General features: G+C 41.2%; 1 pseudogene; it reads left to right on the top strand.

The window, feature by feature from the left end:
• The first annotated feature begins 139,521 nt into the window (after positions 1 to 139,521).
• LOC126472066 (5S ribosomal RNA) lies at positions 139,522 to 139,639 on the top strand (annotated as a pseudogene).
• Positions 139,640 to 288,358: the final 148,719 nt, after the last annotated feature.

Raw genomic sequence — 288,358 nt, 5'->3', positions numbered from 1 at the left:
TTGGTACATAATCTTGTAAACATAAATGTAAATACTAGCATTTGCATTGAGTGATTTGGAGATACTACAGAGGACCTAAACCTGGATGGGCGGATGATGTCTTCAACTTCCATACCTCCTGATGTTCGTCAAGTGTTCTACTTGTGCTCCACCACGCTCATTGTGTTACGTTACTAATGGTGGTCCGGAGGAACCATCAGTGGGGAATTCAGTATTCCGAAACACAGTGACAGGAGCGTGCCGAGAGTAATTAATTTCAAGTAGTACCACTCATTAAAGACAACGCAGTAGCTGACGGCCTTTGCTTAAGGACCGAGAGCAGCGGCGTTTGCGTAGAGTTGTCACTGCTGACAGACAACCAACACTGTGTCCAGCAATCGCAGAAATCAGTATGGGTCGTATGTTGAAAGTATCTGTTAGGACTGTGATCCGAAAATCGTCCTAAATGAGTTACGGTCGCAGACGACAGGCGAGAGTGCTTTTGCTAATAGGATGACATCGTCCTCAGAGCCTATCCGGACTAGTGACCATATTGGTAAGAGCCGAGACGTCTGGAAAAAGGTCGTCTAATCAAATGAGACCCGATTTAATTGGTAAGAGTTTATGGTAGGGTTCGAGTGTGTTGCAGGTGCCACGAGGCCTTGGACCCGAGTTGTCAACAACACACTGTGTAACTTTGTGGTGGCTTCATAACTATGTGGGTTGTTGTAACACTTCAGGCTTTCTCGGTGATCTAATGACATCTTGGGTTGTCGGGTGTTCTGCCGGATATCAGCGTCGCTGATATCCGGCAGAACACCCGACAACCCAAGATGATATGTGGGTTGTGTTTACAAGGAGTGCACTTTACGCTCTGTTCGAATTTAAGCGACCATTGATTGGTGCTGGTTTTTGTTTGGCTACTTTGAAATCATTTACAGCCATTCATGGACCTCTTGTTCCCAAACAACCATGGATTCTTTATGGATGACAATGCGCCATGGCACCTGAGCACAATTGTTCGAGATTGGTTTGAAGAACATTCTGAGCAGTTGGAGCGAATGATTTGGTAACTCAGGTCACCCGACCTGAATCCCAAGGGACATTTATAGAACATAAACGAGAGGTCAGTTACGTACAAAATTATTCAACGCTAACACTTTCCTATTTATGGAGGCTATTGAGGCAGCCAGGCTCAATCTTTCTACAAGGGACTTCCAACAACTAAACCTAAACTTTGATGGCCTCATGCTGATTTAAAAAGCTGTTCTTCCCGTTGCGAGTCCAGGATTCTACGTCTGCACCACCACGATTGTGTTAAACACAAATAGTGGTGATTTGCAGGTGTCATAAGTGATAGTACACATTACATTATAAAAATTGTAATACTATCCCTTATGACGCCTTGCAGGTCACAAACAACGACGTTCCAGTATGTCTTCTGGGGACCATTACACCACATGATCGTCCACTAACTGTAAGACAACAGTTGTGGGTAAGTATGTAATTTACTAAATGTCAATTTTACTTTATTATCATATTGGTATCAGGTGCATGTAACAGAGCAGGCCGCTGATTAGTGCAGGCGTATGCAGTATTGCTGGAGCCTTGTGTATGGTTCGGCATTGGTCGTGAGGCAGTTCACAGCTTTGACTTTATCGTTACACTGGCGAAACAGTTTCACAACTCTTACCATATTTTCTGTTCTTATTACCAAATGCGCTTATGTATTCTAGCTATAGGCTGTATCCCATGCCATTACAAACGTACAGAACGTTCATATATTTCTTCAGTCCAATTAGTTTAGTGCTTCAACCTTATCACGCAGAAATTCGTGTAACGTAATTTTTTTTTTCATAATGACTGACAGAAACTATGTTCGAAACGTACTGCATCATACTCTGAGGTGACAGAAGACATGTTATAGCGATATGCACATATACAAATGTCGGCAATATAGCGTACACAAGATACAAAATGGCAGTGCTTTGACAGAACACTCGTTTGTACTTAAGTGATTCATGTGAAAACGTATACGACGTGATTATGGCCATACGACGAGTCTTAACAGACTTTGAAGGTGAAATCGTAGTCAGAGCGAGACGTATGCGACATTCCATTTCGGAAATCGTTAGGGAATTCAATATCCCGAAATATAGTGTCAAAAGCGTGCCGAGAATAACTAATTTCAAGTATTACCTCCCATTAAGGACGACCTTCACGTAAGGAGCAAGAGCAGCGGCGTTTGCATAGAGTTGTCACTGCTGACAGACAACCAACACCTTGTTCAATATTCGCGGTAATCAATACGGGTCGTTTGTTGAAAGTATCTGTTAGGACAGTGCTCCGAAATTTTTCGTTAATGGACTACGGTTGCAGACGACCGGTGCGAGTGCTTATGCTAATAGGACGACATCGTCCGCAGCGCCTAACCGGACTATTGTTCATAATGGTAAGAGCCGAGACGACTGGAAAACAGTCGTCTAATCAAATGAGACCCGATTTCATTGGTAAGAGTTTATGGTAAGTTTCGATGGTGGCACAGACGCCACGAGGTCTTGGACCCAAGTCGTTAACAACGCACTGTGCAACCTGGTAGCGGCCCCTTAATTGTGTGGGCTGTGTTTACAACTAATTGACTGGATGCTCTGTTCCAACTAAAGCGACCATTGATTGGAGCGGGTTATGTTTGGCTACTTGGAGACCATACAGACAGTCATGGACCCCTTGTTCCCAAACAACCATGGATTTTTTAGGGATGACAGTTGCCATGTCACCAGAGCACAATTGTTCAAGATAGTTTTGACGAACTTTGTGAGCACATCGAGATAATGATTTGGACACTCAGATCACGAGACACGAGTCCCATTGAACATTTATAGAACATATTGTGAGGTCTGTTATGTACAAAATCATTCACTGGCAAGACTTTCCCAGTTATGGAGGCTATAGAGGCAGCATGGCTCAACATTTCTACGAGGGACTTCCAAAAACTTGGCGATTCCATGCCACGTCAAGTTATTGCACTACACCCAACAATGGCAGGTCCTACCCTATGTCAGAGGGGACATGCGACTTTGTTAATTAGTATGTATTCGCAACAACTGGCAGCTCATTTGTGGTGGTAAAACAGACGTTTAGCAACTGGTAGATTTCTTTGACTATTAATGACACTCTGCAAGAATCATAAGTGCCTGCACTCAGTATGTTAAGAAAGTGTGTATTGATATTTATAGCGTTGTGCAGTCTATGTATATCACTCTGTAGTCACTCTTCTGTGGACCCTCGCGCTGTACAATAATTCCCTACGCGTTTTACAATGTTTAGGGATAAGTATGGAACTTACGAAATTACCAATTATCATTTTGATTTTAAGTTTATATAATACACTCGTTTATGATGCGTAGGCAGAGCCCAGATACCACTAGTGTTTGGATACCTAAGTTCTAGCCACAGAGATTGATATGAGGTGGATAACAAGTCTGACGACTTCTTGACATTGCTGATTAATTTTTGATGATGATAATTTCTTCAAGCGACCAGAATCCATCGTGATCCTGCACTTAATGGAGTCTTTCCCATGTAGCTGTATAAGCAATTGTTGGTCATCACCACGAAGTTGTTCGTTAGCAAATAATGTAAAACGATTCGCAGAAATTTCTATCAGAAGAAGTGTCTGACAGGAAATGGATTTGTCCACTGTGTATGATGGTCTGCAGGGGTCAGAAGTACGAATATACATTGCGATAAAAAATTGTGTATTTGTACGTCTGACTCCTTGCAGTCCATAACCAACAACTTTGCAGGCTCTCTGCACGAGAGTGTTACACCACATCACCGTTCACTACCTGGAGCAAAATATTTGTGATTAAGTATGGAAATTAATTAATTAGTGTCACCGTACAATTTCCCCCCACCCTCACACTTCCAACAATTACGACGGACGATAATTTGATGATTCAATAAAGGTCCTGCCAACTGATCCCTTGTTTTGGTGTAGCTGTAACATACATTTCTCTTCACCAGAATCTGACGCAAGATATTTTCGTTGGGTATGCAATTGTCCCATCTAATTTTCGGCATACATCGGTAGAACCTGTTATTGTCGTCTTAATTGAGTTGGAGGTGATCCAAATTTAACGCAACTACTTCTCACGAAAACATCACATTTTATTCGATGGCAAGGAATTTCTCTTTCTCAGATACACTTTCCTTGTTATTAGAAACCTTTTTTTATCCTCTTAGACTGTCATCACTCAATTTATGCAGCTAGTAACAAACACCTTTACTCCTTTTAGAAGTATGTCACATCCTCTTCTTATGCACTCGTATTACTTGACTTAATAGGATTAAATTTCAATGCCCAAGTATAATTTTATGACTGTCATCTTATAATCTCATTTCGAGACACTTGACATTCCACCCAACTCTTCCCCAAGTTAAAATTTCTTCACTTTGTATTTAGTTGTCTTCCAAAATTCTCTTGGTTTGCTTTGCAGCTTGCCTACTGTACCGATAGAATAATACTATTTGTCCCCTGGCAAGTACTGCTTCGGTTTCATGAATCCTCTTATAACTTTTATAACTGCAATCCGTTAGCTGTAGAAAGTTTAAGCATTCACGTCTCGTACGTTATGTATGCTACCTTAAGAATTTCAAGGAATTCCTCGAATTCAGTGCTAGTACATAATCTTCTAAACATAATTGTAAATACTAGCATTTGCACTGAGTGACTTAGAGATGGCATGGAAGACTTAAAGCCGGATGGAAAATTGTTGTTTAGAACTTACGTACCTCCTGCTGGTCGTCAAGTGTTCTGCTTGTGCTCCACCACGCTTATTGTGTTACGTTACTAATGGTGCTCAGGAGGAACCATCAGTGCAGATATACGTTGCCTTAAGAAAATGTTTATTCTCACCTAAGACTTCTGGCTGGCCACATACAACGCCGTTAAAGTCTCTCATCTGTGGCCCATGAACGTACGCTAGTTGCAAGGCAATGATTGTTACTCTGTATTATTGTTACTATTTATTATACATCATGAATGCTTTGTTATTCCAGTTGTATGGGATGAATGTAATAGAGCAGGGCACTGCTTAGTGTAGCCCTATGCAGTGTTTTTGGATTCGTGTGGCCAACCTCTAACAATAAAGTTCGTTGAGCGAAGTCAGAACGGTCGATCGGGCAACACTGAACACTGGCGACTCACAACGCTGCACATGCATAGCGGTCGGTGTTGATTACCTGCCCCCACCGTAGTTCATTTGAGCATCGTGTATGTTCCGTGATAGACCCTTTGATCAAAGTGCTTGATCAGTGCATTAGTTCTAAAATGAAAACATGACATTGACGAGCAAAGGATCAACTTAAAGAGTTGTTTTATGCTTTGCAATACACCGAAAGAACGCATACAATGCTGGTACACGTTCCATGAAATGTATGTACGAGTGGTTCGCGTAATAGTTAATAAATCTGTTCCGTTACTGAACGAAAGATGAAGTCAGAAAAGTTTCAACATGTTGTGAGTAGCATGGTTCTGGAGAGGAGGGCAACCTCATATGGAGGAGTTTTGTAGACACATTATGCTACGTACTGCTAACATTTGCATTGAAGAATTTCGGGAAACCGCAGAGTACCTAAACTTTGATGGCCTGATGCTGATTTAAAAATCTGTTCTTCCCGTTGCGACTCCAGGGTTTTACGTCTGCACCACCAAGATCGTTGTTTGCACGAATAGTGGTGATTTTCGGGTGTCATAAGTGACAGTACACATTGTATTATGAAAATTGTATGCTATCCCTTATGACGCCTTGCAGGTCACAAACAACGACGTTTCAGTATGTCATCTATGGACCATTACACCACATGAGCGTCCACTAGATGTAAGACAACGGTTGTGAGTAAGTATGTAATTTACTAAATTTCAGTTTTACTTTATTATCCTATTGGTATCTGGTGCATGTAACAGAGCAACCGCTGCTTACTGCAGTCGTATGCAGTATTGCTGGAGCCTTGTGTATTGTTCTGCATTGATCGTGAGGCAGTTGACAGCTTTGACTTGATCGTTACACTGGCGAAACAGTTTCACAACTCTTACCGTATTTTCTATTCATATTACGTAATGTATTTATATATTCTAGGTATACTGTGTATCGCATGGAAGTAGAAACGTACAGAACGTTCATACATTTTTTCAGTCCAACTAGCTTAATGCTTCCTCCTTTCCCAGCAGAAATTATAGTAACATAATTTTTTTTCATAATGACTGGCATAAACTATGTTCTAAACGTAGTGCATCATACTCTGAGGTGACAGGAGTCATGATATAGCGATATGCACACATACGAATGTCGGCAGTATAGCGTACTCAAGGTATAAAATGGCTGTGCATTGACAGAACACACGATTGTACTTACGTGATTAAAGTGAAAAGGTATACGACATGATCATGGCCTTACGACGAGGCTTAACAGACTTTGAACGTGAAATCGTAGTCAGAGCGAGACGTATGCGACATTCCATTTTGGAAATCGTTAGGGAATTCAGTATTCCGAAACACAGTGACAGGAGCGTGCCGAGAGTAATTAATTTCAAGTAGTACCTCTCTTTAAAGACAATGCAGTAACTGACGGCCTTTGCTTAAGGACCGAGAGCAGCGGCGTTTGCGTAAAGTTGTCACTGCTGACAGACAACCAACACTGCGTCCAGCAATAGCAGAAATCAGTATGGCCGTTTGTTGAAAGTATCTGTTAAGACAGTGATCCGGTATCGTCCTTAATGAGTTACGGTCGCAGACGACAGGCGAGAGTGCTTTTGCTAATAGGATGACATCGTCCTCAGAGCCTATCCGGACTAGTGACCATATTGGTAAGAGCCGAGACGTCTGGAAAAAGGTCGTCTAATCAAATGAGACCCGATTTAATTGGTAAGAGTTTATGGTAGGGTTCGAGTGTGTTGCAGGTGCCACGAGGCCTTGGACCCGAGTTGTGAACAACACACTGTGCAACTTTGTGGTGGCTTCATAACTATGTGGGTTGTTGTAACACTTCAGGCTTTCTCGATGATCTAATGACATCTTGGGTTGTCGGGTGTTCTGCCGGATATCAGCGACGCTGATATCCGGCAGAACACCCGACAACCCAAGATGATATGTGGGTTGTGTTTACAAGGAGTGCACTTTATGCTCTGTTCGAATTTAAGCGACCATTGATTGGTGCTGGTTTTTGTTTGGCTACTTTGAAATCATTTACAGCCATTCATGGACCTCTTGTTCCCAAACAACCATGGATTCTTTATGGATGACAATGCGTCATGGCACCTGAGCACAATTGTTCGAGTTTGGTTTGAAGAACATTCTGAGCAGTGGGAGCGAATGATTTGGTAACTCAGGTCACCCGACCTGAATCCCAAGGGACATTTATAGAACATAAACGAGAGGTCAGTTACGTACAAAATTATTCAACGCTAACACTTTCCCATTTATGAAGGCTATAGAGACAGCCAGGCTCAATCTTTCTACAAGGGACTTCCAACAACTAAACCTAAACTTTGATGGCCTCATGCTGATTTAAAAAGCTGTTCTTCCCGTTGCGAGTCCAGGATTCTACGTCTGCACCACCACGATTGTGTTAAACACAAATAGTGGTGATTTGCAGGTGTCATAAGTGATAGTACACATTACATTATAAAAATTGTAATACTATCCCTTATGACGCCTTGCAGGTCACAAACAACGACGTTCCAGTATGTCTTCTGGGGACCATTACACCACATGATCGTCCACTAACTGTAAGACAACAGTTGAGGGTAAGTATGTAATTTACTAAATGTCAATTTTACTTTATTATCATATTGGTATCAGGTGCATGTAACAGAGCAGGCCGCTGATTAGTGCAGGCGTATGCAGTATTGCTGGAGCCTTGTGTATGGTTCGGCATTGATCGTGAGGCAGTTCACAGCTTTGACTTTATCGTTACACTGGCGAAACAGTATCACAACTCTTACCATATTTTCTGTTCTTATTACCAAATGCGGTTAAGTATTCTAGCTATTGGCTGTATCCCATGCCATTACAAACGTACAGAACGTTCATATATTTCTTCAGTCCAATTAGTTTAGTGCTTCAACCTTATCACGCAGAAATTCGTGTAACGTAATTTTTTTTTTCATAATGACTGACAGAAACCATGTTCGAAACGTACTGCATCATACTCTGAGGTGACAGAAGACATGTTATAGCGATATGAACATATACAAATGTCGGCAATATAGCGTACACAAGATACAAAATGGCAGTGCATTGACGGAACACTCGTTTGTACTTAAGTGATTTATGTGAAAACGTATACGACGTGATTATGGCCATACGACGAGTCTTAACAGACTTTGAACGTGAAATCGTAGTCAGAGCGAGACGTATGCGACATTCCATTTCGGAAATCGTTAGGGAATTCAATATCCCGAAATATAGTGTCAAAAGCGTGCCGAGAATAACTAATTTCAAGTATTACCTCCCATTAAGGACGACCTTCACGTAAGGAGCAAGAGCAGCGGCGTTTGCATAGAGTTGTCACTGCTGACAGACATCTAAAACCTTGTTCAATATTTGCGGTAATCAATATGCGTCGTTTGTTGAAAGTATCTGTTAGGACAGTGCTCCGAAATTTTTCGTTAATGGACTACGGTTGCAGACGACCGACGCGAGTGCTTATGCTAATAGGACGACATCGTCCGCAGCGCCTAACCGGACTATTGTTCATAATAGTAAGAGCCGAGACGACTGGAAAACAGTCGTCTAATCAAATGAGACCCGTTTTCATTGATAAGAGTTTATGGTAAGTTTCGATGGTGGCACAGACGCCACGAGGTCTTGGACCCAAGTCGTCAACAACGCACTGTGCAACCTGGTGGTGGCCCCTTAATTGTGTGGGCTGTGTTTACAACTAATTGACTGGATGCTCTGTTCCAACTAAAGCGACCATTGATTGGAGCGGGTTACGTTTGGCTACTTGGAGACCATACAGACAGTCATGGACCCCTGTCCTAAACAACCATGGATTTTTTAGGGATGACAGTTGCCATTTTACCAGAGTACAATTGTTCAGGATTGTTTTGAAGAACTTTGTGAGCACCTCGTGATAATGATTTGGACACTCAGATCACGAGACACGAATCCCATGGAACATTCATAGAACATTATTGTGAGGTCTGTTATGTACAAAATCATTCACTGGCAAGACTTTCCCAGTTATGGAGGCTATAGAGGCAGTATGGCTCATCATTTCTACGAGGGACTTCCAAAAACTTGGTGATTCCATGCCACGTCAAGTTATTGCACTACACCCAACAATGGCAGGTCCTACCCTATGTCGGAGGGGAGATGCGACTTTGTTAATTAGTATGAATTCGCAACAACTGGCATCTCATTTGTGGTGGTAAAACAGACGATTAGCAACTGGTAGATTTGTTTGACTATTAATGACACTCTGCAAGAATCATAAGTTTCTGCACTCAGTATATTAAGAAAGTGTGTATTGATATTTATAGCGTTGTGCAGTCTATGTATATCACTCTGTAGTCACTCTTCTGTGGACCCTCGCGCTGTACAATAATTCCCTACGCGTTTTACAATGTTTAGGGATAAGTATGGAACTTACGAAATATCCAAATATCATTTTGATTTTAAGTTTATATAATACACTCGTTTATGATGCGTAGGCAGAGCCCAGATACCACTAGTGTTTGGATACCTAAGTTCTAACCACAGAGATTGATATGAGGTGGATAACAAGTCTGACGACTTCTTGACATTGCTGATTAATTTTTGATGATGATAATTTCTTCAAGCGACCAGAATCCATCGTGATCCTGCACTTAATGGAGTCTTTCTCATGTAGCTGTATAAGCAATTGTTGGTCATCACCACGTAGTTGTTCGTTAGCAAATAATAAAAAACGATTCACAGAAATTTCTATCAGAAGAAGTGTCTGACAGGAAATGGATTTGTCCACTGTGCATGATGGTCTGCAGGGATCAGAAGTACGGATATACATTGCGTTAAAAAATTGTGTATTTGTACGTCTGACTCCTTGCAGTCCATAACCAACAACTTTGCAGGCTCTCTGCACGAGAGTGTTACACCACATCACCGTTCACTACCTGGAGCAAAATATTTGTGATTAAGTATGGAAATTAATTAATTAGTGTCACCGTACAATTTCCCCCCACCCTCACACTTCCAACAATTACGATGGACGATAATTTGATGATTCAATCAAGGTCCTGCCAACTGATCCCTTGTTTTGGTGTAGCTGTAACATACATTTCTCTTCACCAGAATCTGACGCAAGATATTTTCGTTGGGTATGCAATTGTCCCATCTAATTTTCGGCATACATCGGTAGAACCTGTTATTGTCGTCTTAATTGAGTTGGAGGTGATCCAAATTACACGCAACTACTTCTCACGAAAACATCACATTTTATTCGATGGCAAGGAATTTCTCTTTCTCAGAAACACTTTCCTTGTTATTAGAAACCTTTTTTTATCCTCTTAGACCGTCATCACTCAATTTATGCAGCTAGTCACAAACGCCTTTACTCCTTTTAGAAGTATGTCACATCCTCTTCTTATGCACTCAGATTACTTGACTTAATGGGATTAAATTTCAATGCCCAAGTATAATTTTATGACTGTCATCTTATAATCTCATTTCGAGACACTTGACATTCCACCCAACTCTTCCCCAAGTTAAAATTTCTTCACTTTGTATTTAGTTGTCTTCCAAAATTCTCTTGGTTTGCTTTGCAGCTTGCCTACTGTACCGATAGAATAATACTATTTGTCCCCTGGCAAGTACTGCGTCGGTTTCATGAATCCTCTTATAACTTTTATAACTGCAATCCGTTTGCTGTAGAAAGTTTAAGCATTCACGTCTCGTACGTTATGTATGCTACCTTAAGAATTTCAAGGAATTCCTCGAATTCAGTGCTAGTACATAATCTTCTAAACATAATTGTAAATACTAGCATTTGCACTGAGTGACTTAGAGATGGCATGGAAGACTTAAAGCCGGATGGAAAATTGTTGTTTAGAACTTACGTACCTCCTGTTGTGCATCAAGTGTTCTGCTTGTGCTCCACCACGCTCATTGTGTTACGTTACTAATGGTGCTCAGGAGGAACCATCAGTGCGGATATACGTTGCCTTAAGAAAATGTTTATTCTCACCTATGACTTCTGGCTGGCCACATACAACGCCGTTAAAGTCTCTCATCTGTGGCCCATGAACGTACGCTAGTTGCAAGGCAATGATTGTTACTATGTATTATTGTTACTATTAATTTTACATCAAGAATGCTTTGTTATTCCGGTTGTATGAGATGAATGTAATAGAGCAGGGCACTGCTTAGTGTAGCCCTATGTAGTGTTTTCGGATTCGTGTGGCCAACCTCTAACAATAAAGTTCGTTGAGCGAAGTCAGAACGGTCGATCGGGCAACACTGAACACTGGCGACTCACAACGCTGCACATGCATAGCGGTCGGTGTTGACTACCTGCCCCCACCGTAGTTCATTTGAGCATCGTGTATGTTCCGTGATAGACCCTTTGATCAAAGTGCTTGATCAGTGCATTAGTTCTAAAATGAAAACATGACATTGACGAGCAAAGGATCAACTTAAAGAGTTGTTTTATGCTTTGCAATACACCGAAAGAACGCATACAATGCTGGTACACGTTCCATGAAATGTATGTACGAGTGGTTCGCGTAATAGTTAATAAATCTGTTCCGTTACTGAACGAAAGATGAAGTCAGAAAAGTTTCAACATGTTGTGAGTAGCATGGTTCTGGAGAGGAGGGCAACCTCATATGGAGGAGTTTTGTAGACACATTATGCTACGTACTGCTAACATTTGCATTGAAGAATTTCGGGAAACCGCAGAGTACCTAAACTTTGATGGCCTGATGCTGATTTAAAAATCTGTTCTTCCCGTTGCGACTCCAGGGTTTTACGTCTGCACCACCAAGATCGTTGTTTGCACGAATAGTGGTGATTTTCAGGTGTCATAAGTGACAGTACACATTGTATTATGAAAATTGTATGCTATCCCTTATGACACCTTGCAGGTCACAAACAACGACGTTTCAGTATGTCTTCTATGGACCATTACACCACATGAGCGTCCACTAGATGTAAGACAACGGTTGTGAGTAAGTATGTAATTTACTAAATTTCAGTTTTACTTTATTATCCTATTGGTATCTGGTGCATGTAACAGAGCAGCCGCTGCTTACTGCAGTCGTATGCAGTATTGCTGGAGCCTTGTGTATTGTTCTGCATTGATCGTGAGGCAGTTGACAGCTTTGACTTGATCGTTACACTGGCGAAACAGTTTCACAACTCTTACCGTATTTTCTATTCATATTACGTAATGTGATTATATATTCTAGGTATACTGTGAATCGCATGGAAGTAGAAACGTACAGAACGTTCATATATTTTTTCAGTCCAACTAGCTTAATGCTTCCTCCTTTTCCAGTAGAAATTATAGTAACATAATTTTTTTTCATAATGACTGGCATAAACCATGTTCGAAACGTAGTGCATCATACTCTGAGGTGACAGGAGTCATGATATAGCGATATGCACACATACGAATGTCGGCAGTATAGCGTACTCAAGGTATAAAATGGCAGTGCATTGACAGAACACACGATTGTACTTACGTGATTAAAGTGAAAAGGTATACGACATGATCATGGCCTTACGACGAGTCTTAACAGACTTTGAACGTGAAATCGTAGTCAGAGCGAGACGAATGCGACATTCCATTTCGGAAATCGTTAGGGAATTCAGTATTCCGAAACACAGTGACAGGAGCGTGCCGAGAGTAATTAATTTCAAGTAGTACCTCTCTTTAAAGACAACGCAGTACCTGACGGCCTTTGCTTAAGGACCGAGAGCAGCGGCGTTTGCGTAGAGTTGTCACTGCTGACAGACAACCACTACTGCGTCCAGCAATCGCAGAAATCAGTATGGCCGTTTGTTGAAAGTATCTGTTAGGACAGTGATCCGAAATTCGTCGTTAATGAGTTACGGGTGCAGACAACAGGCGAGAGTGCTTTTGCTAATACGATGACATCGTCCTCAGCGCCTATCCGGACTAGTGACCAAATTGGTAACATCCGAGACGACTGGAAAACGGTCGTCTAATCAAATAATACCCGATTTAATTGGTAAGAGTTTATGGTAGGGTTCGAGTGTGATGCAGGTGCCACGAGGCCTTGGACCCGAGTTGTCAACAACACACTGTACAACTTTATGGTGGCTTCATAACTATGTGGTTTGTTGTAACACTTCAGGCTTTCCCGGTGATCTAATGACATCTTGGGTTGTCGGGTGTTCTGCCGGATATCAGCGACGCTGATATCCGGCAGAACACCCGACAACCCAAGATGATATGTGGGTTGTGTTTACAAGGAGTGCACTTTATGCTCTGTTCGAATTTAAGCGACCATTGATTGGTGCTGGTTTTTGTTTGGCTACTTTAAAATCATTTACAGCCATTCATGGACCTCTTGTTCCCAAACAACCATGGATTCTTTATGGATGACAATGCGCCATGGCACCTGAGCACAATTGTTCGAGTTTGGTTTGAAGAACATTCTGAGCAGTGGGAGCGAATGATTTGGTAACTCAGGTCACCCGACCTGAATCCCAAGGGACATTTATAGAACATAAACGAGAGGTCAGTTACGTACAAAATTATTCAACGCTAACACTTTCCCATTTACGAAGGCTATAGAGGCAGCCAGGCTCAATCTTTCTACAAGGGACTTCCAACAACTTCCAACTAAACTTTGATGGCCTCATGCTGATTTAAAAAGCTGTTCTTCCCGTTGCGAGTCCAGGATTCTACGTCTGCACCACCACGATTGTGTTAAACACAAATAGTGGTGATTTGCAGGTGTCATAAGTGATAGTACACATTACATTACAAAAATTGTAATACTATCCCTTATGACACCTTGCAGGTCACAAACAACGACGTTCCAGTATATCTTCTGGGGACCATTACACCACATGATCGTCCACTAACTGTAAGACAACAGTTGAGGGTAAGTATGTAATTTACTAAATGTCAATTTTACTTTATTATCCTATTGGTATCAGGTGCATGTAACAGAGCAGGCCGCTGATTAGTGCAGGCGTATGCAGTATTGCTGGAGCCTTGTGTATGGTTCGGCATTGATCGTGAGGCAGTTACACTGGCGAAACAGTTTCACAACTCTTACCATATTTTCTGTTCTTATTACCAAATGCGCTTATGTATCCTAGCTATAGGCTGTATCCCATGCCATTACAAACATACAGAACGTTCATATATTTTTTCAGTCCAATTAGTTTAGTGCTTCAACCTTATCCCGCAGAAATTCTTGTAACGTATTTTTTTTTTTTTTTCATAATGACTGACTGAAACTATGTTCGAAACGTACTGCATCATACTCTGAGGTGACAGAAGACGTGTTATAGTGATATGCACATATACAAATGTCGGCAATATAGCGTACACAAGGTACAAAATGGCAGTGCACTGACAGAACACTCGTTTGTACTTAAGTGATTCATGTGAAAACGTATACGACGTGATTATGGCCATACGACGAGTCTTAACAGACTTTGAACGTGAAATCGTAGTCAGAGCGAGACGCATGCGACATTCCATTTCGGAAATCGTTGGGGAATTCGATATCCCGAAATATAGTGTCAAAAGCGTGCCGAGAATAACTAATTTCAAGTATTACCTCCCATTAAGGACGACCTTCACGTAAGGAGCAAGAGCAGCGGCGTTTGCATAGAGTTGTCACTGCTGACAGACAACTAAAACCTTGTTCAATATTTGCGGTAATCAATATGCGTCGTTTGTTGAAAGTATCTGTTAGGACAGTGCTCCGAAATTTTTCGTTAATGGACTACGGTTGCAGACGACCGGCGCGAGTGCTTATGCTAATAGGACGACATCGTCCGCAGCGCCTAACCGGACTATTGTTCATAATGGTAAGAGCCGAGACGTCTGGAAAACAGTCGTCTAATCAAATGAGACCCGTTTTCATTGATAAGAGTTTATGGTAAGATTCGATGGTGGTACAGACGCCACAAGGTCATGGACCCAAGTCGTCAACAACGCACTGTGCAACCTGGTGGTGGCCCCTTAATTGTGTGGGCTGTGTTTACAACTAATTGACTGGATGCTCTGTTCCAACTAAAGCGACCATTGATTGGAGCGGGTTACGTTTGGCTACTTGGAGACCATACAGACAGTCATGGACCCCTGTTCCTAAACAACCATGGATTCTTTATGGACGACAATGCGCCATGGCACCAGAGCGCATTTGTTCGACACTGGTTTGAAGAACATTCTGAGCAGTTGGAGCGAATGATTTGGTAACTCAGGTCACCCGACATAAATCCCACTGGATATTTATAGAACATAATGGAGAGGTCAGTGACGTACAAAATCATTCACCGGTAACACTTTCCCAGTTATGGAGGCTATAGAGGCAACATGGGTCAATATTTCTACAAGGGACTTCCAAGAACTTGCTCATTTCCAGTGGTAATACAGACTTTTAACAAATGGTAGATTTCTTTGACTATGAATGATACTCTTCTGTGGACCTTCTCGCTGTACAGTCGTTCTCTACGCATTTTACAGTGTTTAGGGATAAGTATGGAAGTTACTAAATATCCAAATATCATTTTGATTCTAAATTTCTATAATACACTCGTTTATGATGCGTAGGCACAGCCCAGATTCCATTAGTGTTTGGGTACCTATATTCTAGCCAGAAAGTGTGATATGAGGTGGACAACAAGTCCGACCACTTCATGACATTGCTGATTAATTTTTGATGATGATAATTTCTTCCAGCGACCAGAATCCATCATGATCCTGCTGTTATTGGAATCATTCCTATTTAACCGCATAAGCAACTGTTGGTCATCAACACGAAGTTGTTCGTTAGTAAATAATTTGAAACGATTCACAGATATTTCTCACTATTAGAAGAAGTGTCTGACAGGAAATGGATTTGTCCACTGTCCATGGTGGTCTGCAGGGGTCAGAAGTGCGAATATACATTGCGATAAAAATTGTGTATTTGTACTTTTGACTCCTTGCAGTCCATAAACAACTTTGCAGGTTCTCTGCAGGAGACTGTTACACCACGAGACCGTTCACTAACTGTAGCAGAATATTTGTGAATATGTATGGAAATTAATTGATTAGACTCGCTGTACAAATTTCCCCCACCCTCACACTTCCAAAAATTACGAAGGACGATTATTTGATGCCTCAATAATGGTCCTGACAACTGATCCCTTGTTTTGGTCTAGTTGAACCTACATTTCTACTCACAAGCGTCTGAAGCAGTATATTTTCGTTGGGTATGCATCTGAAAGTATTTGTATGGAGTGTAGCCATGTATGGAAGTGAAACGTGGACGATAAATAGTTTAGACAAAAAGAGAATGGAAGCTTTTGAAGTATGGTGCTACAGAAAGAATGCTGAAGATTAGGTGGGTGGATCACATAACTAATGAGGAGGTATTGAATAGAATTAGGGAGAAAAGGAGCTTGTGGCACAACTTGAATAGAAGAAGGGATCGTTTGGTAGGACATGTTCTGAGACATCGAGGGTTCACCAATTTAGTATTGGAGGGCAGCGTGGAGGGTAAACATCGTAGAGGGAGACCAAGAGATGAATACACTAAGCAGATTCAAAAGGATGTAGGCTGCAGTAGGTATTGGGAGATGAAGAAGCTTGCACAGGATAGAGTAGCATGGATAACTGCATGAAACCAGTCTCAGGACTGAAGACCACCACCACAACAACAACAACAACAACATGCAACTGGCGCATCTAATTTTCGTCATTCGTCGGTAGAACGTGTTATTGTCGTCTTATTTGAATTGCTGATGATCCAAGTTTAACGCAGATACTTCTCACCGAAACATAACGTTGCATTCGATGGTAAGGAATTTCTCTTTGTCAGAAACACTTTTCTCGGTACTGAAATTTTTTTTTTATCCTCTTAGACCGTCATCACTCATTTTATTGTACCTAGACACAAACCTAATTACTCATTTTAGAAGTGTGTCACATCCTCATCGTATGCACTCAAATTACTTTCTTTAATAGGATTGCATTTCAGTGCCCAAGTATAATTTTATGACTTTCATCTTATAATCTGATACCACGTAACTAGCCATTCCACTCAACTCTTCCACTAAGTTTAAAGTTCTTCACTGTGTATTTTAATTATCTTTCAAAATTCGCCTTCGTTTCCTTCGAAGCTTGCCTACTGTACCGATAGAAGAACACTATTTCTCCCCTGTCGGGTACTGCTACGTTTTCATGAATCCTCTTATAACTTTTATAACTGCAGTCCGTTTGCTGTAGAAAGTTTAGGAATCCACGTTTCGTAAATTATGTAAGCTACCTTCAGAATTTCAATGAATTCCTTCAATTCAGTGTTAGTACATAATCTTCTAAACATAAATGTAAATACTAGCATTTGCACTCAGTGACTTAGAGCTGCCATGGAGGACTTAAACCTGGATGGAAGGATGGTGTTTTGCACTTACGTACCTCCTGATGTGTGTCAAGTGTTCTACGTGTGCCCCAGCACGCTCATTGAGTTACGTTACTAATGGTGGTCAGGAGGAACCATCAGTGCGGATATACTTTGTCTTAAGAAAATGTTTATTCTCACCTATGACGTCTGGCAGATCACATACAACGACGTTCCAATCTCTCATCTGTGGCCTAAGAACATACGCTAGTTGCAAGGCAATGATTGTGACTATGTGTGTAATTTATTATACAACATATATGCTTTGTTATTTTGGTTGTATGAGATACATGTAATAGAGCAGGGCACCGCTTAGTGTAGTCCCATGCAGTGTTTGTGGAGTCGTAGGTTGAACCTCTGACAATAAAGTTCGTTGAATGAAGTCAGAACGCTCGATCGGGCAACACTGGCGGCTCACAACGCCCACATGCATACCGGTCGGTGTTGACTGCCTGGCCCCACCGTAGTTCAGTTGAACATCGTGTATGTTCCGTGACAGACCTGTTGATCGAAGTGCTTGATCAGTGCATTAGTTGTAAACTGAGAACATGACAATGAACGAGCAAAGGATCAACTTAAAGAGTTGTTTTATGCTTTGCAAAACACCGAAAGAAACGCATACAATGCTGGTACATGTTCCATGAAATGTGTGTACGAGAGGTTCACGTAAGAGTTAATAAATCTGTTCCGTTACTTAATGAAAGAAGACATCAGAAAACTTTCAACGTGTTGTGAGAAACATGGTTCTGGAGAGGAGTGCAACCTCGTATTGGGGAGTTATGTGGACACAATAGGCTTTCTGCTACTAACATTTGCCTTGAAGAATTTAGGGAAACCGCAGAGTACCTAAACTTTGATGGCCTGATGCTGATTTAAAAAGCTGTTCTTCCCGTTGCGAGTCCAGGATACTACGTCTGCACCACCACAATTGTGTTAAACACAAATAATGGTGATTTGCAGGTGTCATAAGTGACAGTATACATTACATTATAAAAATTGTAATACCATCTCTTATGACGCCTTGCAGGTCACAAACAACGACGTTCCAGTATGTCTTCTGTGGACCATTACACCACATGATCGTCAATTAGCTGTAAGACAACGGTTGTGGATGAGTATATATTTTACTAAATGTCAATTTTATTTTATTATTCTATTGGTATCAGGTGTATGTAACAGAGCAGGCCGCTGCTTAGTGCAGTTTTATGCAGTATTGCTGGAGCCTTGTGTATTGTTCCGCATTGATCGTGAGGCAGTTCAGAGCTTTGACTTTATCGTTACACTGGCGATACATTTTCAACTCTTGCCGTATTTTCTGTTCTTATTATGTAATGTATTTATGTATTCTAGGTATACTCTGTATCGCATGGAAGTACAAACGTACAGAACGTTCATACATTTTTTCAGTCCAAATATTTTGGTGCTTCCTCTTTTTTCCGCAGAAATTCTTGTAACATAATTTTTTTTCGTAATGACTGGCAGAAACTATGTTCGAAACGTACTGCATCATACTCTGAGGTGACAGAAGTCATGATATAGCCATCTGCACATATCGGCAGTATAGCGTACACAAGATATAAAACGGCAGTGCATTGACAGAACACTCGTTTGTACTTACGTGTTTCATGTGAAAACGTATACAACCTGAATATGGCCATACGACGAGTCTTAACAGACTTTGAACGTGAAATCGTAGTTAGAGCGAGACGCTTGCGACATTCCATTTCGAAAATCGTTAGGGAATTCAATATTTCGAAACACAGTGTCAAGAGCGTGACGAGAATAAACTAATTTCAAGTATTACCTCTCATTAAGGGCGAAGCAGTAGCTGACGACCTTCACTTAAGGACCGAGAGCAGCGGCGTTTGCGAAGAGTTGTCACTGCTGACAGACAACCTACACTGTGTCCAGTAATCGCAGAAATCAATATAGGGTGTTTTGTTGAAAGTATCTGTTAGGACAATGCTCCGAAATCTGTCGGTAATGAACTACGGGCGCAGACGACTGGCGCGAGTGCTTTTGCTAATAGGACGACATCGTCTGCAGTGCCTATCCTGATTAGTGACCATATTGGTAAGAGCCGAGATGACTGGAAAACGGTCGTCTAATCAAATGAGACCCGATTTAATTGGTAAGAGTTTATGGTAGGGCTCGAGTGTGTTGCAGATGCCAAGAGGCCTTGGACCCGAGTTGTCAACAACGCACTGTGCAACCTGGTGTTGGCTCCATAACCATGTGGGCTGTGTTTACAAGGAATGGACTGATTGGAGCTTGTTTTTTTTTTTTTTTTTTTTTTTTGCTACTTGGAAGTCATTTACAGCCATTTATGGACCTCTTGTTCCCAAAACCATGGATTTTTTATGGATGAATGCGCCATGGCACCAGACCACAATTGTTCGAGATTGGTTTGAAGAACATTCTGAGCAGTTGGAGCGAATGATTTGGTAACGCAGGTCACCCGACATGAATCCCATCGGACATTTATAGAACATAATCGAGAGGTCAGTTACAAACAAAATCATTCACCGGTAACACTTTCCCAGTTATGGAGGCTATAGAGGCCACATGGGTCAATATTTCTACAAGGGACTTCCAACACCTTGGAACTGCAATCGTCTCACACAAAGATATTGAGCACACAAACATAGAGCTCCCTGAACTGGAAAAAACCGAGGCCACGTCCGTCAGAGTCAAGTTCAACGGAGCCTTCAGGCTACACTGATATCGATATACAACAGTTCTGAAGGCATTTCAACACGCGATATCGGCAGACTACTCAACAATTCACCACGAGTAATAGTCTCTGGAGATAAGAACACAAAACACCCAGAATGGAATTCACGCATACGAAATCACAACGGCAAAAAACTATACGAACTTTCACTAGGTAGAAACTACATTACACTAACGCCGTCTGAACCGACGCACATTCCCTATCAGAGGGGACACAGGCCAGACGTGTTAAACATGGCCCTCATCAAGAGCATTACATCGACACTCAACGTTGCCGTTGAAAACGATCTGCCCTCAAACCACCAACCTGTAATACTATACATTTGAGGAAACACTGCAGCATATGGAACAACGCAGGATGTTGGACATTGTTCAAGGAAACGCTCGATAGCCACATCCCACCCATACACGAAATTAACGAAACAGCACAAATTGACGAGGCAGTAGAGACCCTCACTAACGCCGTCCAGGACGCAATGGCGGGCACCATACCTGATCGCGCCTCACAACAACACAGTGCGGCCATGCACCAGGAAATCCTGGGCCTAATCTCAATGAGGAATCGCCTCAGGAGACAATGGCACCGTACCAGGCGTCAGTACTTCAAACGGCACATTAATAAGCTGCAGGGCATCATACGCCACAAAATACAAACACATAGAACACAACATTGGAACCAAAAACTCGAAGGGCTGAACACCGCGCGACCTGGCGTGTGGCAACTAGCCCGACACTTCAGCAGGGAGAAAATGTACACCCCAACGCTTCAAGGGCCTGACGGACCTGCATACTCAGCAGAAGAGAAAACAGATCTAATGGCCAGCACACTCGCAGCATCATTCACACCGAACCTGATACCAACGGATCCAGTGTTCACACTTGCTACTGACCAGGAGGTTACACGCATTTTAGCCCAACCATCGCGCGACGGCATTCGACATGCTAGTACAGCCGAAGTCTCCTGGGCTATAATACATTCGGCTGCTAGGAAAGCCCCTGGTCGTGATGGCATTCAAAACCGTGTCCTCCAGGAGTTCATGGATAAAGCCACTGAATACCTAACACACATAACGAATGCCATACTAAAACACCAACACTTCCCCGCCTTTTGGAAGACGGCCAACGTCCTGATGTTCAGGAAGCCGGGGAAAGACCACAGCCTCCCACAAAATTACCGACCCATCAGTCTTCTGAACTTGCTCAGCAAGATTGCTGAGAAGGTGATTCTCAAACGCATCACTAGACACTGCATAACAAATGACATCCTGAGACCGGAGCAATTCGGCTTCAGGAACCACCACTCCATAACACAACTGTTACGTGTCGTTGAACATGTAACACATGGCTTCAACACAAACAAAGGGCGGTATTACTGGACATCGAAGAGGATTTCGACCGTTTATGGCACAACGGCCTCATTCGCAAACTCAACGACGCGGGATTCCCTGACGGGCTGGTGCGTCTCATACACTCATACCTCACAGACAGGAGTTTCAACACTGACGTGCAGGGAAAACAACCAACACGACACAGTACACACGCGAGAGTACCCCAGGGAAGCATCCTAGGGCCCCTACTGTTTAACCTCTATATAAACGATCTCCCAATCACACACAACAGAACGATGGCAATCTACGCGGACGACACAACCATCCTCGCGCAAGATTGGAAACCATCAAACATTATGTCACACTTACAGACCACATTCAAAGTGTCTGAGCCTTGGTTGGAGAAATGGCGTGTTAGAGTAAACGTCGACAAGTGTGAAGCCGTTCTGTTCACTAGAAGACCGAAGCAACTACGCAAACACCGATACTGCAGACCAATAACTCTACATGCACGCCCAATACGTTTCCGCGAGAAAGTCAAATACCACGGTGTCTGGCTGGACCGAAAATTATTCTGGGAGGACCACATACAACGCGTGACCAACCGAGCAAGCGCGAGGCTCAAACAGCTCTACCCTATGCTCAACAGGCGTAGCACACTGTACAGAAGGCTGTCGAGGTCCATGTACACGCCATTTATTCGACCCCTGATGACGTACGCAGCTCCTGTCTGGGGATACGCTGCGCCCAAACGCCTGCGCCGTCTGTAGATCATACAAAACAAAGTACTCAAAATCATAAGCAATGCTCCACGGTACACACGCATCGCGGACGCTCACCGGGAACACCAACTTGAGACTCTCACGGAGGTAATCAACAAACTCACCACAAGACTATACAGAAACTCCAGACATTCGCAGAACCCGTTTATTCTGAATCTGGGGAACTACGACTACAACCATAGATGGAAACATGAAAGACCAAAAGACACACTTGTAAGGACCTAACATCTATGACCAAGTACACGCAAATACAACGGTACAGGTGAGCCCCTGCTAATCAGACACCATTACTGGTTATCCAGCTGGAACACACTTGCCGAATAATTGGCACCACTTAGGGAAGCCGTACCGAACACTACATGGAGACAAGTTCCACACACACCCCACACAGTGAGATGATCTATGGCCGATCTCCCACTACTATATAACGATCTTGATTGTTCCAGGAATGCAGCGGCTGCAGCAAACTCGGATACATCACCATCGCTTGCCACGGTAATGACGCATGATACCCATACTAACAAACCCAACCTTGTATGAACTATCGCAGCTAGTAAGCCACTACTGCTCTTACTACCCATCACACTGTCGCAGAGGTTTTTTTCCCACGGCACGAGCCTTGGCACTTTTTTTCCCTCTGCTCTTCAAATTGCTACCCTCATTCGCGTTTCGTCCACTATCTATCACCTGATGGACCGTGTTAATGCGTAGCCTTACCCAGACGCACGGATAACATCACATCCCAGCATCCTGTGATCCACCTATTAGATAACTAACATGTTGACGGAGGTGACAGTAGAACTTTTGGTTTGGTCACCACGTTGGTGCGGGCGTGGAGGGGCCCCATCTCTATGTTCAACAACTTGTCGCGTCCATGACACGTCGATTATCTGCACAAAACATGGCTAAGGGAGGTCCTACCCTATATCAGGATGCATCCCGTGTCGCTGTCACTTCATTATATTCTACATCAAAAACAGAGAGGTTTAATTTTATTAGAATTTTTACTACTACTTGAAATTATCAATAACTGGAACTGCGGTAACTAGATGGAATGTCGTTGACCCTCCTATTCCTGACAAGAACTATAATGCCGTGTTCTAGAGAGTCAGAGGCAAATCGGGCAGATGATAAGTCTGAGAATTCCCGCCATAGTTGGTTCATTCCTAATTGTAGACCTTGTTTGTTGTAAGAGATCAAAACATCAATTCAGTTTAACTACGTGAATGGCAGGCTGGGTAAACGCTACTTTATTAATTAGTACATATTCACAACTGGCAGCTCATTTCCGGTTGTAAAACAAACGTTTGACAACTAATAGATTTGTTTGACTATGTATGATGGTCTGGAAAAAATCATAAGTGCCTGTACTCAGTATACTAAGAAAGTGCAGCGGAGTGTGCGCTGATATGAAAATTCTCATTCTGGAAACATCCCCCAGGCTCTGGCTAAGGCAGGTCTCCGCAATATCCTTTCTTCCAGGAGTGCTAGTTCTGCAAGGTTCGCAGGAGAGCTCCTGTGAAGTTTGGAAGATAGCAGACGAGGTACTGCAAGAACTGAAGCTGTCAGGACGGGTTGTGAGTCGTGCTTGGGTAACTCGGATGGTAGAGCATTTGCCTGCGAGACGCAAAGGTCCCGAGTTCGAGTCTCGGTCCGGCACACAGTTTTAATCTGCCCGGAAGTTTCATATCAGTGCACACTCCGCTGCAAAGTGAAAATCTCATTCTGGTTCTGTACTCACTCTACAATGTTTATGGGTAAGTATGTTACTCAATATCCACATATAATTTTGATTTTTAATTTAAATAGTACACTCGTTTATGGCGTCTAGGCACTGCCCAGATCCCACTAGTGCTGCGGCACCTCGGTTCTAGCCAGACAGTGTTAAATGAGGTGGACGACAAATTTGAGCACTTCTTAGCGTTGCTGACTAGTTTTTGATGATGATTATTTCTTCCAGCGACCAGAATCCATCGTGATTCAGCTCTTAATGGCATCGTTCCCATTTAGCTGTATAAGCAGTTGTTGATCACCAACACGAAGTTGTAGGTTGGCAAATAATTTAAAACGATTCACAGGTATTTCTCACTAGCAGTCTGACAGGAAATGGATTTTTCCGCTATGCATATTAGTTGGTCTGCAGGGGTCAGAAGTGGAATACACATTACGATAAAAAATGTGTGTTTGTACTTTTGGCTCCTTGCAGTACATAAACAACAACGTTGCTGGCTCTCTTCAAAAGACTGTCACACAACGTGATCGTTCGTTGACCGTAGCAGAATGTTTTTGGATAAGTACGTAAACTACTAAATATGACTATTAGATCGTTATCGTACTTTGATAAGATGTAATTACACTAACTGAAAATATAAAGTACCAACCCATGAAACACCAGATTTATCAGTGTTTATTGTGATATTCATAGCATAATGCGTATTAAAGGGTTACAATTTCATTCCATTCGGAATTGATGTCTATCATCTACATCACTGGTAGGCACGAAAACAATACTGTATTTGTTGTGGTACGGAAACAAGCAGCTCTCAATGTCATATTGTGGAACATTTTGCCATGCCTGACACACATGTTGTGTTGGTTCATCAGGATTGCTGGGTTTATAATGGTAAGAAAGTATATATATTCTCATTGCATCCCAGATATCGTCATTGAGTGACAAATCGGGGGACCGAAGAGTCCAGTGAAGGATCCATACATTCCACAAATCATTGTTGGACTGAATGAACTGCAGCTATTAAAAATTCACAAGTGCTAGTTTTGAGGATATCTGTGTGGGGTTATGGATCTCTGTGGGGCTAAGATAAATTATTTTATACTTTTTAATCCGTTTTAAAAACGTTTTATATTAAAAATATTTTTATTTATATAGTTATTTTCTGCTTATTAGTCTAGTGTGTGTGTGAAATTTGTCATTCGAATTCGAACATTTTGCTGAGATTTCAGCAGCAGTTTATTTTCACCTGCCTCCTACGATGTATACCTAGCGAAAAGACCCCGAGGGTATGAATTAAAGATATTCGAAATCACTCAAAGGCTTACCAACTATCGTTCTCTCCACAATACATTCGCGACTGGAACGAAGAAAGGTATGATTAGCACTGGTACACAAAGTTCCCACTGACACACACCAGACAAGAAAGCAAATTAATATTGCATTGTTATCCATTTTTTGAGTAATTATGAAAGCTTTGAGTCTCTAGCTTTTCGTGAAGTTAGTTTAAAATCAGTTGCAGAATTTTTACCGAACACACAAACAGACAACATAGCGACGTAATAAAAACGTGTAAAAATGAATATTAGTGGCGAAGAAGTGCAAAAGAATAATCGAAATAAAGACAGTCTGCACGAAAGAAACGTATTTGCACGTCAGTGAAATCAGAATCAGCTGTCGCACAACATGCAGTACTATGTTGCTCCACCCCGTACATTGTAACATTCTTCAATTCTCCTCGAATTGCTGTCTGCAAGATATTGAGACGTTGCTGGAGCCTGTTCCACTCTTAGACTGCGGCCCTCCTAAGGCGATCCATTGTGTGAGAAGGGTTTTTACGACGACGCCTTGCAGGGTGCCACTGTCTCAAGCATGCTCAATCGGGTCCACTTCAGCAGATACCGCAGACCATTCCAGTCATTTGATTACTGGTAATTTGGAAATTTGTGGTAAGATATTATGGGACTAAAGTGCTGAGGTCATCGGTCTCTAAGCTTACAGACAACTTGATCTGACTTAAACTAACTTCCACAACGACAACACACACACCCATACCAGAGGGAGGACTCGAACCTCCAACGCAGGGAGCCGCGCGGACCGTGACAAGGCGCCTTAGACCGCGCGATTTGATTCCTGTCTCCACTACCATGGTGTTTATGAGTTGGGATCAGTGGGCTCGCGCATTGTCGTCTTTAAAGAAAAATTCATTTGTAAATGTTGACCGTAGGACTGGACAATTGGTAGGTGGATCCTGTCCTGTTACCGAACAACCTTAAAATTATCCTCGATAGCGAAGAGACGTGTCCGACATCCGTTAGCAAACCTGGCCCCGAATTTAATTGACTCATGTCCCTGTAAATTGAATTCACTAACACGGTTCGCGTTCCTGTGTCGTGTATTGGGACGTAGCCGCCTCCACACTTTTCTACATCACTACGCGCCAGGCAGATCTTGCATTCGTTGTTGGAGACAACATGATGCCGCTGATCCGGGTCTCCTGACGGGTGTCCGCATATCCATCTTCTTAATACTCCACTTGCTCGGGAATAATCGAAATAACGATCGTCTGTACGAAAGAAACGTATTTGCACGTCAGTGAAATCAGAATCAGCTGTCGCACAACATGCAGTACTATGCTGCTCCACTCCGTAAATTATAACATTCTTCGATTCTTCTCGACTTGCTGTCTACAAGATATTGAGACACTGTTGCTGGAGCCTGTTCCACTCTTAGACTGCGGCCCTTTTGAGGCCATCCATTGTGTGAGGAGGGTTTCTGCGACGACGCCTTGCACGGTGCCACTGTCCCAAGCATGCTCATCCGGGTCCACTTCAGCGGATACCGCAGACCATTCCTGTCATTGGATCAACGTTTGAATGCTATCCTGCGGTATGTACCATTTTGTTGGGCAACTTCCATTCTGATACTATTTATTGGCGTTAAGTGACAATGGGTAACTGCCTAAGGACCCTTCAAGACGAGCTGAAAGACGGAACAGGATACGCTAGTTGTAATGAATCGTTCACAGTTGAAGACACAGCGCTTCTTATTGAATATCACTGACAAGGGGAGGCCACGACGTTGGGATCGCGGATTTACTTCAAACATTATACGCCTTTAGTAGACCATTAAAACAATATAGCGTGCAAGTAATAAGTTGCACTACTCTGGCAATTCCGACAAAATCCCAAGAGAAGTTTTAGGCGTGTATTATGTGGCTGATGTTTCTGTGCTTAGGGGCCAGATGTTAGAGTTCGTAGCGGTCAAATGCTTATCGGTAGAGTTTGTAAGACTGACGTGTATAACACGACAGATAGACTCCCGTTTAAACTTAATTATTAATCTATTTTTTTAATCACAGGTCATATTCTTTAATTCTTATGGCATTTGAGACGCAATATAATTTGAGAAACCACGTATATTTGCATGAAGTTTCAGTGAATTTCGTGTTATTTGACTACTTGCTATCTGTCGCTTGCACCTTGTCCCGCGGTTACTAAGGGCCACGGTTAATCGGATTTGGCATGTTAATGGTAAAGGAGTGGCCGGATGCCCTTCCTGCCGCCATCCTGTACCCTGTAGGACAGAATCAGTGGATCCCAACTGTTTGTGTCTAGTGTAAATCGTGATATAGTGCGAATGTGTTTTCAAATGTCTGCGACGCGTGTAACTGAGGCAGAACGTGGGGACCAGCCCGGTATTCACCTAGTGGGATGTGGAAAACCGCCTAAAACCACATCCAGGCTGGCTGGCACACCGGCCCTCGTCGCTAATCCGCCGGGCGGATTCGATCCGGGGCCGGCGCGCCTATCCGAGTCCAGGAAGCAGCGCGTTAGCGCTCTCGGCCACCCTGGAGGGTTCATTTAACTAATTACTATTTTTAATTAAATTTAATTATTGGAACAAACATATTTATAGCTATAGAAAACTGAACGAAGAAACACATAGGGTATTCCTGAAAATGTATGCCAATTGTGCTTTGCGAAATCCGTTATACATGCAGTCTGGTAAAGTACCCGGAACTACTTTGCACCTCGACGCTTCAAGCTGCAGATACAGACGCAGGCCCCATTTAGTGGTTAACCTGCGTAACGGTGAGACGTTGCTAATGCAGCAATAACGGACAGTGTAGGTGCAAATTTTTTGATTATCACAGAATTTACACTTGTACTGTTCTTCCACTGCTGCATATAATGAATGTCGTGACGATTCAGAACATAATGTACTTACAAAACGTCTGTTAAAAGCTGTGTTCGTGTACTGTGGAACTCTTCTTCAAGAAGCGGACCTTATTGATACAGAGCAATCACCGACGATTTCTGCAGACGCAATGGCGATTGGAGAAGTACTTTATCGTTCTATTGTCGAAATGTTAGGAGAAAAGAGACTTATTATTGACGAGGGGCTCGTTCATTCCGACAAAGTAGATGAAGAAGGTCTACTTAGTGAAGCTGACGATATTTCCGACAGTGAGGATTTTGAACCAGCCGAACAGAAGGGAAAAGCCGAATACATTCAGTTGGAGACGAAAATAAAAGTTGTAACACTGGCAAAGGAACACCCCACGTGGAACTTACAAACTCTCCAGAGAAAAGTATCTCGAAGTTTAAAAAGAAAGGACCATTTGAAGAGATGAGAAGCAAACGTAAAACGTGGAGGATCAGCGACTGATAAATATGCACTAATTGAATCATAAACTATTGACCGCATGGTGGAAGCTCGCAAAAATCGTCAGAAAATAAATTATATTTTTGTCAACTTTCCATCTAATGTTTTTTATCTTCATCAACCGCATTTTAACAACAAATTAATACAATGACATGAAACTTTTATTTTACGTTTCAGGCAACAATAAGGATTTTACAGCAATGGAATTTAACTGCTGCAGGCCAGTTTCAGTCCTAGAACTTCATGTTCAAAGCATCACTTTCGTTGGCTAAAAAATTCGAACAATGGCACAGAATTCGGTAGAGTAAGAAAAAAATGGCTCTGAGCACTATGAGACTTAACATCTGGGGTCATCAGTCCCCTAGAACTTAGAACTACTTAAACCTAACTAACCTAAGGACATCACACACATCCATGCCCGAGGCAGGATTCGAACCTGCGACCGTAGCGGTCGCGCGGTTCCAGACTAAAGCGCCTTTAACCGCGTGGCCACACTGGCCGGCGGTAGAGGAAGATGACGACATACGTAACAGGGAATCTATGAGTTGGGAAGAAACACTGGAAGCCGCAAGAAAGTTTCAACTGGAGATAAAGCATTTATTCCTAATTTCGACAAAAAAAAATGTGATTGATACGGACTATACAGGTTCCCAGTGCCAGTCAACCTACGACAGAACTCTCGCTGAAAGAAATTCAAAAATTATTTTTTCAAATAGTTGTAAGCGCATCTGAGGTCAGTAGTCCCCTAGACTTAGAACTACTTAAGCCTAATTAACCTAAAGACATCACACACATCCATGCCCGAGGCAGGATTCGACCCTGCGACCGTAGCAGCAGCGCGGTTTCGGACTGAAGCGCCTAGAACCGCTCGGTCACATCGGCCGGCAATTGTTTGTTTCAAGGCGCAATATGAGCAAGATAACGTACCCATACACAGCGCAGTACACGATGACAATGTCTGGTGAATTATTACCGCAAGATGCCACATGAAAGTTTGGACCAAAAGTTTAATATAGGTACTGTTGAGAAATTAACGGCAGACTTTCCAAACGTCGTTGTAACTTGTTCGAAGTCTGGGAAGCTTTACCACACAGGTCTGCAGTTCGTTTTTAATCAGCGCTGTGCTTCCTTACGTGTGGCGGAGTCAAAGGGTCAAACTAATCCCGATTTATATGATGACATGTTTATCGATGTCGCAGCCCTTCCAACTTGTACAGTTAGAGTCATTCCCCCAAAATGTATTCTGTTTTGCCAACCATGCGACGTTTATTTCCATCGGCAAGTAAAAAACTTTACCAAGCACCTTCAGAACTGTTCATTTCTGATTGACAACGAACGAGAAATTGCTTCTCTTGAAGATACTACTACAATCCATTCCATCGTACCTCACCAACTGTCAGAAACTATATTTGCCAAAATGTTGCGTTACTTATAGATTGCCTACAAACTATCGGAATAAAGAGAAATTTTTCAGAATGTCTATAAGGTATTCTTTCCCTTAGAAACTCTGAATATACCCTGTAAATGCGGGAAAACTGCATTAATTCGGTGTGGTAGATGCCGTCCCTATTTGTGTTTTCCATGTCTGTATGAAAAACACCATCCAGCAACGTGTGATGTTGAGAGCACATCCGATAAGTAATTGTGCATTACTCTTGTGGTCTGGCACATTGTGACTTACTGTATTACTGATTGTGAATAACGTCTTTCAAATCATTATTTATCGAGATTTGAGTTAGGCTTTCCAAGCCTGTCCGCATCCTTAAAAATTTAAATGAAAATAGTAATTAGTCAAATAGCATATCAAATTCACTAAAGCTTAATGAAAATGTACATGTTTTTTTTTTTTCATTATATTACCTCTCAAAATTCATGTAAATTAAATGATGTGACGAGTGAAGAAAAATATAGGTTCAACAATTAGTGTTAGTGGGATGCGAACCGTCCCATGCCCACGACGCTGAACACTTAACCACCACGAACTCTAATAACCGCTACCTGCGCGCAGATACATAAGTCACTCAAAAGACGCCTAAAACTTCTCTTGCGATTTCCTCGGAATTCCCACAGTGGTGCACCTTACTATTTGCACATTATGTTGTTTTAATGGCCTAATAAAGGCGTACGAAGTTTGAAGTAAATCAGTGATTCCAACGTCGTGGCCTCCCCTTGCACATGTTTTCTTATACTTTTACTACACATGGGATTGAACGAAGTGATGGCGTGTGTCAAAACATTTTTAAGAAACACGAGGTACCTATGTTATGAGGATAGTGCAAAACATTTTTGAACCGTTTGTATAGTATTACAACTGATAAATGACTTATTATCAACTGAAAATTAAATCGGAAAGTTGCGTTTTGAATGGCTCTGAGCACTATGGGACTTAACATCTGAGGTCATGAGTCCCCTAGAACTTAGAAGTACTTAAACCTAATTAACCTAAGGACATCACACACATCCATGCCCGAGGCAGGATTCGAACCTGCGACCGTAGCGGTCGCGCGGTTCCAAAGTGAACGGTCTAGGACCGCTCGACCACACCGGCCGGCTGCGTTTTGAATAAGAATATGACTGAGGAGTAATACAGCGTTGATCCATGAGTTTCAACTTTCTGATTCTATTCTGTGTTCACGTATATTAAAGACTTTCTGAGATAATTCATAACAAACGAAAACACGTCCGTCATATATACAAATGAACGTAATTTCACAAACATTACGTGTTATCTTCCCATCAGTAGCAGTACATGTTCATTCCGGAATTGAAATTATGAGTGGATAATATATTACATTATATTATTTATGTATAGCATCGTACTCTCCTTTGTGTTAAACGAAATGCCTGTGTGCAGTATACTATGGCTTAGAGCAAAGATAAATATTATCAGTCATATCATCTGTGTTAATTTATTTCACGTCTCTGTATAATTTTTAATAAGCAGTCTAAAGTTTATGTATTATCTCCCACAGAGTAGCATGGCAAGCTGATTGACGCTCTCTTCCTTAACCATACTTTTAAATATAAAATACTGATTTTGTGCTTTCTGTTCGCAGGTCGTCTACCAGATCTCCTCGAGCACGGGCACTGGTGAGTGAAATATCAGAGATCATTTACACAGATATAGCTATAGTTCTTTTGAATCAATAGAAATTAACAAAGTTCTTCCTCGTCATACAACATAGTGTAGTATAATATACATTTCCTACATCAAAATGTAATCGTATTAGGTACTATATCCTTAGGAATATCTGTTGTATAGTCACCTCTAGCTTGTTCAGGTTGTCAACAATGGGTATCGCTGCTCAGGAATCCGCACTGAGGCCTGTTAAGGAACTCCCTGGTCTCTAGTATCCACCAAGCGGCGGTTGTTTATATACTGGTGGATCTTTAGCACATTGCACATTACGGGGACACTGCTGAAACTACTGGCATATATGCAGCCCTTCCTTGGTTTTAGAACGGGATAAAAATTTCCTCCTTCCAGATACTGGGAAATTTTGTTCTCTAATGGTAAAGCAACAGCATGAACAAGCCAAAGGTCAAGAAGAGCTGCAGATACAGGGTTTGGACAAAATTATGGAAACATGATGGGAAACGCATGCTTGAATACAAATGCTAGGCAAACCCACAGGTTGCGCTACTGTATTTGACAATGAATATCATTTGTACAATGCCCTCAATACACTGCAAATGTCAACCGTGTCGTAACAGTGTAGTCGTGAGTGCATTATGTCGGAGCAAAGTGAATACGAACGTTGCCAAATTGTTGGTGCTCCTACGGTCGGTGCTTTTAAAGTAGACGAAATGTCAAGTGTTTCAAGAGTAACCGTATCGAAGATTTATACCTCGTACGTGGAAAGCGGAAAAATATAATCCGTTAAGTCACAATGCGGACGGAAGTGTGTGTGTGGAGCGATCGTGACTGACGGTCATTGAAGAGGATTGTGACGAACGACAGCTGCAAAAGACTGCAGAACTGAACGTCACACTCTTGAACGCTGTCAGCACCAAAGCAACAAAACGGGAGCTCCATAAGCTGGAAATTGGAGGGCTAATTGGAATTCTAAACCCACTCATCAGTGAAGGGAATGCTCATACTAAGAAACCGTCCTGGCGAAGCCATAAAATTTCTTCAGTTCCTCGGACGAGTCTTTTTGCATATTGTTTCTAATTCCTGGCAGAGTTTACATCCAAAGTGTGAAACACTGCGGTGAATCGGTGATGATCTGGGCAGCTATATGGTGATATTCCATGGACCCCACAGCTACTCTGAGCGCTCGCATTACTGCCAAGGATTGCGTGATCATTTTGGCTCATCAGGTCCATCCCGTGGTACGAGGCCTATTCAGAAAGTAAGGTCCTATCGGTCACCTAATGGAAACCACAGTGAAAAGCAAAAATGTTTTATTTGAAACAGTTTGCCACGCCTTCCAGCTACTTCTCTAAATAGTCACCGCCCCGACATAGAGATCAGTCGTAGCGTTTTACCAACTTTCCAATACCCTCGTCATAGAAGGCAGCAGCCCCTGCTTTCCGCCATTTCTCTACGCTGGTCTGCAGTTCGTTGTCGATACCAAAATGCCAGCCAGCGGTTCATGTGAACAGAGATTAGCAACAGAGGGAGCCAAGTCCGGAGTGTATGGTAAATGATCAAATAATTCCCACTGAAAACGGTGCAGGGCGTCCTTATCGCCCCTGTGGTGTGCGGCAGGGAATTGTCATGAAAAAGGAAATGCATACCAGGTAGGTTACGTGGGGTTGTATGAAATCACGCAAAACCACACAGCGCGCACCCATACTTGGAAGGAGACACTACTGTTCCAGGCATATTTACTTGCTCACTGTGTGCTCAGAGTTGACAAGAGCGACGTGATGCGATCGGCAGGCATCCCAGAGAAACTGCCCAACACATCTGTGCGAAGCTTCATCGGATTTTCACTGTCGTTTCCGTTCCGTGACCTATCGGAGCTTACTTTCCGAATAGCGCCTCTACCATGTTTGTTCCCCAGTCGTGACACATTGTTCCAAGACGCCAGGGCCCCAGTTCACACAGCTCGTATCGTAGATAACTGTTCTTGTGAGCAGAAGGATGAATTGTCTCTCTGGGCGTCACAGTCGGTAGATCTCTAGTCTCCTTTGGAGATAAAGGCAAGTAATCGCAATCCATCTCCGTCATCGTTACAGGATTTTGACACTATTTTGCAGGAAGAATGGTATAAGGTTGCTTTAAAAATCACCCGGGATCTGTACCTATCCGGTGCTTTGAATGCCAACGGTTTTCCTACATCGCATTAGGCACGGTAATGTGTTGTGTTTTTCGTTCTTCCGTGTACTTGTCCAACGCCTGTCGCTAGACAAATCTATGGCGAGTTTGACCTCCAAGTCAAAAGGAGGTGCAGAGCCGACAAAATGAGTACTCTGAACGGAAAGGAAGAGAGGCGAAAAATGCTGCCCCTCGAAAAGACATAGACATTAAACCGGCTAGGTCGAGAACTTACTTGAGCCTATAATTTTTCAAATGGCTCCATAAAGGATGAAAATGAGGAACTACTGATCACAAATTATGAACAAGCTGCGTACTGGGTTGCATACTTCAAGGAAATCATGAAAAAGCCCAATCCCGTTTAATTCTTATAACTTCTAAAATAAGCCACAAATGCAAGAGATAATTCTAAAAACAGGTTATGTCACAGAAGCACAGATGTGCACAAGAATCACGACACTTGAAAACAATAAAACAGCTGGACTGTAAGAAAAGTTATCCGAAATTCTGAAACATGGTGGCCCGGCCTTAATTAACCACCGTACTAAGCAGTAAAATATCTGCTGGCAAAAAAAGACAAATTCCGGAAGATTGGAGGCGTCAACAGGTTGTCGACTACGAGAAGAACAGGCTGACTTTCAAAGTGGGAGATCCTGCTCCGAACAAATATTTATTCTGCGAAATGTAACAGAACTATCCACAGAATTCAGCTGTCCACTGCATTTAAATTTCGTTGATTTAGAAAAGCTGCATTTTGCTGATGACGTTGTTCTTCTGGCAGTATCACAACAAAGTTTACAACCAATGGTTATCAAGCTGGGTGTAATTGTCACTTACGAAAGACTAAATAAATAGTAATGAAACATAAAAAAGAAAGTGTGTCTAGTCCCATTTTAATGCAAAAGAAGGCACTGCAAGATACTGATGATTTCCATACCTCGACCTCCATATCTATAATAACGGGGACGTAGATGCAGACGTCACCAGCAGAAGTTGGAATCAGACTCTATAAGGGTGCCCAGAAAGCTTCGGATGTGCTACTCTATCATCCTACCAATGGCCATAATATACGTGTGTGAGACACAGACAGAAAAATCAGCACAAAAGCTCAATGTTTTTAATCAACGATGCTTGAGGCTAATTTTGAGTATCAGTTTTCGTGAATACGTTTCAAATGATGAAATACTGAGAAGAAGTAGTCTACGCAGCATGCATAAAATCGTTGCTAAAGACGACTGAAGCTTGCGGAGCATGTTCTATTCATTAAAGTTGGAGGAATCCCCAAATAATCGTGCAAATAAACTGATAAATATAGGCGTAGAGGAAGACTTCGTAACAGTTGAAAACGAAATCTTGTAAAGGATACTTCTATAGCCGTACATGAACTGGGAGGATACTGAAAACCTGGCATTTCATCGAACTCGCTGGAGGAAACTTGTTGCCTAATATGCTACCTATCATTGCAAAAACTAGGTCTAAGTAAGTCATTTACAATCAGAAACTTGTAGAATGACTGTGACTCTCTTCGCAGGTGCCGTCGCATGCTACACTAGATTCGGTTGTAATTGCAATTACAGGAGTCATAATTTTAAAAATCTGATAAACTAACCGCACCCCATTTTCAAGACGTAGCGGTGAAATACTGTAGGCATCATAAACTGGTCTGTCATTGAAACGTCCTGACAGACAAAAATCGTGCGCCAGAGCAGGACTCGAAATAGGTCCAGCGCACAGTTATAATCCGTCTGGAAGTTTCATGCCAGCGCACATTCCTCTGCAGAGTGAAAGTTCATTCTGGTCTGCCATTGTCCAAGTGACATCCCTTGGTTTGGTTTGGGTAAAATGCTGCTTTAGAACAGCATCTATTGCTGGCCAACTGCATTTACTACATGGAACTAGAATCTGCTGCATGCTTTGAACACTTCACCCATTACAAATCACTAACACTCGGTTTGACAACTGATGATAACCAGTTGCCTCTCGCAATCAATTTTATGAACATGAGTTGTTAGGCTCGAATGTAGTGCAGCTGCGACATTTACAGGAGCTCTTCCGGATACCTTCCCATACTTCTATATAGTAAGTGGAACTGGTAATAGCACCCAGTCAGATTTTTATTGCATCGTTTGATTGTTTGTGGAAATTCCGCCCCTGTAGTCCGAAAGTCTGCTAGGTTATCAGAGGCTGGTCAGCACTGAACAGTCTCAGAGACCCATGCGTGGCTCAATTTATCGAACAGCACTCATCGCTTACCATGGTACGAATTCTTCTTACGATGACCTGAGGACTTCGGAATGGATAAATCAGCGTCATCGTGGATCATATTTGTCATGTGGTCCACCAAACCAGTGTCAATACAAGAAAAACACTTCTCTCAAGGGATACACTGCTGGTACCTAAACAGTGGGGAGGAGCATAGCAACTACATACGTTAGCGAGCACTTACCTTGAGCTGTGGTGCCGCCCTGAAGATCAGCTGACTGTCCCTCTGCTTCACCTAGCTGTTCCCTGGTCAGTGCAGAGGTACGCTCTCGGATCACTTCCTGTTCGTATAGCTCAGTCAGAAGAAGGCATGGTGATATAACCCCAAAAATTACCCTATTTGACAGACCTTATTTATTTTAGGTTTTCACTGTTAATGTACTGGCAATTATTCCTGTAAATTCTGCCTGGTATCTAGAGTATACACTTTTGCAGTAGTATAACTTACAATATTTTTGTTGTTGCTGCAACCACGCGGCATTTAGATGAAGCGATAATATGCTGCCTTACTTGAATACCTGATGCATAACAAACAGACAAGCACTCAGTCCCACAACTGATCATAGCCACTAGGCTATAAAGATGGTTTTCAGTTTTCAGTTTATGTGAATTTTTAGGGTTCAATATCTGATGTCTGAGCACAGAACTTTGGCGCGCCCGCTAATTTCTGTACTCTGCATCGTCCTCCAGGTTGTAATTGCGGAAAATGTTTAGACGGGTCTCTATGTGATGGACTATTTACATCATCATTCATTACGTCAGTATCGCCTAAATGCTGAAATGTTCACATTGCAGGTTTCGCCAATTCATTTCCATCTTCGCAGGTGATTAATCCACCAACAGATTCGCCATGATATATACATTCAAGGCATGCACTCTGAACAGCATGTCGTGGAAAAAAATATGTCAGTGAATTATACATCATATCGTCACATAGAAAACGAGAGTCGGTATTTCACTTCTCTCATGTATCTTTCAAATGGCTTCAAATGGCTCTGAGCACTATGCGACTTAACTTCTGAGGTCATCAGTCGCCTAGAACTTAGAACCAATTAAACCTAAGGACATCACACACATCCATGCCCGAGGCAGGATTCGAATCTGCGACCGTAGCTGTCGCTCGGTTCCAGACTGTAGCGCCTAGAACCGCACGGCCACTCCGGCCGGCCTGTATCTTTCACACCAGGCGAAATGTTTTGTCATTGTTGGCTCTCTCAAGGATCTCAGTTACACTGAGGAAATGTCGGCTCCTCCAGGGGCGTTGTTTCGACTTAGGTCATTCAACGATATGTCGAATTCTTCACCCGAAATCATATCTCAAAACTGATTTATATCAACGTCTTGTTCGGTTGGTATAACGTTAACTTCAGGTTCATTTTCCTTGTACAGCCCTTCTGCGAGTGGTATTCAGAAAGTAAGGGCCGAAAGGTCGTGAAAGGGAAAGGACAGTGAAAATCCGATGAAGCTTTTCACAGGTGTGTTGAACAATACCTCTAGTATGCTTGTCGATCGCGTCTCGTCGCTCTTTTCAGTTATGATCACGTAAAGATGACTAGACCAACAGTGTCTCCCGCCAAGTATGGGTGCCCGCTGCTAGGTTTCCCTGCCATACAAGGTACCTGCCATGCATTCCTTCTTCATGATAATTCTCGGCTGAACTCTAAAGGGATAATGAGGAGGCCCCCGCAGCGTTTCCGATGGAAAGTGTTCGACCACCCAGCATACAGCCCGGATTTGGCTCCCTCTGATGTTCATCTCTGCTAACAAGAACCGCTGCACAGGCCACAAAGCACAGACTAACGTAGAGATGTGGCGGAAAGCACAGGCGACAGGCGACTGCCTTCTATGACGAGGGTATTGGAAAGTTGGTAAAGCGCTACGACAAATGTCTAAGTCGAGGCGACGACTATGTACAGAAGTAGCTGGAAGGCGTAGCAAACTGATCCAAATAAAACATTTTTATTTTCACTGTGGTTTCCATTTCACGTCTGATCGGTTCTTAGTTTCCAAATAGCCCTTGTAGAAGTTCCTTTCCCCTTTCAGCTTTCCCGTATTTCCTTGTCGTCTGAACTCTTCTTATTCAAACAGCTGCTTCTCTTTTCTCCAAACGTATCTTTAATGTCTCCATAGGCACCATCTATCTTTCCCCTAGATATGCATGCTTCTACAGAATTGCATTTTTCGTCTAGCCATTCCTGCATTGCCATTTTACACTTCCTCTAAATAGCATTCTTATACAGGGTGAGTCACCTTACGTTACCGCTGGATATATTTCGTAAACCACTTCAAATACTGACGAACCGATTCCACAGACCGAACGTGAGGAGAGGGGCTAGTGTAGTTGTTTAATACAAACCATACAAAAATGAACGGAATTATGTTTTTTGACACAAACCTACGTTTTTTTAAATGGAACCACGTTAGTTTTGTTAGCACATCTGAACAAATAAACAAATACGTAATCAGTGCCGTCTGTTGCATTGTAAAATGTTAATTACATCCGGATATATTGTAACCTAAAGTTGACGCTTGAAACCTCCCACGTTCAGTTGCGTGTTGTAACAAACACGGGCCACGGTCGGCGAGCAGCACCTGCAGGGACATGTTTACGATGACGACCGTGTTTACGAGTGTGGCTGTAGTGCACTGTTGTGGTTTGGTCTAGCTGTCGCAGTGTCCGCATGTAGCTCTTGCTGCTATTATTATTCTGCATTCGTCTCCACACACAGACCAACTGTAGTACACCGTGTTACCAGACGTCTGTGATAGTGTAGTGTTGTAGGAACTGTCACCATGGTGTATTCGAACTCTGAAAAGGCGGAGATGATACTCATCTATGGCGAGTGTCGACGAAATTCAGCTGAAGCCTGCAGGGTGTATGCAGAACGGTACCCGGACAGAGAGCATCCAACGTGCCCCACATTGCAAAACATGTACCGCCAACTGTATGCAACAGGTATGGTCGTAGTACGCAAACTTGTCAGTAACAGACGCGTCACAGGAGAAGCGGGTGCAGTTGGTGTGTTAGCTGCTGTTGCCATGAACCCACACATGAGTACACGGGACATTGCGAGAGCCGGTGGACTGAGTCAAAGTAGTGTCATGCGCATACTGCATCGTCACCGCTTTCACCTGTTTCATGTGTCGCTACATCAGCAATTACATGGTGATGACTTTAATCATCGAGTGCAATTCTGTCAAAGGGCATTAACAGAGAATGCGTTGCAGTTCTACCTGTTTACCGATGAAGTGGGTTTCACAAACCACGGGGCAGTGAATCTAAGGAACATGCATTACTGGTCCGTGGACAATCCTCGCTGGCTCAGACAGGTAGAGCGACAGCGACCGTGGACTGTAAATGTATGGTGCGGAATCATTGGCGACCACCTCATTGGTCCTCACTTCATTGCAGGGGCCCAAACAGCTGCAACATACATCGCGTTTCTACAGAATGATCTGCCAACATTGCTCGAAAATGTCCCACTGGAAACGCGTCGACGTCTGTGGTATCAGCATGATGGTGCACCTGCACATTCCGCAATTAACACTAGGCTGACCCTTGACAGGAAGCCGGCCGCGGTGGCTGTGGGGTTCTAGGCGCTGCAGTCCGGAACCGCGGGACTGCTACGGTCGCAGGTTCGAATCCTGCCTCGGGCATGGATGTGTGTGATGTCCTTAGGTTATTTAGGTTTAAGTAGTTCTAAGTTCTAGGGGACTGATGACCTAAGATGCTAAGTCCCATAGTGCTCAGAGCCATTTGAACCATTTAGCCTTGACAGGATGTTCGACGGGCGTTTCATAGGACGTGGATGACGCATAAATTGGCCAGCCCGTTCTCCTGATCTTACACCTCTGGACTTCTTTCTGTGGGGTACGTTAAAGGAAAATGTGTACCGTGATGTGCCTACAACCCCAGAGGATATGAAACAACGTATTGTGGCAGCCTGTGGCGACATTACACCAGATGTACTGCGGCGTGTACGACATTCATTACGCCAGAGATTGCAATTGTGTGCAGCAAATGATGGCCACCACATTGAACATCTATTGGCCTGACATGTCGGGACACACTCTATTCCACTCCGTAATTGAAAATGGAAACCACGTGTGTACGTGTACCTCACCCCTCATGGTAATGTACATGTGCGTCAGTGAAAAATACCAATAAAAAGGTGTTAGCATGTGGACGTAATGTGCTGTTCCAGTCTCTTCTGTACCTAAGGTCCATCACCGTTCCCTTTGGATCCCTACGTAATTCGGTGCTCTCCGATACACACGATCGAACAGCGGAGGAGTGGTACTCAAGCGTCAACTTTAGGTTACAATATCTCCGGATGTAATTAACATTTTACAATGCAACAAACGGCACTGATTACGTATTTGTTTATATGTTCAGATGTGCTAACAAAACTAACGGGGTTCCATTTAAAAAAACGTAGGTTTGTGTTAAAAAACATACTTCCGTGCATTTTTTATGATTTGTATTAACCAATTACACTAGCCCCTCTCCTCACGTTCAGTCTGTGGAATCGATTCGTCAGTATTTGATGTGGTTTACGAAATATATCCAGCGGTAATGTTAGGTGACTCACCCTGTATGTCTGTAGACCCTTTTGTCTGCTTCATTTCATCCTTATGCGAGTTTCTCTTCAGTATTTTCTATACATAAAACAGCCATTATTACAGACGAAGAATGATGGATTTCGTGATCGCTATGGAATTTTTGTAATGTTACTGGAATCTTTGAGGTGGATATCGCAACGCAACATGCTTACAAGACATACACTTGCAACTAATCATCATATTTTGGATTTTGTGAAAGGTAGAATCATTGGCATGGCGAACAATGGATGCTGTACCGGCACATCGCACAACAGTTGGGTGTAGTGCAATGACAACAGAACAAGTTGCGATGAAGTGGGTTGAGTGGCATGAGGAGTAGGCAAGCATCGTTCCAGAAGAACGATAGAAACACATTTTAGCTTCCACATGAGTGGGTAACATCTGATAACTGCGTACCATGGTTACAAACCATGGATTACAAAGTTCTTCATTGTGACGACTATCTGCATCAACGACAGCCTGGAATCTCACTAGAGATACCATTTCACAACTGTCGGCAGCACTTTTCGAATGGTGGACCATGGAATGTTCAGCTGTCGCGACACAGCTCGCGCACTTCTTGAAGATCGCATATTGCGTCCAGAATTCTCAACCATTGCAACAGCAACTTCTTCAACAATTTGTGGCCCAATTAGCCCCGGCTTCTCCCAGGAGCAATTCCCAAATCTCCAGTTAATTCGAACTTCCGAATCCTGTATTCAACCGCTGCGGAAAGAGGACCCCTCCGTATTTCTTTAATGCATCGATACTCGCAAAGAGCAGCAGCACTATTGCTGTTGTTTTGATGAAACAGCTTTACGAGAAAAGCCCTGCTCACCTTGTCCAGACCCATGTTGATTCTGGGCAACTCTAATTCACACTGATGCTTGTGTTTCAACCATACGTCGTCGTACCAGTACCGGCGTCCAACGGCAAGTCATTACACTAATATTACTAACAACGCAAATCCTTTAGCGCACAGCGCGGACATCATTCCAATAAAGTTGGGTACCCATATGGTAAATAGTTTTCCGTCTACAGTGGCTCAGGTAGCGAAATTTTCTTATAATCGCTCTTTACAATGTTTCAACACAGTGCCGTATCGTTGGTCGGTGAAGCATGCACAGCGCTTGTTGCTACATAGGACTGATATGAGTATCGTTTTGATCCTATGATGTTTAGGCGAGGGCTTTTTCTTTAAGTCCGATCAGTTGCGAATTGGGAGCCACACAGAAAATCAAATATGTTTTATTTGCATCATTTAACTACACTTTCCAGATATTTCTCTACTGAGTCGCCGCACCGACCTAGACATCTGTCGCAGCGTTGTGCTAACTTTACAATTCCCTCGTCATGTAGGACATTCGAATATGCTTTCTGCCAGTTCTCTACAATGATCTGCGACTCTTTGTGTGTGCCAAAAGACTGTTCTCATAGCCAGCGGTTCGTGTTAGGGAAGAAATAATATTTAGAGAAAGCAAAGTCCGGGCAGTAACGTCAATTATCAAACACATCCGATCGAAAACGCTGCAAATGCGTCTTTGTTGCAGCTCCAGGGTGTAGCCGAGCATAGTCATGAAGAATCCTGTTCGATGGTTCTGAACTACCCTTCGTTGACGACTTTCTCGAATCACCTGATCCACTTGCTGAATGAGATCATCGACTGACATTCGCTTCCTTCCCTGATTCCCGTGCATCACGAACGGCTATGTCATGCTTCAAAGTTCATGCACCATTGCCGCACTTCGCTGCCACGTATGTCAGTTACTTTATCAGGGCTGCATGAAATCAGCCGGAATACCTCAGCATGAAGAACTCGAATGACAGTTCGCACTTCATACCTGGAGGGAAATATTATTATTCTAGCCATTTTTACGTGTCACTAAGCGCTCAGAACTGAAAAGTGTGTCGTGACGCGATCGCCCGACGTACTACAGACACTGTGCAGACCTTGAGAAAAAAATAGACCTCATACTATAGATTGCCATCACTTTGATTTCAGTTCAGATATTCCGTAACTGCAGCTTACGGCGATATTACAGGGAAAGTGCAAAAATCTTCATAGCTCATGTTTGGAGGATGCTTGTACATCACAATCGTGGGTGAAGAGTAGACTGTTGACATACAGAAAATTCTTTTCATCTGGACAACATTCTGGCATTCATATCTGAGAAATATGCTTCACGTTGTTTCTTTGGTATTCCTAAGAGAGCAACTACCTCCCCCGCGTGTGCATCTAGGGGCACATGATGAGTGTTACCTGAGCCCTATGTCATGTAAGGGCACTTATAAGATATGCCAGTGTTAGGTTCCCTCACAAAAGCTGGAAAAATTCACAAATGATTTGAAATTATACCGGGTGATCAAAAAGTCAGTATAAATTTGAAAACTGAATAAATCACGGAATAATGTAGATATAGAGGTACAAATTTACACACACGCTTGGAATGACATGGGGTTTTATTAGAACCAAAAAAATACCAAAGTTCAAAAAATGGCGCTTCATCTGATCAGAATAGCAATAATTAGCATAACAAAGTAAGACAAAGCAAAGATGATGTTCTTTTCAGGAAATGCTCAATATGCCCACCATAATTCCTCAGCAATAGCTGTAGTCGAGGAATAATGTTGTGAACAGCACTGTAAAGCATGCCCGGAGTTATGGTGAGGCATTGGCGTCGGATGCTGTCTTTCAGCATCCCTAGAGATGTCGGTCGATCACGATACACTTGCGACTTCAGGTATCCCCAAAGCCAATAATCGCACGGACTGGGGACCAGGGAGGCCAAGCATGACGAAAGTGGCGGCTGAGCACACGATCATCACCAAACGACGCGCGCAAGAGATCTTTCACGCGTCTAGCAATATGGGGTGAAGCGCCACCCTGCATAAACATCGTACGTTCTAGCAGGTGTTTATCAGCCAGGCTGGGGATGATGCGATTCTGTAACATACCGGCGCACCTCTCACCCGTCACGGTAGCAGTTACAAAACCAGAATCATGCATTTCCTCGAAGAAAAAAGGCCCGATAACGGTAGATGTGGTAAATCCAACCCATACCGTGACTTTCTCTCGTGCAATGGAGTTTCCACGACATTTCTAGGATTTTCAGTAGCCCAAATTCTGCAGTTGTGGGCGTTGACAGACCCTCGGAGCGTGAAATGAGCTTCGTCGGTCCACAACACGTTACTCAACCAATCGTCATCTTCCACTATCTTTTGAAACGCCCACACCACAAATGCCCTCCGCTTCACTAAATCGCCAGGTAACAGTTCATGATGCCGATGGATTTTGTACGGATAGCATCGGAGGGTACGCCTAAGTGCCAACCAATCAGTAGTGTATGGAATGCCGGTGCGACGTGCGACTACACGAGCGCTGACTTCCCCGTGCGTAGATGAACCCGCTACATTCTCCATTTCTTCCTGAACTGTCTCAGCAGCATTACGCCTTGTACTCGGTCGGCCACTACGGGGTCTATCGTCTAAACAACCCGCGGCTTCGAACTTCTCGCCACAGCTGCATTTGTCAACGGACCTTTACCCGTTCGAATCCCATTCCTATGGAGATAGGATCGTAACGCTGAACTAGCACATTCCCCATTCTGATAATACAGCTTCACTAAAAGCGCCTTTTCAGGTAACGTCAACATACTGCGACTGCTGACGCATCTGATTCTCTCTCTCATTACAGCCTCTTTTATACACGATTGTCATGCGCAGTCACTGACGTTTTGCTGTCCAGCGCCATCTGTCGGACACTTTGTGAACTATGTTTTTTTTTTGTTCTAATAAAACCCCATGTCATTCCAAGCATGTGTGTCAATTTTTACCTCTATATCTACATTATTCCGTGGTTTATTAAGTTTTCAAATTTATACTGACTTTTGATCACCCGGTACTTTCAAATAAAATATTGAGTGCCCTCTTGGTATATATTGTAACCTAATTATGCTCAATGAAGAAGACACCTTACTTTCCAGAAATATTCTGGTGTTAACCTTTTCGGTTTGTCTCTGGTAGGAATGTTCTCTAGTGTTGTAGTAACATTTCTCAAATTAATTCTTTACGTTCCTATCAGCTACTAAAGGATAATTGTGGAACCTCACTCATTTACTAACAAAATTCCAACAAAAATCCATTGTGAAATTACCAGCGAGACTTGCTTTCCCATCGCTCAAGCTTTTGAATAATAAGAAGTAAAGGTAAAATGAATTACTATAAATACTAATGCCAATGTTTTTGAGATGCAAGACTGAGTCTTATTACCGCGTATCGTACAAAGGTAAGAAAATGTAACTAGTAAATGCAATACATAGTCTTCAGGGCGGATGAATGTTAAACTTTCACAAGTAACACCAGCCTACATAGGTGACTGGGCTATGGTAAAACGGAGGGATTTGTAGCAGGAGGTGTTGGAACATGTTACTTATCTACAAGATTTGACTTCCTATGTGTTCCACCGATTCTCCTATGTATTACAAGCTTGGATAGAAAAAAGTTACGAGCGTAGTAACGAAGCTTGGACAACCATTAATGTCTATTTGCTTGGATTTTAGGAATCGCACGCGAGAGATTTAAATTATTCGATGTCTCTTGGGGAAATTGGAGGGCGGGAGGGGAGGGGGGGAGGCATACCCGAGCATTTTGCTTACCATGTTCTTTCGTTATCTCCAGAAAACGTGGCAGCACTTTATATCACAATACTCACAAGACTTTCCTGAGAAAATTATATGCATGCCAAGCAGATGTATGTCTCGCAGCAACAGGAAACAGACCAATAAATTAGTTATTATTAATGAAACGACCGAGCATAAGAAGACAATTGCTGTATGATAAATGTTTAGATTCCACAATATTGATTACTAAACATCCTCCTTACCTAAAAATACTGACAGCTTCATCCTTACGATGTGAAAAGAGCAGTACCAAAACGTTTCCAGCATTATATCACAGTTAACACGGCGTGGAACTATCTGTTAGAATCAGTTGTCTGATGGAGATCTGTTCCAATGTGTGGACTTATTAAAGTGATTCCTGTGTTACAAAACTTCGAGCTTCAACTCATAAAATAGAAGAGGGTTGACTTCAAGAACTCTCTGTTTCAACCATTCGTTAACACTGCAAATTAAGTGGCCAGACTACTTTCCAATTTACACAGTCGGATCGAAAATGGAAAAAGAAAGTGTTTAGTAAGAAAATTATTTCGTTCGAGAATTATTTATATTTACAGCCGAAAGCATTGCGATAATGGGGGCACTGAAGCTTGTTAGAAGAACAAAAGTCTTGTTATTAACCAACTCTATGTCTGTAGTTAAAGCTATGGAAGCCGGCAGCTGGTCCAGGGCAGAGAACCACTTCACTTCATTATAAAATATTAAGCCCTCTGGGTTAAAAGTCACAGTAGTATATCCGATGACGACAAGACAAAACGAAAAAAAAAGCCAATTACAAATGGCTTATGCCTTAAAATACATTGAATATGGAAATGGATGTTTTCAGTCTCACCTGTATGGAATAAACTTCGATGCCGCTGAAATTTTAGACTGTGGCAATGAGTCGGTAGGCAATCTAAGTTAAACGCCGTTATCCAGGGGAAAGACTGCTCGGAATATGCACCGCACAATGATCACAGATCGGTAGGAGCGGTACTATGGCAGGGCTCCCATGGGACCTGTGGCAGTAATCGAAGGCACCATGACATTTGTGGACTACGTGAACATTACTGCGGACAACCTGCATCCCTTCATGCTTAATGACTTCCGCAACGGCCATGGGATTTCCCAGCAGGATAATTCCTTTTCCACAAGGCCAGAATGGTGCTAAAGTGGTTTGAAGAACTTGATAGCGAACCCTTGTTGATAGCTTCGCCACCAAATTCTACTGGTTTGAACTCGACTGAACGCATCTGGGCACCAAATCCGCACCTATCAACCGCCGGCCCGTAAATTACGGGAATTGCGTATAGATATCCCGTGTTGCATACCTCTGGAAACCTACCAGAACTGGTGGAATTCATGTCAAGCAGAATCGCTGCTGCATTGCATTCCAGAGACGGACGAACAAGCTATTAAGCAGATGGTAAAAGTGTTTGGCTCATCAGAGTACGTCAGGTGATGCTTTGACACAAACATATTTCTTCCATCGCAGTTTATAATGGCCTTGTGCGTTCTACTCATTTATCCGTAATTTCCTTTTCATGGTTTGATTTTGACGTGAACCGGTCTCCACTCATCGCAACTTCCGACGCCTTTGCTTTAGCTGTTTCCCTTCCTTATAAATTGAGTCTGTGTTCGTCTTGTAGACAAGTACTCTACCCTTAGAAGTAGCGAGATGATGATGCTTCGTTAAACGTTAATCTTCCTTTCTTTATTCAGTGTGTGCTATTTCGCAAATCGAATATAACTCTGGATTAAAAAAACTGCGGTGTGAAGTTTGGTTCTTATTCTTCCAAAACTGTTGCAACATTATCTGTGCACTTAACTAAAGTAATACCGACAGGAGTTGGCATATGTGGTATGAATTCCTCTCATGAAGTCATTGTAATACATTCAGTGACATTACTTGAGATGCATGGTCAGGTAGACAGATGAAACGATTGGTCCATATGAATGCATTTTTCAGTTCAGGCGCATTTATTTTGTAATATGTGTGGACGTGAGCAAGAGCATTAAAGGTAGCCGCACTGTTGTAATGAGACCGCTGTGCAACAAACCGATATGAAAAGGAACAACATGAAGACAAAATTAATCGCAGCTAGCAAAGACCGAATTACGTCATCAGCTATTATGGAAGAAAAGGATTTCGGATTGCAAGGCCCCTTCCCACCGGAGGTTCGACTTCTCCCTCGGGCATGGGTGTGTGTGCTGTTGTTAGCATAAGTTAGTTTTATGTTTTGGTAAACATTTTTGAAATTCAGTGATCAATTAATTGTTATATTTAGATTAAAGTTCAGTCTTGATCACGTTATGTCTGTTTTAATGAGTAACCGGTTTCGGTTTTTTCTATAAAACCATCATCAGACCTGTGAATAAATTTTAAGAAATACTAGATACCAATCTTTAAATGAATGAAAAAGTCTAATGATGTCAAAATTTTTAACAAAATAAAATAAAATTAGTTATACCCATTGGCTCCCTTGGGTTGGTAGGTGGAGCTCTCCTCGCTGCTGTGCAGTCAACTGATGGTTATGAGTGTTGAGCACGAGCTTAAATATGCAGAGGCTACGCCTACTTCCTGTCACACTACTTCATAACTGCCAATCAGCGTTCATAATATGACGCCATCGTCAAAGTATAAAAGTAGGAAATACACTAATAACATAAAATTAATTCATTTAAATATCTGATTAACAGATAATAGTTGTATCTACAACTTATTTATATTTTGCATAAAAACAGTGAATTACGATGTGTGATAGCTGTGCCCTCTATGGGCAACCTTAATATTATTACAGTGCCAGTTACTTCAAAGATGTAAAATCCTTGGCGTTGTGGTATATATCGATTATACCAAGTCGCCTACATCACAATTGCATCTTTGTTGGATGCAGCAGAATCGTCTTGTTTTCACTGTAGTTTTTATGGCAATGTTCTTTATAGCATTAAGTTAGCAGCCAATAGTACGTTCAACATTTTTTTTTTATGTATATCTGAATAACTGATGAGACTGCTGATGCAGCATATTTTACATACATTGCTTTTGCCATGGGTATAACTAATCTTATATTTAAAAAACAAAAGAGTAGATGCTTTTATTATAAAATTTCGTCAAAAAGGTCGTAATAATATTTTTCGCGAAAATCTAATTGTTCATTGAGAAGCATTGATTATTTGGTTTTCAAATGAGCATATATCTCGATTTCTTCTAGGATATTCATAAGTAAGCCTTTATTTGCATAATGAAGAACTTGTAAATTCTGTTGTGCTGTCCCCTCAGCATGATTATTGAATGTTATATGATGACCAAAAACAGACTTTGTTCGTGAGGTACCTGACGTATGTTCTTTGTACCTTACTGCAAAATTTCGACCTGTTTGGCCGATATATATTTTCTCACAGTCTCTACATTGGATCTTGTACACTCCTGATCTGGTAGATTTTCCATTATCTTTAGTTACGGTATGTCTTAATTTTTGTTGTAAAGTATTGTCAGTTGTAAATGCTATTGTTATTCCAGAATTTTTGAATAAGTTAGTGAGTCTGTCTGATATGTTTCCCATATATGTCATCTTCATATATTTTGGATTACTTATTAGTGGAGTACTTTGTGATTGTTGTACTTTATTAAAAACGATATCTACCTGTCGTGTGTCGAAAGAGTTGGTTTTTGCAATTTGTTTTAAGATGGTCATTTCCTTTTTGATCTCATTAGCTTCTAACGGTAATTTTAGTATTCGGTGTATCATAGACTTAAAAAATGCTTTTTTATACTTGTCAGGATGACATGATGTAGCATTAATAATAACATCAGTGGTTGTAGGTTTCCTGTATATGGTGAATAAATGTTTCCCATTGTTATTAGTTATAGTGAGATCTATGTAGTTAATAGATTTTCGATTTTCATGCTCAACCGTAAATTGTAACTTCGGATGCATAGAGTTTAATTTTATAGCAAGTTTCTCAATTTCGTCTTTTGAACCATTATAAAGTAATAATGTATCGTCTACATATCGCTTGTAATATATGATTTTATTTGCGAGATTACTGAGACGATTAATATAATTAGGGATAACTTAATACAATACAAAAATATGACTAAAGACGAAATAATCGAACTTATAGAACTACTTGAATGCACTTTAGATTACAATTATTTCTCGTTTAATACTAAAATCTATTGTCAGAAAGATGGCTTAGCAATGGGAAATTCTTTGGCTGGGACAGTAGCAGACATTTTCGTAAACCACATTGAGACGCAATTCCTGAAAAATAACCCTGATATCGCAAATAAAATCATATATTACAAGCGATATGTAGACGATACATTATTACTTTATAATGGTTCAAAAGACGAAATTGAGAAACTTGCTATAAAATTAAACTCTATGCATCCGAAGTTACAATTTACAGTTGAGCATGAAAATCGAATATCTATTAACTACATAGATCTCACTATAACTAATAACAACAGGAAACATTTATTCACCTTATACAGGAAACCTACAACCACTGATGCTATTATTAATGCTACATCATGTCATCCTGACAAGTATAAAAAAGCATTTTTTAAGTCTATGATACACCGAATACTAAAATTACCATTAGAAGCTAATGAGATCAAAAAGGAAATGACCATCTTAAAACAAATTGCAAAAACCAACTCTTTCGACACACGACAGGTAGATATCGTTTTTAATAAAGTACAACAATCACAAAGTACTCCACTAATAAGTAATCCAAAATATATGAAGATGACATATATGGGAAACATATCAGACAGACTCACTAACTTATTCAAAAATTCTGGAATAACAATAGCATTTACAACTGACAATACTTTACAACAAAAATTAAGACATACCGTAAATAAAGATAATGGAAAATCTACCAGATCAGGAGTGTACAAGATCCAATGTAGAGACTGTGAGAAAATATATATCGGCCAAACAGGTCGAAATTTTGCAGTAAGGTACAAAGAACATACGTCAGGTACCTCACGAACAAAGTCTGTTTTTGGTCATCATATAACATTCAATAATCATGCTGAGGGGACAGCACAACAGAATTTACAAGTTCTTCATTATGCAAATAAAGGCTTACTTATGAATATCCTAGAAGAAATCGAGATATATGCTCATTTGAAAACCAAATAATCAATGCTTCTCAATGAACAATTAGATTTTCGCGAAAAATATTATTACGACCTTTTTGACGAAATTTTATAATAAAAGCATCTACTCTTTTGTTTTTTAAATATAAGATTAGTTATACCCATGGCAAAAGCAATGTATGTAAAATATGCTGCATCGGCAGTCTCATCAGTTATTCAGATATACATAAAAAAAAAATGTTGAACGTACTATTGGCTGCTAACTTAATGCTATAAAGAACATTGCCATAAAAACTAAAGCGAAAACAAGACGATTCTGCAGCATCCAACAAAGATGCAATTGTGATGTAGGCGACTTGGTATAATTGATATATACCACAACGCCAAGGATTTTACATCTTTGAAGTAACTGGCACTGTAATAATATTAAGGTTGTCCATAGAGGGCACAGCTATCACACATCGTAATTCACTGTTTTTATGCAAAATATAAATAAGTTGTAGATACAACTATTATCTGTTAATCAGATATTTAAATGAATTAATTTTATGTTATTAGTGTATTTCCTACTTTTATACTTTGACGATGGCGTCATATTATGAACGCTGATTGGCAGTTATGAAGTAGTGTGACAGGAAGTAGGCGTAGCCTCTGCATATTTAGGCTCGTGCTCAGCACTCATAACCATCAGTTGACTGCACAGCAGCGAGGAGAGCTCCACCTACCAACCCAAGGGAGCCAATGGGTATAACTAATTTTATTTTATTTTGTTAAAAATTTTGACATCATTAGACTTTTTCATTCATTTAAAGATCGGTATCTAGTATTTCTTAAAATTTATTCACAGATCTGATGATGGTTTTATAGAAAAAACCGAAACCGGTTACTCATTAAAACAGACATAACGTGATCAAGACTGAACTTTAATCTAAATATTAGTTTTATGTAGTGTGCAGCTCTAGGGGCCGATTACCTCAACAGTTTGGTCCCGTAGGAATTCACACACATTTGAACATTTAAAAGAAAAGGATTTCATGTTTAACGAGTGATGGATGTGTGAGTTAACATGTTATCAAATCAGTGTTATGCTCACGGATCCATCACTTGTTGTGCATGATTAGCACCAGACATGAAGAGATTTGTTTAAGATGAGTACACTCATTAACACAAACTCCGTCGCCATGGAAACCGTAAGTACAATAAACTCTGCGATTTTTTTTGTCTTAACTCGCGTGGAGATCGCAAGAACTGTGTGTTGTTACAAATCATTATTATATAACGTTACTGTTCTAAAAATGCGATGGATAACAACGAACAGTTTCTCTTTGCATTTTCTCAGTGTTTATTAAGTAGAGATGGTAATATTTTCGCTTATACTGCAACTTAAATGCTATCAATTAGTGTGAATATTACAGCGTTGCCATTAACTTCTCATTTCTATGTATGTATATATGGTATTCTGCCTTACGGTAGGTCTTGTCATGGGTTAAGCTTCTTCCACTTTTGTCTGTCTATAGCCAGTCTTTTCATTTCTGAATATTTGCCTCCTTTGATATTGTCCAGCATTTGATATCTTTTTTCTCCTCTTCCCCTTTTTCCCTCCACAATTCCTTCTATTCCTGCGTTCAATAAACAGTCCCTCCTCAAACAATGTCCAATCCAATTCGGTTTCTCTTTCTGATGACTTTCAGCATGTTTCTTTCTTCTCCAACTCTTCTTAATACTTCTTCATTCCTTACTCGGTCTTCCCATTTCACTTTTTCCATTCTTCTCTATATCCACATCTCTAGTGCCTCCAATCTACTTTCATCTTCCTTCCTCAATGTCCATGTCTGCGCACCATATAGTGGAACACACCAGATATAGCATTTGGCAAGTCTTCTCCTCAGATCTTTGTTTAGTGGTCCACAAAGTAATTTCTGTTTCGTCTTGAATCATTCTTTTGCCACTGCAAATCTTTTCCTAATTTCTGTTGAGCAATACATATCATCCATTATTACACTTCCCAAGTAACTGAAGTTGTTCACTTGCTCTACTCCCTCTCCCCTATTTTCATACGACATTTTCTCCCCTTTCCTCCAATTACCATGCTTTTCCTTATCTTGTTGTTAATCTTTATTCCATATTCTTCTAATTTTGTGTTTAGATCAAATGCATCATATAGCGTTGGGCATCATGGGACTTAACTTCTGAGGTCATCAGTCCCCCAGAACTTAGAACTACTTAAACCCATGGAACCGCGCGATCGCTACGGTCGCAGGTTCGAATCCTGCCTCCGGCATGGTTTGTGTGATGTCCTTAGGTTAGTTAGGTTTAAGTAGTTCTAAGTTCTAGGGGACTGATGACCTTAGAAGTTAGGTCCCATAGTGCTCAGAGCCATTTTGAACTTAAACCTAACTAACCTAAGGAGATCACACACATCGATGCCCGAGGCAGGATTCGAACCTGTGACCGTAGCGGTCGCCCGTTTCCAGACTGTAGCGCCTAGAACCGCTCGGCCACCCCAGCCTACTGTTTAGATCATCTCATTTCTATAGCTGCTCTTAATAATCATATCGGCTGATAATTTGAAGTGTAGAAACATCGTCAAGTATTAAGTAGTGCTTCGAGGGTCGCAATCCACATACAATCCGGCAAGCTATGAATTCAGCTGCATGTCATACACAAATTTAAAACATATTAGGTTCTCAAAATTTGTATTTTCTCATGTCGACACACGGTGTACAGAGACTGAAAACACTTCGTGACGCTGGGTAAAGCTGCCTCCAAACAAACTTTCGAGAAACAGCAATCTGAGCACCAGTACAGCGGATATATTTACAGACAGTTTTTGTTTTTGTTTTGTGTTCTAATTTACAGCGTGCAGATCTTAGAAGGCTACTTTTCTCTCATGGAAAAATCATACTACCGCAACTGAAAACGCACCAGATACCTGTAGCGAATAACAGCTGGTTACAGAGGAAGTGCACCCACTTCCATTTCCATATTATTTGAACCTTTTCACTACCGATGAAACGATTAAAGAGGAACTAAGCTACAATGCGCAACAGAATTTAAGGATAGGTTCTTAGAAACCACGTAATTGTCTCCCACTGCAACGCAGGAGTTTGAAATTTGGCTCAAAGGTGCTAACAATCTTCCTCTGTAACGGTGCAGAAGTGTGAGACCATACGACGCCATCATTGAGATCGACGACGCTTCAAACACCAAGTCGCCGGGTTCCAACCCGTACACGAGAGCTGCCATGAGAATACCGCGTGATTTCCACGCTGGGAGTCGCGGTTCTTACCACGATGACAGAGGCGTCAAAAGAAGGGGTGGAATGTAGTTGAGAGGGGTTGTGACGCCGTCCCAACGTGTGACACGGTGGCGTTGGGCAGAATTTCGGTGCACTTTGGGTCAGTCTGACACCATCAACCGACCTTAAACGACACGTGAACTTCTAAGATCTGAATTTTTTTTTTTTCGCATGTGTCGACACCTTGCTCTGTGAAGTGTCTTCGAGCTCGAGGGTGACGTCGCGGGGTGCTTTTGTATTGTTACGGTAGAAGTAAATATCCTCGGAGTAGTGAAGTAACTGAAATCACTTAATAAAAGGAAGTCTTCTGGTCCAGACTGTATACCAATTAGGTTCCTTTCGGAGTATGTTGATGCATTTGCTCCATACTTAACAATCGTATACAACCGTTCGCTAGACGAAAGCTCCGTATCCAAAAACTGGAAAGCTGTACAGGTCGCACCAATATTCAAGAAGGGTAGTAGGAGTAATCTACTAAACTACAGGCCGATATCGTTAACGTCGATATGCAGCAGGATTTGGGAACATATATTGTGTTCAAACATTATGAATTATCTCGGAGAAAACTGTGTATTGACACAGTCAACATGGGCTTAGAAAACATCGTTCCTGTGAAACACAACTAGCTCTTTATTCACATGAAGTGTTGAGTGCTAGTGACAAGGGATTTAAGATCGAGTTCGTATTTCTGGATTTCCGGAAGATTGTTGTCTCTGTACCACACAAGCGGCTTGTAGTGAAATTCCGTGCTTATGGAATAAAGTCTCAGTTATGTACCTGGATTTGTGATTTCCTACTGGAGAGGTAACAGATAGTAGTAACTGACAGAAAGTCATTGATTAAAGCAGAAGTGATTTCTGGTGTTCCCCAATGTAGTGTTATAGGCGCTTTACTGTTCCTTACCTATATACACGATTTGGGAGACAATCTGAGCAGCCATCTTAGGTTGTTTGCGGATGACGCTGTCGTTTATCGACTAATAAAGTCATCAGAAGATCAAAACAAATTGCTAAACGATTTAGAAAAGATATCTGAATGGTGCGAAAATTGGCAGTTGACCCTAAATAACGAAAAGTGTGAGGTCATCCACATGAGTGCTAGAAGGAATTCGTTAAACTTCGGTTACACGATAAATCAGTCAATCTAAAAGCCGTAAATTCAGCTAAATACCTAGGTATTATATTACGAAGAACTTAAATTGGAAGGAACACAGAAAATGTTGTGGGGAAGGCTAACTAAAGACTGCGTTTTATTGACAGTACACATAGAAAATGTAACAGATCTACTAAGAGGACTGCCTACACTACGCTTGTCCGTCCTCTTTTAGAATACTGCTGCGCGGTGTGGGATCCTTGCCAGATAGAACTGACTGGGTACATCGAAAAATTTCAAAGAAGGGCAGCACCTTTTGTATTATTGCGAAATATGGGAGAGAGTGTCACTGAAATGATACAGGATTTAGGCTGGACATCATTGAAAGATAGGCGTTTTTCGTTGTGGCGGAATCTTCTCACGAAGTTCCAATCACCAATTTTCTCCTCCGAATGCAAAAATATATTGTTGACACCGATCTACATAGGGAGAAACGATCGCCACGATAAAATAAGGGGAATCAGAGGTCATACGGAAAGATACAGGTGCTCGTTCTTTCCGCGCGCTGTACGAGGTTGGACGAACAGAGAATTGTGAAGGTGGTTCGATGAACCCTCTGCCAGGCACTTAAATGCGATTTGAAGAATATCCATGTAGATGTAGATGAAGACCGATAGGTTGTAGGTACCTTTAAACCAAATTTCAAACTTCTGTGTCGCAATGGGAGGCACACAAGGCCAGAATGGTGCTAAAGTGGTTTGAAGAACTTGATAGCGAACCCTTGTTGATAGCTTGGCCACCAAATTCTACTGGTTTGAACTCGACTGAACGCATCTGGGCACCAAATCCGCACCTATCAACCGCCGGCACGTAAATTACGGGAATTGCGTATAGATATCCCTTGTTGCATACCTCTGGAAACCTATCAGGACTGGTTGAATACATGTCACGCAGAATCACTGCTGCATTGCAGTCCAGAAATGGACAAACAGGCTATTAAGCAGGTGGTAAAAATGTTTTCGCTCATGAGAGTATATCAGGTGATGCTTTGACACAAATACATTTCTTCCATCGCAGTTTATAATGGCCTTGTGTGTTCTACTCTTTTATCCGTAATTTCCTTTTCACGGTTTGATTTTGACGTGAACCGGTTTCCACTCATCGCAACTTCCGACGCCTTTGCTTTAGCTGTTTTCCTTCATTATAAAGTGAGTATGTGTTCGTCTTGTAGGCAAGTACTCTACCCGCAGCGAGATGATGATGCTTCGTTAAACGTTAATCTTCCTTTATTTATTCAGTGTGTGCTATTTCACAAATCGAATATAACTCTGGATTAAAAAAACTGCGGTGTGAAGTTTGGTACTTATTCTTCCAGAACTGTTGCAACATTATCTGTGCACTTAACTAAAGTAATACAGACCGTAGTTGGCGTATGAGGTATGAGTTCCACTCATGATGTCATTGTAATACATTCAGTGACATTACTCGGGTTGCATGGTCAGGTAGACAGATGAAACAATTTGTCCATATGAATGCATTTTTCAGTTCAGGCGCAGTTACTTTTTAATATGTGTGGACGTGAGCAAGAGCATTAGAGGTAGCCGCACTGTTGTAATGAGACCACTGTGCAACAAACCGATATGAAAAGGAACAACATGAAGACAAAATTAATCGCAGCTAGCAAAGACCGAATTATGTCATCAGCTATTATGGAAGAAAAGCATTTCGGATTGCGAGGCCCCCTCCCACCGGAGGTTCGACTTCTCCCTCGGGCATGGGTGTGTGTGCTGTTGTTAGCATAAGTTAGTTTTATGTAGTGTGTAGCTCTAGGGGCCGATTACCTCAACAGTTTGGTCCCGTAGGAATTCACACACATTTGAACATTTGAAGAAAAGGATTTCATGTTTAACGAGTGATGGATGTGTGAGTTAACATGTTATTAAATCAGTGTTATTCTCACGGATCCATCACTTGTTGTGCATGATTAGCACCAGACATGAAGAGACTTGTTTAAGATGAGTACACTCATTAACACAAACTCCATCGCCATGGAAACCTTAAGTACAATACACTCTGCGATTTTCTTTGTCTTAACTTGCGTGGAGATCGCAAGAACTGTGTGTTGTTACAAATCATTATTATATATCTTTTCTGTTCTCAAAATGCGATGGATAACAACGAACAGTTTCTCTTTGCATTTTTTCAGTGTTTATTAAGTAGAGATGGTAATATTTTCGCTTATACTGCAACTTAAATGCTATCAATTAGTGTGAATATTACAGCGTTGCCATTAACTTCTCATTTCTATGTATGTATGGTATTCTGCCTTACGGTAGGTCTTGTCATGGGTTAAGCTTCTTCCACTTTTGTCTGTCCATAGCCAGTCGTTTCATTTCTGAATATTTGCCTCCTTTGATATTGTCCAGCATTTGATATCTTCTTTCTCCTCTTCCCCTTTTTCCCTCCACAATTTCTTCTATTCCTGCGTTCAATAAACAGTCCCTCCTCAAACAATGTCCAATCCAATTCGGTTTCTCTTTCTGATGACTTTCAGCATGTTTCTTTCTTCTCCAACTCTTCTTAATATTTCTTCATTCCTTACTCGGTCTTCCCATTTCACTTTTTCCATTCTTCTCCATATCCACATCTCTAGTGCCTCCAATCTACTTTCATCTTCCTTCCTCAATGTCCATGTCTGCGCACCATATAGTGCAACGCACCAGATGTAGCATTTGGCAAGTCTTCTCCTCAGATCTTTGTTTAGTGGTCCACAAAGTAATTTCTGTTTCGTCTTGAATCATTCTTTTGCCACTGCAAATCTTTTCCTAATTTCTGTTGAGCAATACATATCATCCATTATTACACTTCCCAAGTAACTGAAGTTGTTCACTTGCTCTATTCCCTCTCCCCTATTTTCATACGACATTTTCTCCCCTTTCCTCCAATTACCATGCTTTTCCTTATCTTGTTGTTAATCTTTATTCCATATTCTTCTAATTTTGTGTTTAGATCAAATGGTTCATATAGCGTTGAGCATCATGGGACTTAACTTCTGAGGTCATCAGTCCCCCAGAACTTAGAACTACTTAAACCCATGGAACCGCGCGATCGCTACGGTCGCAGGTTCGAATCCTACCTCGGGCATGGTTTGTGTGATGTCCTTAGGATAGTTAGGTTTAAGTATTTCTTAGTTCCAGGGGACTGATGACCTTAGAAGGTAGGTCCCATAGTGCTCAGAGCCATTTTGAACTTAAACCTAACTAACCTAAGGAGAGCACACACATCGATGCCCGAGGCAGGATTCGAACCTGTGACCGTAGCGGTCGCCCGTTTCCAGACTGTAGCGCCTAGAACCGCTCGGCCACCCCGGCCTACTGTTTAGATCATCTCATTTCTATAGCTGCTCTTAATAATCATATCGGCTGATAATTTCAATTGTAGAAACATTGTCAAGTATTAGGTAGTGCTTCGAGGGTCGCAATCCACATACAATCCGGCAAGCTATGAATTCAGCTGCATGTCATACACAAATTTAAAACATATTAGGTTCTCAAAATTTGTATTTTCTCATGTCGACACACGGTGTACAGAGACTGGAAACACTTCGTGACGCTGGGTAAAGCTGCCTCCAAACAAACTTTCGAGAAACAGCAATCTGAGCACCAGTACAGCGGATATATTTACAGACAGTTTTTGTTTTTGTTTTGTGTTCTAATTTACAGCGTACAGGTCTTAGAAGGCTACTTTTCTCTCATGGAAAAATCATACTACCGCAACTGAAAACGCACCAGATACCTGTAGCGAATAACAGCTGGTTACAGAGGAAGTGCACCCACTTCCGTTTCCATATTATTTGAACCTTTTCACTACCGATGAAACGATTAAAGAGGAACTAAGCTACAATGCGCAACAGAATTTAAGGATAGGTTCTTAGAAACCACGTAATTGTCTCCCACTGCAACGCAGGAGTTTGAAATTTGGCTCAAAGGTGCTAACAATCTTCCTCTGTAACGGTGCAGAAGTGTGAGACCATACGACGCCATCATTGAGATCGACGACGCTTCAAACACCAAGTCGCCGGGTTCCAACCCGTACACGAGAGCTGCCATGAGAATACCGCGTGATTTCCACGCTGGGAGTCGCGGTTCTTACCACGATGACAGAGGCGTCAAAAGAAGGGGTGGAATGTAGTTGAGAGGGGTTGTGACGCCGTCCCAACGTGTGACACGGTGGCGTTGGGCAGAATTTCGGTGCACTTTGGGTCAGTCTGACACCATCAACCGACCTTAAACGACACGTGAACTTCTAAGATCTGAATTTTTTTTTTTTTCGCATGTGTCGACACCTTGCTCTGTGAAGTGTCTTCGAGCTCGAGGGTGACGTCGCGGGGTGCTTTTGTATTGTTACGGTAGAAGTAAATATCCTCGGAGTAGTGAAGTAACTGAAATCACTTAATAAAAGGAAGTCTTCTGGTCCAGACTGTATACCAATTAGGTTCCTTTCGGAGTATGTTGATGCATTTGCTCCATACTTAACAATCGTATACAACCGTTCGCTAGACGAAAGCTCCGTATCCAAAAACTGGAAAGCTGTACAGGTCGCACCAATATTCAAGAAGGGTAGTAGGAGTAATCTACTAAACTACAGGCCGATATCGTTAACGTCGATATGCAGCAGGATTTGGGAACATATATTGTGTTCAAACATTATGAATTATCTCGGAGAAAACTGTGTATTGACACAGTCAACATGGGCTTAGAAAACATCGTTCCTGTGAAACACAACTAGCTCTTTATTCACATGAAGTGTTGAGTGCTAGTGACAAGGGATTTAAGATCGAGTTCGTATTTCTGGATTTCCGGAAGATTGTTGTCTCTGTACCACACAAGCGGCTTGTAGTGAAATTCCGTGCTTATGGAATAAAGTCTCAGTTATGTACCTGGATTTGTGATTTCCTACTGGAGAGGTAACAGATAGTAGTAACTGACAGAAAGTCATTGATTAAAGCAGAAGTGATTTCTGGTGTTCCCCAATGTAGTGTTATAGGCGCTTTACTGTTCCTTACCTATATACACGATTTGGGAGACAATCTGAGCAGCCATCTTAGGTTGTTTGCGGATGACGCTGTCGTTTATCGACTAATAAAGTCATCAGAAGATCAAAACAAATTGCTAAACGATTTAGAAAAGATATCTGAATGGTGCGAAAATTGGCAGTTGACCCTAAATAACGAAAAGTGTGAGGTCATCCACATGAGTGCTAGAAGGAATTCGTTAAACTTCGGTTACACGATAAATCAGTCAATCTAAAAGCCGTAAATTCAGCTAAATACCTAGGTATTATATTACGAAGAACTTAAATTGGAAGGAACACAGAAAATGTTGTGGGGAAGGCTAACTAAAGACTGCGTTTTATTGACAGTACACATAGAAAATGTAACAGATCTACTAAGAGGACTGCCTACACTACGCTTGTCCGTCCTCTTTTAGAATACTGCTGCGCGGTGTGGGATCCTTGCCAGATAGAACTGACTGGGTACATCGAAAAATTTCAAAGAAGGGCAGCACCTTTTGTATTATTGCGAAATATGGGAGAGAGTGTCACTGAAATGATACAGGATTTAGGCTGGACATCATTGAAAGATAGGCGTTTTTCGTTGTGGCGGAATCTTCTCACGAAGTTCCAATCACCAATTTTCTCCTCCGAATGCAAAAATATATTGTTGACACCGATCTACATAGGGAGAAACGATCGCCACGATAAAATAAGGGGAATCAGAGGTCATACGGAAAGATATAGGTGCTCGTTCTTTCCGCGCGCTGTACGAGGTTGGACGAACAGAGAATTGTGAAGGTGGTTCGATGAACCCTCTGCCAGGCACTTAAATGCGATTTGAAGAATATCCATGTAGATGTAGATGAAGACCGATAGGTTGTAGGTACCTTTAAACCAAATTTCAAACTTCTGTGTCGCAATGGGAGGCACACAAGGCCAGAATGGTGCTAAAGTGGTTTGAAGAACTTGATAGCGAACCCTTGTTGATAGCTTGGCCACCAAATTCTACTGGTTTGAACTCGACTGAACGCATCTGGGCACCAAATCCGCACCTATCAACCGCCGGCACGTAAATTACGGGAATTGCGTATAGATATCCCTTGTTGCATACCTCTGGAAACCTATCAGGACTGGTTGAATACATGTCACGCAGAATCACTGCTGCATTGCAGTCCAGAAATGGACAAACAGGCTATTAAGCAGGTGGTAAAAATGTTTTCGCTCATGAGAGTATATCAGGTGATGCTTTGACACAAATACATTTCTTCCATCGCAGTTTATAATGGCCTTGTGTGTTCTACTCTTTTATCCGTAATTTCCTTATCACGGTTTGATTTTGACGTGAACCGGTTTCCACTCATCGCAACTTCCGACGCCTTTGCTTTAGCTGTTTTCCTTCATTATAAAGTGAGTATGTGTTCGTCTTGTAGGCAAGTAGTCTACCCGCAGCGAGATGATGATGCTTCGTTAAACGTTAATCTTCCTTTATTTATTCAGTGTGTGCTATTTCACAAATCGAATATAACTCTGGATTAAAAAAACTGCGGTGTGAAGTTTGGTACTTATTCTTCCAGAACTGTTGCAACATTATCTGTGCACTTAACTAAAGTAATACAGACCGTAGTTGGCGTATGAGGTATGAGTTCCACTCATGATGTCATTGTAATACATTCAGTGACATTACTCGGGTTGCATGGTCAGGTAGACAGATGAAACAATTTGTCCATATGAATGCATTTTTCAGTTCAGGCGCAGTTACTTTTTAATATGTGTGGACGTGAGCAAGAGCATTAGAGGTAGCCGCACTGTTGTAATGAGACCACTGTGCAACAAACCGATATGAAAAGGAACAACATGAAGACAAAATTAATCGCAGCTAGCAAAGACCGAATTATGTCATCAGCTATTATGGAAGAAAAGCATTTCGGATTGCGAGGCCCCCTCCCACCGGAGGTTCGACTTCTCCCTCGGGCATGGGTGTGTGTGCTGTTGTTAGCATAAGTTAGTTTTATGTAGTGTGTAGCTCTAGGGGCCGATTACCTCAACAGTTTGGTCCCGTAGGAATTCACACACATTTGAACATTTGAAGAAAAGGATTTCATGTTTAACGAGTGATGGATGTGTGAGTTAACATGTTATTAAATCAGTGTTATTCTCACGGATCCATCACTTGTTGTGCATGATTAGCACCAGACATGAAGAGACTTGTTTAAGATGAGTACACTCATTAACACAAACTCCATCGCCATGGAAACCTTAAGTACAATACACTCTGCGATTTTCTTTGTCTTAACTTGCGTGGAGATCGCAAGAACTGTGTGTTGTTACAAATCATTATTATATATCTTTTCTGTTCTCAAAATGCGATGGATAACAACGAACAGTTTCTCTTTGCATTTTTTCAGTGTTTATTAAGTAGAGATGGTAATATTTTCGCTTATACTGCAACTTAAATGCTATCAATTAGTGTGAATATTACAGCGTTGCCATTAACTTCTCATTTCTATGTATGTATGGTATTCTGCCTTACGGTAGGTCTTGTCATGGGTTAAGCTTCTTCCACTTTTGTCTGTCCATAGCCAGTCGTTTCATTTCTGAATATTTGCCTCCTTTGATATTGTCCAGCATTTGATATCTTCTTTCTCCTCTTCCCCTTTTTCCCTCCACAATTTCTTCTATTCCTGCGTTCAATAAACAGTCCCTCCTCAAACAATGTCCAATCCAATTCGGTTTCTCTTTCTGATGACTTTCAGCATGTTTCTTTCTTCTCCAACTCTTCTTAATATTTCTTCATTCCTTACTCGGTCTTCCCATTTCACTTTTTCCATTCTTCTCCATATCCACATCTCTAGTGCCTCCAATCTACTTTCATCTTCCTTCCTCAATGTCCATGTCTGCGCACCATATAGTGCAACGCACCAGATGTAGCATTTGGCAAGTCTTCTCCTCAGATCTTTGTTTAGTGGTCCACAAAGTAATTTCTGTTTCGTCTTGAATCATTCTTTTGCCACTGCAAATCTTTTCCTAATTTCTGTTGAGCAATACATATCATCCATTATTACACTTCCCAAGTAACTGAAGTTGTTCACTTGCTCTATTCCCTCTCCCCTATTTTCATACGACATTTTCTCCCCTTTCCTCCAATTACCATGCTTTTCCTTATCTTGTTGTTAATCTTTATTCCATATTCTTCTAATTTTGTGTTTAGATCAAATGGTTCATATAGCGTTGAGCATCATGGGACTTAACTTCTGAGGTCATCAGTCCCCCAGAACTTAGAACTACTTAAACCCATGGAACCGCGCGATCGCTACGGTCGCAGGTTCGAATCCTACCTCGGGCATGGTTTGTGTGATGTCCTTAGGATAGTTAGGTTTAAGTATTTCTTAGTTCCAGGGGACTGATGACCTTAGAAGGTAGGTCCCATAGTGCTCAGAGCCATTTTGAACTTAAACCTAACTAACCTAAGGAGAGCACACACATCGATGCCCGAGGCAGGATTCGAACCTGTGACCGTAGCGGTCGCCCGTTTCCAGACTGTAGCGCCTAGAACCGCTCGGCCACCCCGGCCTACTGTTTAGATCATCTCATTTCTATAGCTGCTCTTAATAATCATATCGGCTGATAATTTCAATTGTAGAAACATCGTCAAGTATTAGGTAGTGCTTCGAGGGTCGCAATCCACATACAATCCGGCAAGCTATGAATTCAGCTGCATGTCATACACAAATTTAAAACATATTAGGTTCTCAAAATTTGTATTTTCTCATGTCGACACACGGTGTACAGAGACTGGAAACACTTCGTGACGCTGGGTAAAGCTGCCTCCAAACAAACTTTCGAGAAACAGCAATCTGAGCACCAGTACAGCGGATATATTTACAGACAGTTTTTGTTTTTGTTTTGTGTTCTAATTTACAGCGTACAGGTCTTAGAAGGCTACTTTTCTCTCATGGAAAAATCATACTACCGCAACTGAAAACGCACCAGATACCTGTAGCGAATAACAGCTGGTTACAGAGGAAGTGCACCCACTTCCGTTTCCATATTATTTGAACCTTTTCACTACCGATGAAACGATTAAAGAGGAACTAAGCTACAATGCGCAACAGAATTTAAGGATAGGTTCTTAGAAACCACGTAATTGTCTCCCACTGCAACGCAGGAGTTTGAAATTTGGCTCAAAGGTGCTAACAATCTTCCTCTGTAACGGTGCAGAAGTGTGAGACCATACGACGCCATCATTGAGATCGACGACGCTTCAAACACCAAGTCGCCGGGTTCCAACCCGTACACGAGAGCTGCCATGAGAATACCGCGTGATTTCCACGCTGGGAGTCGCGGTTCTTACCACGATGACAGAGGCGTCAAAAGAAGGGGTGGAATGTAGTTGAGAGGGGTTGTGACGCCGTCCCAACGTGTGACACGGTGGCGTTGGGCAGAATTTCGGTGCACTTTGGGTCAGTCTGACACCATCAACCGACCTTAAACGACACGTGAACTTCTAAGATCTGAATTTTTTTTTTTTCGCATGTGTCGACACCTTGCTCTGTGAAGTGTCTTCGAGCTCGAGGGTGACGTCGCGGGGTGCTTTTGTATTGTTACGGTAGAAGTAAATATCCTCGGAGTAGTGAAGTAACTGAAATCACTTAATAAAAGGAAGTCTTCTGGTCCAGACTGTATACCAATTAGGTTCCTTTCGGAGTATGTTGATGCATTTGCTCCATACTTAACAATCGTATACAACCGTTCGCTAGACGAAAGCTCCGTATCCAAAAACTGGAAAGCTGTACAGGTCGCACCAATATTCAAGAAGGGTAGTAGGAGTAATCTACTAAACTACAGGCCGATATCGTTAACGTCGATATGCAGCAGGATTTGGGAACATATATTGTGTTCAAACATTATGAATTATCTCGGAGAAAACTGTGTATTGACACAGTCAACATGGGCTTAGAAAACATCGTTCCTGTGAAACACAACTAGCTCTTTATTCACATGAAGTGTTGAGTGCTAGTGACAAGGGATTTAAGATCGAGTTCGTATTTCTGGATTTCCGGAAGATTGTTGTCTCTGTACCACACAAGCGGCTTGTAGTGAAATTCCGTGCTTATGGAATAAAGTCTCAGTTATGTACCTGGATTTGTGATTTCCTACTGGAGAGGTAACAGATAGTAGTAACTGACAGAAAGTCATTGATTAAAGCAGAAGTGATTTCTGGTGTTCCCCAATGTAGTGTTATAGGCGCTTTACTGTTCCTTACCTATATACACGATTTGGGAGACAATCTGAGCAGCCATCTTAGGTTGTTTGCGGATGACGCTGTCGTTTATCGACTAATAAAGTCATCAGAAGATCAAAACAAATTGCTAAACGATTTAGAAAAGATATCTGAATGGTGCGAAAATTGGCAGTTGACCCTAAATAACGAAAAGTGTGAGGTCATCCACATGAGTGCTAGAAGGAATTCGTTAAACTTCGGTTACACGATAAATCAGTCAATCTAAAAGCCGTAAATTCAGCTAAATACCTAGGTATTATATTACGAAGAACTTAAATTGGAAGGAACACAGAAAATGTTGTGGGGAAGGCTAACTAAAGACTGCGTTTTATTGACAGTACACATAGAAAATGTAACAGATCTACTAAGAGGACTGCCTACACTACGCTTGTCCGTCCTCTTTTAGAATACTGCTGCGCGGTGTGGGATCCTTGCCAGATAGAACTGACTGGGTACATCGAAAAATTTCAAAGAAGGGCAGCACCTTTTGTATTATTGCGAAATATGGGAGAGAGTGTCACTGAAATGATACAGGATTTAGGCTGGACATCATTGAAAGATAGGCGTTTTTCGTTGTGGCGGAATCTTCTCACGAAGTTCCAATCACCAATTTTCTCCTCCGAATGCAAAAATATATTGTTGACACCGATCTACATAGGGAGAAACGATCGCCACGATAAAATAAGGGGAATCAGAGGTCATACGGAAAGATATAGGTGCTCGTTCTTTCCGCGCACTGTACGAGGTTGGACGAACAGAGAATTGTGAAGGTGGTTCGATGAACCCTCTGCCAGGCACTTAAATGCGATTTGAAGAATATCCATGTAGATGTAGATGAAGACCGATAGGTTGTAGGTACCTTTAAACCAAATTTCAAACTTCTGTGTCGCAATGGGAGGCACACAAGGCCAGAATGGTGCTAAAGTGGTTTGAAGAACTTGATAGCGAACCCTTGTTGATAGCTTGGCCACCAAATTCTACTGGTTTGAACTCGACTGAACGCATCTGGGCACCAAATCCGCACCTATCAACCGCCGGCACGTAAATTACGGGAATTGCGTATAGATATCCCTTGTTGCATACCTCTGGAAACCTATCAGGACTGGTTGAATACATGTCACGCAGAATCACTGCTGCATTGCAGTCCAGAAATGGACAAACAGGCTATTAAGCAGGTGGTAAAAATGTTTTCGCTCATGAGAGTATATCAGGTGATGCTTTGACACAAATACATTTCTTCCATCGCAGTTTATAATGGCCTTGTGTGTTCTACTCTTTTATCCGTAATTTCCTTTTCACGGTTTGATTTTGACGTGAACCGGTTTCCACTCATCGCAACTTCCGACGCCTTTGCTTTAGCTGTTTTCCTTCATTATAAAGTGAGTATGTGTTCGTCTTGTAGGCAAGTAGTCTACCCGCAGCGAGATGATGATGCTTCGTTAAACGTTAATCTTCCTTTATTTATTCAGTGTGTGCTATTTCACAAATCGAATATAACTCTGGATTAAAAAAACTGCGGTGTGAAGTTTGGTACTTATTCTTCCAGAACTGTTGCAACATTATCTGTGCACTTAACTAAAGTAATACAGACCGTAGTTGGCGTATGAGGTATGAGTTCCACTCATGATGTCATTGTAATACATTCAGTGACATTACTCGGGTTGCATGGTCAGGTAGACAGATGAAACAATTTGTCCATATGAATGCATTTTTCAGTTCAGGCGCAGTTACTTTTTAATATGTGTGGACGTGAGCAAGAGCATTAGAGGTAGCCGCACTGTTGTAATGAGACCACTGTGCAACAAACCGATATGAAAAGGAACAACATGAAGACAAAATTAATCGCAGCTAGCAAAGACCGAATTATGTCATCAGCTATTATGGAAGAAAAGCATTTCGGATTGCGAGGCCCCCTCCCACCGGAGGTTCGACTTCTCCCTCGGGCATGGGTGTGTGTGCTGTTGTTAGCATAAGTTAGTTTTATGTAGTGTGTAGCTCTAGGGGCCGATTACCTCAACAGTTTGGTCCCGTAGGAATTCACACACATTTGAACATTTGAAGAAAAGGATTTCATGTTTAACGAGTGATGGATGTGTGAGTTAACATGTTATTAAATCAGTGTTATTCTCACGGATCCATCACTTGTTGTGCATGATTAGCACCAGACATGAAGAGACTTGTTTAAGATGAGTACACTCATTAACACAAACTCCATCGCCATGGAAACCTTAAGTACAATACACTCTGCGATTTTCTTTGTCTTAACTTGCGTGGAGATCGCAAGAACTGTGTGTTGTTACAAATCATTATTATATATCTTTTCTGTTCTCAAACTGCGATGGATAACAACGAACAGTTTCTCTTTGCATTTTTTCAGTGTTTATTAAGTAGAGATGGTAATATTTTCGCTTATACTGCAACTTAAATGCTATCAATTAGTGTGAATATTACAGCGTTGCCATTAACTTCTCATTTCTATGTATGTATGGTATTCTGCCTTACGGTAGGTCTTGTCATGGGTTAAGCTTCTTCCACTTTTGTCTGTCCATAGCCAGTCGTTTCATTTCTGAATATTTGCGTCCTTTGATATTGTCCAGCATTTGATATCTTCTTTCTCCTCTTCCCCTTTTTCCCTCCACAATTTCTTCTATTCCTGCGTTCAATAAACAGTCCCTCCTCAAACAATGTCCAATCCAATTCGGTTTCTCTTTCTGATGACTTTCAGCATGTTTCTTTCTTCTCCAACTCTTCTTAATATTTCTTCATTCCTTACTCGGTCTTCCCATTTCACTTTTTCCATTCTTCTCCATATCCACATCTCTAGTGCCTCCAATCTACTTTCATCTTCCTTCCTCAATGTCCATGTCTGCGCACCATATAGTGCAACGCACCAGATGTAGCATTTGGCAAGTCTTCTCCTCAGATCTTTGTTTAGTGGTCCACAAAGTAATTTCTGTTTCGTCTTGAATCATTCTTTTGCCACTGCAAATCTTTTCCTAATTTCTGTTGAGCAATACATATCATCCATTATTACACTTCCCAAGTAACTGAAGTTGTTCACTTGCTCTATTCCCTCTCCCCTATTTTCATACGACATTTTCTCCCCTTTCCTCCAATTACCATGCTTTTCCTTATCTTGTTGTTAATCTTTATTCCATATTCTTCTAATTTTGTGTTTAGATCAAATGGTTCATATAGCGTTGAGCATCATGGGACTTAACTTCTGAGGTCATCAGTCCCCCAGAACTTAGAACTACTTAAACCCATGGAACCGCGCGATCGCTACGGTCGCAGGTTCGAATCCTACCTCGGGCATGGTTAGGTTTAAGTATTTCTTAGTTCCAGGGGACTGATGACCTTAGAAGTTAGGTCCCATAGTGCTCAGAGCCATTTTGAACTTAAACCTAACTAACCTAAGGAGATCACACACATCGATGCCCGAGGCAGGATTCGAACCTGTGACCGTAGCGGTCGCCCGTTTCCAGACTGTAGCGCCTAGAACCGCTCGGCCACCCCGGCCTACTGTTTAGATCATCTCATTTCTATAGCTGCTCTTAATAATCATATCGGCTGATAATTTCAATTGTAGAAACATCGTCAAGTATTAGGTAGTGCTTCGAGGGTCGCAATCCACATACAATCCGGCAAGCTATGAATTCAGCTGCATGTCATACACAAATTTAAAACATATTAGGTTCTCAAAATTTGTATTTTCTCATGTCGACACACGGTGTACAGAGACTGGAAACACTTCGTGACGCTGGGTAAAGCTGCCTCCAAACAAACTTTCGAGAAACAGCAATCTGAGCACCAGTACATCGGATATATTTACAGACAGTTTTTGTTTTTGTTTTGTGTTCTAATTTACAGCGTACAGGTCTTAGAAGGCTACTTTTCTCTCATGGAAAAATCATACTACCGCAACTGAAAACGCACCAGATACCTGTAGCGAATAACAGCTGGTTACAGAGGAAGTGCACCCACTTCCATTTCCATATTATTTGAACCTTTTCACTACCGATGAAACGATTAAAGAGGAACTAAGCTACAATGCGCAACAGAATTTAAGGATAGGTTCTTAGAAACCACGTAATTGTCTCCCACTGCAACGCAGGAGTTTGAAATTTGGCTCAAAGGTGCTAACGATCTTCCTCTGTAACGGTGCAGAAGTGTGAGACCATACGACGCCATCATTGAGATCGACGACGCTTCAAACACCAAGTCGCCGGATTCCAACCCGTACACGAGAGCTGCCATGAGAATACCGCGTGATTTCCACGCTGGGAGTCGCGGTTCTTACCACGATGACAGAGGCGTCAAAAGAAGGGGTGGAATGTAGTTGAGAGGGGTTGTGACGCCGTCCCAACGTGTGACACGGTGGCGTTGAGCAGAATTTCGGTGCACTTTGGGTCAGTCTGACACCATCAACCGACCTTAAACGACACGTGAACTTCTAAGATCTGGATTTTTTTTTTTTTTCGCATGTGTCGACACCTTGCGCTGTGAAGTGTCTTCGAGCTCGAGGGTGACGTCGCGGGGTGCTTTTGTATTGTTACGGTAGAAGTAAATATCCTCGGAGTAGTGAAGTAACTGAAATCACTTAATAAAAGGAAGTCTTCTGGTCCAGACTGTATACCAATTAGGTTCCTTTCGGAGTATGTTGATGCATTTGCTCCATACTTAACAATCGTATACAACCGTTCGCTAGACGAAAGCTCCGTACCCAAAAACTGGAAAGCTGTACAGGTCGCACCAATATTCAAGAAGGGTAGTAGGAGTAATCTACTAAACTACATTCCGATATCGTTAACGTTGATATGCAGCAGGATTTGGGAATATATATTGTGTTCAAACATTATGAATTATCTCGGAGAAAGCTGTGTATTGACACAGTCAACATGGGCTTAGAAAACATCGTTCCTGTGAAACACAACTAGCTCTTTATTCGCATGAAGTGTTGAGTGCTAGTGACAAGGGATTTCAGATCGAGTTCGTATTTCTGGATTTCCGGAAGATTTTTGTCTCTGTACCACACAAGCGGCTTGTAGTGTAATTCCGTGCTTATGGAATATCGTCTCAGTTATGTGACTGGATTTATGATTTCCTGTCAGAGAGGTCACAGTTCATAGTAATTGACAGAAAGTCATCGAGTAAAACACAAGTGATTTCTGACGTTCCCCAAGGTAGTGTTATAGGCGCTTTGCTGTTCCTTACCTATATAAACGATTTGGGAGAAAATCTGAGCAGCCGTCTTAGGTTGTTTGCAGATGACGCTGTCGTTTATCATCTAATAAAGTCATCAGAAGATCAAAACAAATTGGAACACGATTTAGAAAAGATATCTTAATGGTGCGAAAATTGGCAGTTGACCGTAAATAACTAAAAGTGTGAGGTCAACCACATGAGTGCTAAAAGGAATTCGTTAAACTTCGGTGACACGATAAATCAGTCTAATCTAAAAGACGTAAATTCAACTAAATACCTAAGTATTACAATTACGAACAACTTAAATTGGAAGGAACATATAGAAAATGTTGTGGGGAAGGCTAACTAAAGACTACGTTTTATTGGCAGTACACTTAGAAAATGTAACGGATCTATTAAGAGGACTGCCTACGCTACGCTTGTCCGTCCTCTTTTAGAATACTGCTGCGCGGTGTGGGATCCTTACCGGATAGGACTGACAGAGTACATCGAAAAAGTTAACGGATGGCAGCACGTTTTGTATTATTGCGAAACATGGGAGAGAGTGTAACAGAAATGATATATGAATTTGGCTGGACATCATTAAAAGAAAGGCGTTTCTCGTTGCGACGGAATCTTCTCACGAAATTCCGGTCACCAACTTTCTCCTCCGAATGCGAAAATATTTTGTTGACACCGATCTAGATAGGGAGAAAGGGCCACCGTGATAAAATAAGGGAAATCAGAGGTCGTACGGAAAGATATAGGTGCTCGTTGTTTCCCCTCCTGTACAAGACTGGAATAATAGAGAATTGAGAAGGTGGTGCGATGAACCCTCTGTCAGGCACTTAAATGTGATTTGCAGAGTATCCATGTAGATGTAGATGCAGATTAAGACCGATAGGTTGTAGGTACCTTTGAATCAAATTTCAAACTTCTGTGTCGCAATGGGAGACATTTACGGGATTTCGAAAGAGTGATCCTTTCATTGTGTAGTGCATTGTATAATTACGCTGGCTTGAACCGTTTTCAGATTTCCTCATGGAATGATCACACATGTATGTGTGGTGTCGAGCCCATACAATTGAGTCTTTCTAAAACGGTGACATCCATGACAATTCAAGCTACTGAACTTCAATGGGCTGAAGGGAGCGCTAGATTTCCAGTGCGAAGGTATTCGAAAGCTTGTGTCTATATGAGTCACATCATACTCAAGCTTTGTTCATCATCTACCGTGTCATGTTAACGAAAATGAGTCATTTAAACTAAGTGACCACTGGAAATGCTACTTATAACAGTAGCTACTGGGTTATGGAGAACTGGTACATAAGTGACACAACTTTGATAATGTATTAGTGTAGAAATCCTGGTTAGAACTTCACAAATTATGTGAATTCGGATGTATTCACTACTTTGAAATCAGTAGTGAAACAAACGGAATTCATATAAGTTGTATGGCGAACACAGTGGAGCTACATATTACTGAAATTACGGGTGCTTTCCCCTCCTTTTACGTGATGTGCCTCGTCATTTTCGAATCGTCACTGAAGGACGTTACGGGAATACATTCATTAACAACATCAACCGGTACTGTTCTTTTCTCAGAAGATGACAGAATCTTTCTCCTCATGTCGTCACGTTCATCAGCAGTGTCATATCACAGGCCCAAGATATTTCCCAATTGGTTTTGGGAACATTTGTGATGAATTCGGTGAGACATGGCGCCATGTAAATAGGCAAACAATATATTACTATCTGTTTGGAAATAGTGAATGATATACATATGATTCCCACTTGTTTACTGTTGCAGTCTCACCTTTCGCCTGTTATACATGCTTAGCTCCTAAAAACGGTCCAAGAAGATTGAAACTAAAAACAAAAGCTCTCAAATTATTGAAATTGTGTGTTTATAGTAATTCTGATTCGAACGGAGGCAGTAAAATTGAATAATAACTGTGAATTCTGTATGTATTTAATATTACTCGCTTTAACACTTGGCATGCTTACTGCATCACTCAGTTGCGATTAGACATTGACTGTACGTTTTCCATAGTATACAGGTGCCCCTGTGTACTAGTAATTTCAAGCTCTCAATTAAAATAAAATGCCGTCGCTCTACCAACAATATACACTTTCCGAAAATACTCTTCTTTGTCGTAATGTCTTGGTTATTCCCTCATCCATAAAGTGCAGTGACCATGGTCACTCCATAGATATACATTCTCTATTATTAATTCCCGGCAGGCGTAATGATACCGAGCAAAGCTTTAATCCGCACACGTGACAGGCGACGGAAAATGCGGCGGCCAAGGTGTCGTCCTCTGTTCGCCAGTCCGGAACTAGCCTTTCGTAGTACGTCGACTTACCGATTAACGCCTCCTTAACAGGCAACCTAAATAACGGTGCTGTACGGCGTGGAGCCCTTGTGCCCCGCGGAATAGGGCACTCTAGTTATGTTTCTGATGTTTTAACAACAAAATAATTTAAGACTATAATTTTTTAATTTTTGGTTATGATAAATTAAATAGCGTAATATGTTTTCATCAACAGTGATTTCGGAATGGGTCTTCGTGTATTTCTGCTTGAGTCACATTGAGCCATGTACTCTTATAGCGCAAATGGTTTTATCCTAAGACCCAGTAACTAGCCCTTCTATAAATATACAGTCCCCACATGGAATTCTCTTTGGTGTAAATTTTATCCACAGAAATTAGGAGTTTATATACTTAACTTACTTTATGTGTGAATTTCATAGAACTGAACAATACCGGAGCTTTATTGCGACAAGCTGGTTAATGATTAACACCAGAGCAGCCATCGGTCTAAAAGTCTCTTCTTACGAACGAAGTCCTAGCCATTGTACTATATCAACATTATTATATGGGCTTTATTTATTAATACTGTCCGTAACAAGAAAGAAGCTGTGAAATAAAAGAAAACTATGAGCGAAATTGTGCATCTGAGGGGTACTTGCTTCTGAGAAATTATATTGGTTGTAAATATGGCCCAAATAGTGAATTACAGACCTACAACGCTTATAGTAGTAGAGGCTCGTATTAAAATAATCTACTATTCCCAAATATCAACATGTTGCATGAAAACCTTACGCACAGATTATGTGGTGTAGAAAGTACATACCTTGCCATAAGTTAGCAAACAGGTGTGAATGCGTGACCAGGCGTTATCTCACGCCACAGTGCTACGGTCGTTCGCATGCGTCGATATGTGCGTCATATGTCACTGAGAATACGTTTCCTCTTCTCGTTCTAATCTGACGTAAAAGATACTTCGCCATTGTTCTCGGTGTCCACTGATATTTTCAATCTGCTGTTGATATATGACATGGCTTACAGTTATAGCTACTGTTGTTGTTTTTCTGTCCGAAGACTGATTTGCTGAAGCTGTCGACGATACTCTATCCTGTGCAAGCCTCTTCATTTCTGGATAATTACTACAATCTACTTTCATTTGAACCTGCTTTTTGTATTCGTCTCCTGGTCTTCATGTACAATTTTTACTCCCAACACATTCCTCCAACACTAAGTTAATGATTCCTTGATGTCTCAGAATGTATCCTATCAACCGACCCCTTTTTTAGTCAAGTTATACCACAAATTTCTTTTCACTGCAGTTCTATTCAGTATTTCCTCATTAGTTACACCATTTATTCATCTAATCTCTAACGTTCCGCTGTAGCACTGCATTTCAAAAGCTTCTTTTCTGAACTGTTTATCTTCCTCGTTTCGCGTCTGTATAAGGCTGCGCTCCAGACAAATACCTTGAGAAAATGCTTCTTAACATTTGAATTTATATTCGATGTTAGCAAATTTATCCTCTTCAGAAAAGTTTTTCTTGCCATTGCCAGTCTACCTTTTAAATCCGCTCTACTTCGGTCACCATCAGTTATTTTACTGCCCAAACAGCAAAGCTCATCTACTACTTTTAGTGTCTCATTTCCTAATCTGATTCTCTCAGCATCACCTGATTTAATTTGACTTCATTCCATTAATCTTGTTTTACTTTTGTTGATGTTCATTTTATTTTGTCCTTTCAAGAGACTGTCTACTCCGTTCAGCTGCCCTACAAAGTCACTTGCTGTTTCTAACAGAATTACAATTTTATCGGCAAACTCATTCCTTTTCAATGAACTTCAATTCCTTCTCCAAATTTGTCTTCGGTTTCCTTCACCGACTCCTCAGTACACAGATTGAGCTACGTCGGGTACAGACTATAATTACATCTCACTCCTTCTTCAATCACCGCTTCCCTTTCATGCCCTTCGACCTTAACAACTGCCGCCTGGTTTATGTACAAGTTGTATATAAAGTTTCATCCCCTGCATTTTACACCTACTACCTTCAGAATTTCGAAGAGTGTATTCCAGTCATCTTTTCCAAAAACTTTCTGTAAGTATACAAATGCTGTAAAAGTAGATTTGCCTTTCTTCAACAGTCCTCCTGTGATACGACACAGGATCAGTATCGTCTGGGGTGTTCCTACGTTTCTACGAAAACCAGACTGATCTTCCACGAGGTCTGCTTCTGCCCATTCTTCTTTGAATACTTACTGCCAATATTTTGCAGTCATGACTGTAAGTAGGATGTTTATGTTTTTATGTTGGTAACGTCACCTAGCGCTCTGTATGAAAATCACTGGCTGTGCTGTGTGCAGTCTGAGGCTGGTCGGCATTGTTGCAATAGTCGCTATTGTAGTGTTGGGTAGTTGGCTGTTAACAGCGCGTAGCGTTGCGCAGTTGGAGGTGAGCCGCCAGCAGTGGTGGATGTGGGGAGAGAGATGGCGGGGTTTTGAGAGCGGATGATCTGGACGTACAGTAAATTTGTAAGACTGGATGTCATGAACACATATATGCATTGTTTCTTCTTTATCAAAATCTTTCATTTGCTAACTATGCCTATCAGTAGTTAGTGACTTCAGTAGTTAGAATCTTTTATTTAGCTGGCAGTATTGGCGCTCACTGTATTGCAGTAGTTTGAGTAACGAAGATTTTTGTGAGGTAAGGGTAAAAGTCCCTAACAATAAGCTATACCTTTCATGAATCACTTACCTCACAAAAATTTTCGTTACTCAAACTACTGCAATACAGCGAGCGTCAATACTGCCAGCTATTTAAAAGATTCTAACTACTGAAGTCACTAACTACTGATAGGCATAGTTAGGAAATTAAAGATTTTGATAAAGAACAAACAATGTATTTACCTTAATAGTGTTCAAAAGTCATTATATATATATATATATAATGACATCCAATCTTACAAATTTGCTGTACGTCCAGATCATCCGCTCTCAAAACTCCGCCATCTCACTTCCCACATCCACCACTGCTGGCGGCTCACCTCCAACTGCGCAACGCTACGAGCTGTTAACAGCCAACTGCCCAACACTACAATAGCGACTATCGCAACAATGCCGACCAGCCTCAGACTGCACACAGCACAGCCAGTGATTTTCATACAGAGCGCTACGTGACGTTACCAACATAAAAACCTAAACATCCTACTTACATGACTTATTAAACTCCTCTAGAGCTATTAATATCCAATAATGTGTTTTTTAGTGTCTACTGAACTGTATGTTGTAATTTTATTCGAAATGCAAAATATTCAAGGAGTACTTATTGTTCACAGGTGGTCGCCGTGTTGCCGTCATGTGACATCACCGGTGAGTGAAAATATTAATTTATTGATATTTTGATAGTAATATGTTTTAGAATTAAGCAGAAACATGCCCATCGTTGAATGTATGAGATATGACAGTGACAACTAGTAACTTGGTTAAGATTTTTCCAATTAGTACATAGTAATCAGAAGCTACACGCTTTAGAGGATGACAGCATATTCTAAGCAACTGGTTGCCTATTTGCAGGAATGGTTTCCTTTAAAATGATACTACCTATGACAAAAAATAAGCAAAATCTATCAGATTAATGAGTATTAATTTTCAGGGTCAGAAGTAGTCAACGTCAAGGTAACTGATGTTGAATGAGAAACACAAGAATGTGGTTTCTGAGAAACCACAATTTGGAAAACACAATGAAACACGTTATAAATGATGCAAGTTAATTAACTGCCATAGTAGAGTTGTAGAATTGCAGTTCTGACGTTTACCCCGGAGGACATATGTAATTAAAAAGTTAGGCTCGTACTAAATAGACCGGATTTCAGTTGTTCCATGGTGTTCTCACAACTTAACAGTAAGAATACAAATAGGCAGGGCACAACTGATTTACTATAGAAGATTTACTATCTGACTGTAAAGTTGTGTAAAAAGGGGAGATGTACAGTACTGTACGTAGCACGTACTCGTATTTCAAGGTTGCTGACTGCATACGACAGTTGTACGGCTTTGGGTCCTGAGATAATGGGAGTTTTTCTCATATTGGGAATCAGTGCCATTCTCTTGGTCGTTAGTACCCACATTATGTATCTCTATAATCGTTTCGTTTCTTCTTTGAACCGACAATACCAGACCATCTATATATTTTTATAGCATTTCTGATTTCCTACGCATAAGGAAGAGAAAAATTGATACATAGCTATCTCAGTGTTTTTTGTCTGACATCGTTCATTAAGAGCTGACGCACACCAACTTGCAGTTTTCAGTTGTGCACTCGTTTATACGTCATGAGCTAGCTTAGGGGCGTTCCAGACTCATTCACTTTGTCGAAGTAAAAGAACATCTTTCTCGTCGCCCATCACCTACGAGAGTTATGGAAAGGAGTATTATAGCGAGAACTCCCGCAAAATAAAATATATCTTCGGAAAAATCATGGTTATTTAGAGTCACACGATCTGATAAAGCTAAATTCATTTCTAAGCTACCAAGCTTATAGCACCGGTGAAACAAGTACATTACCAGTTATAATATTTTTATACGCCAAAAACGCAAAGTTAAGCTGTATCAATAATTGACATTTACTCTAATTCTCTTAATAAACTAATAGTCTGATAACCTCATGTGCTACGAACTCTAACGAGGTAGCAAAAGAAACATACATATTCATACTATAGCCTGTGAGAGCCATGCTACAGAATAGTAAATAGTTTTAATGGGTCAAGCTCTAAACAATTTTGCCTTTAAGTAAATTGAGCCATAATGTTCCCCGTAGTAACATTTATTGTAAAGCCAGCAAATTGGAGACACGTGGGTTAGCCTTTTCTTGTCTCGATGGTTCTAAAGTATTCAGTGTTTATAACGGAAACACTAAAACTGTTTAACGAAGTCGGTTAATAAAAGCTTTTACCATGTGAATACACTGTGTGAATTGTAAATTCTGAAGACATCAGATTGAAGGTCTTCGAAACAACGATTCGGAGTAGTTAACGTTTAAGTTAAATGACAAACATGTTTTCTTTGTGTATAACTATGTTGTAAAAGGATTTCAATACGTCTTCCACTAATAATAAGAGAATCAATACATTTAGATTGTGTTTGTAGGCAGCAAATGACCGCGAGAACGAGGCGCGTCTTTTTACATATATAGTTTTATTGTTTTATATATGAATTTTGAGTGGTGGACATAAAAGCAATGTTTTGTAAAGAACATGGTGGTGACCCCAGCGACAATATATAATGGAGGTGCACCAGCACCACAATTCGTCAGTCGCAGCTCAGTCAGTACTGGCAGTGCATTCTCAGTTTGCAATGTCATCTCAGCGGTGGGTTTTGTGAGAGTTTCTGGAACCGCAAGACCGCTACGGTCGCAGGTTCGAATCCTGCCTCGGGCATGGATGTTTGTGATGTCCTTAGGTTAGTTAGGTTTAACTAGTTCTAAGTTCTAGGGGACTAATGACCTCAGCAGTTGAGTCCCATAGTGCTCAGAGCCATTTGAACTATTTGTGAGAGTTCGATAGTAGGAAGTGCGGGAATTTCGGAGCGGCGTGTCGCCTGCAATCCGTATATGTACGCAATGTGTTGAACTCTGTTTTATTTCATCATTCACGGCTTATAGCTGTTCGTGGACTTCATCAAATTTAACTTTCGTTTGATTTTAGACTCTGAAGCGTACTGAAATACGACTTTTGTAGATTATCGTAATCTACTGCAGTGAACTAAAGTCTGTTTAAATTATTATTATGCACACTATTAGTGCCAATGAGAGGCTAAATACAGGTTGTTCGGACATTGCCATTTCTATCTCCTAGAACTTGGAGAGGGACTGTGTAGATAATATTCTGAATTGGTACCCATGTCCTAAAACGTGCCGTTTTCTCGCTACAGCCGTTTGGAAACATGTTTGTTAGATACGTACGCAACAAGGTATTCATGGTAGAAGGTGCTTCCGCCGGATCGTCTGATGTCACTTTACGTCTATCCTATCTCTCTGACATGGTTCGAGCCTTATTCACGTGTCTGAGAGTGTTAGGGCAACATGTTTGAGTATACGTTTGCAGGATACACTTACATGATCCTTCTGTTTGGCGAAGTTCACGGTAATAGAAGAGCTCCTTGTCGCCTTTATCAAGACCATTATCCACAAAGTCTGACCCCATCACATACCCTTCCCGCCGCAACTACGCAACAGTTTCGAGAAACATACCTTCACCCTCAGCAGGCGTCACTGTGGTCCTCCAAGGAGACGGCGCATACCCGAAATAATTATAAACAACAGTGTTTGTGGAACATGATTAAGATTGCTTATTGTTTCTTTGGTTATTATTGAATGGAATTGTAAAACAAGTGATGTACTGGATCACACTTAATTAATTTCTTTTAAAAGTGGTTGCGTTACCATCATATTTTCAAATGGTTGTAGCACGGAAACGGTACGTTTCGGGATATGCATTTCTTTTGAAATTGTTATACACTCACTCCCTCTGCAACTTCTAGGTGTTTGTAACGGCTAGTTCCGAATACCCTGTAGCTATTATCAAATATATTTACTATTGCTACTTAATGACTGTAATATCATAAACCAATATTGACTTCCGATTGGTGCTTTTGGACTGACCGCCAACGTGTGCTGCTAACTTGCCATGAGAGTGCGTTGTGTGCAAGTCTGATACACTGCTAGGTTTACTGCACTCATTTATGAACTTTGTTAATTGATCGTTCTCATCAAATATACTTTTATTTTATTTCTGCTTTATATATGTTTTGTGTGTGTGCGTGTGTGTGGTTTGTGTGTGTGTGTGTGTGCTGTGTGTATGTGTGTGTGTGTGTGTGTGTGTGTGGGCCCGCGCTCTCACGCACGCGTTGTATCCAAAAGAACAGACACAATTATGATCCCGCAGCTGCACTTACACGTGATGAAACGAAATAAACTCTGATATCAGTCGCAACTGGGCACTCAAATGAATTCAGTGGTGACAAGTGAAAATTTGTGCCAGAATGGGACTCTAAACCAGATTTTTCGCTTTATGCGAGCGGCCTCCTTAATCGCTTCGTCTATTCGAGCACACGTTCTCAATCATAAATGGTTGTTGCCTTCATTTATGTAAATTAAATGTCGTGTTTTATTAAACTGATTGTAAATGATGCCACGTTTTGCAATATCATAAACGGCTAGGACTCAGCGATTCTTTAGCAAAGGTGGCCAAAGGGTTACAAATGGAGCGATGTGTAACCACTCCTTAGAGTGTATTCGAGACAGATTTGCTTCTATTTTGTACATTTACCTAGCCCTTTCTGTTTCGCCAACAACTGTGAGAACAAATTATGTTCAGTCGATATAAATATGGCAGCTCACAGTCATTCATCCCCCAGCATACACACATTCCCTACACCGAACACACACACACACACACACACATACACACACACACACACACACACACAATCACACAATCATGCAGACCACTGTCCCATTTACATTCACACATACCTGTGCTCCCATATATCCTTTCTGTCATCTAAAACATAATCTCTTGCCATTTCTCATCCATCTGCTAATTTCCCTCTTTCTCTCTCATCTGCTGTCTTTAACTTAGTTCCCTGTCAGGCAAATCTTCGTGTTATTGCCCACCGATGTTCATCATCCACTTTAATGAGAAGATCAAGAAATTGAGGGTGAGATGTTAATGTCACTTCTATTCCGATGCCCACATCTCATAGGTCTTGCTCCATAGCCGATGTTTCCCTCTCAAACCAGTATTTGTTCCCCTCCGCTTTAGCCATTTGGGAGCACATCAGTTGTCGCTCTACCCTGTACACTTCTTTATTTTGATTCATAGTCTATCAATTGCACTTGCGCTCACCAACCCTGAACGAAACTCTTCTAACATCAAGCACTGTCACCGCACACTCAATCTCTAACGACTTCATTAAGTCTCTTCCGCCCAACTGGCTCTCAAACAGGTTCCAACCACTGTTTCTCCTCACATCTCAACGTCTGTTTCCCACCACTACTCTCTCTCTAGAGACCCCAGTCACTGCTTTTCACCTGCAAAACGCAAATTATTGCATTCTGTGTTGTCATTTACTCACTCTCTCATTCCTTTCGTCACGTACAGTCAGCTGAGCGTGACACGTATTTTAACCCCCCACCAGCCATACTCTCTTCCCTCTCCCTCTCCCCTCCATCTCATGCCTACAATCCAGTCATTCATTTTTAAACATTTTCATCTCAATTCTTCATTACCTAGTCATTCGCAGTGATATATACTCACTCTCTGCCACCCCTTTGGCTCTCTCTCCAGGCCCTGCCACTATTCTCCCCCACTTTTTCCCACTTCTTTCTCCTGCACTACCATGTCCCCCACACCAACATTCACTCACACTCCACCCATTACCGGTGGCTCCTACTAACTCTTTCCCACACCCACTCTCTTTCTTCCGTTCCTCGACTCTTTGGCTCTCACTTTCTTCCATCTTCTACCATCTGTCCCAATGGCCCCCAACACAATACGTCATGCCGTAAGTGAAAGCACTGCAATCCTGTACGCTGGATGTCTCGCAATAATTGCTACTCAGTTATTACATACATACATACATACATACATTAATATTTGTTCCATAGATCATGAATACGACATTTCATAATGATGTGGAACGTGTCACTTTAACATAAGTTTACTTTACACAAAATAATACTTTTTTTACAGTTACTACTTCATATCTAAAAATCCATCTATTGAGTAGAAGAAGTTGTCATTCACTCTCAGACTTTTAATGCTATTTGTCAAATAACCAAAGATTTTTGTGGCAGCATAATTCACCCTTTCTGTGCCAAAGTCAGCTTTAACCCAGAGTAGTGGAGAACATCTTTTTTTTCTAGTGTTGCAGCTATGTATTTCGCTGTTATTTTTGAACTGGGATGGGTTAATAACAACATGTTTCATAAATGAATATATGTATTGCGAAGGTACTGTGAATATTCCTAGTTCCTTTAATAAATGTCTACAAGGTGATCTTGGGTGGGCTACAGCTATTATTCTGATTTTGTACAATGAATTTTCCACGCAAAAATGAGAACATGGATTTTCTTGAATTACAGCGTCAACTACCAAGAATAAAAAAACAAATGTTTAAGACAAAATGTACATAGTTTTTTATGTAGAATCCGATTCTGCAATAAAAAATGAGGGTTCCCATTCGAAATTTTAAAGTTGCCTCCCACACCACCACCAGGGGGCTGGGATGGCGGTCTAATCTTGCACCAGCAGATGTCCCCCTCGAAAATAACCAACTTTGATTTCTACACATTTTTTCGTGTGAAGGTGATTTTCCGAGTTATTCTGGTTTGTCAACTTAAAATTTACACCCTGTAAATACCATGTTCTGATGAAAATCCTTTCTGAAAATCAAACTGAAATTCTGTTACTACTTCGTTTTACAAATATGTGATGCTACTTTTGAATACATTACTTTATCAAGAATTTTGGTTAAAGCTATCAGAAGTGAGATTGGGTGGTATTTCTTAGAATCAGAATCATCTTCTTTTTATGCAATGGTTTAACAACAGTTTATTTCAGTCTATCTGGAACAATGCCTTGTTTCAGTGAGTTACTACATATTTGAGTGAGACTCCTACTATTCTGTTGGGAACAAGCTTCTATTACTCTGTTGGAAATGCCATCAATTCCATGTGAGCTGTTACTTTTGAGTGAATTTATTATTTTCCTAAATTTCAGTAGGAGTGTTGGGTTGAATTTCAGTTTCAGCAAATAGCATAGGTATTGCCTCTTCAATATACTGCCTTGTATTTTCTAATGAATAGCTGGATCCTGTTTCCTCTACAACACTAAAAAAATGATTGTTGTTGTTGTTGTTGTGGTCTTCAGTCCTGAGACTGGTTTGATGCAGCTCTCCATGCTACTCTGTCCTGTGCAAGCTTCTTCATCTCCCAGTACCTACTGCGCCTACGTCCTTCTGAATCTGCTTAATGTATTCTTCTCTTGGTCTCCCTCTACGATTTTTACCCTCCACGCTGCCCTCCAATACCAAATTCGTGATCCCTTGATGCCTCAGAACATGTCCTACCAACCGATCCCTTCTCCTAGTCAAGTTGTGCCACAAACTCTTCTTCTCCCCAATTCTATTCAAAGGGTGCGGGGCAAAGTCAGGACATGCGGGGACCAAGCCGCAATCGGTATTGTAATTGTAAACTGTTGAAGCTGCATTGGTAAAGCACCGGAACTTCAAGCGCTGATAGAAAGCACCGGGCCTGAAATCGTTATAGGTACAGAAAGCTGGCTGAAGCCAGAGATATATTCTGCCGAAATTTTTACAAAGGCACAGACCGTGTTTAGAGAGGATAGATTGCATGCAACCGGTGGTGGCGTGTTTGTCGCTATTAGTAGTAGTTTATCCTGTAGTGAAGTAGAAGTGGATAGTTCCTGTGAATTATTATGGGTTGGGGTAACACTCAACAACCGAGCTAGGTTAATAGTTGGCTCCTTTTACCGACCTCCCGACTCAGCAGCATTAGTGGCAGAACAACAGAGAGAAAATTTGGAATACATTTCACATAAATTTTCTCAGTATGTTATAGTCTTAGGTGGAGATTTCAATTTACCAGATATAGACTGGGACACTCAGATGTTTAGGACGGGTGGTAGGGACAGAGCATCGAGTGACATTATACTGAGTGCACTATCCGAAAATTACCTCGAGCAATTAAAGAGAGAACCGACTCGAGGAGATAACATCTTGGACCTACTGATAACAAACAGACCCGAACTTTTCGACTCTGTAAGTGCAGAACAGGGAATCAGTGATCATAAGGCCGTTGCAGCATCCCTGAATATGGAAGTTACTAGAAATATAAAAAAAAAAGGGAGGAAGGTTTATCTGTTTAGCAAAAGTAATAGAAGGCAGATTTCAGACTACCTAACATATCAAAACGAAAATTTCTGTTCCGACACTGACAATGTTGAGTGTTTATGGAAAAAGTTCAAGGCAATCGTAAAATGCGTTTTAGACAGGTACGTGCCGAGTAAAACTGTGAGGAACGGGAAAAACCCACCGTGGTTCAATAACAAAGTTGGGAAACTACTGCGAAAGCATAGAGAGCTTCACACCAAGTTCAAACGCAGCCAAAACCTCTCAGACAAACGGGAGCTAAACGATGTCAAAGTTAGCGCAAGTAGGGCTATGCGTGAAGCGTTCAGTGAATTCGAAAGCAAAATTCTATGTACCGACTTGACAGAAAATCCTAGGAAGTTCTGGTCATACGTTAAATCAGTAAGTGGCTCGAAACAGCATATCCAGGCACTCCGGGATGATGATGGCATTGAAATAGAGGATGACACGCGTAAAGCTGTAATACTAAACACCTTTTTCCAAAGCTGTTTCACAGAGGAAGACCGCACTGCAGTTCCTTCTCTAAATCCTCGCACAAACGAAAAAATGGCTGACATCGAAATAAGTGTCCAAGGAATAGAAAAGCAACTGGAATCACTCAACAGAGGAAAGTCCACTGGACCTGACGGGATATCAATTCGATTCTACACAGAGTACGCGAAAGAACTTGCCCCCTTGTAACAGCCGTGTACCGCAAGTCTCTAGAGGAACGGAAGGTTCTAAATGATTGGAAAAGAGCACAGGTAGTCCCAGTCTTCAAGAAGGGTCGTCGAGCACATGCGCAAAACTATATCTCTGACGTCGATCTGTTGTAGAATTTTAGAACATGTTTTTTGCTCGCGTATCACGTCGTTTTTGGAAACCCAGAATCTACTCTGTAGGAATCAACATGGATTCCGGGAACAGCGATCGTGTGAGACCCAACTCGCTTTATTTGTTCATGAGACCCAGAAAATATTAGATACAGGCTCCCAGGTAGATGCTATTTTCCTTGACTTCCGGAAGGCGTTCGATACAGTTCCACACTGTCGCCTGATAAACAAAGTAAGAGCCTACGGAATATCAGACCAGCTGTGTGGCTGGATTGAAAAGTTTTTAGCAAACAGAACACAGCATGTTGTTATCAATGGAGAGACGTCTACAGACGTTAAGGTAACCTCTGTCGTGCCACAGGGAGTGTTATGGGACCATTGCTTTTCACAATATATATAAATGACCTAGTAGATACTGTCGGAAATTCCATGCGGCTTTTCGCGGATGATACAGAGAAGTTGCAGCATTAGAAAATTGTAGCGAAATGCAGGAAGATCTGCAGCGAATAGGCAATTGGTGCAGGGAGTGGCAACTGACCCTTAACATAGATAAATGTAATGTATTGCGAATACATAGAAAGAAGGATCTTTTATTGTATGATTATATGATAGCAGAACATATACTGGTAGCAGTTACTTCTGTAAAACATCTGGGAGTATGCGTGCGGAACGATTTGAAGTGGAATGATCATATAAAATTAATTGTTGGTAAGGCGGGTACCAGGTTGAGATTCATTGGGAGAGTCCTTAGAAAATGTAGTCCATCAACAAAGGAGGTGGCTTACAAAACACTCGTTCGACCTATACTTGAGTATTGCTCATCAGTGTGGGATCCGTACCAGGTTGGGTTGACAGAGGAGATAGAGAAGAACCAAAGGAGAGCGGCACGTTTCGTCACAGGGTTATTTGGTAACCGTGACAACGTTACCGAGATGTTTAGCAAACTCAAGTGGCAGACTCTGCAAGAGAGGCGCTCTGCATCGCGGTGTAGCTTGCTCTCCAGGTTTCGAGAGGGTGCGTTTCTGGATGAGGTATCGAATATATTGCTTCCCCCTACATATACCTCCCGAGGAGATCACGAATGTAAAATTACAGAGATTCGAGCGCGCACGGAGGCTTTCAGACAGTAGTTCTTCCCGCGAACCATACGCGACTGGAACAGAAAAGGGAGGTAATGACAGTGGCACGTAAAGTGCCCTCCGCCACACACCGTTGGGTGGCTTGCGGAGTATAAATGTAGATGTAGTAGACCTCCCCATTAGTTATGTGATCTACCCATCTAATCTTCAGCATTCTTCTGTAGCACCATATTTCTAAAGCTTCTATTCTCTTCTTGTCTAAACTATTTATCGTCCACATTTCACTTCCATACATTGCTACACTCCATACGACTTCCTGACACTTAAATCAATACTCGATGTTAACAAATTTCTCTTCATCAGAAACGCATTCCTTGCCATTGCCAGTCCACATTTTATATCCTCTCTACTTTGACCATCATCAGTTATTTAGCTCCCCAATAGCAAAACTCATTTACTATCTTAAGTGTCTCATTTCCTAATCTAATTCCCTCAGCAACACCCGATTTAATTCGACTATATTCCATTACCCTCGATTTGCTTTTGTTGATGTTCATCTTGTACCCTCCTTTTAAGACACTGTCCATTCCGTTCAACTGCTCTTCCAAGTCCTTTGCTGTCTCTGACAGAATTACAATGTCATCGGCAAATCTCAAAGTTTTTGTTTTTTCTTCGTGGATTTTAATACCTACTCCGAACTTTTCTTTTGTTTCCTTTACTGCTTGCTCAATATACAGATTGAATAGCATCATGGAGAGGCTACAACCCTGTCTCACTCCCTTCCCAACCACTGCGACCCTTTCTTGTCCCTTAACTCTTACAACTGCCATCTGGTTTCTGTACAAATTGTAAATAACCTTTCCCTCCCTGTATTTTACCCCTGCCACCTTCAGAATTTGAAAGAGAGTATTCCAGTCAACATTGTCAAAAGCTTTCTCTAAGTCTGCAAATGCTAGACACGTAGTATTGCCTTTCCTTAATCTTTCTTCTAAGATAAGTCGTAGGGTCAGTATTGCCTCACGTGTTCCAACATTTCTACGGAATCCAAACTGAACTTCCCCGAGGTCAGCTTCTACCAGTTTTTCCATTTGTCTGTAAAGAATTCGTGTTAGTATTTTACAGCTGTGAGTTCGGTAATTTTCACATCTGTCAACACCTGCTTTCTTTGGGATTGGAATTACTATATTATTCTTGAAGTCTGAGGGAATTTCGCCTGTCTCATACATCTTGCTCACCAGATGGTAGAATTTTGTTAGGCCTGGCTCTCCGTAGGCTGTCAGTAGTTCTAATGGAATGTTGTCTACTCCCGGGGCCTTGTTTCGACTTAGGTCTTTCAGTGCTCTGTCAAACTCTTCACGCAGTATCATATCTCCCATTTCATCTTCATCTACATCCTCTTCCATTTCCATAATATTGTCCTCAAGAACATCGCCCCTTTATAGACCCTCTATATACTCCTTCCACCTTTCTGCTTTCCCTTCTTTGCTTACAACTGGGTTTCCATATGAGCTCTTGATATTCATGCAAGTGGTTCTCTTTTCTCCAAAGGTCTCTTTAATTTTCCTGTAGGCAGTATCTATCTTACCCCTCATGAGATAAGCGTCTACATCCTTACATTTGTCCTCTAGCCATCCCTGTTTAGCCATTTTGCACTTCCTGTCGATATCATTTTTGAGACGTTTGTATTCCTTTTTGCCTGCTTCACTTACTGCATTTTTATATTTTATCCTTTCATCAATTAAATTCAGTATCCCTTCTGTTACCCAAGGATTTCTACTAGCCCTCGTCTTTTTACCTACTTGATCCTCTGCTGCCTTCACTATTTCATTCCTCACAGTTACCCAATCTTCTTCTACTGTATTTCTTCCCCCATTCCTGTCAATTCTTCCCTTATGCTCTCCCTGAAACTCTGTAAAACCTCTGGCTTACTCGGTTTTTCCAGGTCCCATCTCCTTAAATTCCGACCTTTTTGCAGTTTCTTCAGTTTTAATCTACAGTTCATAACCAACAGATTGTGCTAGGAGTCCACATCTGCCCCTGGAAATGTCTTACAATTTAAAATCTGGTTCCTAAATCTCTGTCTTACCATTATATAATCTATCTGAAACCTTTTAGTATCTCCAGGGTTCTTCCACGTATACAACCTTCTTTCATGATTCTTGAACCACGTGTTAGCTATGATTAACTTATGCTCTGTGCAAAATTCTACCAGGCGGCTTCCTCTTTCATTTCTTAGCCCCAATCCATATTCACCTACTACGTTACCTTCTCTTCCTATTCCTACTGTCGAATTCCAGTCACCCATGACTATTAAATTTTCGTTTCCCTTCACTACCTGAATAATTTCTTTGATCTCATCATACTTTTCATCAAGTTCTTCATCATCTGCACAGCTAGTTGGCATATAAACTTGTACTACTGTGGTAGATGTGGGATTCGTGTCTATCTTGGCCACAATAATGCGTTCACTATGCTGTTTGTAGTAGCTTACCCGCACTCCTATTTTTTTATTCATTATTAAACGTACTCCTGCATTACCCCTATTTGATTTTGTATTTATAACCCTGTATCCACTTGACCAAAAGTCTTGTTCCTCCTGCCAGCGAACCTCACTAATTCCCACTATATGTAACTTTAACCTATTCATTTCCCCTTTTAAATTTTCTAACCTACCTGCCCAATTAAGGGATCTGACATTCCACGCTCCGATCCATAGAACGCCAGTTTTCTTTCTCTTGATAACGACGTCCTCTTGAGTAGTCCCCGCCCGGAGATCCGAATGGGGGACTATTTTATCTACGGAATATTTTACCCAAGAGGACGCCATCATCATTTAATTATACAGTAAAGCTGCATGCCCTCGGGAAAAATTACGGTTGTAGTTTCCCCTTGCTTTCAGCCGTTCGCAGTACCACAACAGCAAATTAAAAATATTTTCTACTTCTGACTTCTTGTTCACAAACTTTTCATTGAGTTTGATAGAAATACAGTCTTAATGTGCTCTCTGTTGCCCTGTTTCCCTTTTAACAATATTCCAAATTGCTTTGATTTTATTATCAGATGTGCTAATCTTAGACATAATGCACATACTTCTGGATTCTTTAATAACTTTTCTTAGTACAGTACAGTAGTTTTTATAATATCTCACTATTTCTGGATCATTACACCTTCTAGCTATAAGATACATTTCCCTTTTCAGTTTACAAGATATTTTTATCCCCTTAGTAAGCCATGGCATTTTTGGTTGGTTTCTTACAATTTCGTTTCACTGTTTTCTTTGGAAAACTGTTTTCAGATATACTCACAAAGGTATCATGAAAGAGGTTAAATTTTAAATTAGCATCTGGTTCCCCGTACACATCATCCCAGTATAACTGTTACAAGCATTTTCTAAGATTTTCCATTGTTAAACCGTTAATTCAATACACTATTTTGGAGGACTGTTGTGCTTTCCTGTAGGGAGCTATATCATGTACTGTAACTAACTGTGCATCATTATCAGAGAACACCATACTTAACAGGAAAAATTTTTATTTGACTAAATTTATCTTGGTCTATTAAAACATTATCTATCATGTTGCTGCTTTCCTGTACCACGTGAGTAGGAAAATTAATAACTGATGTCAAATTGAAAGAACCTAGCAATACTTCATGGCTAAGCTTTCTGTCGAGCTCTTTCACGAAATCTACATTGAAATCCCCACAAACGATAATTGGCTTTCCTCTGTCTGACAGCACAACAAAGAATCCAAGTTTTTCAAAAATAGCTGAAAATTCTCGTTGGGAACCAATACATGGCTACAACTATAAAAGTACCATTATTTATTTTAAGCTCACATTCACATACATCTATATGTTGCTATTCACAAAAATTTTTAGTTTCCGAATTTTTCACACTATGACAGATTTTAATGTATATGTCAACTCCTCCTCTCCATAGTGTCTCTACTTACATGTGCTGAGAGCTTAGCTCAACCTACATTTACCATTTCCATACTTGTGGCCATATGATGTTCAGACAGGGATAGTACATGTATCACACTTTCAGTTTCTAAATCTTCTAAACAAACAAGAAACTTATCTACTTTGTTTTTTAATCCCCTGATATTCTGATGAAGTATGGTAACATTATTTTTCACTGTGCTTTTATGAGAATCTTGTAACGTACTAACACTATTTTTCACTGTACTGTTATGAGAGTTTTGTGATATTTTAACATCTCTAATACCTGCCTGTCTGGGCTTCTTATTAAGTTTAATGTCAATAAAGTTTGGGTAATTAGACACTGATCTTAGCCTAAAAATGAGGTACTCTCATGAGTTTCAGTCCCCTCCCCTTAAAGATTTTGCTATTATCCCAGCCAATTTACCCTTACCTTTCCTAATGAGATGCAGGCCATGTTTTGTTAAGTCCTACCTGCCAATATCAGCAACAGGAACCAAATTTATGCCTGATAAAGTAGCCATCCGAAGCAGCTCATCTAGCTCCATATTGGCTCTCCTGACAGAGCTGATCAATTGGGGCCCATCATACCGCTTGAAAGCATGAACCAAGTCAACATTTGTATAATTCGCCACAGATGCTATTTTTACCAGGTCACACTCAATATTGTAGCCCTGATTCCCATCAATACTGTTTCCTGCTCCACCCACTACCACAACATGATCCTGCTTTGAAATCCCTTGATCAATGATCCAACTTCCTCCATCACTTGCACTACGATAGAGAAGGACAACTGAATAAAAATGCGGCTAGTAGATCATCCGTTAAACCGTTGACGTGAAGAGGGCTATCTACCACTCCCCTAAATGATACACAATATGATAGAATTCATTATATGACTGTGAAATAACGTTTTTTACGATTATAATTATTCCTATTTTTCTGCAAATCCTGTAGTGGGTAATATCGTTGAAAAGCTATTGTCAAACTTGCGCGCTGAGAATTTCAGACACGTGAAGAATATTACGATACCTGTTGCTTATTCATGTGTGACAATACAATTCTGCCGTACGTACAAGACACTAGAACTGAATTTAAACCAACTTTAAATCAATACATCTATCCTACTATATGGAAAAGTCTTCGAAATAAATAAATGTATAAAGCGCGTTTATGGTTCAATAGAAAACCTCGTACAAAGTAATAGAAATAAATCTTCTGCAAAATGTCAACGTGGAAGAAGCAATCTGTCTCAATTTATTTATGACTTTTTTTCAACACTTTTATGTATTTTCTAATTATTATTTGCAACCAGCTCCTAGCTAACCCGCCTTGTAAGGTTCTGTCATAATATGGAAACCCGCTCATGATACAAAGTAAACCAAACTAACCATCGCCAGTGATTACGAGGCCTTCCGTAATATTCGAAATCCAGTCACGAGGAAAGTGGAAGGCTCATATCGGTAACGATTCACTCATGACGAAAGACAAAACAAGAAACTCATCGAAAAGTTTTCCCTGATTTAGATATTTACTGCTAGATCTTTTTTTTTTTTTTTTTGCAGTAAAATAATTACGACCTAGCAGTTACCACGATAAAGAAAGACAATTGAGTAAAATGTGTTCAACAAATCGTTACACCTTCAACTATTACCATGAAGAGATCTTCTTATGAACCCTGTAAATGATGAATACAGTCGACTAACATTTTTATATAACTGTGAAACGATGATTTTAGAAGCAACATTAATTTTATTCTTACAGGCAATGTTATGGTTCGGAACGCTCATTGAGCACCGCTACATATAGTTTAAATAGTAGTGATTCAAAACGTGTCGTTGTAAGTTTGTCATCGAATTTCAAAGTGAGTTTTCCTATATGAATATTATATTCAGGGGAAAGACATATTGAAACGGTTCTACTCGATATAACTGCCGTCTACAGTAAACTTATGGGTGCTGATGGTTTTACGAATGCGGAATCTATAATTTATGGAATACACAAACTTTTATATGACTACAAACGTGCTTTTAATCTTAAACATTTTCGAACAATTCCGTAATGAATACATGTATACGTACGAGTTAGATGTCACATTCCACTTTACCACTCCAAGATAGTCCATGTTTTTCTGCTAAGTCGCCCCACACAGTATTCTAGCAGAATTTGTGTATACCAACGCACATATAAAGGCAGTATAACGGAACGGTTTGAACGTGTTGCGGCTGTGAGTAATGGACTATGAATGAAAAAAACATGAAAATGAAATGCGTTTTACCCATCGAGCTGTACAAATTATTCTTTACTCTTTATTGATATCGGTTATAGCGATCATCAACACACAGTATAAAACTGATATCACTGTGGATTTGCGAGTGTTGGTTTGTACTTGTTGTGAAGGGTAAAGAATTCGTAGATGAAACAATTCATGTTGCTGAACTACTTGAGTACTCCTGACGACACTGTACTGCTTGCTTTCAGCTAAGACAACACTCATCGAGCCGAGCAACTTATTCGAAAAATGGCTCTGAGCACTATGGGACTGAACTTCTGAGGTCATCAGTCCCTTAGAACTTAGAACTACTTAAACCTAACTAACCTAAGGACATCACACACATCCATGCCCGAGGCAGGATTCGAACCTGCGACGGTTGTGGTCGCGCGGTTCCAAACTGTAGCTCCTAGAACCGCTCGCCCACCTCAGCCGGCTAAACTTATTGGACCAAGCTTTTTTAATGCACCTGCAAGTCAGTTATAAAAAAGGGTTTACGTGAGTATATGGTCAATACACTGAAAGAAAAAGAGTACAAAGTTTTAGTTTTGAGGGTTTTTTGTATTCAGGTTAGATGGACTGAAAGCAGAAAGGAATTAACAGAGCAGAAAAATACCTGAAGTGCTGATGGTAAAGTAAAACAAGAAATCAAAACTAAGCTTCCAATATAGTTGAAAAGGAAATCGGTTTTTACTTACGGCTGTGAGTAATGGATTTTGAATATGGAAGCCACAAAAATAAAATCCATTTCAACCAAGATCACGGCGATGGAAATGGAAATTTCTAAACGCAGCCTTCGTCGTAGGTCTGTTGCACGCAGAGTCACATTACGAAGGATTCCCTAACTTCAGGTTAAGTCTCCACAGGTCGTTCTCACAACTGAAATACATTTTAAGCTACTCTCACTCTACGTGCAAGATAGAATGGGAATACTTTCGTTTTCAGGTGTTGTAGACACATTTCCTCTAAAACATCTCAATTCCTTGGGCACCGTACGTCAGAATCTTATTTTGACTGCAGTAAGACTACTTTTGTCGTAATAAATTCAGTATCAGTGAATAGTCTTTCATCAACTACACATGGTAGTAATGAGTATTTTTGAGCTTCAAAACATATCGCCCTGCCAGCTCACGTATCTTATTATTATGGAAACGTATAACGGTAATTAGGAAATGAGTGACTACACTGCGAGAGCGACAAGAAAGTCTAGATAAAACACAAATATTTTGAATTCATCTACCCTTTACATGAATTAAAAGTGTTTAAGATAAAAATATATTTACATAATGTAATACGTTCTGACACTATTCCGACTCTAAACAGCTAACGGAGGGCAAAAGGCATTATTCCTCATTTCACGATTAACTCTTCTTGTGTTACGGTGATTTTAGATGTGAAAGAATTTCACGGCGAGAGTGTAAAAATACGCTTAAAATGCTGCTTTCGTTGCACTGGTGGAAGAAGAAAGACGTGTTATCGTAAAATTTGATACAGCAGTATCATCTCAAGAACCTTTTAGTGATAACAAGTGTTTGAAAACAGGTAAGGCCGTTCGCTGGCTTGCACCAAATTACCACCGCTTCGATTGGAGTGATGAAGGTATTTCACACACAAACTTGATAACAATACTCATAACGTTTGATCCTGTGAGCAATATTATTTGACAGAAAGTGAGAAGACAAGTTGGAACAGGACTATATTTGAAGTAACAGAAGCTCACAATCATGAAGACTATGGATGTCCCCCTCAAAGTAGTTTGAAGACGACAAGAAGTGGTTAATTTACGAATGCATATGAAAACGTTGTATTACTAATGAAGTGAATGGAAAAATAAATGTTTTTTCTTAAATTCCAAAATAAAAATATTTTTTTACCTACCGTGAGCATAACTCACCCTGAGTTCCGTGTAACCCGACAGCAACTGACTGAAATGTGTAATGCTATTGGAACCCAACTAGCTCCTGTCACCTCTTACGGGTCCGGCGGTGTGACGAATAAACTTCGTCAGTTACAACGAAGGTGAGGTATCGAAATAGATAGCAGCCGAAAAAATTTAAAGCATTCAAACTTTTTTTAAGTTCACACAGACAGAGAGAGTATCAACAGATCAGGACAGTAAAAAGCTGTGAATTAATTAACTAAACTACCGCTAGACTAGAATTGTGAGATACTTAGTGTCAAATGTGTAAACACTCAATACAGTGCAAGTGTTTAGTTGGAATTAGACAGTTTTAAAGTGTTCCTACTTCGTTACTTTTCAACAATGAGCGAAGACGATGTGGAGTTTTTTAATAATTAGAAAGTGGTGATGTTCTACACCGGCAGAGAGCATAGGGTAGACGCTATAATTCTCACGGAGTGAAGTAACGCTGTTGCCTTTTTTAACTGAACATATTCATAATAATATATATATGCTCTTTTATTTCTCCCACATTCATTTCCTACATAACCAGTATATGAATGAGAGTTCTGATCAGAGGGCACATTTCTTTAAATTTCCTGTTTTAAAACCATGATTTTAGTTTTACTGTATTCCCACTGTTTAAAAGATTTATCTATAGTAACAAAAGACATTTTCATTTAATTCTGTACAATTTATCACTTGTTATTGAGATATCGAAATCATTAAATGATAGCTTTTCATCTACATTTTTGGCAATAATACTAATTTTCTAAAGTTTAAAATTATACTCAGAATTATAAAATTTTAGTTCATTTCCTTTTCGAAATGAAAATTCAATTTTTCGTTTATAAAAGATCTTATTTCGAAGCTTACTTACCTGATTTATGTATGGCGTTATATCTGTCTTTGAGAAGTAATCTGAAAAAAACTTTTCTATTTTCTTTTCATAATTTATGTTTCAGAATCCTTGTTTTTGGTTTCAAATCTGTCATTTATTTACATATTTTTTGTTAATAATAAACATATCATGTTCTTCAATGGAGTATTAAATCGTCTGTTTTTAAAGGAAAACGATAAGAGTTCCTATATGAGATACTTATAGAAATTTTACGTTAGTAGATTTTTATTCAATTTTTAACACCAAATTATACACTGAAAAGTAATAAATTATGCACTAATGAAGAAACGATAGAAATTCCTATTGGTCAATATACTGCAGTTTGAAAAATTTGGAAAAATTTATTCATTTGAAAAAGACAACACACACATTAAAAAAGATAAAATTTTAAACAGAGTTACTACTGAAAGTGACATTAAATTATTTATAGGCAAACAAGATAGTACTGAACAAATTTTAGGTTTCAATGGTCAAATTATTGAAACCTAATCAAAAAACAGTTGTTAATAATTTACCAAAAATAATACTGGTTGAATTGATAAATATAAATTTTAATCTGACTGATGTAATGTTCGTGAAACATACTTATCATTTTCATAGGGAAACTAATGTTATGGCATCATTTAAACCAAATGCTGAATTTGGAGGACCAATAATTTAGGAACCAAATTTTCCTTTAAATATTCCAACTGATGAAAATTATTATTGATTGACTTCAATCAAACTACTGTAACAGTTATTTTAAAAATGTATCAATAATTTTTCTCCTTAATAAATCATTGAAAAATCCATAGATCTTTTACCATTATAAAAAACTAAGAATAATTTAAATATCCCAAACAAAGAAATGGAAGTTAATATTAATATTGAAGATGGATGGATTCCTCATAATCATTCACAACTTCGTACCAATTTTTGTATTATTGGAACTGGCTGAACAAATTATCCAACTTACAATCCAAAATCTAATAAAAATTATCGGAAGTTATTTGCATAACTGTTCGACATTATCACAATTGAAAAAGGAAATAATATTCTGTCTAGAATAGAACTTCATTATAGTCCTTCACCAGTTCATATTCGACTGACTTCATCCCTATCAAATGAATTAACTATTGAAGGGCACATTCTTAATAATGGAAAAATAAAAGTAAAAAAATGAAGTACCTTATCCATTAGAAATATTCGGTGGGTTTTTTAAAGATATGAAAGAAATAATTTGGCAAGGGGCTTTAACTACAAGTTTCATTTGGGGTTCAAGTTCTGGAGATTCTATTCTTTGATGGGCTGATAAAAATGAAGCTGGAATTGAAATAAAAGACACACTTCCAAAAGAAGGATAAATTGTTGTAGAATCAATGGACAGCTGTGTTCCAGTCATTAAATATGATCTGGAATATTCAGTTAAACTAGAAAGAGTCTTGAACTGCAAACAACTGAAATTGCTACATTAAATGGATAAGAAAATTTGAACAAAATATTGTTAATTATTATAGTTATGCAGAATTTGAAAGACATTCCTTTAATTTCGTTTTTGTCCAAACTAATCGAAAAAATAATCTGTTAATTGAGTATCTCTTACTTGCTCATATTATATATATATATATATATATATATATATATATATATATATATATATATATATATATATATATATATAATATGAGCAAGTATATATATATATAATATAAATTCGTTCCTTCCATTCTATATATATATATATATATATATATATATATATATATATATAGATATATATATATAATGGAAGGAACGAATTTTTTTCTCAAGAATTATGAAACCTTGAACTGCTGAATAACTTTTTAAAAGCCTATGAGGCTTTTCGGAATTTTAAAAGAATAACACAATTAAATAATGTTATTATCGTAAGTCATTCAATTTTATTACTTATCTCATAAATATCACTAGACGAATGAATGTTTTAACAACTCACAAAAAGTACAATGAAATTTTGTCATACTTTTAATGAAAATGTACTGAGTGATACACTTGCAAATATAATTATGTATAGTAAAAAGAATTTAACTTACGATTAGCAACACAGGATTTCAACTGAACATTTTTAAGCTGGAATATTTTTATGTATAAATAAAGAAAAAAAAATGAACATGAACAGCAGCGTTCAAAATCTTGAAAGTGGATTAAATAGTTATGTAATGGTTATGAAGAAATGTTCACTAAATTAACAAAATTGAAAAATAATAAATCTTACAATGTTTCAAAAGCTGCAATTTTAATAATTAAATATAGTCAAAAAGTTTTAATACTTTTAGACAATAAATTAAAAATTACATTTCCAGATTATTATACTAAAATCTTTTTAAAAGATGAAGATAAACTGGAGAAAATTATCAGATTATATTTTATATATTGGGGTAAAAAGCAAAATAAAGACCGTTTGGTTCATGTTATTGAATTCGAATCAATTATGATATTTTCTGTTTTTTCTAATTTGAACTGAACAAGTTTAGTTTGCTGAATATTAAAATTTAACTGAATACCTTATATTTGAATTTTTTTATTTAAATGAAGATTTCAGTTTGTACAGATAATTTTTTTAAACAGGGGATACAATAAAATTAAAATCATGGTTTAAAAACAGGCTCTCTTTTGTCCAGAAACTCTCATACTTATACTACTTACATATAAGAGAGAATATCCATATTGTCCTCACTGAATGCGCATTTACTCCTTGTGCCATTCTGCTACCGACTGAAGGAGAAATTTTAGACGATACTGCCACCATTCACAGCTTTCTAATGACTTCGAAATGCCAGCCCTAATCAGTTTTCGAGGTACCACACAGGTTGCAAACTTTCATTCAGTACTTCTACTCAGAATTTTGACTAAACTGATAAGCTTATCAATGATGATAGCAGTGAAGCATCAAGGAGCCGTTCACTGTTTAAATGTACTCTATAGACACGCTTCTTGATAGTGTTTTTGACGTATTTGACATATGGCTGTCATACTCTGTGCAGTGCCAGTTAGCAAGACGTTTTAAATTTGACAAGTTTAGTAACACAATGGTGAAGACTATACTGCCTCGGGAGGTCTTTCTTTCATTCAATCCATATCCACTCAATATTGCAATCATTTGCCGTAGTGCTGGAGAGCTTGGTGAGGAGATACCTCTTTGCTGTACGATGAGCTGGGCTGCTATTTTATATCTTAAAATAACGAATTATCTTCCTTTTGAGGATAACAGTTACCACGTTTATAAGGAAGTCCATGTAGTGTCGTACTGATTCGTATGTGTGGCAACTGTTACAACACAGCTGTTACTTTATCCTTCATGTGAACGATTTTTTCCTGGGGAGAGTTCAATATAAGTACATATTCAACGGAAGTTGAGTGTTACACATCTAAAATGTTGGTGAAATCATTGAAACACTGGTTCTGTATGCATGACAACACCCCTCGGTCCGAGTGTAATTGCATACCTGCAGATAGTGAAGAGAAGGAAAATGGAGAGATTATGGTATGTATTTGTTTATATTCATATAACTATACTCGTTAAATGTCTTTATGTTACGGGATCTGACTAAATATCTAACTGGTCTACCCCTGTTAATATTAACGAACCAGTGATGTAAAACAAATCATGCACGTTTTTAACTTCACACTTGCACTTTATCACGTATGAGTTGCAATAGATATTTTTATTTTTGGTTTAAGTATACATGTTAAAAATGTTTAAATATAAAGAGTTCTTACAGGTGTTTCCGAGGAAGATGTTTATATACATGATGATTATACACGTATTTTTTACGAAGCAAGTTTCTGAACATCCAGTGGGAAATAGATAATGGTGAGTACTACCACCAGTGTTAACATACTTTTTTGTGTAATACGACAGTTATATCTTTTCGCTTTGTTTCTTACAGAACTTCCTCCTCGTCCTTCTTCTCTGCCTTCTCCTCCTCCTCAGACGTTGCGAACACCAGCATCTGTACATCCTCTAATGCAGGTGCTGTCTCAGAGTGTGTAAATAGCATCTTGTAACGGTAGCCATTAAACGACGCAGGAGAGACAGTTCTCAAGACGCTAACGACTCTCAACGTAGTCGTATTCGTAAGTACTATTTCGTTATCTTGCACTCACAGATGGTAACGACACGCCTACACTTTCCTGGACATTTTCAGCTTTTGACGATGTAGTCTAGATGTATCTAACACGAATTTCACATATAATTGTAATTTTTTTTGGTTTTTTTTTTTTTTTTTTTTTTTTTTTTTTGTTTACAGATTCATCACATCGAGCGAATGTGTTGTCTCCTGACGACGGCAGTTTATAAGCTGGATTGGAAAATATATGCTTTTTCTTTCACAGATGGGGCAGACACTTCCACCTTTATATGATTTAATGCATCCTTTCTCCCAGGGTAAGTAGCGCTCATTGAAACGTAACAATGGAAGAAAAAATATTACCCTTATGATTTGCTTTTTCTTTTTTTTTCACAGTATAATTTTAGATGATCGGAGCTTCTGTAGGATCCTTCGGCATCTCAGGACGTGGGGGTTTGCGTACAGCTACAGTAACCAACCCGTTCGCAATGGATGGTACATCTTCCCACAGACGTCTACAGTCCTTCAGTATCTCAGTGTAAGTAACATTCCCTGCAATATTATAAGAATTGTTAACCACAAAAATATATGAGGTACTAATGTAAGCATGTATTTTTGTTCCCAGCAGCAAATGGACAGTCACAGCAGAACAGTTCAGGATGGCTGGCTTCACCGCTCTCAATCCAGACGTGTAGAAGGGTGTCACGATCTATGCAGCCATGAACGCGTAACCTGGCCTGCTGCGAGAGAAGACGACGTCCTCGTCATCGGCCCCATCGTTACAGCGCCGTGGGATGGTCCGTGGCTAATAGGAACCGTGACACACATGTAGATATGAACATGCGTGTCGCTGTCCCTATTAAGCCGCTGTCCATTGATTTGCTCCGTCATCTCCATCATCGGCTTCCAGCCGCAACATCAACAAGCCACTAGACAACGTCACATTACGTTGAATTTAAGCCAGCAATTTGTCTGATATCTCTGGAGATCGGCCCAATGAAAACCTTTATGACAGTCAGTAATATTGGAGTCTCTCACCTTTTATTTCTTACTGCAGCTTATTCTACTCACAAGGGGAAGGCCTCAGACATGGCCAACCGATTCGATTCCGATTTGGCGCGTTGCTTATGTACAACCTAAAACGAAGGAATCTAAGATATTTTGTGTCAACGCCCCCGCGTTTTTTAGAAAATCACCCCTAAACGTTATGACGAGCAATCAACTGAAAATTGGCGGGATCGATAAATATTGTAAATAGAGCATTTTGCATCATGAGGTATGGGGTCCGAAAAGGCATACTTTACCAGAAATCGAGGTAAAAAACTTTTACAACTGCCGCTTCCATACCCACATGGTGAACGATTTTCGACCGCAGCACCGATAGCGCAACGGCCAAGGTAACTGGCTAGGACTCCGAGAACCCGGGTTCAAATCTCGAAGAAACCTCGCGGATGTTGTTCTTTTCGTTTGTATTTTTCCATATCTCAATTGATAGGGTAGGAGGGTTAATAAGGTAAGTAAATCAATAAGGAATGATAATAATAAGGTAGGCGAACTAATTTCCCAAACGCCGTGAGTTAGTAAAGTAATAAACTTTTAAGCCTTGTCACATGAAAACAACTCCGAGTAAGAGTGCTGCGAATTCCTCACGATGGATCACAGATAGCCAACCGCGCGACGGTTGCTTACAGCGAGGCACAGGACAGAAAGCGCGAGAGGAGAGTTATGTTCTCCCGGTTGCCTCTTGGTCTTATCATGGTTGTGAAGCTGGAAGAGTGAAGGTGTCCAGCACGAGCCTTATGGAAGATAATCGAAAAGAGTTGTTTTCCGTCATTAGGCTGCAGCGAACCTCACCGATACGTGCAGAATGAAATACGTTTTGTGAATGAATAGTGTTCTTTCGTGAGTAACATGTGACGAGTACTGTATGTAGTTTGTAGTAATTACCTCGTCTGTTTACGCCGTAGTAACTAGTTATTGTTTGTTGTGTCATATCTTTCAGGTGCATAATCTGAATAATGGAGGATGTACACATTTCGACTAGCGCTGTAATATATAGTTGGGACCCTGTCACAGGCGATGGTAAGCGGGAAGTTACCGACGCTGTGTTTTGGTTTGTAAAAATGTTGCAAGACAGATGCATTATCAATGCACTACCGGAAGCAGGCAGTTCTGTTTCAAAAATGTTTCAAATGGCTCTCAGCGCTATGGGACTTAACTTCTGAGGTCATCAGTCCCCTATAACTTAGAACTACTTAAACCTAACTAACCTAAGGACATCACACACATACATGCCGAAGGCAGGATTCGAACCTGTGACCGTAGCGGTCGCGCGGTTCCAGACTGAAGCGCCTAGAACCGCTCGGCCACTTCGGCCGTCCTGCAGTTCTCTTTCTCGGCGTTCCAGATTAATAGGAGCGGCTATCGTCGAGCGATTTTTGGAGCTGACGAAGGAAATGACTTTTGTTGATACTGAAGTACTAAACCATGAAGACGAAGCAGAAAGTGATTCAGTGGAAGATACCCAAACTAGTTAATGGCAAAATGGTCATAACACTTTGGAAATCTCCGCGAAATTTGGAATATGTGCTTCATCTGTTCCCGGTGAGTATTAAAAACCGGTTACTAAACGATTGAACTACGGCGCTATACACCTTGAAGTAAAAGTATAGGCGGTAGCGATAGCCAGGAATCATCCAAATTGGAACTTACAAATACTGCAAAAGGATGGAGTAACAACAGCCTTGAAAGACTTGAAACTGTGGGAAAGTGGTATCGTTAAAGGAGGGACAAGATACGACAAATATCAGGCGATAAATGAGTGAACATACGACCGATTTGTTCAATCTCGTTTTCATAACGAGAATGTAACAACGAGAATACTTCAGGAGTGGGCTGCAGGTGCAACGCTTCAATATACGGCCAACAAGGATTTTACGTTTGCTGCGGAGTGGGCTGCAGGTGCAACGCTTCAATATACGGCCAACAAGGATTTTACGTTTGCTGCATCGTTAGCTTGGGCAAGAAATTTCAAATCGGAGTATAAAATTCGTCAACGGCACGCCACTAAATACGTCTCTCATAAGGAGGTACAAAATATAGAAGATATACAGAGAGTTGCAGCTCTTTTCAGCACGCAAACGGCGTCACTTATGACCGGTTTTAATCGTGATTACCTGATCAACACCGATCAAACAGGGTGCGAGTATCGGGTGAACATTCGTCGCACGTTATCGCATAAAGGAGAAAAACGAACCCTTGTCGCAGTTGGTAGTGAAAGTGTGTGCCAGCCGTGTTATGTTCATTTCTTTCGACAGGTTAAAAACTTTATTTCCATTCTTCAGAATTGCAGTGTGCTTCTGGAAACCGAGCTGGAATTGCACAACCGCACGGATGCAATAACTATTCACAGATACTACATAACTAACTTTCAGCACCTACTTTTTAGGCAATGATATCGTATGCGTGGTACGCATCAAAATTAATCCCCGAAAAAGACATATTTTTAAATGCAAACCAAGTTTGTTTTCCGCCGACTCTTCGGAAGGAACAGTGTAGTTGTCGAAAGATTGCATTCGTTAGATGTTCTTGGTGCCGTGTTTAGAATGTTTATATGACAAGTACCATCCATCTAGTTGTTCGAAAGAAAGTGAGGACACGTAATAGTGACCGGAAGAACCATTGTAAAGTGACCTGGAGTAACAGTTTAGTTGTTTACTATCCCAAGAGGTTGGAGAAATTTATTTGCCTGCCCTATTATTATCATTCCCTATTGATTTACTTACCTTATTAACCCTCCTATCCCTATCAATTAAGATATGGAAAAATACAAACGAAAAGAAGAACACCCACGAGGTTTCTTCGAGATTCGAACCAGGGTTCTCCGATTCCCAGCCAAATACCTTGGCCGTTGCGCTATTTTTTTTCTTTATTAAAACAAACATATAAGTACATAAGTACAAAAACAAAATAATGAAGTGCTGGAACGGTTTCAACACGAATTGTATCCTACAATAGACTTTAGAACACATTTCAATATAGTTCCATTTGAAAGCTTACAAAACAGAACAAAAATATTCAGTTGACAATAGCATCTTCAGTCCAGACAGAGACATAGAACCAAAACGCAAACATATTAAAGAGAATTATTGACTGTATTAACTAGAATGGCAGTTCTGTCAATTGATTCACAACCGTCCAAACTCAAAGTCATTTGGAGCATACAAACGGATAACAAAGACATGCACAGGCAACATAAATTAATGAAAGCGTCATAATGAAGTTAATAACACCATTGTGAATTCGGGAGCAGTCCTAGGAACAGGTGTAGCCCCTTATTCGTTGTGTATTTTGTTCGCTACGTAGTCTTGCATGTCTATGTGATTTGTGTCCTTACCGGCGTCGAGAATTACCGTATGCCTTGTTTTTCAAAAATTATGTCTAACATATTAGCAAACATCTTCCTGAAATTTGGGTAACGGTTCATCTTCAAACGTGCCGTTCTCATGTAAGCCTCGAAACTAATGAGTTTATCTTCACTATTGTTGATGAAGATATATGTCACAAACTGTCCTAACAGCCACATCACGGTGTTGTTCTTGGTAGCGGGAAAATGTTTCATGTCCGGCCAGAGCAGAATGTCGGTGCAGTGGCTGGCTGGACTGCTGCGGGTAATCAGGCCCAGCCTCTGCTGCACCCATTTCCAGTTAATGAGATGATCGCCACAAGTGAAGCGATGGCGTAAGGTGTCGACCAGACCATAGCGGACGCATTTTTCACTGTCACATAAGTCGACTCTATGCAACCTTTCATTAGTGGGTATAACATCGTTTACCACTTTATACCATGTGGACGCCACTTCAGCAGTGTGGACGGTTATACTTATGTTGTCCCAATCTGCCTTCCAATGAACACTCGAGTATTTAAGTTCAATGGGATCCCGGACTATTCGAGATGTCCATCTTTCTAATGACAGGTGCGTCGTCGGTAAATCCTGCGTGAAATAATGTTCATCAATATAGCTTACTTCAAGAAAAACTGCTTGACATGTCGTAGTTTGTAATGCATTTTACCTACATCAATGGGTGGGTGCATATCGGTGGGTTGTAAGGTTCGGAAGAGCCAACTGGTTACGCTGAGAGGTTCCTTGTCCAACAAGTGGGCGATTCGTTTAATATATAATGCAATACACTTTCGATTAATGTCAGGCATGTTCAGTCCGCCGGCCTGTCTGGAATACGTCAGCATGGTGTATTTCACTTTGAACAGATGCCCTTGCCAGATAAATCTATTAGCGAGTTTCATCACGTGTTTGGCCTGCATCTTGGGGACTGGAAATATTTGGGCCATACGGTACGCTTTACTGATAATATAACTGCTGAGGAGTCGTATGCGTTGGAGAATATCAACGGACCGCCAATTGTTTTCATAGATGGCACCTTGCATTTTATTGGTGACCTGCTTCCAATCTTTTGCATTCATTTTTAGCTGGCATTTGTCGATAATCATCGCCAGATTGGTGTGGGCTTTGACACGCTTCGCCCAAGGTATAATAACTAGGTCGAATCCTCGAATGTTGACAAAAGTGCATTTATCGGCGTTGATTCTAGCACCGGAAGCACGACAGTACTCGTCTACCCCGGTCTTGAGGGTTGATACTGATACGTCTCCGTCGTTGCGCAGTAACACTCCGACGTCGTCGGCGTAAGCACGAACCACGAAGGACGTACCGGCGATCGAAAGGCCTGCAAGTTTGTCATGAATAGAGTGTAACAGCGGCTCGAGCGATAAAACAAATAACATCATGGAGAGAGGGCTCCCCTGCTGCACTCCTCTTTGGACCTCGATAGGTTGAGTAAGCTGTCCATATACGCTGACTCTAGTTGTAATTCCCGTGACGAAATGTTGCACGACATTAATAACCCGTTGATCAAAACCACACCGCTGCAGTAGCTGTAGGAGGTACTCGTGGCGGACGCGATCAAAAGCCTTGCAAAAGTCGATAAACAACAATGCGAGATTCAAGTTAGTGACTGACGCTATGGCTATTACATCTCTATATTCCGTAAGGGGCGTCATAATAGTGCGACCAGGGAAGCATGATTGATGGTTGTGCATCATGTGCTTCATTAATGGAGACAATCTGCTGTTGAGTGCTCTGGCAAAGGTTTTGTAATCAAAATTGAGTAAAGTAGTCGGTCGGAAGTTATCTAAGGTTTTTCGGTGTCTGATTTTTGGTATCAATACAATTCGGCCTTCCTTCATTGAGAACATCTGTAAATGCGTGTCCGATTATGGGCCAGAAAAGCACATAAAATTCCCGTGGCAAACCTTCAGGGCCAGGGGATTTATTCGATGGCGAGCCAGAAATCAGTTCAAGGACTTCGTCTGCAGGAAAATCGTGTACGACCGCCGAGTTTTCCACAGGTGTGACTACGGAGGGCAGAGCACGCACGATATCGCCGCCGTCATCACCATATGTATCGCATTGCGAGTACAGATCCGTGAAGTACCGGTAAACTGCAGTAAGAATATAACTCTGTCGGGTCAAACGGAGTCCATCATCTGTGTCCAGCTCCCCGATAAAAGTTCGCTTGCGATGGGCACGATGTTTTATGAGGTGATACAGCGATGCAAGGTCGTCCTCTTGAAGCGATTTTGCTTTAGATCTGATCTTCAGTCCTTCAAGCTGCGTTCGCTTTATGCCTATAAGCTGCACCTTTATTTGTTTGATGGTCGTCAGCTGCGTGTTGGTTGGTGACGTAGTCGCATACAACACTCGCAGAACTGTCTGGTAAAAATCAATCGTGCCTTTGACATCTTGCGCCCGTTGCCAACTGTAGTTTCTTAAGGATAATCGCGTTTTCCGTTTGACCACAACATTCCACCAGGCTATCTTGCTCAGATATCTGAAGCATTGCTTGAAACAATCCGCCCATGTCGTGGAGATGACATCTTGCAGCGCGGTATCGGCGAGAATAAAAACATTTAGGCTCCACGGAATCCTATGCCATTTAGTGTGCTGTTTGGCCAGATTTATCGTGACACAGAGAGCGCAATGGTCGGAGAAACTAGCCGGAATGACATCGGCGTCCAGAATATGTTGGCAAATGTTCTCAGAGATTTACAAACTGTCTAGACAGCTACATGCAGTGGTGGTCAGGTACTTGTACTTTGCCAGGGTAAGAAATTTTAGTTTCCACGCATCCTTCAGCTGCAGGTGACGCACCAGATCATGTAGTTCCCTACAGTAATTAAAGTTTGGCGATTGGTCCTGTGGATCACACAGTTCAAATCACCACTAATTATCAACTGGGTTGGCTTGCGGCGTAATAAGTATATGATGTCTTGTTTAAAGAAGTTATCTCTTTCTGATTTTAAGGTCGTTCCAGATGGAGCATAGATATTGACGAGGGTGACGTCAAAAATTTCGCAAGCTATGCCTCTACCGGAGTCCAACATTTCGATAATGCTCACTGGGATTCCGTCTCGTGATAGAATGGCCGTACCTGTACCCCCATCCGCCATGGTGTTTACGATTGTTTCAAATCCTGATACATGAAAACTTAAGATAGACACTTCCTGTAACAGAACTATATCAGCTTCGGACTCATAGATAAACTGCCGTAGCATTGCTAATTTTAAATCTGTCCTAACCCTATTAATGTTCAGGGACAAAAACTTATAAGCTTGACTCATGATCGTCAGAGACTTGTGGGTGATAGGAAGCGTAGGAAGCCCAGTCCATCTCACCGTTGGACTTCGAACCTAAATCCGCAGGTTTTGTACCAGTTTTTGCGCTGACTTTACTTTTTGAGTTACTTCCAGCCACGGAATCCTTTGGTTTAACTTTATTTTGCCATCGCACAGTCGTACGAAGTGTCGTAGAAGACGGTGGAGTCGGCGAGCCATGGCTGTAAGCAGTATGTGAAAGTCCTTGCTTCGGAACGGGTGACGGCAAGTCCGAAGACGCGGCTTCTGTAGGCTCACTGTGTTTGTTTGGAGCCGCACTGGCTCTTTGTATACAGCTGTCCGGTTCCTCGTGTTGTTTGGAAGCAGTTTCGAGGTGACGGCTGTTTAAGTTATGCTTCATCCGCTGTGTTTACGAGTTGCAGTTGACTGACTGCCGCCTCTTGTGTGTTGACCACCTGTGGCGAGTCGACAAGCGGCATCGGAACGGATTGCTGTAAACACTCGACTGCCCTCGTATTGACAGTTTCTGCGTCGGGAGGTTGAATGTGAATTTGGCGAGTCGTAACTGAGCCATCCGACACTTGCGTGTCCTGTGTGGAGGCCCGTGACTCCGCGTCATCGGTTTGATTTTTTACCACGTGGTAGCCGGAACCACTACCGTCACTAGTACGGCGTCGCTTGTTACCGACACATAACGCAACACCGGTGGCTAAGGGGTGACTGGCCACGGGTTTTTGAGGCAAGGGGGGGAAGGTGCCGTTACCGAGATCGTTGTCCTCTGACACAGATGCACTCGGTTGGGAGTCAGTCACAGAAAGCGTCTGATTTTCAGTTAGGACATCACCCAGTGTTAATCTCTGTTGTTGTTGCAGATTGTTTCGAAGTACGACAACGCGCCGTGGGCAATCAACTCGTAAATGGCCACTCGTGTTACAGATAAAACAAGTGCCTACTTGTCCACCGTAAATGACATGAGCCTTATAACCACAAACCATTATATTGGATGGGATATTGACTTTAACGGCCATGTCAACCGAGCGAACCCCACTATCCATTGGAGTTTGTGACGGCTCGGCCATTTTTCGTTTCTAATCTGTCGGATGTCACCGTATATGGCAAGGACATGTCTAAGAAAACAATTCTCAACCTCAGGTGGCAAATTGAACACTCGCACTCGTTTATAGTCAATGTCAGCGTTAGTTATTGAAACTGTACTCACCGACTGATCACGATGTCGGAATTCTGCTTTCCCACCAGTATTCATCAAAATTTTCTCCAGTTGTATGTGGTCTAAAAACTTCACAAAGAAACAGTATTCCGCCATATCATAATATGCTGTGAGGAACTGGTCGGATGTGGTGCCAATAATATCTACTATCCAGTCATGGATTTGTAGAGAACTCGGTTGCACATTCCTGGAAGATTTCTCAAATGCAAAACACAGGGTATTCTTACGAGGTGCACTGGGAGCCATAACTGCACTATATAAGCGGTCGAGACCGCTGTGAGTGAATTAAGAAGCATGTGTACGACGGTAGTGAAGAAGCGCTGATAATATCACAGGTCACAATCCAAGAATTTCTATAAACACGGCTTGCGGCGCTACGACTACGCGGAAGTACCGACACGTCCGATCGCTGTCACGTCCCAAGCGGAACTGGCTATCGGTGCTTTCGTCGAAAGCTGTTCAGCATGTGGGTACAGACACGGCAGTTGTGCGAGCTATTACACCTTATTAATACCATACATGTTTTACCACGAGGTGAAACATGTATAGCGTTAGTAAGGTGTACTAGCTCGCACTTACTAGCACTTAGTCCACTCACATTTACCATTAACACAAACAGATTTTAACTGTAAAAATTAAAATCCTTACACGTAGTGAGCAAAATGAAACTACTCCGGAAAATTGCAATGAAATGAATACCCCTAGCTGCATACAGGCGTTGATATAAGTCAACGGAGACAGTTGAAAATGTGTGCCCCGAGCGGGACTCGAACCGGGGATCTCCTGCTTACATAGCAGACGCTCTGTCCATCATTTGCTTTCTTTTTCATTTTTTCTATATAGTTCGTTGCGTTTGGACTGGGTGGGAGTCTCAAGACACCCGTTGAACTCGATCGTTGATTCCTTGACTCAGTTTTTTTTATTATTTTTTTTATTTTTTATTTTTTATTTTTTTATTTTATTTTATTTTTTTTTTTTTTTACAGAGAGCACGCAGCCCTCTGATCGAACACGCTGAGCTACATCTCTAGTACCTGCCTGCCTGAGCTTCTTATTAAGTTTAATTTCAATCAGTGCTGGGTAATGGGACACTGATGAGATGCAGGACATGTCTTGTGAAGTCCTACCTGCCAATATCAACAACAGGAACGAAACGTATGCCTGACAAAGTAGCCATCCGAAGCAGCTGATCTAGGTCCATATTGACCTTTCTGACAGAGCTGTTCAGTTGGGGCCCATCATACCGCATGAAAGCATGAACCAAGCCAACATTTGTATGGTTCGCCGCATATGCTATTTTTACCAGGTCACACTCAATATTATGGCCCTGACCCATATGCATACTGTTTCCCGCTCCATCCTCTACCACAACATGATCCTTCTTTGTAAAACCCTTGATCAATGATCTAACATCCTCCATCACTTGCCTAAGACTTGCACTACGATAGAGAAGAACAACTGAATAAAAATGCGGTTAGTAGATCATCCGTTAAATCGTTAACATGAAGAGGACTATCTACCGCTCCCGTAAATGATACACAATATGATAGAATTCATTATATAACTGTGAAATAATGATTTTTGCAAGTCTTGTTATTCCTATTCTTCTGCAGATCCTGTTGAGAGTGTTCTAGTATACACTACTACGTATAAGTTAAACAGTAATGAATCGAGTAAGTAATATCCTTGAAAAGCTATTGTCAAACTTACATACTGTGAATATCAGCCACGTGAAGAATATTACGACACCCTGCTTATTCATATGTGACAACACAATTTTGCAGTACGTATAGGACAATGGAACTGAACTGAAACCATATTTAAAGCAATACATCTATCCTACTATACGCGAAAGCCTTCGAAATAAATAAATGTATAAAGCGCATTTATGTTTCATTAGAAAATCTCGTACAAAGTAATAGAAATAACTCTTCTGCAAAATGTCAACGTGGAAGAAGCACTCTCTCTCAATTTACTTATGACGTTATTAAGCCACCCAGATGGAGTATGTTCCTTTTTTCAACACGTGTATGTAGTTCCTAATTACATTACTCGCCATTAAAATTGCTACACCAAGAAGAAATGCAGATGGTAAACGGGTATTCATTGGACAAATATATTATACCAGAACTGACATGTGATTACATTTTCACGCAATTTAGGTGCATAGATCCTGAGAAATCAGTACCCAGAAGAACCACCTCTGGCAGTAATAACGGCCCTGATTCTCCTGGGCATTGTGTCAAACAGAGCTTGGATGGCGTGTACAGGTACAGCTACACATGCAGCTTCAACACGATACCACACTTCATCAAGAGTAGTGACTGGCGTATTGTGACGAGCCAGTTGCTCGGCCACCACTGACAAGACGTTTTCAATGGTGAGAGATATGGAGAATGTGCTGGCCAGGGTAGCGTCGAACATTTTCTGTATCCAGAAAGGCCTGTACAGGAACTGCAACATGCGGTCGTGCATTATCCTGCTGAAATGTAAGGATTCGCCGGGATCGAATGAAGGGTAGAGCCACGGGACGCATCACATCTGAAATGTAACGTCCACTGTTCAAAGTGCCGCCAGTGCGAACAAGAGGTGACCGAGACGTGTAACCAATGGCACCCCATACCATCACGCCGGGTGATACGCCAGTATGGCGATGACGAATACATGCTTCCAATGTGTATGAACCAGAATATTGAGTTCAACTAGAACAAGGAAGACTAAAAAATCTAAAAATTCCAATTTCTTTCTTTGAACCACAAACAACTGAAATTACCAGATTAAATGGATAAGAAATTTTGAACTAGATATTATTAATTGTTGTAGTCCTGCAAAATTTGGTATGCCTTTCTTTATTTTCGTTTTTTTCCAAACTAACCGAAAAAATTATCAGTTAATTGATTCTTTTTTACTTGATCGTGTTGTACTATATACAGGGTGGTCCCTTGATCGTGATTGGCCCAAATATCTCAAGAAATAAACATAAAAAAAACTACAAGGAACGAAAGTCGTATAGCTTGAACGGGGAAATCAGATGGCGATATGGTTGGCCCGGTTGATGCCGCTGCCATAGGTCAAACGGATATCAACTGCGTTTTTTTTAATAGGAAACCCCATTTTTATTACGTATTTGTGTAGCACATAAAGAAATATGAATGTTTTAGTTGTACCACTTTTTTCGCTTTGTGATAGATGGCGCTGTAATAGTCACAAACGTATAAGTACGTGGTATCAAGTAACATTCCGTCAATGCGGACGGTATTTGCTTCTTGATACATTACCCGTGTTAAAATGGACCGTTTACCAATTTCGGAAGAGGTCGATATCGTGTTGATGTATGGCTAGTGTGATCAAAATGCCCAACGGGTGTGTGCTATGTATGCTGCTCGGTATCCTGGACGACATCATCCAAGTGTCCGGACCGTTCGCAGGATAGTTGCGTTATTAAAGGGAACTGGAAGTGTTCAGCCATATGTGAAACGTCAACCGCGACCTGCAGCATACGATGATGCCCAAGTAAGTGTTTTAGCTGCTGTCGCGGCTAATCCGCACATCAGTAGCAGAGAAATTGCGCGAGAATCGGGAATCTCAGAAACGTCGGTGTTGAGAATGCTACATCAACATCGATGGCACCCTTACCATATTTCTATGCACCAGGAATTGCATGGCGACGACTTTGAACGTCGTGTACAGAACATTACGGAAGGCGAACTACTCGCTGTTGAGAAGAATGTCGTTACACGTATTGCCAAATGCAATGAGGTTGACGGACATCATTTTGAGCATTTATTGCATTAATGTGGTATTTACAGGAAATCATGCTGTAATAGCATGCGTTCTCAGAAATGATAAGTTCACAAAGGTACATGTATCAGATTGGAACAACCGAAATAAAATGTTCAAACGTACCTACGTTCTGTATTTTAATTCAAAAAACCTACCTGTTACCAACTGTACGTCTAAAATTTTGAGCCATATGTTTGTGACTATTACAGCGCCATCTATCACAAAGCGAAAAACTGGTCCAACTAAAAAATTCATATTTCTTTACGTACTACACGAATATGTAATATAAAAAGGGGGTTCATATTTTTAAAAAAACGCAGTCGATATCCGTTTGACCTATGGCAGCGCCATCTAGCGGGCCAACCATAGCGTCATCTTGTTTCCCCCTTCAAGCTAGACAAGTTTCTCGTTTGACCCTTATTTCGTGTGATATTTGGCCCGCTCACGATCAATGGACAGACTGGAAGGAACGAAGTTTTTCCTCAAGAATTATCGAACCTTGATCTGCCGAATAACTTTTTAAAAGCCTATGAAGCTTTTCGGAAGTTTAAACGAATAACACAATTAAATAACAATATTAAAGTAAGTCATTCAATTTGATTTTCTACCATAAATTTTCTGTCATAAATATCACTAAACGAATGAATGTTTTAACTACTCAAAAAACAACAATAAAATTATGTGCTACTTTTAATGAAAACATACTGAGTGATACACTTGCAAATATAATTACGTATAGTAAAAAGTATTTAACTTACGATTAGCAACACAAAATTTCAACTGACAATTTTTAAGCTGGAAAATTTTTATGTATAAATAAAACAAAACAAAATGAACATGAACGATAGCATTGAAAATCTTGTAAGTGAAATTAATAGTTATGTAATGGTTACAAAGAAGTTTTCACTAAATTAACAAAATTGAAAAATAATAAATCTTACAAAGTTTCAAAAGGTGAAATTTTAATAATTAAGTACAGTCATAAGGTTTTATTACTTTTAAACAACAAATTTAAAATCACATTTCCAGATTATTATACTAATATCTTTTTAGAAGACGAAGACAAACTGGAGAAAATTATCAGATTACGTTTTATATATTGAGGTAAAAAGCAAAATAAAGACCGTTCGCTTCATGTTATTGAATTTGAATGAATTTTTATTTTTTTCTGTTTTTTCTAATTTGAACTGAACAAATTTAGTTTGCTGAATATTAAAATTTAACTGAATACTTTATTGTTGAATTTTTTTATTTAAATGAAAATTTCAGTTTGTACAGATAATTTTTTTAAACAGGGGATACAGTAATTTTAAAATTGTGGTTTAAAAACAGGCGCTCTCTTGTCCAGGAACTCTCATACTTATACTACTTACATATAAGAGAGAATATCCATATTGTCCTCACTGAATGCCCATTCACTCCTTGTGCCATTCTGCTACCGACTGAAGGAGAAATTCTAGACGATACTGCCACCATTCACAGCTTTCTAATGATTTCGAAATGCCAGCCCTAATCAGTTTTCGAGGTACCATACAGGTTGCAAACTTTCATTCAGTATTTCTAATCAGAGTTTTGACTATAAAGTGATAAGCTTATGAATGGTGACAGCAGTGAAGCATCAAGGAGCCGTCCAGTGTTTAAATGTACCCTACAGGCACGCTTCTTGATAGTGTTTTTGACGTGTTTGACATACGGCTGTCGTACTCTGTGCAGTGCCAGTTAGCAAGACGTTTCAAATTTGACAAGTTTAGTCACACAATGGTGAAGACTATACTGCCTCGGGAGGTCTTTCTTTCATTCAATCCATATCCACTCAATATTGCAATCATTTGCCGTAGTGCTGGAGAGCTTGGTGAGGAGATACCTCTTTGCTGTACGATGAGCTGGGCTGCTATTTTATATCTTAAAATAACGAATTATCTTCCTTTTGAGGAAAACGGTTACTACATTTATTAGGAATTCCATGTAGTGTCGTAAGATATAGAACCGATTTATTCGTGTGATAACTGTTACAACTGAGCTGTTACTTTATCTCGCCGAATCCTTCATGTGAACGATTTTTTCCTGGGGAGAGTTCAATATAAGTACATATTTAATGGAAGTTGACAGGGTGTTACACATCTAAAATGTTGGTGAAATCATTGAAACACTGGTGCTGTATGTACGACAACACCCCTCGGTTCGAGTGTAAGTGCATATCTGCAGATAGTGAAGAGAAAGAAGATGGAGAGATTATGGTATGTATTTGTTTATATTCATATAACTATACTTGCTAAATGGCTTTATGTTACGGGATCTGACTAAATATCTAACTGGCCTACCCCTGTTAATATTAACGAACCAGTGATGTAAAACGAATCATGCACGTTTTTAACTTCACACTTGGACTTTATCACGTATGAGTTGCAATAGATGTTTTTATTTTTGGTTTAAGTATACATGTTAAAAATGTTTAAATATAAAGATTTTTTAAAGGTGTTTCCGATCAGGATGTTTATATACATGATGGTTATACACGTATTTTTTACGAAGCAAGTTTCTGAACATCCAGTGGGAAATAGATAATGGTGAGTACTACCACCAGTGTTAACATACTTTTTTGTGTAATACGACAGTTATATCTTTTCGCTTTGTTTCTTACAGAACTTCCTCCTCATCCTTCTCTGCCTTCTCTCCTCCTCAGACGTTGCGAACACCAGCATCTGTACATCCCCTAATGCAGGTGCTGTCTCAGAGTGAGTAAATAGCATCTTGTAACGGTAGCCATTAAACGACGCAGTAGAGACAGTTCTCGAGACGCTACCGACTCTCAATGAAGTTGTATTCGTAAGTACTATTTCGTTATCTTGCACTCACAGATGGTAACGACACGCCTAAATTTTCCTGGACATTTTCAGCTGTTGACGATGTAGTCTAGATGTATCTAACACGAATTTCACATAACATTGTAATTATTTTTGTTACAGATTCATCACATCGAACGAATGTGTTGTCTCCCGACGACGGCAGTTTATAAGCTGGGTTGGAAAATATATGCTTTTTCTTTCACAGATGATGCAGACACTTTCAACTGTATATGATCTAATGCATCCTTTCTCCCAGGGTAAGTAGCGCTCTTCGAAACGTTCTTACAATCGAAGAAAAGATATAACCCTTATGATTAGCTTTTTCTTTTTTTTTCACAGTATAGTTTTAGATGATCGCAGCTTTCGTAGGATCTCAGGACCGCAGTGGATGGTACATCTTCCCACAGACGTCCACAGTCCTTCAGTATCTCAGTGTAAGTAAAATTCCTTGCAATATTATTAGAATTGTTAACCACAAAATACATGAGGTACTAATGTAAGTATGTATTTTTGTTGCCAGCAACAAATGGATAGTCGCAGCAGAACAGTTCAGGATTGCTGGATTCGCCGCCCTCAGTTCAGACGTATAGAAGAGTGTCACGATCAATGCAGCCATGAACGCGTATAAACATGTTTGGAATCCAAGCGTGCCCAAGATTTTAGAGAACCTCTCATTATTCTTCTGATTCCTGCAGGGTACGGTGTGACTATGGCCGCAGCAATCGTATATTTGTGGAACAGAATAACACAATACTGCAAAGCATCATAGTACGACCTGTTTATCTTAGATATGTATATCCCTCATACTTTGTATAAAAATATATTGTTAATAAATTTCTTATTTTTTTCATTCAACCTTTCATCTCTACAATATTGTTTAAATATCTGCTTTTTGTATACTGTAATTTCTGCTTGTACGGCGTTCAAACGAATACGAACAACTATGTATTTTGACACTTCGCTTATAATTCCAGGTTCTAAAGTTTAATAATTATTCGAGTTATAGTACCCCACACATACTTTTATACGTTGTTCTAAATTATTCTGCATGCTATATTCACATACATAACTTACAACATCGTCGGATAATCCTTTCACACATATGGTTCCCATCGATTTAGCCTACCAGTTGCAATCTGTAAAACATTTAGGAGGGTGAATTTATTGCAGACTGTATTTTCGTGTGATAGAATTGCTCCTATTGAGGATTTGTTACACCTCAGAACAGTATCTTTCAATAACATAGCAGAACATGTTACAGAGTTAAAGATTAGGAGAGGAATTTGTTACAGTTCGCAACTGTATCTTGCTGTAACATGGAGCGTTTTGCTACAGTATTAAAGTTTAGCAGGGGGACTTTGTTGTAATCAAACGTGATGGTCTTCTATACCGTGATGTAAAATACTTACATATGAGGCAAGTTTTTACGGTTTCCAATTTTTCTGTAATTGTACAGGTAACATGAAACACTATAAACAGAAGACAAAAAATGCAAAATACCAAAAGAAACATATATAAGAAGGCGTGAAAAGACGTAGGAGCTGGTTCTCCACTGAGGAAGGTCGCTAATAAACGTGGGATAAATTTCATTAAATTACAACGATTCTCTCAGAAAATAAGAACCTCTGTGAGTAGTGCTGAATGGAAAAAAAGCGATATTAAACCGGCATTAGCTGGTGGACTTGATAGCAGCAGTTCCAGTATTCACATTCTGCATATGAAAATGAACACTCTGTCTACGCAATATATATATTACAGCAATCCAAATGTGCTTGTTGATCGTTTACGACTATTAACAGGCTCATAAGGTGCTGACAGTACAGTCGAGGTCATTATAATAATTTAGAAGCTTCGAGAAAGACATATTATTGTGTCGTAATTGTCTGATGAAATTACACCTTACTAAAGGGTTAATACACTAATGCAACTACGTGAGATACGTCTAAAGCGTGTTACATACATCTCAGCATCCAACATTCAGGTCTAGGAGGTAGCGTAATTGTCTGATAAAGTCATACGTAATTAATATTGTGTTCATCATGTCTTCACATACTATTAAGAAACTGCGGTTTGCAGAATAATGTATAGTTATTGCTCAGTTGATCAAGGGGGACTGCGCCTACCACGTTGTACGTATCGGGCCATGGGGACAGTTAACGAGTGATAGGTTTAGATTTTTAAAACGTACTGAACATGTGGGAAAAATTGTAACACTTGTGTTAGAAGCGACTCATAGACGTGCTATATGGATAAAATTACATCTGCAAAGTAGTGAAGACATCCTTCCGTAAGCGTAATGGTCTGGTAAAATCACAACTGCGTAACAGATCGAAACGAAAAGCTCTATTCCACACATCTGAAGCGTAACTGTCTAATGATATTATGACATAGATTTTGTTGTGTTGGCTGAAGAGCCAACACCGTGTTACTAGAGGAGGCCGAAATGCACGCGGTTTAGCTCACGCAGGCTGGCGCGAGGAGGGAAGAACTATACTGACGTGAGGTCTGAAACATGACAAGGAATTAGAATTCAGAAAGCGGACGGAAGTTGTTTGATACTTCACTTTAATCCATTAATGATGAACGTCGCTCTTGACGGTACATGATTCACAATATCAATATCAATAGTAACTGGATATGGCGCCTTGCTAGGTCGTAGCAAATGACGTAGCTGAAGGCTATGCTAAAACTGTCGTCTCTGCAAATGGGAGCGTATGTAGGCAGTGAACCATCGCTAGCAAAGTCGGCTGTACAACTGGGGCGAGGGCTTAGGGAGTCTCTCTCGACTAGACCTGCCGTGTAGCGGCGCTCGGTCTGCAATCACTGATAGTGGCGACACGCGGGTCCGACGTATACTAACGGACCGCGGCCGATTTAAAGGCTACCACCTAGCAAGTGTGGTGTCTGGCGGTGACACCACAGATTTAAAGCATGTTGAAGCGTATCCAGACCACAGAGTCCTGCGACAGCGTAATTGTCTGATACAATTATGACATACATCTCAGGAACCAGGACCCGGGGAGCAGCGTCATTGTCTGGAAAAGTCATACGTTATTATCTGATGAAATTATGACATACAGCTAAGGATCTGGGGTACGGCAGCAGGAGAATTACATATGCAGGGAATCGAACCAACACATCAGGAGTTACAGAGATCTCAGGACTTAGCACAGTTAGATCACCGTGTGCCATCACGGCGGAAGGCGGGGACGTCGAGGGGTCATAGGGTGTTGCAATATGTACCTTGTTGTCGTCATGACAACGCTGAGGAAAGAGCAATTGACGTATTAGAAAGTAACATGTAATTGTCCGTAAAAGAACAATCACACCCTACTCTTACATTCTAGCTCTCCATTTCCCGTGCTCTTCCATTTTCTGGATTTCAACCCTTTATTCTGTTCCTGTATTCTGATATTAATTTTTTCCGTACCACCGCCCTTCCTTCCTGTCTTTCCTACCTCTTGCCGCATCACTCACTAATTCTTCAGCCACAGAGACTGCTGAGATTTTCCATTACGTTGTTTCAATCTCAGTAGCATTTAGTAACCTGGCCTGCTGCAAGTGAAGACGATGTCCTTGTCATCGGCCCCATCGTTACAGCGCCGTGGGATGGTCCGCGGCTAATAGGAACAGTGATACGCATGTAGATATGAAAATGCGTGTCGCTGTCCCTATTAAGCCGCTGTCCATTGACTAGCTCCGTCATCTCCATCATCAACTTCCAGCCGCAACATCAACAAGCCACTAGACAACGTCACATTGCATCGAATGTAAGCCAGCAATTTGTCTGATATCTCTGGAGATCGCCCCAATGAAAACTTGTATGACAGTCAGTAATATTGGAATCTCTCACCTTTTATTTCTTACTGCAGCTTATTCCACTCAGTTGCGACAACGCAGAACCTACAGAATTACATTTTACCGATACACTCCCGTATGTTTTTTTCTAGTCTGTGACGCCTTAAAACATTTTTGCTACACAGCCATACCACTCTCCAGTTATACCGGCGGCAAAGAGTTTTAGAGATCCGTGCGAGCTATTACACCTTATTAATACTATACATGTTTTACCACGAGGTGAAACATGTATAGCGTTAGTAAGGTGTATTAGCTCGCACTTACTAGCACTTAGTCCACTCACATTTACCATTAACACAAACAGATTTTAACTGTAAAAATTAAAATCCTTACACGTAGTGAGCAAAATGAAACTAATCCGGAAAATTACAATGAAATGAATAACCCTAGATGCATACAGGCGTTGATATAAATCAGCGGAGACAGTTGAAAATGTGTGCCCCAGCGGGAGTCGAACCCGGGATCTCCTGCTTACATAGCAGACGCTCTATCCATCATTTGTTTTCTATTTCATTTTTTTCTATATAGTTCGATGTGTTTGGTCTGAGTGGACGTCATAAGACACCCGTTCAACTCGATCGTTGATTCCTTGACTCAGTTTTTTTTATTACAGAGAGCACGCACCCCTCTGACCGAACACGCTGGGCTACAGTGCCGGCGTCCATCTGAGCCACCGAGGACACAGAGGATAGTGCGACTGCAGGGACGTATCTCTGGCACGCCTCCCGTGAGACCCACATTCCCAACTTATTGTCCCGCACTATATTCACAGTGCCCCTGCCCATTATACTCATTACTCGTGGCCATTTGCCGATTCCCGTAAGAATTCGGGCGCAGTTTGTGCATCCGCACAGAAGAAGATGGTCAAATGGCCGGTGAGCCTTATCTATATACAGGGTGTTACAAATAGGTACGGCCAAACTTTCAGGAAACATTCCTCACACACAACGAAAGAAAATATGTTATGTGGACATGTGCCGATTCCCGTAAGAATTCGGGCGCAGTTTGTGCATCCGCACAGAAGAAGATGGTCAAATGGCCGGTGAGCCTTATCTATATACAGGGTGTTACAAAAAGGTACGGCCAAACTTTCAGGAAACATTCCTCACACACAACGAAAGAAAATATGTTATGTGGACATGTGTCCGGAAACACTTACTTTCCATGTTAGAGCTCATTTTATTACTTCTCTTGAAATCACATTAATCATGGAACGGAAACACACAGCAACAGAACGTATCAGCGTGACTTCAAACACTTTGTTACAGGAAATGTTCAAAATGTCCTCCGTTAGTGAGGATACATGCATCCACCCTCTGTCGCATGGAATGCCTGATGCGCAGGCCACGCCATTCACTGATATCTTCTGTTTCAAGGTCTCCACGATGGCAGCCCTGGAGAATGGCGTATTGTATAACAGCCGTCCACAATACGAGCACGATGAGTCTCTACATTTGATACCGGGGTTGCGTAGACAAGAGCTTTCAAATGCCCCCATAAATGAAAGTCAAGAGGGTTGAGGTCAGGATAGCGTGGATGCCATGGAATTGGTCCGCCTCTGCCAATCTATCGGTCACCGAATCTGTTGTTGAGAAGCGTACGAACACTTTGACTGAAATGTGCAGGGCTCCATCGCGCATGAACCACATGTTGTGTCGTACTTGTAAAGGCACATGTTCTAGCAGCACAGGTATAGTATCCCGTATGAAATCATGATAACGTGCTCCATTGAGCGTAGGTGGACGAAACTAAAATGAGCTCTAACATGGAAATTAAGCGTTTCCGGACACATGTCCACGTAACATCTTTCCTTTATTTTTGTGTGAGGAATGTTTCCTGAATGTTTGGCCGTACCTTTGTGTAACACCCTGTATACACTCATGCTCATAAATTAAGGATAATTGCAGAATATAGTGCCACACAACGTGGCACTACACAAAGCTGGCGCTAATAGCATAGGAACATAGAGAACACACACGACACCGATCTGTAAGTCCACGGTATTGGTGATAAGTTGAGAAAACCGTCTCTAAACACATGTGCTACAAAACGCCACATGTACCCAGACATGAATATGGGATATGATCACCATGCACACGTACATAGGCCGCACAACGGGTTGGCATACTCTGGATCAGGTGGTCGTGCTGCTGCTGGGGTATAGCCTCCCATTCTTGCGCTAGTGCCTGTCGGAATTCCTGAAGTGTCCTAGGGGTTTGAAGAGGTGCAGCGATACTTCGACCGAGAGCATCCCACACGTGCTCGATGGGGATTAGGTCTGGAGAACAGGCAGGCCACGCCATTCACTGATATCTTCTGTTTCGAGGTCTCCACGATGGCAGCTAGGTGGGGTCGTGCGTTATCATCTACAACAGGAGGGTGGGACCCACTGCACCCTTGAAAAGGTGGACATACTGGTGCAAAATGACGTCCCGATACACCTGATCTATTACAGTTACGCTGCCGAAGACATGCTGCTGTGTACGTGCACCAATCATAATCCGACCCTACAACATCAAACCACGACTTCCATACAGGTCCCTTTCAAGGACATTAAGAGGTTGGTATATGGTTCCTGGTTCACGCCAGAAGAAAACCCGGCGAGAATTACTGTTCAGGCTATACTTGGACTCGTCTGTGTACATAACCTGGGACCACTGTTCCAATGACCATGTCCTGTGTTCTTGACACCAGGCTTTACGGGCCCTCCTGTGACCAGGGGTCAGTGGAATGCACCTTGCAGGTTTCCGGGCGAATAAACCACGTCTGTTCAGTTGTCTGTAGACTGTGTGACTGGAGACAACTGTTCCAGTGGCTGCGGTAGGGTCCCGAGCAAGGCTACCTGCAGTACTCCGTTGCCGTCTGCGGGCACTGATGGTGAGATATCGGTCTTCTTGTGGTATTGTACACTGTGGACGTCCCGTACTGTAGCGCCTGGACACATTTCCTGTCGTCTGGAATCGTTGCCATAATCTTGAGATCAAACTTTGTAGCACACGGAGGGCCCGTGCTACGACCTGCTGTGTTTGACCAGCCTCCAGTCGCCCTAGTATTCTACCCCTCATAACGTCATCAATATGTGTTCTTTGAGACATTTTCAACACACAATCACCATTAGCACGTCTGAAAACGCCTACACACTTACTCGCTGGACTGCAAACCAACACATCTCTGCGTATGTGGACTGGTGCCAGCGCCACCGTGCGAGGACCGCAGGTCAAATGCACCGCATAGTCATACCCCGAGGTGATTTAAACCAGAAAACCGCCCACCAGAGCGTTATTTCACCAGGTATCAGCATTATCATTAATTTATGAGCATGAGTGTATATATGAAGACGGTATTTGTTTTTTCGGACATGTCTGAAAGAACAGATACCATCTTCATATCTATTCCGGAAAAATTTATAAGACTGACTCAGATCTGGTACTTGTTAATGAACAAAAGAACTGCCCAGAATAGAACATGCGGAAAACCATTAGCTATATGCGTTAATTTGTTGGTATCACATGATGCGCATGCGCATCTTCCGCCTGCTCTGTCCCAGGTACTTCAATATGTCATTACGTTTGAGCGAATGAGAGGAACAGGCGTGCGTAGTGGTAAATTGAGTACAACATAAGATTATACTCATGATAACACAGCGCATTTTCGTTGTCGAGAGTTATGCGAAGCAGAATTTGTGGAAAACCTGTACAGAACTACTTACGCAATAGCTTAAGACTGCAAGTGTTTTGGCAAAACCTCCAGCACATTATGAAACACAAAAGTTTGTGAAAAAATGGTGATAAACAAGCAATGTCGGTAATAAATACGGTAATTATCCGAAAAGATTTCCAACACCACAAACTACTTGAGTGAACTAAAGTCGGGAACATAGTCTGACGAATCCTCAAAGCCGTTTACCTATGCAAGTGGAATCAACAGATCGTCGTGTCGAAACATTATCAAAAAGGATCTTCAGCAGTATATTTACAAATTTACTGTTGTGCATGAGTTAAAGCATGCAGAGGAAGTTTCATGTGTTGAGGTTCTTCCGGTGGCTTCTGAGTGAATTGGAATCAGGACTTTTGGAGTCTTAGATTTTCATTTCTTGAGATGAGTCCTGGTTCAGATTGTCAGGATATGTGAACTCACAGACCATGGACTGTTACCACTTACAAAATCGCCATCATATCTTTTTTCCGGACCAGTTTCGTATTGGCCACCCTATAAATAATCTTTTCTGATGTTTATCATCGTATTATTAAAGACTGTTTTACTGATCGTAACATTAATTCACCATCCACAATGCTTTCCGTATCAATTCAGTGCCTATTCAACCTCTTCCCGGTATTGGTTTCAGTATGACGGACTAATATCTATCCACTTAAGAAGGCTAAATACTAACTAATATGACAACACAGCTGCACAGACTGGATCGCAGTGCCCGCCCCTGCAGAGGGACATAGTATTTTAAGGTGTCCCTCTGCAGCGGCAAGGGCACTGCTGTCCATGGAATAACGACGTAGATGATGTTCGTGAAGTGTCGGAAGCCGCACAACTCCAGTGACGTGTCGTATGCACAAAACAAGTTTATTTGAATCTCGAGATTTTTTTCGTAACCATGTAGAATTATCTCTGTTCTACGACAGAAAACTGTCACGCATTACAGTCCCGCCCTATGTTACCTGCCTGATAGTAGTTGAGGACACTCATTGTGTCTAGAAAACGCATTCAACTGTCTCTGCACCGTCGTTGTACATTTAAAGAATCATCACCCTACTATACCCTTCAGCTGTCAGTCTCCCCACAACGTAGTAAAATTATTATCCACTGTATGTAAGTACAGCTCTCACGTTTTTTTACTTACTCTATAGGGATACACATATGGCGGCAAATCACTTAGTGACCTACAAGGGGTGTTATACTGAATTCTATGCATCTGCCCATTACAGTTTCCACTATCTACTAGAATGAGGAAGTACGCTATAGCCCGGAAGTTGTATGACTGAGTGACAAAAGTATCTTGCATTGCGTTTCGAAGAGTGATACTGTCTAAGGCCACACTTCCCATTAAAAATAAGAGTTATGAGAATACTGAAAGGAGTCAGAGAATCTGTCATCAAAGTAAATCAAATGCAAGAAAATATACATGTCACTATAATCAGAAATGTGTTAATTGTTGACTTTTATACTAATGAAGACGGTAAGAAAACTTAAAAATCCTAAAAAATAAGAAAAATGTTGTATATGAGCTAACCAAAAGGCATATCTTCAATCTACTATTTGTATTGTAGTATCCAAAAATGACAAAGAATGACATTTTTTTTTTGTATCCAAGAGTTATATGTGGAGGATATTCGCAAAGAGGAATTCCTATAAAACATAAGCTGAGATACAGAACGGGTCCACAAGAAAGGGTAACAACACTCTAGATCATAGAGGTACGTACTGACCAAGGAAACACCTCCTATGTAAGAACAGCCCTTGTGGTGACTATAGTGCAATGGCCATCAACGAAAATTTTTCCACATCTAAGTGTATGAAGTGTCACAGCGTGGGGCATGCAGTCTAGTAATGCGATGAATACCCAGTGTGCGTAATGACGAGATGATTGTAATTAATAGAAATGTTGTTCCAACAGAAATCTTGGTCATTCATGTACATTCTGAACATGTTGTGGATAGGAAGCACTCCTTTTTTTAATGGGTGGAATGTGAGACGATAAATTTCTAGAGCCATGAATAATTCATTATACTCACTACGGCTACTGTTCCTTTTTATAACATAGCTGAGGTATATTGCTGCGTAAAGAGAAAACACAAAATCCCTGAAAAAACAGCTCTTGATTGGACGATGCTCACAAAAGTTTGGTGCTGTAGTAAAATCACATGCTAAGTGTGGTATTTGGGTATCATACGTTAGCTGATGTGACGAAGTGGCACAGTCCAGTCGGAACATTCCTGCAAGCTTGGAGACATTCAGGAAACCCAGAATACATGACCTCTGCCCCATAGATGAATAAAATCTGACTGGTAAAGGCTGAGACGCTTCTCTCACCCAACCTAAGTCAAAACACGTAAAAGTTCTGCAATGTCATGAAGCAATAAATTCTATTTGTCACCCTTGCGTGTTTTAGAAGTCTCCAGGAAGACAAATAGTGATACCTCTCTCTCTAATTTCGGTCTGACCCCACGCACGGGTGTAGTGGCATATGTCGGGACAGGGAGAGCTTTACCTTGGCGTGATGGAGCTAGTCTTCTGGTTGAGAGTAAGTTTTAACAGTAGAAAATCTCGCAGTCGAAATGCTCCTACGGATCTCTGACCCGCGATTTCCTATATCAGCAGTAACAGATCCTAAATAACCAAACAAACCTTCGACCTTGTAGCCAGCAATATTATTTGACGTCATGTCCATTGTCATTGCGGCGATCTACAATCATCACTTCGGTCTTTGTATTTTTGACTTCAAGACTACAGTCTCTGCTCCGTTCGGCCAAATTCCACATGATGGTTTCCAGTAGATGTTCATCCGTTGCAATTATTAGAGTGTTATCTCCATACCTGGGACTGTTAATTTTTCTGCTACCTGCAATGATGCCGTCATACCAGTTAGCAAGAACATACCTTCCCCGCGCGGCTCATAGTGTGTTTACTATACTGTAATTTGAACCCGCAAACCGCCGACCAGAACGTTGTTTCACCAGATATCAGCATTATCCTTAATTTATGAGCATGAGTGTACATGGCCAGAAAAACAAATGATTAAAATTGCACATAAACTGGAAGATTTATTCAAAAGAAAGGGATTCGCAAACCATCCAAGTCAATAACACATTGGTCCAATTTTGTCCCTTAAGCAAGCAGTTATTCGATTTATCATTGATTGATAGAGTTGTTGGATGTCAGCTTGAGGTTTTACATCACCCACTAACCAAGAAAATAATCCTTTGCTGCAGCTATGTTAATGATAGAGTCATTCCGATACGAGAAATAGGAAGTATAACTATAGAAAATAGTAAACTTATTAGTGCACAATAAGCAATATAAAGTCTAAAATAGACCATGACGTAGATAATTCAATAAACTTTCTGTACGTGAAGTTTAATACAAAAAACAGGAAAGATGAAACGTTTACAAAAAAGAAATTTTCAAAAGAAATGGGGATAATGTGACAGACCAAATTGATGGGGAACTACAAGAACTGCAACCAGGATGATGGCTCCCAACATGGACACCATGTTGGTAAAATGGCATCACAGGATTTTCTCCTCTCCGATCTCATTCAACATTCCTTTAAAATGTTGTCCAATCATCTGTTTATGTTTTAGAGGGTTGTTTCCACTCCCATGTACCACCCGTACTTCCGCATGTTACATCTACAATTGGCTCAAATGGCTCTAAGAACTATGGGACTTAACATCTGAGGTCATCAGTCCCCTAGAACTTAGAACTACTTAAACCTAACTAAACTAAGGACATCACACACACCCATGCCCGAGGCAGGATTCGAACCGGCGACCTTAGCGGTCGCGCGGTTCCAGACTGAAGCACCTAGAACCGCTCGGCCACTGCGGCCGACCATCTAAAATTTATTGTATACTCGTACGTATTAAAATAAGAGAGCAGCCCTATCCAAAAACCGCTTAAAGTTTAAGACTTCATTTCTTTTTTGAAAATAAGTAAAACAATAATTAATTACTCGGTATTAATGGCTGAAATCTGTGATTAACTTTTATACGTAAAAATCTTAAGTGAAATATTGACTTTTTGCATACGATTTGTGCAGTTAGCAGGTTTTGCAAACTTATCGCTCTAAGTACGAAAAAAACATTCCATATGCAAAACCCGCTATTCGGTGATATGTTAGGAATGGCAGAAGGATGGAATTTAATTACTGCAAATGTAAACAGAATACGTTTAATTTCAAAGAGAAGTGTGAAACTTCTACAAAAGTGACCTATAAAAACACTAAGGTGACATTATTTTAACAGGAAGAACTAACTTATTGCCGGACGGAGTGGCCGTGCGGTTCTAGGCGCTACAGTCTGGAACCGAGCGACTGCACGGTCGCAGGTTCGAATCCTGCCTCGGGCTTGGATGTGTGTGATGTCCTTAGGTTAGTTAGGTTTAATTAGTTCTAAGTTCTAGGCGACTGATGACCTCAGAAGTTAAGTCGCATAGTGCTCAGAGCCATTTGAACCATTTGAACTAACTTATTTATCGTCAAAAAGGAGAACGGATATGAATGTTCAACATTAGTTTTTTTAAATACACCATCGTGCTTCCTAAATCACAAAATATTGTGGAAAATAAAATAAGTTCAAACTGAAAATCTCTTCCGGCTTCTTCCTGGTTCTGAAGGCTGACAGCGGCAGGAGCGATTCTAAGCGTGCCTTCCTGCTCGTCTTACACCTCGGTGTAGAATTTGAGTTTGTAATTGATCACCCAGTTTTCACCAAAGTTGAGCTCCAAAAACTTTTTGACGTCTCCGAATTTGCCTTCTAAAACTTCTATACCCGCTGTGATTGGTGCTGGGACGTATCCTTTGCTGAAATCTTTTCTCCTCGTCAGGATGCTTTTCCCCTCTCCAGATTCAAACCTGTAGAAGGGCTCTCCACGAGCAAGGCAAATATTCTTCTTTTTGCTTATCGTGAAAACTGTTCTTTGGCATTTTGGATCTCAAAATGGCAGTTACCAGTCAGTTTCACTAAGCCTTTCGCATATGTCTTAACAATTAGTGTCAACACAGTTTTCATTGAATAACATTGCATTAATAATACTTATTGTTCTTACCTTCTTTTTTTTCCGTGAAGTGTCGCCCTCAGTTTCGTTTTTGTCACTTACAACTAGTACTGCGCGTTCGATTTCTTGCAGATTTCCTATTATTTCAGTTACTCACACTTCGCTTCTAAAATCTAGTGCATTTAAACCATCCACAAAATCACTCATTTTCTTCAAAACACTCACGCAAACTCTTCAACACCTATCCTGCTGATTAGTTGAACTGCACTTACCGGCGTATATTTCGATAATGCATTGGCAGGAACAGCTTCACTGTTGCGTACGCGTTCGCTACAGAGCAGCCAACCTAACTCTGTATAAGAAATATATCCCTTCTAACGCTAACAAACTGAAATTTAGCTTTGAATGTCTAGACTGTTAATCTGATGTCAGTTGGAGTGCTTTGCATCCGGACACGGCACGGCGACAGCCATGTCTATTGAACTCTGCCGAGTTTTGCAAACGATGGACATTTAACGGGCTTTGCACCTGACGACAACGTGCAGTTTGCCGTTTTTAAGTGAACAGGATTTTCCTCACCCATTTTCAACGGTTTATAGCGGGTTTCCCACGCTGAAACCCATTCCGTCGTCTAGGTGCTGATAAAATCAATTCGGAAGTGTCTCAACTCCAAATCGACAAATAATTCTTTTAGCGGCTTTTGCATGTGGGCTACTCATTAGAGTTTTATGAATAGTCCTCGCATCTGGATAGAATATAGTATTCGTTTCTGCGGTGAGCTACGAAATCTTTCAAACATACCCGATGATCTCAAAAATCTGGGCGAAACTGCCAAGTTGCGAGCCAGTTTTTTTAACGTATTAGCGAGAATGGAGTACATTTTCCTTTTGAGATAACTTCAGTTAGAAAAATGTAGAGAACTGAGGTCAGATGATCCTGGCAGGCAAGGTACAGGCCTTTCTCGACATATTCACCTAGGACACCTAGGACCACGTTAGTGTCTTCAATGTCGCCTCAAACTAGCTGCAAAACGTGATGGTTTCGCAACATGCATCACCTGCATTCCCCAAGCAAGACCAGGTGTGAAATTTTAATCTATTTAATAGCAGACTTAATAGAAACTTTTATACAGTAAGTACATTTATACTACTTATGGTAATTTACATACTGATTTTAGTGGACTCTCGTCGTAATACATTCGCCATTATCAAGGAAGGGTCTCGTATATTTCCAGACGTGCCACTTTTCACTGCGATTACGGTACAATGGTATATACACATACATACACTCGAAGACATAAAAGAAAGAAGGGCCTCGCGATGACGTAATTATCCAAATGGGATAAAAATCAGTATAATTCGCGTAAATGTACAGAAAAACAAATGATTACAATTTCAGAGAAACTGTATGTTTTATTCAAGAGAAAGAGTTTCACAAATTGAGCAAGTCAGTTCACGCTTTAGTCAACATCTTAAGCAAGCAGATATTCGGCTTTGCACTAATTGACAGAGTTGCTGGATGTCGTTCGAATGGTCACCGAGGCAAATGGTTCGAGGGTTGGAAGGTCCTGTCCATAATGCTCCAAACATTGTCAACTGGGGTGAGATCCGTCGACATTACTGGCAATGGTAGGGTTTGGCCACAACTAAAACAAGTAGTTGAAACTCTCTCCGTGTGCCGACAGGCATTATCTAACTGAAATGCAAGACCAGGACGGTTTGCCATGAAGTGCTACAAAACGGGTCGTATAATATCATCGGCGTACCGCTGTGCTGTAAGCGTGCTGCGAATGACAACCTAAGCGGTCTTGTGATGAAAAGAAATGGCACACCAGACGTTTACCGCCGGTTCTCGGGCCGCGTGGCGACAGTCAGTCTGGTATCCCACTGCTGTTCAGGGCGTCTTCAGCCTGAAATCTCACTGACCGGTATAGAATTGCCTTCAGTGATGAGTCCCACTTCGAAATGAAGCCAGATTACCAGCGAAGACATGTCTGGAGACGGCCCAGACACTGGTAGGATACCAACCTGACTATCGCCCGCCATACTGCCCAAAATCCAAGAGTGATGGTCTTTTCTTGTTGTAGAAGGACTCCTTTGGTTGTCTTACCAGTGGTACTCCGACGATACTCTACACCCTATATTGCTGCATTGCGTGACAAACCATCCTTACTTGCATTTCAGGCAGACAATGCCAACACGCACGCGGCAAGAGTTTCTGCTGCTTCTCTTCGTGCTAGCCAAACCATACTCTGGCCAGCAATGTTACAGGATTTCTCCACATTTGGTAACGTTTGTTGCATTGTAGACAGGGCGCACCAACCATCTCGGCATTTCTTTTTCTTGATTGGTGGGTGACCTAACAAGTGTATATTACCTTCGAGTTTGTCTAAGAAACTGTTAGTTAGAAAGCAGCACTAACTAATTCTCACAGATTTATCACACTGTTTTCTATTATCTTAAATCGTGTGACTATCAATGGGAAGCAAAGAGTTACGCCATTGCTAATAACTCAAACAGTCATATTCAGAGATTTATCACATCCTCATCTTCCATTGCCCACTTTCATTAGTCATAAGCATGTGAGTAGGACATTGTCATATATCATTGTTAAGCGTGCCCTTTGTTCAGGTGTTACATCCGCACGCACAACTGCGCCGTGTTCTACTGTTTGGCATTACAACTTGCATGCAACGATCACATTTTAAAATGGCTCTGAGCACTATGCGACTTAACTTGATCACATTTAAAAGCTGTGATCACATTTACTATGTACGTATATTAACGATGCACATTCCCCAATATACTGGATCATTGGCTGATGGAGTCTAATTATTAGACGCTTGCTTCAGAAATATTTACCCTTTCAACATGGCATGCAATTCCACCACGTAATGACTACACGGGACTGTGAGATGAATTTTTCTAAGGTCCCTACTATAGTATCAGAATGCATTTCGTACATGTTTCTGTGTAGTTTATTAAACTTTAAATGCTCTACATGCGCCCTGTGGTGTACGTACACATAATAATTGTGTGTATGGAATGACAGGCGCTAAATTAAACAGACATTTGTACAACTGATGCAGATGGCGTGCTGTTGTTCGGATGTCTATGTCTTACAGTTGTTGTGATGAATTCTAGTATTCCATTTGTATCTTGTAAGAAGGGACGGTAGTGATCACAGTCACGATGTTCATTAGCTTGTTCTAATATTATGGACACATGATACACGTTTATTAATGTCTCCTACCCACTTCCTCACACAAACACACACACACACACACACACACACACACACACACATACATACATACATACACACATGCACACACTCACCCTTGCATACACACATACACAACTAAAGTAAAATACATAGCAACATGTCACACAATTTGCAGTGTACGTGCGACGTTCGTAGAGCACCACGATGAGTTTGCAATACTCTCCTGGCTACAAAACTACACGGCTTTAAACCCATCAGGAAACTTTGAGACCACCTCGATCAGGCTTTTCGCACCATTGTTCCTCAAACAGAAACCTTGCGCAGCTGGCCACAGCGCTAGGGGTGGCATGGCTGCACATCCCTGTTAGTACCTTTCAAAAGCTCGTTGACCCTTTTCCTGCACGTCAGGCACCATTTCGCGCTGCCAAAGGGTGTTATTCAGTCTTTCGACAATTGGTTCAAAAATGGTTCAAATGGCTCTGAGCACTATGGGACTTAATATCTGTGGTCATCAGTCCCCTAGAACTTAGAACTACTTAAACCTAACTAACCTAAGGACATCACACACATCCATGCCCGAGGCAGGATTCTAACCTACAACCGTAGCGGTCACGAGGTTCCAGACTGAAGTGCCTAGAACGGCACGGCCACACCGGCCGGCCGAGATTTGGTCACGTTATAGTGACTAGATATAGCACATATGTGTGGCCCATGTATGTAGCTTACAATAACGCTATATGCGCCCTGTAGGGCACATACATGTATCAATTATGTATGTGAAATGATGGGCGCTATATCAAAGAGACATTTGAGCAAAGACAACAGATGGTATGCTGTTATTTGTCTTAGAGTTGTTCCAATGTACCCGTTTTATGACATTTTGTAACTTATATCCTGTATCAAAGTTTTGGTTAAGAACAACCAACACCCATTAAATATTTGCATTAGTAATCATCACCTGTCTATTATGTATCTATGCGTCTACCGGTTTCGATCATAGACTTCCATGACACAATGTCTGCCAACATCAGAAGCGAATACGTGTAATTTACACGAAAACAATGTCACGTCTCATATATATATATATATATATATATATATATATATATATATATATGTGTGTGTGTGTGTGTGTGTGTGTGTGTGTGTGTGTGTCTAGCACTATAGGGACATGTATCACAGAGTAACATAAATACACTCTAAGATAATAAAAAACGACGAAACGTGACGGAAATATCAGAATAGGACGGAAGTCGGTAGTTGTGATATATATGTACTGACAAGCATACGATTACATATTCAGGAAAACTGAATTCAATACTCAAGAGAAAGAGCCTCACAGACTAGACAAGTAAATAATGACTTGGTCTATCTTTGGTCCTTATGTGAGCGGTTATTCTGATTCTCGTCAAAATCCTGAAATGGTTGGAGCGGCCTGCCCTCAATGCTCCAATTGTCCTAGATTTGGGAGAGATCTGGCTATAGTGGGATTTGGCAAATACGGTGACAAGCAGTAGAAACTGTCGCCTTGTGCAGGCTGGCGTTATCTTGCTGAAGTGTAAGCACGGAGCCGGCCTGAGTGGCCGAGCGGTTCTAGGCGCTTCAGTCTGGAACCGCGCGACCGCTACGGTCGCAAGTTCGAATCCTGCCTCGAGCATGGACGTATGTGATGTCCTTAGGTTAGTTAGGTTTAAGTAGTTCTAAGTTCTAGGGGACTGATGGCCTCAGATGTAAAGAACTATCCGAATCGGACGGTAGTCGGTAGATGTGACGTATACTTACAGACAAACAAATGAGTAGAATTTCGGAAGAACTGGTTTCAATACTCAAGAGAAAGAGCCTCACAAGCTACTGAAGCCTTGGTCCCCCTTTGGCCCTTAAGCAAGCAGTTATTCTGCTTGTCATTGATTGATAGAGTTGTTGGATGCTATCCTCAGGGACATCGTGCCAAATTCTGACCAATAGCCGAGTTAGATCGTCAGAATTCTTAGATGGTTGGAGCGACGAGCCCATAATACTCCACATGTCCAATATCTGGGAGAGGTCTGACGATCTTTCTGGCCAAGGTAGGAATTGGTAAATATGAAGACAAGCAGTAGAAACTCTCGCCTTCTGCGGGTTGGCGTTTTCTTGCTGAAGTGTAATCACGGGATGGCTTGCTATGAAGGACAACAAAAAACGGGAAACAAGAGAAACTTATGGCACCCCAGACCACCACTCCTTGAGAGGCCGTATGGCACGCGACAGTAAGGTCGGAAATCCACGGATTTCCGTGGTGTCTGCCGAGAAATCTTCACTGGTCTTCAGCGTTCAGTTCAAAGCGGAACTCGTCACTGAAGACAGTTCTCCTCCCGTGAATGAGATCCCAAGCCGACGACGTGTCTGGAAACGCCCCAGTCAGCAGTGGTATACCAACATGACTGTCGTCCAACATACTAATCGACAACCAGGAATGATGATCTGCAGAGCCGTTTCTTTTTGTAGCAGGATTCGTTTGGTTGTTATACGCGGCACCTTTACAGCACAGCAGTACGTCGACCATATTGTACCTCGGTATTTTTACGATCTAACGCCCCCGTTTGACAGAATTTGGAATGGTCTACTCCGGGAGGGCATCCAACAAGTCCTTCAGTCAATACGCAGACGCAGGACTGACGGAGTACATCGAAAAAGTTCAAAGAAAGGCAGCACGTTTTGTATTATCGCGAAATATGGGAGAGAGTGTCACAGAAATGATACAGGATTTGGGTTGGACATCATTAGAAGAAAGTCGTTTTTTTTGCGATGGAATCTTCTCACAAAATTCCAATCACCAACTTTCTCCTCCGAATGCGAAAATATTTTGTTGACACCGACCTACATAGGGAGGAACGATCACCAAGATAAAATAAGGGAAATCAGAGCTCGTACGGAAAGATATAGGTGTTCATTCTTTCTGCGCACTATACGAGATTGGAATAATAGAGAATTGTGAAGGTGGTTCGGCGAACCCTCTGTCAGGCACTTAAATGTGATTTGCAGAGTATCCATGTAGACGTAGACGTAGAATAACTCCTTGCATTAGGGCCAGGTGTGGACCTGTGCGTTACTGACTTGCTCAATATCTGAAGTTCTTATTCTTGATTAAATTATCCAATTTTTTCTGATATTGTAATCATTTGTTTGTACATGTACACCGTATCTACCGATTTCCGTCCCATTCAGGTAATTCCGTCGGGGTGTGTCGCTGCTTTGTCTTGGAGTGTACATGAAACAAGCAAAGAAAATCATCTGTAAGATACCATAACAGAACGTTGTCCATGTGATATTTCCACTAGTGGTAAAAATTTAACTTTATAACAGAGAAATATTGTACCAGCTGCTAAAAGTTAAACGGAATATCTCTAATGAATATCTTTGTTAAAATTAAATCGTTAGCTAGTGACAGTGGACGTTCCTAGTGTTGACACAACAAGCAAACGACAAGACATCAGCAACAGTAAAGCCTAGTAATTTTTTAAAGGTGCCAAGTAAAACATAAGTGGAGTTCATACTGTAATTACATCGTACAGTGGATAGAGGCTGAGCCACCATAAAACTTAAATCTGTACAATAAATAATTCTCGGTCTATAAAGATTAATTGAAGAAACACATAGTTCATTAAATGTCAGTGTAACATTGTTAAATAACTTAGACCATTTAGCCCATCCTGTTATGTAACATTTGCTCATCATATGAAAATATTCAGACTAGACCAGTGAACCTAAACGTATTTACGAAATAAAAGAAGTGTGTAGGTACAATACTTCATCGGAGATGCTGGCAATAATCTGAAAGCCGTAATGGTGTTTAGTCTGTGATCTAGCATGGATAAATAATATAGTTAATCAAGTGAAAAACCGGGTGAATATACATGTAGACCGCGGGCTACACATCATTTTTTCTAAATGTATAGGTCCACTATAGTCAAGAAGTTAGTATATGGTTTCCTATTATAGTGCAAATGTAAATCTAAAGTAAAGTTAAAAGTACAACGTATATGTCATACCGTGAGATGTTAAAACAATAAACTGAGCTCTGTCATCTTTTACTGGAAGTAAATGACTAGCTGTCAAACTCAGGTATTAAGAGCGGAAAATATAATCCTTAGTGAAATGAAGATACAATACCACCGTCTATGTAGACCTCGGGCTACGTATCATTGTTACCAAATACAGTATACAAGATGAACCAGAAATCGACCGACAAATTTTCAAAGCTTGTTCAGGGATACCTTCCGAGTATCTTGGTATCAGAGACCCACGGTCTCCGGCGGCACGTAACGTAGTTATTGCATTTGGTTTGCTTTTTTGCCCCCGCTGTCTTTGTAACTTTATTATACTGAAAACAGTGCACAAGAGTGAAAACGTCGGCGGCATGCGCTGTGTCTCTTGTTGGGAAATAGACTTGTTCCATTGACTCACGGTACTAGCTGTTGTCAACAGTAATTCCAACAGTAGTACTCACTCTCCACTTGGCATTTGGTATTGCTTGGTTCTATTACGAGTTTGGTTTCGGACAGTGCTATTTGTACGTTTCTGTTCTCCTTGTACATTTTGTTAGTTATACAGGGTGCGTCAAAAAAATGTATACACTCTTTGAAGCGTCATAGAAAATTTATTTCCCGTTCTACAATGTTAAATTTCTGGAAATGGAAAGCTTAAAGTCCAATTGGAAAAATAAGTGTACTTTGCAAATGTGATTAATGTTCTAACTGGTGGCCTTTAGCATCAATACATTTCTGAGTACGAGTCACCACTGATTCCGTACATTGTAACAAAGTGTCCAATGAGATTTCTGCGCACACCGCCTGAATCTCATTCCAAAGTGTGTCCAGGTTACATGGTTTACGTTTGTACACCTCACCTTTTACTGTGCCCCATAAGAAGAAATCCAGCGGCGTGAGGTCTGGAGAGCGTGCAGGAAACTCGATTGGTCCCCTGCGTCCTATCCACTGGCCTGGCACATTGTGATCCAGGTAGACTCGTACTTCCCTATGATAGTGCGGCGGGGTGCCAACTTGTTGGAAATAAAACTCATCATTGCCGTATATTGCACGAATGGCAGGGAATATGGAGTCGGCAAGCATTGTTAGGTACGTTTCTCCAGTACCTTCAAAGCGGAAAGGCCCAATGAGTCCTCTTGCAGACAAACCACACCACACATTTACACCAGGTAAATTCACAGCCTTTTCAACTGTAATGTGAGGATTATCTTCAGCCCAGTACACACAACTGTGCCTATTGACAGTTCCATTGAGTTTGAATCGGGCTTCACCCGACCAAATTATGCTACCCATAGATCCCGGTTCACGTCTCACCAACTTCTGAACCCATTCACAAAATTCTAACCTTCGATCTGGATCGTCGTCACTTAGCTGTTGCACCAGCTTTGGAATGTACACACGAAACTTGCCTTTCTTCAGCACTTGCATTACTCTCACGTGCCACTTGCCTTGAAGATTTTTGAGGCGACCGTTCAAACAGTTCCAAGACCGCAGTTGTGGAATCATCACTTGTAACTGCACGAGGTCGCCCTGATCGACCTTTATGCAGATCACACACTGTTCCACGAATTTCGAATTTGTCTCGTAGATGTGTAATTGTTTACCTAGAAGGTGGTTCTGCAGCATACTCACTTCTCCACTGTCTTGGAACCGCAGCTACATTCTCAAACTTCCAGTACCACTTAATTATCTGTTTCCACGCTTCAAAGCTCAAACGCACGTCAGCCATATTGCAGTTACTTCCTTGCCACTGCTGCCACCTGTTGAAGAAACATAACATTACTTTCTCACAGGTATTTAACCTTGTAGAACGGGAAATAAATTGTCTATGACAGTTCAAAGTGTGAACACATTTTTTTGACGCACCATGTGTATTACAGGCTTATTCGGTATTGTGCTTTAATTCAAACAGAAACTGTAGTAAGCAGGGTCACAAACCGAATAAATCATAATTATGTATTACTCTTTGACGTACGATTCCTCATACCAAAATACTCAGAAAATATCTCTTAAAAACCTCTGAAAGTTTGTCGGTGGAGTTCTGGTTCACCCTGTATAGGTCCGCAATTAGCGTGAAGTAGTACATGTTACATTATCAAATTATACATGTGGATTTACCTTTAAATTTGCATCCGTAATATGATAATGCTTCATATAATACTTCTCAGCGATTGTGGACCTATATATTCAGCAATAATGATGTGTAGCCTGAGGTCTGCATAGATGGTGGGATACTTCACTTAATTCCCCTCTTACTACCTAATGCCATTATAACATTGACATTCAGATATCCCAGTGTTTTATAATCTCACATTTGCAACCAGTAACGGATGACAGAACTCATGTTATTGACTACCTTGTGTCGTTATAACGTCGGCTTTCTGCTACCTACATGTGACACCTGTACATTTGCATCGAGTAAAAGATGACATCTAGCCCGAGATCTAGATGTACATACATATGTTTTTTCACTTAATTAACTGTATTATTTCCCTATGATATTACTTTGTGTAAAGACAGTTATGTCTTTCAGCTTATTATCAACATCTGCTATAAACTTTTGCACCTACACTCTTTTTTATTTTGTGCATATGTTTAACTCGACTGGTCTAGTTTGAATACATAGAAGCATAGGTTAAATCGTCTAAGTCATCTGACAATACTATGTTTCCATTTAAAGAGCTATATGGTTCTTTAATTAAACTCTGTAATACCTGGCTTTATTTATTGTATAAAGCTAGGCTTTATTATGGCTCAGCTTCTATCCACAACAAGGTGTATTTCTAGTACGAATTCCATTGTTGTTTTACTTGACACCCTGTACGTGACGTAACACACTTACATTTGTTTAAAAAGTTAGTAGATTTCCCTTTTGTTGTCTTTTCGTTTGTCTGCAATGTCAACACATTTAACTTCCACTTTCACTAGTTATCGATTTAATATTAGCGAAGATATTCAACAGAGATATTTTACTAAACTCTTTGTTGTTGATATAACATCTCTCTGTCATAAAGTAACGTTTTTACCGCCAGTGGATGTTTCACAGGCAGTATATCTGTGATGGTACATTATAGACGATTGCCTTCGCTTGTTTCAAATATTTATGCCCCTCCGTATTTCTCGTCACTTTGGTATTAATCAGCATTATTCTGTGTTACTACTGTAAATGCTGCACTTAACTATTGATTGTTGACTTTCACTACGATAATTTTGAAGTTATTTAAGCCCAGAAGGAACATGAAGCATACTTTCCGTGATTTGTTTTCACACCGTAAGTACAGATATGTATGGTATACCGCTATTTTATCCACATTACATTATTTTCGTGTTCATTAAATGTATTAACTTTTGATGTTGACAGACGTACTGTGATTCTGGTCTAAGACCAAAACCTTTAGACATATAGGCATATAATAAACAACTATGGTGAGTAATGTATTTTATCAAAGACATATTAGGTAGTTTATTTCATAAGTGTAGCAGTATCGCTTGTCTACTAATCAACCTTTCCCACAAATTAGCTATTTGTTGCTGTCCATTTCTAAACTTTAGAGTTATGTTTGTTGTGACTTTCTAGCGTCAATTATGTGATTATTATTGTACATCTCCTTTGATAATGCTTGGTTATAAATCACTTAGTAATCTATTGGACTGAGACTGGATACTTTATATAATGTAAGAACACTTGAATCTCCTATATTTGCTGTATATTAGGAACATAATTTGGTTGATTCCCTTTTACCGTCTCATTCCACTAACCTTCATCAATACACAAAGTCGATAAATAATCCACATTAAAAGTGTCTCACTACTAGAACATTTTAATCATCAGTGATAATATACTATGGATGTTTGATTATATGTCATATTTTTCTTTTAGCTAAAAGAGTCGTCTAAACTTGGATGTTAACTTGTAAGGCAATCATGGAACAGATCTTAGATTTCAGTGTGACGTCACCCTCAAACTCATTCGAGTAGAAGCAATGTTAGGATTCTACAAGGAAATTAACAGTGGACTTCTGGGTAAAATCATCACAGAATTAATTTAAAACGATTTGGGGAAACCTTGCGAAACTTAATCAGTTTAGTGAGGGGCATATTAAACACTCTCCTCGTGACTATGCAATTCAACACGACCTCTTCTTTTCACACTTTCCGCGTTTATATTGAAATAAATGTGTAATAAACAACTACGTAAATGATTCTGTGCAACTTCACTATTAAGATTTTGACTTAGAACTATGATGTACCAGCATTCGTATAAAAAATTCGACCTTCAAATTGTCTAAGAATACGACCCGGTAATAGTGCATCACGAAAGTTTATTAAATTAACTATAACTGTATTAAATGCACTCATAAGACACGAATGTAATATCTGACTTTCTTTGCCTAACTTCTATTATTTGGCTACAAGAGAATCACGCGTATACTGAGAGCAAATAGAAATACCGCATATTTATATTTGGCAGATCGATAAATTTCAGTACGACTCCCTAGCTGTTACAGTATTAGCGAAATTTATAAATTCTGGACTACTTCAACAAGCATTTCGTTATCACACAACTATGAAGCACACTGTGAAACGTATTGCCAGCACCAGAAGACATGAGAACATTATACTTAATCAACACAACATACGTCGGGAAGAAACATCCGTGTCTAATTTGGGCTACTGCTTGCATTTTGATAAAATACGTTCGCAAAGCATTTGTTGCTAATTAGCACCTCCGAAGCAAATAAGTTCTACTTACTTCCCCACTTCTGGTCTAAGACATTACTTGTACATTTTGCTCTGCAGCCAGTAATCTGGAAGTATCTCAAGAACTATTATGAACCTCTGCATTCGCGCATCCCGAGGGATTGAAGTGGAGGCCATACATGTTTGGAAAGTTATGTTTGGTCCTCACTTCTTTCCCTCGGTGCACGCGGTAATCGCCACGTAAGGATTAGCTAGTGCAAGACGACAGGTGACCGTTTTCACGCCTTCCACGTTTCCTATTAAAACACATTGTAGAATAAATAACGACATAAAGGATTCAGTGCAACTTCACTATTAAGATACTTCAACGGGCGTTACGATATCAAGTAAATATGAAGCACACTGTGAAAACACCTGCGAGTATCAGAAAACATGAGAATATTATCTCTAATCAGGACAACATATGTCTTGAAGAAATAGACCATGGGTAATTTGGGCTATTGCATGCATTCTGGTTTGGGCAACGGCCTTGCCGCAGTGGATCCACCGGTTCCCGTCAGATCACCGAAGTTAAGCGCTTTCGGGCGTGGCCGGCACTTGGATGGGTGACCATCCGGGACGCTGTGCGCTGTTGCTATTTTTCAGGGTGCACTCAGCCTCGTGATGCCAATTGAGGAGCTACTCAACCGAATAGTAGCGGCTCCGGTCAAAGAAAACCATCATAACGGCCGGGAGAGTGGTGTGCCGACCACACGCCCCTCCTATCCGCATCCTCATCTGAGGATGACACGGCGGTCGGATGGTCCCGGTGGGCCACATGTGGCCTGATGACAGAGTGCTTTTTATGCATTCTGGTGAAGTATCCTCGCAACGCATTTATTGCTAATCAGCACCTCCGAAGCACGTAAGAAGCCACACTTTTTCCCCAGAGTTTTACCTCGGACGCTAACAGTCTGACAGTTATTACTTATAAATTTTTGTCTGCAGCCAGCAATCTGGAGGTATCTCAACAACTACAGTGAACCAACGTGTTTCGCGCATCCCGAGAGATGGAAGTGGAAGCCATACATGTTTGTGAAATACTCTCTGGCGACCGCTTCTGTCGCTCGGTGTGCGAGATATTCTCTAAGCGGGGATTAGCCAGTGTAAGGTGACTGGCGACAATTTTCCCATGAGTGGGGCAGTGCTACTTGACTCAGCTTTGTTTGTTCTACCAATAACGTGAAGTTCTGAGGTGGTCGTACATTAGATAACATACCTGAGACGGGAAAATACTGGTAACGACTCAATTTAAAAAGTTTTCAGCCGATTACTATACCTCACAAGATACTCAGATTTCTGTTAATTTTTCTTTTTAATTTGTAAAAATACGGAAGAAATATTATGGATACGTCGTTTCTACAAAGAGTTGCGTGTATATAAGAGAAATTTCCTGTCTGCTGGTGATCAAGTGTGGTTGCAAGCTGAGTGTATCGTTAGATGAAACCTCGCCATGAACTAAACTGCACATTCATAAAGGAAATTTATTTATTCCATTCTGTGTTTATTAAAGGGTTTTAATTCCACGTAGGTCCAGTAAAATTGTTGGCACATTCTGTATTACTCATAGTCTAATGCAACGGTACATTTTTATGATTCAGTATCAGCTTCAACACACCATGAATGTTAGTTTATGTACTATACCTTCCGCTACCTAAAGAAGCTGTGTAACAAAATTGCAGACCAAAGCGAATGGAAGTGCGTAAACTAAATAAGCTGCCATCTTCATACGTACTGCGTAAGTGGGAAAACGCACAATTAATTTAAGGCATGGAAAAATTAAATTAATATTTTCTGACGACCATGTTAAACTGCCTCCTCCTGACTGTCCAATGTTTACACCAGTTCACTCCCTCACACTTTCCATTCTGTCGTACCTCTCAAATTTTCTAACAATTAACTACGTGCAACGTGTATTATACTGACTTAACAGCTATAGTGAATCAATATTCTCTATACCGTTTTGAGAAACTCGCAGAATTTACATCGTGTATAAATAATATACAGTAAAACCGCATGAGGAACGTCCTTTTAAAATAAATAGACTGTAGACTATTTACAATAAATGCACCGATTAGTGGGCTCGGCACAAGCAGCAAGAGACATGAGAATAACGTCGCAGGTCAAACTCAACATACATTAGACGGACAAGAACATAAAAATACAACGATGACTGGCTGCTTCAACATTAATGCAGATGCTAGTCAGCCTGCATGTTGCGCTGTCGTATTTGACCACGAACAGCAATGTTCTCAATACATTGCAAGTATCTGTCATGGTCAGAACAGTGTTTTATGTAGTTGTGAGTGCAGCATGTCGAAGCTAAGTGAATTCGAACGTGGGTATGTCATTGGTGCTCGTATGATGCTTCCCCAACCAAGGAAGCTGAAGTGTTTGATGCTTCGAGAGGCACCGTATGAAAGATGTGTACTGCATAAAGGGAAATCGGAAAAACATAATGGACTAAGCTACAAAACGGACAAAAGTGTGTTTTGAGTTGTCGTGACAGACGGTCACTGAAGACGTCGACATCTGCTGAAGTCGCTGCAGAAATAAATGTCGCATAAGTGAAACATGTCAGAACAAAAACAACTTGAAGGGTGCTCCTTAAGCAAGAAAATCCAGAGCGATCTGGAATTCCATCCACTCATCAGAGATCTAAATACCAGTAACAGGAAAACGTGGTGCCAAAGTCACAAAATCTGGACTACGGAGCATTAGGTCCGATGATTCTTGTTTCACCAAAAAAAATCCAAAGGTGTGTGAAATCTTATGGGACTTGACTGCTAAGATCATCAGTCCCTAGGCTTACACACTACTTAACCTAAATTATCCGAATGACAAACACATACACCCATGCCCGATGGAGGTTCAAATGGTTCAAATGGCTCTGAGCACTATGGGACTTAACATCGCTGGTCATCAGTCCCCTAGAACTTAGAACTACTGAAACCTAACTAACCTAAGGACAGCACACAACACCCAGTCATCACGAGCCAGAGAAAATCCCTGACCCCGCCGGGAATCGAACCCGGGAACCCGGGCGTGGGAAGCAAGAACGCTACCGCACGACCACGAGCTGCGGACCCCGAAGGAGGACTCGAACCTCCGCCGGGACTAGCCCCACAATCCATGACTGTAGCTCTTTAGACCGCTCGGCTAATCCCGCGCGGCTCTTGTTTCACCATCTCGAACTTCGAGTCGAGTTGATTTCCCAATAGTGAGACATGACAGGAATTCGATGATGATTGGCATTCATATCGTGGTATACCGTGGGCACCATATTACTCTTGGCAAGTCTACATCTACATAAATAACTCACAAACCACCTGACGGTGTGTGACGTAAAGTACTTCTGGTGCCACTAACTAATCCTGCCTTCACTGTTCCGTCCGTGACGGCGCATCGGAAGAATGATCGTCGTGAAGCCTCTCGATGAGCTCTAATTTCTCGATTTTTCCCTTTGTGGTCATTTCGCGAGATGTACGTGGGAGAATGTAATACGTTGTCCAACTCTTCCCGGAAAGTACACTCCCGAAATTTCAATAGCAAACCTCTCCCTGAAGCCCAATGCATCTCTTGTGGCGTCTACCAACTGAGTGTGTTTAACGTCTTAGTAACGTTCTCATGCCTACTAAATTATCCCTTGACGAAATGCGCCGCTCTTCGTTGCATCTTCTCTGCAGACCGTTATTCTTCTTCTTCTACAAACCGATATTGTCTTCTGGCCTTGATACATTCTTACAGAACAGCCTCAAGGAGCTTATACTACATACACAATATACGATGTAGACAGTAACGGACCTATTATACCTCACTGGGGTATTCCCCGAAATTACCTATACACCTGAAGATTTTGTTCCTATAAGGGCGACGTGTTGAGCTCTATCTGCAAGTAAGTCGTGAACCCAGTCGCAAATCTGTTCAGATACTCCGGAAGCTTGTAGTTTCTCACTAAATGACAGTGCGGGATAGTATCGAATGCCTTCCTGAAATCAAGAATCGCTGCATCAGCCTGAGTGCCGATCATTACAGCACTGTGGATCTCATGGAGGAAAAGAAGGAGTTGAGTTTCGCAAGTTCTCTGTTCACGGAATCCATGTTGTTTTTTACAGAGGTAGTATTCCTTCTCGAAAAACGTCATAATACAAGAGCTTGAATGCCGGCCGGGATGGCCGAGCGCTTCGAGGTGCTACAGTCTGGAGCCGCGAGACCGCTACGTCGCAGGTTCGAATCCTGCCTCGGGCATAGATGTGTGTGATGTCCTTAGGTTAGTTAGGTTTAAGTAGTTCTAAGTTCTAGGGGACTGATGACCTTAGAAGTTAAATCCCATAGTGCTCAGAGCCATTTGAACCAAGAGCTTGAAACATGTTCCCTAAATCAGTAAAAACTGACGTCAACAATGTAGGCCTATAATTATTTAGTGTTACTGCCAAGGATTATGTGAATAATTTGGCTGACCAGCTCCATCTCATGGTACAATATTTCTTCCCCAACGGTGGCGCTGTGTTCCAACATGACACGGCCCTTGTTCACACATGTTATTGCCTATAACTGCTTCTGCAACTCCTGGCCACTACAATCACCAGGTATCAGTGTCATTGAGTCTTTATGGTTTACTTTGGGGAGAAGGATGCGTGGTCGCTATCTAACTCGATCGTCGTTATCTTAACGTGAAACTATTTTGAAGGAAACGTAGTGTAAGAGTAGCTTGAAAAGTACACATGACCTGTATTTATCCAATACGAGACGACTGGAAGCTTTCTAGAATGGCGTCGGGTCTCCTACAAAGTATTAAACATGGTAAGGTGTTGTCTTAGGTACCGGCGTACATTTGTAAAACCCTGTAAATTTTCTGGGGGAAGTTTCTCTCACTACGTATTCGCGACCGATTAAAACCTGCGGAGAACATAGGAAGCCGCGCCTGATTCCCGAACAACTTGACCCTGAATATTGTGTTTGTCCGTTATTAATTGTACCTTTTTCCCCGCAGCCAGCAAACTCGAACTTTCTTAACAACTGCTGTCAGCCTACGAGTTTCGTGTATTCCGCCCAAGAGTGGTGGAAGTCAACATGATTTCAAAGTATTGTTTGTTTCCTCTGCTTTTGGGCAGAACGCACCATAAGTGGTACGTGTAGAGCAACCAGTATAAGGAGAAAACAATAGTCATTAACGCCACAACAGCTGTTGACCATCATCCCAAGAGGTAACGCCGTGCTCCTCTACATGGTATCTCGTGTTAGTGTGCTGTGTTACATAGGTGAGATAGTAAACCAATGGTAAGTAGAGAATTCGTAACATTTTCAGTCGGCTATATGAGGCCATACAGTGCAAGGATATCCGTTAATATATCTGTTTAAGCAACGAAACCTATTGATCACAAATTATGAACACATCTATTGTAAAAGTTTCTGTATTAATGTAATACATTTTTATCGCGTACAGGCGAAGAAGATGATCAGCCGTGTAGTCGTATCAGACAATTCTCCACGGCATGATTTCAAGTCGAGAATCACTGATTCGTATGATCTTTTACCAGACTGCCTATAAACACCACGGTGTCGATGTGACGTCCATTCACAGAAGCTACACTCGTTTGTGATCACCCTCTAGTGTTCCAGTAGACTCTGCGCCAGTCTCTATTGTGTGTCGTAGGGTGCGAGGGGTAAACGGCACATTCCAACTCGATGTCTCAACCGAGATCCTTCCAGTTGTCTGTTCCCCACGGTCCGCAGTGTCACATTACCTGTAATCATTGCCGGTGTTTTAGCTGCTGTCATCTGTCTATTCGTGATAGCACTTCGAACAAATCGATGAATTTCGTGCGGCGTAGCCATTCTGGAGGACTCGTACCTACTCTTGAAGTCACACGGCAGATCTGAACCCACCTATTCACCGTTCGGTTGTGCTGCCACTGCGCTAGAGGCCAAAGCCGTGCGCCGCGCCACATTTATCCGCCCGAGCCCGGTTGCGGGCAACCGTTCCGCGGGTAGTCGAGCTTCAGAGTACCGGCAACTTAGTGTGCGAGTCGCGATGCGCTGTCCAGGTCGGCGGCTCGTCGAGTACCAGGTACCAGGTCTAGCCAAATATTCTCATATCATTGTTGAGAGTGCTCTTTGTTCAGCTGTTGCATCTGGATGTATGCTGTGTTATACTGTTTGGCATTCCAAATGGCACCTATCGATCATATCTACAAGCTATGATCACATTTGGTATATATGTATGTTAACGATGTAGGTTTCCTACTATACAGGATCATTGGTTGATGGAGTCAAATTATTACACGCTTGTTTCAGAAATATTCACGTTTTCAACATGGCATTCAATACCACCACGTAGTGACTATATTTGACTCTCAGATGAATTTTTCTGAGGTCCCTACTATAGTATCAGAATGTATTACATACATGTTTCTGTGTTTCAAGTAGTGTACATGCTCCGTGTATAGTACCTACACATAACAATTATATTTATGGAGTGACAGGCGCTAAATTGAAGAGACATAAGTACAATTGATGCAGCTTGTGTGCTATATGTTGGGATGTATATGTTTTACAGTTGTTGTGATTAATCTCTTTGAGATGTGGTAATTTCCTAGTAATAAGGACACATGATTCATTCCCATTGGTATCTTGTAACAACGAACTATGGTGTTTACAGTCAGTTTCTTCATCAGTTTTTTATTATGGACACATTACGTACATTTTATCAATGTCTCCTACCCCGCGTCGTCACACACACACAGACACAGCCACACACACACACACACACACACACACACACACACACACACACACACACACACACGCACACACACACGGACGGACGGACGGCCTGAGTGGCCGAGAGGTTCTAGGCGCCACAGTCTGGAACCGCGCGACCGCTACGGTCGCAGGTTCGAATCTTGCCTCGGGCATGGATGTGTGTGATGTCCTTAGGTTAGTTAGGTTTAAGTAGTTCTAAGTTCTAGGGGACTGATGACCACAGCAGTTAAGTCCCACAGTGCTCAGAGCCATTTGAACCACTTTTTTGAACACACACACGCACGGGCGCGCGCGCGCGCTTGCATGCACACATACAAAGCTAAAGTAAAATACATTGCAACATGTCACACAGCGCGCAGTGTATGTGCGACTTTCGACGAGCTCTCCGATGAATTTAGCCTACTCTCCTGGCTACGAAACTACTTGGATTTGAACCCAAGAGAGGATCTCTGGCACCACCTCGATCGGGCTGTTCGCGCCTTTGAACCTCGACCAAAATTCTTTCACAACTGCCCACAGCACTAGAGGCAACATGGCTCCACATCAGTCATGCAGCATTCCGCTCTGCAAAATGCAGTTATTCAGTCTTTCGACAGTTGGTCACATTAAGGGGGGTAGGACGTGAAACGGTCCGACTTGGAGCAGGAGAGGCACCACAGGACATTTTAATTTACACTGTCTATACTTTTACAAATAAATTCATAAAACTTTGTTAGCATGACCAGGAAGGACTCAGGATTCACACTCATAGCAGAGGAAGTTCAAACATAACCAAACAAAATTTTTTTACATGTAAAATTTCATCATTTTTTTCACTTGGTATTAGCTGCATTTGTTGCTGTAGGTACACTTTTCTTCATAAGTAAGATAAATTCTTCGATGAATTTTACACAGCATACAAACCATACTTACAGGTGTACGAAACTCTAGAATTTACCAAATCTGTTAAAAACTGTGGTAAAAATTGAGATAATTAACTATAAAATTCGAGTTTTCTCTAAACACGAAGCTTAAATCGTAACAGCCCATTCATTTTTCCATAGATGAAATAAATTCTAGAGTTTCATACACTTGTAAGTATGGTTTGTAAGCTGTGCAAAATTCATCGAAGAATTTCTCTTACTTATGAAGAAAAGTGTACTTATAGCAACAAATGCAGCCAACAGTAAGTGAAAAAATTCATGAAATTTCACATTTAAAAAATATTATTTTTTCGTGTTTTTGATCTTCCACTGCTATGAGTGTGAATCCTGAATCCTTCCTGGTCATGCTGACAAAGTTTTATGAATTTGTTTGTAAAAGTATAGACAGTGCAAATTAAAATGTCCTGTGGTGCCTCTCCTTCTCGAAGTCGGCCCGTTTGACGTCCTACCCCCCTTAACATGACTGGACAGTGCATATACGTGTGGCCCATGTATGTTGCTTGAAATAACGCTATATGCGCCTCGTATGTCACATACACGTATTTATTATGTACGTGAACTGACGGGCGCTATATCAAAGAGACATTTGAGCATAGCTAGCAGATGGTATCCTGTCATTTGTCTTACAGTTCTTCCAATGATGCAGTTTTATGGCATTTTGTAATTTATATCCCGTATCAAAAATATTTCACTCACAGCAACGACATGTTAAGTTCAAAACTTTGGTTAAGTGACAACCAATACCCATTACATACTTACGTTCCTTATGGGCTCAGATAACCTAAAAGCTGTCATAGTGAAAGTCCAAAATCAACAGTAAAGGGTAGCATTTGCAGTCGCAACACAGAATCACTATGTGGAACATTAAAGACAAGCATAGAGCGACATAAGTAGACAAAAATTTTTTAAAAAAATGACGATACATGAAGGGAATGTCCGAATGGGGCGGAAGTCGTTAGATGTGATGTATATGTACAGACAAACAAATGAGTGGAATTTCTGAAAAACTTGATTCAGTACTTAAGAAAAAGAGCCTCACAGACTATACAAACCAATAACAACTACACACACAATGCAAGACATTAACGCCTTGGTCTACCTTTGGAACTTATACAAGAAGTTATTCTGCTTGTCATTTATTGACAGAGTTGTTGGATGTCATCCTCAGCGACAAATTCTGTCCAATTGATGAGTTGGATCGTTAAAATCCTGAGATGCTTGAAGCAGCCTGCGCATAACGCTCCAAATATCGTATATATGCGACAGAACTGGCGGCCCGTCTGGCAAAGGGAGGATTTGGCAAACACGAAGATAAGCAGTAGAAACTCTCGTCTTGTGCAAGCTGACATTATCTTGCTGAAGTGTAAGCCTAGAATGGCTTGTCATGAAGGACAATAAAAAACGGAAAACAAGAGAAAGAAATGGCACCCTAGACAATCACTCCTTCTTGTCAGGCCATACGTCATGCTACGGTCATGTTGGTAATCCACAGATGTCCGTTGTGTCTGCAGACACATCTCCACTGGTCATCAGGGGTCAGCTATGAGCAGGACTCGTCACTGAAGACAGTTCCTCTCCGGTCAGTGAGATTCCAGGCCGACGATGTGGATAGAGACGTGCTGGACAGCAGTGGTATACTAACGTGACTGTCGTCCATTACACAACCCGACAACCAGGAGTGATGAAGTGCGGTAGTGGGAACCATTTGGTTGTTATCCTCAACACCCTTGCAGCGCAGCGGTACGTCGACTATATTACTGTCCTCGCTATATTACGCTTCATTGCAAGCTATCCTTTTTTTTTTTTTTGGTTTCGGAAAGATATTGGCCGCTCGCACACTGCGAGATTTCTACTGTCTATTTTCACATCAGCCAGTCCCTATCTTGGCCATCAGGGTCGCTGAATCTTTTCCAAAACGGGACATTCGGAGCATTATCGGCAGTGCCCTCGAATCACCTCGGTATTTTCACGATCTAACGGGCCAGGCAGACAGAATTTGGTTCGATATACATCCTACAACTCTTTCAGTCTATACGCAGACGAATAACTGCTTGCATTAGGGCCAATTGTGGAGCAATACGTTACTGACACGTTCAGTTTGTGAAGCTCTTATTCTTGAATAAGTCGTTCAATTTTTCTGAGATATTATCATTTATTTGTACATGTACATCGTATATACCGATTTCCGTCCCATTCAGGTAATTGCTTCGTGGTTTATCGCTGATTTGTCCTAGAGTGTACCACAAACGTGCAAAGACAATCGTCCATAATGTACCTTCGCAGATATATCCACTGGTGGTAACAATTTAGCTTTATAACAGAAAAATATTGTAACCGTAGCTAAGAGTTAAGTGGAATATCTATCCTCATAATTTTTAAATAAATATTACTATAAGCACATAGTGTACAGGGTGCCAAGTAAAACATCAGTGGAATTCATACTATAAAAATATAGTACTGTGGATAGAGGCTGAGCCACAATAAAACTTAAATCTGTACAAAAGAAAATAATGCCAGATATATAAAGATTAATTGAAGAATCATGTAGTTCTGTAATTGTCAATGCAGCATTGTTAAATAACTTAGACGATTTAGCCCATCCTGCTACGTAACATATGATAGTCATATGAAAATATTCAGACTAGACCAGTGAAGCTAAACGTATTTACTAAATAAAAGAAGAGAGTAGGTACAAAATTTCATAGGAGATGCTGACAATAATCTGAAAGATTTAATTGTGTTTAGACAATGCACTGGCGTGGAGAAACAATATAGTTAATCAAGTGAAAAACCGTCTGAATATAAATGTAGAGCCGGCCGCTGGTGGCCGAGCGGTTCTAGGCGCTTCATTCTGGAGCCGCGCGACCGCTACGTTCGCAGGTTCTAATCCTGCCTCGGGAATGGATGTGTGTGATGTCCTTAGGTTAGTTAGGTTTAAGTAGTTCTAAGTTCTAGGGGACTGATGACCTCAGATGTTAAGTCCCATAGTGCTCAGAGCCATTTGCACCATTTTTATAAATGTAAACCTCGGGCTACACACTATTTTTGCTAAGTGCGTAAGTCCACTATAGTCAAGAGGATAGTATATGGAATCCTATTATGCTGCAAATGTGAATCTAAAGTAAAGTTAAAAGTACAATGTATATATAATTACGTGAGATGATAAAACATAGAAATCAGCTCTGTCATCCATTACTGGATGCAAATGTGTAGTTCCCACACATGTGTTCCAGAATGTCAACGTTATAATGAAATAAGGTAGTAACAGTAATCTACATACATATTCATATGGTTCTTCACATGATCAATTAGCACTTTTTGTAAAGGTGATTATGTCTTCAGCTTATTGTCGGTATCTCCTATCAACTTTTGCACATACATTCTTTATTATTTTTTCATATGTTTAACTTGACTGGTCTAGTTTGAATATATTCATGTGAGCATTACTTGTTACGTAGAAACATGGCTCAAATCGTCTAAGTTATTTGACAATACTATATTTGCATTTAAAGAGCAATATGGTTCTTTAATTAAACTCTGATCTGTCTATCGTTATTTATTGTATAAAACTAGGCTTTATTATGGCTCAGATTCTATCCACAGTAAGGTGTATTTATAATACGAATTGCAGTGTTGTTTTTCTTGACACCATTTCGATCATGTATATATACTTATATTTGTTTGAGAAGTTATTAGGTTTCACTGTCGTCGTCTTTTCGGTTAACTCTTTGCAGTTGACATAACCTATCTCAGTTATAAAATTACGTTACTACACCACAGGCATTACCATTTGTGGTGGTGTCTTCTAGACGATAGTATTCGCATGTTTCAAGCATATATGCCCCTCCATACTTCTCGTCAATTTGGTATTAATCAGTATTGTTCTGTGTTACTACTGTAAAGGCTGCACTTTACTATTGATTGTTGACTTTCACTACGATAACTTTGAAGATATATGAGCACAATGAGCACAGAAGAAACACGAAGCGTACTTTTCCTGATCTGTATTCACTCTGTACGTACAGATATGTATGGTTTAACGCTTGGTATATAATTTTCGTGTACATTAGACGTATTCATTTTTAATGTTAACATACGTCCTGTTATGATGGTCTATGACTAAAACATGTATGCGTATAATTATATAATAAACAACTGACGGTGAATAATGTATTTTCTCCAAGAAATATTAGGCAGTTTATGTCATATGGGTAGTAGCATTGCTTTTGTACCACACAAGCTTTCCCTCAAACTATCAACTGTTATTGCTTTTGATGCCGCCCATATCTAAACTTTTGAGTTGTCTTTAATGCGACTTTCTAGCCTCAATTAGGTAAATAGTACTGTACAACTACTTGGCGAATGCTTGTTTATAAACCGCTTAGTAATATATTGGATAGGAAACGGGTACTAAATATGATGTAAGAAAACAGTTGAATCTCCGATATTTACTATATATTTGGAACGTAATTCGGTCGATTCCCTTATACGATCTCATTCCACTAACATTCATGAAAGCATAATATCGATAATATTCCCAGAATATTCCCTCTTACAAGTGTCTCATTACCACAACTAATTAGTAATCAGTAGTAACATAGTGTGACTTTATCATTATACATCATAATTTTCGTTCAGTTAAATGAGACGTCTTGACTTGATTGTAGAATTGTAAAACAAACATGGAACACTTCTTGGATTTCAGTGTTCCCTCGCCCTCAGACTCATTTGAGTAGAGGCATGATTGTACAAGGAAACAAACAGTGAACTTCTGGGTGAAATCATCGCAGGATTTATTTAAAACAGTTCGGGCAAACGTTGCTAAACTTAATCAACTTTCTGAGGGGCATATTAAACACACTCCTGGTGACTATGCACTGTCAGCAGCAGCTCATGCTTTCAAACTTTCCACTTTTCATATCAAACCAATTGTATAATAAACAACTACGTAAATGATTCTGTGCAATTTCACTATTAAGATTCTGACTTAACAATTGCGATGTACCAACATTTGCATACAAATTTCTTCTTTCATGCTGTCTAAGAATCGAATTCCATAAATGTGCTTGCGGAAGTCTAATAGATTAACTAGTTTTGCATTAAATACACTGATACTACTTGAGTGTCATATCTGTTTTTATTTACATAATATGTATTACTTGGCTACGAGAGACTCGTGTGTATATTGAGAGCAAATATAAATACCGTATATTTATCATTGGCAGGTCAATAAATTTCAGTACGACTTGCGAATGTTTAAATCTTAGCGAAGTTTATAAATTCTGGACTACTTCAACGAACGTTTCGATATCAGACAACTATGAAGCACACTGTGAACCGTCCTACGAATAGCAGAAGATATGAGAATGTTATCTTTAATCAACACAACATCCGTCGGGAAGATTTTCTCTGCAGCCAGTAATCTGGAAGTAGCTCATTAACTACTATGGACCTATCCGTCTCGCGCATCCCGAGAGATTGAAGTGGAGGCCATACATGTATACGAAGTTACGTTTGGTCCCCACTTCATTCTCTCGGTGTACGCAGTAATCGCCAAGTACGGACCAGCCAGTGCAAGACCACTGCTGACGATGTTCATACCTTCCACGTTCCCTATTAATCATTTTGTAGAATAAACAATTACGTTAGGGATTCTGTGCAACTTCACTATTAAGATACTTCAACGGGTGTTTCGACATCAATTAAATATGAAGCACAATGTGGAAAGTCCGGCGAGTATCAGATGTCACGAGAACATTATCTCCAATCAACGCAACATATGTCTTGAAGAAATAGATAACGGTTAATTTGAGCTACTGCCTGCATTCTGGTGAAGTACACTCGCAACGCATTGGCTGCTACTTAGCACCTCCGAAGCATGTAAGAACCCGTACCTTTTTCACTTAGTTTTACCTCAGACACTAACATGTAGTCAGTTATTACTTGCACATTTTGTCTGCAGCCAGCAATCTGGAAGTATTTCAGCAATTAATGTGGACCAATGTGTTTCGCACATCCCGAGGGACAGAAGTGGAGGCGTCACATGTTTGTAAACTACTGTGATTCCCTCATCTCTGTCCCTCGGTGTGGAGTATATTCGACAAGAATGGAGCAGCCAGTGAAAGACGACCGCTGACAATTTTCCCAAGAGTGGAGTAGTGCTACCACATTCAGCGCTGACTGCTCTACCAATAATGTGAAACTCTGAGGTGGTCGTGCACTCGGTAACATACTTGATACAGGAAAATATTGATAAGCACACAATTAAACAAGTTTTCAGCCGTGTAATTGACTTAATAAAATACAAGGATTTCTTTTAATAATTCCGATAAATTTGTGCAAATATGCACGAAGAGTTGCGTGTATGTAAGAGAAATTTTCCTTGTGCAGGTGACAAAGTGTCGTTACAACGTGAGTGGTTTTTTAGATGAAACTTCGCCATGAGCTAAATTGTACATTCATAAAGTAAGTTTATTTCTTCCATTCAGTCTTTATTAAATCGTTTTAATTCCACGTAATTTCAGTATATTTGCATACACTCTCTTCTATCAGTCACAGTTAATGCAGGGGTTCTTATTTATCGTTTAGTTCAAATGGTTCAAATGGCTCTGAGCAGTATGGGACTTAACATCTGTGGTCATCAGTCCCCTAGAACTTAGAACTACTTAAACCTAACTAACCTAAGGACATCACACACATCCATGCCCGAGGCAGGATTCGAACCTGCGACCGTAGCAGTCGCGTGGTTCCGGAGTGAGCGCCTTAACCGCGAGACCACCGCGGCCGGCTATCATTTAGTATTAGCTTCAACACACTATGAATGTGAATTTATATACCGTACCTTTCTCCACCTAAAGTACCTAGTTGAATAAAAAAAATTCCAAACCGAAACAATTAAAACTACACAACGTGAATTTTTATACATATAGCACCTTTTTATAGCTATGTGGACAATGGTTTAAACAGTCGAAAATAATTGTGGAACGAAGAAAACTTCTAAACAAATACTGCTCATTAATTTAAGGCATCAAAAAATTAAACTAGTACTTTCTAGCGCCCACGTTAAACTGCCTTCTCTTGACTGTCCAATGCCTACATCAGTTGACTCATTCACAGTTTTCATAGTGTCGTACTTTTCGAATTATCTAACCAATAACTACGTGCAACGTCAATATGCATTATAATGAGTTAACAGCTATAGTGTAACTGTATTTTCTATAGCGTTCTGAAAAAATCTCTGAGTTTACTTTATGTGTAAATAATATTCAGAAAAATTGTAAAGGAAACGTCCTATAAAATAAATAAACTACATTTACATTAAATGCACGTCCTATTGAAATAAATGAAATATGTTGACATTAAATGCACCATATAGTGTGTTCAGCATTGTAATAAGAGACATGAGAGTAACGTCGCATATCAAAATCAACATACAGTAGTTGGACAAAACTATAGAAGTACAACGATGACTGTATGCCAGGATATTAATGCAGATGCTAGTCGAGCCTGCAGGTTGCACTGTCGTGTTTGACCACGAAGAGCACCAGAGCTATGTTCTCAATATATTGGGAATGTCAGTCGTGATCAGAATAGTGTTCTGTGCAGCTGTTAGTGCATTATGTTGGAGCTAAGTAAATTCGAAAGTGAGCCAATTGCTGTTGCTCGTTTGGTGGGTGCTTCCCCAACCAAGAAAGCCGAAGTGTTTGGTGCTTCAGGGGGCACCGAATGAAGGATTCGTACAGCATTAAGGGAGAGCGGAAAACATCATGTACTAAGTTACAAAACGGACCGAAGTGTGTTTTGAGTGATCGTGACAGACGGTTATTGAAGAGGATGACAGCTGTTGAAGTCACTGCAGAACTGGATGTTACACACCCGAAACACGTGAGAACCAAAACAACATGAAGGGTGCTCTATGAGCAATGAATTGCAGTGTGAGATAGAATTCCATCGACTCATCAGAAATGCAAATACCCGTAAAAGGAAAACTTGGTGCCGAAGTCACAGAACCTAGACTACGGAGCATTTGGTCCGCCGATTCTTGTTTCACCATCTCCAACTTCCCGTCGAACTGATGTCCCAAGAGCGAGACACGACGGCAATGCGATGATGATTGCCATTCATATCGTGGTATTCCATGGGCACCATCTTAATCTGCCAAGTCTACATCTACATAAATAATCCACAAACCACCTGACGATGTACTACTGGCGGCCGGGGTGGCCGTGCGGTGGTAGGCGCTACAGTCTGGCGCCGAGAGTCCGCTCCGGTCGCAGGTTCAAATCCTGCCTCGGGCACGGATGTGTGTGGTGTCCTTAGGTTAGTTAGGTTTAAATAGTTCTAAGTTCTAGGCGACTGATGACCTCAGAAGTTAAGTCGCATAGTGCTCAGAGCCATTTGACCCATTTGATGTACTACTAACTAATCCCACCTTTCCTGTCATGTCATAGAATGGAGCATGGGAAGAATGGTTTTCGTAAAGCCTCTCGATTAACTCTAATTTCTCGACTTTACTCTTTGTGGTCATTTCGTGAGTTGTACGTGGTGGGATGTAACATGTTGTCCAATTCTTCTCGGAAAGTACGCTTGTGAAATTTCAGTAGCATACCTCTCCGTGATGCCCAACGATTGTCTTGTATCGTCTAGCAATTGAGTGTGTTGAACATTTTAGTAACCCTCTCGCTCCGAATTATACGATCCCTTGACGAAATGCGTCGCTCTTCGTTGGATCTTCTCTGTAATACCGTTATTCCTCTTCTTCTACAAACCGAAATTGTCTTCCGGACTGGATACATTCTTATAGACTATATCTTCTGCAACACATCATCTGTCACACATCATTTGAGTCCTCCCACTCGTCCTTCCCCCCCCCCCCCCCCCCCCCTTGAAATTACCATTACATTTGTCAATTTTGTTGCTATAACAGCGACGTGTTGAGTTCTATAGGCAAATAAGTCTTGAAACCAAACGCAAATATGTTTGGATACTCGGCAAGCTTGTACTTTCTCACTAAACAACAGTGCGGGACAGTGTCAAATTCTTTCCTCAAGTCAAAAAACACGAAATAAGCCTGAGCGGCGATCATTACAGCACTGTCGATCTCTCGGAGGGAGAGAAGCAGTTGAGTTTCGCAAGATCTCTATTCACTGAATCCATGTTTTTATTTTTATAGAGGAGATATTCGTTCTCCAAAAACGTCATAATCCATGGTCTTGAAACACGACCCCTAAGTCAGTAACAAACTGATGTCAAAAATACAGTTCTATAATTATGTAGTGTCACTACCAAGGATTATGTGAATAGTTTGGCTGCCCTGGTAAATAGTATGGTACAATATTTCTTCCCCAACGGAAGCACAGTGTTCCAAGACGACAGGGCCCTTGTCCACAGAGCTCTCATCGTCTGTAAGTGGTTCTGCGAGCACCAGGATGAATTGTCGCATCTCCCCTGGCCACTACATTCACCAGATGTCAGTGTTATTGAGTCTTTATGGCTTATTTTGGGTAGAAGGATGGGTGGTCGCTATCTATTTCCATCGTCGTTATCTTAACGCGAAACTATTTTGAAGGAAACGTAGTGTAAGAGTCGTTTGAAAAATCATACATGACTTGTATTTGTCCATAACGAGACGACTGGAAGCTTTCTAGAATGGCGTCGGGTCTCCTACATAGTATTAATCATGGTAAGGTATTGTCTTAGGTATCGGCATACATTTGTCTAAACCCTGTACATTTTCTGGGGAAGTTCCGCTCACTACGTATTCGAGACCGATTGACACCTGCGGAGTACATAGTAAGCCGCGCCCGATTCCCAAACAACTTGACCCTAAATATTGTCAGTTTGTCCGTTATTAATTGTACCTTTTTCCCCGCAGCCAGCAAACTCGAACTTTCATAACAAGTGCTGTCAGCCTACGAGTTTCGTGTATTCCGCCCAAGAGTGGTGGAAGTCAACAGGATTTCAGAATACTGTTGGCTTCCACTACTTTTGGGCGGAATGCACGATAAGTACTACATATAGAGCACCCAATACAAGGAGATAACCATCGTCATTAACGCGACAACAGCTGGGGACTATCATCCCAAAGGTGACGCCGTGCTCCTCTCCATGATATCCCTTATTAGTCTGATGTGTTACATAGATGAGATAATAAATCAGTGGTAAGTAGAAAAATGGTAACACATTCAGTCGGCTATAGGAGACCATACAGTGCAAGGATATCTGTTAATATACCTGTTTAAGCTACGAAATCTACTGAACGCAAATAATGGACACATGGATTATAAAAGTTTTTGTAATAATTTAATACGTTTTTAGCGTGTACCGGTGACAATCATGATCAGTGTCATAGCAGACATCAAACGTGAAGGGATGCAGGGGGTCCGCAACCATGTTCACGATGTCGACAGCTGTCATGGTGCCTTCTACACTACTGGCCATTAAAATTGCTGCACCACGAAGATGACGTGCTACAGACGTGAAATGTAACCGACAGGAAAAAGATGCTGTGATATGGAAATTATTAGCTTTTCAGAGCATTCACACAAGGTTGGCGCCGGTGGCGACACCTACAACGTGCTGACACGAGGAAAATTTCCAACCGATTTCTCATACACAAACAGCAGTTGACCGGCCTTGCCTGGTGGAATGTTGTTGTGATGCCTCGAGTAAGGAGGAGAAATGCGTACCATCACGTTTCCGACTTTGATAAAGGTCGGATTGTAGCCTATCGCGTTTGCGGTTTATCGTATCGCGACATTGCTGCTCGCATTGGTCGAGATCCAACGACTGTTAGCAGAATATGGAATCGGTGGGTTCAGAAGGGTAATACGGAACGCCGTGCTGGATCCCATCGGCCTCGTAACACTATCAGTCGAGATGATAGGCATCTTATCCGCATGGCTGTAACGGATCGTGCAGCCACGTCTCGATCCCTGAGTCAACAGGTGGGGACGTTAGCAAGACAACAACCATCTGCACGAACAGTTCGACGACGTTTGCAGCATCATGGACTATCAGCTCGGAGACCATGGCTGCGGTTACCCTTGACGCTGCATGACAGGCAGGAGCGCCTGCGATGGTGTACTCAACGACGAACCTGGGTGCACGAATGGCAGAACGTCATTTTTTCTGATGAATCCGGGTTCTTATTACAGCATCATAATGGTCGCATCCGTGTTTGGCGACATCGCGGTGAACGCACATTGGAAGTGTGTATTCGTCATCGCCATACTGGCGTATCACCCGGCGTGGTGGTATGGGATGCCATTGGTTACACGTCTCGGTCACCTCTTGTTCGCACTGACGGCACTTTGAACAGTGGACGTTACATTTCAAATGTGTTACGACCCGTGGCTCTACCCTTCATTCGAGCCCTGCGAAACCCTACATTTCAGTAGGTGTTGCAGGTCCTGTATTGGCCTTTCTCGATACAGAAGATGTTCGACTGCTGCCCTGGCCAGCACATTCTCGAGATCTCTCACCAATTGAAACGTCTGGTCAATGGTGGCCGAGCAACTGGATCGTCACGATACGTCAGTCACTACTCTTGATGAACTGTGGTATCGTGTTGAAGCTGCGTTGGCAGCTGTACCTGTACACGCCATCCATGCTCTGTTTGACTCAATGCCCAGTAGTATTAAGGCCGTTATTACGGCCAGAGGTGGTTGTTCTGGGTATTGATTTCTCAGGATCTATGCACCCAAATTGCGTTAAAATGTTATCACATGTCAGTTCTAGTTTAATGTATTTGTCCAATGAATATCCGTTTATCATCTGCATTTCTTCTTAGTATTGCAATTTTAATGGCCAGTAGTGTATTACTACAAAAGGTACTTGAACGCTCAGGTGAATGTCTTCATCAGCAAGTTGAGTGTGAGTGCCTAGGAAACCCAGTCACTGCTGAAACTGAAAATTCATATATTCATTTAATATCATTTCTTTTAGTTGTTATCGCTTAATTTTACACGTCTTCATCTTTGTATGCGCGCGTGTGTTAGGCATTTGTTTGTTACACCCTCTAAGTTGATTTTAACTTCAGTTAAGGAAATATGCGTGACACTTTCATTACCTACAGGTGGTTTAATACGAAGTACTGAGGTCTTGTAACAGTCACCTTTTATTTGACTTCCCTTTGATGGGTACTAATAAACTGTCTTAAATATCTCTCTGGAAATTCCGTTAACGAGTTCTACTTTATTTATCCCGTGATCAAAATTATATGAAAAACAAAGACACTTAATGCTAACTCTGTCTGTAATCGATATCATTCTGTGTCTAATGAAACATTGTTTACGTGTCACCTAACAATCCTTAGCTCTGCTACACGTTACTCTTGTTGAGCATTAGATTTAACTTGACATTAATACATTCAAAAAGCTCTTCATGCTTCCTATCCTGCTGGAATAGGCCATTGCCTTGAAGGGAAGGACGAAAGGGTTCACTAATTTTCCAAAAACGACCATAAGTCGCACTTTGTAATTATTATTTAGACTGTCTTCGCTCTTCAAAGGAACAAGAGAATCATGAGAATATACAGTGTAAAGTTGGCTGACAGCATTAAAGATAAGTTCAAAATTGCTTTTTTGTAAAAGATTGATAAAATTTTAGAGAATAATAAAAAGTCTGGGACGTAGCATCTTAATTAAAGCATTTAAACCGTCGGTAAAATCACTCATTACCTTCGAAACACTCACGCAAATACTTCAAAACCTATCAATCTTATCAGTTGAATTGTACTCTCCGGGGTATATTTCGACAATGCAGCGTACACGTTCGCTACAGCGCAGCCGATCTAACTCTGAATATGAAAAATATCGCTTCTAATACTAACAAACTAAAATTTAGCTTTGAATGACTCAATTGGTAAGTCTGCTATCAGCTGGCGTGCTTTGCATCTGGACATGGCACGGCGACAGCCATGCCCGTTGAATTTACCGGGTTTTGCAAACGTCGAACATTTAGCGGGCTTTGCACACGAAGACAACATGCAGTTAGCTGTTTTGCAACCAAACACAATTTTCTACAAACATTTTCAACTGTTTATAGCGGGTTTGTCACACTGAAACCTATTCCATCGTATAGGTGCTGAAAAAACCTATTCGGAAGTGTCTCACCTCAAAATCAAAAATGCATTTAGTGGCTTTTCCATCTGGAGTACTCATTCGAGTTTTATGAACAGTCCTCGCATCTGGATACAATATAGTATATATATATCAGTGTCGGGCTATTGTATATATGTGTGTGGTCGATTTATGTAGCTTGAAATAACGCTGTATGCGCCTTGTAGGGCACATACATAATTAATTATGTATGTGAAATTATGGGCGCTATATCAAAGAGACATTTGAGCACAGCCAGCAGATGGTATGCTGTCATTTGTCTTACAGTTGTTCCAATGTGACCGTTTTGTCACATTTTGTAACTTATAACCTGTATCAAAGTTTTGATTAAGAGACAATCAACACCCATTAAGCACTTGCATTAGTAATCATCACCTGTCTATAATGCATCTATACGTCTACCGGTCGCGATCATGGACTTTCATCACATAATGTTTGCCAACATCAAAAGTGAATACTTGCAACAATTTACTCGAAAACAAAGGCATATATATATATATATATATATATATATATATATATATATATATATATATATATATATATATATACGAGGTGTGGCTAGAAAAAAACCGGACTAGTACTGGTGAAACAATAAAACGAATGCAATAAGGCTGAAATTCGCGTGGCCTGTCACGTGACTCTCGCTCCGCCTACTGCTCGAGTTTCATCTGCCTGCTGCACTCAGTCTGCCCGTGGCGTCTGTTTTAAGTAGTTGACGTTTTGTCTGTGCGTCGGAAAATGTTGAGTGTACAGAAAGAACAGCGTGTTAACATCAAATTTTGTTTCAAACTAGGAAAATCTGCAAGTGAAACGTTTGTAATGTTACAACAAGTGTACGGCGATTATTGTTTATCGCGAACACAAGTGTTTGAGTGGTTTAAACGATTTAAAGATGGTCGCGAAGACACCAGTCATGACACTCGCACTGGCAGACTATTGTCAGCAAAAACTGATGCAAACATTGAAAAAATCGGTAAACTTGTTCGACAAGATCGCCGTTTAACAATCAGAGCAGTGTCTGAGTTAACAGGATTTTGACAAGGAAAGTGTTAGGCAGATTCTTCATGAAAGTTTCAACATGAACAAAGTGTGTTCAAAAATGGTTCCAAAGTGTCTCACAATTGAACAGAAGGAACGCCGAAGAATGATTTGTTCTGACATCCTGGAAAACATTGAAAGTGATCCCACCTTCTTACAAAATGTTATTACTTGCGATGAATCGTGGTTTTTTACTTACGATCCCGAAACTAAACGCCAATCGATGCATTGGAAAACTCCTGGTTCTCCACGACAAAAAAAAGCACGAATGTCAAAATCGAAATTCAAGGCAATGATGATTTTTTTTTTTTTTTGCATCAAAGGGATTGTGCACATTGATTGGGTACCAGAGGGACAAACAGTGAATCAGCATTACTACATTAGCGTCCTGGCTATCCTACGTGAGCGAGTACGGAGAAAACGGAACGATTTGTGGAGAAAAAAGTCATGGATCCTTCACCAAGACAATGCCCCAGCTCACAGTGCGTTGTCAGTGAAGACGTTTTTGGCAAAACACAACATTCCCATCTTAGATCATCCACCTTACCCACCTTATTTGGCCTCCTGTGACTTTTTTCTTTTCCCTAAAGTCAAGTCAGCTTTGAAAGGAACTAGATTTGAGACTGTTGAAGCAGTAAAAGAAAAAGCGACGGAAGTAATGTATGGACTTACCGAAAATGATCTGCAGCATTGCTATGAACAGTGGAAAATTCGTATGGAGCGGTGTAGAGACCGAGGAGGAGAGTACATTGAAGGAGATAACATGAAATTGTAAATAATTGTAAATAAATGTTTTTTCCAACATCAGTCCGGTTTTTTTCTAGCCGCACCTCGTATATATATATATATATATATATATATATATATATATATATATATATATATATATATATATATATATATATGTGTGTGTGTGTGTGTGTGTGTGTGTGCGTGTGTGTGTGTGTGGGTGGGTGGGTGGGTGTGGGTGTGTTTGCTTGCAAAGTGAAAATAGATCAGCTGAAAGCTTTCATGTTCTTTATGTCCGCCCCCAGTAGCTGAGTGGTCAGCACGACGGAATGTCAATCTTAAGGGCCCGGGTTCGATTCCCGACTGGGTTGGAGATTTTCTCCGCTCAGGAACTGGGTGTTGTGTCGTACTAATCATCATCATTTCATCCCCATCGGCGGGCAAGTCGCCGAAGTGGCGTCAAATCTGGAGACTTGCACCTGGCGAACGGTCTACCCTACGGGAGGCCGTAGTCAGACATTATGTTCTTTATCGGCTCACATTACCTAAAAGTTAGCATAGTGAAAGTCCAAAATCAATAGTAAAGGGTAGCATATATAGTCGCAACACAGAATCAAAATGCCTAATACTAAAGTGACGTCTAGCATAGAGCGACTTAAATACATTGTAAGACAAAAACCAATGACGAAACACGTCGGAAACATCCGAAAGGGGCGGAAGTCGGTGATATGTTTGTACAGACAAACAAATGATCACAGTTTCTGAAAAACTGAATTCAGTACTCAAGAGAAAGAGCTTCACACACTACGCAAGGCAATGACGCCTTGGTCCACCTTTGGTCCTTATACCAGAACTTATTCTGCTTGTCATTGATTGACAGAGTTGTTGGATGTCTCCCTCAGCGATTTCGTGCCAAATTCTGCCAAATTGGTGAGTTAGATCGTCAGAATACTGAAACTGTTGGACAGATCTGCCCATAACGCTCCAAATGTTCCTGTATTTGGGAGAGATCTGGCAACCACGCTGGTCAAAGTAGAATTTGGCAAATACGAACACAAGCAATAGAAACTCTCGCCCTGTGCAGGCTGGCATTATCTTGTTGAAGTGTAAGCCGAATATGGCATGTCGTGAAGAACAACAAAAAAAGAGAAAACAAGAGAAAGAAATGGCATCTGAGAACATCACTCTTTGTTGTCTGGCCGTACCTCAGGTGACAGTCGGGCTGGTAATTCACAGTTGTCCTTGTAGTCTGCGGAGGCATCTCCACTGGTCATCAGGGCTTAGTGCAATGCGTGACTCGTCACTGAAACCAGTTTTCATCTTCAATGAGATTTCAGCCCGACGACCAGTCTGGAGACGCCCCAGACAGCAGTGGGATTCCAACCTGACTGTGGTCCCCTATACGACCTCTTAACCAGGAGTGATGCCCATTGAGGCCGTTTCTTTTTGTAGCAGTATCGATTTGGTTGTCATTTATAGCACCCTTGTAGCACAGCGGAACGTCGACGATAGTCTAGTCTTCGTTATGTTACCCTTCATGGCAAGCTATCTTGCGTTTACGTTTCGGAAACATAATGTCCGTCCTCACACGGCGAGAAGTCTACTACTGCCTGTTTTCGCACAACCAAACTCTACCTTTTCCAGGAAGGTCGCTGGATCTTCCCCAGAAATAGAACATTTGGAGTATTATCGGCAGTGCCCTCAAAATATCTCAGTAGTTTGACGATTTAATGCGCCAGTTGGAGAGAATTAGCTACGATATATCCCTGGAGGACATTCAATAACCCTTTCAGTCTATACGCAGACGAATAACTGCTTGTATTAGGACTAGATGTGGACCAATACGTAACTGACTTTCTCAATTTGTGAACCTCTTAATCTTGAACAAATAATCAAATTTTTATGATATTCTGATCATTTATTTGTCCTAATACATCGTATCTACCGATTTCCGTCCCATTCAGGTAATTCCTTCGTGGTGTGTAGCTCATTTATCATAGAGTGTACATGAAACAAGCAAATACAAATGTAACATCAGTGGGATTCATACTATATATAGATAGTACTGTGCATAGCGGCTGAGTCACAATAATGTTTAAATCTGTACAAAAAATAACGCCAGGTGTATAAAGATCAAACGAATAAACATTGAGTTTATTAAATGTCAACGCAACATTGTTAAATAACTTAGACAATTTAGCCCGTCCTGCTATGTAACATGTGATCGTCATATGAAAATAATCAGACTAGACCAGTGAAGCTAAACGTATTTACAAATTAAAGAAGAGTGTAGGTAAAATACTTCATATAAGATGCTGACATTAATCTGAAAGACTTACTTGTGTTTAGTCGGTGCACTAGCGTGGAGAAATAATATAGTTAATCAAGTGAAAACCGTGTGCATATACATGTAGATCTCGGGCTACAGATCATTTTTGCTAAATGTATAGGTCCGATAGAGCCAAGAAGATAGTGTATAGAATCCTGTTATACTGCAAATTTTAATCCGAAGTAAACTTAAAAGTACAATGTATATGTAACTAAGTGAGCTGTTAAAACAGTGAAATGAGCTCTGTCATCCATTACTGGGGACGGAAATGTGTAGTTCTCACACAAAGGTGTACCATAAAATCACCGTTATAGTGACATAAGGTAGTAACACAAAACTATATGTATATTCATACGATACCTCACATAATTTACTAGTACTATGTGTAAAGACGACTATATCTTTCAGCTTACTGTCAATATCTCCTATGAAATTGTGCACGTACATTCTTTTCTATTTTTTGCATTAGTTTAACTTGACTGGTCTAGTTTGAATAGTTTCATGTGTACGTAACATGTTGTATAGAAGCATGGGTTTAACCGTCTAAGTTATTTGTCACTACTATAATTGTGTTTAAAGAGATATATGGTTCTATAATTAAACTCTGAACTACATATCGTTACTTATTATATAAAACTAGGCTTTATGATTGCTCAGCTTCTATCCACAGTAAGGTGTGTTTATAGTACGAATTCCAACGCTTTTTACTTGACACCCTTTACATTATATATATATATATATATATATATATATATATATATATATATGTTTAAAAATTAATAGGTTTCACTATTGTTGTCTTTTTGTTTGTTTGTATTGTCAACACTGCTAACTTCCACGGTCACCAGTTCTCGATTTAGTATTACCGAAGATTTTCAACAAAGATATTTTACTTGACTCGTTGCAGTTTATATAACATCTCTCTGTTGTAAAGTTACGTTATTACCGCGAGTGGATGTATCACAGGCATTACCATCTGTGATGGTAGCTTCTAGACGATAGTTTTCTTTCATGGTTCAAATGGCTCTGAGCACTATTGGGACTTAACTTCTGAGGTCATCAATCCCCTAGAACTTAAAGCTACTGAAACCTAACTAACCTAAGGACATCACACACATCCATGCACGAAGCAGGATTCGAACCTGCGACCGTAGCGGTCACGCGGTACCAGACTGCAGCGTCTAGAACCGCTCGGCCACCCCGGTCGGCCCTTTTCTTTTATTTCACGTCTTTATGTCCCTCCATAGTTTCGTCACTTTGGTGTTAATTACTATTATTCTGGGTTACTATTGTAAATACTGCACTTTACTATTGATTCACTACGACAACTTCGAAGTTATATGAGAACGGAAGGATCACGAAGCATACTTTCCCTGATCTGTTTTCACTCTGTAAGCACAGGTGTGTATGGGATTACGATCTTTTTGTAATGTTAAATTTTCTTCTTGTACATTAGATGTATTCGTTTTCGATGTTGATAGATGTCCCGTGATGATGATCTATGACCAAAGACTGTAGGCGTATAGATATATAATGAACAACTGATGGTGAATAATGTATTTTCTGGAACTCATATTAGGAAGATTATTTCATAAGTGTGGTAGTATTGTTTGTGTTCTAACCAAACTTTCCTTCAATTTAGCTATTTTTATTGCTTTTGTGGTTTTCCATATTTAAACTTACGAGTTATCTTTGTTGTGGCTTTGTAGCCTCAATTATGAAATTACTATTGTTAATCTCGTTGGACATTGCTTGGTTATAAATCACTTAGCAATCCAATGGATAGAGGTGGGGTAGTATAAATGATGTAAGTAAACAGTTGAATAATAATTAGTGGCAAGATCCTATAGGACCAAACTGCTAAGGTCATCGATCCATATGCTTGCGGGAGGGGGGGGGGGGGGGGGGGCGAGCCGGCCGACCGAGACATGGCGCTCTAGACCGCGCGGCTAAACCGCACCGCTAAACAGATGATCTTCGATTTTTTATGTATATTAGTAATGTAATTTGGATGATCGCTTATACCATCTCATTCTACTAATCTGCATCAATACAACAACTTACTAGTTACCAGTAATAACATACTATGGATTTATCATTATATGTCATATTTTTCGTTTAAGTAAAAGAGTCGTGTAGCCTTGAATGTGCAGCGGTAGAGCAGACATGGAACAGATCTTAGATTTCAGAATTACTCCGCCCTCACACTCATTTGAGTAGAGGCAGTGCTAGGATTGTACAAGGAAATCAACAACGGAATTGTGGGTAAAATTATCACAGGATTTATTTTAAAAGGTATGGTGAAACCTTAGGAAACCTAAATCAACTTACTGAGGGGCGTATTAAACACTCTCCTGGTAACTATGCAGTGTCAGCACCAACTCATCTTTTCATAATTTCCAGGTTTCGTATTGAACAAATACTATAATAAGCAACATGCGTCGGGAAGAAACATCCACGTCCAGATTGGACTACTGCTTGCATTCTAATAAAATACGGACGCAACGCATTTATTGCCAATTAGCATCTCCGAAGCACGTAAAATGTAGTAATTACTTCCCCACAACTTCACGTCAGATATTTACAGCTTGTCAGGTATTACTTGTACATTTTTCTCTGCAGCCAGTAATCTGGAAGTATCTCAGAACTATTATGGACCGATGCATTTCGCGCATCCCGAGGGATTGAAGTGGAGGCCATACATGTTGGAAGTTATGTTTGGTCCTCACTTCTTTCCCTCGGTGTACGTGGTAATCGATAAGTAGGACCAGCCAGTGCAAGACGACTGCTGACCATGTTCACAACTTGCACGTTTCGTATTAAACAGAATGTATAAGAAAAACTAGTAAATGACTCTGTGCAGCTTCACTATTAAGATTCTGACTTAACAACTAAGATGTACTAGCATTCGTATAAAAATTTCTTCTTTCGTCATGTCTAAGAATAGGAATCGGTAATAGTGAACCAGCAGAGTCTAATAAATTGACTATACTTACGTTAAATACACTGATAAATATCATATCTGTTTTGCTTAATATAAATGTATTACGTGGCTACAAAAGAATAGTGCATATACTGAATGTTAATAGAAATACCGTATATTTATCTTTTCCAGGTCGATAAATTGCGTTACGACTTCCGAGATGTTACAGTCTTAGCGAAATTTATAAATTCTGAACTACTTCAACGAGCGTTTCGCTATCATACAACTATGCAGCACTCTGTGAGATGTCTTGCGAGTAGCAGAAGATATGAGAATGTTGCCTTTAATCAACACAACATCCGTCGGGAAGAAACATCCATGACTAATTTGGGCTACTCATTGCATTCTGATAAAATACGCTCGCAACACATTCGTTGCTAATTAGTACCTCCGAAGCACATAAGGAGTAGTGCATTCTTGCCAACACCTTGACCTCACATATTACCAGTTTGTCAGTAATTACTTGTTCATTATTCTCCGCAGCCAGTAATCTCGACGTATCTTACTAACCACTATGGACCTATGCGTCGCGCGCATCCCGAGGGATTGAAGCGGAGGCCATACATGTTTGGAAGTTATGTTTGGTGTCCACTTCTTTCTCTCGGTGTACGCGGTAATCGTAAAGTATGGACCAGCCAGTGCAACACCACTGCTTCCGACGATCACAACTTCCACGTATCGTATTAAACATGTTGTAGAATAAATAATTACATAAATGATTCTGTGCGTCTTGACAATTAAGAATCTGACTAAACAACTATCATGTATCAGCATTAGCGTAAAAACATATACTTTCATATTGTCTAAGAATAGAACTCTGTAATAGTGCACCTGGAAAGTCCAATATAGTAACTGTACTCACATTATATACACTGATAATGTTTGTCTTTATATAACATGAGTTACTCGGCTACAAGAGAGTCGTGCGTGTACTGAGAACAAATAGAAATATTGTATATTTATCTTTTGCATAGCGATAAATTGCAGTACGACTTCTGAGATGTTACAATCTTAGAGAAATTTACCAATTCTGGACTACTTCAACGAGGGTTTCGATATCAGACAACTGTGAAGCAAAGTGTGAAACGTGTTGCCAATAGCAGAAGAAATAAGAATGTTGTCTTTAATCAACACAACATCCGTTGGAAAGAAACATCCATGTCCAGTTTTGCCTCCTGCTTGCATTCTAATAAAATACGGTCGCAACGCATTTATTGCTAATTTGCATTTCTAAAGCCCGTAAGATGCACTACTTTCTTCCCCACGACATAACGTCAGATTTTTACAGCTTGTCAGGTATTACTTGTACATTTTTCTCTGCAGCCAGTAATTTGGAAGTATCTCAGAACTACTATGGACCGATGCGTTTCGCGTATCCCAAGGGATTGAAGTGGAGGCCATACATATTGGAAGTTATGTTTGGTCCTCACTTCTTTCCCTCGGTGTACGCGGTAATCGGCAAGTAGGACCAGCCAGTGCAAGACCACTGTTGACCATGTTCACAACTTCCACATTTCGTATTAAACAGAATGTAGAACAAAAAACTAGTAAATGATTCTGTGCAGCTTCACTATTAAGATTCTGACTTAACAACTAAGATGTACCAGCATTCGTAAAAAAATTTCTTCTTTCGTCATGTCTAAGAATAGGAATCGGTACTAGTGCACCAGCAGAGTCTAATAAATTCACTATACTTACGTTAAATACACTGATAAGTAAAATATGTGTTTCGCTTTACATAAATGTATTACGTGGCTACAAGAGAATCGTGCATATACTGAGTGTTAATAGAAATACCGTATATTTATCTTTTCTAAGGCGATAAATTGCGTTACGACTTCCAAGATGTTACAGTCTTATCGGAATTTATAAATTCTGAACTACTTCGACGAGCGTTTCGCCATCATACAACTATGCAGCACTCTGTGAGACGGCTTGCGAGTAGCAGAAGATATGAGAATGTTGTCTTTAATCAACACAACATCCGTCGGGAAGAAACATCCATGACTAATTTGGGCTACTCATTGCATTCTGATAAAATACGCTCGCAACACATTCGTTGCTAATTAGTACCTCCGAAGCACATAAGAAGTAGTGCATTCTTGCCAACACCTTGACCTCACATATTACCAGTTTGTCAGTAATTACTTGTTCATTATTCTCCGCAGCCAGTAATCTCGACGTATCTTACTAACCACTATGGACCTATGCGTCTCGCGCATCCCGAGGGATTGAAGCGGAGGCCATACATGTTTGTTAGTTATGTTTGGTGTCCACTTCTTTCTCTCGGTGTGCACGGTAATCGCAAAGTATGGACCAGTCAGTGCAACACCACTGCTGACGACGTTCACAACTTCCATGTATCGTATTAAACATGTTGTAGATTAAATTATTACATAAATGATTCTGTGCGTCTTGACAATTAAGAATCTGACTAAATAACTCTGATGTATCAGCATTTGCATAAAAAGGTATACTTTCATATTGTCTAAGAATAGAACTCTGTAATAGTGCACCAGGAAAGTCCAATATAGTAACTGTACTCAAATTATATACACTGATAATGTTTCTCTTTATATAACATGCGTTACTCGGCTACAAGGGAGTCGTGAGTGTACTGAGAGCAAATAGAAATACTGTATATTTATCTTTTGCAGAGCGATAAATTGCAGTACGACTTCTGAGATGTTACAATCTTAGAGAAATTTACCAATTCTGGACTACTTCAACGAGCCTTTCGATATCAGAAAACTGTGAAGCACAGTGTGAAACGTCTTGCGAATAGCAGAAGAAATGAGAATGTTGTCTTTAATCAACACAACATCCGTTGGGAAGAAACATCCATGTCCAGTTTTGCCTCCTGCTTGCATTCTAATAAAATACGGTCGCAACGCATTTATTGCTAATTAGCATCCCCGAAGCCCGTAAGATGCACTACTTACTTCCCCACAACTTAACGTCAGATATTTACAGCTTGTCAGGTATTACTTGTACATTTTTCTCTGCAGCCAGTAATCTGGAAGTATCTCAGAACTACTATGGGCCGATGCGTTTCGCGTATCCCGAGGGATTGAAGTGGAGGCCATACATGTTGGAAGTTATGTTTGGTCCTCACTTTTTTCCCTCGGTGTACGCGGTAATCGGAAAGTAGGACCAGCCAGTGCAAGACGACGGCTGACCATGTTCACAACTTCCACGTTTCGTATTAAGCAGAATGTAGAACAAATAACTACTAACTGATTCTGTGCAGCTTCACTATTAAGATTCTGACTTAACAAGTAAGATGTACCAGCATTCGTATAAAAATTTCTTCTTTCGTCATGTCTAAGAATAGAAATCGGTAATAGTGCACCAGCAGAGTCTAATAAATTCACTATACTTACGTTAAATACACTGATAAGTAAAATATGTGTTTCGCTTTACATAAATATATTACGTGGCTACAAGAGAGTCGTGCATATACTGAGTGTTAATAGAAATACCGTATATTTATCTTTTCCAGGTCGATAAATTGCGTTACGACTTCCGAGATGTTACAGTCTTAGCGAAATTTATAAATTCTGAACTACTTCAACGAGCGTTTCGCCATCATACAACTATGCAGCACTCTGTGAGACGTCTTGCGAGTAACAGAAGATATGAGAATGTTGTATTTAATCAACACAACATCCGTCGGGAAGAAACATCCATGACTAATTTGGGCTACTCATTGCATTCTGATAAAATACGCTCGCAACATATTCGTTGCTATTTAGTACCTCCGAAGCACATAAGAAGTAGTGCATTCTTGCCAACACCTTGACCTCACATATAACCAGTTGTCAGTTATTACTTGTTCATTATTCTCCGCAGCCAGTAATCTCGACGTATCTTAATAACTACTATGGACCAATGCGTCTCGCGCATCCCGAGGGATTGAAGCGGAGGCCATACATGTTTGTTAGTTATGTTTGGTGTCCACTTCTTTCTCTCGGTGTACGCGGTAATCGCAAAGTATGGACCAGCCAGTGCAACACCACTGCTGACGACGTTCACAACTTCCATGTATCGTATTAAATATGTTGTAGATTAAATAATTACATAAATGATTCTGTGCATCTTGACAATGAAGATTCTGTCTAAACAACTATGATGTATCAGCATTTGCATAAGAAGTTATACTTTCATATTATCTAAGAGTAGAACTCGGTAATAGTGCACCTGGAAAGTCCAATATAGTAACTCTACTCACATTATTTACACTGATAATGTTTTTCTTTATATAACATGCGTTACTCGGCTACGAGAGAGTCGTGCGTGTACTGAGAGCAAACAGAAATACTGTATATTTATGTTTTGCTGAGCGATAAATTGCAGTACAACTTCTGAGACGTTACAATCCTAGCCGGCCGCTGTGGCCGAGCTGTTCTAGGTGCTTGAGACTGGAACCGCGCGACCGCAACGGTCGCAGGTTCGATTCCTGCCTCGGGCATGGATGTGTGTGATGCCCTTAGGTTAGTTAGGTTTAAGTAGTTCTAAGTTCTAAGGGACTGATGACCTCAGATGTTATGTCCCATAGTGCTCAGAGCCATATGAACCATTTTTTTGTTACAATCTTAGAGAAACTTACAAATTCTGGACTACTTCAACTAGCGTTTCAATATCAGAAAGCTGTGAAGCACAGTGTGAGACGTCTTGCGAATAGCAGAACATATGAGAATGTTCTCTTTAATCAGCACAACATTCTCGGGAAGTAACATCCGTAACTAATTTGGGCTACTGCTTGCATTCTAATAAAATACGGTCGCAACGCATTTATTGCTAATTAGCACCTCCGAAGCCCGGAAGATGTACTACTTACTTCCCCACGACTTGACGTTGGATATTAGCTGTTTGTCACTTATTACTTGTACATTTTTCTCTGCAGCCTGTAATCTCGAGGTATATTAGTAACTACTATGGACCTATGCGTCTCGCACATCCCGAGGGATTGAAGTGGGGGCCGTACATGTTTGTTCGTTATGTTCGGAGTCCACTTCTTTCTCTCGTTGTGCGCGGTAATCGCAGAGTATGGGCCAGCCAGTGCAACACCACTGCTGACGACGTTCACAACTTCCACGTATCGTATTAAACATACTGTAGAATAAATAATTACATAAATGATTCTGTGCTTCTTGACTATTAAGAATCTGACTAAACAACTATGATGCATCAGCATTAGCATAAAAAGATATACTTTCATATTGTCTATGAATAGAACTCGATAATAGTCCACCTGGAAAGTCCAATATAGTAACTGTACTCACATTATATACACTGATAATGTTTTTCTTTATATAACATGCGTTACTCGGCTACAAGAGAGTCGTGCGTGTACTGAGAGCAAATAGAAATATTCTATATTTATCTTTTGCAGAGCAATAAATTGCAGTACGACTTCTGAGATGTTACAATCTTAGAGAAATTTACCAATTCTGGACTACTTCAACGAGCATTTCGATATCAGACAACTGTGAAGCAAAGTGTGAAACGCGTTGCCAATAGCAGAAGAAATGAGAATGTTGTCTTTAATCAACACAACATCCGTTGGAAAGAAACATCCATGTCCAGTTTTGCCTCTTGCTTGCATTCTAAAAAAATACGGTCACTTCGCATTTATTGCTAATTAGCATCTCCGAAGCCCGTAAGATGCACTACTTTCTTCCCCACGACTTAACGTCAGATATTTTCGGCTTGTCAGGTATTACTTGTACATTTTTCTCTGCAGCCAGTAATCTGGAAGTATCTCAGAACTACTATGGACCGATGCGTTTCGCGCATCCCGAGGGATTGAAGTGGAGGCCATACATGTTGGAAGTTATGTATGGTCCTCACTTCTTTCCCTCGGTGTACGCAATAATCGGCACGTAGGACCAGCCAGTGCAAGACCACTGCTGACCATGTTCACAACTTCCACGTTTCGTATTAAACAGAATGTAGAACAAATAACTACTAATTGGTTCTGTGCAGCTTCACTATTAAGATTCTGACTTAACAACTAAGATGTACCAGCATTCGCATAAAAATTTCTTCTTTCGTCATGTCTAAGAATAGGAATCGGTAATAGTGCACCAGCAGAGTCTAATAAATTCACTATACTTACGTTAAGTACACTGATAAGTAAAATATGTGTTTCGCTTTACATAAATGTATTACGTGGCTACAAGAGAATCGTGCATATACTGAGTGTTAATAGAAATACCGTATATTTATCTTTTCCAGGTCGACAAATTGCGTTACGACTTCCGAGATGTTACAGTCTTATCGAAATTTATAAATTCTGAACTACTTCAACGAGCGTTTCGCTATCATACAACTATGCAGCACTCTGTGAGACGTCTTGCGAGTAGCAGAAGATACGAGAATGTTTTCTTTAATCAACACAACATCCGTCGGGAAGAAACATCCATGACTAATTTGGGCTACCAATTGCATTCTGATAAAATACGCTCGCAACACATTCGTTGCTATTTAGTACCTCCGAAGCGCAAAAGAAGTAGTACATTCTTGCCAACAACTTGACCTCACATATTACCAGTTTGTCAGTTATTACTTGTTCATTATTCTCTACAGCCGGTAATCTCGAAGTATCTTAATAACTATTATGGACCTATGCGTCTCGCGCTTCCCGAGAGATTGAAGCAGAGGCCATACATGTTTGCTAGTTATGGTTGGTGTCCACTTCTTTCTCTCGGTGTACGCGGTAATCGCAAAGTATGGACCAGCCAGTGCAACACCACTGCTGACGATGTTCACAACTTCCACGTATCGTATTAAACATATTGTAGAATAAATAATTTCATAAATGATTCTGTGCATTTTGACAATTAAGATACTGACTAAACAACTATCATGTATCAGCATTAGCATAAAAAGATATAGTTTCATATTGTCTAAGAGTAGAACTCGGTAATAGTGCACCTGGAAAGTCCAATATAGTAACTGTACTGACATTATGTACACTGATAATGTTTTTCTTTGTATAACATGCATTACTCGGCTGCAAGAGAGTCGTGCGTGTACTGAGAGCAAATAGAAATACTGTATATTTATCTTTTGCAGAGCGATATATTGCAGTACGACTTCTGAAATGTTACAATCTTAGAGAAATTTACAAATCCTGGACTACTTCAACGAGCGTTTCGATATCAGACAACTGTGAAGCACAGTGTGAAACGTCTTGCGAATAGCAGAAGAAATGAGAATGTTGTCTTTAATCAACACAACATCCGTCGCGAAGAAACATCCATGTCCATTTTGGGCTACTGCTTGCATTCTAATAAAATACGGTCGCAACGCATTTATTACTAATTAGCATCTCCGAAGCCCACAAAATGTAGTACTTACTTCCCCACGACTTGACCTTAGATATTACCAGTTTGTCAGTTATTACTTGTACATTTTTCTCTTCAGCCAGTAATCTTGAAGTATCGCAATAACTAATATGGACCTATGTGTCTCGCGCATACCGAGAGATTGAAGTGGAGGCCATACATGTGTACGAAGTTACGTTGGGTCCTCACTTCTTTCTCTCGGTGTACGCAGTAATTGACAAGTATCGACCAGCCAGTGCAAGACCACTGCTGACGATGTTGACGTCTTCCACGTTCTATATTAATCATTTTGTAGAATAAACAACTACATAAGGGATTCTGTGCAACTTCACTATTAAGATTCTTCAACTGGTGTTTCGATATCAATTAAATATGAAGCACAATGTGGAAAGTCCGGAGAGTATCAGAGGTCACGAGAACATGATCTGTAATCAACACAACATATGTCTTGAAAAAATAGATCACGGTTAATTTGAGCTACTGCCTGCATTCTGGTGCAGTACACTCGCAACGCATTGGCTGCTACTTAGCACCTCTGAAGCATGTAAGAACCCGTACCTTTTTTCAATCAGTTTTACCTCAGACACTAATATGTAGTCAGTTAGTACTTGCACATTGTGTCTGCAGCCAGCGATCTGGAAGTATTTCAACAACTAATGTGGACCAGTGTGTTTCGCACATCCCGAGGGGTAGACGTGGAGGCGTCACATGTTTGTAAACTACCGTGATTCCTTCATCTCTGTCCCTCGGTGTGGAGTATATTCGACAAGAATGGAGTAGCCAGTGCAAGACGACCGCTGACAGTTTTCCCAAGAGTGGAGCAGTGCTAATACATTCAGCGCTGACTGCTATACCAAGAATGTGAAGTTCTGAAGTGGTTGTGCACTCGGTAACATACCTGATACAGGAAAATGTTGGTAAGCACACAATTAAAGAAGTTTTCGGCCGAGTAATTGACCTTATAAAATACAAGGATTTCCTTTAATTTTTCTGCTAAATTTGTGAAAATATGGAATACATATTATAGACACATGGTTCCTACAAAGTGGTGCGTGTAAGTAAGAGAAATTTTCCGTATGCAGATGACAAAGTGTCGTTGCAGGCGGACTGGATTTTTCCATGAAAACAAGCTATGACCTAAATTGCACATTCTTAAATTAAATTGATTTATTCCGTCTCAATGGTTATTAATAGTTTTAGTTCCACGTAAGCTCAGTAAATTTGCAGGTATTCCGTTCTATTAGTCATAGTTAATGCAGGGGTTCTTATTTATCATTTAGTTTCAGCTTCTACACAGTATGAATGTGAATCTACATTCCGTACCTTCCTACACCAAAAATAGTTAAATAAGTAATTCGACCTGAAACTAATGGAATTGCATAAAATGAAAAAAGCTGCCACTTTTATACGTAAGGCACCTTTTTATAGCTAAGTTAATAGTGGGTTAAACAGCCGAAAATAATCGTGAAACGAAGAAAAAGTGTAAATAAATTCTGCGTAAGTTGGTAAACGCCGCAACAATTTAAGGCATGGTAAAATTAAATTAGTACTTTCTAATGACCAAGTTAAACTGCCTCTTCTTGACTGTCTAATGTCACCACTTTTCATTGAGTGGTACTTTTCAAATTATTTAACAAATAACTACGACGAACGTCAATATGTATAGCTATTGTGTGTCAATATTCTCTACAGCGTTTTGAAAAACACGCAGAGTTTTTTTATGTATAAATAATATACAGTTAAACTGCACAAGGAACGTCCTATTGAAATAAATATAATATGTTGACATTAAATGCACCATATAGTGTGTTCGGCATGAGCAATAGGAGACATGAGAGCAACGTCGCAGGCCAAAATCAACATACAGTAGTTGGAAAAAATGTAGAAATACAACTATAACTGTATGCTTGTAAATTAATGCAGATGCTGGTCAAGCCTGCAGGTTGCGCTGTCGTGTCTGACCGCGAACAGCACCAGTGCAATGTTCTCAGTACACTGGCAATGTCGGTCGTGGTCAGAATAATGTTCTGTGTAGTTGTGATTGCATTATGTCGGAGTTAAGTGAATTCTAACGTGGAAATGGCGTTGTTGCTCGTATGGTAGGGTCTTTCCTAACCAAGGAAGCCGAAGTGTTTGGTACTTCTAGAGGCACCGTATGAAAGATTTATACCGCATAAAGGGAGAGCGGGAAAACATCATGTACTAGGTTACAAAACGGACCAAAGTATGTTTTGAGTGATCGTGACAGACGGCCACTGAAGAGGACGACAGATGCTAAAGTCACTGCAGAACTGAATGTTCCACACATCAGAACCAAAATAACATGAAGGGAAGTTCGTAAGCAAGGAATTTCAGGGCGAGTTGGAATTCCATCGACTCATCAGAGATGGAAATAACTCTAACAGGAAAACGAGGTACCGAAGTAACAAAACGTGGACTAAGGACCATTTGGTCGAATGATTCTATTTTCACCGTTTCCAGCTTTGGGTAGAGTTGATAACGCAAGAGTAAGATATGGCGGTAATTCGATGATGATTTGGCAATCATATCGTACTATTCCATGGGCACCACGGTTACTCTGTGAAGTCTTCATCTACATCAATAATCCACAAACCTCTTAACGATGTGTGACGGAGATTACTTCTGGTTCCACTAGCTAATCCCACCTTCCCTGTTCCATTCGTGAATGGCGCATGGGAAGAATGGTTATCGTTAAGCCACTCGGTTAGCTCTAATTTCTCGATTTTTCCTTTTGTGGTCATCTCGTGAGACGTGCGTGGGAGGAGGTAATATGTTCCCTAACTCTCCCCGGAAAGTGCACTCTCAAAACTTCAATCGCATACCTCTGCGTCTCTTCTAACGTCTGCTAGTTGAGTGTGTTGAATATCTCAGTAACGTTCTCGCGCCAACTACGAGGGCTGTCCAGAAAGTAAGTTACGATCGGTCGCGAAATGGAAACGACTATGAAAATCCGATAAAGCTTTGCAAAGATGTGTTGGGCAGTGTCTCTAGTATGACTCTAGGTAGAATTATGTCGCTTTTTTCATTCCTGAGCTCTTAGTGAGCGCTTAAAGATGTTATAGAAAATAGTGTCTCCCGCCAAGTACGAGGGCCTGGTGAGAATTTTCCCCTGAAGCTATACAACCAACATTACATAACTGTCGTGCTGTTTCTTCTTCAAGACAATTCTCAGCCTCATTCTGCAGGGGCAATGAAGATGTTCCTGCATCGTTTCAATTGGAAATGTTTGGTTACCCACAATACAGCCCGTAATTGTCTCCCACTGAGTTTCATCTCTACTCAAACGAACCGCTGGCTATGAAGACAACATTTTGGCACAGATAACGAGCTTTAGGCCAGCGTAGAGAATTGGTGGAAAGCACTGACGGCTGCCTTCTATGAAAAGGGTATTGGAAAGTTGGTACAACGCTACGACGAATGTCTGAGTCAGAACGGCGACTACGCAGAGAAGTAGCTGAAAGGTGTAGCTAACTGTTACAAATGAAACATTTCTGATTTTCACTGTGATTTTCATTTCGCGATCAATCATAACTTACTTTCTGGGCAGCCTTCTTATAAGATCCGTTGACGAAATGAGCTGCGCTTCGTTGAATCTTCTCTGCAAACCGTTATTCTTCTTCTTCTACAAACTGATATTGTCTTCCAGCGTTGATCCATTCTTTCAGACAACGACATCATTTGCGAACAGCCTTAAAGAGCTTTTACTAGATCAATTATAAACAATACATAATACAGTAACGAACCCATCCCACTTCACTGGGGTATCCCCCGAAATTACGTTGACATATGTAGATTTTGTTCCTACAACAGCTCTGTCTGCAAGTAAGTTGTGAAAGCAGTCGCAAATCTGTTCAGATACTCAGGAAGCATGTACTTTCTCACTAAGCGACAGTGCAGAACAGTTTCGAATGGCTTCCTGAAGTCGAGAATCGCTGCATCAGCCTGAGCACCGATAATTACAGCACTTGAGTTTCGTAAGATCACTGTCACGGAATCCATGTTGTTTTTCACAGAGATGGTATTCGTTCTTGAAACACGTTCCCTAATTCAGTAACAAACTGACCTCAGCGATATTGGCCTATAATTATTTAGTGTTGCCACCAAGGCTTATGTGAATAATTTTGCTGACCAGGTCCATCCCATGGCACAATATTTCTTTCCCAACGGTGGTGCTATGTTCCCACATGACATGGCCCTTATTTTACACACCTCTCATCGCCTAGAACTGGTTCTGCGAGCATCAGGATGAATTGTCACATCCCGCCTTGCCACCACAGTCACCAGATATCACTGTTATTGAGTTTGGTTTACTTTGGGGAGAAGGATGCTTGGTCGCTGTGTAAATCCATTACCGTTGCGTGAACGTAAACCTATTTTGAAGGAAATGTAGTGTAGGATTCGCTTGAAAAGCATACAGGACGTGTATTTAACCATTACGAGACGACTGGATGTTTGCTACAATGCCGCTGGCTCCCCTACAACGTATTAAGCATGGTAAGGAGTTGTTTTACGTACTGCCATACACTTGTCCAAATCCTGTAAATGTTCTGTGGAAGTTCTGCTCACTGCGTAATCGAGACCGATTAACAACCGCGGAGAAAATAGGAAGCCGCACTTGCTTCGCGAAAAACTTGACCTTAAATACTGCAATTTTGTGCATTATTAAATGTACCTCTTTCTCCGCAGCCAGCAAACGAGAACTATCTTAACAACTGCTGTGAGCCAACTAGTTTCGTGTTTTCCGACCAAGAGCGGTGAAAGTCAACATGATTTCAAAGAACTGTTTGCTTCCACTACTTTTGGGCGGAACGCACGATAAGTGCTACATATAGAGCAACGAATACAAGGAGATAACCATTGTCATTAACGCCACAACAGCTGCTGACTATCATCCCAAGAGGTGACGCCGTGCTCCTCTGCATGGTATCTTGTACTAGCGTGTTGTGTTACGTAGGTGAGATAGTAAACCAGTGGTAAGTAGAGAAATGGTAACACTTTCGGTCGGCTATATGAGACCATATAGTGCAAGCATATCTGTCAATGTATCTGTTTAAGCTGCGAAATCCATTGAACGCAAATGATGAACACATCGATAGTAAAAATTTTTTTATTAATGTAATATATTTTTAGCGTGTACAAGCGACCATGATGATCTGCGTCGGGGAACACATCAGGCACGAAGGGATGCAGGGGGTTCGCAATAATGTTCACGATGACCACAGCTGTCGTGGCGCCTTCTATTACAACGAAAGGTCCATGAAAGCCCCTGGTGAATGTCATCATCAGCAAGTTATGTACCCACGAAATCCAGTCGCTGCTGAAACTGACAATTAATAAATCCCTTTAATATCATTTCTCTTAGAGATTATTCCTAGATTTTTCACGTCTTATTCTTCGTCTGTGATCGTGTATTAGGCATTTGTTTGTTGCACCCTATTCGTTGATCAGTTTAGGAAATATACTTGACACTGTCTTTCCCTAAAGCTAGTTTAATACGAAGTACTGAGATTTTGTAACAGTCACCTTTTATTTGACTTCGTTTTATTGGATACTAATACACTGTATTAAATATCTCTTGGAAAAATTCTGTTAACGAGTTTTACTTTATTGATCCCGTGATCAAAATTATACGAAAAACAAAGACACTTAATGCTCAATCTGCCTGTAATCGATGTAATTATGTGTCTAATGAAACATGGTTTACGAGTCACCTAACAATCCTACAGCACTGCTACACGTTACTCGTGTTCTGCATTAGGTTTAACTTGAAATTAATACATTCAAGAAGCGTTTCATGCTTCCTATTCTGCTGGAATAGGCTATTGCCATGAAGGGAAGAGCAAAAGTGTTCACTAAGTTTCCGAAAACAGCAATAAGTCGCACTTTATCTTTTTTTTATGACCGGTTTCGCTCTTCAAATGAAGAACAACATGAGAACATAGAGTTTAAAGTTGACTGACGACGTTAAATATTGCCTTTACAGTTGGCTTAAAGTTCTAAAGTTCAATTTATTTGTACTATAGCACTTAAAGTTACGTTTAAAGCGGTTTTAAAGCACAGTAGTAAATAAATACATTGACACCGACAGCGCCAAAGATGAAATTTCATTTTTGGCGCTGTCGGTGTCAGTGTTAGCAATATTTCGTCTTTGGCGCTGTCAGTGACAATGTCATCATTTACTACTGTACTTTAAACGTAAATGCTATTGTATAGCCTAATTAATCTTTACACTGTGAGCCAACAGCGAAGGGAATATTTAATTCTATCATTCAACAATGAACTGTATATGCTGATGATACTCTTGTTCAACTGAAGAGGAAAACCTGTCATAATGAAAAATACAAATTGCGACTTGTGGCTGTTTTCGAAAACTTAGTTTTAACAGTTGCTCCTTCTGCAGAAAATACCTGCTCCTGATAAAAGGGCTCACCATTCTCGCCATATAAGGGCGAGTATTTATTCACCCTTCAACAACTATGTAATCAACCGTGTAGTCCTATCAGACAGATTACCACGCCATGATTTCAAGTGTTGGGTGGGTATGAGAGTCGGGAATCACTGATTCTTGTCGTGTTTTACCGGACCTCATACAGACACCTTGGAGTCGATGTGACCTCTACACACAGAAGCAGGACTAGTTTATGAACGCCCTTCAGTAGTTCAGTCGGCTCTGGTTCTACCCTGTGCCAGTCTCTGTTGTGTGTCGTACGGTGCCAGAGGTAAATGGCACATGGGAACTCGAGGTCTCAACCAAGTTTCCAACGCTGAACTGTATATACTGATGATACTCTTGTTCAACTGAAGAAGGAAACCGGTCATAATGAAAAATACAAATTGCGACTTGTGGCTGTTTTCGAAAACTTAGTTTTAACAGTCGCTGTGACACAATACCTGTAATCTTTGCCGGTATTTCAGCTCCTCTCATCCGGCTATTCGTCATAGCCAATCGAACAATCCGACGATTTTCATGCGGCGTAGCCCTTCTGGAGGACTCGTAAGTACTCTTCAAGTACACTGCTTACCTGAACCCACCTATTCAGCACCCGGTTCTGTGGTCGTACGCTATAGGCCACAGCCGTGCATCGCGCCACATTTACTCACCCCCAGAGCACGGCTGCCGGCAACGGAGTGAGCGAGTCGCGACTCGCTGTCGAGGCCCGTAGCTCGTCGGATACCCGACCGAACCAGGGTTTCAACAATGCTCGGAGAAACCGGGAAACAGGCAGCGCTCGTAAGGCACCACACACGTACGGAATGCGGAATTGCTTTCTGAGTCGTCTGCACTCCTTAGGGAATCGTGAACACTTGATGTGCTAGGAACAGGGCTTTCTCTATCCTTTACAAAGAAAAATAATGCCTAATGTCAAATGATAGATGCAGCACAAAACAGTACATACTATGACATAAAAGAAACTGAATTCAAAGAAAATATTTTAATAGCCCTAATACTTTTATAATAGTTTATATTTCACCTGTATCATAGCAGAAGGACTGGTCAAGCTTTTGCACAATGGCTAGCTCTAGTATGCAATATTGAAGTATTTTACACTTGTCTGTTAATCTAAAAGTTATCATTACGGAACTGACTGCCTCAAACATTTCTTGCAATTTGTTGAGGAGGATCTACCTGTTTTACATGTGACATAACTTTGAAATCAGGAACTACAGAAGGTAAAGACAGTTTCCGATTACTTTCATTGGGAAGTTTGTGTCTGCATATATTATTCGTTTACATGTAGGAAGGAAAAGCCTTTTCGCACATATATGTGGACGAGACAGGTAATAAACATATTACCGCTATATTTGATAGCACTGAAAACTCCATCTTTAAGCTTAACCAGAAACATATCGGTGACAAAGATTTATTTTCTGTAGCTCAATCACTGGAATTTTCGAGTAACTACTCGTTTCAATTTACACTTCATGTGGATTCCAAGATCATTGTCTTTCCCAAGCGATTGCGAATCAATTTGTTATCACTAGATAGAGCAGGGTAATACTGTTTGAAATTTTTCCAAATCCCTTCATAAGTTTCTTAATTTTATTCTTGACATTTTTGTCCCAAGAAAGATGTGTTTCTACTAGGAAATAGTGACGTGTATCGAAGGACTCAATTTGATTGGAATTCAGACAGATGTCCCAAACGGCAAGGGTTTTAATGAACGATTCATACGGTCTTGCACATTACACAGATTTGTGTTTGGTCTGTGGAGTAATAAATTTCAACTGTTAATTTTTTTGACAAAATTTCTGACAAATGATCTACAGTCAGAAGAAAGATATTGCCTAGGGAAAAGATGAAGTCACACAAACTTTTAAATACTTATGTTAGTATTACAAAAATTCGCTAGTTAGTAGGATTACCATTACTAAAATTAATTATTGTACAGCATCGCAATCTAGAGAGGTTTTTCACATGCACCTAACAATAAGTTGATTTAATGATTTGAAACAATGGTGGAGATCTAAGTAACCATATTATTTCTGGTGTGACAAATATCAATTATTTTAATATAAGACAGGAATGACGTACTGTGGAGGTAAATAGCGTGAGAAGAAGCTGGCTAGCACTGTCACAGGATCTCTCCACAATTGGTAACGTTCGGAACATTATGGACAGAGCGCTCCAACCGTCGGGAAATTTTTTTCTTGGTTAGTGGGTGATCTAACAAGAGTATATTATTTTCGAGGTTGTCTATGAAATACTAGTTAGAAGGCAGGATAAACTACTTCCCACATATTTGCCGCACTGTTTCTATCATCAAATCTTATGACTATCCCCAGCAGGCAAAGCGTTACGCCATTGCTAATATCTCTGACAGTCATATTCTGCGATTTATCACATCTTCAAATGGTTCAAATGGCTGTGAGCACTATGGGACTTAACTTCTGAGGTCATAAGTTCCCTAGAACTTAGAACCACTTAAACCTAACGAACCTAAGGACATCACACACATCCATGCCCGAGGCAGGATTCGAACCTGCGACCGTAGCAGTCGCCCGGCTCCAGACTGAAGCGCCTAGAAGCGCTCACCCACCACGGCCGGCCTTGCAGCAATGTCGGTGGTGTTTACAGTCAGTTTTTTCATCAGTTTGTTATTATGAACACATTACATACGTTTTAGTAATGTCACACACACACACACACACACACACACACACACACGCACGCACCCACAGACGCACGCACGCTTGCATGCACACATACAAAACTTAAGTAAAATACATTTCAACATGTCACACAAGTCGCTGTGTACGTGCGCGGTTCGAAGAGCACCACGATGAGTTTATCGTACTCTCCTGGCTATGAAACTAGCCGTATCTGAACCCAACAGAGGATCACTGACACCATCTCGATCTGGCTGTTTGCGCCATTGAATCTCAAACAAAATCCTTGCGGATGGCCAGTTGTGGATCAATTGACTTGCTCAATTTGTGAGGCTCTTATTCTTGAATAAATCATTGTTGATTGATGACTTTGTCCGATATTGTAATCATTTATTTGTACATGTACGTAATATCAGAGATGGTGCTGCATGTGATATAACCAGTGGTGATAACATTTTAACTTTATAAGCCGGCCGGTGTGGCCGAGCGGTTCTAGGCACTTCAGTCTGGAGCCCCGAGACCGCTACGCTCGCAGGTTCGAATCCTGCCTCGGGCATGGATGTGTGTGATGTCCTTACGTTAGTTAGGTTTAAGTAGTTCTAAGTTCTAGGGGACTGATGACTTCAGATGTTAAGTTCCATAGCCCTCAGGGCCATTTGAAACATAACTTTATAACAGGAAGTACTATAAAAACTACTAAGAGTTAAGTACAATATCTCCATTGAACATGAGACATCAGCAACAGTGAAACGTATTTTTTTAACACGTATTATTGTGAACAGGGATTCGTACTATAAAGACATCGTACTGTGGATGGAGGCTGAGCCACAATAAAACTTAAATCTATAGAAAAAATTGCAATAGGTGTATAAAGAATAACTGAAGAAACATATAGTACGTTAAATGTCAATGCAGCATTGTTAAATAATTTAAACGCTCTATATCGTGCTGCTACGTAACATGTGTTCGTCCTACGAAAATATTCAGACTAGATCAGTGAAGCTAAACGTATTTACGAAATAAAAGAAGAGAGTTCGTACAAAACTTCATAGAAGATGCCGACAATAATCTGAAAGACTTACTTGTGTTTAGCCAGTGCACTAGCGGGGAGAAACAAAATTCAGTTAATCAAGTAAAAAAAGTGTGAATATAGATGTAGATGTCGGGATACGCATAATTTTTGCTAAATGGATGGGTCCACTATAGTCAAGAAGTTCTAATATGGATTCCTATTATACTGCGAATATAGATCTAAATGTAAAGGTAAAAGTAAAATGTATATTTCATTACGTGAGTTGTTAAAACAATTAAATGAACTCTGTCATCTTTTACTAGACCACCTGGGGTTATAGTCTATACTATAGCTCAGCTTCTATCCACAATAAAGTGCAATTATAGTATGAATTCCATTGTTGTTCTACGTATCACCCTTTACATGATGTATACATACTTATATTTGCATAAAAGTTATTCGGTTTCACCATTGTTGTCTATTCGTTTGTTTGCAGTGTCAAGACTGATATCTTCTACTGTCACTAGTTCTCGACTTAATATTATCGAAGAGAAATATTTTTCTTAACTCTCTGCACTTGATATAACATCTCTCTGTTATAAAGTTACGTTATTCCCGTCAGTGGATGTAGAAGAGGCATTAGCATCTGTGATGGTACCTTCTAGACGATACTCTTCGTTTGTTTCAAGCATTTATTTCCCTCCATACTTTTCGTCACTTTGGTATTTATCACTATTATTCTGTGTTAATATTGTAAATGCTGCACTTTACTACTGACTGTTGACTTTCACTATGATAACTTTGAAGATATATCAGCACAGTAGGAACACAAAGCATACTTTCTCTGATCTGTTTTTTCTCTGTAAATACAGATATGTATGGTATAACGACATATTTGTTATGTTGCAATACTTTTGTGTATATTAGTTGTATATCTTCTCGACGTTGGCAGACGTCCTATGATGATCCTGTAGGTGTATAGATGTATAATAAACAACTAATGGTGAACAACGTATTTTTTCAAAGACATATTAGGTAGTTTATTCCATAAGTGTAGTAATATTGTTTGTGTAGTAAACAACCTCAAATTAGCTATTTTTATTCCTTTGGATGTTCTCAATATTTAACGTTTTGAGTTATATTTGTTGTGGGTTTCTAGCCTCAATTATGTAATTACAACTCTTTTGACAATGCTTGGTTTCGGTTATAAACCACTTAATAATCTGTTGGATACAGACTAGGTACTACACATGATGGAAGGAAACAGTTGAATCTTCAGTATTTGCTATGTATTTGTAACGTAATTTGGTTGATTCCCTTCTACCGGCTCATTTTACTAAACTTCATCAGTGCATAAAATCCCAAACTATACCGCGATAAAAGTGTCCCAATACTGCAACTTATTAATCACCAGTAATAACATAGTGTGAATGTATCATTATAGGAAATAGTTTTCGTCTAGCTAAAAAAGACGTCTTGGCTTGATTGTAGGCGTGTAGAGCAAACATTGAACAGATCTTAGACTTCAGTTTTACGTCGCTCTCAAACACATTTGATTACAAGCAATGCTAGGAGTGTACAAGGAAATCAACAGTTGGAGTTTGGGTGAAATCATTACAGGATACCACATAGTGCACCAGGAAAGTGTAATAAATTAACTCTGCTTAGATTAAATTCACTGATACGACTCGAGTGTCGTATCTGTTTTTTTTTTTACATAACATGTATCACTTGGCTACGAGAGAATCGTGCGTATACTGAGAGCAAGTAGAAATACCGTATATTTATCTCTGGCAGGTCGATTAATTGCAGTACGACTTCCGAGATATTAAAATCTTAGCGAAATTTATAAATTCTGGACTCCTTCAACAAGCCTTTCGATATCATTCAACTATGAAGCACACCGTGAATCGTCTTGTGAGTAGCAGAAGACAAGAGAATATTATCTTTAATGAACACAACTTTGTCGGAAAGATAGATACCACGTCTAATTTGGACGACTGCGTGCAATGTGGTGAACTACGCTCGGAACGCATTTGTTGCTAATTTGCACGTCCAAGGACGTAAGAAGTCGTACTTTTTTCCCCATAGTTTGAACTCAGTTTGTCAGTTATTACTTGTTCATTTTGGTCCACAGCCAGCAATCTGGAATCATCTCAATAACGCATTTCGCGCTTTATGAGGGACTGAAGTGGAGGCCATACATGTTTGGGAAGTACTGTTTGGTCCCCCCCTTTTTCCCTCGGTATACGGGGTAAACGCTAAGTATGGACCAGCCAGTGCAAGACGACTGCTGTTTGATTTCACACCTTCCACGTTTCGTATTAAACACATTGTAGAATAAACAACTGCATAATGGATTTTGTCCCACTTCATTATATGAAGCACAATGTGAAAGCCTTGCGAATAGCAGAAGACATGAGAATGTTATCTTTAATCAGCACAACATACGTCGGGAAGAAACATCCATGTCCAGTTTGCGCTACTGCTTGCATTCTAATAAAATACGGTCGCAACGCATTTATTGCTAATTAGCATCTCCGAAACCCGTAAGATGTAGTACTTACTTCCCCACGACTTGACCTCAGATATTACCAGTTTGTCAGTTATTACTTGTACATTATTCTCTGCAGCCAGTAATCTGGAAGTATCTCAATAACTACTATGGACCTATACGTCTCGCGCATCCCGAGGGATTGAAGTGGAGGCCATACATGTATACGAAGTTATGTTGGGTCCTCACTTCTTTCTCTCGGTGTACGCAGTAATCGACAAGTATGGACCTGCCAGTGCAAGACCACTGCTGACGATGTTCACACCTTCCACGTTCCTTATTAATCATTTTGTAGAATAAATAACTACATAAGGGATTCTGTGCACCTTCACTATTAAGATACTTCAACGGGTGTTTCGATATCAATTAAATATGAAGCACAATGTGGAAAGTCCGGCGACTATCAGAAGACACGAGAACATTATCTCTAATCAACACAACATATGTCTTGAAAAAATAGATCACGGTTAATTTCAGCTACTGCATGCATTCTGGTGAAGTACACTCTCAACGCATTGGCTGCTACTTAGCACCTCAGAAGCATTAAGAAGCCGTACCTTTTTCCGCACAGTTTTACCTCAGACACTAACAGATAGTCAGTTATTACTTGCACATTTTGTCTGCAGCTAGCAATCTGGAATTATTTCAACAATTAATGTGGACCAATGTGTTTCGCACATCCCGAGGGACAGAAGTGGAGGCGTCACATGTTTGTAAACTACTGTGATTCCTTCATCTCTGTCCCTCGGTGTGGAGTATATTCGACAAGAATGGAGCAGCCAGTGGAAGACGACCGCTGACAATTTTCCCAAGAGTGGAGCAGTGCTATTACAGTCAGCGCTGACTGCTCTACCATTAATGTGAAGTTCTGAGGTGGTTGTGCACTCGGTAACATACCTGATACAGGAAAATGTTGCTAAGCAAACAATTAAATAAGTTTTCAGCTTAGTAATCGACTTAATATAATACAAGGATTACTTTTAATAATTCTATTAAATTTGTGCAATATGGAAGAAATATTATGGACACGTGGTTCCTACAAAGAGTTATAGGGGAAATTTCCCATCTGCAGGTGACGAAGTGTCCTTGTAACGTGAGTGGTTTTTTAGATGATACCTCGCCATGAGCTAAATTGCACATTCATAAAGTACGTTTTTTTACATTCAGTGGTTATTCAATTGATTTCATTTCACGTGCGTTAAGTATACTTGCAGACACTCCGTTCTATTAGTCATAGCTAATGCAGGGATTCTTATTTATCATTTAGTATTCGCTTCAACACATTACGAATGTGAATTTATATACCGTACCTTCCTCCACCTAAAATAGTTGAATAACAAAATTGCAAACCGAAACGATTGGAAGTACACAACGTCAATTAGCCTCCATTTTTATACATATAGTACCTTTCTTTAGCTATGTGGACAATGGTTTAAACAGTCGAAAATAATTGTGGAACGAAGAAAAATTATAAATAAGTGGGAAAACGGCGTATTAATTTAAGGCTTCAAGAATTAAATTAGTATTTTCTGACTCCCACTTTAAATTGCCTTATCTCGACTGTCCAATGACTATATCAGTTGACTCATTCACAGCCTTCCTTGTGTCGTACTTTTCAAATTATATAACCAATAACTACGTGCAACGTCAATATGCATTATACTGATTTAACAGCTATAGTGTAACTGTATTTTCTATAGCGTTTTGAAAAAATCTCTGAGTTTACTTTATGTGTAAGTAATATTCAGAAAAATTGCACAAGGAACGTCCTATCGAAATAAACAAACTGTATTTACATTAAATGCACGTCCTATTGAAATATATGAAATATGTTGACATTAAATGCACCATATAGTGTGTTCGGCATGAATAATAAGAGACATGAGAGTAACGTCGCCCGTCAAAATCAACATACAGTAGTTGGGCAAAAATACAGAAGTACAGCCATGACTGTATGCTAGAATATTAATGCAGCTGCTAGTCAGCCTGCAGGTTGCGCTGTCGTGTTTGACCGCGAACAGAGCCAGAGCAATGTTCTCAATACTTTGGGAAGGTCAGTCGTGCTCAGAATAGTGTTCTGTGTAGTTGTGAGTGCAGTATGTCGGAGCTAAGTAAATTCGAACGTGCGCCAATTGCAGTTGCTCATTTGGTGGGTGCTTCCCCAACCAAGGAAGCCGAAGTGTTTGGTGCTTCAAGAGGCACCGTATGAAAGATTCATATCGCATAAAGGGAGAGCGGAAGAACATCTTGTTGTAAGTTACAAATCGGACCAGTGTGTTTTGAGTGATCGTGACAGACGGTTATTGAAGAGGATGACAGCTGTTGAAGTCACTGCAGAACTGAATGTTGCACACCCGAAACACGTGAGAACCAAAACAACATGAAGGGTCCTCCATGAGCAACGAATTGCAGGGCGAGCTGGAATTCAATCCACTGATCAGAGACGCAAATATCCGTAACAGTAAAACTTGGTGCCGAAGTCACAAAACCTAGATTACGGTGCATTTAGTCCGATGATTTTTGTTTCACCATCTCCAACTTCGGCTAGTGTTGATGCCACAGGAGCGATACGTAACGGTAATTCGACGGAGATTTGGCGGTCATATCGTGGTATTCCAAGGGCACCATCTTACACTGCCACGTCTACATCTACATAAATATCCACAGACCACCTGTCGGTGTACCCCTAACTAATCCCACCTTCCCTGTTCCGTCCGAGAATGGCGCATGGGATGAATGATTTTCGTTAAGCCTCTCGGTTAGCACTAATTTCTCTATTTTACCATTTCTGGTCATTTCGTCAATTGTACGTGGGGGCATGTAGTATGTTCTCCAACTCTTCTCGGAAAGTACACTCTCGAAATTACAATAGCATACCTCTTCTTGATGCCCAACACCTGTCTTGTAACGTCTGGCAATTGAGTGTGTTGAACTCTTGGTTTCGCTCTCGCGCCGACTAAACGATCCCTTGACGAAGTGCTGCGTGCTTCGTTGGATCTTCTCTGCAAACCGTTATTCTTCTTCTTCAACAAATCGATATTGTTTCTGGCCTTGATACCTTCTTATGGACTACATCCTCTGTGAACAGCCGTAAAAATCTTCTACCAGATTATTAATATACAGTGCAAACATTAACGGACCTGCCACACATCATTCGGGTCCTCCCACTCCTCCCCCCCCCCCTTCCGGAAATTACCGTTACATTTGTCGATTTTGTTGCTATAACAGCGACGTGTTGAGCAAATAAGTTATGAACCAGTCGCAAATCTGTGGATCTCTCGGAGGAACAGAAGGAATTGAGTTTCGCAGGATCACTGTTCGCTGCATCTGTGTTGATTTTTATAGAGAAGATATTCGTTCTCCAAAAACGTCATAATTCACGATCTCGAAACACGATCCCTAATTCAATAACAAACTGACGTCAAAGATATAGGCTTGTAGCTATGTAATGTCACTCACAAGGATTATGTGAATAGTTTGGCTGATCATGTCCATCCGATGGTACAATACTTCTTTCCCAACGGCGGCGCTGTGTTCCAATATGACATGGCCCTTATTTTACACATCTCTCATCGCCTAGAACTTTTTCTGCGAGCATCAGGATGAATTGTCACATCTCCCCTGGCCACCAGTCACCAGATATCAGTGTTACTCAGTCTTCATGGTTTACTTTGGGGAGAAGGATGCGTGGTCGCTGTGTAAATCCATCATCGTCCCGTGAAAGTGAACCTGTTTTGAAGGAAATGTAGTGTAGAATTCGCTTGAAAAGTATTCAGTATTTAACCATTACGAGACGATTGGATGTTTTCTAGAATGCCGCCGGCTCCCCTACAACGTATTAAGCATGGTAAGGCGTTGTTTTAGGTACTGCCATACACTTGTCCAAATCCTGTAAATGTTCTGTGGAAGTTCCGCGAACTGCATAATCGACACCGATTAACAGCTGTGGAGAAAATACAAAGCCTCACTTGCTTCGCGACAACTTGCCCTTAAATACTGCAATTTTGTGCATTATTAATTGTGTCTCTTTCTCCGCTGCCGGCAAACTGGAACTATCTTAACAACTGCTGTGATCCAACGAGTTTCGTGTTTTTTGACCAAGAGTGGTGGAAGTCAACATGATTTCAAAGTACTGCTAGCTTCCACTACTTTTGGGCGGAACGCACGAGAAGTGCTACATATAGAGCAACCAATACAAGGAAATAACCATCGTCATTAACGCCACAACAGCTGCTGACTATCATCTCAAGATCTGACACCGTGCTCCTCTATATGGTTTCTCGTACTAGAGTGCTGTGTTACATAGGTGAGATAGTAAACCAGAGGTAAGTAGAGAAATGGCAACACTTTCGGTCGGCTATATGAGACCATATATTGCAAGCATATCTGTCAATATATCTGTTTAAGCTGCGAAGTTCATTGAACGCAAATGATGAACATATCGATAGTAAAAATTTTTTTATTAATGTAATATATTTTTAGCGTGTACAGGCGACCTAGATGATTTGCGTCGGGAAATACATCAGGCATGAAGGAATGCAGGGGGTCCGCAATTATGTTCACGATGTCGACACCTGTCATGGTGCCTTGTATTACTACGAAAGGTCCTTGAAATGCCAGGTGAATATCTTCATCAGCAAGTTGACTGCCCATGAAACCCAGTCACTGCTGAAAGTGACAATTCATAAATCCTTTAAATTTCATTTCTCTTAGAGATTATTGCTTGGTTTTTCACTTCTTCATATTACTGTGTGCTCGTGTATTATGCATTTGCATGTTACGGCCTCTTGGTTGATTTTCACATCAGTTAGGTAGATATGTTTGGCACTTTCTTTTCTTAAAGGTAGTTTCATGTGAAGCACTGAGGTCTTGTAACAATCGCCTTTTATTTGACTTCTTTCTGATGGATGCTATTAGACTATATTAAATCTCTCTCTGGAGAATCCATTAACGTATTTTTCTTTATTTATGCCGTGACAAAAATTATATGGAAAACAAAGACACTTCATTCTCACTCTGCCTTTAATCGATACCATTCTGTATCTAATGAATCATAGTTTACGAGTCATCTAACAGTTTTACAGTACGATTGTGAACACGTAACCCGTGTCCTGCATTAGATTTAACTTGGAATTAACACATTCAAAAAGCGCTTCATGCTTCCTATCCTGCTGGGATAGGCCATTGCCATGAAGGGAAGGACAAAAGTATTCACTAAGTTCCGAAAACAGCCATAATTCGCACTTTCTATTTTTTACTATGACCGTATTCACTCTTCAAGTGAACAAGAGTACCATCAGAACATACAATTTAATGTTGATTGATAGCATTAAAGATTGCGTTTTTAGTTGGCTAATAGCTCTGAAGATTAATTTGGCCATACGATAGTACTTAAACTTACGTTTATTTTACATTAGTGGATGGTGGCATTAACAGTAACAGCGCCAAAAATGAAATTTCATTGGAACTGTCACTCAGAGCGCCAATGGCCTCAACAGTTATTAAATCAGTCGTCTACTCCTATCAAACAGTTCTCCACGCGATGCTTTCAAGTGTTGGATGGATTCTAGCAGTCCTACGAATTTCATGGGGCTTACTCCTTCGGCAGACTCGTTCATGCTATTGAAGCCGCACTGCTACCTGAACCCTCTTATTCACCACTGGGTTGTATAGTCATTGCTCTAGAGGCCAGGGTCGTGCATCATGTCTGTTTCTGTGCGTGTACGGTTGGATGCAACAAGGCGCAGTACCTGCGCACTTTCCATTGCAAGTACATGACCTACTCAATGCCACGTAGTCCAGGCGTTGGACCAGAAGGGAAGTCTACCTCACTCTGCTTACCTGACGTCTCGTGACTGATTTATTTATTTTGACAATTCAAATACGTTATATTCATGTTTTCATCTTGTTAAGTATGCCTTCCACTGACTATAAGCAGATCTGAGTGAACAGCCCATACGCTATCATTTTGTATCAAAGATATTACACAGTCCAGTCACAATAATGTGACCACCGCCTATGTTCGACGTCAACGTGCAGTAACCACTAACAGGCGGAAGACGACAACACTAGCAGTCGAGGGTACATAAAGCTTGTCGGGGGATCGCAGAAGACAGCGCAGTCGTTGTCGTAATGCGGTAACAGAGCTATTTATCTGACGTCAAGAATGCCATGATAATTGGTTTTAGGGCCAAGGGTGGAAGCATTTCCCAAACGGCTAAGCTTGTAAACTGTTCGAGTGTCGCCGTGGTTAAAGTATACTGTGCATGGCAAAATGGCGCTGTCAAAAATCAGCACGAGACAACTGTGGTGCACCACGGACCGTGGATGAAAGGGGTGAACTACGGCTGTGGAGATGTGTACGGGTGAATACACGTGCAAATGTTCAGCAACTGACCACCCATATAAACTAAGGGGGTACCAGCAACTACCGTTCAGTGAACCCTGCTGCGTATGTGTCTCCACAGCAGGTGACTGGTTCAGATGGTTCAAATGGCTCCAAGCACTGTGGGACTTAACAACTGAGGTCATCAGTCCCCTAGACTTAGAACTACTTAAACCTAACTAACCTAAGGACATCACACACATCTATGCCCGAGGTAGGATTCGAACCTGCGACCGTAGCAGCAGCTCGGTTCCGGACTGAAGCGCCTAGAACTGCTCGGCCACCAGGCGACTGGTTCATGCAATGATGCTGATTGCTACTCTTCAGCGACGAAGGCTGGACTTTGCAAGCCAGAACCGAAGCTCGTCGTCCACATAGCGGCGACAGGTGGCATTTTCACCTAAATCACATTCTATGCCCATCGCCATGACAGATCTGAGAGCAAACACCCTGCAGCCGTCCTCGGAAAGGTCCAGGCCGGAGGACGGTGCGTCGTGGTCGATGGAACGTTTCGTACCATTCCCTGGGTGATCTCGTCTTTCTGGAAGGCACAATTTATCGTCACTAATTGAGGACCATGCTCACCCCTAAAAGCAGTTTGTTTTTCCTCGAGACAATGGCAGCTGCCAGTAGGACAATCCAACCAGGCACGTAGCACGCAGTGTGGAATTGGACGAAAATCGGTAGATTCGATCTACATGTATAGACAAACAAATGATTATAATTCCACAAAAATTGGATGATTTATTCAAGATAAAGGGATTCACATACTGCGGAAGTCAACAAAATATAGCCGGCCGCCGTGGCCAAGCGATTCTAGGCGCTTCAGTCCGGAACCACGTGACTGCTACGGTCGCAGGTTCGAATCCTGCCTCGAGCATGGATGTGTGTGATGTCCTTAAGTTAGTTAGGTTTAAGTAGTTCTAACTTCTAGGGGACTGATGACCTAAGATGTTAAGTCCCATAGTGCTCAGAGCCATTTCAATCATTTTCAACAAAATATAGGTCCACCTTTGTCCCTTATGCAAGCAGTTATTCGGGTTGTTATTGATTGATAGAATCGCTCGATGTCCGCCTGAGGCATTACATCACCTACTGACCAAGAAAATAATTCTTTGCTACAGTTATATCGATGATAGCATCGGTCCGATACAAGAAACTGAAAGTGCAACTAACGAAATTAGTAAACTTGTTAGTGCACAATAAGCAATATAAAGTCAACAATTATCCATTACGTAGATAATTCAAATAACTTTCTGGGGTTGAAGTTTAATACCAAAGAGAGAAAACACAAGTTTTTCATATATAAAAAAAAAATCCAAATGGAAACGGGATCATGTGACAGACCAAATAGATGGTGAACAACAAGAATTTCATCCCTCATGGTGGCTCCCAGAATGTCATTACATGATTTTATCCTCTCCAATCTCACTTAACATTCTTTTAAAATGTTATCCATTCACCTGCTTATGTTTTGTAAGGTTGATTCCACTCCTATGTATCACCCGCACTTCCACATGTTACACGTACAATTTACTGTATATTTGTACATATTAAAATAAGAGTATAGCCCAGATGCAAAAGCCACTAACAACATTCTAAGCGAAACTGAGATAATCGGGAAAAATAGTACCATACAAACCATTAATATTAGAAATTTCACTTCTTTTTTCAAAATAGGTAAACAAATAATTAATTACTCGGTAAAAATAGCTGAAATCTGCGATTATATTTTATACGTTAAAATCTTAAGTGAAATATTGACTCAGCGGTTTTTGCGACCGATTTGTGCAGTTAGCTGGTTTTGCAAACATATGGGTCAAATTACGAAACAAACATTCGGTTGCAACACCCGATATTGATATGTTAGGAATGACAAAAGGATGAAACTTATTTCTTGCGAAAATAAACAGAATCCGTTGACTTCAAAAGGAAGTGTGAAAATTCTGCACAATTGGCGTATAAAAATACGAAGGTGACATTATTTTACCAGGATACTGACTTATTTAACGTCAAAAATAGAACAGAAATGAGTGTTTAACATTTTTTTTTCTTTTTTTTTAATACTACATCGTGCTTTCGATATCACAAGATATTGTAGAAAATAAAAAAGTACCAAATTGCATCTTAGTAACACATTGATAAAACTGGCGGAAAGTTGCATCTTAGTTAAAAGAGTGGCAAAATATTCTAGAAAAAGAAATTGGCTGAAAATTGCTTTTAAGTGACATCAACCTCAGCACTGTCCATTAAGTGGAAATGGCTTCCGGCTTCTTCCTCGTGCTGAAGGCTGGCAGGGGCAGGAGCGACACTAAGCGTGCCTTCCTGCTCGTCTAACACCTCGGTATAGAATTTGAGTCTGTCGTTGGTCACCCAGTCCTCACCAAAGTGGAGTTCCTAAAACTTTTTGATGTCTCCGGATTCGAGGGTTGGAGGACCCTGTCCATTACGCTCCAAACATTGTCAGCTGGAGTGAGATCCGTCGACATTTCTGGCAAAGGTAGGGTTTGGTCAGCACTAAAACAAGTGGTAGAAACTCTCGCCGTGTGCCGACAGTATTATCTAACTGAAATTCAAGACCAGGACATTTTGCCATGAAGGGCAACAAAACGGGCCGTAGAATATCATCGACGTACCGCTGTGCTGTCTGGTGCTGCGAATGACAACCTACGGGGTTTTGCGATGAAAATAAATGGCATACCAGACGTTTACCGCCGGTTGTCGGGCTGCATAGCGGGCGACAGTCAGTCTGGTATCCCACTGCTGTTCAGGGAGTCTCCAGCCTGAAATCTCATTGACCGGAGCAGAATTGCCTTCAGTGATGAGTCCCACTTCGAAATGAAGCCAGATTACCAGCGAAGACATGTCTGGACACGGCCCGGACACTGGTAGGATACCAACCTGACTATCGCCCGCCATACTGCCCAAAATCCAAGAGTGATGGTCTTTTCTTGTTGTAGAAGGACTCCTTTGGTTGTCTTACCAGTGGTACTCCGACGATACTCTACACCCTATATCGCAGCATTTCGTGACAAACAATCCTTACTTGCATTTCAAGTAGACAATGCCAAAACGCACACGGCAAGAGTTTCTGCTGCTTCTCTTCGTGCCAGCCAAACCATACTCTGGCCAGCAATGTTACTTTGTCTCTCCACATTTGGTAACGTTTGGAGCATAATCGACAGGGCGCACCAACCATCTCGACATTTCTTTTTCTTGATTAGTGGGTGATCTAACAAGAGTATATTACCTTCGAGGATATCTAGTAAACTATTAGTAACAAGGCATGAGTATCTAATTCCCATAGATCTGTCGCACTGTTTTCTATTATCTTAAATCGTGTGACTATCAATGGGAAGAAAATGCGTTAAGCCATTGCTGATAATTTAGACAGTCATATTCAGCGATTTATCACATCTTCATCTTCCATTGCCCACTCTTATTAGTCATAAGTATGTGAGTAAAATGTTGTCATATATCATTGTTAAGCGTGCCCTTTGTTCGGGTGTTACATCCGCACCCACAACTGGGCCGTGTTTCACTCTTTGGCATTACAACTTGCATTACAAATGAAATCTAACGATCACATTTGCAAGCTATGATCACATTTGCTATATATGTATATTAACGATGCACATTCCCCAATATAGTGGATCATTGGCTGATGGAGTCAAATTATTAGACGCTTGCTTCAGAAATATTTACACTTTCAACATGGCATGCAATTCCACCACGTAACGACTATATGGCACTGTGAGATTAATTTTTCTAAGGTCACTACTATAGTATCAGAATGTATTTTATACATGTTTATGTGTTTTAGATTAAGCTTCAAATGTTGTACAGGCGCCCTGTAGTATACCCACACATAATAATTATGTGTATGGACTGACAGGCGCTAAATTAAAGAGACATTTGTACAACTGATGCAGCTGGCGTGCTGTATCTTTGGATGTATATGTCTTACAGTTGTTGTGATGAATGTCTTTGAGATATTTTCTAGTATTAAGGACACATAGTTCATCCTTTGTATCTTGTAACAATGGACGATAGTGTTCACAGTCAGTTTGTTCATTAGTTTGCTGTAATATTATGGGCATATGATACACACACACACACACACACACACACACACACACACAAACGTTTACATGCACACATACACAACTACAGTAAAATACATTGCAACATGTCACTCAGCAGCACCACGATGAGTTTGCCATACTCTCCCGGCTACGAAACTACCCGGCTTTAAACCCGACGGGAATCTTTGAGACCACCTCGATCGTGCTTTCCGCACCATTGTTCTTCAACCAGAATCCTTGCGCAACTGGCCACAGCGCTAGGGGCAGCAGGGCTGCACATCCCTGTTGGTACCTTTCAATACCCCATTGACCCTTTTCCTGCACGTCATGCAGCATTTCGCTCTGCAAAAATGAATTATTCAGTCTTTCGACAGTTGGTCACGTTATAGTGACTGGATACTGTATACAGAGTGGTCTATTGATAGTGACCGGGCCAAATATCTCACGAAATATTTCTTTACGTACTACACGAATATGTAATAAAAAATATGGGTTCCTATTTTTAAAAAACGCAGTTGATATCCGTTTGACCTATGGCAGCGCTATCTAGCGGGCCAACCAAAGCGTCGTCTGGTTTCCCTCTTCAAGCTAGGCAAGTTTCGTTTTTTTGTAGTTTTTTCGTTTGACGCTTATTTCGTGAGATATTTGGCCCGGTCACGACCAATGGACCACCGTGTATATGTGTGGCCCATGTATGTAGCTTAAAATAACGCTATAAGCGTCTTGTAGGGCACATACATGTAATAATTATGTATGTGAAATGATGGGCGCTATATCAAAGAGACATTTGAGCCTAGCCAACAAATGGCATCCTGTCATTTGTCTTACAGTTGTTCGAATGTAGCCGTATTGTGACATTTTGTAACTTATATCGTGTATCAAGGTTTCGGTTAAGAGTCAACCAAAACCCATTAACTATTTGCATTAGGAATCATCACTTGCCTATTATGTATCTACACGTCTACCGGTTTCGATCATAGACTTTCATCACATTATGTTTGCCAACACCAAAACTGAATACGTGTAATTTACACGATTGTGTGTGTCTGTACTTACAAGATGAAAATAGATTAGGAGAAAGCATATTTCATGTTCCTTATGGGCTCACATAACCTAAAAGTTATCATAGTGAAAGTCAAAAATCAATAGCAAAGGGTATTATTTACAGTTGCAACACCGAATCACATTGCCAAACACTATAGTGTCATCTAGCGTAGAGCAACATAAATACAGTCTAAAATAACAAAATATGACGAAACGCGATGGAAATATCTGAATAGGACTGAAGTCGGTAGTTGTGATGTATATGTACTGACAAACAAACGATTACAATTTCAGGTAAACTGAATTCACTGCTCAAGAGAAAGAACCTCGAGACTACGCAAGTAAATAACGACGTGGTCTACCTTTAGTCCATATATAAGCATTTATTCTGATTGTTATTGATTGACAGAGTTGTTGGATGTCGTCCTCAGCGATATCGTGCAAAATTCTGTCCAATTGCTGAGTTAGATCGTCAAAATCCTGAAATTTTTGGAGCGATCTGTCCACAACTCTCCAAATGTCCTATATTTGGGAGAGATCTGGCGACTTTCCTGGCCATGGTAGGATTTGACAAATACGGTGGCAAGCAGTAGAAACTCTCGCCTTGTGCAGGCTGGCATTATCTTTCCGAAGTGAAAGCACGGAATGACTTGTTATGAAGGACAACGAAAAACGGAAAACGCCTATCACTCCCGGTTGGCGGGAAACGACAGTCAGGTTGGTAATTCACAGATGTCCGTGGCGTTTGCAGATACATCTCCTCTGGTCATCAGAGTTTAGTTCGAAGCGGAACTCGTCACTGAAGGCAGTTTTTCTCCAGTCAAAGCAATTCCAGGCCGACGACCTATCTGGTCAAGCCCCAGACAGCTGTGGGATACCGGCCTGAGTTTCGTAAACCATAAGACCCTACAACAGGGACTAACAGTCTGCAGTGATGTTTCCTTTTGTAGCAGGATCCCTTTGGTTGTCATCTGTGTCACCCTTGTGGCACAGCGGTACGTCGAAGATACTGTAACCCTCGTTATGTTACCCTTCATAGCAAGCTCTCCTGGGTTTACAATTCGGAAAGATAATGTACGCCCGCATATGGCCAGATGTCTACTGCCTGATTTCGCTCCAGCCAAACCCTACATTCGCCAGCAAGGTAGCTGGATCTCTCCCCAAAACAGGACATTTGGAGCATTATGGGCAGTGCCCTCGCATCATCTCGGTAATTTGAAGATTTAACACGCCAGTTATACGGAATTCGGTGCGATATATCTCTGGAGGACATCCAATAACTCTTTCAGTCTACACACAGGCAAATAACTGCTTGCATTAGGGCCAGTTGTGGACCAATATGGTATTGTAATCATTTCTTTGTACATGTACGTCGTATCTACCGATTTCCATCCCATTCAGATAATTCTTTGGTGTTGTTTCGCGGATTTGTCTTAGGGTGTACATGAAACTAGCAAAGACAATCGTCTATAATGTACACTCACAGATGTTAATGCGCGTGAAATGTCCACTGTTGGTAACAATGCTACCTTCTAACGGAGAAGCTAAGAATTAAGTGGAATATCTCTACTGAACTAAACTGGTGAAACTAAATCCAGACGTACTGACAGTGGAAGTTATGAGTGTTGACATAAGAAAGAAACGATAAGATGCCAGCAACAGTGGAATCTAATAATTTATTTAAATATATATATAACTATATATACATAGTTAACAGGGTTCCAAGTAAAACATAAGTGACATCCATACTATAAATAGATAGAGGCTGAGCCACAATAATGCTTAAATCCGTGCAAAAAAAAAAAAGAAAAGAATGCCAGGAGTGTAAATATTAATTTTAGAAACATATAGTTCATTAAATGTCAATGCAGCAGTGCAGCGAAACGTATTTACAAAATGAAAGAAGAGAGTAGGTACAATACTTCATAGGAGGTGCTAACAGTAATCTGAAAGACTTACTTGTGTTTAGTCGGTGCACTTGGGTGGAGAAATAACATAGTTAATCAAGTGAAAACCGTGTGAATATAGATGTAGACCTCGAGATACACAACATTTTTGCTAAATGCTTAGGCCCGCTATAGTCAAGAAATTTTAATACGGTTTCCTATTATACTGCAAATGTAAATCTAAAGATAAGGTAAAAGTACAATGCATATACCATTACGTGAGATGTTAAAACAATAAAATGAGCTTTTTTATCCTTTACTGAATGCAAATGTGTAGAAGTCACACAGAGGTGCACCAGATAATCAACGGTCTAATGACATAAGGTAGTAACACAAATCTACATATATATTCATATGTTTCTTCACATGATTAACTAGAAGATAATTATGTCTTTCAGCTTACTGTCAACATCTCCTATGAACTTTTGCACCTACATTCTTTTTTATTTTCTGCGTAATTTTTAACTTGACTGGTCTAGTGTGAATATCTTCATATGGCCATAGATGGAAGCATGACTTAAATCGTCAAAGTTATTGACAATATTATACTTGCATTTAAAGTGGAATATTGTTCTTTAATTAAACTCTATACCACCTGGCGTTATTTATTGTATAAAGCTAGCCTTTATTATGGCTCAGCTTCTATCCACAATAATGTGTATTTATTTGTGTATTGAATTGTTGTTCTACTTGTCACCGTGTACGTGATGTATACATGCACTACTGGCCATTAAAATTGCTACACCAAGAAGAAATGCAGATTGGACAAATATATTATACTAGAACTGACATGTGATTACATTTTCACGCCATTTAGGTGCATAGATCCTAAGAAATCAGTACCCAGAACAACCACCTCTGGCCGTAAATACGGCCTTGATACGCCTGGGCACTGAGTAAAACAGAGCGTGGATGGCGTGTACAGGTACAGCTGCCCATATAGCTTCAGCATGATACCACAGTTCATCAAGAGTAGTGACTGGCGTATTGTGACTAGCCACTTGCTCGGCCGCCATTGACCAGAGGTTTTCAATTAGTGAGAGATCTGGAGAATGTGCTGGCCAGGGCAGCAGTCGAACATCTTCTGTATCCAGAAAGGCCCGTAGAAGACCTGCAACATGCGGTTGATGAAATGTAGGGTTTCGCAGGGACCGAATGAAGGGTAGAGCCACGGGTCGTAACACATCTGAAATGCAACGTCCACTGTTAAAAGTGCCGTCAATGCAAACAAGAGGTGACCGAGACGTGTAACCAATGGCACCCCATACCATCACGCCGGGTGATACGCCAGTATGGCGATGACGAATACACGCTTCCAATGTGCGTTCACCGCGATGTCGCCAAACACGGATGCGACCATCATTATGCTGTAAACAGAACCTGTATTCATCAGAAAAAAATGACGTTTTGCCATTCGTGCACCCAGGTTCGTCGTTGAGTAGACCATCGCAGGCACTCCTGTCTATGATGCAGCGTCAACGGTACCCACAGCCATGGTCTCCTAGCTGATAGTCCATGCTGCTGCAAACGTCGTCGAACTGTTCGTGCAGATGTTTGTTGTCTTGCTAACGTCCCCACCTTTTGACTCAGGGATCGAGACGTGGCTGCACGATCCGTTACAGCCATGCGGATAAGATGCCTATCATCTCGACTGCTAGTGATACGAGGCCGTTGGGATCCAGCACGGCGTTCCGTATTACCCTCCTGAACCCACCGATTCCATATTCTGCTAACGGTCATTGGATCTCAACCAACGCAAGCAGCAATGTCGCGATACGACAAACCGCAATCGCCATAGGCTACAACCCGACCTTTATAAAAGTCGGATACGTGATGGTACGCATTTCTCATCCTTACACGAGAGATCATAACGACGTATCACCAGACAACGCCGGTCAACTGCTGTCTGAGTATGAGAAATCGGTTGGAAACTTTCCCCATGTCAGCACGTTGTAGGTGTCGCCACCAGCGCCAACCTTGTGTGACTGCTCTAAAAAGGTAATAATTTGCATATCACAGCATCTTCTTCCTATCGGTTAAATTTCGCGACTGTAGCACGTCATCTTCGTGGTGTAGCAATTTTAATGGCCAGTAGCGTACTTTTTTAAAAAGTTATTTGGTTTCGCTACTGTTGTGTTTTCGTTTGTTTGTTGTGTCAAGACTGATAACTTCTACTGTCACTAGTTCTCGATTTAATATTAGCGAAGATCTTCAACAGAGCTATTTGAAATAACTATTTTCAGTTGATATATCATCTTTGTTTCACAAAGTTACGTTCTTCCCGCTAGGTGACATATTACAGGCATTACCATCTGTGAAAATAGTCTTCGTTTGTTTCAAGTATTTATTTCCCTCCATATATTTCGTCACTTTGCTATTAATCATTATTATTATGTGCTACTATTGTAAACACTACACTTTACTACTGACTGTTGACTTTCACTACGGTAACTTCGAAGACATATGAGCACAGAAGGAACAAGAAGCATGCTTTCCCTCATCTGTTTTCACTCTGTAAGTACAGATATGTATGGGATAACGATATTTCTTCATGTTACATTTTTATCTTGTACACTGGATGTACTCATTTTCGATGTCGACAAACGTCCTGTGATGATGATCTATGACCAAAAACTGTAGGCCTATAGATATATAATAAACAACTGATGGCGAATAATGTAATTTACCAAAGACATATTAGCTAGTTTATTTCATAAGGGTAGTAGTATTGTTTGTGTACTAACCAAACTTTCCCTCAAGTTGGCTATTTTTATAGCTTTGTATGTTGTCCATATTTAAACTTTGAGTTATCTTTGTTGTGACTTTCTAGGCTCAATTATGCAGTTAGTGTTGCACAATTCCTTGGTCAATGGTTGGTTATAAATCACATAGACATTTACTGGATAGAGACTGGATGCTATATATGATGTAAGTAAACAGTTGAATCTTCAATATTTACTATATATTAGTAATGTAGTTTGAATCATTCCCATATACCATCTCATTCCACTAACCTTCATCAGTGCATAAAATCGGTAAATATTACCGGAATATTCCTCGTTAAAAGTGTCACATTGCTACAACTTATTTGTCATCAGTAGTAACATTCTATGGATGTATTATTACACATCATATTTTTCGTTTAATTGAAAGAGTCGTCTAACTTCATTATAGACTTGTAGGCCAAATATGGAACAGACCATCCGTTTCAGTTTTACGTCGCCATCAAACTGATTTGAATATAATTGGTCCTAGGACTGTACAAGGAAATCAACAGTGGACTTCTGGGAGAAATCATCAAGGATTTATTTAAAATAATTACGCAAACTTTGCGAAAGTCCAATCATCTTACTGTGGGACATATTAAAGACTCTCCCGGTGACTGCGCAGCGTCAGCACCAGCTCAACTTTGCACACTTCACACGTTTCATATTGAACAAATTGTTTATTAAACAACTATATAAATGATTCTGTGCGACTTGACTGTTAAGATTCTGAGTAAACAACTATGATGTACCAGCATTTGCATAAAAAGTTCTACTTTCGTATTGTTCTAAACTGTTTAATAGTGCACCATGTAAGTCTAATAAGTTAACTATCATTAAAATCATTGATACAGTTTTTTTACAAAACATGTGTTACTTAGCTGCAAGAGGATCATGATTATACTGAGAGCAAATAAAATTACCACATTTTTATCTTTTTCAGCTCGATAAATTGCAGTACGACTTCCGAGATGTTACAATCTTAGCGAAATTTATAAATTCTCTACTGCTTCAACGAGCATTTCGATACCATAAAACTATGAAACACGCTGTGAAACGTCTTGCGAGTAGCAGAAACCAAGAGAACGTTATCTTTAATCTACACAACGTACGAGGGCAAATTTAGAAAGTAGGGAACGTTTCCGTCTAACGCCGCGAGGTGCCCGCCGATCTCGTATATTTTTTTATGTGCATGGTCGGCAGCTTGGTTGGCATCCATACTTGACAGCGGGAACGTCTCTGCGCGTCTGGTCTTTTCGATATTCAAATTTGAAATGTGCGCTGCAATCTAAAATCCCACCAGTTGTGAGGTGCAGTCTATGATACGGCTTTCGTTGGCGAAAAACCTAAAACCTATAGAAATTTATAGTGAATTGTGCAAAGTGTACGGAAACAACGTAATGAGTGAATGTTCCGTCCGAAAAAGATGTATTCGGTTTAAAAATGGCCGAAACAACGTTCATGATGAAGAGAAGACTGGACGTCCGAGCATTTTGACTGACGATCTTGTGCTAGAGTTGATGAAACGATTCGTGAAAACCGTCGCTTCATAATAACTGAGCTTTTGCTCTCTTTTCCACAAGTTTCATGGACTTCGTTCTTTGAAATTGTCACTCAGAAGCTAGGCTACCACAGGTTTTGTGCACGGTGGGTGCCCAAAATGCTTACGGAGCACCATAAAGAACAGCGAATGGGGGCAGTGGTGACATTTCAGGAGGCCTACCGCAAACATGGTGATTCATTCGAATCGTAACCAATAATGAAACTTGGGTGAAACACGTCAATTGCGAGACAAAATTACAGTCCATGGAGTGGGGGCGCACAAGGTCCCCCCAAAAACCAAAAAAAATGTTTACAAACCTCGTCAGCAAGGAAGTTCATGGCGTCAGTGTTTTGGGATAGACAAGGTGCGCTTCTTATTGATTTCCTCGAACGTGGAGCAGCCTTAAATTCTGTATGGTACCGTCAAACTTTTTACAGCCTTGGAAGAGCAGTTCAGAACAGACCCTGAGGAAAGCTGACGTCCAAAATTTTGATTTTGCACTACAATGCCCAACCTCACATGGCAAACCACACTACAGAACTCCTTAATTCATTCAAATGGGAAATTTTCCCTCATCCGCCCTATAGCCCCAATCCTGCACCAAGCGACTATCACTTGTTTCCCAAAATAAAGAATCGGCTTGCAACGCAGCACTTTCATGACGACGTGGAACTCCAGGCGGGCGTAACTCACTGGCTGAAGTCTCAGGCGCCAGAATTTTACTTCGAAGGTCTCTCAAAGCTTGTCCACCGCCTCAGTGTGTCTGGTGACTATGTGGAAATGTCGTATATCTGCCGCTCTTTCACATGCATATAATAAAATGTATTTCTTGTACTTCGTTTTCTTTTTAATGCAAAAACGTCCCCTACCCTCTGAATAGCCCTCCTATGTCAGGAACACACATCCATGTCTAATTTGGGCTACTCCATTCATTCTGCCAAAATACGCTTAAAACGAATTTGTTGCTAATTGGCACCTCAGAAGCACACACAAAGTAGTACCTACTTCTCAACAACTTGACCTCAAATACTACCATTTTCTCAGTTACTACTTGTTAATTTTCTCTGCAGCCAGTAATCTCGAAGTATCTCAAAAACTGCTATGGACTTTCGCGCATCCCGAGGGATTGAAGTGGGGGCCATACATGTTTGGAAGTTATGTTTTGTGTCCACTTCTTTCTCTCGGTGTACGCGGTAATCGCAAAGTATGGACCAGCCAGGACAAGACTGCTGCTGACGATGTTCACACGTTCCATGTTTCGCATTAATCATTTTGTAGAATAGACAATTACGTAAATAATTGTCTGCAAACTTCACTATTAGACTGTGACTTAACAACTGTGGTATGAAAGCATTTGCATAAAAAGTCCTACTTTTATTTTTTCTAAGAATAGAACTCATTAACAGTGCACCAGGTAAGTCTAATAACTTAACTATACTTACATTAAACACACAGATATTGTCTCTATTTACATAACATGTGTTACGTGGCTACAAGAGAATCATGTTTATACCGAGAGAAAATAACATTTCAGCATATTTATCTTTGCCAGGGCGATAAATTGCAATACGACTTCCAAGATGTTACAATTACTTCGAGGTCTTTCAGAGCTTGCCCACCGCTATGATAAGTGCCTCAGTATGTATGGTGACTATGTGGAAAAGTTGTATGTCTGTCGCTTTTTCAGATGCATATAATAAAATGTATTTCTTGTACTTAGTTTTCTTTTTAATGCCAAAACGTTCCCTCCTCTCTGGATAGCCTTCGTATGTCGGGAACACACATCCAAGTCTAATTTGGGCTACTCCTTTCATTCTGCCAAAATACGCTTACAACGCATTTGTTGCTAATTAGCACCCCAGAAGCACACACGAAGTAGTACCTACTTCTCCACAACTTGATCTCAGATATTAACAGTTTCTCAGTTACTACTTGTTAATTTTTCTCTGCAGCCAGTAATCCTGAAGTGTCTCAAAAACTGCTACGGACTTTCACGCATCCCGAGGGATTGAAGTGGGGGCCACACATGTTTGCAAGTTATGTCTGGTGTCCATTTCCTTCCCTCGGTGTACGTGGTAATCGCCAAGTATGGACAAGCCAGCGCAAGACTACTGCTGACGATGTTCACAACTTCCGTGCTTCGTATTAATCATTTTGTAGAATAGACAATTACATAAATGTTTCTGTGCAACTTCACTATTAAGATTGTGACTTAACAACTGTGGTATGAAAGCATTTGCATAAAAAGACCTACTTTTATTTTGTCTAAGAATAGAATTCGGTATAGAATTCAAAGAAGAAGAATAGAATTCGAAAAATAGTATCCGATTGAAAGTCTGCAAAGTAATATTTCACAGCTAGATCAGAAATGTAAGGACTATGGTAAGAAGATTAGCACCTCCAAAACGAAAGTAATGTCAGTGGGAAGGAGATATAAACGGATTGAGTGCCGAATAGGAGGAACAAAGTTAGAACAGGTGGACGGCTTCAAGCACTTAGGATGCATATTCTCACAGAATGGCAACATAGTGAAAGAACTGGAAGCGAGGTGTAGCAAAGCTAATGCAGTGAGCGCTCAGCTACGATCTACTCTCTTCTGCAAGAAGGAAGTCAGTACCAAGACTAAGTTATCTGTGTACCGTTCAATCTTTCGACCAACTTTGTTGTATGGGAGCGAAAGCTGGGTGGATTGAGGTTACCTTATCAATAACGTTGAGGTTACGGACATGAAAGTAGGTGGGATGATTGCAGATACTAGTAGATGGAAACAATGGCAGGAGGGTGTCCACAATGAGGAAATCAAAGAAAAACTGGGAATGAACTCTATAGAAGTAGCAGTCAGGGCGAACGGGCTTAGATGGTGGGGTCATGTTACACGCATGGGAGAAGCAAGGTTACCCGAGAGACTCATGGGTTCAGCAATAGAGGATAGGAGGAGCCGGGGTAGACCAAGGAGAAGATACCTGGATTCGGTTAAGAAAGATTTTGAAGTAATAGGCTTAACATCAGAAGAGGCACCAATGTTAGCACTGAATAGGGGATCATGGAGGAATTTTATAAGGGGGAATCCAGACTAAACGCTGAAAGGCATAATCAGTCTTAAATGATGATGATGATAATAATAATAATAGAATTCGGTAACAATGCACCAGGTAAGTCTAATAACTTAACTATACTTACATTAAGCAAACAGATATTGTTTTTATTTACATTACATGTGTTACTTGGCTGCAAGAGAATCATGATTATACTGAGAGCAAATAAATTTACAGCATATTTATCTCTGGCAGGTCGATAAATTGCAATACGATTTCCGAGATGTTACAATTACTTCGAAGGTGTTTGAAAGCTTGTCCACCGCTATGATAAGTGCCTCAGTGTGTTTGGTGGAAAAGTTGTATGTCTGTCGCCCTTTCAGGTGCATATAATAAAATGTGTTTCTTGTACATAGTTTACTTTTTAATGCAAAAACGTCCATACTCTTTGAATAGCCTTCCTATGTCGGGAACGCACATCCATGTCTAATTTGGGCTACTCCTTTCATTCTGCCAAAATACGCTTACAACGCATTTGTTGCTAATTAGCACCCCAGAAGCACACACGAAGTAGTACCTACTTCTCCACAACTTGACCTCAGATATTAACAGTTTCTCAGTTACTACTTGTTCATTTTTCTCTGCAGTCAGTAATCTTGAAGTGTCTCAAAAACTGCTACGGACTTTCGCGTATCCCGAGGGATTGAAGTGGGGGCCATACATGTTTGGAAGTTATGTCTGGCGTCCATTTCCTTCCCTCGGTGTACGCGGTAATCGCCAAATATGGACAAGCCAGCGCAAGACTACTGCTGACGATGTTCACAACTTCCGTGCTTCGTATTAATCATTTTGTAGAATAGACAATTACATAAATGTTTCTGTGCAACTTCACTATTAAGATTGCGACTTAACAACTGTGGTATGAAAGCATTTGCATAAAAAGACCTACTTTTATTTTGCCTAAGAATAGAATTCGGTATAGAATTCAAAGAAGAAGAATAGAATTCGAAAAATAGTATCCGATTGAAAGTCTGCAAAGTAATATTTCACAGCTAGATCAGAAATGTAAGGACTGTGGTAAGAAGATTAGCACCTCCAAAACGAAAGTAATGTCAGTGGGAAGGAGATATAAACGGATTGAGTGCCAAATAGGAGGAACAAAGTTAGAACAGGTGGACGGCTTCAAGCACTTAGGATGCATATTCTCACAGGATGGCAACATAGTGAAAGAACTGGAAGCGAGGTGTAGCAAAGCTAATGCAGTGAGCGCTCAGCTACGATCTACTCTCTTCTGCAAGAAGGAAGTCAGTACCAAGACTAAGTTATCTGTGCACCGTTCAATCTTTCGACCAACTTTGTTGTATGGGAGCGAAAGCTGGGTGGATTGAGGTTACCTTATCAATAACGTTGAGGTTACGGACATGAAAGTAGGTGGGATGATTGCAGATACTAGTAGATGGAAACAATGGCAGGAGGGTGTCCACAATGAGGAAATCAAAGAAAAACTGGGAAAGAACTCTATAGAAGTAGCAGTCAGGGCGAACGGGCTTAGATGGTGGGGTCATGTTACACGCATGGGAGAAGCAAGGTTACCCGAGAGACTCATGGGTTCAGCAATAGAGGATAGGAGGAGCCGGGGTAGACCAAGGAGAAGATACCTGGATTCGGTTAAGAAAGATTTTGAAGTAATAGGCTTAACATCAGAAGAGGCACCAATGTTAGCACTGAATAGGGGATCATGGAGGAATTTTATAAGGGGGAATCCAGACTAAACGCTGAAAGGCATAATCAGTCTTAAATGATGATGATGATAATAATAATAATAGAATTCGGTAACAATGCACCAGGTAAGTCTAATAACTTAACTATACTTACATTAAGCAAACAGATATTGTTTTTATTTACATTACATGTGTTACTTGGCTGCAAGAGAATCATGATTATACTGAGAGCAAATAAATTTACAGCATATTTATCTCTGGCAGGTCGATAAATTGCAATACGATTTCCGAGATGTTACAATTACTTCGAAGGTGTTTGAAAGCTTGTCCACCGCTATGATAAGTGCCTCAGTGTGTTTGGTGGAAAAGTTGTATGTCTGTCGCCCTTTCAGGTGCATATAATAAAATGTGTTTCTTGTACATAGTTTACTTTTTAATGCAAAAACGTCCATACTCTTTGAATAGCCTTCCTATGTCGGGAACGCACATCCATGTCTAATTTGGGCTACTCCTTTCATTCTGCCAGAATACGCTTACAACGCATTTGTTGCTAATTAGCACCTCAGAAGCACACACGAAGTAGTACCTACTTCTCCACAACTTGACCTCAGATATTAACAGTTTCTCAGTTACTACTTGTTCATTTTCACTGCAGTCAGTAATATTGAAGTGTCTCAAAAACTGCTGCGGACTTTCGCGCAAACCGGGGGATTGAAGTGGGGGCCATACATGTTTGGAAGTTATGTTTGGTGTCCACTTCTTTCTCTCGGTGTACGCGGTAATCGCCAGGTATGGACCAGCCAGCGCAAGACTACTGCTGCCGATGTTCACACCTTCCATGTTTCGTATTAATCATTTTGTTGAATAGACAATTACATAAATGATTCTGTGAAACTTTACTATTAAGATTGTGTCTTAACAACTGTGGTATGAAAGCATTTGCATAAAAAGTCCTACTTTTGTTTTGTCTAAGAACAAAACTCGGTTACAGTGCACCTGGTAAGTCTAATAACTTATCTATACTTACATTAAACACACAGATATTGTTTAATTTACGTAACATGTGTTACTTGGCTACAAGAGAATCCTTGTTTATACTCCGAGCAAATAAAATTACAGCATATTTATCTTTTGCAGGTCGATAAATTGCAATACAGCTTCCGAGATATTACAATTACAATCTTAGCGAAATTTATATATTCTGGACTACTTCATCGAGCGTTTCGATATCATACAACCATGAACCAGACTGTGAAACGTCTTGCTAGTAGTAGAAGACATGAGAACATTATCTGTAATCAACATACCATATGTCAGAGAGAGACATACCACGTCTAATTTGGACCACTGTATGCATTCTGGTGAAATACGCCCGCAATCTATTTGTTACTGATTAGCACCTCCGAAGCACGTAAGTAGCCGTACTTTTTTCCACACAGCCTGACCTCAGATATTACCACTTTGGTACATTGAACATTTTTGTCTGCTGCCGGCAATCTGGAAGTATCTCAAATGGGTTTCGCGCATCCCGAGGGAATGAAGTGGAGGCCATACATGTTTGTGAAGTACTGTTTGGTCCTCACTTCTTTCCCTCGGCATACGTGATTATCGCTAAGTATGGACCAGCTAGTGCAAGAAGACTGCTGACGGTTTTCACACCTTCCATGTTTCGTATTAAATTAATTGTATAATAAACAACTACATAAAGGATTCTGCGCAACATAATTACTAAGACAAATCAACGTGCGTTTCGATATCAAGTAAATATGAAACACAATGTGAAAAGTCCTGCGAGTATCAGAAGACACGACAAATTATCTCTAATCAACGCAACGTATGTCTTGTAGAAACAGACCACGTCTAGCTTGGTGTACTGCACACATTCTGGTGAAGTACTCTCGCAACGCATTTGTTGTTAGTTAGCACTTCCACAGCACGTAAGAAGCCGTACCAATTTACCCAGAGTATTACCTCGGACATTAACAGTTTGTCAGTTATTACTTGTACAGTTTTGTCTGCAGCCAGCAATCTGGAAGTATTTCTACAACAACCAACGTGTTTCGCGCATCCCGGGAGATGGAAGTGGGAGCCATACATGTTTTTGAAATACTGTTTGGACCCCGCTTCTTTCTCTCGGTGTGCGTGATATTCCCTAAGTATGGAGCAGACAGTGCAAGACAACTGCTGATAATTTTCTCAAGAGTGGTGCACTGCTACTACATTCATCGTTGCCTGTTTTACCAATAACCTGAAGTTGTGACGTGGTCGTGCACTCGTTATTATACATGATGCAGGAAAATATTGGTAAGCACACAATTAAAAAAGTTTTCAGCCGAGTAATTGACCTCATACAATACAAGGATTTCTGTTAATTTTTCTGTTAAATTTGTGAAAAGTGAAAGAAATATTATGGACACTTGGTTCCTAAAAAGTGTTGCTTGTATGCAAGAGAAATTTGACAACTGCAGGTGACAAAGTATCGTTGCAAGCTGAGCGGATTTTTAGATGAATCATCGCTATGAGCTAAACTGCAGAGTCATAACGTAAATTTATATCTTCCATTCAGTGTTTATTAAATGTTTTTTGTTCCTTGTAAGCTCAGTAAATTTGCAGACCCTCTGTTCTATTACTCATAGATTAATGCAGTGGTTCTTATTTATCATAATATCAGCTTCAAAACTCTATAAACGTGAATTTATACCCCGTACCTTCCTCTACCTCAAATAGTTGAATAACAAAATTGAAACCAGAACGAATGGTTGTGCATAAAGTGATTAAGCTGCCCGTTTTATACATATGGCACATTTTTATAGCTAAGTCGATGACGAGTAAAACAGCCGAAAATAACTGTGGAAGGAAGTAGAAGTCTAAAGAAATACTGCGTAAGTGGGAAAACTTCGCATTAATCTAAAGCATGGTAAAATTAAACTGGTATTTTCTGACGACCATGCTAAACTGCCTCTTCTTGACGGTCGTATGTCTACGCCAGTTGTCTCTTTCACACTTTTCATTGTGTCGTACTTTTCAAATTATCTAACACATAACTATGTGCAACGTCAGTATGTGTTATGCTCTCTTACCAGATATAGTGTAACAGAATTCTCTACAGCGTTTTGAGAATCTAGATGAATTTACTTTATGTATAAATAATATACAGCAAAACTGCACAAGGAATGCCCCATTGATATAAATGTACTATGTTTACATTAAATGCACCAATATAGTGGGTTCGGAATAAGAAATATGAGATATGACGTGATGTCTCAGGTCAAACTCAGTAGACAAAAAGTTGGACAAAAATATAGAAATACAACGATGCCTGCATGTTTGAACAGTAATGCAGATGCTAGTCAAGCCTGCAGCTTGCGCTGTCATGTTTGGCCGCGAACAGCACCAGAGCAATGTTCTCAGTACATTGCGATTGTCAATCATGATCAGAATAGCGTTATGTGTCGTTGTGAGTACACTATGCAGGAGCTAAACGAATTCAAATGTGGGCAAATTGTTATTGCTCGTATGGTGTGTGCATCCCCAACCGAGGAAGCCGAAGTGTTTGGTGCTTCAAGGGCCACCGTATGAAAGAATTATACCGAGTAAAGAGAAACCGGAAAAACATCACGTACTAAGTTAGAAAATGGACAAAAGTGTGTTTTGAGTGATCGTGATAGACGATCACTGAAGAGGACGACAGCTGCTAAAGTCACTGCATAACTGAACGTCACACACGCGAAACATGTCAGAACGAAAACAACATGAAGGGAGCTCCATGAGCAAGGAATTCAAGGCGAGCTGGATTCCATCCACTCATCACAGATGAAAATACCCGTAACAGGAAAACGTGGTTCCGAAGTCACAAAACCTGAGACAAGTCCGAAAGAACAGACACCGTATCCATATATAAGTATATCGGTCTGGCAACGCCAGCCATGCATGACCTCCTTGTTCTGTGCGGATGCACACATATTCCCCTAACTCTTACGGGACTTGGTAAGAACGTCTTTCACGAGTAATGGATATGTTGGGGTGGGACACTACGATTGTAGTGTGTGGACATACAAGGTGAGAACGTGAGTCTCGCGGGAGGTGTGCGCGAGATAGTCCCTGCAGTCACCCTATCCTCTGTGCCCTCGGTGGCTCAGATGCATAGAGCGTCTGCCATGTAAGCAGGAGATCCCGGGTTCGAGTCCCGGTAGGGGCACACATTTTCACCGGTCCCCGTTGATATATACCAACGCCCGTCAGCAGTTGAAGGTATTAAAATTACTTCTAATTTCGTTCTAGACGGCTGCAGGCCATATCCATATATAACTTGAGTAGGTGGGCCTATGTAATGCTACAAAAAATACCCCCAAAATATCTCAGCACCACCTCAGAACAAAGATACATCTACCGCCTACTGTGGGCTAAACTCGACACCTCGCATTGAAGAAGTTCAGCTTTATGTTGCGCTGTCAGCCACGGTCATTTGTAGTAGGTTACATCCATCTACATAAGCCTTTCATTCATGTGAACTATATACATTTCCGACCGTCGCGAATTAAATTAGATGCTGAAGGAGTCACACTATTAGACGTTAGTTTAAGAAATTTATTTCCCTTTCTTTATGTCGTGCATCTCCACTGTATACTGGTTATAGGTAATTATGAGCTGAATTTTCTACAGCCTCCACTGTCGTTTTTAAATTTAGTGCATGGATATGTTTTTTAAGATTAAGATTTATGCGCCTTGTATGGAACATACATATATGTCTATTTATAATGTGTGTGAACTGACTGACGCTACACCAAAGAGACATTTGAACTTTCATGCGGATGACGTGATGCATGATTCGACGTTTGTGTTAACATTTGTTGCTTTTAAGGGGTTTTGGGAGATATTTCAAGTTCCTGCTAATAAGGTCATATACGTCCATCCCATTTTTATGTTGTGAACAACAGAGTTTTTCGAAGCAGCTCATTTAAATGTTTATTATAGTTTTACAGCCACGTTATGTCTGTTTTAATAACACCCCTCCACTCATTTATACAGACACAGACACACACACACACACACACACACACACACACACACACACACAGAGAGAGAGAGAGAGAGAGAGAGAGAGAGAGAGAGAGAGAGAGAGAGAGAGAGAGCTAGAGCGAGTTTATTTAAAACGCACTGCAACTCTATCATTCGTATAGTTCTACCCATACACAGCGCTCCAAACCCACCACTGCGCTCTTTCAGAAGTATGACTAATAATTTTTCCGGCTACGTTACAGAATATTGTCGCCAATTTGCTCAAATATAATTAACACATTCTACTGAGCTTTATTTCCACAAAATGCAGTACTGTGTCCTCTGTTTTTTGTTTAATATCGTACCCTCTTCGTTAAATACGTATAAGATACGAGGGGTAACAGGAAATACTTTACCTTCTCATTCTTAGCTTTTAAAAGACATATCTGCGCTTGAGACTACCGTAATATATACTAATATATATACAGATAATGATAGAGACATCTTTGTGATTAGAATTATACCTTTAATTTGCATGGAAGTTATCATGAATATGCGAGCTGTGTAATATTCAGTACCGTTTATCAATATGCGTTATATTAAGTCCTTTTTGGTCTCAGGCTGTCGATATGTGAGTCATTTTAGGTGAGTAACAACATTAATTTCTGTTCCTCATGTGAGTCATTTACTTTAAGAATCAGAGGAAGTGTGAAACATATTGATAGACTTATTTATTGAAATAACACGTGTGACTTGACGCACTTGTTAGTGTTTTCTGTACTTTTACATAGCAGTGGATGTAGACGGAACTGTCCTTTATAAATAATTGTAGTTTCCAAGAAACTGGTTGCGTCTTTGCAGAATGATTCAAGTGTTACTCTATGTGATAAGGAATTAAACTATAAAGTTTGGATTAATGTTTTATCAGATGCAGTTACATATCAAGTAACGAAGTGCTGAATGGAAAACTCATTTGAATTATGTTCACTGAAATTAAATGAGAAGAATCGATAGGGATGAAATCATTTATGACCGAACACATAAAATAATATCATTGGAAACCGTTGAGAAATGCTGAACCAGCAATACGTAAATAAGTAGTGAGGAATGAAAATATTTGTCAGATTCGAAGGGGTGCTAACATAGCCTAACAATTAAGGCAACGGTCGGCGGGAAGAAGGAAATGTAGGCGAGATCTAATATCTGGCATAAGTCCTCATTTGTGACTACATATATGAAAGACGAGTAGTTGGGCTGTCAGGTGTATCTGCAGCCGTTTGTGACAGAAGTGGGAGGTATTGCTCCCTCCTACGTATATCTCGCGAAGAGACCATGAGGATAAAATCAGAGAGATTAGAGCCCACACAGAGGCATACCGACAATCCTTCTTTCCACGAACAATACGAGAATGGAATAGATGGGAGAACCGATAGAGGTACTCAAGGTACCCTCCGCCACACACCGTCAGGTGGCTTGCGGAGTATGGATGTAGATGTAGATGTAGATGTATTGCGATAGTCTGAATGTAGTGTGGAAATTCATGTATTTAGTCATACCCACAAAATCATATGGTTAGTAGTTAAATTATAAATGTAGTAGGCTCCGCATGAGAAATACAGCTGGACACGATTGATTTACTAGGATAGATTTAATTACAATACCGAATGCAGCGTATCGACCTCAAAGAGGTAGTTCAGTGCATCATACTTACGATAGTTGAGCACTACTAAATACGTGTGTCTGATATTCTACTTCTGCCGCCTTGGGGTGAACCGAAAACTTGAAACATTATGCTGCGCACTACTTCGTAGGTTCTTGATTCACCTCCTATTCCAACCCGTACCTGTCATCCCACCGAGGAAAACTTTCGGTCAGGACTGCGAACCGAACCCCGGGTGCCCCGCACGCCACTCAACTGCGCAGACCACTCTGCTACGAAGGCGAACAGAGCTGTATGGATCGTGCACCACAGTCTGAACGTCATTTGTAGTTTTGTGCTTTGTCACAGGGAACAAGGGTAATCTATCACAAAGTTATAACGATGCACTTAAGTGAAACATTCACACAGATTAAAATAGCATGTCATGGCTTGCCTCGAATCTCGAAATGCTGAGTGTTGTGGTCAAAACAATATTTTCGCAATTCAAATCAGGCTTCTTTGAGTTCGTACTCTCCGTGATTTCTCTAAATTAAAAGTCGTAAGTGCTACGATGATATATTAGAAATGTTCGTGGCCAGTTTGGGGTTGTGGTTTGTGTATAGTAAGTTCTACTATTTTCCTTCGTTTCGAAATGAGATCTTTTCTTTTCAGCTTTCCTTCGTCTCAGAGTTTAATAGTATATTACACTCCTACACAGAGTGAAATATTCATTCTGGAAACAATCATGCGGTGACTAAATCATTCTTTCAGCTGTTGTCTAGAAAAAGTTATACTTTCGGGAAATAAAAGAAATTACAATATACTTAAATTGCATTCCTGCAGCTAGTACAACTAAACTTTTTCTCCCCTGAATTAATCTCTTTTACAACGCGATCAGACTTCGATTACGCGAATCCACTGTGAGGCCAAACGCTACTCAAATGGAATCAACTACAACCAGGTACACTACAAACTATGGCTCACGGAGAACAGGGAGCAGTGAATATCATTTAACAACCCTACGCAGGTGCACCAATACTTTACCCTTTCACCGTGATCCAGGCGAAAGCAGTATACGTCATGCTGTGGGAGAGACGAGAGGACGGCGGCAGCTGTAATGTTCTGAGGATCCACGAAAACTTGTGAACTACGTCGACTGGCCTTCTGATTATTAGAACATGGGAAACTTCCCTATCAGAGCCTTGAAATCCCGTCAGCTTTCAGTGTGAGGTACACCCGTTCACTGGTCTGGCCAACCAATTTGACTCACAGGCATGGCGGCGCTTTCTGGAATTGTGTAACGTCAGACGGCCGACTCAGGGCGAATACGTTCACCCTCGTGATATACCATATGTCCGAGGTGATATGCAGTTTACTGTCGGTTCAGTTGGAAACTGCCACTGGCTCTTAGTCCGCCACAAGTTGCGTACCATAAGCCTTAGGCACTAGGGAAAGACCTGAAGTTCTCCATTAGGGGAGGACCAGAAGACCAAGAAGGCAAAGAATCGCAATCACATTCCACCAAGCATGGTACAGGAGCCGTATAAGCGGAAAAAACACGTTCCGCAATATAGAAACCAATCTAACTATCCTCCACTCACTGAATCTGCCCTCTTGACTGTTCTTCTGGCCTGGTAGCCAATCTAGACACAGCAGCGGATTTCCCACACAGGGGGAGCAAGCCTCTGCTTTGCATATCCTGAGGAGAGCCAATCAGCGACTCGAAACCTCTCTTGTCTGAAAAAAAAAACAAGATTTTAGACTAGGGAGGCGTTGTTCTCACGGTAAGCATGGCCATGTTTCGGTAAAAATGTCTACCTAGACGAGACCACGGTGCTTCATTTAAAAAGAGATCAAATCTTTCCAGGCCGACCCTTTACAATTTCTGAAAGAAGGCTGTTGAGTTTCCCAGACAGCTGTACCTGTGAAATATATGTTTTTACCATTCGCTAAAAGAACCTATCGACTTTCTTGCGTCAGGGGTGTTACAGTCTTGCCTCCAGTAAACGAGTGTACCAGCTGCTCTGATCGTATAGTCCCAGTTCCTAACATGAGAAGGCTTATTGTTTTATGACAGTCCCGCCGTCTGCACAAAAACTCAGATTACAGCGGTCTCTTCCTCCACCCGCTTTTCACCATCTGGCCGCATTTGCGATGGACTGTCGCCTGGCCCTGGTAAAATGTTTTGCGATCCAGCGCCCTCCTGCTCTGACCCTAAGTGGGAAGAGTGGAGTGCCACAGCCCGAGGTCCCTCTGTAGGTACAATTCACAGAGCGCTGCTTCCCCGAATCACTCTCACAGGCATGTCGGCCATCTTTCTCCCTGTTCTCAGTCGCCTCCATTGCCGCCCCTCAGGTACAACTTCTCTGTAGGCTGCACATGCAGTTATAAGAACATTCTGCTCACAATTTCCTCATATAAAAAAATGATAAGACCTACATACCAAGTTGCAGTTTGGGGAAACACGGAAGTAATGACCCAAAATATGAATATTAATCTGACCACCAGAATAGTTGAAGTGAGAGAGGGGCTTGTCACCTTTCAGGTCTTTCGGACCCAGGTCTTCTTGCGACTGACATTTCTGTGACCAACGCTGCCAGCAATCATATATTGTGGCTACATTCCTTTAAAGTCTTTCCTGAATTTCGCAGAAGCAACATCGAACTTCTCGTAGCCCTATTATATGATCTCATTCAAACTCAGTGAGGTGTTGATAATGACGTCTCTGTCTCCTAAAAGGACTCACCACGGCGAATCTCAAAGACAACTAACGCTCACGACCGTTACAGCTTCAGCGCTTATTAAAGACAAACCTCATTTGCAGCCTGATAAAGGCGTCACTAGCGTTGCTCTTATGCGACCAGCGCGAAATTTTAACAGAAATCATGTTTCAGACGTAGAAACATGCCTACCAACTTTTGTTTATGTTCTACAACTCCTCTTGGTGCTGTAATTTTTTTCCGTGAGTGTATCTGTAATTCTGAAAGACTGTCATCATTATGGAGTAAAGTCAAGTTTACATTATACAATTATGTTATGATGTGACACACTCTATTCAATATTTAATATGAATTTTCTGTTTACAGGTAAGTACTCCAGTCGCTGTCGTCTACCATTTCGGTGAGTAAAAACATCAATTATTTTACTTGTAATATTCATATGTTATCAGCAATAGTCTGTCCAATATTGAAAGTAATTAATAGTAACAGCAACTCTCAAAATTCGAATTTGTTAACTACTCGTGTAACTGTAAGCTATAGCTTTTTAAATAAATGTAGTTTCCAAACGACGACTTGTGTACGTGCAGGAACGATGTGAAAGCGGATGTATGTGACAAACAATTAAGCAGTAAAGTTTAGATTACTACGTTAAGATGCCCAATGTCAGATGGAGATTTATATCAGGTCGAGTAAAACTGATTAGAGAAATTAGTGTTCGAAAATGGAAACTGAATGGAGTGTAGTGGGAACTTCTGCCACCGAATGTATCAGGATGACCAAATGTAGTGGGAAGAGGTAGAAGGCACCGTATTAAGCCCAGTCCGAGCTTTCCAAATGATTTATTGTTTCCAACTACAGTGCTGTGTTCCCCTCGGTCTGTGTCACCGGGTCCCGCAATGCTGAGGTCACCACTTCGCTGTCTGTGAAACGACTTGGTGCGGAATGGCTACCTCAGTGACCCTTGCATGCACTGTGTGTCGGCCTTGTACGTCAGAAGAGTTGCAGCCTCGTCAGGATGCCGGCATTCAAATCGGTAGCCTGCGTCCCTGCTGACTCAACACCACTTAGTGTGAGCCGCAGGCGGCCAGCTGTGTGCTTCTCACTAGCCTGGTTGAGATCACTGCGACAACAAGCGCCCATGATCTGGCATCCAAATCTGCGACCCTCGCCTCAGGATGCCTCCGGCGTGTGTTAGAAGCCAGGATGACTCCGCACAGTAGCGAGCCGTGGAGTGGCGGGCTGCTGGCTGGTTATGGACCCCGCGTCGGCCTCAGAGGGTCGAACCAGCGACTCACTGTGGACTGGAACGCTGGCGCCCCATCTGCTGCTGCATGTAGCTGGTGGTGTGACATGCCCCGCCTTCTAGGAGAGCTGCCACACTTGAATGAATCTCGTTAGAAACCTGCACCTATTTATACGTGGCTGTGCACCTCTGTTTTGCCATATGCGCCACTTCGCGTCACGTACTCATAACACGCTAGGTTGGCCAGTAGACCCCTTCTGACTGTGATTTGCAACATGCAAAACGGTTATGTATATTCTTTCAGCAATGTTATGGCCCTGTGGCCTCTATTGTACTTTTCAACTGTTGGTATGCGTAACTCACTGAAATCTGGCCCGCACCTGTCTGTAACTTGTTCTCAGAATATTGCACAAAACTAGCTTTTCCTATCCTAAACTGTGGTGCCACTACATTATTCCCCTCTTTGGAAAGACCCGGCCCCGGGTCGACCCATAACTAGCTCTTAACTTGTTTGGGTCGGCACCTATGGCATATTTCCTTACTATTAGAAAACTTAAATGTGGTCTGGTGCCCTTTAAAATCATGACATGAAACGAAACGTAAAAATTCCTTACTGAACGACCACTGCTCGATCAATCCCTTATCTACTAGTCTCACGTCCTTGGTATCCAATCCATTGGGACCACCCTTGGTTCCCTCTTGGAATTAGGTCTCCGCCTGATCAGAAAGAAAACAACACATAACAAAGTTAAGGCTGCGATGATACTTGGCACAGAGGTGCACAAAATGATCGTTATTTGCCGTTGCCTTTTCCTGTACTGAGAGACATGTTGCACAAGCTGTTCGGCTGATATGCGCCCCTCTTGCTCTACAGTGAACTGGTCTACGGATCTCAACAGACCTGGATCCCGAGTCTGATTTAACAAGGTCAGATTCTGCCGTGGCAAAATCTCTAGAGTGGCTTCTGGCCAGTACAGCTGTGGCTGCGTAACATTCAACTGCGTGACTTCTGAAATTGACACTGGCAGGTGGAAGGTTGGCCCTATTATGTTACACTTAGTTCCATTGATTAAAATTCCGCTCCCCTCGAGCTCTATACGTTTCGCTTCTGCAAATACTTCCCACTCAAAAAACGTGCTACTACTACCAAATTCTCGTAGGTGGAGAAGATCCAGTGCTTCCCGACCCGTTGCAAGCTCAATTTTGTCTCCATGATGTCCCTTTGACAGTCTAATCCTTTCACTCTGGCTAAAAATAACTGCTCCATGCATGTGTCCCATATTTGTAGCTTCATAGATTTTCCTCCATTATTCACTATTTTTGATCCAAAGTCAACACCGATTGTGAGACTACTTTAATACTTAAATTTACATTATATGAACTGGTGCAATAAACACGACTTTCCTGACCCAGCATTGTCGACAACTAAGAATTTAAACAGGAAATCGTACGACTCTGACATCGTTCAACACGTATTTATTACGGTTTTGCCGCAAAATTTATTCCGATGCATTTATTTCTCCAGAACTGCGTTTGATTTCTTCTCCAACAACACTCCATATACGTCAGACGCTACACTTCCCTTTCCATTGACCTGAGGACAGGGATCACCATAATCCTTCCTTCCTCTTCAAAAGGACTGCTGTCGGCAGCAGGCTGTATTCAAAAACACATACAACATATGACACTACAATGTCTAATTACTCTGCACAAACCCGATGATAAATTACATGAAAACAAAAGAAAACTACAAATACTCTACTACTTTCTGGATTGCAAAGCATACGGTACTTCATGCTACACTCTATCTTCCTAGTTTTCTCTGTGCTTAGCAACTCTCTTCACTTTCTCTTTCTTCGTCTTTCCTTCCTGTGACACGCCTGGAATCACATCCCGGCAACCCTTAAATGGTCATAACCGCCCAATTTGTACTATCGTTGTTCTAGTTGGCAGCTGAAGCTTAACATTAATGGGAGATGTGGTTTCAACAACTTGGTATGGCCCTTGATACCTCGTGAGGAACTTCTTTATTTTCCCTTTTTCTGTATAGGGGCTGTACAGCATTATCCCTTGCCCCATTCTATACTGCGGTAAACTTCCTCTCCACTTTACTGCGTCTTCCTGCCTTTCCAAAACCTTTGTATTCGCCTTTTGTACCCATTTCCAAACATTCCGAATTGTCCCTGTGAATTGACGTACAGACTCAACGGTCCTTCCTTTCTCTGGCCTCACCAAATCAAACGGCGACGGCATTTTTCGCCCGTACACTACCTCATATGGAGACAAACTGGTATTTGTATGGACTTTTGCATTGTATGTGCATACAATATGCTTCAGATACTCGTCTCACTGATTGTGATGAGAATCGACATAAAAACTCAGCGTCTTCCCGATTGTTCTGTGTACCAGTTCTGTCCTTCCGTTGGCCTGTGGATGCAATGCACTCCTCCTCAATTTCCTTACGTTCAAAAATTTACACAGTTCCTTCATTAAATCTGACATGAAGTTGGTCCCATGGTCGGTAATTATTGTCTCCGGTACACCAAACTTCAAAATCCAGTCATTTACTAACACTCTGGCGACCATTGCTGCCTGTTGATTTGGCATAGCCACCATCTCCACATACCTAGAAAAATGACCTATTATTGTCAGAACGAATCTGTTCCCCGATGGTGTTCGCCTGAAAGGTCCTAAGACATCAGACCCCAAAAAAGAAAATGCACATGTCGCTTCCGGTAATCGTTGTAGTTGTATCTGTTTCTGATTCAAATCTGCCCTCCACACACATGGTATACAATTCTTGACATACTGATCCACATCTACTTTCCTACCTCTCCACCAATACCTCTCCGCCACTCTCCTATTCGTTGTTCTACACCCTCCACGACCAGATAACATGTGATCATGTGCTTCCTTTAAAACCTCATCCCTCAACTTCACTGGCACTACTACCCTTGGCCCTAACTTTGTTTCCCTGCACAGAAGATCGTCGTACATATTAAATTGTGGCTGTGTCCGATACAGTTTACAATCGTTGTCTGCATCCTGTAATTCTTGCCATACTGCTAGGTCACAATCTATCACTTCTACTTCTGCTTCCTACTTAGTGCATCCGCATCACCGTGCTTCTTCCCAGGCTTGTGCACCGCCTAGTAGTCGAATTCACTAACACACCCTAATGCTTGGTTCGATGCATCACATGCTAGTATAAACTGAAAACGCAAGAACCGGACTTAATGTTAACACATCTTTCAGTTTGTCAAACGCTTTCTGTCACTCTTCTGTCCACTCAAATTTCACATCCTTCCATAACAATCGCATCAAGGGCTGTACTGAATCTGAAAAACCCTTCACAAACTTTCGATAGAAATTGAAAATTCCTATGAATGACTGCACTTTCTTAGCTGTTGTCGGTTCCCAAAAATCCCTTACAGCCTGTACCAACCTCGGATCTGTTCGCACTCCATCCTTACTGATAATATGACCAAAGTATTTTACTTCTTCTAATGCAAAATGACACTTCTCCAGGCGCAACGTCAAACGAGCACCTCTTAACCTCATAAAGACTTCCCTTAACCGCTATCTATGTTACTCCATACTACTTGAAAACACTATATTCTCATCCAAATAGACCAGACACTGCCGTGGTTTCAAACCCCTCAAGGCACTGTCTGGCAACCTCTGAAACGTTGCCGGAGCGTTTTTCAAACCTAATCGTATTCTGATGTACTGGTAATGGACTCCACGAGTAGAGAAAGCGGTTTTAGGACGATCCTCTGGAGCCACCTCTAACTGATTGTAACCACTTGTCAAATCCATCGTAGAAAAGTACTGGCACTTTCCTAAGTGATCCAAAGTCTTCGATATTTTTGCAATGCGTCCGTTACTGTCTTATTATTGAGGTATCGGTAGTCACAACAGAACCTGTATTTCTTAGTTTCATCCATAGATTTTTTAGGCAGAACGACAATTCCAGCTTCCGAGCACCTATTACAATGTTCTATAATACCGTCCGCAATCTGCTGATCAATGAAATCCTCTACAGGCGGCTACAAATACCTTGGTATTCTGTATGGTTTACAGTAAACAGGTGCTTCATCCCCTATTGGTATCCTATGTTGAACTAATGGAGTTGCTGTTAACGGCCCTTGTGGAAAAAACAAATCCTTAAACTCCCACAATAATTCTTCCATTTGCTCTCTTTCTCCTCCTTTCAAATAGTTAATTTAGTCACACAGTGCAGTTCTATCGGCAGTTAGTGCTTGATCGCTTCGCCTACCTCTCGAACACCAGTCTTCATCATCTGACACGTCCAAATTTACTACTAAAACTCCTTTCCTCAAATTCGCGTCTACAGCGCTAAAATTATCCAAATTCAGGGCAATGTACGCGCACAACACTACGTTTCACAAAACAACCCAATGGACCCAAAACTTCATTATCATCCAATGGTTCAATAACACATACTGTACCCACAGGTAGATTTGACTCCACGCTTACCCAAAGCGACTTCCCGGTGCCACTAGACACACACTCAGGCAAATTAAGCCTTAATACTAATGTACGGAATTCAGTTGGTTTGTTCATTACGTTGAACGCCCCTCGCAACAGGTCTGCATTGATAACGGTTTCCCCTAGCTGAAATAACATTCCACCAAGTTCCACAGTTCGTTGCCCAAGATCAATTTTGGCATGATGTTGATGCAAGAAATCTTCTCCTAGGATCATGTCGTAGCCCTCGCTTACCCAAGGTACTACCTCCATGCATTCAACCTATAATGTGGTGGGTCTAGCTTCCTTCATTCCATTATATTCCTAGTAGCCACTGACATTTGTGCCCCTGTGTCCAACAAAATCTTAAACTTTTTAGTCCCTATGGATCCTACCACTGAACATTCCACCTCTGCATACGTATTCGTAGCAATGAAATTAAACGGGAGCTCCCTTATGTGGATCTTGGGCCCCCTCTGCCATTTAACGCTTGTCCACCTCTATCTCTACTTCTCCATCCTCCCCACTTCCGATTTCCACCCCTTCCATTATTCCTTGGTGACTGGGTACACTGTCCCATACGACCACACTGAAAACATTTCACACCCACTGTAAACACTGGTTGCCTCTTGCATACCCCTGTTGCCACATGTATTTTCTCACATTGAATTGCCAGCTGAATGGCCGAATGCAAATCTTTCGAAGTCCCTTCACGCACTTTCCGTGACATATGTGCCGGTAACCCTCTCAAAAATACATCAAGTGCCCTTTGCTTGGCCTCCTGCAGCAGAACACTATTCGCTTCATCTCTCTGACCCAAATCGTAAGTATACGCATTCATTTCCCTTATCCTGTCCGCAAATTTCTCCATCATCTCCCCCTGTCTCTTTGACATTGTACTTAACCTCTCTCTAAAATACCGAGTGCTATTCCGTTTTTTGTACCTTTGTAACTTAAACTGTCCTGCCTTCCTTAAGACCTCAGAACATCTTACATATGTTTTCGCTTCACCCCTTAATCTAATCTTGGCTATATGCAACAACTGCTCATCAGACCAACCATTCATCACCGCTGAAGTCTCCAAGTCCTCCACAAACGAACGCATATCCTCAGATGCCTTGCCAGAAAACGGAATAATCAAACTCGCAGCAGCTGGATCAATCCCCTGCACCCTAGGCAACAACGACTGGTCAGATGCGGTTTCCCGCTCACTTCTAGATGTTAATTCATTTCTCAACTGCGTATTTTCTGCTGTCAATTGTGCTACTTTTCCCAACAGAATCCGTACCACTTCTGGTTCCGGCACACCTCGCATCCTTGACTCTGCGATTGTGTTGCTTTCGTTCGCAGGCCGGCCGGAGTGGCCGACCGGTTCTAGGCGCTACAGTCTGAAACCGAAAGACCGCTACAGTCGCAGGTTCGAATCCTGCCTCGGCCATGGATATGTGTGATGTCCTTAGGTTGGTTAGGTTTAAGTAGTTCTACGTTCTAGGGGATTGGTAACCTCAGAAGTTAAGTCCCATAGTGCTCAGAGCCATTTGAACCGTTCCCAGTTAGTCCCGAAACAAAACATTTAAGGGAGGTAGGACGTCAAACGAGCCGACTTGGAGCAGGAGAGGCACCACAGAACATTTTCGCTTCCACTGTCTATACTTTTACAAATAAATTCATAGATCTTTGTCAGCATGGCCAGGAAGGATTCAGAATTCACCCCCATAGCAGTGGAAGTTCGAAAACATAACGAAATAATTTTTTTACATGTGAAATTTCATAATTTTTTTCACTTACTAATGGCTGCATTTGTTGCTATAGGAACACTTTTCTTCATAAGTAAGAGAGATTCTTCGATGAATTTTGCACAGCATACAAACCATACTTAAAGGTGCATGAAACTCTAGAATTTTTCAAATCTATTAAAACCTGTGGTAAAAATAGAGGTAATTAACTAAAAAATTTGTGTTTTTTCTAAACATGAAGTATAAAATATAACAGTTCATTCGTTTTTTCATAAATTAAATAAATTCTAGAGTTTCATTCACTGTAAGTATGGTATTTATGCTGTGCAAAAATTCATCGAAGAATCTCTCTAACTTATGAAGAAAAGCGTACCTATAGCAACAAATGCAGCCATTAGTAAGTGAAAAAATGATGAAATTTTGCACGTAAAAATATTTATTTTGGTATGTTTTCGAACTTCCACTGGAATGAGTGTAAATCCTGGATCCTTCCTGAAGGTGCTGGCAAAATTTTATGAATTTCTTTGTAAAAGTATAGATACTGGAAATTAAAATGTCCTGTGATGCCTCTCCTGCTCCAAGTCGACCTGTTTTACGTCCTACCCCCCTTAAGTACAAGAATAACCCGACTCCCTACATCATACTTGGTAACATCATACTCAAACCAATACAACAGTAATTAAATGCCACAAAAAAATCTGACTGCCCCAAATACAATAACACTTACTCTGACAACAAAATATACTATGCCCACGCAAAACATCTACAATGGCTTGACATGAGCCGTACCCAAAAACACAAAAAAGGAAAGAAAATGTCCAATACTCAAAAGTAAACCGTTCAGACTTCACCATACCTTGTGAATGTAATGTGGGTGGTGGGCTCGAACGTTGTACTGGACAGACGATGTATGCTATTCTGACACTAAATGCAGTGGAAACTTCTGCCACCAGATGTATCAGGGTGACCAAATATGGCGGGAAGAAGTAGAAGGCACCGTATTAAGACTCGTCCGAGCTTTCCAAGTGATTTATTATTTCCAACTACAGTGCCATCTTCCCCTCGGCCTGCGTCACCGGGTTCCGCAATGTTGAGGTCACCACTTCGCTGTCTGTGAAATGGCTTGTCGCGGAATGGCTGCCTCAGCGACCCGTGCACGCACTATGTGTCGGCCTTGTACGTCAGAGGAGTTGTAGCCTCATCAGGATGCCGGCAATCGACTCAGCGGTCTGCGTCCTGCCGACTCAGTGTCGCTCGGTGTGAGCTACAGGCAGCCAGCTGTGTGCTTCTCACAGGCATGGCTGAGATCGCGGCGACAACAAGCACCTGCAATCCGGCGTCCGAATCTGCGGTCCTCGCCTCGGGATGCCTCCAGCGTGTGTTGGAAACCAAGACGACTGCCTGTAACAGCGAGCCGTGGAGTGTCTCGCCACTGTCTGGCTACAGACCCCGCGTCAGCCTCAGAGGGTCCAACCAGCGACCCACGGTGGACTGGAACGCTGGCGCCCCATCTGCTGCTGCATGTATCTGATAGTGTGACACGCCACGCCGTCCAGGAGAGCTGCCACACTTGAATGAATCTCGTTAGAAACCCGCACCTATTTGTACACGGCTGTGCGCCTCTGTTTTGCTATGCGCACCGCTTCGCGTCACATACTCATAACAAACTAGGTTAGCCAGTGGACCCCTTCTGCCTGTGATTTGCGACATGCAAAACTGCTATGTATACTCTTTTTCAGCAACGTGACGGCCTTGCAGCCTCTATTGTACTTTTCAACTGTTGGTATGCGTAACTCACTGCAGTCTGGCCCGCACCTGGCTGTAACTTGTGCTCAGAATATTGCACAAAGCTAACTTTTCCTATCCTAAACGGTGGTGCCGCTACAGCCGTATTAATTTTATGTAAATGAACAGTTCAGATGAGAAGGGAATATAAGCTCTGAAATTTGGTGAGGATAATATGGGTGGCTGGAATTACTAATGAGGAGGTACTGAACTGATCTGGAGGAAGAAAGAAATTTGTGGCACATTTTGACTAAAAGAAGAGATGAGTTGACAGGGCACATTCTGAGACATCAAAGAACCGTCAGTTTGGTAACTGAGGGAATCGTTGGAGGTAAGAATGGTTGAAGAAGACCGAACTTCGAATACAGCCTGCAGGTACCAATGAATCTAATATGTGATAGTTACGCAGAGATGAAGAGACTTGCAAAAGACAGACTAGTGAGGAGAGCTGCATCAAATCAGTCATCGGACTGAAGACGACAGAAACAACGTAATTCAAAAAATGCATTAGCAAACTGGTGATGACCTGTATTACATCTTATTACCGAACCCACATGATTTTATGTCAACTAAATTCGTACTTTTATTTGGCCACAATTGCGTAGAGGCGCATCACGTTTCTTACGTATCAGTTGTTACAGAACAAATATCTTCCGACCAATTAATGTCATAATTATTTGTTTCATTAATGAGTATCGTTTCAATACACCAAATGTTTCTAAAACTTTTATACAGAGCTATGAAAGCCACTGTTGCGCGTTATCAGCCGATAGCTCGATATATGACGTTATACCTGCCGTGTGTGTGCCTGTGGCGCGCGACCCTTGCTGTGAAACTAATCGTAACTCTTACTTCCGCAGCTGTTTTCATCGAAGAAAAAATATTTACCATATTTGTACTGTTATAACTTGGACCCCCCCCCATGAACCATGGACCTTGCCGTTGGTGGGGAGGCTTGCGTGCCTCAGCGATACAGATAGCCGTATCGTAGGTGCAACCACAACGGAGGGGTATCTGTTGAGAGGCCAGACAAACGTGTGGTTCCTGAAGAGGGGTAGCAGCCTTTTCAGTAGTTGCAAGGGCAACAGTCTGGATGACTGACTGATCTGGCCTTGTAACAATAACCAAAACGGCCTTGCTGTGCTGGTACTGCGAACGGCTGAAAGCAAGGGGAAACTACAGCCGTAATTTTTCCCGAGGGCATGCAGCTTTACTGTATGATTACATGATGATGGCGTCCTCTTGGGTAAAATATTCCGGAGGTAAAATAGTCCCCCATTCGGATCTCCGGGCGGGGACTACTCAAGAGGATGTCGTTATCAGGAGAAAGAAAACTGGCGTTCTACGGATCGGAGCGTGGAATGTCAGATCCCTTAATCGGGCAGGTAGGTTAGAAAATTTAAAAAGGGAAATGGATAGGTTGAAGTTAGATATAGTGGGAATTAGTGAAGTTCGGTGGCAGGAGGAACAAGACTTCTGGTCAGGTGACTACAGGGTTATAAACACAAAATCAAATAGGGGTAATGCAGGAGTAGGTTTAATAATGAATAGGAAAATAGGAATGCGGGTAAGCTACTACAAACAGCATAGTGAACGCATTATTGTGGCCAAGATAGATACGAAGCCCACACCTACTACAGTAGTACAAGTTTATATGCCAACTAGCTCTGCAGATGACGAAGAAATTGAAGGAATGTATGATGAAATAAAAGAAATTATTCAGATTGTGAAGGGAGACGAAAATTTAATAGTCATGGGTGACTGGAATTCGAGTGTAGGAAAAGGGAGAGAAGGAAACATAGTAGGTGAATATGGATTGGGGGACAGAAATGAAAGAGGAAGCCGCCTGGTAGAATTTTGCACAGAGCATAACTTAATCATAACTAACACTTGGTTTAAGAATCATGAAAGAAGGTTGTATACATGGAAGAACCCTGGAGATACTAAAAGGTATCAGATAGATTATATAATGGTAAGACAGAGATTTAGGAACCAGGTTTTAAATTGTAAGACATTTCCAGGGGCAGATGTGGACTCTGACCACAATCTATTGGTTATGACCTGTAGATTAAAACTGAAGAAACTGCAAAAAGGTGGGAATTTTAGGAGATGGGACCTGGATAAACTGAAAGAACCAGAGGTTGTACAGAGATTCAGGGAGAGCATAAGGGAGCAATTGACAGGAATGGGGGAAAGAAATACAGTAGAAGACGAATGGGTAGCTTTGAGGGATGAAGTAGTGAAGGCAGCAGAGGATCAAGTAGGTAAAAAGACGAGGGCTAGTAGAAATCCTTGGGTAACAGAAGAAATATTGAATTTAATTGATGAAAGGAGAAAATATAAAAATGCAGTAAGTGAAACAGGCAAAAAGGAATACAAACGTCTCAAAAATGAGATTGACAGGAAGTGCAAAATGGCTAAGCAGGGATGGCTAGAGGACAAATGTAAGGATGTAGAGGCCTATCTCACTAGGGGTAAGATAGATACCGCCTACAGGAAAATTAAAGAGACCTTTGGAGATAAGAGAACGACTTGTATGAATATCAAGAGCTCAGATGGAAACCCAGTTCTAAGCAAAGAAGGGAAAGCAGAAAGGTGGAAGGAGTATATAGAGGGTCTATACAAGGGCGATGTACTTGAGGACAATATTATGGAAATGGAAGAGGATGTAGATGAAGATGAAATGGGAGATACGATACTGCGTGAAGAGTTTGACAGAGCACTGAAAGACCTGAGTCGAAACAAGGCCCCCGGAGTAGACAATATTCCATTGGAACTACTGACGGCCGTGGGAGAGCCAGTCCTGACAAAACTCTACCATCTGGTGAGCAAGATGTATGAAACAGGCGAAATACCCTCAGACTTCAAGAAGAATATAATAATTCCAATCCCGAAGAAAGCAGGTGTTGACAGATGTGAAAATTACCGAACTATCAGCTTAATAAGTCACAGCTGCAAAATACTAACACGAATTCTTTACAGACGAATGGAAAAACTAGTAGAAGCCAACCTCGGGGAAGATCAGTTTGGATTCCGTAGAAACACTGGAACACGTGAGGCAATACTGACCTTACGACTTATCTTAGAAGAAAGATTAAGGAAAGGCAAACCTACGTTTCTAGCATTTGTAGACTTAGAGAAAGCTTTTGACAATGTTGACTGGAATACTCTCTTTAAAATTCTAAAGGTGGCAGGGGTAAAATACAGGGAGCGAAAGGCTATTTACAATTTGTACAGAAACCAGATGGCAGTTATAAGAGTCGAGGGACATGAAAGGGAAGCAGTGGTTGGGAAGGGAGTAAGACAGGGTTGTAGCCTCTCCCCGATGTTGTTCAATCTGTATATTGAGCAAGCAGTAAAGGAAACAAAAGAAAAATTTGGGGTAGGTATTAAAATTCATGGAGAAGAAATAAAAACTTTGAGGTTCGCCGATGACATTGTAATTCTGTCAGAGACAGCAAAGGACTTGGAAGAGCAGTTGAATGGAATGGACAGTGTCTTGAAAGGAGGATATAAGATGAACATCAACAAAAGCAAAACAAGGATAATGGAATGTAGTCTAATTAAGTCGGGTGATGCTGAGGGAATTAGATTAGGAAATGAGGCACTTAAAGTAGTAAAGGAGTTTTGCTATTTGGGGAGCAAAATAACTGATGATGGTCGAAGTAGAGAGGATATAAAATGTAGGCTGGCAATGGCAAGGAAAGCGTTTCTGAAGAAGAGAAAGTTGTTAACATCCAGTATTGATTTAAGTGTCAGGAAGTCATTTCTGAAAGTATTCGTATGGAGTGTAGCCATGTATGGAAGTGAAACATGGACGATAAATAGTTTGGACTAGAAGAGAATAGAAGCTTTCGAAATGTGGTGCTACAGAAGAATGCTGAAGATTAGATGGGTAGATCACATAACTAATGAGGAAGTATTGAATAGGATTGGGGAGAAGAGAAGTTTGTGGCACAACTTGACCAGAAGAAGGGATCGGTTGGGAGGACATGTTCTGAGGCATCAAGGGATCACCAATTTAGTATTGGAGGGCAGCGTGGAGGGTAAAAATCGTAGAGGGAGACCAAGAGATGAATACACTAAGCAGATTCAGAAGGATGTAGGTTGCAGTAGGTACTGGGAGATGAAAAAGCTTGCACAGGATAGAGTAGCATGGAGAGCTGCATCAAACCAGTCTCAGGACTGAAGACCACAACAACAACATAACTTGGACGAAATAACGATATTATTATTATTATTACACTCCTGGAAATGGAAAAAAGAACACATTGACACCGGTGTGTCAGACCCACCATACTTGCTCCGGACACTGCGAGAGGGCTGTACAAGCAATGATCACACGCACGGCACAGCGGACACACCAGGAACCGCGGTGTTGGCCGTCGAATGGCGCTAGCTGAGCAGCATTTGTGCACCGCCGCCGTCAGTGTCAGCCAGTTTGCCGTGGCATACGGAGCTCCATCACAGTCTTTAACACTGGTAGCATGCCGCGACAGCGTGGACGTGAACCGTATGTGCAGTTGACGGACTTTGAGCGAGGGCGTATAGTGGGCATGCGGGAGGCCGGGTGGACGTACCGCCGAATTGCTCAACACGTGGGGCGTGAGGTCTCCACAGTACATCGATGTTGTCGCCAGTGGTCGGCGGAAGGTGCACGTGCCCGTCGACCTGGGACCGGACCGCAGCGACGCACGGATGCACGCCAAGACCGTAGGATCCTACGCAGTGCCGTAGGGGACCGCACCGCCACTTCCCAGCAAATTAGGGACACTGTTGCTCCTGGGGTATCGGCGAGGACCATTCGCAACCGTCTCCATGAAGCTGGGCTACGGTCCCGCACACCGTTAGGCCGTCTTCCGCTCACGCCCCAACATCGTGCAGCCCGCGTCCAGTGGTGTCGCGACAGGCGTGAATGGAGGGACGAATGGAGACGTGTCGTCTTCAGCGATGAGAGTCGCTTCTGCCTTGGTGCCAATGATGGTCGTATGCGTGTTTGGCGCCGTGCAGCTGAGCGCCACAATCAGGACTGCATACGACCGAGGCACACAGGGCCAACACCCGGCATCATGGTGTGGGGAGCGATCTCCTACACTGGCCGTACACCACTGGTGATCGTCGAGGGGACACTGAACAGTGCACGGTACATCCAAACCGTCATCGAACCCATCGTTCTACCATTCCTAGACCGGCAAGGGAACTTGCTGTTCCAACAGGACAATGCACGTCCGCATGTATCCCGTGCCACCCAACGTGCTCTAGAAGGTGTAAGTCAACTACCCTGGCCAGCAAGATCTCCGGATCTGTCCCCCATTGAGCATGTTTGGGACTGGATGAAGCGTCGTCTCACGCGGTCTGCACGTCCAGCACGAACGCTGGTCCAACTGAGGCGCCAGGTGGAAATGGCATGGCAAGCCGTTCCACAGGACTACATCCAGCATCTCTACGATCGTCTCCATGGGAGAATAGCAGCCTGCATTGCTGCGAAAGGTGGATATACACTGTACTAGTGCCGACATTGTGCATGCTCTGTTGCCTGTGTCTATGTGCCTGTGGTTCTGTCAGTGTGATCATGTGATGTATCTGACCCCAGGAATGTGTCAATAAAGTTTCCCCTTCCTGGGACAATGAATTCACGGTGTTCTTATTTCAATTTCCAGGAGTGTATTATTATTATTACTGTTTTTGTGGTTTGAGCTGTGTGTGCTCTAACTGAATTTTTTTGTACAAAAAAGGCGATCGACTACCGATTCCAAAGTAACTGGTGGTTGTAGGGGTCGAATGTATGTTTCCCCAACTATTACAAAAGCAGTGAATTAAATACTGCCTACTTTCGATGTCGTTTTCACACCGCGATTATATCCACCAGTGTAACAGCTTCTCTTTGCAGGCACAGGAAAAGAGATGTTAGCGAATCATCTTATTAAATTCCTCTGAAGTAAATATTATGACTAGGTTCCCACAGTCAGCAAGATCTGAAAAAGCTATTTCATTTTATTAATTCTGGTATTTATTGTGAATTAATAATCAATTCTTTTAATATAATTTGTCCTTAAAATCCAAGAGGGAAGCAAGCAATACTGTTTCTAAAGTCACCTTTAGACAACTATCTTCAAAACTTCCGCGTAAGTAATTACTGAAAGTTGTTATGAATTTTCAACTTTCACTCAGCAAAATCTACGGCAGCAAATGAAAAAGGCGATCAATGCTTGTATCGTATGGTCTAACCAATTTACATGAACTAATAAGTCAACCTTATACAATGAAATACTCAAGTTTCACAAAATGTAAATATGATTCTAAAGATCGTAATTTTTTACATAAGTTATTATTAGCAATAAATGATATGGGACTGAATGTAGGACGGTGATGGAATCTTCAGTTAAGGTCAAGCCACTGTTCAGAATGAACTATAATGTGCAAGTTATGTGTCGATTCACACTTTCATTATTATAACTGCGGCTCCTTACATTTACAAGGGGACCATCAGACATGTTAATCACTGAGCTCGGCAAGTATTACGTGTGTTGTAGAGGGACCTCTCATGAGTATTACATGGCTAGTGACGTTTCATGCGACAGCCTCTTGTTCCCGAGAAAATCGTTGCTGAGGTTTTGTGGGTACCTCATACTTGTAGTGTTCGTCAGCTCTTGACCAATAGAGCGTAGCATAGTGGTTACGGTTTATGGCTATCACGCTAATGGTAGGGGTTCAAATGCTTCCTGGGTACTTCTTTTAAATTTCATCGAGCAGAATATCATTAAGTGGCATGTTTAATGCAAAGCAGTCTAAAAGTATTTATTTTCGGAGTAGTAATTTCATTAATAAATCAATATTTACACCAATATTTCGTGAAATGTAGAATCCGTTTGTTACAGAAAAGATTACAGAATCGTCTTGGTAGCCATCGCTTACTGTGATACAACAGAATTGTGGATGTTGTTCGTCGTAGGAGCAACTGAAACAAAAATTCGTGGAAAACCACGAACATTTAATGGAAGCTACCGCCTTGCAGAGAAACTGATTTTTAAGAAGCGATACCAGAAAACACAGTTCTCTTCAACTCAAGAGGTTCAAATGGCTCTGAGCACTATGGGACTCAACATCTTAGTTCATAAGTCCCCTAGAACTTAGAACTACTTAAACCTAACTAACCTAAGGACATCACACACACCCATGCCCGAGGCAGGATTCGAACCTGCGACTGTAGCAGTCCCGCGGTTCCGGACTGCAGCGCCAGAACCGCTAGACCACCGCGGCCGGCCAACTCAAGAGGTTCGTTCATTGTTCGATCAACTCCGATTCGAACCGCGCATATTTGACCATTACTGTGAAAGCAGGTGCACCAAACTGATGCAAATATAAAAAATCTATTTTGATTGAATCTTCCCTCCAAACGATTTCTCAGTTGGTCTTTAGCAACCCGGGAGCACTTTTTTTCGTGAAAAATTTAACCTACCTGTAGGAGTAAACATCAGAGATTTCAGTAACCTGTTCCGCCAGCGTGGTAGCTGAAAACGTCAGCCGCTGCGCTGCGCTGGCTTGATCGAAACATGACTAACCTTTCAAGCCTAGGTGGTACCCATAAAACTTCAACATATATTTTCTCGGAAACCAGGGCCGTCGCTTGAAAATCCGCTAGCCATGTGCTCAGGACTGGTTCCTCTACAACACATCGACTCATCAGAATCTGCGATTAATAGGTCTGATGATCTCCTTGTTAGATTTCTATGAAACAAATTAAAAATCTGGCCTTGTGATGGTTGCACCATCGAAAGTGTGGTGGACGATGATCTCACACAACTTCTCCACGTCCCTGACATATTATTAAAAGCCGATCAACACGACGCTTTCCAGAGGCACTGTTCCAGTGTGAGCTACGTCTCACAATAATTCAGAGTATTTTTGCATCCACCACTCCAGAATTTCGGAAACGACTTAGTAGCGTGCAAATAGCGTAATATCAAATATGTTATCCGTCGACCTCCGAAAACGCGTGCTCTATTACGTACGATGAAAGGTGATTTTGGGCTCTATAAACTGTTGGTCTACCGTATTCCATGTAAATGTGATAAGCGTGCTTCGGGCAGACTATGAGGGCAGTATAAGTAAGGTGCAAGGAACACATCGAACTCAACTAACCCACAAAACCTGCGACTGCAGAACAATGCATAGCTACAGGGGGCTCATTTACATATGAATCAACGGAAGCGTAAAGACAGACAACGTCGTTTTGGGACTGTGTTTTAAAGGATGTTGTTAAAATAGAGGGGTGGCCAAGGGCCCGACCAATAGAGACAGTGACTTCACTCTCGGTAAAGCGTGGCACCCAGCTCTCTGTCAACTGAAGTCGCAACGTCGCCCGAGAGCAATTTCCGTATCCTTAAGGAGGGCAGAAGCACTAAATGGCCATCGTTAGTGCCCAGCATTCGGCGATCGTGTCCCCCACCACTCTACCTGTCACGGCGTGCGGAAGGGTAGTGGGGGTAAGGGTAGGGAGCGGTAGCAATATAAAGGCGTGATGATGTTGCAGTGATGCTCATTCTACGGGACTCTCATTCTACAAGTGTCACCTGAAGGTGGCGACAACCCTGTTTCGTAAACGACTGTACTCGGCTGGACAAGGGCGAGTGACATAAACAATTGTAAGTCTGATTAATGTAATTTAAGTAATAAGAATTATGTAAGAAATTTCACTTTGAACTCTAGTTTTTATAAACTTTGTAAACAGCATATTATAATATCGTAATAACAAATGTAATGAGACTCATATACATCTACTGTCATCAAGATCAAAAGGCTATTCTCGAAAATGTGAGTGACGACCAAAAAAAAATCTTTGTTTCTACGCACACACACACACACACACACACACACACACACACACACAAGGACACGCGCACGCACGCACGAGCGCAAACCATATTTGCGCCTTATAGGGTACATGCACATATTTATTATGTGTGTGAATTGACTGGCGCCACATCAAAGAGACTGGGCCTTTGTCTTACAGTTGCTGCGATGAAGTTGCTTGAGCCGTTGTAATTTCCTAGTAGTACGGATATCATCTTTCAAAATTTCTATGTCGTTACAACCAATTACGGCGTTTCCAGTCCGCACGTTCAAAATTTTATTACAATGTTACAGAAACATTTTATATGTCTTAATAATGTTTACCCTCACCTACCCCTCACATCACACACTCTGTCACAAACCCAAACACGCAGGCGTGCGCGCACACACACACACACACGCACACACACACATCAATACTTCCCATCCTCATCGTACCACCTCATCCCTCCTCAGTCGCCCAATTACTTACCGTCTCCTTTTCTTTCTCACACATAACACCACACCATCAACCTCTCAACGCCCACATAACTTACCATTTTCATTAAGTGAATCCGACAACACGCAAAATTGTTATGTCTAGTTCATAACAACAAGTAAGAAGCAACAGCTAATATGCTAAATTTAATTTCAGTACCAACAAATACAGAAGTAATATCATTCTGAATTTTAATTTGATAAATATTAAAAATTATTATAACTATCCACTGTAAACAGTGATTTTAAAATAAAATAAATGTAAATAATGTCACCCAGTCGGTCTTATTATTTTATGGCATGCTTAACTCCAAATGTCTCACTACACCAGTGCTAAGTTGTTTCGATCTTTGCGCCTTACTACATCTACACAATGGCCTACACAGTGCTATGAACTACTAGTAGGAACTATACCAGCTAATTATCAGTCACTAGACTGGTAATGGAAAAATGAAAAGAAGTCGACTGGTTGCAGTCACTTCTAAAAAATTCGTATGTCATAGTCACAGTGCTACACATTCATTATGGATGACAGTTTTAAACTGCGTTTCTGTAGTATTTATTGGAGTGTCAACACTACTGGCGACCTTTTATTTCATATCTGTATAAATAATACTGTTTGTGATATTTTCAGTGGAATCCTTTTCTCTGTGTAGCAATCAGTTGGCAATAGCGACCTAAGCATATATAGTGAAAGAGAGTATGAAGTAAAAATTTACACACACTACGCGTGAATCTCTTGTGATGTAATTACCGAACTGATATTCCAAATACCTTAGGATGAAAGTCATCGCACTTAAAATCGGATTTACATACACTAAATTCAAAAGATATTATCATAAATACACAACAAACTTCATTCTTGACACAATAAACTTTTTCAGCATACACGCAAATCCTCTTGATATCCAAAACTGCAACCTGTCTTATCCTCCAACATTAGATTACATTAAATACTATGTTGCAAGTTTCATGTTTCGAGAAATGAGAAATATGCCATTCATTTTAATATGAAAACCATTCGTAGTAAAGCCAGAAACATATATGTTGATTTGTACACATGCAGCCAATCGCATTCGCCTATTCACTGGACAAGTTGAGTGAGGCAGACTATTTTAACAGTCTGGAACATTCAAAACCGGAACACACTCTACAACTCAAAATGAGACCTTCATTTGAAGCACTAATATTTATTTTTGTAGCTCCATAGTTCGAGAATTTCCTATTTATTTTCTTATTTCTTATCATTGCAGCTTTTATTTTCAGTCGAAAGTTATTAGTTAATGATATTTTCTGAATTCACATAACGTGCATCAAACATTCTCTGTGCACGTTACTTCTCTGCTCCTTCTCAATGGTAATTCATCATATAAATGATGATCAATTTCACATCTCCGTACAAATCAACTGAAAGGAATTCTTTTCGAAGGAGATAGTCTGTCAGTAGACCAGGTTAGGTATTTTCACAAAATACTGCAGCAATTCAAGCGGTATTTTTTATGAACAATTTTTAATGCTACTGTACTTACATACAATCAGTTTAAAATTATAGCTAAACTGGCATTACCACCACTTAACATCCTATAGAGTGTTGTAATAAAATACTGATGAGCCGAAACATTACGACCACCTGCTTAATAGCTTTTCTGTCCTTTGGAACGAAATAGATCACTGATTCTGCGAATCAGGGATCCGATAGTTTACTACTAGCTTTGTGGAGATATGTGTCATTAGATGTCTACGAGTAAGTCATGTAATTCGCGTATATAACTAGCTGCTCATGTTTGTACTCGGCAATGGCGCCCTATAGCTACCCACATGGGTTCCATAGGACTTACATCAGGCTAATCTGGTAACCGAGACATCAACGTGAATTCACTATAATGCTCCTCAAACCACTGTCGCATGGTTCTGGCTCCAATTATATCGCTGGAAGGTGACATCGCTGTTGGGGAAGACAGCAAGCATAAAGGGATACAGGTGGCTCGCAGCTGTCAGTATTTCTTCGATTACTACCACAGGCTGCATGCAAGCGGAGGAGAATGTCTCCCATAGCACAATACTGCTCCCGCCAGCCTGCGTCCGTGCGAGCTGTACGTTTCGGGCTGACGCTCACCTCGATGGCGGCGTTCGTTTTTGCTACCTCGTCACGTGCCCCCAATGCCACCAGGCGGCATCCAACATCGCAATGGGTAATGGTCATAATGCTTTAGCTGATCATTGTATATGTTTTGAAAATTGTTAAAACTCAGATGAAACACGAATAATACGTGCCGCAGACACCTTTTCTAGGGAACAAGTACTTTTGAGTTAACAACAGTTCTTCAAATTCGATTTATACATTCCAGGGAACTGTACGTATTTCAGACATTTCTAACTGGTACGTAATGATGTTAACATAGGTAGCATGGTCCAGCGTTATATTCGTGTGCTGAAAAAGGAACATCTCTCTTCAGCATAATGTACTATAGAGTAGGCAAAATACTCGTAAAACTGGCGCAGAAAGTACACCGGTGGCCAAAATTAAAGCATCAAACAGCTATTTTCCCGTCCTGTATCTAATTCACGATATAATCATACAAACTATCAACAAAGATCGTGTTCTGCACAGGAGATGGCATTCCGGTCAAAGGACAACCACGCCACCGATGACATCAGGGCACCTGTCAAACGTGGTTGTGTTTGACGGCTAGTCCCACATCCACAGTCGCTTCGTACACAGCTATAGATGGTGCAGTGTGGCACAGAGAAGACGGCCTACCACAGTTTCTGTACTGGAGGGCCATAGGAATAATGGGAACAATACAGTCGCAAACTGATGTGCCCCAATGGCTCAATATGAATCGTTCTGTTGTCTCTCGGATGTGGCGATAGTTTATAGAGACCTAAACTGTGTTCTGAGGACCATGGTAAGGCCGACCACGTGTGATATTAGAAAGAGGACACCGTTATTTGGCTGTAGGAGCACAGCGGTATAGCCTTGGTACTGTACAGCAACTAGAATCTGACCTTGGAGCATCCATTGGACGTGTTGTATGGAGGTAAACGTTGTACAGAAGGATTCAGCAGAATGGCCTTTATTGTCGGAGACCTGCTGTTTGTCTTCCTCTGATGCGTCTTCACATAAGGAAACGTATACAGCGGAGTCGTCATCGTGCCACCTGCACAGTTGAACAGTGAGCCAATGTTCTTTTCAAGACGAGTCCCGATTTGGTCTGGAGAGTGATTCTCGACGGATTCGCATCTCGAGAGAACGTGGAACTCGATTTCGGGACCCAAACATTGTGGAAAAGGCCTGATATCACGGAGGATTCTTAATGGGACCTGAAGTGCTATTGTTGCAAGGTGCTGTGGGCGCAGATTTCGTATCAATGTACGATGATGTTCGATTTCGTAGAGCACAGGTGGTTGACGTTTTCTTAGAAACGGAAGATATTACACCCACAGCGTGGCCTACTCGATCTCCCAATTTGAATCCCATAGAGTATGTCTAGTATGCACTAGGGAGATGGGTTGTATCACTCCAGCATCAACCACTCTCCAAAAATTCCAAGCAGCTTTGCAGCAGGAATTGGCGTTATTGCCTCAACATGAAATTTATGACATCATTCACAGTATGCACCGTCGTTGTCGGGCCTGTACGGCTGCCAGATGTGGTCGCACCCCATACTAAGGACATTTAACAGTTGTCAGAATGTATATACTATTTTCTGGCCAAGCAAACGCAACTTTTCAAAATTTCCTTTTTTGTTTTAATTTTCGCACCAGTGTATTTCATGCACCGCAAGATAGGCAACTCAACTTACATCATCCACTCCTAGGACAGATGATGCAAGTTTGGTTGCGTATCTTACAGTTTTTCAAATGATTTTCGGGTCAGGTTTATTTTGCCCACCTTGCATCTACCAACAGCCGTATTCGGTTAAAGAACAGATTTAGGAGAGATTGGAATACCTTATGTTCGTGATGTCCGTGCGAAATCAATGAGCGCTGTACCCACACGAGAAGGACGCCAGTATTATGCGTATCTAAATACACATGGTCAACTTCATATAATCTCTTCTTTAAGACATGCGGATTTGTTAGTATTCAAATCACGAGATGTAGTGTATGACTGCTTGCTTCAGTCTGCTGCACTAGAGGACAGAAGAATACTTTAATTTGCAGGGGCGCCAGGGGGACATCTTATCCGGAATTGGAATCTCTGGAACGACATGTTCAGTCATAGGCAAGGTAATACGAGGGTTATTCGGAAAGTAAGGGACGATTGGTCGCGAAATGGAAACTACAATGAAAATCCGATGAAGTTTTGTACAGGTGTGTTGGGCAGTGTCTCTGGTATGCCCGTCGATTGCGTTACGTCGTTATTTTTAGTTCTGGGCACACAGGGAGCACATAAAAATACCCAGTGTTTCCCACCAAGTACGAGAGCCTGGTGAGAAATTTGGCCTGAAGCTATGCAGCCAACTTTACATAAATGTCGTGCGTTTACTTCTTCAAGACAATTCTCAGCCGCATCCTGCAGGGGCAATCGAGATGCTCCTGCGTCGTTTATAGTTGGAAGTGTTTGATTATCCTCAACACATCCCGTAATTGTCTCCCTCTAAGTTTTATCTCTGCTCACATGAACCGCTGGTTATGAAGATAACATTTTGGCAAAGGCAACGAGCTGTAGGCCAACGTAGAGAATTGGCGGAAAGCACTGGCGGCTGCCTTCCCATAACGAGGGTATTGGAAAGTTGGTCCAACGCTACGACAAACGTCTAAGTCGGATCGGCAACCATGGATATAAGTAGCTGAAAGTTGTAGCTAACTGTTGCTAGTAAAACAGTTTTGATTTTTAGTGTGGTTTCCAGTTCGCGACCTATCGTACCCTACTCTCCGAAAAGCCCCCGCATATTAATTATTTTCACCATATTTTTCAACAATGACGTGTACACTCTTCACAAATTTTAGGATTTTGATTTTTTCTTCCCAAAAATATTGTCTTCGCTGCTCCGGAGCTATGTTTGCCGTAAATGATCGAAATGCTATTTTGCAAACACTCTTTTTACTAGAGGTTGAAAATACCGCTACAGTTGTAAAGTTCTTTTATTATCACATAACCGTTTTCTGGCTCTTAAAAGCCCATCTTCAGGTGTGGTACTGGAAATAGCAAGAGACGGGAGATAATTTTCACACACAGCAAAACACATAAAAAACAAAAAACAAAAATCATAAAAAGTCTTAAAAAGCATTTCAAAACCGTCGGTCGGGCTAGGTGCTGTGAAACCTCTGTCAATGCAAAAGTGACACCAGACAGTACTACGGACGACTGCCTGGATAGTGAATTACACCAATAATGCCAGGACACTTACACTGTGCTGTGGCCCCCGAGCGCTGCAGTGGACGTGTACTAGGCGCGGTGTGTTACCTATGAGCGCAGAAGAGGGAGTAGCGGGTGCGAACGAGGAAGCAAACTGGTAAACCAGAGTGCAAAAGTGCTGCCATATGTTGGCGGAGAGAAGAACGAGGGCCACTAACCCGGCAGTTCACAATTTGAATTAGTTGTTTACATTTAAAATTAAGAAAAAACAAAAAAATTACATAAAAAATAAACGAAATAAGTTACAAGTGCATTATGCGTAGTAAAGCAGCGTATTGAACAGGTCAGTTGAGAACTGTGGTAAAACTGAGTGTAAGCTGCGATATAAAATATTATATAAACCGTAAAGCGCAATAAAACTTTCCTATCACATGAGCGGCTAACAAGTTTTTAATTTAATGGAGATATGTAAGTGGCAACGTGGAACAACTCGCCACAGTCATCAGTTAAAAGAATGGGCACATCTGCCACTCCTATTTACAACCTCTCGTTACTGATCAACAGGAAAAGGAGCGAAACCTTACAGTCTATACTGTCAGAAAGTAATACGCCAATTAATAGCTAGCAGAAATTGCACTAAAAGGACACACTGAAAATGGGGTTAATTTAAAAACTGCTAACCAAAAGTCGACAACTAATCGAAGCTTACATGAGATACGACCTGGGACGCATTTTACATTATGAAAGACAGGTAAACTTTTTAATTAGTGAGGGCACAGATAGAGCCCCAGCACAGTAATGCGCCATAGTCATAGGATAAAATGAAAAACATGCCAACTTTTATTAAGAGAGGACAATCTTACAGCTATGTAAAATGATCTGGGTGGACTTTTCGGACCTCACTATAGGATACAGGCATATGACGTACATTCGTTAAGCCTATTGAAGGCATTTTGAACGAGCAAACTGCCCTTAAGCACACAGTCCTGCTGAATATCTTTTCTTTTTTGAAGCAGCGTCCTGCCTCATTTCCTTCTCTTTCTGGTCCCTGATTACTGAACGCCACACACGTATATTTCTTAATTGTGTCAGTGTTTTTTTGCCATTATTTTTGTGGCCGTCAATAGGCTTAACAAATGTACGGCATATGCCTATTTCCTATAGTGATGTCCGCAACGTTCACCTAGTTCATTTTACATAGCTGTGAAATTGTCCTCTCTTAATATAAGAGCCCGAAACCAGTTGTGTGATAATAAAAGACCTCGGTGATCAAAGACGCGATTCCATGACCTCTCGGCTTCCAGGCACGTGCCTTAGCGCTAGACCAACAATCACGACATCTGTATAGACAGCTCATCTATAGGCTCTGATGAAAGAATTTGCGAGTATCAAAGTATGTCACATATATGGCCATATTTTTTGACTGAATTGACTCAGAAGCTGAAATGTTACACACCGCCAAGGAATACTACACCCGCATATGGTTTTCTTTGCCAAGTGGAATAGCTGCTGCTAGGGGTGGACCAACGCATTACTGACTTGCTCAATTTATAAAGCTCTTCCTCTTGAATAAATCATCGAATCTTTCTGAAACTGTAATTATTAGTTTGTCAGTAGATGTACATCACATCTACCTATTTCCATCCCACCCTGACAATTCCTTCATCGTGCGTCTTTCGTTTTCCTCTCTTTTTCCTTCTAAGAGTGTATACGACTACATCCTGATGCCTTCGTGTTGCAGGTTTGGTCGTTTGTCTAACATGTCGTACGATGAAACAATACGTTTGATTATCAATGACATCCACAAATACCACCGTCAGTTGTTAACTGGGATGTTACAGTGAATTTATTGCTTTGCGAAAAACCTCTCTCTCTCCTCATAAGTTTTCTGAGTGACAATCGTTATCGAATACAAATTACTTTTGAGCTTTCCTTATAGACAATTCCGAATCGATTTCTATATTTGGTGTGCTGAATCTATTTCGGAGCTGTCTGGCAACATATCACGGCATGATCTAGAATAAAACCATTAGGTGATACTGTAGATGAACAATGTGACGTTCGTTGATTGGTGCATATTTATTGCAAATGTAATACCTTCTTCCACGTGTGTTTTCAGGGATCCTTGAATTATTGCGCAAATATCAACACGACGGTAGTACCACAGTGTAATGCTTGGCATGACCCTATTGCAGGTTAAATATTCTTCTTTTCCTCCGCCCTCTGAACTGGTTTATCCAGACACTTACGCGCGGACCTACAGTTTAAAGTGAACTCGGCACCACGCTGCATGACGGCATTTTTCAGATTAAGCGATCATAGCCAGAAATGAATGCGGCAATAAATCATCAAAAATAACGTAGAATCGACCTGTGATCGAAACTCAAATATCGCTATTTGTATTCTGACACTTAGGCTCTGAGTCATGCAGACATCACCAAAGAAAACCAAAAAATTTAGCTATCATCATAACCATTGCATTAGTACCCACTTTTACAACGTAATTTCGCTATATCCAGAAAGCTGGTGAGTAGAATATATCATTTTTTACATCAATTCGCTGTTGTTATACCAATGTGGTAACTGACGGGACACTGAAGTACGCCGATCTCTTCGCCAAAACTCCTAAATTTCGAATCTTAAATAATTATGATCTCTTATCATATTTTTGTAGCAACACATATCTCTGTAGTGTTCTTCATTGAGAAGAGTTCATGCTAGCCAGTCCTACACAACCAGCTTCATGTCAACATAATAACCGCAACCTACAACTTTTTTCACTTCCTTCACAACTGTTGTCCACCTTTCATGTCCTCCATCTGCCCAACGCGGCAATCAGATTTATATCCAGGGTGGTCCATTGATAGTGACCGGGCCAAATATCTCACGAAATAAGCATCAAACGAAAAACCTACAAAGAACGAAACTCGTCTAGCTTGAAGGGGGGAACCAGATAGCGCTATGGTTGGCCCGCTAGATGGCGCTGTCATATGTCAAACGGATGTCAACTGCGTTTTTTTTAAATAGGAACCCCCATTTTTTATTACATATTCGTGTAGTACTTAAAGAAATATGACTGTTTTAGTTGGACTACTTTCTTCGCTTTGTGATAGATGGCGCTGTAATAGTCACAAACGTATAAGTACCTGGTATCACGTAACGCTCCGCCAGTGCGGACGGTATTTGTTTCGTGATACATTACCCGTGTTGAAATGGAACGTTTACCAATTGCGGAAAAGGTCGATATCGTGTTGATGTATGGCTATTGTGATCAAAATGCCCAACGGGCGTGTGCTATGTATGCTGCTCGGTATCCTGGACGACATCATCCAAGTGTCCGGACCGTTCGCCGGATAGTAACGTTATTTAAGGAAACAGGAAGTGTTCAGCCACATGTGAAACGTCAACTACGACCTGCAACATATGATGATGCCCAAGTAGGTGTTTTAGCTGCTGTCGCGGCTAATCCGCACATCAGTAGCAGACAAACTGCGTGAGAATCGGGAATCTCAAAAACGTCGGTGTTGAGAATGCTACATCAACATCGATTGGAAGGATAATTGTCCCCCATTTTATCGATGGCAATCTAAATGGTGCATTGTATGCTCATTTCCTACGTAATGTTCTACCGATGTTACTACAAGATGTTTCACTGCATGACAGAATGGCGATGTAATTCCAACATGATGGATGACCGGCACATAGCTCGCGTGCGACTGCAACGGTATTGAATAGCATATTTCATGACAGGTGGATTGGTCGTCGAAGCACGCACGTTCACCGGATCTGACGTCCCCAGATTTCTTTCTGTGGGGAAAGGTGCACGATATTTGCTATCGTGATTCACCGACAACGCCTGACAACATGGGTCAGCGCATTGTCAATGCATGTGCGAACATTACGGAAGGCGAACTAACGCTGCTGAGAGGAATGTCGTTACAAGTTGCATTGAGGTTGACGGACATCATTTTGAGCATTAATTGCATTAATGTGGTATTTACAGGTAATCTCGCTGCAGCAGCATGCGTTTTCAAAAAAAATGGCTCTGAGCACTATGGGACTTAACATCTATGGTCATCAGTCCCCTAGAACTTAGAAGTACTTAAACCTAACTAACCTAAGGACAGCACACAACACCCAGTCATCACGAGGCAGAGAAAATCCCTGACCCCGCCGGGAATCGCATGCGTTCTCAGAAATGATAAGTTCACAAAGGTACATGTATCACATTGGAACAACCGAAATAAAATGTTCAAACGTACCTTCGTTCTATATTTTAATTTAAAAAACCTACCTGCTACCAACTGTTCGTCTAAAATTGTGAGCCATATGTTTGTGACTATTACAACGCCATCTATCACAAAGCGAAAAAAGTGGTCCAATTAAAACATTCATATTTCTTTACGTACTAGACGAATATGTAATAAAAATGGGGATTCCTATTTAAAAACACGCAGTTGATATCCGTTTGACCTATGGCAGCGCCATTTAGTGGGCCCACCATAGCGCCATCTGGTTTCCCCCTTCAAGCTAGACAAATTTCGTTCTTTGTAGATTTTGCGTTTGACGCTTATTAAGTGAGATATTTGGCCCGGTCACGATCAATGGACCACCCTGTATAAGTTCTAGATCATTTTTCGTGCCATGTATTGCAACCCTGCTACCTTCAGAAATTCAAAGTGTATATCATACAACATTTACAACAGCTTTCTTTAAATCTCCGAAATTTAAGATCTTTCCTGAGACCAGTATCGTCATTCGTCTGTATACAAGTCATGTTAGTATAATGCAATAACTACTTATTGAACTCATCCTCGGTAATAGTCACACCTGCAGCACCTTACTTTTTTCGAATAGGGATTATCGCATTCTTCTTTAAACCTCTGGGTTTTTCGTCGCTCTCGTTATCTCGGACTCCAAATGGAATAGATTTGTCATGGGTGGTTTTGCCAAGGATCTCAGTCATTCTGGAGGTAATGTCGTCCACTCTAGGACATTGTTTTTTTCGACAGTACGGTGACGTAGGTTTTTAATTATGAGTGCTTGCAGCAATGGGCATGGGGAAGCGGCTGTATCAGGGAGGGAAAGAGGAATGTGATATTACAGATTTCTCGAATCTAAGAGAAGAGAAGGTGGCGTGACTCAGGAAAAGAAAAAGAAACATATCTGAGCGAATAGAGGAGCGTTGGCAAAGTTATCACGATACTTTTATTTGGGGAAGCACTATGAAGCACTTCAATTTCTTTCTTAGAAGTAGCAGGACACTTAATTGTGCGAACAGTGCAGGAGAGCTTCTTCCAGAGTCGGACAGCGACAGCTAAGCGTTTGAAAATATTTTAATTCCATGAACTGGCATCGGTAGGATACTAGGTAAGTGAGACCTCGTGTTTACATTGTGTTGGCACGAGAAGTGTTTAATATCTGAAGCGAGGTGCTGGGGTCTTGCGCACTGAGGAGCCGGTGAAGGAGACATAGCGTGTAGCGGTCCAGTAACTTATCTGGTTGCAACCCGCCAACAGGGCGTATGAAGCACTGACATGGTCACATGGACGAGTGTTACAGATGTAACGAACACAGGTATTGATGGTTAGCTCAAACCGCCTTGTGTTCTCACTATTCGTGCCATGTTGAATTACATCACGTAGTGGAAGTTGGGTAGAACGACTCATTACACGAGCTTGCATTCCACGTCTTGTGGAAATATGTTCCGAAACTTTTTGAGGGCTTAGAGAGAAGCGAAAGTCCTCCGGCACATAGCGACTGTATCCTCTGCCCAATTTAAATGTTCATTCAGTGTTACCGCAAGTTCTTCATTGCTCTCTTGTACGATACTGGAAATAATTGGGAAGCAAATGATCGCAGAATTCTGAACTTGGTAGTTTCTTGTGAAATACTAACATTCTTTGCACATTTTTTGCATTAAATTTAAGCCCGAGACTTCTTGCGTACGTTACCACTAAAGAATTATAATTCACTTGGTCAGTCAGTATTTACATCTTCAGGTCTGACTCTTAGATAGAGCTGGGTGTCGTAGCCATAGAAATGATATGTACAGCAAGACGTACAATGAAAACAAAAATGAACCTAAGCCTGGCCCTTGCAGTGTTCCCTGGAGAACACACGGACAATAATTTGTTGGCTGTTTTTCGAGTAGCTTTTACACCATTTTAGCACACTACCAGATAAATTTAGCTGTCTTTTTTTTTTCCTGAGCGGTTTGCCAAAGTTGGCAGTATGAAAAGCTTTCCTGACGTCTAGCAGTGACAACATTGTGGCCTCACGTTTGTCCAGGGCGTATTTCAGATCATTAGTTATCTTAAGTATTCCATTAAATTTTGTTCACGGTGATTGTTATAATACTTTCCTGACGAAGAAAATGCGTTTCTGGACAGCAATGGACTGCAAGCGATCTACGGCAAGTAGAGTTCTAAGAAGCCACAACTGTGACCGAGACTAAACTGAAACCTCGCCAAACCCAAATCGCTTTTGAAGACACTTTCATCAGTGGTATATATTTAATCAACATACAGTATATGGCTGTGATTGTATTACAAACAAACAATCCCAGCATATACGGTACTACAGAGGGCGGAGGAACTTTTGTGCGTTGGCGGGCATGGGGCGCCAGGTGTATCTTCTGTGTCTGCCGCAGTCAACGTGTTGAGGCAGCGTGTGTGCTGTCTATGCATTTTTTCTGCGCGCCTCTTGGCATTTCATCTGTTCCTTTTGGTATTTAATTTTTTCTTAAACTTCTGTCCTGTTTTCCTCAGTATAAATTCTTTGGTGGGCAACGGCATCATTTGATGTGTTCATAAATTTTTACACTTATTACATATGTGACTGAAAATCTTTCTTCCGACATTTATGGAATACCGGAAAACCATTCATTTGCAAAATTTTCTACAAATTGTTGACTTCTTTCATTCACATTCCATTCTTCTTTTGCTGGAAGTTCTTAAGTTTGTTATCCATAATTTGAAAACTTTTTTGGAGCAAGCAATAACCCTCTAGATCTTTTTGTAGGTTAGTTAGGTTAGTGTTTTTTTTAACGTCCCGTCGACAACGAGGTCATTAGAGACGGAGCACAAGCTCGGGTTAGGTAAGGATGGGGAAGGAAATCGGCCGTGCCCTTTCAAAGGAACCATCCCGGCATTTGCCTGAATCGATTTAGGGAAATTACGGAAAACCTAAATCAGGATGGCTGGAGACGGAATTGAACCGTCGTCCTCCCGAATGCGAGTCCAGAGTACATCTTTTTGTAGCTTTGATGAAAGTCTAGTAATTCTGGTTCAGTAGAGCTCGTTCTTCTGGAAGTGGCTATGAAGGGCCCGGGTAGAACTTCCTAATATCTGCTGATAGCCATCTGTTTTTCCTGGTCATTTCTGCTCAAAATTCAGTTCAAACAATATAGAGAACTTAGGGGATTATAGTTCTGGATTATTTTCTGCAAAAACTTCAACAGAAACTTTCAAGAGTTATTTATCTTATCTTGACAAAGAATTCTTTGCAGACTTGTAGTTAGTGGGTCTTTTCCAAACCATATTTTATCCTTATCAATTGGACGAAATGAACAGAGTGTCCAAGACCTTTTACTGATAAATAACTATGTTCGGTGTCTACATTTGCAACCACATGATCAATATCAGATGCCGACGTTTCAATTACAAATATTACATTATTTACTTGTCGAAACTGTGTATGAGGTATATGAGTGTGCTGCTGACTTCATCTATAACAGTTGTGTTCATGTTTATGTCGCCACACAATGCTACCTCAAAGAATTTCAGTTAATTTGTTAAAACAAGGCAACGACACGTACAAAAAAATTATTACTTATTAGGAAACGTCAAGTTAAACATGTTTATAATTACTGACAGTGATGGCTGTATGTCTTACTTCAAGTTATACTTTTTGTGTTCATCCGCTCTCCACCATTTATTGTTAGAAGTGAACTGCCTCTAATAGAACCACATATTTAATATGCGAGAAAAATAGGGCGGACATTGAAAAAATCTCAGATATGCGGACAAAAACTAAAAGAATGTGCAATAACGCTAATGACATAGTATATATTTCACATTCCATTTAGTATATGTATGGCACACTTTAAAGATGTTAGGGATAATGTGACGAGAGCTATAACTCTTACTAACGACACTTTAGTAATGCTTCTCACAACTCTCGCTAATTTGATTTTCCTACATATTCATCAGTGGTCTCTGTAAGTTTAGAACTATCTAGCGTCCTTCATCGGTACCAACATTAATTCATGCATAGCGTTTGAGGGTTGTGTGACACCAACACATCATTAGATTACTGTTGGCAGCGCAGAACCTTCAAATGCTGCGCATGGTTAGCTTCACAGAACCGCCAATGTGATGCGATTCCCGTTACAAGTTCAGCTGCTTCGGCCTTCTCGAAGACATACTCCACTACGTAGATGATGGTAAGTTTTGGCATTATAGTGGTCCACTGTCACATTTGAGTACTCCCAGCCGGCCTCTGTGGCCGAGGGGTTCTAGGCGCTTCAGTCCGGAACCGCGCTGCTGTTACGGTCGCAGGTTCGAATCCTGCCTCGGGCACGGATGTGTGTGATTTCCTTAGGTTAGTTAGGTTTAGGTAGTTCTAAGTCTAGGGGACTGATGACCACAGATGTTAAGTCCCATAGTGCTTAGAGCCATTTGAACCATTTTTGATGTTAAGTCCCACAGTGCTTAGTGCCATTTTTGAGTACTCCCAAACCTAGATACAGCAGGGTTAAAACAGCTGCCCAAATTGATATCCTTAATGAGGCTGCTTTCATGCTCTGTCACGTGCTGGTAACGCTTTTACACTCGAGTATGTGATGCCTCCTTGACCTCTGCAGCGATCTGACGCTGTCCATGTCCCTCATATACGGTGCCAAGCCTGGTAATAACGTTAAACACAAACAGTACCAATGCCCTGTAGTAACCTACAGACGTGTCACAGAGAATTTCATCTCTTATGGTTTACATAAGCCCCCGTTGGTGGATGAAGTTACATTGACATCCGACCACGTCTTCTCGGTGCTTCACTTTCTTTTGTCAGGTGGTTTGTAAAACTCCTGCAGTGGAACAAATACAAAATGAATGAGGGAAGAAAGAGTGTCAGCACTGAGGATGACGACGATTGTGTTTGTAATGGCGATGACAATGGACTGCAAGCAATCTACAGGAAGTAGAACTGTACGAAGCCACAACTATGAACAAGGGTAAATCATCTCGCCAACCCAACATCGCATTAACAGGCACGTTCATCGATAGTCTATGTTTCATGAACAAGCCGCGAGTGAGTTAGTGTATTAGAAACATTTAATCCGATGATAGATTGTACTAAACCGCGCGGAGGGGTTCTTTACTGCCCGCAGGCATATGGCGTCAGGCGAGAGGCTGTTCATCTGTATCTACTGGTTCTTCATTTTTTTAATTATTGTGCTGATTTCCTTACTTCCAATTCTTTGGTTGGCAAAAGTGTATTTGAACTTGTTTACAAGGTTTGACAACAGCTACACTCGTTCCTAGATATGATCTCATTTGTATGCAGTATTGGGAAAATATTCGTTCGCAAAATTTTCTAGACTTCTAATGAAATTTTTCCATTGACATTTCCATCTTATTTAGCTGTAAGATTTTATGTTTCGGTTGCTCGTCATTTGAAAACTTCCTTAGAGCTAGCAGTACGTTCCTTGAACGTCTTGTTGTCTTGAAGAATCTCTAGTAATTTTGGCTCATATGTGCTCTTTTCTGGGAAAATGGTATGTAAGACTCTGGGTACAACATTCTAATATCTGACGATGTCCATTTGTTTCTACTGGACATTTCTTCTCAAGTGGGTACATGTGGGAAATTTCAGCTCAAAAGTCAATTGAAACAATGTAGAAAACTTTGAAGGTTTCAGATCAATTTTCGGTATACACTTCAACAGTGCCTTTCTTTGTTTTATTATCTTATCTTCTGAAAAGTCTTTTTTGTAGACTTTCAGTGTGGAGGGCTTTTCCAACCAATACCCTTATCATTAGGAATGATCAGAGGGTCCAACAGCTTTTATAACTGCATAACCATGTTCCCTGTTTATATTTGTAACCATAACTTCAACCACTGATACTGAATTTTCAGTTACCTTTGTTGCATTGTTTATCAAGTGTGACTTGCCAAAGTTTCATGACATTTCAGTGTGTGCTACAGCATTCATCTGTGATATTTTTGTTTGTTTTTATGTTTCCACGTAATATTATATTACTTTTGCAATTTGAGACTTTCTCGAGAATTTCAGTTATTTTATTAAAAAAACGTCGATACATACCAAAAGAATAAATTTTTATTTCAGAATGTCAATTTGTTCAATGAAATTTTAACTATTAATAGTTATGAGGTTACAGCTAACTTCCAACTAAGTTTTTCTGGATGCATCTGCTGTTCATCATTTCTTATTGCAAGTAAACTGCATTTAAAAGGAACACCTATTATTTAATACACGAGAAAAACAATGTTATTGGGTGCATATTGACAAAACTTCAGATACACGGAGAGGAAGTAAATAATGTGTACTAACACTAATGACCTAGTATTTATTTTCACTGCTATAACTTTGGGGTTGCTTCTCCGTACAGATCTAGCTAATTTTGTGTCGGTAATAATCTCCTTCGGTGGCCTCCCCAAATTTGTAATTATCTCGAGACCTTTTATTGGTACAAACATGAATTAAAGGTTCAAATGGCTCTGAGCACTATGGGACTTAACATCTGAGGTCATCAGTCCCCCATGAATTAACGTATAACTGCATTAAATCACTGTTGGCGCCGCTGGGTCGTCATTTGCTGCGTATTCATAGCAGCAAATAACAGTCAATGTGAGTCGATTCCTGTCAAAAAACTGCCACCGCTCTTCTCCAAGACGTCATGCAGATGGTAAGTTTTGATGTTTTAGTGGGCCCTGTCACATTTGTGTGCCTCGCAAATCCGCATACTGCACGGTTCGCCCAGCTGGCCAAATTGAGATCGATAATGAGGGAAGTCCAAAATGAGATTTTCACTCTGCAGCGAAGTGTGCGCTGATATGAAACTTCCAAACAGATTAAAACTGTGTGCCGGACCGAGACTCGAACTCGGGACCTTTGCCTTTCACGTGCAAGTGCTCTACCAACTGAGCTACCCAAGCACGACTCACGCCCAGTTCCCACAGCTTTACTTCTGTGAGTACCTCGTCTCCTACCTTCCAAACATTACAGAAGCTCTCCTGCGAACCTTGCAGAACTAGCACATTCTCATTCTGGAAACATCCCCCAGGCTGTGGCTAAGCCATGTCTCCGCAATATCCTTTCTTTCAGGAGTGCTGGTTCTGCAAGGTTCACAGGAGGGCTTCTGTAAAGTTTGGAATGTAGGAGACGAGGTACTGCAAGAAGTAAGGCTGTGTGGACGGGCAGTGAGCCGTGCTTGGGGAGCTCAGTTGGTAGAGCACTTGCCCGCGAAAGGCAAAGGTCCCGAGTTCGAGTCTCGGTCCGGCACACCGTTTTAATCTGCCAGGAAGTTTCAATGAGGGAAGTACTTCTGTTTTTGTCAGTCAGTGTACTTCCGAATTTTTATGCAAAAATTCTTAAAATATTTTTGAATAAAACGAACTTTATTAACAGTCTACATGATTATTCTTCATATCTACTTATTTATTTCTCAACATAGTCACCCCGGCGACGAACAAATTTCTTCGAACGAGAGACCCATTGGTTGATACCGTCACTGTAGAAAGTTTTACTTTGATGACGGAGCCACAAACTCAACTCTGCTTGCACCGCTTCATTACTATCAAACTAAAGTCATTGAAGGTTTTCTATAAGGTCTGAAAACAGATGAAAATAATATGAGGCCACGTCAGGACTCTAAGAAGGATGGTCGATGACAGTCAAACCAAGGCGTCGAATTGTTGCAGATGTCGCAGCGCTCGTGTGTGGACTGGCACTGCCGTGCTGAGGGAGAGGTTGGTCCATATGTGGACGAACTCTTCGAATTAGAGCTTTCAGTTTTCTGGGGGGCTCTCACTCATCGACATCGTTACACACCGACACGTTACACAATAAAGTTCGGAGCCCTCTAGCGCCAGACGGCTGCAGCTTGCGTCAGTGAAGCGTGAAGATCTATCGAGTAATATGAGTTATATGTAATTGCTCAGCCAATAATGAGAAGAAAATAAAAATTTCGGAGCATTGCTTTTCAGCACGACCTCATATTTGCAAATACCAGTTTCTCATCTCTAGCTGTGGACCAAATGCACTCGTGCGTTATGGCTGACGGGAGCAAGAGCTCTCATTCGTGTTAAATTATCTAATGGCTCACACTCCTGTGTCTAGATGTATGTAGTATGTTACAGATATAAACATTCGATATGAGGTTATTTCACTTCTACATCTACATCTACATGTTTCACAAGCCACCGTACGTTTCGAAGCGAAGGGTATCCCCAGCCACTACTAGTCATTTCCTTTCCTGTTCCACTTGCAAATAAAGCTAGGAAAAACGTCTTTATGCTTCCTTATGAACCCTAATTTCTCTTATCTTATCTTCGTGGCCCTCACACTAAATGTGTGTTGGTGGCAAGAGAATCGTTCCGCAGTCAGCTTCAGATGTCGATTTTCCTCGAAAAGAACGTCACCTTCCCTCCAGGGTTTCCAATTTCATTTCTCCTTAATACTTGCTTGTTGTTCCAACCAATAACAAATGTGGCTGGCCGCTTCTGTACTGAGTCAATGTCTTCCTTTAATCATATCTGGTATGTATCCCAAACACTCAAGCAGTGCTCAAGAATAGGTGGCACTAGCTTCCTATACGTGGTCTCCTTTACAGATGAACCACATTCTACCAGAATTCTCCTAACAAACTGAAGTCGACCATTCGCCTTCAGTATCACAGTCCTCATGTGCACGTTCCATCTCATATAGTTTCGCAACGTTACACTCAGATATTTGAACTACATAAAAGTGTCAACCAGCGCTCGACTAATGCTCTGTGCTAACATTACAGGTAGTTTTTCCTACTCATCTACATTAACACACATTTTTCTACATTTAGAGCGAAATGTCCTCTAACGAGGAGTTTTGTGCTGTGGGTAGACTATGGAGTGTTTGTGCGACCCTCTTGTTTGAATGATTTCTTAAAAGCGAAATTTAAAACTACAGCTCTCCTTTTGCTACCTTCTGTTACCGCATCAGGCTGGTCAACGAGCGACTGAATAGAGGCATTCAACCCGCCTACCGATTTTACGTTGGGCCAGAGTTTTCTCTGCAAGATATTTTGCTAAGTTATGACGGGGGTAGTAGTTGTATGCTTCGTGCATCGATGTCGACTTACGCACCAATCTCTACTTACTTTTGCCTGTCGTTGATTGCGCATTTTATTTTGAACCGAGAATGTAATGATGTCAGCTACCTCAGAAACTTTTGAATTTTGTTATTAAACTACGATGGTTCTTTTCCGTCCTTAATCCACTTACACCCTGCTTCTTACTTCTCCAGAGTGCAAGAGGATCGCCGTCTTCACCACTCCTGCCAGCTGCGCTTATAAATTGAGGATAGCCTAAGAACACAAGAGATAGGCGTCATTGGTGCCGACTTGAGCCACAGCTTGAAGACTCTGTACCTTACACGTTCATAGCTTCATGTCGGTTGAGGTTCCCAGACAGACATACCGAGTGCACACTGGCTTTCCTTCCGGTTCCAAACCCTACTTTCCTAAGGGGCTCCATAACGCGTGTAAAAAAGGAGCTTCCTACAATTCAGTTCAATTCATTTTATTGCCACGAATTTTTGACTTGTTATCTGGAAACTATTCCAGCACTCCTTGGAGAACATGTTTCCAGGTTGATTAGTCGTCGCAACAGTCAATATTTTGCTGTCTGCTTTACGAGTAGCTTCCGAACCATTTTAGAGCACAACACATTGACAAAAGTTTAGATAATCCGACAGGAAGTAAACAATGCGTACTAAACTATCGCCCTAATATATATTTTCACTGCTATAACTTTGGTGTTACTTCTGTTTACAAATCTCTCTAATTTCATTTCAGTCATACGTATTCCTCAATGGCTTCTCTTCATTCGTAGTTATCTCAACATCTTCTGTTCAGTACAAACATGAATTCATGCATTGCGTTTGATGGTCGTGCGGCACCAACATTAAATTACTGTTGCCGCCGCTGGGCCGTCATTCACTGTGCATGCTTAGCAGCAAAGAACCGTCAATGTGATCCAATTCCTATAACAAACTGCCGCCGCTCTTCACCAAGACGTCATGCAGCAGACAGATGATGGTAAGTTTTGATATTATAGTGTGCCACTGTCACATTTGAGTGACCCCAAATCTGGATATTGCACAGTTCAGCCAGCTGGCCAAATTAAGATCGATAACCAGGGCTGTTGCAAACACTGTCAGGTGCTGCTAACGCTTTTACACACGTGTATGTAGCATCTCCATGTCCTTCGCACCGATCACTCAACATCTGAAACTGTTCGCTCCTCAGGCCCCTCGCACGAGGGGGTGCTCACAAAAATGTGGAATTATTTTTTAAAAGCTATATATTTTCAAACTTTTTACAAAACAACCTCAATACATTTCTCCTACCGGTGCTTCCACCGTTCGAAACGTTTTTTTAGTTATCTTTAGAAACTGCTGACAGCTCCTTCCTCGTTTTTTTCTTGACTTCTTCGGTGTCGTCAAATCGATGTCGCTTCATGCCCGTTTTCATGAATTAAGAAAAAGTCGCACGGTGCCAAGTCAGGCGGAAAAGATGCGTGGGGCAGCGGAACCATGGCATTTTTAGCCAAAAACTGTCTAACAGAGACGGCTGTGTGTGGAGGTGCGTTGCCGCGGTGGAAGAACAAGTTCCCTCTCTACCACAAATCGGGTCATTTTGACGCACAAGATAACCAACTAATCTCTGACTGTGGATCAATTATCTGTCGACGGTCTGTGAGCACAAGCTCTCGAATTTATTTAATATTTTAGTCGATTCGGGGAGTTGAGGGACGTCCACAGTTATATTTGCGACACGTCGACATGTCGCCATTTCTAAATCCAGCAAATCACTCGTACGCTTGAGTTTTTCTCGAGGCGTCGTCTTGGTAAACTGTTTTCATTTTTAAAACAGTTTCTGTAGCATTTTTACCGAGTAGAAAACGAAATTTCACAGCTGCACATTCTTCACTTAAATTTGTCATCTCAAAAAACCAAACAAGAATAAAACAGCGCTAGTCAAAAGAATCACTGCAGATGAATGGGACAAGCCAGGTCGACAACACAGGCTGCACTGAACTGGCAATGAGTTGCGCTACAAACGCCTAGCGGCAGAAATGCGTACTACACAAGTTCCACCCACGGCAATGCTATTCCGGTCTCTTTTTATCTAATACACTCAGGCAGCCTGTGTACCTGCCACAGAGAGCTACACCTCTAATAATTTACGCACAGGTCGATTGTGTACATTTACGAAGTTACGTTCATATTCAACGACGTGTTATGTATGTTTGACATTTTTTGTCAGTCATGTGCGAGAAGGTGCTGAAAAGTAATGTTTCCGAATTTTTTATGTGAAAACTCTCAAAGCTTTTTACATAAAACAAACGTTATTAACATTCTACATGATTGTTCCTCATGTCTACATATTTATTTCTCAACATAGCTACCCTGGCGAAGAAGACATCACGATGATCATTGTTACAATTGCATCGTCTTCTCAAGAAGTGACAGCGACTTGCTTTTCTTTATACAGATTACTGAAATGATGAGACTACTTCATGTACGGATGACGACGATTTGGTGCTACACAGACATTAGTCAGTATTGTTCCGGTAACATAATCGTTGCGTACTGTGTATGGCATATTTAAGATTGCGTCCACCAATTGCGTGAGTGATCAAATACGTCAACAAATCAACCACAATTGCTGTTGAAGATATTCGTTTTTCTAGGAGCTGGGTGAGTGCAACCACTTAAGCTAAGTGAATTGTAATGATTCATGCATGGAGTGTGATGGTTGTGTGAAGGCAATATGTTATTAAATTACTGTTGTCGTCACGCTATCGTCACACACCGTGCATGTAGTTCTCACATCGTGAGGTGGTCATCGTCATTAACCAGCTGCCATCGCAGTTTCCAAGAATCCAGGTAACGAATTGATGTTGATCAAGTGGTGTAATCGTCACGTTTCCAAATTACTCTTTCCTTTACAGGCTCATCTCTCACAACACATGCTTACTTCAGCACTTGACTCATTGTCATTTATTGTCCATCAGCAACCTAGAGGCAGCCGGCTGGTGTGGCCGTGCGGTTCTAGGCGCTTCAGTCTGGAACCGCGTGACCGCTACGGTCGCAGGTTCGAATCTTGCCTCGGGCATGGATGTGTGTGATGTCCTTAGGTTAGTTAGGTTTAAGTAGTTCTAAGTTCTAGGGGACTGATGACCTGAGATGTTAAGTCCCATAGTGCTCAGAGCCATTTCAACCATTTTGAACCAACCTAGAGGCCAGAGCAGTTACGTAGTACCAGTTACTGAAACGTAGGTGATCACATCGTGATATCCACACGCAAATTAATTACTCCTTGTGTTACATGATCATCACTCAACCCACACGGTCATGAGCGGAAATAGATTCTCCAGTGTGATGTCAACACAGACTCTCTTATCTGCGTTCTGGCAGCAAACCTGGCCGACCACAGGGCGATCAGAAGTGCTGTGGCCGCCCACATCGTCGATGCGCCGCCGTCACGTGAAAAGGTGCCTTCCGATGCCAGGGCGAGGGCCATGTCGCGAAGTATTGCCGCAACGCGGCGCGGTGTTTCAAGTGCTCAGGCGAGCATGACAACCGCGCCTGCGACCGCGGTAGCAACGTTCTGCCGACTTGCGTCCGGTGTGGAGGCTCGCTCGTCGCCAGCTGGCGCGGTTGCCCGGCTTTCTCAAACCGCAACCGTGACGAAGGCGGCGAGGCGGCCGCGGCCGCACCGACGCAGCGGAAGAACGGAAGACGACGTCGGAAACGACGTAGGGCGCAGACCAGCCCGGTGCAGCTGAGGGACGACGCGGTAGCAGCTCCACCTGCCAGGGGCGGGGACAACCACCCGGAAACGGGCAGTCGGGATGCAGCTCACGCCCCCGAGATGAACTGTGGCCTCGAACTCGGCACCGCCGTGAAGGAGGCCACTACAGCCTTTAAAGCCGTCATGGCGGCACAGAGGGCTGCCTTCGCAGCCGCCGTGGCTACAGAGAAGGAAGAGGCCTTGAGGCAACTGCGTGCAGTATTCGCCCGAGGCCTCCCTGCAGCAGTACCTGCGAACACTCCTGCGACCTCGCAGAAGGACGTTAGTGCGCCTGCCTCAGCGGCTGCCGCAGCAACACCGCAGGCGAAAGGTGCAAAGAAGACAACCGCCTCACCAGCGGTATCGGCGACGACCCCGACCGCCGCGGGGGCGGCCCCCGCAAGGGGCCGATAAGTCAAAGAGGCAGCGTTGATCACGCAAACGCGAGCGAACGGCCTGCATTTCTCCGACGCTGAAGCGGCGCAGCTCTCTGAACAAGCGGAGCTGATCGAAGCTCAGGTGCAGAAGAGCTGCGCCGTGCAGTAGACGAGGACGTCGACGGCAGCCGTCCGCCGCCGTTCTGCGCCAGCGTGATGAAGCCGTACCAAGTCACTGACTACACAGCGCAGTAAAGGGCGTAATAGCAACGCATGCGTTGCCGCACTGAATTCCTTTGTTACAGGGAGGAAGCCACTGCAGCACGCGCAGGAGACTCCACACGAGCCCAGCCGCAGCACCCGAACTGACCCAGTTTAACGAACACGCAGCAACATAGGTAACGATGCACGATACCTTACACTAACTTTAACTCATCTTGCATGCTCTGTCGCAACTAGCAAGCCGCTACTGCCCTTACTACCCGTCCTACTGTCGCAGAGGTTTATTCCCTTGGCACTTACCTTGACACTTATTCTCCTCTGCCCTTACAACCGCTACTTCGATCGTTTTCGACCACTCCTACCTCCTGATGGACCATATAAATGAGTAATCTTACCCAGACGCATGGATAACATCACAGACCGCATCCTGTGGCTCCTGATTCAAAAACTAACATGTTGTACGGAGGTGACAGTAGAACTTTTGGTTTGGTCACCACATTGGTGTGTGCGTGGAGGGGCCCCATCTGATTTTAAAAAAAAAAAAAAAAAAAAAAAAAGCATCTTCGGCTTACGGAAGCTGCTGGGCTTCCCGGTTACGAACCGCCATGGACTTCCAGTCCCAGTGCTTCAAGTACCAGGGCGAGGGCCATGTCGCGAAGTATTGCCATAAAGTGTTCCGGTGAGCACGACAGCCGTGCCTGTGACCGCGGAACAGAAGCTACGCCGACTTGCGCCCGGTGTGGCGGCCCGCACTTCGCCAGCTGTCGCGGCTGCCGGGCTTTTTCAAGCCGTAGTCGCCCCGATGGTGGCGAGGCGGCCGCGGCCGCACCGACGCAGCGGAAGAGACGACGACGTCGGCGATAACGACTGGCGCAGACCAACCCGGCTCAACTGAGGGAGAGCGCAGAGGCAGCTCCGGAGGCGGACGCTCGGGATGCAGCTCGGGCCGCGGAGGAGAGCAGCGGCGTCGACTTCAGCACCGCCGTGGAGGAGGCCACAGCAGCCCTCAAAGCCGTCATGGCGACAGAGAGGGCTGCCTTCGCAGCCGCCGTGGCTGCAGAGAAGGAGGAGGCCTTGAGGTACCTGCGTGCAGTCCTTGCCCGAGGCCTCCTAGCAGCAGAAGGGGTTCGAACCCCTACGAACGGTTCTGCAAATTCACAAAAGGGCGTTCGGGTGCCTGCTCCGCCACCCGCCCCAGCAATGCCGCAGGGGAAGGGTGCAAAGAAGACAACCGCCGCCCCGACGGTATCGGCGGCGACGCCGACCGCCGTGGGGGCAGCCACCGCAAGGGACCGAGAAGTCAAAAGGGCAGCCTACATCGCGCATGCGCGAGAGAATGGCCTGCAGCTCTCCGACGACACTGCGAGACAGTACGCCGAGCAAATTATTGCGTAATTCAGTTTTCGAGAAAACGAAAGAACATTCGAGAAAGCGTCTGTTACGTCAGATTGAGTCATAGTGCTCAAGAACGATTCTAAAAGTTCATAGGATGGTGGAGATGTGTACAGCACGTCCATTGTCGACCAGTTTTAATATTCCGTACTACATTCCTGCTTGTCGTTAATGGAGTTTCTTTGAATGCTGCAGTTGAAAAAGTTTTCCACGATTTTCTATTTTGTGCTTGCAAATCTTCTAGGCTGCAAATTGCACTATCTTAAGGGCAATGAAGTTTGTATCATTAGACACATTTTTGTATTTTGTTAATACCTCCCTTTATTCCTTGAGGTCTCTGTCACATTCCAAATCTCTCAATCAGGGTGATGGCCAATGATCAGTCTGCTTTTTCGAGATACTGAGGCTTCCTATACTTCTTTGATAAACAATACCAAGACCTGATAGTGGCCTTCAGAATTCCCAGTTGCGATGATTGATTCCAGTTTGTGTTCCAGTAGCGTGTCGTATAGGTTCCAATTTATTTTATTTTATTTTTTTTTTTTTGTTCCATTTCCAGCTGATTGTGTGTTTGACACTCTCCCTATGTTATGCGTTTATTATAATTTGATTTGAATTGAGAAGTGATCTGGACCTAAAGTACCCGGTATCACTTTCCATATTGTTCCGGTAGACAGTGTAGAGGATGCTATGCACAAGTTCATTGTCGTCGGGGCTTCATTTGGTCGGACTGTTCGTGTTGGTAAGCAATCATTCAGTGCTATAACGTTTTCTGAATCTAGTACCTCCACTAGCATTTCTCCCATTGCTTTGGCACTTCTGCAGTTCCACAGTGCATGGTGGCCATTAACCCTTTCGTTGTTGATGGGATACATATGTCCCAGTACAGTAATACGCAGTGTTGAGCATTGGGACATCTACATCTCGTACCAGTCATGTGTTAGCATGTAGCAAGATGCTTTAGGAACTTGGTAAAAAATGCTATGGACCATGCGGTGGATATATTCAAGGCTATGAACTATCAAATGAGGTGGCATGTGTTTCTTGTGTGTCTGTTTTATCAAAATCAAATTAAATCACCATATTCTCCATTCCAAGAACGTCTGAAGTAACTGACTGTGTCTTCTCATTCATCACAGACATTGTTTTGAAACATTACTACACACCTCAGTAATTCTGGTGGTTTGTGCATAATTTTATGTAATGAGACATATATGCCCTAGAAAGCTTCATGGAATGTAGAAAACATTGTTGTGTGGTATATCAAAGCGATCTTCAAATGTTATGTTGAAAAATTGTGGGCGATGTTTCATGTTTTACAATATTAGGAGAGTAAATGTGTTTTTGTACTAATTTGTTATACTTTTTTCCATAACTGCCATCCTGATAAAATTTTATCTCTAAAAATCTTTGGTTCATATGGAAACATGTATCTAGTTAAGTTCATGGGACACATGGGTCCCACTTCGCCTATTTTCAAAATCGAACAGCTTAAAACTTTTTGGTAGTGAAAGTATATTATTTATCACAAAGGTACACAGGTTTTGACATTTTTTTAAAAATATATGCTAAATAAATTTTAACCATGAAAAGCTACAGCCACCTACTAAGAGAAAGGGTTTTCTGAGGAAGGAAATGATTGCTTTATATGTTGTTTTATAAAGTCTGTCATTAGGTGAATCAATTTCAGATGGAGGTCCTTGATCTGCAGGCAGATACCTAGCATTTGTGGCGGATCATGCTGAGTGCCAGTATTGACAACAGTAAAGTGGCTATCTTGTTTTACCAATAACACTCACTGACGTAGCCATCATCTATATCTTCTCTAATGACCGAGATGCCCAGAAGCTTGAACGGTTCCTTCGGTTTTAACTAAGTTTCGGTGATGGCACAAATGTCTAGTGGAGTTTCGAGCAGAAAATGTAGAATGCTATCTTTGTTTGTCTTGAGCGATTTTGCGATTATTTTGAAAGCCATTTTGGGGATTAAGGAGTGTGGGTAACATATTTTAGATTGAAATCGGGATCGAATTTGTAGGTGCACTGGAGTAGGTTCATTAGTATCCCTTTAGTACGATGTATCATTCACCACAGCCATAATCGTATTAAAATGTTGTTGACCATGCAGTTCCCAACATCAGTCTGATGGATGAGACTGTGAAATTGTGTGGGGTTGGGATTGGGCACAGTTGGAGTAGGAAGAAGGCAGAGTTATGGTAGGTACAACTGGTCTGTGGGACCCCACTTTCGTGGGGTCCTTTACTTTATACAGAATTTACATGTTGCTGATGGGATACTATATTAGAGGAGGAGGCAGTGGTATCAGTGTTGAATCCACCGGAGCCACCGCTCTTGATGTCTGTGGCATTGTCATTATGAGATGAGTTGATTGCTGGGGATCATAGGTGGCAGTGCTGATAGTTGCATTGAGCTGCTGTTGAGTCAGGAGTGGTGTGAATTCGATAATTTGTCTCATAATTGTTGGGGGAGTAGTAACTACATTAGCATCATGCCTATTTTCAAACGCAGCTGCTGCTTCTCAGAAGGTAACGTAGTTGAGACATACAATTTTGTTAATTTCCTTGTGTTTGAGATACATTGGGCAGATTCGAGATAGGGCACTGTGATCACTGATCAATGAATACAGGTTAGTTGATTGGCCACCCCACACTTCTGTGTAGCCTGCATAGTACGCACATCTTGTGTTACTTCTGCAATGTTTGCTAACATGTCCACATCGGAAACAGTTATAGTATTGTAAGACGGAGGGAGCCTACATGTCCACTGGACAGTAAACTCCATGAATATAAACAGATTATGCGTGCTGCTGTCGTCTAAATGTCACAACACAAGCTGGAGATGGCTTTGTTACCTTTTGCACATTCAGAACTGTAATTTTATTAAATCTCCTGACGGCAATTACTTGGCAGCAACGCATCATTTCCGGTAGTAATTCGTGCTCTGTGAGAGATTTTCAGCATTACTGATGATGCTTGTTTAGTACAGAAGAGCTTCGGACTGTAGGCCTCCAAATTTGCTCTATCTAAGAAAGAGTGTTCAACTAAAGCACTGGCAGTTAATGCTGATGCAGTCTCAATCTTCACAACATTTTCCCTGACGTCAAAATATTGATTATGTTCCTGAAAAATGACTCGCAGCCGCGCCTAACGAGTTTATCTAGTGCCAAAGGGTGGGGCCCGCCTATGTTTCTGCTTCTACTTTCAAGAAATAAAATGAAAGGTCCTTGGTCGGTAGTTACATATAAGTTATCAGTGCACTTATGTGTCGGTGGAGATGGTTTCTTCTTGGGTGACGTCGACATGTGCTACTTTCTGCCCTCTTTGCGGTTCCACTGGCATTACTGCGAGGGCTGCAGATCTCTTGTTGTAGTTGCATCAGCGGGTGGAACATGTAGATGTGTGTCTGCTTAGTAGGACGGGATGATCACGTCGCTAATCACTTCACTGATGGGTGCATGAGGTGTGTCATTATCCACTGAGATAATGTGTAGCTGGCTTTGTTAAGTTCCTGGAGATCGCAGCGCAGCAGAAGTCTTAACGATTCGACAGAATCTAAGGAAGTGGAAAAATACCGGAACGAACTATCACTGTATACACTGTGCGAGCTCTAGCCGGTTGGGAAGTGTTTACACCATAGTGTGCCAATGTTGTTGTCTCTTTCGCTTCCTAGAGCGAACTGAATGTTCTATGTTGGAGGCTAAGAACTGCATACCTGCTGGAATTAGTAGTATGAGCACCCTGGCGCACAGTTCCAGTTATTGTCCATAGGAGGCACCACAGTCGCGTGAATGCTATTGTTTTTGGCGGCAAATTCAAGTAAATTCAAGATGGCTGCCAGCGGGAAATTCGAAAAATTGGCGCAAAATTCAAAATAGGCCAGATGCTGTATGTATAAAATGCCAAGAAGTTTTTAAAAAATTCGCAGGAAATTTAAAAAATCAGAGTTGATGGATGGTGGAATACTTAAAAAAATGTCAGAAAATTTTAAAAAATTAAAAAAGGCGTTGCTGGGAAATTTTAAAAAATTCAGGAAAAATGTTTAAAGAATACCAACAGCTCACTTTTCCTCATGCCCGTAGCCAAACTTCCCTCCTCTTCTAATTATACAAACGAATCACAGCGAAGTATTAAAAGAAGACACCCAATCAGGATAAAATAAATTTAAAAAATCGAAGCTCAGTTCTGTTTGATACCCCTCTCCTCATGCCTTCCTTACCCATAGACAAACATCGCACAATATTAAATAATCCAAAATGGCGAAAATATTCCAACTGCATCAGAGGAAAAAATTAAAACCTTCTTCCTACCAATGTCACAGTGTAGTACTCCTTGTCTGCAGCCAGTCATAACACACTATTAAATCTCCAAGTTGACGGAAATAGACCAACTGCGTTGTTTATATCGCACATCAAAATGGCTCTGAGCACTATGGGACTCAACTGCTCGGGTCATTAGTCCCCTAGAACTTAGAACTAGTTAAACCTAACTAACCTAAGGACATCACAAACATCCATGCCCGAGGCAGGATTCGAACCTGCGACCGTAGCGGTCCTGCGGTTCCAGACTGCAGCGCCTTTAACCGCACGGCCACTTCGGCCGGCCTATCGCACATCCCCATCCTCTTTCCAATCAGAGTATAGTATTTATTAGATGTGTAAAACTGGCGTCATTAGAGTCTCCTGACGTATACTTCCCTAACTCCAACCAGTCAGAGTGTAGTATTAATAATAGTCAGAATATGCAGTAACAAATCACGCAATCCTCAGACTACAGTCAGAGCTATTTAATTTTTCTGAAAGACATTTACCTCTAGAGTAAAAATAGTACCAAATTATTTTTGTATCCATATACAAGGTGCTTTAGCTACCTCTAGGACTGATGACCATAGATGTTAAGTCCCATAGTGCTCAGAACCACCACCAGCTACCTCTACTGATGGGTTTTATGCAACCCACAACGCCTTCAAATACCACATGGAAGACATTCGTATTCTCTCATTAGCTACATACAAACTGTTAGTCCTATGGAAATTATGTACGAATTAGTCTTGTGGGAATTTTACTGCAGTTAAAGTTTGTACTGGGATATAGTTTTCTAGTGGCTGTGGTTTTCGAATTAAGCGAGAATAATGTACAAAAGTGACTTCCAAACGCACTTTTCTTGAATAACTCGAAAACGGTAGAGGTACAAATGTGTACGAAAATATGTAATTTAACACTGTTTTATCTTTCGGAGAAAATGAACACCTTTGACTGTAATCTGAGGGTTACGTAATTTTTTACTGCAAATTAGGCATCGTTTTTCACAGCATGCTCTGACTGGTTGGAAATAGGGAAATGTACAGCAAAAAACAGTAATTTGACGTCCGTTTTAAACATCTTTATATTACTACACTCTGATTCGGTGGAAAGAGGACGGGTGTGTGGGGTATAAAGGAAGCAATTGGACTATTTCCATCAATTCTGCGTTTTAATACTGTGCTTTGACTGGTGGAAGATAACGAGAACTGCACTGTATAATTGGCTGGATATGGGGAATAGGGTTTTAATTTTTTCCTCTAATGCAGTTGGAATATTTCAGCCATCTTGCATTTTTAATGCTGTACAATGATAAGGTTATAAAACTCAACTGGTCTAGTTTTATTTTTTTATTTATTTTATTCTGAATGGATGTCTTCTTTTAATAATAAGTGAGCTAGCCGAATTCTTCAAAACTTTTTCATTAATTTCTTAAAATTTCTCACCAACCCCATCTCTAACTTTTTAAAATTTCCTTCCACTTTTTTTGACAGCTCACCACCTTCCATTTTTTAAATTTACTTCTAAATTTTTCTATATTTCGCGCCTTTTTATACGTAGGATAATGGGTCTATTCTGAAAATTACGCTGATTTTTTTAACTTCTGACCAGCTGCCATCTGGGTCTATCGAATTTTGTCACCAGAACCGTCTGCAGTGTTTAGACTGTTATGTCACACAACAGGGCACCCATGCCACCAATACTTCTGCTATTTATAGCAAAAATAGTCTAATAGACGACTTGTGAGCTTATTAACCATCGTCGCTAAGACGACATCATGATCACTAAACCCCGCCTCAGTAGTGACATGGTCGATAAGGTCAAGCCTGTTTGAAGCTACAGTGTCCAAGCTGCTTGGGATGGTTTCCGGAAAACGTGTTCTAAAATATTTCATAAGACTGCAAGTCCTTACCACCTGCAATCAATCCAAAGGCGTCCCATTTATAATCGGTAGGCCAAAGTCGCCTCAACCTAATACTGCATAATACTTTTTGCAACTACTGAGCGTAGACTGTTTCTAAAATTATCACGGCAGAATCGAGTGGCCGGTGAAAATATCCAACAGTTTACTTGATTTCATCTAGACCTGCTACACGCGACTGGATTACTTCACAGTCAGTCTTAACTTCGACCTCGACCAACATATTATTTATGTCGAATGCAATGAACACTGCCCCTCCTGTGGCGTCTAATCTGACTTTTCTATATAAGATCCATGCCTCGCTAAATATTCCAGAGCTTTCTGCTTCAGGTTTCAGCCAGCTCTTAGTTCCGAGAATAATTTGAGCGGGATAGCTTTCGTGGAGGACAGTAAATTTCGGAACTTTTTTAGGAACACTGGAAGTTTACTGATAAAATATTGTCAACCGAAGTGAATTAACTTTTTAGACGATCTGATTTTGCTCTGTGCGTACTAAATGACGAGCGTTCTTCAGAGGAACTCAGACTACCACTTAGCTTTAAAAAATCCCATGTGTACTCCACCGGTACTCTTCACTGTGAGGTGGTATGCATGAAAAGGCAATCTGACATCGATAGTTGCGAGTATTCACATACTGCAATAATGTTGATAACGCATGCATGGATGGATATTACAACACAGCAACGGCATGTTATCCGGTTACTGTTTGTGATGCAGAGGGCTCATTTGTCACGCATACACTGGTGTCTAAAATTAAAGCAACAAACAGCAATTTTTCAATGTTTCGTTTATTTTGCCACAAAATAGTATAAACAAGTGATAGCAGAGTAGAAACAATGTAAAGGATACAGGACGTAAACAACTGCAACATGCATAACAGTAGACGAATGTATTCTTCATTTTTTCCAACTTCACAGAGTTGCGGACACATTCCGACAACTGTTTAATGTGCTCACTATGGGATGTCACCACCTCTGGCAGCTATACACACCTGACAACGACGGACCATACTGCGAATAACGTCATCAGTGTCATGTTGAGGTAGTAACGCCCATTCTTCCTGCGGAGCTGCTCGCAAGTCTTTGAGAGTGGTTGGTGGATGCTGATTTGATGCAACCTGTCTCCCTAGTGCATTCCAGAAATGCTCTATGGGATTCACATCCGCAGAGCTAGCAGGCCACACAACGCGTGCAGTATCTTCCATTTCCAAGAAAACATTAACCACTCGTGCTCTATGAAGTCGAGCATTATTGTCAATCAATACGAAGTCTGGGTGCACAGCACCTCGCAACAGCCATACCAAGACCTCGTCACAATACGTAACAGCAGTTAAGCCTTGCCGATTCACCAGTACAGTTTCATGAAGAGGTATTCGAGTGATCAACATAATCCCTGCCGACATCACTAGCGATCTTCCTCGATATAGGTCTCTTTCCACAATGTTTGGGTCTCGAAATCGTGTTCCACATTCCCTTCAGATGTGAATCCGTCGGGAATCACTCTGCAGATCAAATCGGGAATCATCTGTCGAAAGAACATTGGGTCCCTGTTCGACTGTCCAGGTGGCATGTTGGTGACTCCACTCTAGACATTCCCTTCTGTGAAAACGCGTCAGAGGCACACATATACAGCAAGTCTCCGACAATAAAGCCCACTCTGCCGAAGTCTTGTGTACACCGTTTACCTCGATACAACATGTTCAGTGGATGCTGCGAGATGAGATGCCAGTTGCTGCGCAGTACTGAGGTGGTACCGTTGTGCCCTCACAGCCAACGGTGCTCTTTTTCTGATGGCACACGTGGTCGGCCCTGCCCTGGTGTTCGTGATACAGTTTCGGTCTCTATAAATTGTTGCCACATCTGAGAAGCAACAGAACAATTCACTTTAAGCCATCAGGCCACAAGAGTTTGCGACTGTCCTGCTTCCATTCCTCCTATTGCTCCTCATCGCGTCCTCTCTGTGCCATACTGCACTGCCTGTGACTGCGTACACAGCAAGTGTGGGTGTGGGACTACCAATCAAACTCTACTCCGTTTGGTAGGTGCCCTGATGTCATCGTTGGTGTGGTTTTCCGTTGACCGTAATGTCGTTTTCTGTACAGAACACGATCATAAGGACATCTGTTGACAGTTTGTATGATCACATCGTGAATCAGACACAGGTCGGAGAAGTAGTGGCTTCTTGCTTTAATTTTGGGCACCAGTTTAATTACCTTGTACGTTTGTCGTCTGTGTGAGGAGATCACAATCAGTTCAACAAGTGCCAGATGCTCCTTCCAAACAACGACATAACTGGGAGCTGTTCAGTCCATCAGCATAAAGTGTTTCCATCAACAGGTGCCTGCAAATGACGTTCAGGAAATAAGCTTCTGCCGAGATGCGACAGTAGCTGGTTTTTGTGGGCTCCATGTAGTACAGTGAAAGTGCTAGTGCGTGCTTCGAGGCTGGCGACTGAGTGGCTGCCCCACGAAGTTCTTTGCTGTAGCAGTCACCCAATCGCTAGCTCCTGTGCAGGCTATATCTCAGATGCGAGTCAGTTAACAAGTGAATGAGTGATACTGTACAAACACAGTGCATTGTAATGATTTCTCGGTGTATCGTAATGGTCACACGGAGCAATCACGTTATTAAATTACTCTTCTGATTACAGTACTGTCACAGAAATGTGCATGGGAAGCATGAGTCCTCGTTCTCAATGTGTGAGTTGGTCTCCGTATCATTAGTTATGGTAATGATGGTGATTAATTTCTAGTACTGACAGGTTATTAAATTACTCTCTGTGTTACAAGACCATTACACGTTGCTGATAGCTATCTTAAGCACCTGCTTCGCAAATGTGGGATTGCCTCCATGAGCAGACCTTCTGACATCGCTGTTTTAATGTATGAGAAATTGAAATGAAGTCGATTATGTGTGGCTGGTCCCGGCGGATGTTCGAGTCCTCCCTCGGGCATGGGTGTATGTGTTTGTCCTTGGGATAATTTAGGTTAAGTAGTGTGTAAGTTTAGGGACTGATGACCTTAGCAGTTAAATCCCGTAAGATTTCACACACATTTTTTTGAAGTCGATTATTTCAGGATATAAACATGTTATTAAACACTCTTTGTGTTACAGACCATGTTGGGTATTTATGCTTACCTGCTTTAGCAGTAGTGACGTGGTCTCCATCAACAGCCTAGCTGCCATAGATATTTTCAAATATTCAGGTACTGTAGTCATACTTAAGATACTGTGGCATCGTAATAAAATTTCCTTTTCGATTTCGTAGTTATCTTGACACGTGATTGGCTACTGTAAATTGTACCCCAGTCGCAGGAAAGTTCTCATCACAGGTTTCAAGTATTCAAATAGATTAATGACACAGATTGCTTCCTGGTATTAACGTCGTAATAAATTACACTTTGTTCAACAGGACCAGCTCTGTAATTCCTTCAAAGGCTTTATTTTTGTCGCCAGTTAGGTTGCCTTCTCTGTTTCAAGTATTTACGTACTGGATTAATATTAATTACTTCATGCAGACTGTCACGTTATTGCATTACCTTTCGCTTCATTGGTTACCTTCACATATGATTCGCTGCTTTCAAGTGCTGAGATCCTAGAGTATATGGAACTAATTGGTGGTATAGACACGTGGAATAGACGTTGTTCAAGATATTTCCATTTCCTGGGAGATGATTAGTGCTACCGTGTAAATGAAGTACCGGATAATTCTAATGTCAGTCCATGAATATTATTAAAACAGTGTAATTTTAAAATTTACAACTAATTTTGATTGAAATGTGGTATCGAGATACTTTAAAGGAGCATTACTCACTTCAGATCCAAGATGATTACATCAACAGTTCAGCTGCCTTTGCTGTTTTCCAGTATACAGCTACCTTAATGATGACGAAATAAATCTCGGGTGAACAGCTTGGTATGACTGAGCATAGGACACAATATTTCGTCAATCGACCACGTTGCCATCATCAGCGCACCTGATGATGGCAACGCGGTCGATTGACGAAATATTGTGTCCTATGCACACTCATACCAGGTTGTTCACCCGGGATTTATTTAGTCATAAAATATGCCTGGAGAAATTGAAGAATCATACCTTAATGATACTCACGACGTTGTGGTATACTCTATGCATTACAGGGCTGTCTCTTGCTCGATATGGTCATCTTCAGTAGTTACTTCATGAGTGTGAAGCGGTCGTCATCAAAAGCACAGCTGTCATTGCAGGTCCTATACTGATACGATTTCCATCACGGCATCGACACGTTATTAACTGATTCTTAGGGGTTGCAGAACCATATTTTGCAGCTCATAGTAATTTGAGCTCATTATTCACAATTGAAAGATGGTGTCCTGCAACAGCGCAACTGCCATCGTATTCACGTACTCTAATGATGATAATTGCACTGTGGTAAGAACAGATAGTTAAATTGCGTTTAGAATTACAGCAACGTTAATTGTTGTTCATAATTATCTTCAACACGGTATTTGTCACTCTGATTTGGTATCTGTCAAACGACAAGATCCCACCGAAATTTGCAAGTATTTACATATTGCAATAATAGTGATGATGCATGCACAGTAAGAGTTTACAAGAAAAATTAATATGTTATCATAATACTGTTTGTGTTACAGAAGCATCATTTGCTGCACATAGTTATCTCAACATTTTTTACCGTCCATGTAGCCCGCATCTCGTGGTCGTGCGGTAGCGTTCTCGCTTCCCACGCCCGGGTTCCCGGGTTCAATTCCCGGCGGGGTCAGGGATTTTCTCTGCCTCGTGATGGCTGGGTGTTGTGTGCTGTCCTTAGGTTAGTTAGGTTTAAGTAGTTCTAAGTTCTAGGGGACTTATGACCACAGCAGTTGAGTCCCATAGTGCTCAGAACCATTTGAACCGTCCATGTAAGAATGTCTCAATCAGGTCCAACTGCTCAACCTATCAGCAAGAGGTGTTGTCCATTAAGAGGTGCCTGTAAATGACGTTTGAGATGCATCCTTGTTCCTACATGCGACAGTGACTTGTTTTCATGGGCTCCGTGATGCTAATGCGTGTTCGGAGGCTGGCGACTGTCTGGCTGCCACACGATATTTGTTGCTGTAGCAGTCACCCAGTCGCTAGCTGTCGTGCATGCTCTACCTGAGACTTGTGTCGTCACTATGTGACTATGTCACTATGTGCTCCATCAGCAGCACAGCTTCCACAGCTGCCAACCCACGATGTTACCTTTGTCTTTGGGGTGGAAGAGTGATACCATACAGGTAAGGTACAAGCACGGCGGATGATCGTGTGTAGTCCAAACATATTTTTAATATACTGTTATGACCACACAATTGTCGCCCGCCTTGCATGGTATGCCTAAATTGCAGTTCTGTCCTTGTGAGATGGTCTCTTTCAGGAAGACTTCTGAAGTCACTGTTCAGAAAGCATTCTTTCCAAGAGGTTACAGTCCTCCTCCCCAACAGGTTATCTATTGCTATAGTCCATTCAGTGTCATCACTCATTTTGCATGTGTTCCTAATGAGTAGGATGCTGTCGATCAACAGTTTAACTAACAAATAATTGCCGGCCGGTGTAGCCGAGCGGTTCTAGGCGCTTCAGTCTGGAACCGCGCGACCGCTACGGTCGCAGGTTCGAATCCTGCCTCGGGCATGGATGTGTGTGATGTGCTTAGGTTGGTTAGGTTTAAGTAGTTCTAAGTTCTAGGGGACTGATGACCTCAGATGTTAAGTCCCATAGTGCTCGGAGCCATTTGAACAAATAATGGACCAGCCTGTGTGTGGTATTTGTGGATAACATCACTCTATTATAGAAGTTCTAACTTTATCCATTCCTTAAGAAGCGACAGCTACCTAGTTGCTGTCCATGCTATATTTCAGATTGTGTCCATCAATCAGTAGTCGCCTGCCCCAAGATGCTCAACTGCCTACGCACTGGAAGATGTGTCATTATCCTAGGAGGCGCATGAGTACTACTACTCAGGCACGTGAGGTTGTAATGATTTATCTATAAATCTTAATGGTTGCACGAACCAATCACGTTATTAAATTACTGTTCTCGGCACATCAGCGTCACACACAGTCCATGGGAAGCCCGAGCCCTAGCTTTCAGCGTGTAAGTTGTTCTCCCCATTATGAGCTATTGAAACACTAGTGATTATTTTGTAGTACTGACAGGTTCTTAATTTAATCATTGAGTTACAGGGCCATTATTCGCTGCTAATAGCTATCCTCACACCATTTTGCAAACGTGATTCCATGTGATCTGCAGCATCTGATCCTCAATAATGACGTAGTCTCCTTCAACAGCCCAGTTGTTATAGAACCTCTAAACTATTAAGGTACTGTAGTCATTTCTATTACATTGTGGCATTCGGATAAGGCTAAGTTTATGATTTTAGAACCATCACTGCTTATTCGTAGCTATCTTCACACGAGATTCGCCACTGTATATTGTTCTCCATCGAAGGGCAAATTGTCACAGCTGTTTTCAAATATGCCATCAAATTAATCATGGCGATTGCTACGTCCTATTAACAGGTTATTAAACTAATCTTTACTTCATACTACCATCACATGTTAAATGTCAGCCCTTCTTTCACCGTTGTCACGTGGTTTGCATCAACAGACAGGCCGCCATCGCTACTTGCTATTATTAAGGTTCTATCAATAACTTTGAGTACCCTGAGGCAATGACATGTTACCAAATTACTTCTCGCGCTACAGACCATCATTTGCCGCTCTTGGTTTGTTTCTGGTCTACAGCTGCTACAAAGACATTATTTCCGTCGGTAGACAACCTGCCAGCCTTGATTCAGGTATTTACGTACTGTATTGATGTTAAGTACTTCGTGTGATTGACACGATGTTATATTAATTTTTGCATTATTGGTTATCTTAGACATTAGATTCGCTTGCTTCAAGCACTCAGATCCTGTAATGCAGGTAAGTATTTGATGGTACAGATTCGTTATTAAATTGCACTTTGCGTTGTGGGACCATCGGCCTGGAAGATGTATCATTTTCCTAGCAGGTGTATGAGTAACACTACTCAAGCACAACGCATTTTAGTTCTTTATCCATGAATTGTCGTGCCTGCGCGAAGCAATCACATAATTAAATTACTGTTTTCATCATACTACCAACACACGCTGTGTATGGGAAACATGAACCTTCGTTTTCAAAGAGTGAGTTGGTCTTCCTAACAATATCTGTTTTAATGATGGTGATCAGTTGGTAGTACTGACAGACCCTTAATACTTCTGCAGTCGCTGTTTTCATGCATGGGTTACTGGAATGATGTTGATTACTTCAGGATATCCACGTGTTATTACATACTCTTTGTGTTACAGGGCATGATTAGGTGCTCATACCTATCTGCAACACTTAATTGGCAATAATGATGTAGCCTCCATCAGCAGCCCAGCTGCCATATAAGTTTTCATGTATTCCGATCTGGTAACCATATTGATTACACTGTGTTATATTCATAAAATTATCTTTAGAATTTAAGAATCCATCATGCCCTGCTCGTGGTTATCTCCGCACGAGGTTCACCACTGTGAACTGTTCTCCGGTGACAGGCAAGTTATCATCACTGTTTTCAAATATTCAAATAGACTAATCATGTTGATTGTTTAGTGCTACTTACATGTTATTAAATTAGTCTTTACTTCAGAGGACCATCACATGTTTACGGTCGGCGCATGATTGACCATTGTGAAGTGATTGCCACCATCAGACAAGTCACCACCGCTGTTTGCTATTATTCAGGTACTGTTAATAATTTACACTACTTACTTTTAATGATGTGGCATTACATTACTTCCCGTACTACTTGACCGTCACTTGCTGCTCACGGTTTGCTTCATCTATAGAATCGCTACTAAGGCTTTATCTCCGTCGTCAGACAACCTGCCATCGCTGGTTCAAGTATTTACGTACTGTATTGATGTTCTTTGTTTCATGTGATTGACACATTATTCAGTTATCTTTTGCATTATTCGTTATCTTGCGCATTTGATTCGCTGCCTTCAATCACTCAAATCATATAATGTCGGTAAATAATTGGTGTTATAGGCGCACTAGTAAATTACTCTTTGCCTTACAGTTCCACATCTTCACACACATTGTTCTTTTCAGCATTTGATTCACCCTCTGTGACCTGGTCTCCTTCAGCGTCCCATTTGGTATCAGTAGACGGTTTTCATCGACGTTCAAGATGTATCCATTACCCAAGAAGCATCTAGGCATGCAGCTCATCTACCATTGCTGCTGAAGATGTTTCCGTTCCCCAGGAGACGTTAGAGTTCTACTGCACAAGTTAGGGAGATGATGGGAGTGTACCTCTGACTTATTGTAAATTACTGTTACTTTCAAATACTAAAGTAATACGATAGTTATTATTGAGCCGTGGTATCGACGTACTTGGAAATTACTTTTTACGTTAATGGAGCATCACTCACATCACTTATGTGTCTTGAGAATTTGGTTCGGTATTGTAAAACAACTTCCACAACAGCTCTGCTGATTTGCTGTTTTCTGGTATTCAGGTACCTTAGTGATACTGATTGCATAGTGGGTTACACTTTGCAATAAAGGGCCACCTCTCGCTCAATATGGTCATCTTCAGCAGTTACTTCATCATTGTGATGTGGTGGTCATCAACATCCTAACTGCCATCGTATTCAGGTACTACAATGATGATTGTATTGTGGTATGGACATGTAATTAAATAACGTTTTGAATCACAGGAATATTACTTGATGTTCATGATTATCTTCAATACCAGAATTTCCACTTTGAGGGTACCTGTCATAAGGCTGCTACGTCCTATATTTGCAAGTATTCAAGTACTACAATAATACTGACAGCGCATGTATCGATAGAGATTACAACACAACACCGGCACATTATCAGATTACTGATTGCGTTGACGAAACATAATTTCTCGCAGATAGTTGTTTCAGAATTTTTATCGTCTGTGTGAGGATGTCACAATCACTTCCACAAATGCCAGCTGCTGCTTCCAAACAACAGCACAACTACCAACTGTTCAATCCATCAGCAACATGCGTTTCCATCAATAGGTAGCTGTGAATAACAATCAAGATAATATGCTTCTGCCAAAATGCGAAGTGACTGCTTTTGTGGGCTCCATGGAAATTTGTGGTAAGTTCATATGGGACCAAACTGCTGAGGTTATCGGTCCCTAGGCTTACACACTAATCTAACTTAAACTAACTTACGCTAAGAATAACACACACACACACACACACACACACACACACACACACACACACACACACACACATGCCCGAGGGAGGACTCGAACCTCCGACGGGGGTAGCCGCGCGAACCGTGGCAAGGCGCCCCAGACCTCGAGGGTACATCGTGCGGCCTGGGTACTTTAGTGCAGGTGCTAATGCAAGTGTGGAGGCTGGCGATTGTCTGGGTGCCAACGATGTCTTTTACTGTTGCACTCACCCAATCGCCAGCTGCCGTGCATGCTGTACATCAGACCTGTGTCGGTCAATATGTGGCGGTCTCCATCAACAGCATAGCTATCCCTGGTGTCGAAGGTCTTGGAGATGGTAGAGTGCAGAATGATGATAATGGTAATTCAGGCATGGTGGATGATGATTGTGTAGTCCTGACATATTGTTAAATCGTTGTAAGGAACACACAATTGTCGTTCGCCTTGCTTGGTGACCTTAAGTAGTGCTTCTGTACATGCCAGGCGATCTCTTTCAACAATTCATCTGAAATCACTGTGAATTCTTTGTGAAAGGTAAGAGTGCTGTTCTCCAAGAGGTTATGTACTATGATGCTAACAGATCGATATTATACTGCTATTGTCGTCTCATAACCGTCATTCTTTTTGCAACAGTCTGGTTAATGTCCATGGTATATTTCTGATTAAGACCATCAAAGAGTCATCGCCTTCGCCAAGAGGCTCAACTGCCACCGCTCTGAAAGATGCAAAATCTTCCTTGCGAGGCGGATGAGTGATATTACACAAACACAATGCGTTGTAACGATTTCTCGATGTATCGTAATAGTTGCGTGAAGCAATTATATTATTAAATTACTGTTATCGTTACACTACCATCACACACTGCGCATTGGAAAGACGAGCTCTAGTTCTCAAAGTGTGAGTGAGCCTCCGTATCTTAAGCTATTGTAACTATGGTGATTATTTCGTAAGGCTGTAAGGTTCTAAATTTAACCTTTGTGTTATAGGATCATCACTCGTTGCTGTTAGCTATTTTCAGCATTAATTTGCAAATGTGAGCTGGTATTCATGAGCAGACGATCTGCCACTGCTGTTCTCAAGCAGGAGATACTAAAATAAAATTGATTACTTCAGCATGTCCAAATGTTATTAAATATTCTTTTTGTGACAGGGCACGACTATGTGCTTATGGGTATCTGCAGCACCTGATACGCTGTAATGACGTAGTCTCGTTCAACAGTCCAGCTGCCTTAGGTGTTTTCAAGTACTGAGGTACTGTATTCATTTTGAATACGTTGTGGCACCGTAATAAAATTACCTTATCGATCCAATGACAGGCAATTTCTTGTCGTTGCTTTCGAATATGAAAATAGATGAATGATGCTGATTAATTCATGGTTTTAAGATGTTATTAAATTAGTCTCTTTCTCACAGGTCCATCCCATAGCGTCAGCCCTTGATTCGCTATTGAGAAGTGGTTGCCATCAACACACAAGCTACCACTTCGGTTTTCTGTTATTCAGGTACTGTCAATAATTTTGACTACTTCATGGTAATGACGTGTTATTAAACTACTTCACACGTTACTCGATAATCACCTACAGCTCATGGTTTGCTCCAGCTCTAGAATTGTACGAATATGCATAGAAAAACAGGCTACCATCGCTTATTCAAGTATTTACGTACTGCATTGCTGTTAAGGACTTCATGGATTGAAACATTCCTATTATATCTTTTGTATTACTGGTTTCTTCCACATCTCATTCGCTGCTTTCAAGCACTCAGATCCCATAATGTAGTTAACTACTTTATTGTCTAGACACGTCATTAAATTATACTTCGCGTTTAGAACCATTGGCCTGGAAGATCTATCGTGTTCCTATGAGGTAGATGTGTAATGCTACTCAAACTCAATGCATTGTAATGATTTATCCTTGGATCGTAAAGATTGCTCGAAGCAATCACATTATTACATTAATCTTCCCATCACACTACAGTCAGACACTGTGCATGGGAAGCATGAGGTCTCGTTCTCAAAGTGTATGTTGGTCTCCCTATCATTAGCTATTATGATGATGGTGATTAATTGGTAGTAATATCAGTTTGTGAAATTACTCTTCCTGTTAAAGGACCTGCTTCCCAAATGTGAAATTGCTTCCATGAGTAGACCTTCTGCCATGGTCGTTTTCGTGTATGAAGTATTGAAATGATGCTGATCACTTCACGCTATAAACATCTTATTAAAAACTATTTGTGTTGCACGCCATGACTAAGTGCTCATGCTTATCTGCATTAACAGTAGTGACGTAGTCTCCATGAAAAGCTCAGCTGCCGCAGATGTTTTCAAGCATTCAGGAACTGAAGTCATACTGATGACATTGTAATTAAATTACCTTTACCATAATTCCCCATGCACAGTTATCTTCACACGTGGTTCGTCACTGTAAATTGTTCTCCAGTCACAGGAAGGTTCTCATCACTTGTTTCAAATATTCAGGTAGACTAATGGTGGTGTTTACTTCGTGGTATTAACATGATATTAAACTAGTCCGTGCTTCACAGGGTCATTAAATGTTTGCTTACACATCAGCAAGAGGTGTTTCCATCAATAGGTCCTGTGAATGAGGTTCGAGATATATCCTTATGCCTAGATGCGACAGTGGCTTGTTTTTGTGGGCTCCGTATACTGCAGTGAAGGTACCAAGGAGTACCCAGAGGCTGCCGACTATATGGCTGCCACATGATATTTGTTGCTGTAGCAGTCACAAATTCGCTAGCTGCCGGGCATGCTCTACCTCAGGCTTGCGTCGGTCAATATGTGTTGGCTTCTATCAACAGCATATTTAGCTCTAGTTACGAAAATGTTACCTTTGTCTTGGCGATGGTAGAGTCCTACTGTACAAGTAAAGTACAGGATAATGATGATGGTAATTCAAACATGGTCGGTGATGGTTGTGTAGTATCGACATATTTTTTTTAAATTATTGTTTGGAAAACACTGTTGGCACTTGCCTTTCATGGTAAGTTTAAGCAGTGGTTCTCTCCATGACACCACTTTCAACACTGCATCTGAAAACACTCTTCAAGAAGCATTCTTTCCAAAAGGTCAACTTAGGAAATCCTGTTGCTATCCACGGCATATTTTAGTTTGTGTCCATCAATGGGTCATCGCTTGCCCTGGGACACTCAACTACCTTCGATCTGGAATATGTATCTACATCTACATCAACATCCATACTCCGCAAGCCACCTGACGGTTTGTGGCAGAGGGTACCTTCAGTACCTCTATCGGTCCTCCCTTCTATTCCAGTCTCGTATTGTTCGTGGAAAGAAAGATTGTCGTTTTGCCTCTGTGTGGGCTCTAATCTCTCTGATTTTATCCTCATGGTCACATCGCGAGATATTCGTAGGAGGGAGCAATATACTGCTTGACTCATCGGTGAAGGTATGTTCTCGAAACTTCAACAAAAGCCCATTCCGAGCTACTAAGCGTCTCTCCTGCAGAGTCTTACACTGGAGTTTATCTATCATCTCCGTAACGCTTTCGCGATTTCTAAATGATCCTATAACGAAGCGCGCTGCTCTCCGTTGGATCTTCTCTATCACTTCTATCAACCCTATCTGGTACGGATCCCACTCCGGTGAGCAGTACTCAAGCAGTGGGCGAACAAGTGTAGTGTAACCTACTTCCTTTGTTTTCGGATTGCATTTCCTTAGGATTCTTCCAATGAATCTCAGTCTGGCATGTGCTATACCGACGATCAACTTTATATGATCATTCCATTTTAAATCACTCCTAATGCCCACTCCTAGATAATTTATGGAATTAACTGCTTGCAGTTGCTGACCTGCTATATTGTAGCTAAATGATACAGTATCTTTCTTTCTATGTATTCGCAGCACAATACACTTGTCTACATTGAGATTCAATTGCCACTGCCTGCTCCATGCGTCAATTCGTTGCAGATCCTCCTGCATTTCAGTACAATTTTCCATTGTTACACCCTCTCGATATACTACAGCATCATCCACAAAAAGCCTCAGTGAACTTCCGATGTTATCCACAAGGTCATTTATGTATATTGTGAATAGCAACGGTCCTACGACACTCCCCTGCGGCACACCTGAAATCACTCTTACTTCGGAAGACTTCTCTCCATTGAGAATGACATGCTGCGTTCTGTTATCTAGGAACTCTTCAATCCAATCACACAATTGTTCTGATAGTCCATATGCTCTTACTTTGTTCATTAAACGACTGTGGGGAACTGTATCGAACGCCTTGCGGAAGTCAAGAAACACGGCATCTACCTGTGAACCCGTGTCTATGGCCCTCTGAGTCTCGTGGACGAATAGCGCGAGCTGGGTTTCACACTATCTTCTTTTTCAAAACCCATGCTGATTCCTACAGAGTAGATTTCTAGTCTCCAGAAAAGTCATTATACTCGAACACAATACGCGTTCCAAAATTCTACAACTGATCAACGTTAGAGATACAGGTCTATAGTTCTGCACATCTGTTCGACGTCTGTTCTTGAAAACGGGGATGACCTGTGCCCTTTTCCAATGCTTTGGAACGCTACACTCTTCTAGAGACCTACGGTTCACCGCTGCAAGACAGGGAGCATTTTCCAAGGAGGTCGATGAGACTTACTACTGAGTCACAAGGTATTGTAATGATTTATCCATGGATTGTAACGGTTGCACGAAGCAATTACACTATTAAATTAATATTATCGTCATACTACCTTGACACACAGTGCATGGGAAGTATGAGCGCCAGTTCTCGAAGTGCAAGTTCTCCACGTCATTAGCTATTGTAATGTGAGTTATTACTTCGTGGTACTGGCGGGTTTTTAATTTACTCTTTGTGTTATCTTACCATTACCCGCTTCTGATAAGTATTTTCAGCACCAGTTAGCAAATGTGAGATGGTCTCCATGACCAGAACAACTGCCATCGCTGTTTACATAATAAAGTACTGCAATGATGTTGATTACTTCAGTGTATCCACATGTCATTAAATACTCTTTTTGTTACAGGGTACGAACAGGGGCTAATGCTTATCTGTAGCGCCGGATTCTCAAAAATTATGTAATTTCCTTTAACACCGCAGCTGCCATAGATATTTTCATGTATTCAGATCAGGTAATCATATTGATTACATTGTAGCGTCGTAATAAAATTACTTTTAGGATTTTAATACCAACACTCGTTGCCCATAATTGTCTTTACGCGCGATTCGCTATTCTAAATGGTTCTCCAGGGACAGGCAAGTTATCATCGCCATTTTCATATACTCAAATAGATTAATAATGCTAACTATTTCATGATTTTAACATGTTATTAAATTAATCTTTGTTTCACAGGACTAGCACATGTTTATCGTCAGTACTCGACAGATAATAGTGAGTTAGTTTCGACCAACAAACCGGCTACCATTGCAGATTGCTGTTATTCATCTAGTGTCAATGACGTTCACTGCTTCGTGGTAATGGAATCGTATTAAATTACTTCTCACGCTACAGGACCATCGGCTGCTGCTCCAGCGCTAGGAACGCTGCAAACAGTTTATCTTCGCCAACAGAGAAGCTGCAGCCACTGTTTCAAGTATCTATGTACTGCACTGATGTTAATACTTTAAGAGATTGACACGTCATTATATAATTTTTTGCAATATTGTTTATCTTCGACGTATAATTCGTTTTTTTTCTTCAAGTATTCAGATCCTGTAATGAAAGTAAGTACTTGTTGGTAGAGACACGTTGTGAAATTACTTTTTACGTTACAGTACCATCTCTTCCAACGCATTGTTATTTTCAGCAGGTCTTTAACTTGGTCTCCCACAACGTCATGACTTGGTATCAAAGGATATTTGTACTCGACGTTAAAGATGTATCCCGTACCCGAGACGCAAGAAGGCATGTAGCTCATATATTACTGCTGCTGATGATGTTTCCATTCTTTCGGAGACGATATTACCGTACGAGTGAAGTACAGGATAATGAAAATGGCAATTCGTTTATGGCCGATAATGATTGTGTACAGAAATACTATTATTTGCAAATATAAAAGTAATTTAATAACCTTGATTGAGCTGTAGTATCAACATATTTAGAAATGGCTGTTTACATTTAGGGACATCACACACCTCACAAGTGTGTCTTCAGAGTTTGGTTTGGTACTGCAAGATTACCCTCACAGCAGCTTAGGTGAGTATGCTGCTTTCAAGTATTCAGCTACCTTAATGATAGTGATTTCATTGTGGTTTACTCTATGCATTACAGAGACACCTTTCGCTCCATATGGTCATCTTCAGCAGTTGTTTCATCACTGTGAGATGATGGTCATCAACAGCGCAGCTACCATTGCAGGTGCTATACTGATATGATTTGCATCTTGACATCGATGCGATGAGTTTGAGAACCTTATTCATAGTTTTAAGATGGGTCGATCAACAGCCTGTATGTAATAACTTTTTTCCAGTATCCAGGGTCGATGATGAAGACGACGTCATTGTGGTATGGACCGGTTATTAATTTATGTTTTGAAATACAGGAATATTATACATACCTCCCACAATTTATTTGCCACTGCGAGGTGATATCATTCAAAGGGCAAGTATTCACATACTGCAGTCATGTTGATAATGCATTCAAGGATAGGGATTACAACAGAAAAACGACCTATTATCATGTTATTGTTTTTGTTGCAGAAGCCTCACTTGATGCACACACTTATCAGAATTTTTATCGTCTGTGTGAGGATGTCTCAAACGATTGCATAAGTTCCATAAGATCCATCTCTGCTTACCAAAAATATGCTCAACGCATCAGCAAGAGGTGTTTCCATCAATAGGTGCCTGTGGATCATCCTTCTGCCAAGATGCTACAGTGACTGGTCTCTATGTACTGCACTGAAAGTGCTAATGTGTGCATGGAAGCTGGCGACTGTCTGGCTGTCACACGATAGTTTTTACCGTGGCAGTCTCCCAGTTGCTAGTTGCCGTGCATGCTATATCTCTTTCCGGTGTCATCTCTTACTGGTATCTCACAATATGTGGGGGTCTCCATCAGCATCATAACAACCACTGTTGCCGAAGATGTTACTGTTGCCTTAGAGATGGTAGTGTGCTACAGTACATGTAAGGTATAGGATAAGGGTAATGGTAATTCATGCACAGTGATGATTGTTGTGTAGCCACAACATATTATTTAATTATTGTAACAAACACACAATTGTCAGTGGCCTTCCATGGTAAGCTTAAGGAGTGTTGGTGTTCAAGTGAGGAGGTTTCTGTCAACAATGAATTTGAAACTACTGTGCAGGAAGCATTCTTTCCAAGATTTGAGTGCTCTTCCCCAAAAGGCTATTTACTGTGATGATAATAGCATGTTGTGAAAATGCTATAATGGTCTAAGTACTGTCACTCATTTTGTATGGAACCCAGGACATGTGGCTCTTAATGAATTTAATATTGTCGATCAACAGTTTAGCTAATAAATAGTTGATCTGTTTGCGTGTGACAGTAGTCAAGAACACCTCACTGTCATGGAGGTTCAAATTGTGTTTCTTTTCGTATATGTGACCGCGACGTGGTAGCCGTCCATGGTATACTTCAGACTGTGGCCATCGATGAGTGATCACATGGGCCAGGAGGCTACTGCAATCGCCCACAAAGATGTATTATTTCCTTGGAGGTGAATAAGTATAAAACATTATTTGTAAAGCTGCTGAAACATCACTTGTTTCACATGGCTACATTCAGATTTTTTATCGTTTGTACGAGGATGTCTCAATCGATTCCACTAGTACCAGCTGCTTCTATACAAAGAACAGTACAGTTTCCAACTACTCAACCCTTCAGCAATAGGTGTTGCCATCAATAGGCGCATATGAATGTCATTCAAGATATATCCTTCCGCGAAGCTATGACAATGAGTGTGCTCCGTGGAATGCAGTGAAAGTGCTAAAGTACATTCCATGTGTATGCATGGAAACTGGCGACTGTCTGGCTGACACACGGTATTTGTTACTGTGGCAGTCACCCAATCGCTAGCTGCCATGCATACTATACCTCAGACTTGTGTCAGTCAATATTGTTGGACACTTCCAAAAGCTTAAACGCCACTAGACCCGAACATATTATCGTTGCCTTGGAGATGGTAGAGAGTTACTGTACGTGTAACGTACAGGCTATGGGTGATGGTAACTCATTCCTGGATTATGGCGGTTGTACAGCCCGCCATATTATCAAATTAATGCAAGGAACACACAATTTTCACTCGACTTACGTGGTATGCTTATGCAGTTCTTCAGTCCATGTGAGATGGCAATTTCAATAACACATCTGAAATCGCAGGTTAGCAAGCATTCTTTCCAGGATGTAAGAGTCCTCTTCCCAAGATGCTCTTTATGATGATGATAATAGCACGATATGAAATTGCTATAGTTGTCTAAATGCCATCATTCACTTTGTTATGTCTGCCCCAATAGCTGAGTGACTAGCGTGATGGATTGCCGTCCTACGGGCCCGGGTTCGATTCCCAGCTGGGCCGGGGATTTTCTCCGCTCGGGGACTGGGTGTTGTGTTGTCTTCATCATCATTTGCCCCATCCGGCGCGCAGGTCGCCCAATGTGGCGTCGAATGTAATAAGACCTGCACCAAGGCGGCCGGACCTGCCCCGTAAGGGGCCTCCTGGCCAATGACGCCAAACGCTCATTTCCATTTCATTCACTTTGTATGGAAGGTAACACACGTGCTTCTTAATCAGCAGTTTAACCAACAATAATTGACCAGTCTGTGTGTGTTAGTTGTCAATAACACGTCGCTGTCATCAAAGTTTAAGTTATGTCCGTTAATTAAATAGCGACCGTGACGTCGTTACTGTCCGTCATATACTTCAGGTTGTGTCCTTCAGTGGGTGATCGCACGTGCTAGGAAACTCTGCTGACATCGCTCAGGAGATTGAACGAAGTAATCACATTATTGAAATACAGTTACTGTCACACTAGCTTAGCACACCGTGCATGGGAAGCATGGAAGTGTTCTCCCCATCATTAGCTGTTGTAATGATAGTGATTACTTTGTAGTACTGACAGGTTCTTAACTTACTCTTAGCATTACAGGACCGTTACTCGCTTCTGTTAGCTATCTTCACACCAACTAGCAATTGTGAGATGGACGACAGTTCACCTGCCATTACTATTCTCAAGTATGAGTTTTTGAAATTATGTTGATTACTAGAGGATATCCACTTGTCGTGGAATATCCTTTATGTTACAATACATTACAAGATGCTCATGCTGATCTGTAGCACCTGATTCGCAATAATGACGTAGTCTCCATCAACAGTCCTGCAGTCAAAGATGCCTTCAAGTATACAAGTACTGTGATAATTTTGATTACAGTGTGGCATCGTAACAAAACTACCTTTAATTCGACGTTGTATAATGTTCTCCAGTGACAGACAAGTTTTCATCGCTGTTTTCAAATATTCAGATAGATTAATGACGCTGATTAGTTAGTGGGATTAACATGTTATTAAATTTGTCTTTGCATCACAAGCGTTACATGAAACTTCTTGGCAGATTAAAACTGCGTGCCGGACCGAGACTCGAACTCGGGACCTTTGCCTTTCGCGGGCAAGTGCTCTACCGACTGAGCTACCCATGCACAAATCACGCCTCCTCCTCGCAGCTTTACTTCCGCCAGTACCTCGTCTCCTACCTTCCAAACTTTACAGAAGCTCTCCTGCGAACCTTGCAGAACTAGCACTCCTGAAAAAAAGGATATTGCGGAGACATGGCTTAGCTACAGCCTAGGGAATGTTTCCAGAATGAGATTTTCACTTGCCTGCGAAAGGCAAAGGTCCCGAGTTCGAGTCTCGGTCCGGCACACAGTTTGAATCTGCCAGGAAGTTCACTCCGCTGCAGAGTGAAAAATCACATTCTAAAAGCATTACATGTTTATCCTCAGCACTTCAATCACCATGTTCATATGATTTCCATCAACAGTCCAGCTATCATTGCTCTTTGCTGTTATACAGGTACTGTCATTAAATATCACAACTTCGTGGTAATGACATGTAATTAAATTACTTCTTGCATTACACGACCATCACTTGCTGCTCATGGTTTGCTCCAGGTCTAGAATTGCTATGAAGACATTATCTCCGTCGACAGATATTCTGCCATCGCTGATTCAAGTATTGACGTACAGTGTTGAAGTAATATAGTTCGTGGATCGACAGTCTGTTATATTATCTATTGCGTTATTGGTTACCTTACACGTTTGATATGCTGCTTCACAGCACACAGATCTTGTAATTTAGGTAACTACTTAATGGTATAGACGCTTTATTAACTTACTCTTTGTGTTACAGGACCATCGCCCCAGAAGATGTATTATTTTCCTAGGAGGTGGACGAGTGATACTTCGCAGGCACAGTGCATTGTAATGATTTATCCATCGATCGTAATTGCTGCACAAAGCGATCACATTATTAAATTACCATTTACATCACACTACCGTGCCTCCCCCCATGAACCATGGACCTTGCCGTTGGTGGGGAGGTTTGCGTGCCTCAACGATACAGATAGCCGTACCGTAGGTGCACCCACAACGGAGGTGTATCTGTTGAGAGGCCAGACTAATGCGTGGTTCCTGAAGAGGGGCAGCAGCCTTTTCAGTAGTTGCAGGGGCAACAGTCTTGATGATTGACTGATCTGGCCTTGTAACACTAACCAAAATGGCGTTGCTGTTGTGGTACTGCGAACGGCTGAAAGCAAGGGGAAACTACAGCCGTAATTTTTCCCGAGGGCATGCATCTTTACTGTATGGTTAAATGATGATGGCGTCCTCTTGGGTAAAATATTACGGAGGTAAAATTGTCCCCCATTGGGATCTCCGGGTGGGGACTACTCAAGAGGACGTCGTTATCAGGAGAAAGAAAACTGCCATTCTACGTATCGGAGCGTGGAATGTCAGATCCCTTAATCGAGCAGGTAGGTTAGAAAATTTAAAAAGGGAAATGGATACGTTAAAGTTAGATATAGTGGGAATTAGTGAAGT

This window comes from Schistocerca serialis, chromosome 3, assembly GCF_023864345.2.
Source record: "Schistocerca serialis cubense isolate TAMUIC-IGC-003099 chromosome 3, iqSchSeri2.2, whole genome shotgun sequence".
NCBI classification, from domain to species: Eukaryota; Metazoa; Arthropoda; class Insecta; order Orthoptera; family Acrididae; genus Schistocerca; species Schistocerca serialis.
The sequence above is the reverse complement of the archived record's forward strand: the minus strand, read 5'-3'. Positions and strand labels throughout refer to the sequence as shown.